This window comes from Lates calcarifer, linkage group LG21, assembly GCF_001640805.2.
Source record: "Lates calcarifer isolate ASB-BC8 linkage group LG21, TLL_Latcal_v3, whole genome shotgun sequence".
Taxonomy (NCBI): Eukaryota; Metazoa; Chordata; class Actinopteri; family Centropomidae; genus Lates; species Lates calcarifer.
Genome location: NC_066853.1, coordinates 15,901,991 through 16,121,804, shown reverse-complemented (window position 1 = coordinate 16,121,804; position 219,814 = coordinate 15,901,991). Strand labels below are relative to the sequence as shown.

General features: G+C 40.6%; 2 protein-coding genes across 2 annotated transcripts; one reads left to right on the top strand and one right to left on the bottom strand.

Annotated features, from left to right (window-relative positions):
• Positions 1–32,793: 32,793 nt before the first annotated feature.
• On the bottom strand, positions 32,794–162,533 carry rtn4rl1b (reticulon 4 receptor-like 1b). The gene is made up of 3 exons (XM_051065441.1): positions 161,542–162,533; positions 35,928–36,379; positions 32,794–35,680 (listed from the first exon to the last, which is right to left on the bottom strand). The coding sequence occupies exons 1-3, from the start codon at positions 161,552–161,554 to the stop codon at positions 34,787–34,789; spliced, it is 1,359 nt and encodes a 452-aa protein (XP_050921398.1). The 5' UTR covers positions 161,555–162,533; the 3' UTR covers positions 32,794–34,786.
• Positions 162,534–163,346: 813 nt separating this feature from the next.
• On the top strand, positions 163,347–215,455 carry dph1 (diphthamide biosynthesis 1). The gene is given in 13 exon segments (XM_018668235.2): positions 163,347–163,441; positions 165,581–165,730; positions 174,702–174,765; positions 193,412–193,533; positions 197,595–197,749; positions 199,031–199,152; positions 201,994–202,062; positions 202,775–202,931; positions 205,836–205,936; positions 211,180–211,258; positions 214,035–214,085; positions 214,087–214,170; positions 214,572–215,455. Coding segments are annotated over 13 exon segments (1,305 nt in total). The 5' UTR covers positions 163,347–163,371; the 3' UTR covers positions 214,653–215,455.
• The last annotated feature ends 4,359 nt before the right edge of the window (positions 215,456–219,814 follow it).

The following is a 219,814-nucleotide window of genomic DNA, read 5'->3' as shown; positions in this document are numbered from 1 at the left end:
CAGATTCCCCTACAAACTTGACTTTCATGTTGTATTAAAGCAGAACATCAATGAGCCTGCACCTCCCCATTTTTCTTGTGATAACATCGCGTTTCTGCTGAGCGCTGCATCTGTTGCCTGTAGTGTGCTGAGATGGATTAAACCTGTCTTTAATGGTAAGGAAAGGTAAGTTTTACTTATTTATTTTATTTTGCCAGCCATGCTTGGAGATGGTGGTTGGAGTTTGCCTGAGATTGCCCTACATCTGACTGTGCTTCCTCTAAGACTTCCTAGATGTTGTAGCACACAAATACATCTTTTATAACACCTCAAGTCGGGTACTGTGGTAGGTAGTGTCGAAGGTTGCCAGTAATACCCCCACCCGTTCCTGCCTCAAACTCCCAGTCAATCTCACAGCAACAACAGATAGGGCCTGATAGGACCTAGTGGCTCTTTAGCCATCTGAACTGAAACGATTTATTTAGTGATGCACATAGCACTGCTGAGAATAAAAGGTTTGTACTTCTGCCAGGGTAAATCTAGCAGTTTCCCCAGGGACTCGGGTCTAGCAAGTTATTTTCTGCCTTTATCTACATCTGGCATCCCATAATCTTTTATATGAAACACGAAAACTAACTGTTCAAGCCTCAGCTAAAGTAAGGTCACTTTATAATGTGATTTTCACACCTGTTTTCAAGTGTTGATTAAGCTAATTACACAGTTCTAGTAAAGAATTAGATTGTAATGCATTTATAATTGACTTAGTGTTTGTTAGAATGAGATTGGCTGACTAACTGGACTGAATTACATTTGTTACTCAGAGTACTTTGCTGTGTCTGTTTTATTAGCAGTAGATGAGCATGGCTAAATGAAACTGTCACACAACATGGTCAAAATTAAAAATGTGATTACAATTTGTGGAGATGGAGCTCTGCTGAGGTCATGGGATTGTATTTATCTCATCACCATCCTGAGTGTACCTCAAATATGAACTCAAGTTTATTAAAGGCACCTCTGAAAAATGTTTTGACCAAATCTCTGTGATTAAGGGTGGTGAGATTTGCATTTTTATTGTTTTCCTTCAGCTTTTTCTGGATGTAGTTTTATTTCGCCATCTTACACTTTTCTTGCCATCAGTACTACTGCAACAACTCACAATTTAAGGACATTGCAGTTGGCTGGGGTCGTCCACAATCTGTTAAATAACAGGGATGTTGATGATGTGCTGAGTCCTTGTAAAGCAAATTTCTGTGGGGTACACATTTTCAGTGTCATTTGCATAATTTGCAAGGTTTCTTTTTCCATGGATCCATGTTAAACACATGAATTTGAGTATAATCAAATCCTCTGCTATTACCAACTAAGACTAAGCTCCAAAAGGTCCTAGTTCAATGGGTGTGGATGGATTGTGGCTTGTATTGGGATAACTTCATGCATATTCCCAAATATAGGGGTATTCTATCAATTTACCTCAAACTATCTGACACACTGAAAACCAAGGGCCAATTAGTTTTATTCCAGCATAGGAGTAATGGCTGGTTTCTGGATCATTGTGTGTGCATGAGGAACTTAATGGAGGAGATAAGACTACACATTTAGACAGTTTCAGTGAGATACAATGTGATTCCATTGCAATTACAAATAACAGATTAGCCTAATTAGCTTTATTTATTACGCACTGCTTAGTATGTATCCAATCACACGCATTTCCTGTGCTTTTATGTTCATTTTTTTTTTTTTTTTACAATTTTTAGTAATTTATTATTATTATTTTTTTTTTAAAGGTAGTAACTATTGGCTGTTGGATTTGATGAGTGGGCTGACGCAGGTGTGTGACCGCGTCAATGAAGACGGACCGTGGGACAGGTGGAAGGGATTTTACCTTTGTGCTAGGAACTAAAATGGAGGACTGAAGCCAACTCTCCTCGTGATTTTTTTCCCCCTTTTTTTGTGAAAAATTTCAAGTTTGGTCGGTCTCATTTATGACAATGAACTGTTAAACAAGGACGCAGACCCTGACCATCCGAGGTCGTCGAAGGAACTGGACCACTCGTCAACCCAAAGGAGGCCTACCTGGAGCTACAGGTTGACGTCGAGCCGGACGCTGAGGTAAGCTCGGTTCTTTACCAGTCCCGCAGCCAACGCCAGTATTCTATGTTCATGTATGGGACTTCTTATGTGGGTTATGTGACTGTAGCTGATTGTAAAGTGTAGGTTTAGCAGCAGGTAACATGATGCTGGTGAGGTGGATTCCCCAAAGCGGAAAGCTGATAGATTGCGTGTGGATTTTAGGAAGGTCAACAATTTAACCAAAACAGATGCTTTCCATTCCCTTGCTTAGAGGATTGTATTGACCAGGTTGGCTTGACTAAGTTTGTGTCCAGGGTTGATCTGCTGAGGGGCTGCTTTCAGGTTCCATTGACCAAGCATGCAAGGGAAATATTGTCATTCATGAGTGCTATACCTTTTAGTATGAAGAATGCAGCAACTTTTCAGTGATTAATGAACATTGTCACCCTAGCTATTGCAGAATACTGCTACCTACTTTGATGATGTGGTGACCTATGTGGTGACATAGATTTGTTTGAGTGGCTGCTTGCACCTGTTCTGGTGGTCAACTTGTTTTAGTGTGAGTTTGTCAAAAGAAAGGTCACTTACGTGAGGCATCTCGTTGCTTGTGGGGATGTGCTACTGAAGACTGCGAAACCCCAGGCCATCCTTGAAGTTCCTGTTCCCCATACTTGCTTACTGCTGATGAGGATATTGGACATGTGTGGCTTATATCTTTATTTTGTACTGAACTTTGTCTCAGTTACTGTTGACTGAGGGGATGTGAAGTGGTCTTAGACACATAAACACTGAGAGTTTAGTGCAGATAATATCCATTCTGTGAACTTTAACAGGTTGAAAATAGCATATTTCTCAAAGATGCTTGATGAGAGACCGAGAGCGACGGGTTCATGTTGAGCTGGACATGGAAAAGCCTATTTGACATAACACATTTTCATATACGCGATGAAACAATTTTGACATTTGAATATTTTTCCCCAAAAAAATGTGGCAATAGAGATGAATAAATTGACCAAATTAAGACCTTTTAAAAAACACTGACTATGGTTTACAAGAGTATTTGAATTATCTCCATAATAAATGCACTACTGGCATCTGTTTGACCAGGCTGAGCTTTACTCCTGCTAAGTTATTCTGAGCACAGTACACTTGATAAATCACATGCGTTGCTGCTGTGGTATCAACAGATGCCACACTGTTGAGCCATTGACTGCTGTGTTGGTGTGCTCATCTGTTTCAGTGAGGTGTTTATGGGTTTGACATTTTCTGTCTCAACCTGGGAAAATATCATTTGTAAGCTCACATGTTTTCTTCAAAGAACGACATTGAGAGTATTCTAAATTTAATTGCCCATAAGATCAAGCACCAAAGACACATCGTAATTCTTGGTGGCTCCTGGTCCGTGACCGTGTTTGGTCAAAATGGTCTTCAGTCACACAGATACAACTCTCATTTTGATCAGCTGCTTTTCATGTTGCTGCTCTTCCTCACATTAAGACAGGTGTGTTCACTGTTAGAAAAAATGAATTTAATATTAAACTCTGAGCATAAGGTAACAACAGGTAATACATATTAGCTGTGTAAGCTGATGCTTGATAGCATAAATTGAAGGCTAATGATGTGTCACTTGAAAGACTGAATATTAAAACACATATTGTGTCTTGACACTTTGTTGTTGAGTGTTACAACTTTACTGACTTCTTGCTGTTAGTTATCTCCCATTTTTCCTAAGAAAGTGAGAGTGTGTGCGTACATGTATGTAACAGTACTTGTTTTCCTGCATTAGAAAATTCTTCTGGTGTGAATGTTTGCCTTTGTTTAAAGCACGCACCTAGTTAATTCTGGAATGAAGCAATTAATCCTGTACAAACTGAATTTCATACATCAGTGTAATGGTGTCATTACAGAAATTTAATGTGTTGTGCATTGCAGTTACCTGAATTTGGAACCAGTCTCACCATGGGGTCCAGTCAAAATAATTACCAGTGTAGTCTTAAACATAATGGAGTGCTTGGGCACTGAAAATCCATTCCGACAGCAGCATATTTTTAAACGAGCATATCTGCAAATCATTGAGTTATTGTGATCACTGACAGTCTGCAGTGCCTCAGCCATGGCCTTGCCCGATGTGCTAATTGTTTAGTTTATTGCTGGTGCTTCTCCCATGTACTTGTGGAGCATGTTGAGACTATATGCGTTGCTGAGTGGAAGAAAGCCTGCGGCCCTGACGCCATGGAGACAAATGGGCGAGGAGGAGGGTACCCCAGGGGTACTGTTGTAATGAATGGGAGTAAGCAATGTGTGTTGTGTATTTCTCAAGATTCATGGGTCTCGTTCCTTTCCTGGACCAGGGGTGTTCACTTATATGCATGAGAAGGGACAGGTGCAGAACTTTGTGTTTAGAATATGCAGCAGCCAAGTCTAGTTGAAGAACCTATTGACCAAACACTGGTCATGTGGATGCGGCATAGTATTTTTTTTTTTTTCCCTTTTCGACTGTCCTCGCCTAGAGCTGTGTTGGTGAGAGAGAGAGAGAGAGAGAGAGAGGGAGAGAAATAAGTGTGTCTGGCAGGGTCTGTGCTCTGTTTTCAAATGGGTTGTGGAAAATTGCACTGACAGTCAAAATGTCTGGCAGGTGGAAAGCTGATTGTTACAATAATTTGTTGCAATCAAATAAAGTAATAATCCATTGTTGTTTCTGAAAAGCAGCACAGATTGAATCTGTAGATACAAATGTGTCTCAGGCCCCTATCCTGTTTCCACTTGAATTGGATCTGGGTTAGATAAAGTTCTGTTTGTCTTCTCAAGCAGTAGATTATAAGGCTGTGTAGTGAGTTTGTATTGTTTTTCTCTGCTGCGCCTCCTTGTCATTGTCAGGGCTAGAAGTCCTGAAAAACACACTTTGCTTTGACTCAATTTCGCTGAACTGTTTTCAGTTCTTTGTTTTGTTTCTCCCTCACAACTATTATGCACTCGAGTAAGGATGGGTAAGAGTGTACAAAATGGACAAGGTGTAATGGTTTGATATTTTATTGCCTGATTTGACCTCTGGGTTAGAAACTGTCCCTGTTAAGTGTTATATAATAAACCAGGTGTTTTCTTTAGTTGTTGTACCCTCAACTTTTCACATGGCTTAACTGCCAAGCAGACAATATTATTTTCATTGAATCTCATTCTACTCTGTATGATAATTACTCATGTTTGTCTTTATTTATCAATTTTCTTACTGTATGAATAAGTGACAAAAAGTAAAGATATGCAGATAGAAATTCAGAGGTCAGGAGCCAGGCTGAAATCTTCACAGAATGAAAACTTCTTTGTTTTTGTTATTAGTCAAAATACAATATTTTATTTTATTACGATGACTTTGTGCTCACTAGCATCCTGGTGGAGACTGTGAATGCAACATTAGCTGGCAGCAGCTTTACAACAGAGGCTAATTTAGCCATACAAATATGAGCATGTAATTGATCATTCAAGGACCATTGTGAACGCAGCTCACAGACCATGTAGTTCTAGAGACGTAAATAGGCAATCAACAAACACAGGAGACGTGAAAGAGAACAGGGTGATCCACAGTAACCCGAAAACCACAGAAGTCTGGTGTGGAGAGTTAAATATTTACTTCTTTTACATATTATGTGCGCAATTCCCATACAACTCCATATAAGATCACATATGGCGAAAAGGAGAGTAAGCCGTTACACAAGACTGGTTAAGGATATTCTTCATTAAGATGCTCTGGATGTAGTGTAGATGACTTATTAGCATTCTGATCTGAGTTGTTATCAGTGTCACCACCACCTCCTTTGTGGGTTTATAATCTGTTGGATAACACAGAATGACAATGTTGAGATGCTGTTTAAAATGTCATGCAACAGACAACTTGAAATAATTTCTGCATATGGCATTTTGTGCTCCAAGGCACAGTACCTGTTTGAACAGGTTTGCTTGTCTCCCCAAGGTGCTGAAGACCACACAGGTGTGAGAGAAGGCAAATCACACCAACAGATGGGCAGCTAAGACGCTGCTTGTTTAAAACAAACAAAACCAAAAAAAGACCCCATAGGTCATCTGTGCAAGCAGCAAGGAGGAGGATTAGATGATAGTAGTAGATAATATAAAGAGCAATAGAGTGTGAGTTAGGAGGAGGATTTGCCAGTAAAATACAGGAATTTGATTGTCTGCTGTTGCTATGCTGCTATGGGTCAGATCCAAGGGTAGGGATGAGCTGCCTACAGCTGCCCAGGTTGGAGGACCTGATGGCCTCTTGCTGTAGGTTTTGTCTGAAATGTGACTTGTGAATGTGCCAGTGTCCTTAGGATTCTCATGTGCCTTACAGCTGTGATGAGGGAAAAACGTCTGGGTAGAAACAGAGGGGCCAGAGGAGTCTGCATGCACAAGATAAGTTCTTAGATCCCTTGCTTTGTAGTGAGAAAAAAAGCAGAAGGTCTACAGAAAGAACACCCCAATGCTTTTCAACAGTTTTCTTATTGTCTTTGATAGGAGGAGAGCAGGCAGCTGCACACATCTGTGGTTCTTTAGCTGACTATCATCTATCTTATGGACTTTCTCAAGAGCTGAATCGAGCCAGTTGGTAGATAGGCTCGCTCCTGGAACATACACAGTAGAACAGATGTCTCAAAAAGTATAAAAGCCCTTACTTTTAGGAGTGAGAGGAGGGTTTTATATAAAGGATTGTTGTTTTTTTCTTCTTTTTTGGCCTGTAGATCAAGAAATCAGTAGATTGCTTGTGTCCACCATCTATACAACAGCACTGAACACAGCTTTTATTGACATGTAAAGAATTTACATTGGCTAAAACTGTGATTAAAGACAACAGTTCTTCTCATAAAATACATTTTCAATATGACAGTAATACCCTCTATGTGCTGTATATATAGTTTCTATCAAGAACAATTTTTTGGTCATTAAATCTTTGTCAGTCTATCTGTCCTATGCTCCCTTGCTACCTAGTCTCTTCCTTGGCTGCTGATTAAAGATCCTCTGAGGAGGCTATTTGTGTTGAGTATGCTGTCCAGTCTCTTGGCATAATTACTGCATATATATTCTCTGCAAAATTAGGGGGAAAAACTCTCAAGCACATGTACTTAAAGAAGCAACCTCTCAATGTAATTCAAATACAGTTAGTTTTAGCCAAGCTGAGCCGTTTACCCAACACCTTAACCACGATTTGTGTTGCCCCCCCCAAAAAAATACATTTTTCCATATCTATCAGGAAATACATTAGTGAGAGTTTGTCCTGTAGCTGTCAGGTGTTTTTTCTTTTTTTTGTTTTTCCTGGCCAGATTCAGCACCACAGGGGTGTTTGAATGGCAGTTGGTAGAATATTTTCAGATACTCATTACATTGAAGGAGGAAAAAAAAATAAAAGGAGAAACATCAAAGGTTCAGCACGTCACTGAAATTACTATTCCTAGTATGGCTTCCAATATCAAAATAACTTTGAAGTTTCATGTTGCTCTTTTGTAAACCTCACAAAGGAACTGACACCCCATGCTTTGAGACTGGCTATTCTTCATTCTGTATGTACAGGTGCAGATGACCTTGTCTAGGTTCTCTTTAATTGGATGACCCAATGCTTTGAATAAGGGCTGCTCATCAGTGAATTCTGAGGAGCGGTATCATCTCTGAGTTCATTGAAGTGTCAAGATAACAAGTGATTAAACAGTGCAAGGAGACATGGTGTGAGACTGTCAGAACCCATCCCCATACTGAAAATATCCAATGTATGTGTCTATTCCCCTCCCCCTCCTCTGGAAATACTTCTGTCTCACTGAATGAACTGAGAGCATCATAAATAGTCATTTATTGTGATGCTGATATTGTACAGTTCAGTTCATGCGCATCATCACTCCATCCACCCTCTCTACCCAGTTCCTTTCCTCCCTCCCATCTTGTCCACTTTTACACCACTTTGCTTTGCTCTCCTTTCCAGCTTCTATACAGAGACATTTTTAATAGTCCCTGTGGTGTGGGATTTGGACAGGCGTTTTAGTTATGTAACGGGGCCCTGCTTCTGCTGCTTCTGTGCCTCTCTTTCCCTCCCTTGCTCTTTTTTCCCCCTCTCCCTCATCTTCACTTTTTCACGCACTAGGGCTTTAATTGTGTAGAAATGCTGGTGGAGTTACCTTCAGGCTTGAGTGTGTGACCTGCACTACAGTACATCTGTGTACATGTACACGTGCCTCCCGGACACCATGGCTGTAGAAAGGCAGTTCCACATTAGTCCAGACTCAGTCACTCCCATCCTCTATGCTTCTCTCTCTCTCTCTGCACACTCCACTCCGTTTCTAAATTTACAGTATTCCTCAGTGTGGAGATTCACTTTTAGGATTTCCCTTTTTTTCCTTTTACATTGTTATCCTATGTTACATCAACATCTATCCTCAGTGAGTGCCTGCACATTATCTCCTGAGTGCAGTGGGAGTCCAACAAGAACTCATGCATTCAAACATGTTTGTTTGAATTTATGCCAAGATCTTGTTGGGAAAACAAAACTTGCTTGCTCTCCTGTTTCTCCCCAGGATACAGATTATATCTCCATGTCAAGTAGGCTAGGCTGGGGGAAGAGTCACCCCTTGAGGGGAGGCCGTAGCCTCAGGACCTGCCTCAATATGTCTCAGTAGTCCAGCCCTCTTGATGCCCTGGGTGATGCACTGCAGTGACAGAGTAATTTTTTTTTTTCCCTGCAGTGGCAGCATACTCCCATTTACACACAAACCCTTTTCGAGTTGCCCTTCTACCAAAGTGAAAAGCAATTGGCTTATTTACTTACTGTCAGTGGAACCTTCTCCTGCTTCTGGAACAAGATGAAAAACAGGGAAGTCAGGGAGAGCGACTGCGCTGTCTCAGGAGCTGACAGAGTGCCTGCACAGGCAGCTTTACACACTTCCTGCTGGAGATGATATTTTGACATCTTTTTACAGACCCCTTGAAGACAAGGCTGAATCTGGAGAAACCCTTTAGTCAGTCCGTGGGTGCAACGGAAAAAGAAAACGCAAAGCTGCTGAAGAATAAAAGCTGAAGTTAAATGAAGGAAAAAAAAAGTCCTTTTGGAACTATCTTTGCTGTTTTTGTTCCAGTTCTTCAAATGCGTTGCTCCTTTCATATCATCACTGTCTCATTTAAAGTATTTCCACAAGAATATACTGTCTTGAGCTTATTACCAAGAAGACATATATGTTTGCAGTTACTGAAGTGAAACTCTGGACCACACACTCCACACCATAACAATTATTGCTCCACAGAGAGACACTTGAATGTTAGAGTGTAGTCAAACATTTATCTGAAACTGTCAGATCCTACTATCACTCAAAAAACCAGGTTGAAGAGCACAATAAAGGAACATTTCTGTGTCACACACTGTGCTGTCACCTCTTTGGTCAAAGGCTTAGTGTGTCAGTTTGACAGATCAATACTGTCTTCATACCAGCACAACAAGCACAGCCGGTGGTGGGGAAGTCTTGGCAACACCAGTTCTTTTCTTTTTCTGGATTGGGACTTCTAAATTATAGTCTCTTCTTCCTCTAACTGACTCTCGCATTATCATCCTGGGGAAAAGAAAAGATACTGTGCCACAGACACACTTACCCAGCTGTCAAGGTGTCAGCTTCTGCCCTGCCAGCTCCATGGCTTTAATTCAGCAGATGCCCTGCAGCTATCATTTCACATCATTACGTACAAGCCATTGTGCCTCATGTTTGACTAATAAAATCAACAAACTGAAAATAGGGGTAGAGGGAATAGCTGAGGGATGCTTTATGACAATCATTAATGAGGGAAAATTAAGGTAATGTGCAGCATTACTCTGAAGAGCTATAATTAAACAAGAACGTCCAATGCCAACTGTGTGTCTTCTGAGGAGCTCCAGGCGATGCATGCATGTCTGTAGTGGGAGAGATAACGCTACTGCGTGGGTGGGAATGTCTCCTCAAGCCAGTAGTAGCCTGAACTAGCACCCATTGTTTTTTGCCTAATTGAAGTCTTGATTTGGCCAAGCAGTGACCTATGTATTTCCTGGCCAGTGTTTGAAGTTTTTGTGGTGAGGTAGCTGCAGGGGGGAATTTAATGGTCTGTGTGTTTGGGCAGAATTTGGACTGTTTATCCCATCAGCAGCTGCACCACTGAACTGCACAGGAAACGGAACGAGAAGATGAGCAGGAGGAAAATATGTCACTTCTGAACCCCAGGATATGTGCTGAAAGCCTTGCGGCAGAAAGCAAGGTGGTGGGATGGTGTGGTACCAGGCCTTACATCGCAGGCTTCAAAGCCAGGTGGAGAGATGTTTGGGTCAACATCTAAATCCCTCCTTTCATGCCTGTCAGTTCTGGACTCAACAACAACCCCTTAAGACTGGGGTTTACACTGTGTGTAAAGGCACAGGGCCTGCTATTGTCCCCTGCCATGTTCTATACCCTGAGCTATCCTGATAAAGAAATAAGCCCAGGATCTGGTGTCACCAGGAGCAGTGCTTCAATCACTGGGGATTCTGTAAGATTGTTTTTTTCTGGTATGAATAAACAGTGTAGTACAAGAGTTTATGTTGGAGAGAGAAAACACAATATCTGGTAAAAATAAAAAGAAACAGGGAGGATATAATATCATTTTCAGACTGGGAGGTGATGCAGTGTTTTGTAAATAGTACACAAGTGACAATTTAGAAACTATAGCATGAAGCTGCTGGTTTAGGAATTACATTTCCACATCCTGTGTTCCCATTTCAGAAATTTCTTTAAATGGTCATCTTCAATGCTTAATTATATAGAAATAACAAGACTCTCTTGGGTGATGTAATGATCATATTTGTTTGTGTTATGGTCATTAGCTTGAATTATTTCAGCTTTGTTTCTGAGAAGAATCATGTTTTGTAGGTTAATTCTTCATGCCAGATGGCTCTAAATACCACCAATAGCTCCATCTGTAAGGTTAGTAAAAATTTAACTTCTGCAAAACTGGGAATGCCTGAAATAGCTCCATCCACTTTAACTGTATTTAACTTCATTTCCTGAGTTTCTCTTGAATTGAGTTGCCTTAAAGGTGCTCTATGTAGTTTTTTTTTTTCTCCTCCAAAGTTAACATTAATAGACTAGCAGAAACACTGGTAGTTCAACATCAAACTTCATTCCTTTATTTGTCAAGTGGTGTCTCTAGAGGTGCAAAGCAACATCAATGTTAACTCTTGCTTCTGATTCTACTTCCTTTCTTCTGCTGAAATTAGCGTGCTAACCAGCCAGCCGAACGCGGTCTCGTGACACCGTTTTGCGATAGTGACTCATGGCAGGGTCCAGTCTGCCCTCAGTCTAACATGAGAGGATGAAGTAGTGATGCCCAGAGGATGTATTCTAACCTCTTGTCTTGTAAATGCAATAATGGCTGAAGCTCTTTGTAAGTAAAGCTGTTAATGCTAACGCTGGCTATGTAGCGACAGCAAACACTTCCATATAGCACCTTTAAAGAGTAACTTCAGTTTTTGTTGACCTCCACTGGTTTAACGCCTCACCTTCTCACATTGATATACAGGTGTACTCCAGGACACCATGACATTGCTGCTGTAGGTGTGGTTACAGGTGCAACAAAGCACACTTTGTGACCAGGTGTGTGTCAGAGGTGTGAGCTTAAATAAGCTTGAAAGTTTTAACCAGAGAGGGCAGCAAAGCACTGCTTTTCAGCCAGGTGCTAAGTTCCTCATCATCAATAGTCGCCCTAACTGAAAGTGAGGGGAAAATATCTATTTCACAGTTGACACTTTGCCACGTCATAGCAGGAAAAGCACAGGTATAACTAATAACATTAATTAATAATAACTGTGCCTTATTTAGCTGTACCAGTTCCAGGGTCCTGGTATTGTACATGCTGGCTTATTGGAGCAGCTTAGTGCGACAACTAATGGAACTGAGCCATTGTTAATGTTCTTACTCACACATCTGCCTTTCTTGCTAAAAGGAGACAAAATACCTGCTGTAAAAAGGCATTTGGGATCACAGGCAGTAAACATGTCTCTTCATGAGGCATGGCATGGTTACTTTTCGTTGTGTTTTAGTCATAAAACTATTGAAATGTTTATCTGTGACAAACTAAATCATGTAATGCTAGAAAAGTCAAAAGTCTGCAGACTGACTGAGGATTGGTCAGTTACACAATGATACATAGCCACATTTGCTAACATTAGCCACCATAGACCCCTGAGTGTTTTCAACTGAGCTACAGTGGGGTGTCTTTTATAATTTATGAGTTCATCTTTTTATTTGTAAAAGGGATAGTGTTCTATTTTTTAATATTATATAGTTTTGCCTCAAGGAAAATTTAGAGATGCACAGTATACAGACTAAGTCTATTGTTTGTGTGTGCCTACAGACATTGCTGTGAATAGTTTAATAGGGACCATTTTTTTAGGGGAAAATACTTTAAATGAAAACAGTTCACAGCAAGGTCTGTAGATTAACCAGAGTACCCCAGACATTGTTTTTGGAAAAGCACAGTGTTGCTGAGTTTTTTTGAATTTCATTATCAATTTTTTGAGCTCCACAAACAGAATTTCCATTCACCTCCATTATTCAAGGGTGAGGCATGAGTCTGAGCAGCGGGTATCTTAAAACCTTGGCAAATAAAAGGAAAACTATCTGCATGGCTAGACACAACAAGGTGTAAGTGAGAAAATATGTTTTATATGTGAACTGACCCTTTAAATACCAGTTACTATATGCAGAGATGAAAAGAAAAAGCTGCAAGGAGTCTTTCAGCAATGTATTTGTTTTGTTCACCTTTTCTAGGAAATGCCAGTGAACAAAATATTAAACGCATGGTAATATAATGCAGCCCAGCACAATACAGCCACAGTGCACTCTCAACAATTACAATGGAATTGACTTAAAACCCTCCGTATGGTTTCAAAAAAGAAAATGTAAGAAGCTGTAATTGTATGACTGTGTCATGAAATGCAGCTCAATACATTGAGCTGCATTTCATGACATAAGTTTAGTTAATATACTATACTCACTATATGTAAAACTACTTTTAATATGTTCCCTACTTCCCTTTCAGTAAAAAATACCCAGAGTATGATTTGACAAATCAGTAGTTGCATCTTTCAGTGGTAAACAACTGTCACTGAAGACTTGTGAGGCTGCTGTTGCTTGTTTCAAGATAAATGGAAACCCCACATGCCATTGTGAATGTCCTTACAAATATTGACATATCTGTCAACCTGTCTAATCTTTAATGATGGCTTTCTGAGTCTATAGGGATGTTATTTCTTCACCTAAGCACATGTCAGTTTCTTTTGGAAAATACAGCTAAGGGGAGCTAGTGGAGTGTGGATTTGACAGTATTTTGTAACTAATTTTATTTGCAGGTTCAGTCAAGCACTGCTAATGACATCAATGGGCAACAAATTGTTCCAAGCATACTGATGCCTTGCATTAAATAGGTCCAATGCTTTGTCATCTCATGGGCAACTAGAATTAGTTTTGCTTGTATTGTGTGTGTGTGTGTGCATGTGTGTGTAAATGTGTATATATGTATATACTAGTGATAGACCGATATGGTTTTTTCAGGGCCGATACGATTATTAGTAGTCAAGGAGGCCGATAACCGATATTTGGAGCTGATATTCATTTGCAGTGAAATGAAAATATTGGCGTCAAAATTTTGAATAATACAAACCCCAGCACTTAACTTTGTTTAAATGCCTTTAAGCATATGTTTATTAAACAGCTTTTCAGATTTGCAACATGTTAAAGGTTTTTTTTTTTTTATCTTAGACAATAGACATCTTTGTTTTAAAATTCCAACAAAAAGTGCAGGGAGCTCTCAGGCTCAGCAGCATGTCTTATAAAGTTAAATGAAAACTTAAACAAATAAATAGCTCCCTAAAGTTTTCTACAGTAAATAAAGTTTTCCAAAATTTCAATATAACTGAAATGTTATTTTATCTTTCATTTATCTTTGTTTTAAGTTCAAACAAAAACAAAAAGTGCAGGGAGCTCCCAGGGTCAGCAGCATCTCTTATCAAGTTAACTGAAATTTTAAATAAATAAATAAATAGCTTCCTGAAGTTTTATAAAGTAAATAAAACAAAGTTAAATAAAATTTCACAGAAATGAAATCAATTAGTAGTCCCAATTGAGCAGCACCAGATTGGGGTGCAAAAAGCAGAGTTGTTCAGTGTGTGTGAGCACTGTGCATGCACAGCTTTCACTGCTGATTGGCTGTTGCCGTGGCTCTGTGTGTAACCAATCAGATGGTGCTGTGGGCAGGACAATGCTGAAGACAGCGTAGTGACTGCAGACAGAGAGGCACGGCTGCATCAGAGCCAAAATAACCACGTTTTAAATTGAACTCTTATCGGCCGTCGGATAAAAAAAACGGCCAATGCCGATATGCGTCAAAATGTCGAATATCGGCACTGATAATCGGTCCGGCTGATGATCGGTCAATCCCTAGTATATAGATATGTATACTATGTAAAAAACTTTCTTGTGAGCCAATGTGCCACAGACCACATCTGTTGCAACATTAGACCAGTTGTCAAAATTAAATGTTTACAAAGATAATATCGCAGTTATACATTTTAGTTTAGCTATATTTTGGTAAACAACATAAAGGAAGCTGTTATAGTTAAAGATGAAGAAGTGTTTGCATCCTCTCCTCCACAAAATCCACCAGAGCCTGCGTATATACCATATCTTACAAAACGAGTATTAGATTAGTTCTCTTTCTTGTAGAATCTTCATGCATATGCAGGCAAAAGCAATTATTTCTGTAAGACACTCGCAGCCTCCATTAACTCATACATCACACTGGCCAAAACCCACATTATCTGTCACTGAAATAGTGCGGTGGTAAATACGATACACAAACACCCTTCCTGCAAATATCAGAATTGTTGAATGACACAGTTGCAATTATCTTCAGCTGTTTTCCTGGCCTACCAGTCGAAGAATCATGAACAAATGAAATGAGAAGCTAAACCTCCAGCTGTAACGCTATGCTGCTCAATGAGAGTGAAAAGCAAATATATTTTGCATTTGCCATGGTAATGCGGTCGTAACACCAAATGTCAACATGTGTAGAGGTGATTAAATCATTTTAAATCACATTTTTCACTGGTTTGTGAGGAATGTTGATTTTAGAAAAGAGTATCTTGTGTGCAGTGGAGCTGTGAAGTGAGAGTTAATAAAAAGCAAACAGCATTCAAGGTGGTGCGTAATTAAAATCAGCAAGTTGTGAGGGAATTTTTCCTTGAAAGTCCGAAATGATAGCATTATTCTGACATAATTGTGTGTGTTGTGGTCGTGTGTGTGTTTGTGCACTTGTCGAGTAGATAACATCAAGCAGCAGACAACAGAACTGAGCCAGATAATGGGCAAAAGAGACTGATAGAGCAAACTGTCTGAATGACAACTCACTGAAAGTATAGTCCCTATTTTCTTCTCCTACTAGGAGTTATTGATTTAGCTTAAATTGATTATGACTTGAAATGGCTTTTCAGTGGACTATGGCCTAAGTAGAAATGGAGCGATTGGGTTAAGATGTATTATTGGTCATTAGGTTTGAATAAAGAGATGTCTTTGCCAAGACAGCAAGTAAGCAGAGGCCATTCTGACTGTCACAAACAGCTGAATGATGAAGGCAGGGCAAAACCTGAGAGATATTGCTTTATACACACACAGATCAGCACAGGTCAGCAGTGAGAGTTTTTTTTAAACACTAAATCAACACAAAAACCTTTAGAGCATTTCATCTTCCTCATAATACTGCTGCACACACACATTTGTGGATGTCTTCACACAGTCAGAGCTACTGTGATTTAACTTCACACCCTGAAAATATTCTGTAATCCTTCTGCTCCAGCAAGGTGGCTATTCTAATCTCTCCTTTCCCTGCTTTCTCTTTTTCTTACACAAAAACATTGATATAAAAGGCAACCCCTAGTTAAGATGGTGCTTATACACAGTGACCCCGATCAGCCCTACTGATCACAGGGCAACTGGGCGCCACACTGTGTTTATTGGCAGCCACTGGGTGCCTGCTTTGGGTTGGCTGCATTCTGTAAACGCTCCCTCATTAACCAAAATCATTTATGCACAGGATTAGAAAAACTCTGCCAAAGCTGCCCCTTAATTATTGCAGCCATTGATTACTTTGTGCTGTTCTTCAGTGGCTTTGGTGTTTGTGTGTGTGTGTAACTCTGTGTGTGCGCTTTTGGAAGAGGATGCAACATTACACATGTAATGTATATGTCTGTGACGTGGATTGACTGTATGTCTCTATTGAGCAACTTGATACATTAACACGTGCTACATCACCAAAACATAAGACTACTCAAACATTGCTTTAACTGTTTTTTTTTTTTTTTGGCTACTTAGGGGCTAATGCAACATTAGCATTCATTTCTGAACACCAAGGAATATAAGTCCAGATTCATTTTCCCTTTAGCTCTTTTTTGTTCTAGACAAACTCCTAAGGGAAATATCTCTTTAGCTTCTAAATGCTCAGCTACATTATGTTTACTAGCTAGCTGCTAACTTTGTCTGTTTGCTGTTAAGTGCTGGTAATGTGCAGTGGGTGTTTAGAGCTAGTTTTTTTTTCACTGAAAAGCTGTTAGCTGCATCTGGAAATGACACTAAAGACAAACCAAGACAATAAGCTGAAAGACACAAAAATGCTTTGCAGAGTTTCAATTTCAATTTCAGTTTCAATTTTATTTATATAGTGCCATATCACAACAACAGTCATCTCAAGGCACTTTTCATATAGAGTAGGTCTAGACCATACTCTTTAAAATAGGTATTTACAGAGAGTTGAAGGAAACTGCAGTGTCTGATATTTATTTGTGGGTTCATCACTCCAAAAAACTCCTGTTACATTACCCAGTCATCTGATCCATTGTTAATATAAAGATATTACATACTATAGCAGTTTTAAAAATACTAATATTGTCATGAGTTAGCCAATGCCTTGAATGAATTTCTCTCCGGAGATGTATTTCTTCTTCTTCCTCACATTGTATGTCGTTGGTCATTATGATGACAATTCTTTTCTTATTGCACATTTTGCAGTTAGTTTAAATCCTTAAAGACTTGCATATCTCCACCTTGTCAGTGTCTGTAAGTTGTAGCAAATACCAACACAGCTTTTCCCTCACATACTAATGCTGCTTCTTTTGTAAACAAACCTAAGTAACCATGTTGCGAGTATTGAAGCCAAAGTTTTGCACTGATGGAATTACACAAAGACTAAAGACCTTTGCCAGTGCACTTAAAATGTATTACAGTCACATTCACAGCACACAACTTCAAACTAAACACTCCTCAATATTAAAACATGGACAAATAAATCAGCTGAAATGGTGAGTAGTAGGCTTTAAAAAAGATCTTAACAAGCATGGAAAATATTTTGTTTACTGTCACAGGAAACTGAACAGAGAATATATTTTTGTTTATTTTTCATTTAAATTCCCCATTGCTTACATGGGTTAAAAAAAAAAAAAAGTTAATCCTTGTATTTCCGATGTCAAGAGTCCATGAAATAGGTAGAGGAGGGGTGGGCCTCTGAAGTCAGCGCAAACTGTCATCACATTGATGGTGCTTTTCTGAAAGGCCCATGAGGAGAATTAAGGACTCTCACTCATGTACAGTGGGAATACAAGAGAGCTCTTCGTTTGCTGTTTACATATTGCTGCCCTTTCTTACAGAGGAATAATAAGTAAGAAGCAACAAAAGCTATGGCTCGTGACTGGGAATATAATACAACTCTGTATTTTTTGTTCTTAGCCCTGTCTTATCATTTCAAGTGGTGAATGTCTGATTAAAATTTGCATCATGGGTTTGTGAATATTATGCCCTTGTGACCTCCATACATCTTCAAGAGGGCATATTTGGAATTATGAGTGGCAGAGAGAAAACCACTCACCTCTGGGTCGGAGGCCTCTGTCATGTTGAATGTATGTATTTGTGACACTTGCTGACAAAATGCTTAGTGTTGTGTGAAGATGCAGAAAGACGTTTGACCTGATCTCTGTCAGTATGAGCTGATTATGACTGCAAAGTAAAGTGTCTCTGCCCAGGTGTGTCATTCTGTCTTAAGCAGGAACATAAGGACTGTGGGAGATAAAGACAATGCCAAAACCCATAGCCATCTAGGTTTTTAAAGTTATGCAACTACAGGAGGCGACTGCTGTTTTGTTCATTGGTCAGTTTTGGTGAATTGTGGGAAATACCTTTCACTTTTAATCTGATCTAGAGAGAGCTTGACCATGACTAAATACACATCAGCTGATGGATTACTTCTGTAACTTGAACAAAAAGCCCAAGTCAAATTTCAGCTTCCTAAAAGGAGTATGAATTTTGCTTGGTCACTCAGGACATAGCTGTTTTTAAGCTATCTGTTGTTTCTTTGTTTACAAATTAAGTTTGCTGTGTCATTTAATTTGCTAATTTAAGAAAGCCAGGGGAAGAGACACTAGAGTGTTGCTGTCCTTGTTTGATTATAAGTCAAAGACTTTGACAGCGGATATCAAACTTTTTTTTTTTTGGCAGAAACATCTCAAGCAATCATGCTTTTATTAAACTTCTCATTGTGCACTGATCTCATCTGCCAGCCTTGTCAAGATAACCGATGAATAATTATGTGCAATCATGAAGAATTTATAAGATTTTCATTTCACCACTGTCGGTTACATTCTTCTGAGTTACAAAAATGACTCTCAGTAGATTGACCTACTGGTCCAGTATTGACATTTTTCAGATGCACTAAGCTCAGAAGAACAGGCTGATCTATGCTCTGGTAAAACTAATCATCCACACGACGTAGGGCCTCGGACACAAACAGAATCATAATGGACAACAAAGCACATCAAGTAACAACAGAGAAAACTTAAGTTATGACAGTGAAGGGATTTCATCATGTTTTTTTCACTATGGGGATTGTTTTTTTTTTGTTTTTTTTAATTTTAACACAATATTGTGTGGTGTTTTTAATCATGGCAACCTTCCTCTGACCTTTACACGGGAAGCTCCTCTGTGTCTTGTGTATACCTCTGTAAGAATTTACAAGGTCTAACAAGATTTTGAGTCAATAGATAAAAACATTTTTAATCAGTGGTTTATTCTGCATTTTTGAAAAATGCCTGAGAGGTTATTTCATATACAGCTATGCAGTCAATAATGGGAAATTCTAAAAAAATATATGCCAACAGTGTTTACTTATGTATGGAAAGGCTGTACAAAGGTTTGAATAAGTATTTAAGTAGATGTAGCTTATGTAAATCTTATGTAATGCTTGATAGGTGATGTTTAATTGTATATATATTATTACATGTGTGCTCCTGTTTGAGGCCGTAATCTATGTAGACTGCTTTGTATAAATGTATATTTAATAGTTGTTTGTATTATTCTGTGAATTTGTCCTTCAGTATTGCTCCTACTTTATTGAGGTTTAAAGTTCATTTTTGACCCTAAGAACAGCAAAACTTTGAGATACTTTGAGCAAGACTGTTAATTTTAATTCACAGACAATACTGTCCACCCCCTGTAGAATTATAATATTCAGTAAACATAGCATATAACTTAGAATTTTAAGCATGTATAAAGAGTGTCAGGGAAATTTTTGAGTAAAATTATGAATCCGAGGAAGTGCTTGGTGTGCCATGGAGACCCTGAAAGAGGACAGATTACACACATATTCATGGAACTGTAACAATGCAGCAGCAGTGGAGCAATCTTGCAATAGAGTAGATGGTATTTGACACTGAAAGCATCTGTACATTCCCACCTTTGTAGTACAGGACTGTGTGTGCCTTATGTGAGCGCTGTGTTCTCGCACTTATGGGTGTGGGTGTATGTACGTGTGTGTGTGTGTATGTTCATTTCACAATAAATGCTGCAGCAGATCAAAGGCTTTCACGGAGCATGTTGTTAATTGAGTGCAGTGGACGGTGTGCATGTGCGTCACAGCATCTCTGGGCAGAACTGACACTTGTCCACAAATGTCAGCCTTCCTCTTCTCACTAGGATTTAAAGGCATCGCCTCTCTTCCCCGTGCCCTTGTGGGGGGTGGTTGTGCGTGTGTGCGTGCTTGCGTGCATGTGTGTGTGTGTGTGTGTGTGTGTGTGTGCAAGAAAGGGAAAGACAGAGTAAGCCTGTTTGATCTGACAAGCTTGAATTTAATTGACTGTGATGGGGCTACAGAGGACATATGAGAAGAAGGACAGACAAGAAGCAGAGGTGGTTTCCATTTTTTGCTCACTTCTTTCACAGTGTTGACAGAGAGGAGTGCAAAGACTGTTGTGGCTCTTTTCACTTTGAACCACAGCAACTGTCTTTGAAAGCTTTACAGACTTAAAGTGTGTGTTACAAAAGTTTGAAATCAAGTTTATCTGAAAACCACAGAACTCCTAGATGGTCCTGAGAATATGTTGTTACCCACCAAAGACAGCTGGAGCAGTTTTCCCACCACCACCTGTATTCACAAGAATCTGTGTTGTTTTTGGTTTGGGTTTACAAATCATGGCATCACAACCATCGTGAAATATTGTGTAATCTTTGATCAGAAACCTACCGTCATGAAAAGGCCTTGAAAAGATGTATCTTCTGCACACCACCTTCCACGCTGACTGATGTGAAGCTGTACAGAGGTAATAATTTCAATGCATAACACGGCTTTTTTAGATTCTGACAGTTGTCTCCCTAGTGTCTGTGGGATAGAGAGGAGTTACACCAAAGCTGATGGCATAGATGGAATCTCTTAGAGTCTCCTTGTTGAGACGACTTAGCAAACGAGGTGATATGGGAGGCAGGTTTTTCGAAGGGTTTAACATCTTATTTTTAGCGGCGAGGAGGGAACGGCACGCTGACATGAATAGCGGTACCACTAGTCCCCTGTGACAGAGTGGCACTCACAACGCTGCCTCAACGTTTGCAGTCAGTGCTGAGGGGATGTGATGTGGGAGCTTGATGCTCTAACTCAAACCCCCCGGTGAGCTGGCAAAGGACACTGTTGGGTACATTTTTACATTTTTATAGCACGCTATTACAAAAGATGGCTGGCCATTCAGAATGAAAAAGAAAATCTGTACCATTGTTTGTTCCCTTTGTTCCCTGTTTATCCAGTCATCTATTTTCCCATTCAGCACACTTGTCACTAAGACTTCCCTCACCATTTAAATCTTTTTTTTTTTAAAACATGTTTTCCATCCAGTCAGTTAACCACCTGTCTCCAGTAACAAAGAATGAGCCACTTTTCCATATTGAGACTAATAAAAGCTTTTTTTCCCCCTGACATTCCACAAAAATCATTAGGAACTAAAACTGTGCTGTTTGAAGGTTATGCCTTAAGCTTTATTCAAATGCAAGGAATGGAGAAAACAATGCTAACACTTGATAATGAGAGGAACACCACAAACTGCGGTCTGAAAAATGACTAGTGTTTCAGAGAACATTACAAGTTGTTATGTATTTACAATGTATCTACCCAGATGAACGGATTATTGGAAGAATGAGAGGTGCATAAGTTCTATGGGATGCCAGCTGTATTAGAAACGCACAGGGCTGTTGATATTCCTCTCCTGTACTAATATCACATACTGCATTAAATAATGGACATTAGGAAGCAAAGAGAACTCCCTCGCATGTTGGCTGTGCATCTGTGCAGGCCAGCTGTGCTCTCCGAAGGCCTGGCGAAGCATGATGGGCAAGGTTGGTAAGGGCTGGACTGCGTGAGGAGAGGCTACACACCTGACTGAGGAGACTTAAAGGTGCCGGGTGGAGTTTTTAACCTTTAGTGAAGCTGCTGAGAAATGTTTTAATGAGTACCTGCACCTGCACAAGTACACGGACAAAACAAAACTGCTCTCTTCTAACGAGTTTAAAAGTACTCCACTGATCAACAGTTGTCGGCAATAATGCTCTAAGGAAAGTAGTGTGCAGGAGAAAGACGGCAAAGGGCTGCTAGCTAGCAATCATGGATGTAGGTTTTAAAACATTAGCAAATGTAGGTTTTCAAACATTAACAAAAATCAGCTTTGCAAAGGTTTTATTAGGGAAGAAATGCATTCTGTTCATTTTCTAGGGCTAGGACACAATACAGTGTGTTTTATTAAGAGTAAATTAAAAAAACTCCATAGTTGCACTCTCCTGGATTTTGCACTGGATTTTCAACTTACACTTTTTAGCATTGTTTAAAGAGTATAGTTTTTTTTTGCACTGTAGCAGCAGTTTGAAATTTTCATTTTGGATTTTATTTTAATTTTCTCAAGTTTCTCTGTTGAAGATTCACCTTTAGAAGGCTGCTCAGTCCTATGCTCAGTTCTTATAGGATAATTGACAAAGATTCAACTGTCTTATAGAGTATATACTGAATATGGGCTGTATAGGGACATTTTAGTCAAATAAAGAGAGGACTCTTCCAGTATGTCAGCTAGTGTTGCCAAGTTGTCATTTTTGCTGCTGTAGCCGCACCCAACAGAAATGTCAGAGTGTAGTGACACACCCTAGAGTACACTTCTGCACCACTGCAGCAAAGTGAGAGACAGCACATGACATCTATGTAATGTATCTTTTCTGTGTGTTTAGAGGGATGAAAACTACCTAAAGATCAATTGTCCCATATCCGTTGCCTCACTATCACCTGTAGCAGCCAACTACTTACTCTTAACAAGGATGTTTTTCTGACTTCACACGTCCGCTATTGACCAAAACACTTGCCTCCCAAGATGATATTGGTGTTACAATGTTGTCACACCAGGGACACATCAGTGATAAAACGGGGCCGGTCCTCTGCCACCGACCTAGAGTGATTATTCTGTACAGAGTATCATGCTGCTCTGGTCCCAGCAGCAAGTCTTGAGCTGCCATGGCCTCATGCAATTAGCTTGGGGGACTGCAAATGCACATATCCAATTAAAGCAAAGTCTGATTCACTTGTCACAAAATCAATGCAGATCTGTCCCCCGATGCGAGAGGCAGCCGTGCCTGAGATAGCGTGAACAAAGTGACGTCTTTCCTGCCTTTACCATCATTTTCCTTCCTTCTGCTCACTGAATGTGATATAACAGTCTCGTAGTATTGAAGTACTGTCAGGGAGCAGCAAATGAATTGTTATAGCAACTGCAGTGGATCACAGACAAGTATTTAGTTTTTCATATTTTCTTTGTTGTTTTTGTGGAGGGGTGGTGTGCATTTTGTAAAAACAAAAAATCCTTTGGATATTCTGGTCTTCATGCAGCCTGCCATCTCGCTTCCGACACAAGTCTGGCATATTTCAAGACTAATGAAGAGGAACTGACAAGGATCTCAAAGGAATATTTCTCTTTGATATAACATTTTGTTTTAAATGCATGCTTACTTAACTTTTGGCATTAGTTGCCGTGTAAGCTTATTCAGCTTATTCTGTTTTCTCAGCAAAACCCTTCATTGATAATAAACCATATACAGCTTTTTTTCCCATTTAAACATAATCATGGTGCTTCATTAAAAAAAAATTAAACTTTTTAAACATTAAAAAATCAACAAAAAGTAATACAGAAAAAAAAGTAATACTCTGTGAGACATCACTTAATAGCAACAAATATCATCCTGGTATGGAAAAAATATACTTTAAAGCAAGCCTATGTACATTCTGGATGATGAAATAACAGACTTAAAAAAAAAACAGACTCACACAGTAACATGCAACAGGACATTTTGTTGATTTTTGCTGTAGGTCTCATTTGACTCATAAATGTGAAAAATGCATTGGTTATTTTACCTCTGTATGTTTTTGTAATTATTGTATGTAGGAAAGAACTGGTGAGCATCATGTGACCTGCAAGTCCAGCTGTGGCCACTGTGGCGAAATGGACACACTGCCCAGTGCTTTTTCTGGGGCCTCTTTTGGGACCCGTTTGACTTGATGCCACTCACTTAGTTAGCCTTTTGATTGTATCATCAAAGGGTCTGACTCGGGGAAAGTCTTGAAAGTTGTGAAATGTAGGGAAACATCTGTGATAATAGTGGATGCTCTTCAAGAAAATTACAAGTTCTTCAAGGAACCTATAGGTCATTTGTCCTTACCCACTGATATGACCCATAGGAGTGTCTCCTGAAATCGTCCTTATGACGGCAGGTGACTTTGTCATCATAGTTACAATAAAAAGCATGCAGTTAAGGTTGTGGTACGGTACATGGACAAAAGAAATAATGATGACAGCATTCAGTTTCTATAACGAGTCAAACAGCGGCCATTTTGTCAGCCTGTCTGTCCTCACCACCCGGAATCTGACTGAATCCAGACAAACTATAATGAATTGGAAAATTGTGGAAGAATTGTTACAAATCCTTAAATTTAAAATAGCTGTTTTTAGTTCATGAGTCAGAGCTCAATCTCTTGGTTTGCACTTCTGGTATATTGGTATATGAAATTTTTTCCTGAACTGCAACACTTACCATACCATACAATATAGATAGCATTTATATACGCACAAGTCTGGCATTTGGCCACAGTCTCTAGTCTCTGAGTTAATCTGCTGGGTTTGTTTTCTGTAAACACAGCTGGGGTCTGGTACTTGCGTGGGTGGTACAAGCCTACTTGGAAGCCACGCAGGCACATTGATACACCCATGTATGCTGGTGTTATGTGCATATGTGTCTCACAGAGAAAAGGCAGATGAGCATCACATGTAAAAAAAATATGTGCTTTTAAGTGCGTGTTTGTGTTTCAGTATCATTGTAATGTGCAGCGCTGCGTGTCAGTGTGGGTGTGTTTATCTGAGTGATTCCTACGCCGCAGGGCAGGAGCACAGAGCGAGGGAGTGAGCCAAGCTTGAACTCAACCTCAGACGCCCCGCAGCTTTGCACTGAGTGGGAGCATGTGGATGTGAGGGGACACACTTGCGATGTCTTCTTTTGTTGGAGTGGCAAAACTTTTAGCGACAGTGTAATCTAGGAAAGGGCAGCAGAGACGCCTCTTCAGACTCAGACGTTCACTCTGACACCTCTCTCGCAGTAATATTTTTAAAATGTGGTTGATAAACAGGAGGTTTTTATCTCAGTTGCCTCTGTTAGTTTTGATGTTGTATTCTGTTAATCATTGAAACAGTGCAAATTGTGATGTTGTTTCAAAGGACAAAGATACAAGGCAATAAAACCTTCTTTGATTATTAAACTCTGTTGTACTGTTATGCATAATCAGCACACAGCTTCAAAGTATTGGCTTTGGGAATTTGGTATTGAGATATGTGCAGAATATGACATGATAATTAGACACTGCTGGCCCAGTGATCGGGCCCATCAGCTGCAACCATCACCCTTCATTGCATTTCAAACAGCACCGTGCAGCAGCACTAGGGAGTGTCCCGACTGCTCTGCGTTATTTCTCTGTATTTAAAGAAGCAGAGAGGATTAAGTGGGTTTGGGAGGGTCTGTCACTGGCTAGCCTCAAGGTGAGTGACAAAATCACTACAACATCAGCATATTTCATTCTCTTTGTACCCAGCGGTGAGAGAGCCAGAGAGCCATTTTGTCAGTAGATCAGAACAGACTTTTATTCAAATTAAAAACTCTGAGATATCTGGACATGGACTCCCAAAATGTACTGTGGCTCTAATTTTCCTTCTCTTGCTCTGTGCTCAAGGAGAGCTGCTGCATATTATTGCCCTGCAATGTCCCAGAATTCCTCAGAATGGATTTAAATAAAAAATTTAAACCAAAAAGTCAGTTTTTTATTTCTTTGTTTACTTTGATGTAAACATAGGTATAATTAAAAAAAATAAAGGTATGAATCGATCAAAATAAGAAGCAGTTGTCATGAAATTCTCCTCTATGGGTCCATAATTACAAAATAACTTTCTAGGAAATGTCATCAGGGGTCAGGACTATATTTGGAAAATGACAAAGTTCTGAGACACTTCTCTGAGTTAATTTAGTTGTGTTGAGTTTATCAGCAGTTTTTCTGGAGAGTTTTTCAAAGAACTTCTCAGTTTAAAAGAAAAGTTATGTGCAGGACTATTTCTTGGACAAGACCAGTAACTTTGTGGAGCCTCAGCTGATTTCTGGCCAACTTTTCCAAACCCAGAAACAGTCTGACGCAAATCCCCAAAAGAATTGCGATTTATCTTTTTTACTCTTTGTTAATTAGTGAGATTTAGAGGTGCTGGTAGATGGATTATATTACCTTTGAAAAGAGCCAGACTAGCTGTCCCCCCCGTTTTCCAGTCTTTGTACAAAGCTAACCGTCTTCTGGCTGTAGCTTAGTATTTAAAGTACAAACATGAGTTTGGTGCCAAACTTGTCGTCTAACTGTTGGCATGAAAACAAGTAAGTAAATATTAATTTATTATTCATTTGGTTTTATAAGCCTTTCATTTTATGTGTGTCTGTAGGCAAATTTCACATTTTTGTGTGTTCAGGCAACCTGCTGTGCACCGACTAAAAGACTGACTAGGTTATTTGAGCATTTTATTGGAGGCGTACCAACTTAATTGTGCAGTGTATTTACCAGTAGTTAGTACTAAATTGCAAGGCTCTTTTGGGTAACATTTCTCTGAATTCACAGTCATATATTAGTAATAGAATATGAAACTAGGGGAAACAGCACAACACAATATTGCCTTAACTTGTTATTAGTAAGTTTACAGTGTATTTATTCACTTACATCTTTTCTTCTTGCCTTATTTGTCCAAATTTAGATACCTAGTAAGTATTTTATTGGCACAAAATTACACTGTAATTCACATGTTGTTATTTAAAGCATTACCTCAACAAGCTGCTCCAGCTACAGTACTCTGGTGTCTAGTGTTGTTCATGGACACTGCTACTGTATGAGCAGGGGTTAGTCTCTCTAACCATTGAATTGTGATAAATGAAGGTTCATTAGTTAAATTATTCAGTGATAAAGTGTGTGTGTCTGTGAGATTACAAAGGTCATTGGATCTCTTTGAAGAGGAGTCATCTGTAAATCTTTGTTTCTGTTTTGACCTCTTGTGATCACAGGATTATCACTGGCCTGGAGCATTTTTTGAACTTAATTAAGACTGACAGATGCACACTTTGAGCTCATTAAAGGCTATGCCAGTAAGTGGTGTTTCTAGGCATTTGAATGATATACTCTAAGTGATCATTCACCATCATTGTCAAAAATGAATCTATTGTATATCAAAATATGTAGAGAAGTACATATTAAGTTATTTCCTCTTGTCCAATGGGTTGCTTTAACTAGTATAACATACTCATCATATATGTCATACGTACATGACATGTTCAAGTTCCCTATACTGTTTTAATTATGTTTATAATGTATTTACACACTGGATTCAGTCATTTTATTTGACATTTCTGTCTCTGTACTACTATTGTGACTGAATATCTGCATATACTCACTGCTGAACATCAGCAGCCCTGGAGAGGACAGAATAAAATGCTGCTTTGAAGAGGAGTTTGCCTTCTGTCAGATTAGCCAGAGAAGTGATTAATTTTGGGGTGGGGTGGGGGGAGTGCTGTGCATGTCATTAGCCTCTTGACTGGAGCGTGGACCCCTCAAGGAGTGATGGGTTCCGCGGCTGCTTCACACTCAAGGGGTGATGTCTCTGTTTCTCAGGCCTCCTCGATTGATTGTGTGTGTTAATTGGGGCATTGATCAGAACAAAAAAGAGCCTTTTTAGCAGAAAGATGTGCTAAAAGGAAAAAAAACACTTGAAGCAGAATTCAAGTTCAATACAATGTAGGTTTTCTTTTTAGACTTTTGTTCATAATTCTCATTGATAATAAAACTGTGCTTACCAAGTTACTTGCTGAGATCTGGAAATGCGGTAACATCTCAAAAAAGAAATCCGAGGGGAGAAGAATTAGACAATCAGATGATTATACAGGTTCAGGTGGAATAAAATAGCTGAATGGTAAAATGACCCCAACTGTTTACAGACCAACTTCCAGGTTCAACTTTGATGGACACTGAACTTGCCATTGTCCGTCAGTGTGCACAGGATGCGTCTGCTGGAGACAATCTGTTGCCATTCCAACCAGTGTGCTGGTGTCCACTGGATGAATCACTGGAGCGTCTCCCTTGCAGCTCATGCACAGCTCTTCTCTCTGCTTCGCTATCTTTTCGCACAGCATCTGCCAGACCAGTTTCCATCTCTGAAGCATAAAATTCACTTTTGAATATATATATATATTTATGTATGCAAATTTATTGCAAATATATTGCATTCAATGTGTAAAAAAAAGAAAACCCAATAATGTTGGCAATCAAATCTAAAACTTATGGGAACTGTGGCTGCTGTAGAGCAGGCTTCTTGGGAACGCTTGGGAACCTCTGAAAGTGGATATTTTAACTGATGGAGATGTAGTGGAGCAACTGCATTTTACCTCCCAATAAACCTGGTTTATCTGACTAAACTGTTTTACTTTTTTTACAGCCAGCCCAGTCATCTCACCAGTTGTCTCTTGCCCTGTTGCCCTTAGCAGTGTTTGTGTTTTCTCAGAGCTCAGTAATTTCTTTTGGTGAGTTCAGTGTCATCATAGCCAACAGCACTGAAAAAAGTCCCATGTTGTTGTAAATTGATTCAGCTTTATTTGAATAGTACCAAATCGCAACATATGTCATGTCAAGGCACTTTACATTGTAAGGTCGGGTCAGCTCCCACAACGAGCAATATTCTTTTAAGAAAAACCTCTTTCCAAGAGCTCAAATTTCCCTGTAAATCATGCAGCTCAAGTCATGGGCCCTACAGTATACACAATAGTCAGCATTTGCTGCTGTAAAATCAGCAACAGGAAAATGCAATTCTTGAAAAGTAACACTGCACTAACCTGCTCCTCCCTCCTCCACCTCCTGAAAAAAAAAATGATTTAACCTAGATGTATTGTCATGGAGAAACATGCCATGCTGACTTTCAGTAATTTTTCTGCATACTTCTGCATATTCCCTCTGGCTTAAGGTCAAACACGAGAGGATTTGTGAGTCTCTAATCCATGCAGGTGGTGATGTGGCCTTGGGCTGCACGAGTCCCTCTCAGTTTTAGTATGCAGGCGGGCTGGTTTGGAGAATTGGAGCACACCAGCGCTCTGGGGGAATTTTAAGCTAAATAAATAGACAAAATAAAAGAGCTGGAATAAGAAAGGGTTTTATGGAGAAAGAGGTGATATTAGCTTTGTGATTGAGTGGGGAGAGTGGGACTCAGCGTAGGAGAGGGAATGCAGAGTCGCACTAGGTGCAAGTGTTGTGGCATTTTTGCAGCTTTTCTGCTCTTAATTATCATGTCCTCCAGTGTGCCGTCTCCCTTCCCAGCTCACCCACTTTCTTCATCTCCTTTTCAATTTTCTAATTGCTTGGTTTTAATTAAAGCCACACAGCAATGACAGTGAGTCAATTAAAAGCCAAGGAATGGGCATAGATAGTCAAAGGCTGCAGTTTTTTGGGGGAGGCGGGTATTCATGTAAGAGTGTGTTGATTCCACTGTTCTGTCGCACCTTAGGATGAATCAACAAGCCGCTGCATGTCTGCATGAATAAGTGATGTGAATCTCACTTGCTGGTGCTATATGAGGAGGCCCCTCAGTGTGTTGTGGTGATGCGTAAGAAGGGCTTTTGTGTTTGTATCTACACACACGGTATATTTATAGGACAACTCCTGGGGTTTTGTGAAGTGGCACACACCTTTCATTTATTTTGCACTGTTTATGTACTTTTTTCTCAGTACTTTTTCTCTCTGTTTCATTACTGTGATATCACACTGTCTGGTTGTGCTGCCTTTGTGTGTCATTTCCTCCACCACGAATCCCAGCCAGTTCCCCTCCCTCTAACCGCTCAATTACTGATGTACTGTAGCCTCCTGCTCCTCCCCAACTCCCCCACTTCTCTCGTTTCCTTAATGATACCACATTCCATATTTTTGAACTTATTTTTCCTCATCCCATCTTTTAATTACGCAGCAGCGTTTTGGCTCCGTCTTCTAACGATCCAGTCTGCGTCCTACCTGTTTTCATGCAGAGGGTCCTCCAGCTGAACTGGGTCCTGACTGTATGCCGATCGCTCCTAGAATTCCTCTGCAGTGAGACAATTACAATTACGTCCCAGCCTTTGATGTGCTTTCCAAATAAGTGGGTCAAGTCAGATGAGAGTATCTGTGAGTCAGAGTCTAATTTACCTCCAAGTTGAGGAAAATCAAACAATTCTGTGTATAACTCTCCATTGACAAGATGAGCTGGAAATGATCGCTACGATACTTAAGTGCCCGAGTTTTGAGCTTCATTTATTTTCAGGTTTTTGTCTCCATTTACCCCAGCTTCATTAGTCCAGCAATAACTGTAACTAACTATGTTATGCTTTTCAAAATTCTCAGAAAACTTGCTGAGCTTGTCAGTGATTACCATAGTGAGGTAGACTATGTTGTAAATTGATATCACAGTAAAATACTCATTCCTCATGAGTAGAATTTGCAGAGTTAGCTTTGAATAACCAAGGTACGTATATAACTCATTTTCAAAAGGTTATATTTGCAAATGGAAAATTGTGTGTGTCAGTGTTTCAAAACAGTCAAGAAACTATCTCGTCATAAAATCCACTCATCAACTTTTTCAGACCTTCCAACCACATCTCATGATCCTCAGGAGCAAATAGACCTGACTCAGTCATTATCGTGAGACCTAGGTGTGGAACGTTGGTCACATGATAACAGGTGGTTGTGGGAGGAGATGGTGATCCCTCTCAGTCTCTGGTGGTGGATGTGAAGATTCTCTCTGATCTTTCTTTGGCTGTCCACTGTCTCTTTGTCAGCAGTTCATGCCATGACCAGTTTTGGTCTAATGTGGACAGACAGCACCCCCAAAACTCTGTAATGAACGCATTGCATCTTCTTGTTGTATTCTTTACAAAAAAGAAGAAGAACGACAAAAAAAAAACACGATTTCCAGTCTTTATGCTAAGCTAACCATATACTTGGTGTGGCTTCATATTTATCAGATAGATATGAGAGTGGTATAGATTAACTTCATTTTCAAAAAAGACTGGACAAGAGACTCGATGCTGAGTGCTATCAACACATCTCATGATCTTCATCAGTGAATGGAACTGGCTCAGATATCTTCAAGTGTCCTAAGATTAGTGGTTTTTATGGGGAGGACTGTAACCCACGATGTCTTTGAACACTTGTAAATTGACCTTGGGTTTAGATTAATTTGTCACACATTCGGATCCCAAGGTCAAAAATGAACTTCCATGTCAAAGTTGAGCAGTTTACCAGGCTGCTCAACCAATCCTGGAAGGAGTCAGTACATAATTTATTCAAGTGAATCCCTTTTGGAATATTTCAACAATTTTCAGCTTCCATATAAAGTTAAAACTTTCCCTTTATTTAACCTACAGTCAGTAAACTACGAAGTGTATGTAAAAATGTAAAATGTTCTATTCACCACTGCTGAAAGCTCTGCAACTAACTACTTTCATACTCAGATTTATAAAATTCTGTGCACATCACTTTAGTAAGTTCATGGTGATGGATGTTTATGTGCATGTGAACAAGCTTATTAGAGAATCCACACCCCATCAACCTCTGCAAATAGTTACAAATGGATGCAGGGATGCCTCATATCTTTCCTGTTGATCATTTAACATCTCATTCAGCTCATTCAAACATGAACACAGAAGATAGAAATTCACTCTTTGGACTTCATTATTATATATATATATATATATATATATATTATATATATATATTCATCATTGTGGATGAAATTGACTGAGACCAGATATCATCATCAGAACCAGAACATTGGCAAGATTTTGAATGTGGGTTTAGGCCAGTACGAGTATGCCAACTTGTTAAAAACGTGGTGTGATTAAAATTGGATGTAGCTTTCTTAATTTAATTGTTTCATTTTCAGTTTCCAGACTGTTCCAGGGCTAAAACGTTTTAACAACCAAAACGAGTGGTGTTAGTGAGTGATGTAGAGGAGAAGCAGAAAAAGCAAAAGCACAGGAGATGATGGGAGATGCAGTGTCAGAATAGTTACACCAGATGCCAGACCTGCTATCAATTTAAATATAATTACATGGGACTCTCATCCATGCATATAACCACTCTGTCTGTGCTCATTTATCATTTAACAGAATTTTGGGGGAAAAAAAAGTTAAATTGAACACTTACTGGTAGATCAATTTCTATCACAGTGAGGTATATTTAGAGAAGGGGAAATAGAATTTATGTTCTAAAGGCCCATTAATAATAATAATAGCTTGGAATATCTACACATTCCTTGTGACACTTTCATTAATATCCTTAGTGCTTTTAAATGATTTATTGAACTGCAGTATATCACACCACAGTCTACTTGTCGTTTTTGAATTTTATTTTTTTCCAGGTGGTCAGGAACTTATTTCATGTTTAACTTCTGTGTGTTGTTGATAAAATGGGCCTTTTAAAATCCTATTTGTAGCTATAATAGCACATATATTTATATTGTATACAGCACATAAATCTTAGATGTGTACAGGAAGAGTGGATCTGTTAGGAAGTGGCTACAGTTTAGCCAGCAAGGCCTGATCAGCGGAGACAGATTGCACAGCAGAGCAAAGATAGAGGAGGGAACGGGGTGGAAAAAGCTAAATTTGCTGACAGAATCAATTTCTGGTTTAAATGAATTAAAAGGAAAGAAAGGCAAGAAAAGGGGGATTGAGCATGCCTTTTACTTTCCCCAAATAAGCCTATAAAATCTTAAAAGGCAGCAATAAACAGACTCAGACTGCAACGGTAGACATAAGAAGATATAGATTTTAATATCTTTATAAACATTTTTGTACTGTTGTTCTCCGATGATAACTTACTGAACAATTGAATTATGGCAAAGTAAGAAGATGAATAGGCATACAGTAGAACAAGAAAGAGGGAAGTGAGGAATTGTGCATTAACAAATAAAAGGTTCTAAAAATATAACATGAAAAATACGTAAAATAAACAAATCACCATAAAATCAAAAATCAAAAGACCCCCCCTGAAGAGGAGGAGCAGAAAACCCTGTTATCATCATTGATGTCACTGATATTGTTTTTCTCATAGTAATACAGTAAATGATTAATATCAGCACTGCAAGAAGTCCTTTTGTCACCATTGTTACTGGTACCGTTCACATCATTGATACAAACACCATCTTATCAGTTGATTTAAGGGGGAGGCACAAAAGCTCCAGAAGTACAGCAAGATGTCCTGTAATTGTCCATCTGCCAGTCTGCATTGTGCTGCATTCCCTTGTTACTTCAGAAGCGATTGTCTTGGTCTTGGATCCCCACATCCATGAACAATCACATCAGTTTATTAAGAGGCATAATTCTCTCTGCATGATCCCTGTTTTGCCATGCTCCATTCAAAATGTTTTTTTTTTTTTTTGTGTCTTTTTTTTTTGGATCACGAGTCATTTAAGGTACACACACATTTTTTTCTCGAGTTCTTGTTCTTGTATTCCTTTGAAGTTTAAGCGATTAAGAAGAAAAATGTGTTCCTCATATTCTCATTGAGGGAAGTATGTCCTCGCTTAGGAGGATTCAGTTCAGCACAACCTCACTGGGAAACTGAGAAAGCCCCATTTGACCCTCGACCTCTAAGGCTCCTGTTGGCCCTGCAGCAGGGATCCATCTCTAGGTCCATTTTGTGTCTTAGAAAAAATCAAATGAACAACATCTGACACGAGATATAGACAGACTCTTCAATATTCACAGCTTGATCTCCCAGAGACGCACAGTTTTTCCAAGCAAATGAAAATAGCGCATGGCAGTCCTTGTCATCTCAAAACAATTAGCAGCTTATTATTCAGTTGCACAGAAGGATAGAAGTGGTATAAATGAAGATGGAAGCAGAGCTGTGTGTAGAAATGTAATTTCAATGAGGAATACCATTAAATAGGCAGGCAGGTTGGTACATTACCTGAAAAAGCCAGCAATCTGTAGAGAGTAGTTGCAATTTGTTACAGCTTCATACAGTGTATGAGCTAACTTGTTCTGTTTATGGCCTTGAAACATCTGTGGCTATAGATTTCCATTCTGTAATAAGAATGACACATTCCTATGTCTGATACTGACAGTTTATTGCCATGCTTACACTTAACCTCTTTGATTATGAGAAACGCTTGCACCTTGTTTGGATCTGTTGTGAGCAAAGGATTCAACAGAAAAAATATATTTGGCAGAAAGGATGAGCACAAGATAGGACTGACACCGGAGGCTTTACAGGGTCATCGACTTTTCATTTGTACCTTCCTGACAATTTAATTCAACCGTGAACTGAAAATTAAAGCTGGATGGAGCACTTGAAGACCTAGCTCATCTGTCTCAGAGCTAACTAGCTAACAATTTTTACCTCGCTTGCTTATCTCTTTCGCTTTTGTTCTCTTTTCACCAAATTTTGGTTATCTGAGCTCCAGTTGAGTGAAAAAAAGAAGTTTAAAAAAATATTAGATGCTGAGACATATGAAGATGAGATCATACTGGCTTAAGTGGCAGTGCAAGCTTGGTCTGTATTCAACTTCTCATTCACAGTCCCTCTAAATTTTGTGCTGCAAGTCTCTCTGTTGTAGATGTTTGATGCTTCGCTTCAGTCTGAACAGTAAAGCTCCCTACACAACATTTACACATATAATCACACTCATACACACACACATTAAAGACACACAGGCCTTGTAGTGCAGGAGCAAGAGAGGGTCTGAGGGCTGTGTTGTTTTTTTGTGATTAGCATTTGCCAAACCCTATGAAGGTCAACGGAGAATGTTGTCAATATTTATTGTTATCAAGGCCACAAGGAGGGCGTAGACATGTAGTAAGGACTGGGATAAGGTTGCCCTGTTGTTGGCCTGCTGAACCCCACTAGGGGGGCGAACAGTGGTCCGGGGAGTGCACTTGTGCTTCCTCCTTGTGACGGTGCCGTCTGGGGATGTGTGGTCATGTTTTCCCCCATCTGTGAAATCTGGGGAGGAATCCTCCTTGTCTGCCATGACCTCCTTTGAGTGGTGAACCTCATTGTCACCCTTCCCCTTGCTCACCCTGTTACGAGGCTTTGTGCAGTTCCGAGGACGGTAAGGCCTCGAGGGGTGCACTGCATGGTTCTGTCCTCCAGAGCCCACTGCTACACCGCGATTCATAGACGGATTCACCGTGCCAGATAAATTGTTAGTCTGGGCTCTAGACTCAGAGTTTGGAACAGTTGGCGAACAGTTGGGAAAGTCCTCCTTGCGCAGCTCTTTGAGATCCTTCCCAACCATATCAGCTGGAGCCTGGCAACCCACAGAAGACGTTGAACCTCGGAATCGTTTCAGCCATTCCCATAACGACAGGGCCTTGCAGTCACATGACCAGGGGTTGTCGTTGAGGCGCAGGTACTCTAGGGCGGGCAGCATGTCCAGGCACTGTCCAGACAGCTGTATCAGGGAGTTGTTGAACAGGTAGAGGGTGGTGAGACGTTTCAGGTCGTGGAAGGCCAGGCGGTCAACCCACTCGATTTGGTTTTGATGGAGAAGCAGCCGGTCCAAGGCCCGAAGGCCTCGGAAGGTGTTCTGGTTAAGGCTCCACAGACGGTTTCCATGCAGGAAAAGGTGGCTCAGGTTGTGGAGGTCCATAAATGTGTCATCCTGCAGGAACTTCAGGTGATTATCCTGAGGAGATACAGAGAGTGTACAATAACAAGATTACATGTTATGCAGTGTTTTCATTCCAGTATTATTTTACTGTATTACTGTATCTTTATGCCAAGAATACAATACGTGAATACCATACTAAAAGGAGTTCATGATTAGGCTACATGGGTTGTGTTTGAATGAATTTGAATGAATCACATATTGTTAGCCCTACTAGGGCGTTGGTGGTAAAATGAACCAAAAACAAATTGTGCAGAAAGTATACCTGCAAGTAGAGATACTGCAGATTTCTGAGGCCTTGGAAGATGTTATTAGGAAGTGAACTGAGTCCACATCGGTACAGGTGTAGCGCATTGAGCCGACTCAGCCCGTGAAAGGTGTCCTCAGCCAAGGAGCGCAGGTGGCGGTTGTCCCCCAGATCCAGCTCCTCCAGCAGCGTGAAGCCGTGGAAGGTGGAGGGCTCGATGTACGTAATGTTGTTGGAGTAGATCCAGAGAGTGACTGTGTTGGAGCTGAAGTGGCCTCGGAGTAAGCGATGGATCTTATTGTTCTGTAAAAAGATGCGCTCACTGTCAGGAGGAATGCCTTCAGGGACTGACAGGAAGTTGTGGGCTTGGCAGGAGACGGTGCTGGGTGCAGTGTAGCAGATACAGTGACGAGGGCAGGACCAGGAAAACTCGAGCCCACAGAGAACCAGCAGGAACTCAAGCCCACAGCCTGCATTGAGCACACACAAACACACACACACACATACAGGTTTAGAGACAGAAAGAGGGTTAAGAGAGAGACAGATTAGAGACATAAATCACACACACTCATACACACACACAGGCAGGAGGGAAAAGGGAAAATGAATTAAGTGCAGAGTTCACTTTTAGTGCCTTCTTGTCTGGTTCGAAACCTGAAAAAGAGAAATATATATGAATAACACTAAGAGGCTTTATCCGCACTAGCCACTCTGTGAGGCTGTATTTGGGCTAAATGCTAATGTCAGCATGCTAAGATGCTGATGTTCAGCAGGAAAAAATATACCATGTTTACCCTCTTCATAGTTTGAAGCAGTCTCAGCTTAGTTTAGTGAGTTAGCGAATAAGTTTGAGGCTGACAAGAATGTCCTTAGGTTCACAGGTGCTTGAAAAAAACAGAAATTTCAACCTGATGGTGGCACTAGAGAAACAGTCAAGGGATGACTTTAGTCACTGGAATTAATCTTCCAGGGATGCTAATATTTGTAGCAAATTTCATGGCTATCCATCTAATAGTTGTCCACAGATTTCTCCCTGAACCAGAAATCAACCTCATGATCATCAATGTCTGTTTCAAGGCAGTCCACTCAATAGTTGGCTAGCATGGCTATGAATGGACAATATAGTATGCACTTAAGTCATACAACACACTGCTTCTCATAGGTCCATTTTGTGTTTAGTTTTCACAAAGCAGATCCATTGTCCCTCTTCTCGGTTCAGCTACAGACGCTACATATTTGGACCATCACTGTCCCAATTTACAGCCCAAATCTACTGTGTGTGTTTAGGCCCACGAGGAGTCTATTGAAGAGAGCAAACAATAACACCTGCTGCAGTGAGTCACAAGATGTCTCTGAGAGGCTGATTGGATCCCCAGCGCAACACTCTCATCTGATTCGACACATATGCAGCTATTTCAGAAATGATCCTTTCCAATATTCGGCTACCTTAGGGAGACGTGCTATTAAGAGTCCAATCCCTTCCCTGAGTCCATTGGCACTACTTTGCAGTGAGCGGAGGCTGTCATCAGTCCGTTTGTGTTGTTAAATGGGGCGTGGAATGCTTATTTAAACTTGTAGTAAGCTGCTCTGAGGCGCTTTCTGATCGGTGACATGATTCCCCAGATCCTTGAGACGGGAGATGTGACTTATCCACAGTCTCATCTAAAATGAGCACAACTCACCCCCCATCATGAAAGTTCCATCTGACAACCCCTGGCTGTCTTCTGCTCAATTTATTATTCACAGCATAGCGGAGGCCTGATTCACTGCCTCTAATCGATATGCCTCTGTTGCCTTTTAACTCACCCTGTAATCCTGGGTCTTTTGTGCTGGAAATTCAGGAGCTGCAGAATTACTCCTCCACCATGAGACAGGCGTATTTATCTGAATGTATTTTCTCGCCAAACTGTGGCTAAGCTGTGACATTCAGTGTCTGACTCCACTGACCTTTAACAGTAATTCTGTGTCTGGCTCCAGAGCTGGAGCACGGAGCTGCGCGTCACCTGAACAGGAGTGTGCTTGGGCACCGATCTAATCCTATTTGTTAAGCCCTGCCACCGGGCAACAATGGAAATGTATGCATCCTCCTAAACCAGAACTGCGTCCACTAAATGAGGTGATTCTTCACGGTTGAACACTATCAAAAGGTTGAATGTGAGCGTGCGTTCACATGTGCTGGTATGCAGGTGAAATATTGTGTTTCAGACCATGACAAGCCGTTAGAGCATTAAAATAGGCCTTGGCTTTTTCATTTTAATGTCATGACCTGCATCAGGACATGGATCCTTTAGTATATTGCTGGCTATATCCAGATTTGTTACACTGTCAAGACCAAACAAGAAAGCTGTTTCATTATTTTGTCACTTTGCAGTCTTTCTCTCTATTCGCCTTTTCCATGAAGATGTATCAGGCATGGCACCTACTGACTGAGTAAATAGGTGAAAACGTTTTCTATTACTCTAGGGAAATAAAGGTTTGCTTTATTTATCAGATAAATAAGCAAGACAAGACAGTAAATTTTCCAGTTGCTCTTTGAGGAACATTTGCATTACGCAGCAGCCACAGGTACTTGAGATGCAGCTTTCTAGTCATTTAATTTGATATTGGCTCACATTTTATTAGACTGTTGACCCTCGCAGAGGACTTTTTTTTCATAGAGATTGCACAAAATAAAAGAAATTTAATCTATCTTTTGCTTTTACATTTGTTCTGAGATGAAATAATACTTGTTTCAATCACCTGCCTTAGCAGGAATTCATCCAAGAAATTCCATTATTCATAAAACTGATCTCCCTCTCACTCCAGTAATTATATTTTTCAAGGCCTTAAACTATTTCCATTAACTCTTAACTTCATGCATGTCTTCAGTAGAATTGCCAGATTTCTAACAGGAAAATGATCTGAGAAGGCAAGAGACAGACACTGATAAGTGTGATACACAGGGAATGCGACGGAATGAGAATGTAGATGCTGCCTAGATAGTGAGACAATTTGAATTAGTGATCTGCTAATCATGTTGGACATATAAGGATGCGCCTGCTCTCCTCTCACTCTCCTCAGCTTGTCGGGACAAAGTAATAGATTATTTACGCTGCTTAATCTGTGCCTCTAAAATGGCATCAAGAATAAAACACGGTAGATGCGTAGTATAATGTCTTCCTCTTTTCCTTGCCCCTAATGTGGCTTTAGGAGATGTGAACTTATGATGTGAATTCTCTTTAGATGCTGCAAGTATCATGTAAAAATGTTTTCTGCATGCAGATTGAGTGACTAGGGAGAAGCATACACCCTCTTCCTTGTGTATTTGCAACACTGAGGGCATGTGTTCTCTTTTACAGCTGGCATAACATGCACATCCACTGGAGACTTAACACCTGTCAGCTTGCTGATTCCAGCTCCCATGTGTTTACACCTCCTTAAATACAGATGTTAACGTAAATACTTACATGTAATTATACAACACAATGTCACACATACGTATGTGTGTATAAGCTCTCTATAGAAACACTAAGACGTACAGTGCATTCTCAAGCGCTAACGCATGCATCAGGTTTGGGAATGAATGGGGCAGACGATGTCAGTCTGACAAGCATAAAAGGCTGAATGATGCTTGTTTACAGAGCTTTGAATAGAAAGACTGGTTTTCAGCACTGAAGAAAAAAGAACTATTGTGTGGGAATGCTGTCCTTAAATGAAAATGTAAGAAATTAATGTGTGTCAAAGCGACATTGTACACTCACACAAAGAGCCACTCAGCTCAAATTGTATTATAAAAATAGCTTTGGACACGATGGAGCAAATATATGCCAATAGTGCCTATTGGAATTTGGCAGAATAAAAGGAGAGGCTCTGAAAGAGAGATAATGTGTTTTTGGAAAGGAAAAGGCACAGCTATTTCAGTTAGGAGTCTGGGCTGTGTATTAGCACTCTCATCACAAGTCTTTCACCTCCAAGTCTCCATGCAGCTTTCCAACCCCCCCCCCACCTTTTTTCCTGCCTACTGGTTACTGATGACAGATGCTATCGATAGCTCTTCACAGGGAGAATCACGTTTGACACCGTGACCCCGTCATCACCAAATTCCCTTTTTTTCATTGGGGGCGTCGAAAGGAAATAGATAAATAAATGAATAAAACAGAATGCCGCGGGTCCCCTGACAGACAATGAGAAGTGACTGAGTGGAATATCAATGAAACATAGTTCACACTAGATTTGCCCTCATGAATAACACATCTCTGCTAATAGGAGAGAAATGGTACGTCTGTGGAGTTGCGTGACTCTGCCCATCATTAGACTGGACAAACTCAATTTCCTGTGTCTCTCCAAAGACCCTGATAAGCACCCTGGTGTGTTAATGCCCGTTACTGGCTGGCTCTAAATAACGTCTCGACTCCACACTCAAAAGGTGTTTACAGTCATGTTCATGCACACAGTGGTTGATAATGGTAAACTAAATGAGGTTTCACTGCATGTTATACCTTAATATTCTAGTGTATATTATAAAGCAGTACCACTATCTGTATCCTATTTGTATTTGCATTCATACTATAAGTGTCTTCAGCACAGTGGCCCACGTTATCAAAAGTTACCTGATGTTTATCTGTGTTAAATTGTTTTCTACTGCCTTATATACACATTATGTGTCACACCTTAAATATGGCATTCTGTTTGCACTGGACTCTGCACTGGACTTGAAGTTTCTTCACTGTGTTTTTAATTAGCAGTGTTTTTATTACTATTCCCAATATTTATTGCATGCCTTCAACTTTTTATCTTAAGTCTGTTGATGCTGTTGGAACTGTGAATTTCCCATGCAGATTAATAGATAGTATCTATATATCTTATGTGTATAAGTTTAGCTTCCAACAAAATATATTGATATGTTAACCATGTACTTTTGTATTTGAACCACACCTCCTAAAAATAAAGAAAAAACTGAGGGTTGCAATTAACAGAGCAGGGGGTTTAAACAGCAGCCATTGGATTGGAGGTTGGGGGAGGCCAGGTTTGTCTGAAGTGGCTGTTTCTTTTCTTTATCTGTTTATATCTGAATTATATGTCAATATTCATTTACATCCCTAATATGTTGTTTTAAGATCTCTATTATAGCACATTGAAAAATGAGGCAATAATAGTAATACTGATACCTACAAAAGGAGTGACGTGTACAAGCAATAAGTTCTGCATAAAATCACTCTCTATTTATATTAGTTTATATAAGCTTGGGATTTCACTGCAATCTGAATAAAGCTCAGAACAAAACATCAGCTTCTGACATTTCCACCATGGGTCAATGATTGCATATTTGTTTTAATTAGCAAAGGTTGCAATAAAAGCACAAATGCAAATATTTAGTCTTAAAGAATAAATCAGCAAAAATAATGCTCTCACTCAAGCTGTTTCTTACCATTTTTAAAGAACGTCTCTGTTGACTTGTTAAAACCACTGATTACTTCTATTATTTTTCTTACTGAACAGCAAACTCACACATGAACAACCCTGCCAACAGCTGTGACCAGCAACACTTCTGCCTGAGAATATTTGTTTTGTTTTTTTTTATTTTCTTCTTTGCAGCCAACTGCAGAATGTAATAGATTTTGTCTCATTTGCCATTCCCCGGCACCACTGCAGGCAATATTGCCTCATAAGGTTCCTTGACTATTCTTCTAGTGAATGAAAGGAATATGGGAGAGAACAATGACAATGCTGAGATCTCTGAGAAATACAGCAGAACAGAAATATTTCAGATATATATTGCTTTTTTCTGTCATAGTCCTCTGGTTCAGATGCACCAGCAAACAGAGACATTGCTTACAAACAGACATTGCAAGTGTGTGTGTGTGTGTGTGTGTGTGTGTATTTGTGTGTTTGTTTGTATTGGAGCAGCATCGTAACTAGTCTCATCCCTTATCTCACGGTAGCACCCTACAAATAAATTAGGTCACACAGAGCTGACAGTGTGATTATTCTATACAGTGAAGTTACAAAATATCAAGAGTATCTTCCTGATGATGAGTTCAAGCCTTGTTTGTGGAAAATCCTCATTAGAGTCGCCAAAATGTTCTCTTTGTTTTCTTTTTCTCCATCTTTTGTGACTGATTTTCAAAGATCAGTCATCTTTTACCTCACTCCACCTCATCACTCTTCTTTGCAATAACTCTATTAGTTTGGGCACTCAGGATATTGTGAAAATGCTCAGAGGCCCAAATCATAGTTCAATCATAGCTCCTCAGACCAGCAAAGCTTAGGCTATTGATTTACATTTGGCTGTTCTGCTCCATGTTTGATTCCTTTGATTTGTGCCATGTGTGTCGGCACAGTGTGTGCTGTGGAACTGTAAATGGTCAACAGTCTTCAGTGTTGCCATCACTTCTCTCACACTAATTATGATTTGATTGTTCTTCCCTCGGTTTGGCCTCACTTCAAGGAGCCGTACTGCCTCATGTTTCCGATTGCATCCCTGCCGAGACAGAGGGGCGGTTAAAGTAAAGGGAGCAGGTCAGACCTGGGGCCCAGTCACATAAGCAGGTTGGCAAACAGAGTGCCAAGTTATGTCAGGGTTAAATGGACCAGTGTGTTCTCCACAGTATTGATATTTATGTCTGCTAAGTGCTATTTTACGGCTGTTTGATATTGTGAGCAGCAGTAGCAGGTCAATAAGGTGGCCCTGTCGATACATCTCTTCAGAGAAGTGAAGAAGAAGAAGACCAAAAGTTATAAAGATGGTGATAAACTGCAGATAGAGAGAGAATAATAAGTTTGTGTAGGAAACTATGACAGAGGTCTCTCTCACCTGAACAGTGCAGACACTTGCAACTGCGCAGAGTTGAGGATCTCATTGGTTATAGCGCTTGTTAATGCACAAACACATACAAAAGCAAGCAAGCAAAGCAGAGGGAAGTTAAACATGAAAAAGGCAGAGATGATGTGAGTGACAGCAGTGTTTCTCGGGTTGACGAATCACAGGGCCTAAAAATAACTCCTCCAAACAAACTACGCCATATGGAGCATGTACAGAATAGAGAGGAAGAATTGTGGAGAGTGTGCAGGTGAATAAAGCTCATTTATTTCAAAGATGGAATTTGAAGATGCTGAGAAGCCAGGTAGAGAGGCGGATAGCTGAGCTATCCACAGATGTTTAATACCTACATTTTAATTAACAGACTTAATGGATGTCTAGTAGGTGCTAATTCCACTCTCTTGCATTTGGAGACACATTTGCACCTGCTGGTCTTTTTTACCCTTCACAACATTCTGTTAAACGCTGATAGATGCCATATGGGGCACATGCAAACACGTGGATGCTAAAGCACACACACATACACACAGTACACAAACACCATCCATGCACAAATGTACACAGACAGGCTAGCCGAATCACCACTGTTGGGGGCTGCACTATCAGCCACCAACTACATTAATTCATCATGACAGCACAAAGCCAAATGATTCAAATATATTGCACTCCCTGTGGCGGTATTGCACAGCACTGGCCAAACTAAAGTAATGGTTCTGCCAAACCTATATAAATCACCCAAAGTGTATCCATATGTACTTCATATACTGTAGTTCCATTAAAGTGATGGAGAGCATTTATAATGCAATTCCCGTTGGTGGAGTGGCTAATAATTATCTTTCATAGTTGATGGGCTGCAGCTCTCTGAAGTGTTTGATATAATGTAGGACCTTTAACTCCTCAAATGTAGAGAAGTCTTTACAGCCTCTTTGACAATATACAACATGTTTCTTTGGTGTCAGCCTCATCTCATAAGCTAGTGCTACTAAAATGCATGGTAAATCTGTCTCATTATCACAACATATGACAAGTTAGATTTGTTTCTGAATGAAAGGACAACTACACATGTGTCAGATGTTTAACAGGGCATCTGTAGTTTATCTAGAATTGTCAAGAATCACATTCTTTGCCCATTTTGCCTCCAGGATAACTTAGCAACAAATCCTTCACCATAATAGAGTTGTGAATGGTTTACAGCAATTTAATGAACAGTTTTGGCTCTGCATAGGGGTAAAGGCAGTGTCTATGTTGTAATCATATAAGTTCAAATGGTCTTTGTACCACTTGTGAGTACAGGTTTAGGCCAAAAATAATGAAACGACTATAATTAAAGGAGAAAAACAAAATAATTTCAAGTTAATGTCTTTATGGATTAAAATACATTGGTGATAGTAGCATTAACTATTCCTAAAATGGCACAAAAGGTTTGAGTAGTGAAACTTCTTTTCAAAGAGTGCAGTTGTTTGTTTGAAACTTTTAGAGAAATGCAGCATGAGAGCATCACCTGGTAAACAGTGGGTTCCCCAAGCACCAGCTGCCTCTTAAATGACTGACTGGACACAAAATAATGCTTCATTAACTGTTAATTGAGTTGCCTTTTTATCTAGTGGTTGGACGGAGCCCATTTAAGACTTTAATCGTGCAAACGTACTGTGTCATGTTACACACACTTGATGTCAGAGTTCTAATTTGTCACTGAGTTTGGAACTGGGTTTATAGCTATCAGCGGCAGGCTGGACGGTTGTCAGTCTGCCTGGGTCATCCAGTTGTCGTGTCTTGTTCAATCATGCACATGTATGTCAATGACAGAGCGTGGCACAGCCAATCATTGTATGTCTCTGTCAGAGTGACAGCTGAGTTGCGGCGATGCTGTGTGACAGCGAGCAGACAGAAGGCGAGAAAAGCAGACTTCTCGTTCAAAAATGAATTTCTACTGTTGAAAACTGTTCTGACTACAGCTACATAACGCAGACAAGTAAAGAGGAAGAGACGACCGGTTTATTACACAATTATGGAAAGAGGTCTATAGAGCTGGTACTGTATTTACTCCATGAACCAGATAACCTGGTTACAAGCTTTTCTGTCAGCCAGCCTCTGCCTTATGAAGAATCTGAGCAAGGCACTGAATCATTACCAGCTCCGGGGCTGCTGCTCTTTAACTGACCCTGTGCTTTGATGTTTCTGTTGCAGGGGCCAAATAAAATAGTGAAATTTCCCCACAGAGTTAATAAATTAACACAGTGTTTAGAAAGGCAGAGCAGAATGGCCAGTTCAAGGCTGCAGCCAAAAGTAAAAAAAGATTTATTCTCATTTTGGGATTCATTCAGTGAATCAAAAATATAATAATCTATTATATATGATGTTCCAATCAGTCTGATAACATGTAGAGGTACCCTACAATTTGTCTCAGTCTGCTCTGCATTTTTTATCTCGGAATCCTTTATTTCCAGATACCTGTCAGCTCAAACACTATAATCCCCAGGAGGATGGCCTGGGCGCAGTTTACTGCATGACTTAACAATGTCCATGTGTTAACATGAATAATTTCACGTTATTTACCAGACAAATATTCAATTTGTTTTACCTCCTGAATTGTTATTCTGTTGCTGCTTGGTTATCAACAGAAAATATAGAGAGTAAATTGTGTTGCTGAGTGTTTTGTTAGCTCTGAGACGTGTTTTTCCTAATGTCAACAACTTCTGTTCCACTGTCTCCTCCTCACACTTTTTTAATATAGTACATTGCTGTGATTTGAAGTTCAAGCCATGTTTAACTACTTGAAACTGCTATTTAAAATTTCATCATGTTGACATGTGTAGATATGACATTCACTAACCTTGGAGACACACACACAACACTTTCTGATGACAGTACATGCCACTGAAAGCTTTTTTTGGGATTAATGATTTAGTACTTGCATAACTTTGGACCCATCAGGTCCGTATAGAACTATACCTGCATTGAGAGGTGGCATTTTCCACTTCACTGGTCTCCACCCCTCCTGGTACCCCTTACATGTTTCTATTTCTATTAAAACAAACTGTGAGGTGCTGCAGCAGCTGCCTCCTTGCATTCAAACCTCATGTGCCCTAGATTCAACAGATCAATTATTCATAGCAGGTGAGAGTTCGGTGCTCCATGTATGTAAAGGCGGACACACACACACACACACACACACACACACACACACACATATAGAGAATTTCAGCAGTCTCAACTAATAGCTTCAAAGAGGCAAGGAGAAATGTGAAATCAAGCAGAAAAGTGTGTGAGGGACCAGGAATGCACTGTGGCTCATTAGTTCAAGAGACAGTAGGATGACCAAGAAACTAAAAGCACTCACTTGATGGAAGAGAGAGCTGAACGACAACCTCAAGTTAAGGTAAACGATAACACGAGTGTGCGCAGAGGTTTGAATAGTATACATAGTGTGTACAGATGAATGTACATGTGCACACTTATATAACCCATGAACTAAACAAAGTTGACACAAGTATATTAGGGAATACTCTTGAAAAGGTTAGCTGAGTTTGTAGTTAGATTTACAAGAAGTTACAGTGGATTTGATTGGTGACCCAGACTCAAATATACCAAAACATTCACAGAAACGTCTCAAACAGCTCCTGCACCATAAACTTAGGTGTTGATCCATATGCTCAGTATGCTTAATATACTTAATATGCTGCAAACAAGCAATCAAATCACCAATACATTGCTGAAGAAGCTTTGGAGCTATAACAAGGCAATAACATGACATGAGAGAAGTGTATTTAGCTATGTTGTAAAGAAACTGTGAGTGATTGGAACAAAGTACTGAACATCAGTCTGTGGTTTGATTAGGCTGTAGAAATGGTTTGTGAAGTTTCTATAGGCATTTTGACATGTTTTGACATGATTTGACAGTTGTTGCTATTTGCATCCATTGTTGCTTTGAATCAGTTGATGCTTCTGTCTGCGAGGGATCAAATCTACAATTTCTTCAGGGCCACATTTCAAACATAAGCATGTGAAAAGTATCTAATATTTAAAGGAGATTTTTGGTGAGTCAGAATCTCAAATTCCTGCTAATTAAAAAACGTGCGTGGACAAAAATACATAAAGTGATGATTGACATAGGCTTCTCTTCCCCAGTCATAGGGCAACAAATGACACACAGTACTTTCATATTTCCAGACAAACTCTGCATTTAAAACAGCTAACTGGGGGAAGCCTTGTCACATTGTGAACATAATTAGACTCTGTGCATGTGTGTTTTCCTCCAAAAGGGTGGGGGTGAGGGAAGAAAACACAACAGAATACAAAAGAGCAGAAGAAAAGCAGCAGAGGGGAAGAAGAGAAGTGGAAGACCTTGATCTTAAGAGAGTAATCCCTTTTCATTAAGCATAGTTTTTCAGACCCTGAGAGCTTCACCATTGATCCTGGTGTAATGTTAATTCATTAATGTAGCCAGCCTCTACAGGGCTTATCACCTTAAAGGCCTCCAACACTCTCTCTGCCAACAAACATGCTCAGCATTTACTGTAACTTCATAGTGCGAAAGGGGTGGGTGGGTGTGAGGTTGGGGTGTTACTGTACGTTCAGTTCTCATCAAATCGAATCGAGATCTCTTTTGCTCCCAACTGGATTCCATCTCAGTCCTTCCACTTTTTTCGCCCCACTGTTCTGTCTTCATTCAGCCCGTCTTCGGTTTCATATAGTCTAGCTCCAGCTGAGGGTGATAACTTATCATCATTTCATTCGCTCAATTCTCTGCGGTGTATTAGAGTTGCCCTTGAGTCACTGTTTTGTCGCCATATAGCAAATGCACACATACCTGTGCCTGTTTATTAAGTCTACACTCATGAGAAATTTACCAGCCTTCACTGTGAAATCTTTTCAAAGCCCTAACCAGCAGCGGTTCCTGAATGTTACCTGTTCCATTTCTATAAATGGATATACTTAATGTCTCTCTCGCTCATTCAAATTGCTGTTCCTCTTTACGACCTGTCTGTGCCATTATTTACTCCTCTCCTCCCTCATGCCATGTCCCCCTTGCTGTTTAATTGATTCTGTTGTTGTTTCCCTCAAACTACAAAGCAGGAGGCTTCGCTGGATAAAACAGTCACTGTCTAGTTGTGATTAAAGAAACCCCGGTCTGGCCGTTAGAGATACTATAGCAGCTTATGGGATTTAGTGAGTCACTGAAAAAGCACAACACCAAACCAAGGATTCACTTCAAAGTGTTCCCATCACCAAAACCCTAAAAACATACAACCCCATAATGAATTTCTTACTCTTATTATACAGATGCTTGTGTTTCATCCATGAAGTGGAATGAGAATCATGGCAAATCGCTTGATCTTTTTACCAGACATGCTGGTGTTTTATCATGTTGTGAGGGCTGCTGCTTTTGCTACAGCTTTGCCATTTGAAGTTTCTATTTTGCTTTCCTCCTCTCTATTGTAAACCTGAACCCTCTGGAGGCGAACCACACAAACTACTCAACTTTGTGAGTGCTTTCCCCTCCCTCTCAGCTGCTTGTCTGCATGCAACTACCACTCACTAGTGAGTTCTCCCAATCCCCTCTCTCCTTATAAAGCTAAGTGCCTTGCTGCCGACGTTCCACAGATAAGTGGTTTATTTTTTTTGTACCCCACCCTCCCTCCCCCGCACACATTGATGGCCTGAGACTAATTTTTGTTGCATGTAATGACTTGGTCCCTTGAACCTTTTTTTTTTTTTCCCGACATATGACCAAAGAGAGAGCCTTCCACTGAATATTGCACCGAGTCATAAGCAACAATGATATTCAGACAAGCAGCTGCAAAAGAAGATGTCAGGCTCCATCTCAGTTTATATGGCTGGATGATGAAACATGATTCCCTCCAGCCACCCCCCCCCCCCCCAAAATTTCTCCTTGAAGACGGATAACGAGAAGTAAAGTCAAGGACAGGGAGAGAGAGAGAGAGAGGGAGCCAGTGGAGGGGTTTGTTTACACAAGAAATTGTGAGTGTGGTATTTCAAAGACAGAGGGAGAGGCAGAAAAATGAAGGGATTGGACAAGGAGGGAGACGGTATAGAGAGATACAAAAGGAGAGTAAAAGTGGAGGGGAGATGTAGATACATTATATATAGATTATCTTTGAGTGACAAGAAACTGAGAAAGGCAAACACTGACTGAGTGACCACAGTCTGGCCATTGAGACTGCTGGATGCAGACAGGCCCGGCATCACTGAGAAAACAGACTCAGGTCTGCCAACAGCAAGACAGAAAAAGAGCAACTCTTTCTGCTACATTGCAGTCTCTATAAAGGCATAAAAAACTAATTCTTTACCAAAACAAAATTCAGTATTCAGTACTGGGAAAAAAAAATGGCATTGCCAAAAATGCTGCAAAATATGTCAGAACATGTCACATCCTGAGGGAAAACCAGCAGAACACATGAAACTATTAATCTCTGCCTCATTTCTCTTTTTGGCATTGTTTTAATCATTACATTCATCTCATATCATATTCATACAGTACAGTATTTATTTTTTCATATACGATACAGTATATACTAAATATTTTTTGAAGCGTCTCAGAAAGCCTCAGACACACACACACACACACACACACACATGTATATATATATATATAATGACATAAATGTGAGTCATAAATGTTACATAAACTGATATTCAAGAGGAAACATCTCAAGGACAAGAAAAACATACAAAAACATGCTATGCTTTATGTCATGTAGTAATTGTGCAACAATACTGTACTTATTCACTGTATGATCATGCCAATAGAGCAAATTTATATTTGAGATGGGAAGAAAAAAAGACAAAATGAGTATGAAAGAGAAAACAAGAAAGAGTAAAGAGTAAAGTAAAGAGAGAAATTCAGAAGTGAAAAACTGAATAAGTTGAAGATTACTCTTTCAGTTTTCTGTGTGCAATGCAGGACTCCTTCACAGCAGACTGACCAAGCCTCATAAAGCACCCCTGCCTTGCATATCTCCCCATTGGGGCTATTATCTTCACACCTCTCTGCCCTCACCACCACAAACCTTACCTCCTAACCATGTCACCCTCTCTCACCCACCTATTCTGCTCAACCCTCAGGCAGCATTGTTGGGTTGGGCCGTTTCAGAGGTTAAACTGGGTCCCAGTCAACCATGGGAAGCTATAATGGCAAAAGCCCAAACTCAAACACGCCAAGTTTGCCAAAGTGATTCTTTCTGTTGAGCTCACACTGTTGACAAAATAACAAACTTGATGTGTGTACAGCACTTTTGGAGGGGATAAAATGTACTTTGCCAAGAGCAAACAACAGGCAGAATCATTAATATAAACAATTAAAATGTCTTGACATTGATCAGATGCACAGCCTCATCAGATACACAACCTGAATGCAAACAGCCATCTTTTAAATGACGTCGTCACACGTAAACAACAAAATCCATTATTTAGCCAAGTTTAGGCTATTTAAACCACTTTGTCAAAGGATAGGCTTGGCAGTATTTCATAATTTTCTAATTATCAATAAATAGAATGTAAATCAAATGCGTGTGCTCTACATTCAGTTTATCTAAAAAAAAAAAAAAAATCTTGGAAAGGACCATTTTCATTTAAAGAAACCAATGATAGAACATTCAACTACTCTATATAAAAAATGTTTTTTGCAGTGGTGTATGGTGAACAAAAAGATCAAGCAACACTGTCAGACAAAAGAGATCAGTCATTAAAACCTCTCCGTGCTGTAACATAGCATGACACAAAGTTATGTGGCAAATCAGCCAATGCTTAATGTACTTGGAACAGATTCTGCATGTTCTTCTTTCTACTTCCCTTGTGGAAATGCTCACAATTCTTTATAGAGAATTTTTCCTGAGTGGGAATAAAGTAACCTCTGGCTGCATTGAAAATGGAATGTGTGGGTGGGCTGCGTAGGCGGCTTGGGGGTAGAAAGGTGGGGGTCTGTATAATAGTTCTACTGAAAATGATGGTGGGGCTGATTAATATACATTACTATCTTATCTAGAGAAACAAAGATTAGTACAGTGTTAGAGATAACTGAAGGTAGAGGAATGTGAAAATTTCATGGTGTGATAATCTAACAGGAATATCACACATGCAAAATTCAGGCTTTATGTGGCTGGGATTCCCTCGCAATTGACAATGAAATACTTATCTGTAATAAGCTGTTTTCAAACATGCACACTACAATAGTTAAACTGCTACATCTGACATTTATAATTATAAAAAGGGAATAAAGAAACATTGAGTAAATGAGCAGTGTGTGCAAATGCTTCTCTGCTTATGGCAAAACCCTTTTTCTTTGAAAATAATGTCCACCATGACAGTGTGCAATAATCCTTACAGTTAAGATTATGATGAAATTTAATGTACGTTATATTAATGGTTTTCAGTTTCAACATTTAATACTTTATATCTACTGCATTAATTTTAATTCCCCATTACTTGAAATCTATCACACTACACTGTCATCTGGGCCATTGCAATGAATGCAATGAATCTTTCTTTCAGTCATAATATGATCTTCCTCGTCCTTTTTTCTTCTTCAGACACTCAGTTACGAGTTTATTAGACACCTCTATTCAGCACTGTCGGTGGTTGTCTGCTGCTAAGCAATCTGTGACAAATTCCAGTAAATCTGCTGCTCTGAGATGATATTGTACTGTTTGGTTATTTGTTTGTGGGGTATCAGTCATCCATGTCCACACCACAAAACTTGATCTCATCACAGCAAATCACAGTATCCACTATGCATGAAATGCTTGTAACAGTATAGTATCTTTAAGAGGAACGAATGTGCCTGCTACTGACAATTACTCCAAATGTGAAGTACCCTGAAAACTTGTTTTTCAAATCGGGTTGATTTCTCTCCCTCATTAAATATTCATTAAAAGTTTAATGCTAGAAAAATCAAATCAACTAATAAATTGAAATTGTTGAGTGTTATAAATACCTGGAACTCACCTTCAAGACCTCTGTGTGTGTATAATTCTTGACAAGCAACTTAAGGTCAAAGGTGGATTTTTGCATATGTACAAATCATGCTTTGCTTTTTCTAGTGGGACTACCATTGCACAGTCTACAATTATTATAATGATATTGTTATATATACATACCCCCTTTCCCTCAACCCCAATCCCTCCCACCACAGCATTTCATTTGATGCTTTTATAAGATTACTCAAGTATTTCTAAATCAGCTCATATTTGCTTCTCTTAACATGAAACCAATGTCTGACTTGTATGTGTGAGTTTAATCACATTTAATTGTCAGGAGTGTTGGTCGCTGAAGTAACCCAGATAGCCAAATTGCTTGTCAAGACTTTTTCACATCAATTCTGAAGCAAATTAATATTCCATAAAAACAAAGCAAGGAAACTTTCACAGCAAGTCTTTTTTTTTTTTTCTCCACATTGTTAGCGAACTGCCACTGACTGGGGCTGATTTGGCAGCCGTACAGTATATGTGCCAGACCCAACTCACAGTTGGTCATCTGGTGCCAGAACACAGCTAACACTCAGCCATGATCAGCCCAACTTGGCTGGTTACCTGGGAACACCTGAATCCCTCTATTCCTGTCTGCCTGCTTGATATAGAGACCCACAGCTGGCTGATAAATTGCAGGGAAGAAAGTGATCACTTTGAAATAAGGTAACATATCAGTTTGCAGCTTACGTTTTCTTTTCATTTTCAAGCTCCTAAGTTCAAAATTCTCACAGTATTCCTTCCAGCATCTTAAGGCATTTGTGTGCTGTTGAGGCACTGCAATAAAAACCAAGGCTGTGTGTCCTCAAGCGCGTGTGTGTCTGTTTGTTCATGTGTAAAGCTTTTTAAGATGTCTGCTTCTTAAAGGTGTTACAGTGAGCCCCTTCCTCAGGGAAATACAATGTGTAATCATAGGCCAGGCTGCATGTCAAACTAACAAGTGAAGTTTTTATAGGCAACATGGTGTCAGTCAGATCACGAATACCCTTAAGATAACTTTATGGACCATATCAGTGATTTTTTTTTTTTTTTTCCCATTTGTCCTATTAAGTGCATACTATAACTTTTTCAAACTGTGATTACTGTCGTGTTCATGTAGTTGTAACCAAGAAATGGTCTGAAAACCTCCTGTTAGTGCACTCCAGTGCCAGTAGGAAACTAAAAAATGTGAGATTCAATTTTTTTTTTTTTAATGTGAGAGACCTGAATTTAACATGATGCTTCCAGCAACATCCGTGTTCGCTCATTGTTTGTCCTCCAGGTTTGATTTTCCGAAAACATAGCTTGTGAATGTGATGCTGTTCTGCTGCAGAATCTCAAATATCAGACGCCAGAGCTTCCTCAAACACACCGACAAGTTTTCAGAGCTGTCTCTTCTTACAACTGCATTACAATGAGATGGTAATGTAGCTTTGACAGCAACAATTGTATGAGTGGTCAGAAGTAGACACAAAACATGGTTAATGGGCTAAAACATGGAAAACCACAAGAATATTTTTTTTCTCTGCCATTGCCTTCCAGTACAATGAAGACAAGTTTCTAACACTTATTTTTGTGTCTAAATAAAAAATGACATTGGGAAAATATTTTTTTACTGCTGTTGTGATGCTATGTGCCATTGTGTGATGATGAAATAATCAGAAAATGCTGTGCCAGTGTGGTATTGGACAATTTTTTGCATCACTGTGGATCAAATAAATGCATCGTGATATGAGCTTGGTATACATTTTGTGAGTGAGTGAGTGAATGAGTGAGCCAGCGATGAATGCCGCTGCTCTCATTATTATCCCCAGGCTGTTCCTCTACCAATGACAGCCTGCGTGTTTGAAAGTGTAAAATATGCGGTGAGATAATGCACTGTGCACTGTACTTGGATGGAAAGAGAAAATGAACCCTTTTTTTCCTCACCCGGAGACTAATGACACCAGGGGAGTTTGAGAAATAGTGATGGAGAAAAAAAAAAAGTGCAGCAAATGCTTCTCAGTCAAGAAGAATTATTTCCTGTTAAGTGTGGGAGATTTTTTTTGTATCCTTCCCCTTTTTCTCTCTGCCTCTCTTTTTCTGACATGTACTTTGGTACTCTGGGAATTCATTCAGTGGATTGCTCCAGTTAGAAATGACAAAACAGAAAATTGAAAGCATATTTCTCTTGCAGAAATAACTGAGCTGGAGCCATGGAATGAGAGGAATACCACTGATGTGTTGAGGGATGGAGAATGGAGCACTGTATGGCGTTTAGAGCATTTCAGATTTTTATAGTCCACCTGCCACGCAGACGTCGGCAATGATGTGCGTGAGACTGATGAAACACATTCATATTAAATGGTGTAAAATCAGCAGGACCTCCTTTCAGCTCCCTGTAGCTGGTGAAATAGAATCTGTTATGGACCATTTTGGTGATTTGGAATCACAAACTTGACGCAGAATCTGGTTTGTGTGTTTTGTGCAGCTCTCACGAACTCAGCTCCACACTGTCTGTCTGTCAGTTCAAAATCCTCCAGCACCAATGAGGCTTACGATGAACCAGTTGGTGAGCAGCATTTTTGGATGTACAGTGTAGCTCTCAATTCAAACAAATCAACATGAGATATAAAACTGAGAGGGTGTTTTGGGCCATAATAATACTTACAATTTAAGATTTATAGTATCCTGTGAAAGTTAAGTTACCTGTTTCTCACTAACTTGATTCTTATGCTACAAGAGGCAATCAACATTTTTAAGATCAAATGTGTCATGTTGTGTTAGAACGACAACAAGGTTGTGTAAAAAAGCAGAATCACAAGGTTTCAGTTAGTGTTTGCTCTTTCACATCAAACTCTAATTTTTTGCACTTGCAGTCATTCTTTGCAGAGTCCTTTCACATTTGTGTATTTTATTATCTCATCTTAAACTATAATTGGAGAGGATAAAAAGCAAGACTGGATTACCAGCCTGGCAAAGTGGAGCCAAAGACCGAGTAAAACCTCTAAAGCACAGGACTCCATTAACTCACTGTGCCTGAACCCTGAAATAGTCCAACACTCGTCTTGAATTTTTTTTTGTCATTTTTACACTTCAGTTTTGTATGGATTAAACAAACAAACATGCTAATTAGTGAGCTTTTGAGGTGGCGGAAGGTGGATTTTGTTATTGTCATAAACCGAACCAGGCTAGCTGTTTACCCCTGTTTCTAGTCTTTGTGCCAAACTAAGCTAACTGGTTGTAGCAAATGTCAAAAATGTCAAATGAATCCTCAAGTGGATTCTGTAGTGCATTATATATCTTGACTTCATGTTTTGAGGGGCCCTGTGTCAGGGATTGGATGGTGCATATTGATAAATTTGTGTTCAACCTAATTACCACAAACAGTTGATCAATAAGGGACAATCAATTTATGCCTCAGAGACCTCCTAGCATGTTAAGGCAAGCAAGCACTAGGTATAGAGGTAGTGTATTGTGTAGGACACTATGACAGTGTGTGTGTAAGAGAGCATTTTAGCACATGTAAGAGGGTATAGCAGTATGTGAGAGACTATAATAGTGCTATACAATATTATGATGCTGTTGGGAGAACAAGTAGATTTATGGCTTAAACAGTCTCTAATATCAACCTGGTCTCACTGGTCTCATGACAAATCTGACCACATATGTGTGCACTTATTGCTCTCAGTGGTCAGGTAGCATACATGGCATTTTTTCTTGGATATTTTCCTCCATACTTTAATAATTCAGCATTAACAAATAATACTGCACCAGCCTATTTTGCACCCCATCACTTTCCTCCACATAAAACATCTCACTTCCTACAGTTCTGCACATAAATGCAGTGGACATTATAATTATACAATACAATACAATACAATACAATACAATACAATACAATTCGCAGTGCTGCAGTAATTGTAGTTTGTAGTGATGTTTGTGTTGGCATGTATTTAACTGTTATGTGTTAATGCTTAATACAATCCAGAGGACCAATGCTGCAAACAGATGTAGAAAGTTTTAAAGTAAATGAAAAAGTTCACACTATGTTTTTACAATAATGAAAGTTAAAAACCCTTATTCATCCATAGAAATTGTCGATTTGTATTGCACTTGTCAAATTGAACGACAAATTTACTTTCATGTTTTCTTGTTTCATTTCTAGTCATTTATTGCATTACAGTCTAAGCTACTTTTAGCTTAAAGCTTTAGATTAAAGTTACTGTTGGAGGGAAATCTTCTTGCTGTGATTTCTGAAAAAAATGATGTAAAATGTTAGTTGTGGAGAAAAGTTTTAGCTTTTTGATTCAGGGAGACTCACACCAAAATGGGATGTTTAGCATGGATGCTTTATATAGTAGATATACATTCTGCTATCAAACTCCTGCTGTCAATAACCCACTGTATTTATGTTTATGTTTGAATCTAGGGCTAAAAAAACGCTAAAGACAAAGCATGCGATATGTCTGTGCCTTTTAGATCACATAGAAATATCTTCTTTTCTGACATGTTATGATGTGACAACACAACCTTTGTTGTCATACTTAAAATACAATTTCGTTAAGGATCAGTAATGATTGTGGTCATGCTTATACAACAACACTGGCTGGCGGTTGGAAACAGGAAACAAACGGGGGTCTCCTGTGTTGAGGTCTGATGTTTTAGCCATACAGCCCGTCTACACCAGCCTCCCTCCTGTTGCTCTGATACGACTGATGCTGTTGGTCTTGCAGATTCCATTTGCAGTGTTTTGTTCAGTGATTAAGTGTTTTGGGATTGATTTTTCCCTCAGGAGAATCTACTACCTGTTTCCTGCCTAAAAGAGGGGCAGATGAGTGAAATAACACTCCATCAATCATGCTTTGTCTTTTGCAAGAAGGTTGAATTTTTAAGAATTGACCAAGACTCCTCTCCCTTTTATGTTGTTCTGGTCCATACAACTATTGTTCCAGTCTGGAACATCTCAGGAGTCAAAAGGAACTTTGTAACAGCGTCATCAACATAAGTCACGTTCATGTAACTGCTAACCTTTGCTCAGGTAAACCCCCCCAATGGGTTAACCACTGAAACTGTGAATGCCAAGCTGGATAAATGAACTCTTTCTCATTTCCCCTGATAAATGCTTCGTTTTGCAGCTGCGCGCCGCTGTTCTGTGCTGTTGCGACTTGCTGAGGTGTCTGTTTTCTGGCCTGAGAAACCAGCCTATGACTATGTCGCCATCTGTCCCACCTCTCTGTCTTCGGTGACGGCTATTTTCTCTTCCTGGCATCACTCACGCCTTGTCAGCTGTCTGCATCGTCTCAGGCTCTCAGTCAGTCTTCTGTTTATCCACAGTATTTGTGCAGGATGGATTATTCATGTGGCTTGTAGGAGTTCAGGTTAATTTTTCCTTTTTAAATATCACACCGATGTCTGATCCAGTGCTTTTATAGTTCAATAACTCATTTGAAAAATACTTCTGTTAAACTTTCACTGATGTTTGCGTTTACATTTTAAATAGATGTAATGAAAAAATTAGACATCTATAAGGAAGTTGATTCTCATGCAAGAGTTTAAACCCTGAAAGGAGGCAATTAACTTTAATGAATGCTTGATATTGTGTTACATATTAAATGTAACACTAGGCTTTATTTGTGTTTCCCTTTCCTACTGATCTGATCTGATCTTCACAAAATTACTTCTCTAGCAACTACTACTCTACTTCTTTTGCTTTGTGGGGGAAAGTGGGGCTTTATAGCAGACTAATACACTCCACATGGTTACTAATATTTGTTACATTTTCAGAAGGGTTTCTTATGCAAGTCATCTCCATTGAGCTTTTACTGGATTGGCCTTAAACCTCTAATGCTCACAGGTGCAAACACTTACATTACCAAAGCTTACGGTTAAATTATTGTTTACTATCCACAGTAATTCATGTTCCTCCTCCTCTTCTCACATATGCCCTCATATTGCACTACTGACACAATCATTGACACAGCCAGTACAACACAAATATAACCAAAACCATGGCCTCATATTTGGACTCAAAATTTGTTGTTTGGACATCACACATAAGTCACCTCTGAGGACAGAAAGATGATCCCTCCTGTGAACTTGCAGAAAAAGCTCCAGTTGAATTAGAGAGTACCTTGATTTGCCCCGCTGCAAAAACACGGCATTACCAGGAAGTGACTTCCCTCGGAGCAGCTTCATTATGTTTTGACTGATCTGCCCTGAACCCTCTAGTAGCTCCAAACATTCTGTATCTCATATTTTTAAGCATTTATGAGCCTCCCCCTGAAGGACCTCTCCTTTTTAGTACTCATTTTATAACCACTCCACATTTTCTCTTCTCTCCCTCTGACTGTCCATTTTCATTCACTCTCATGTTGTCACTTGTTGCAGAATGTCAGCGGCGCTTTCACTGGCAAAAACTAACAAGCCAATCCCATAGAGGAGACATTGATTGATGACATTTTCACCAATTTCCCACTCACTATTCATGACAGGAAACACTCTGTCAAATGTTAGCGATACTTACTAACTCTCAGAGATTACATCTGCACACCTCTGCTGACAGATGGTTGTTTGCTCTGCTTAGTTCAAGTTTCCACTTGGTTTCTTTATGCTGTGCTTTGATCATAGGTCACAGCCACTGGTCATGTTCTTAATCTGACTGGTGGAGCATTGGAAATTGTTCCAGACCTCCCAGTGGTCAGACTGTGGTTTGTGTCTGATAAAATGCAGTGGAAGTCATAAAGCAGGTAATGCCTTTATAAGTCCTTTATTTAAAATTGACCTATGGTCATAAGCAAAATGTACTTAAAGTAACACAATGTAACTTTACTGAGTGGCCTCTGCAGCCACAAGTGGTAATTAAATTCTGTCCCTCTCACTGAACTGAGCACTGAGCCAAAGTGCTGCGACTATAACAAACATGCCAAATTCCATTTAGAATTTTTGATATTTTCAAAGTTTCCTCATCCAGTATCAGAGGTGAGCACTGGTTTTTAATGACTTCTGAGTCTTTTTAACTGATGTACGATTCTGCATTACTCTTAAACTTGCTGGACCTGATGCCGTCATTCAGTTAGCAGGCGATCGTACTCGCTCACCAAAGTTACAGTGCAAGAGCAGGTCGAGTCAGTGTATCATCAAAATGATTTTGAAGATGTTACTTTAGGTATAATATTGCTTTAAACTGTCAAAAGTAAAAAAAAAAACAAAAACAAGTAATTATTCAACAGTGGGGTAAAAAGTACAATATGTCCCACTGAAATGTACTGACGGTACCTGATTAAATGTACTAAACATTTATTGATCTGTGGTAGTCTGTGATACCTCATCAAATTTCAGTCTATAAAATATGTTCTATCTTTAATGGTAATTATGCAAAATACTATTGATACAAATACATTTGATTACCAAGTGAATGTACGTGCATTTCTTGATGTATCGATACTCAGCACATACTTTGAAAGAATTTTACAAACTTGCTACAGAAGAAGTGGGATTCCCAGAATTCAGAAAAAACAGAGTAACATTTGCACCTTTCTTTGTATGTGAATAGATAAGTGACCAAAACTAGATGACATTATATGTTTTCAGCCAACTAAACCCTTAGTGATAGCAGAACTTCAATGATTTCAGAGTTTGACAGCAGAATATTTATGTTGTTAAAGATTTCGGTGCCAGTAGAGTATAACAGCAATTATCCTTTCTTGACTCACCATTTACACTGACGTTCAATGCTCATACTGGTAGAAATATGTCATACAGGAGGCAGAGATGCCAATTTGCTCACAGTACCAACCTAAAAAGACCAAAATGCAATGCAGCCTCAAAACACGTTGCCTTCAGAGTTACAGGTATGATGCTCACTTTTCCCCTATTGGAGAAAAAATGCTATTGATGTTCCTTCACAAAACTGAGACGAATGCGTCACTGTGTCTTTCTCTGAGGGTTGTTGAAAGCCATTTTTGAAATCTGTATTGAAGCGGGAGCAGACAGGGCAGGTTGAGAGAAAGTTGATTCACAAAAAAAAAAGAAAAGTGAAATGCAACAGTTGAAGTCACTGAGCTGCACAGATTTTATTTTTTATTATTTTAGACATTATGAATATATTTGCTGTCAAAAATTCCATACATGCTGTGGATGGTGAAGGCTGAATGAGCTTAATGAGGTCAGCCAATTATGCCTAATAAACCAAGAACTTGGCTGCAATTAGAAAAGAATTGCAGCCAGAGGAGAAGTTCTCACTTTCAGGAGAGAGCACCCTGCATGACATTGAGGTAATGGACTCATAACATGCATTTAAATTTACCATCTGTTAGAATACTACGCATGATTTGGTACAGGTATTTATGACAGATTTTGACCAATTTCTCTCTATCATGCAGTGCTCCATTTTATGAGCCTGTTACATAGAGTCATTTTGTAATGCTATGCCACATTTTGTACTAACCACCAATCAGAAAGTACTGAGGGAGGGACTGTCTTGCCATGTTTGAGTGAGAATCTGTTATTGAGTGACATTCTGTGCTGGCAGCCATTTCGTAGGTTGAAAAAAAAAAAAAAAATCTGCATAATTGCTGCCCTTAAAATGTGGCAGGCTATCATTATCTCTGGACAGCAGCTCTCTTTGAGCCGGGCTCATTCTTTTTTAGAATATGATGTGGTCAGAATTGAGTGGACACAAAACCCATATTCTGTTTCAACCCTGGTGCCTCTCACAACCCCAAAACACTTAAAAGCTACATCGTTGCAGTAATTACAGTCGCATAGCTCTGATTGTTTGCCAGAAGTTGGATATTTAATCTTATCAGAGGCAATCAACATGAGGAATAGCTTCTATATGCCTGATGAAAGACTGTAAACGCAATGTCCCTTGATGTTTTTACATTTCTTATTTTGCAAACCATTATATTTGTATTTCTTTTTAATAAATTAGGCTGTCTGACCCAAAAAACGTGCCAGTGGTTCTGCCATGCTCCATTACAACTAAGCTTTCCGGGCAATGACATTTCCAGCTCATCTTCAAAATTGCTACTGTCACATAAACATGCACACCTTTTATTTCTTTTATTTATTTATTTTTGCAACAGAACAAAAAATACTAGATAGAACAAACTCAAAAGCATTTATGACATAAATAACTAAAGGAGCTCACAAGTACATTCACCTTTTTCTTAGGCACCCCTGATGTCCACAAACGTCTCACTAAAAATCTATGGACATTTTTGACAAATATGAACATACAGACATTCACCTAGAGGCCAAAATATAACCCGGATGTCATTCAAAGTATGTAACTGAAGGAGAGATAGATGAGTGTGTTAAGATTTTTAGCACCTCAGGACTTCTCTCATCTGGACTATGGAAGCTGGACAATCAAAGGTCACTGAGTGGGACAAAAATAGGATTTTGAAATGGAACATGTCTGATTCTTCTCTGTACACCTCACAAAGGTCATCAAGATCAAATGTATGAAATAGACCAGCAGTCAGCCAGATAGTGTGTGGGAGTTTTTACACTTCAAGATCATAAAGTACAGACTGTCACCAGCTGCCCTAACACTCACAGGGATTTGTGCACTTACACACTGGTATTGTAAGGTAAACGCGCTATAGATCAGCCAGGTTTTTTTGGCGAGAAAATGTCGATCTGATTTTATCTAAGAATCTCTGTTCCTTGATCTAGTGACCACTTATGACAAGGAGGACTCATGTTGAATTTCACCCAACTAACACATCACAAAAGTGACTTATGTCAAATGTAAGTGATGTCTGCCTTATCCTTTTCTGATGAGTCAAGGTAAAGGTTTGAGCTTGGCTTCCAACAGTTGAGTCAGGCATCCGGAGGATCTGATCCGACCCCACCCACCCCCACCCCTTCCCTCTCCTGCTCAGGGAGGAACATGTGAAACACGGGAGCAAGCAGCATAATCACTGCATGACATGCATCTCCACTCCCAGACATTAAGGCGGATTAGGGCCCTCCCTGCCAGTTTAATAGCATCTTCATGGGACTGAAATTTTGTGTCGTTTCACGGAATCAAAAAAGCGTTCTCTTCATGGTCTTTATGGACAGATTTGTCATCTTGCAGATGAATATTTAATAATGACCCAGGGAGTTTTAAAGGCATATACAACACTAACTTTTTTGGCATTGCTACAGTTAGAAAACCTTATTTGGTCTAAGCTCTCGCGATCTGCAGTTTCCTCTTCAGCACTGGAGGTTGATTGACTTCGCCGTGGTAGAATCCCGCTCTATAATTACCAGTAATTAGATGTTTCTCCTTCCATGCCAGTGTTTACATGTGTTGTGTTTAATTTTAGATTGCACCATTAAACGATTCCCAACTCTCACTTATTTGTGAGAGCAGTAATAATTATGGTGATTGTCAGTGCTGGGTAAAAGCAGGGAATCAGAAGAGGCTTTCAGTATTGTGCGTATGAGAAGCTGTATTTCCTGTTTATTGCTGCTGCTGATAGAAGATGAGGGGTTGGAGCCTGAATGAGGAAGCTGAATGACAGTTTCAGTCTAGGACAGTTTTGCTGGCTTGTGTGTGTGCAGATCTATCCATTTGTCTGTCTATCTGTCTATCTACCTACCTACCTATCTGTCTATCCCTGCAGTCTCCTTTGGTAGCTGGCAGGTGAAAAGCCTACAGAGAAAGGAGACTGTGTCTTTCCCAAATGTAGACAAACACCTGTCTCCCCAGCCTGAAGACTGTTGTTTTTAACAAACTCCAATTATTTTCCCTTAATGAGCTCCCGTAGTGGTAGATATGCTCCCCCATCATCATTACTGTTGGGACAGCAGTTGCAGTGCTGGGCCTGACTGGCAGCTTACACAGACCTGTTCCCCCTGACTGACTGCAGGCTGCACTCCCTGACAGCTGGAAGCCGGCCTCCTGGAGCACAGCATACTCACTCTCTCTCTCTCTCCTCTCCTCTCTCTCTCTCTCTCTCTCTCTCACACATACACACAAACACACAGAAAACCACACAAGCACAGAGATGCATGAACTTGTATGGCCACACAGACTAGATAGTGGAATTTGCTACAATATCATGATTACTTTTAATACCTACAAAATCTATATTACTACGATGCCACAACCAACTAACTTAAACTTCTTAACAAACCATTTCCTCCCTTTATTTCTCCATTAAAGTTGAAGCTCATCATAAGTGGAATATTAAAACCAAGGCTTCATGTTTTAAGCCTGCATCAGTCCATCAAATGGAAATCTTTATGGCATCGTGTGCATCAGTTTATACACATTTAAACTAATTAGGCCATAAAGTTTAAGAGCATACCGAAAGCACCATCATAAACACTGTAACTTAAATCATTTTTCTGCACCTCAGTTTGTACAAATTATAAAATAATACAAACTTAACATAAATAATGTTCCATATTTTGCTTCGGGCACCAGTTTCTTCACCAAGTTCAGTGGACTTGGACTCAGGATGGTTAAATTTTATACCAGCAACTCCCATCAGCTCTCTGTAGCTGAATATCTCCCAGTCCCTCTTCATTTTCTCATTTTACCTATTCTGATCCATGTGTATGCCACAGACATAAGCCCTCTGAAGATGATATTGACATTGTATTTGCACTCACAGAGGCTTTTGCTAGCACATTTGATGAAACTATTGAACATTTATCAAATAAAATCTCAACTTCAATCATTCAGATTCTCTCCAATTCAATCATCCAAAAAGAGAATGAGGATTGCACTCATTTGTGATTGCATTACTACACAAAGGAGTCCGGAGGTCAACAGCAATATAAAAAGCAGCAGCCATAGCAGACCCACACAAGACTGCTATTAACCTGGCATTATATTCTCGGTCTCAGTGTTTGATTTAAGCAGCTGCATAAGTACAGTGGTAAATTTTCCTCGGTCTTTTATATGACTTTCTGCGAAACTATGGTTAAAAGTCTTCAAAGTGCAATTGCTTCTTTCCATAATGTGTCATTCTGATGATTAATATAACTTGCATGGCTTCACAATAGCTTTCACATCACATTTCACAGTATTGACTCTGCCTGCCGGCGATGCACACAGAGAGGCCTGAAAGAGCCTATAAGGAGCCAGAAAGAGGAGCTGAAATAGAGAGAGCTAATAGCACTGCAGCACACTGTACCTACACCTTCACCTGGAGGATGTGAATGCAGCATGTAACAAATCTGTGAACTATTTTCTCCTTGTCAGCTACCACGATTCCTGTGCACAAATGTAGCCAAATGGGTGTGACTTGAAGTTGTTGAATGATGATGTTTCACCCAGGCAGTGTCAGAAAGCAGAGGAGAGCTGTCTGACACATTCATATCAAGGTAAACAAAGAGGTGCTTTATCTCAGTAGTCTGCAAGCACTGTTTACTTGTGTAGTTGATTAGTGCAGGGTTGATAAGAGGTACCATGTTTTGTATTTCTCCATAAGAATTGTTGGATTAAACTATCAAGGAGACCTGGGGCAAATATTTAATGCTGGGCCTCGGATGACTACAGTGGTGCAAAGTCTCAAACAAATTTGCAATTAATTCAGTGGCCAACATACACTTGGCGTGCAGTGAACCTGGAGGTATAGGTGGTCAGGAGCCGCAGGGCAACCAGTCACCTTGCCTGGGTGGTCATCCAGCTTTGATGGTATAGTATGTACTGAAGCAGAATAAGATCATCTTCTTCTAACTGATGAACACTGACGTCCTGTTTTAGCAGAATGTTGCTGTGCTTTGCATATTCTGTATACATAATGACATAACCAACCTGCTACACTTCTTATGCTAACAAAGGCTGCAAAGATACCAGCACTGGATTTTGTATATTTCATTAACTCGTCTGTCATTCCAGCTGAAGTTGTCTTAACATTTTACATTAATTTAATTGCATTTAATTTACCCACTAATCCCCAGTTTGTTTTATCTTAAGGAAAATCACTGCTTATTTACAGACTGTGGAATGTTTATTTATAGTTTGTCTCACAATAAAGGATAATAGACAGATTATGTTCTGCCTTTTCATATGTAAAATGAATTGTGGTTGCTGTGGTAACTTAACACTATGAAGAAAAATGAATTTAATTTTTCTAGTGCATCCCCAGAATGCGTAAAACCACATATGTATGACACGTTCATGTGAATTTTTTTTAATGTTACTTATAATTTTTGAATAACCTTTTATCTACAATATATGGTGAAACAAAATATTGCAAACACCTTTGAACCGTTGATGGCAGTAGCATTCAAGTCTTTTACTGCATAAATGTATATAATAATATAAAAATACTACATTACAAATTAAAAGTCCTGCATTCAAAATAAGAGTACAGATGTATCATCAGTAAAATATACTTAATGTTTAAAAGTAGAAGTACTCATTATACAGCAGAACATCCCCTGAGAGCATTTTGCTAGTAAATAAGACATTAGAGAATTATTATTATTATTGTTGATGCATAAACACATAAGAAGAATTTTTACACTTTATACACTGTCTGTACCTAACAGTGCTTCATATTTTATAAATTGATCATATGTTTTGTCTGGAAATCTGGTAATAGAGTATGAAAATAAAGTGCTCATTGTGAGTTTACGGTAACATCAAGTACAAGTACAAGTACCTCAAACTTTGAAGATAAAATAAACTACTGCCTTAAAAATGACAACAGATTAAATGATCTTTCTGAAAGAGGCTATGCATCACTTGTTGTTATATTGCATTACATTATACGGGGCTTCCTTGTCACTTAGTGTAGTTTGATTTAATAGTCATGTTTCAGAATTGGTATGCATAGCATTATCTACTGGTGTATTGAAAAGAGCTTCTGGGAAATACAGGATGCCCTGCACATCTAATGTATGAGTGGGTCAGTTACTGTATTTGTAACAAGACTATTTGCGGCGAGGGGTTTCATCATTAAGTGCCACCAGTGTCAGCCACCACAGGTCCTATTGCCGCCTTTGTCAGTCACAGGACTCCCTGCCCAGTGAATGGGCCAGCTGCGATCAGTGGTCTCATACTCTGCTGGCAACATCACACCCAGTGAGCCAAACACAGTGACCTTCATAGCCAGGCTCAGAGTGGTAAAAGAATGAAGATTGACAGAAATGTAATGAAGTGTTTGGGAATATTAAGTGCCATTCTCACTGACATTGGATTGCAGTTTAGAGGGGATATTATTCCAAAATTGCCAACTGCAACTGCGGAACGTCTATCCAGGACTCAAAGTCACCCCACGAATGACATGAAGAGAAGAAAACAAACGCTTTGAGGTTATATTGCAACCTGTGGTGAAAAGGAGCCAATTCCCCGTTTTGCTTTGGTTTAATACAATGGAGATACTGTTACTGACCATCAAAGCAGAGTTTAATTTTATAACTGGCAGAGGTGAGCTGTTTGTGTAATTGCCCAAGAGGTGAAAGACATTTGACTCTGCACATTGTATACAGGCAGACAGTGTAGTGTTTGTCTGCTTTCCCAGACAACTATTTGCCACCCACCCATTTTTCTGTGGCCAAGATCCCCACTCCATCGAACCGAGATTGCTTCTTGATAACACTGTTCTCACTCCTCAATCCCCACTACTTGTGACTGCAAACACTTTGACAAGATTCAGAAAAAGGAAAAAGAAAGAAAATAACGGCAATGTGGTGAGGTGTCTTGCACATATCTGGAGATGAAAAGTGAGATATTTTTTTTATTCACTCTCATAGTCCAGGTTTGTTGCATCCTTTCTAATAGTGATGTCGAATTTTGTGGATTTAAGGAAGATTTTCCGTCAGTATTTTGTGATATGCCACTGCCGTCAACACCGTCGAATCCAGATAAGTGTAAAGTATGGAGGATTGTATCTCAAATATTTCAAAGGTTTCCAGTATTCATATTGTTCCTGACAGCACCAGCAAATCCAATAGAGGCTCATTTATATTAACTTTTACTGAGTCTATAAATGTCACATGATGAATTTCAGATAATCTTCAAGTGCGCCATTAATCAAAACAGGCATTTTAAAGCAATGCCTGAACAGGCCTTGCAGAATTTTTGTCTATTCATCTGAAAACTTTTATCACCAATAATATAATTCTCCTAAAGACAGTCAATCAGCAATCAGCAATCAGCAGTGTTTCAGAAATACCTCTCTGAGATTAACAAAAGGGTTTAAAGAAATCCAAAAAAGGTTTGATGATTACGTCTTCATTATGCTGTATAACTCTACATCCTAAACTTTTCATTTGCCTGGTGTACCAGCTCTGTCACTCCAGTCCCACTGACATTCAGAAAACTGTGTTGATGATAAACTATTGATAGAACTATTGTGTGATGGATGATTCAGGGCTGGTGGCTGAAATATTTCTGATGCTTCTTCAGGAAATTTGCGCCATCGCAGCCACAAGCTGAAGGCACAAGAAAACTACACACTTTACATCAGTGTTTTCGAGAAGTCTACTTATTCCTTGCATTTGTTGGTACATTGCTACATGTACCACAACCAACAAGTTTAAGTTTAAGTTTACCAATTAGTATATTATACTAATGAAAAGAGGACACACATCTTAAAAACACTGCCCCCGATTTTTATTCCATGAGTATTTTTTTTGATTGTTTCATGTCTTTAATTTCTACTGTTAGTATTCCCTCTTTTCATTTTCTAATATCATTTCATTTGTTTCACCCCAGTGAAAGCAGGTATTTTGAAAATCTTCCTGGGACTGTGAAGACAGTTACTGAGATTTACACAGGAGCCACCTGTGGGTTTTTGAGCTTATTCCACTTATGCCTTGTGTTGTGTTTTCTGTCTCAAAGATTTGTGCAGCAGCTAGGTGCACTTCTCCAAATTGATTTGTCTGGATTTAAGTCAAAGATATCACTGAGCCTTTCTCTGTGTGTGGGACATGAATAACTTACAGGCTCCTCAGGAAACTGGTTGCCAACAAGCGGGGCATTTTTTTGTCCCATAATGAGCTTGTGACTGATTTAAGAAGAAGATAATTATAGATTAAACATGTAATCCTAATGCTCCAAAGGCAAAGTAAGATAGATTGCACAGATTAGTTTTTCAGCAGAATAAGGATTTGGGACTTTGCAGGTGATAATAAGGTTGTGAGACAGAGACCTGCACTGCTCTGATATGCCTTGGAGACAGGATTGGATTCAGTGGAACCCCCATGAGAGGATGTGTCCCACAGTGACACATCTTCTTAAGAGAAAATGAGTTGCATAACTTGAAGTTAAGAGTCACCTCTTTCATCCCTCTCTAACTCCGCTTCATCACAGTTACTTTCTGTGACACGGCCCACTTCAGGAGCAGCACAACACACACTTAGACATAGTTTATTTTATTCAGTCTGCATACAAGTCCATACAAGCCAGATTCCAATTTCCTAATTACTCCGCCTCATAAAAATTCTCTGTGCTCATCCTTTCCACTCAACCTGACTCACTGTAGAGATAGTTTAACTGGCAAGAGTTCAGGGAGTGAGAATAACACACACCCACCTTCATCTCCATTTATCTATTCCTAATACATTTTGCATTAATGCTAATATTTGTAAATGGCGCGCCGAAATGCAGCTCAGTGTTGTTTGCTGAAATGGCTCACTGTTTGTGGATACATGGAGCATAATACAAGGCTGAGCTAGCTTGAGGAGATAATGGGGAGGTGTGTGTGTGTGTGTGTGTGTGTGTGAGTGAGTGAGTGAGTGTGAAGAGAGTAAAACTGCAGTTAGCTGGCACCAATATAGACTGGATGGACAGGCCTGGCTGGTCCAATTATACTTGAGCTGAGGTCAGGAAGAGTGAGAGGTGGTAATGCAGCCATTCATGTCACCTTGAAAAACTAGAACAGCATGCTGACAGGATCTATTAGAGTTTCACTGTATATATGCACAGTACAAAGACCATGACCAGTAAGTCTGAAAATAGAAACAGCTCTTCGTTGCTGATGTACTTCAGTATCATTCAGTGTGAACTCAACTAAACTCAGATGTATGAAGAGTATTGCTGTGTAACATCAAATATTTTGAGTCTTAAATTTATGATTGAATAATTGAAGTTAAAGTTCCTAGAAAAACATCTTTAGTTGGTAGTAATTAAAAGTTTTGCACTCAAAACCCTAATCTGCTTCATCAGCATTGTGCAGGTGTGCAGGTTTGATCTGATTTGGTTGACAGTGGTAGCAAAATAAGCAAACAACCTCACAACAGTGATCAGATTTAGTCTCAAATGTTGTTAATTCCAAATTAGTGCCACACTGTTCAAACCAGTGAGAAAACCACCACCAAGTTAAAACAAACACAGACCGACCAAACCAAAACCTTGGCAGAAAATGTGTATGTAGTACTCCATTGTTCATTGTAAAATATGACTGAGAAAATAGGTTTTCGGAGCCTTTGTGTTTCCACTTTAAATAATCATCTGTATTGCTAAAACAAGTTAAATACACATTAACTGTATATCACATTATTGTTACCTGAGAAATCCATGTGTTTAACTCTGGTTCTGTCTGGTATCGATCGGGACAGTACAGAAAGATCAAGGCGGAAATCTTCTGCTGATCTATTTTTGTGTTTCCTCACAATATTTTTTTTTTACCTTCCCTTGCAATATCTTGCTCTGAACTAGTCACAGCCACTAGCTATTACTACAGCTCTGGCTGAGTTGGGTTCTGAAACACCACTTGTAGCTATGTGATTGTGACTGGCTGCGTACTCTTTACAGCATGCAGGATAGTAGCAAAATCTTGTAGAGCCAGACACTTTTGCCAGCATAACAATACAACAGTACTGCAGTGATTCAGGAGAAACCATGGTGGCTCCAAAGGAAAGTACAAACTAGGAATTTAAATTAGACATTTAGTGACATGGTACTATTTTCACTACTATCACTGAAATTTCTACCTGTGCTTATGATATATGAAAATCTACTTTGAGCACATTCAGGCTCCCCTGATGATGAACCAGTCACAGGGTGCAAAGAACATTGCAGCCTGAAGTCTCAACTAGTGGGACTAGAGATTTTAAATTGAACACAAGAAACAAAATCAATCTTTTAAACATCAGACACTTCGAGTTTTATTATGTTTTGATTTTCCACCGTCCGCTGTCATCACAATCGGAATCAAGATAAATCCAAGTTGATCTCAGCCTCTTTCTTTTCTGAACGAGGGAGCTACAGCATTTTTCTGGCCACTCTCCAAGCCTGCAGTGGATAAGTGTTTGATACTCCTGTTTGATGGCGCACCACTTTTGTGTATAGTTCTTGCACTTTACAGAATCACTGGACTGTATAAAATAATCCTATTGACTGCACTGATTTCTCTTTCTCTCTTCATTTTGTGAATGGCAATCACAGAGTCTCTGTGCTCACCCAGGAGCTGTAACACCCCCCCCCCCCCCTTTTTTTTAACAGTTTCAACATGCACAATTAACATGGGAACAGTGCTATTATGAAAAACATCAATTTGCTTTTCATTTGCTTTAAGTTTTATATTACAAATGGGGGTATAAGGATTATTGTCAACATCCTTGGTATTATTTTCCATAAAATTTGAACTGGGTGAGGGTAGCTGATTAGTCTGACACAAGTATTCCTCCAAGACCTCTTCTGTCTTGTGTTGTGGTTTGTTTATGTGTACGAGCAAGTGCGTGTTTGTTTGTGCGTGAGTCAAAGTCTGCTCTTGTAATCAACCTCATTTATTAGAGAGGCTGTGCAGCGCATAGGGTTTTTTGTATTACTGTGGGAGCAGGTGGTTTGTCATTTTAGCTGATCGATATTTGATCTTTTTGTTTGTTGCATGGTGGCGCAATAAAAACAGGAGGTAAAATAACAGGGTGCCCCTTTGGGGCACCAGGTAGCCACCCCAGGGCAGACAGAGAAGCCCTTTAAACTTCTCCCCAGGAGGCACAGTGACCGTGCAATTGTTGTGACAGTCACAGGAGTTGCAGAATGGAAAAGGAGAAGAGAATGAAGTAGGAAAGGAAATTACAGAGCTGGGAAGGTTTGACAGTGGGCATGCAAACTTGTTTTGTGCTGCTTTAGTCAGAAAATGTTGCTCTGTTCAGCTGTGGTGTGAAAGCCTAGCTCGTGCTGATGAATGTGCTTTTTTCAGTCTATCTTTAATGAGTATTTTTCAGATTCTTCACTGGGCCTCTCCTCTGTCTGATGCATGTGTTTGGAATTTGGCAAATCCCCATGAGAGAGAGCCCTTTAGAAAACTGACTGCAGAACTGCCCTACATCAACCATGGAGCTGCACTTATATGAGGAAATGACCACTCTTGCACTTAAAGCAAACTTGTTCATTAATTGCCAATTTTTAAATATCAGGGGCAGCTTGTCTACACAGTCTGCGAGTTCTCTCTGCTCTGGCTCTCTCAGCAGAAGTGTCAAAAAATATGCGTCACAACAACCAAAAAGATGACACTGGTGAGCATATACATAACAATTTCGCTGTCTGCAAGCTTGGAAAGGTAATTTAGGTATAAATAATGTCTGCATTCTGCTTCTAGGGCATTAAGTGGTGTTTATGCAGGGAGATTGTCGCTCAACGTAAATATTTATTTGTTCTCATGCTTCCCTTGATTGATTTTCTGGCAACTGCATTCTCTGGAAAAACAGCGGAGGGCTTGTACAGCATTGTTAAACACAGTCCCCCTGAATAGCAGCTAACTACAGCCACAATCCCATACAAATCCATGATGACACAGGAGTCTTATCTATTTAATTTTTTACATGCTGCTTCCATTGTCCTCAAAATATAGCAAACCCAGCATGAAATTGCAGATGCATTACTCTGGCTAAATTACAGCTAGCGGGCTCAACTGGCGCTTCCTAAAATAGATGAGAGACAAGGGGTCAGTTACACTTTTGTCATCCATTGATAGGAGCTGCTCATTCCAAGCCTGTTCCACCTACTTGTGTCACCAGAGACAATTCCCGCATGTGTGATGGGCACAAGAGCTGTCGCTTTGATTAATGAGACAATAACATTTACAGCCACCATCCAGTTTATTCTCCCTCAAATGTGTCCCCCTGAACTCTCGAGTTTTACCCGCAGATATTTTACTTTTATGTCTTTTATGTTGAGGGTGATATGAGAAAAACAGTGCAGAAAATTCACTTCCCAGGCTCTCCATCTCTTTCACTTACAAGAGAATTAATATGGGTCGTATGAAGGATCAGACGGCATTTTTAGGGTGTTACCAGGTAGGTAGCAAAAGTGCTCTCAATTCACAAATAAGTAAGGCAAGCACCCACAAATGTTCCTTTTACATTGTTCAGAGCAGTATTTTCATTTCTTTTTGGCAGAGCTAGATGTGTAGATTGATACCATTCTCATACTCTCATATCTGTCTTTTAAATTAAAGCCAATGGCACGTTTAGCTTAGCTTAGCATAAAGACTTGAAACAGAGGGAAAGTTCCTCTACCCTACATGACCATCACGCCTCCTGGCATATCATTGATCTCACTTTATCTGTCTCTTTCATTCCAGCCCGCGATTCTTCTCATCCCTCTATTTTAAAATCATTTACATATATTTAAACGGTGTGGTCTTCATTACTGAATCACATTACGCTCTCCTCCACTCGCTGCCTCAGAAATGTACCAGTGAGTTAAGTTAGTTCACGTGGGTCGGCGTTTTGTACTTGTGTGTGTACGTGGGATGGAGAGGGATGGCTTGTGAGCCTTGGAGCACATGTAGTTTATATGTGTGTGTTTGACTTGTGCGTTTGATGTGTGTACGTGCATATACACACTAGGCTGTCAGACTGAAAGCAGGGCAGTGACAGGTCCTGACTGTGAGATTGACAGTCCTACTGGGAGTTGGACAAGAGATGGATTTGGTTCCACTAATTGAACTGTAAGAGCACTGAAGCTTTCAAAGGAACCAGACTGAGCACTATTTTCACTTAAGATATGTTAAGGCGCCTGTTTGTGTGTGTGAGTGAATGCACGTGTGCTTGTGTGTGTGTGTGTGTGTGCTTGTGTGTGTGTGTGTGTGTGTGTGTGTTTATGCCGTATATGTGCCTTTGCACATTTGTATCTTTATTAATGACTCTGCATTCTGCCAGGGTTGATGACAAAGCAAGGATATGGTTCATGCTTGCCACAGAGAAAGAATGCCTTGATTGAGATTTTCTTTTGTTGTTGTGAATTGTTTTTGACAGACTGTGCTGAGGACCCATGCCTCACCATTGACAGCTCTAGCTTTAGTCAGTGTTATGTTACATTTGCTATTTATCAGCAGCCTCAAAAGCCGACTTTATTAGTCCTGTATGTCAATCTGAGACCTCAGTGAGGAACTTGTTTTTTTCTTTTATAGACCTAACACACTCTATCTATGCTGCAGTTTCTGTAATGTCTAACACCATAGGACACACACTGGGGGTCACTATATGAGTTTGCACATACACATATGCGCACACACACACATGCCATAGCCTTCTTCCATGACAGATTGATGAATCTTTTATATGTTTATCCATTTTAACTCCATGGCTGGTGTATTATTTAAGTGCTGGTGTGCAGCTTACATTAACCCCCTCAGACAGGGCAGAGACAGACTGGGACAGGGCAGGCTCTCTCTCCCTTGTTTCTTGCTGTCTATCATCTATCATCATCTGTTCATCTGCCTCTTTCTGTTTACTAGCCTTGTCTCTATCCATCTCCGTCCTGCCTCTCACCCCCAATGGCAGCTGCTATCTTGCTCCTTGCACCTCTGCAGTGTTCTTTTTTCAGTCACCCCCACCTTCAATCTTCAGCATGTGCATATATATATCAGAGAGTCCCTGTGCTTTCTCTCTGTCTCTCAGGAGCTATCTATCAAGAGGAACTGTCTCTGTGTGTCTGTCCATCTGTCTTTTTCTCTCTGTGTGTTTGAGCCAAGAGACCTAGTCCTCCTTGTGGACAGCCTTTAGAGTCTGACTGCACTTTGGCTATGGAGCTCTGACAGAAACTTTAGAGGGCCTGTCTGGAACAAGACAGTGAGGGGGAAACTGAGAGGGCATTGAAGAGGTTATGAATCCCTGTACCAAGTCCTCTGCTGACAGGCAGCTCATCCCTCCTGGCTTCCAGTCGGAGGCTGAGATGGATGGCGGGGGATTGTCGGAATGGACGGGTCCCAGCTGGAGAGGCGGCCATGAATGGCGACACCGGTGAAACGGCGCAGACAAGAGATTAACTGAGTGATCAAAGAGTTAGGACGGCAGTAAGAGCATGAGCGTGCATATGTTTGTTTACAGTTTGCATGCTTGTTTTTGTTTGTATCCGTACGGGTGTGGGCTAGGGGAGGAAACCAGAAAAGATGTGACTGGTGCCGAGGCAGAAAGGAGGCAGGGTAGATTATGCCCGGAAATCCCTGCATACATGTGTCAGCATTATGGGTGTGTGGTCTGTGAGAGAGAGGGAGAGAGAGAGAGTAAATGCGAGAAAGGCCATATCAGGCCATGCTGTTTCAGTAAGCTGTGACTCAGTACGGCTTCAGCTACAGTCGTGCCTCTTTCCCAACCTGCCTCTATTGTAACACACCTTGTCTGGCACCGGGGTTCTGGTTACAGCCCTGCCTGTCCCACCTGGACCTCGGGTGAAACACAGTATTCCCTCCACAGACAGGGCCTATTGATTACTGTGTCAGAGGCCATATTATACCATCTCCTCATCGGACTGGCAGAGGTTTTATTCAGTCTGTCTTGGGCTGTGTGAACCGCCAACGGATGACATTTAAACTATGGCTGGTGCACGCCTGCTGCACTGGAGCTGACAGCCTTACTAATGGCTACTTTACAGATGGCATTTCACTCTTGGCTTATTAACACTACTAAAACATAGCTTGTTCACATGAGGTGAAGGCCAGTTGCATTGTTTTGGCCAGCCACTGTGTCAAGTCAAGGGTCTAAATACTGCTCATTAGCAGAAGCTATATGTAGTCCTTTTGAAATAACAAGCAGCCTTTTCTTTACCTACTAACCTACAGGCAATGCTACACAGAAGAGAATCATTCATGGATGTATAGTGTAATTCACTTGATTTACAGTACTGGTTATACCCCTATTACAGTGAACATAAAAGGTCACACTAGTGCTCAGTAATGCATGCAGCTCCCCAGAAGACCACTGTAGCCAAAAAAGTACAGCCAGTCCCCAGACACCAGGAGCTATGGTACCTATTAGTCGCCAACCTGCTCTTCTCTCCTCAGCAGATCAGCCAAGCACACCAGCTCATTTAAATCCCATTTAGAGAGGAATCAGTCATTATTGTCATGGTATTAACCACCTTGATGCACGGCGCAGCTCGAAAGACATGTCAGAATTGGTTTAACATACATTTGGATCCAACTACATATAGCTCCTGGGGTAATTGGTTCTCTGCTCACGTCCACAGGCAGATGATATGGTTTCATGTGGAAAGAAAGGATTGCCTTTGATTATAATAGAAACCTGATTATTAAATATAAATGGGGCATAAATGACTGTGGACAAATGTGCATGGTCACAGGAAACAGCCGTTTAAATTGCTTTTATGCTGTGGTAATTCAAGTTTTTTTTTTTTTTGTGGGGGGGGGCTTGTGCCATGAAAATAAATAAATAAATAAATAAACATGGTAGCAGCATTTTATTACTGGCTGCAGTCAGGCAAGCAGATTGCAGTTATAATGACGTCCTTCAAGCAAGTCCAAATACTGATGATGATATACACAGGGTGCTACCTCTACCTTGATTTCTTAGTATTTGTCAGCTGACAACAAAATATCTCAGGTGAGGTTTATGCAATCCTAAAATGACAAATATCACTAAAAGGCAATTTGACAAATTAAAAGTATAATTGAATAAATACATAATGAGTGATTTGAATAATGCAAATGGATATTTTAAAATGAAAAGCTTTTAACCTCTCTAGTTATTTGCTTTGCCTCAAATCAATCCATAACATAAATTAATAATACAGTTACTTTACAATTTAACTTTCTTCATTTTTCTTGGCCCTGATCTGCATTTAAATCAGTTATCTATTTCCCTCATGTAACTTTTTCAGATTTCCTTTGTCTTTATGGTAATGAGAAGAGTCTGTCTAAAATACATGGGTAATATTAGCTAGGAACTGTCATTAGGGAGCTCTGCACCTCTTCTACTTTATGCAATACACAGGAGCCTCTGTGTTTTCTAAACCACTCCCCTTTACTATACTTTTTCAGGTGTAATTTTATCAGCTGCACTCGGTGGCTAAGCTCAGTAGATTCAGCTGTATCAAAGTAAAAACCCTCCAGTGGTTCATAATCAGTTGCCAAACAGCTTTTTGGTTTTTTTGCTGCTGCATCAAGCTTATTGCTAGTACTGCCCAGGCATTTTAAACACACCTTTCATGTTAGTTTTGTGGCAAGGAAAATGAAAAATGCTGCTCGGAAAAATTGTAGATACATAATGATCTAAGAAAATAGAAAAAGTGTTACTAGAGATTTTCAAAAAGTGGCTGTAAGTGAAAATTCATTTTTTATTTATTTTGTTGAGTGATTGGAAACTAAAAAGACTTTTTGCTGTTTTCTATTTACATTATTCAACTCACTATATAATTTATTTGTGAATGTCATTAAACTTTTGATTCATCAGAAAAGCCTGTTAGTTATGTTTGTCATCTTTGGGATCCCATGGAGACTCTGTGCTCATTTCACACCTTCTGTCTGTGCTAACGCCTCTTAAAAGGTGTAGTATTTTCAACAGCAACACCCATGAATAACAACCGAAGTGTGACATTTTTGTTCACTTAATTAGGATGGTATAGATGGATGCTTGGTGCTAATATGGTGATGAACAGGTATAGTCATTGTCCTGAGAGGAGAGCTGTCCGTGGGGATGTTGGGGTTGGGGTGAGAGCTGCACAAACTCACCTGCACCGCTGGTGGAAGAGAAAACACGGCGACTAACAGAGAACAGAGGTGTGTAAGATAGCAGAAGGAGACATCAAATGGGAGAGAGAGAAGTGGGATGCTGCCATTACCCCTGAGAGGACAGGTGTGGACCACGATTAAGACTGAGTTTCACTGGCAGCCATCTGGAAACAGCCCCTCGCATCACCCGCAAGGGACGGGACATTTGCAGGCATCCACAGCCGTGTGCACACGTGAGGATGCAGGTTCACCTATTCACACACACGGCAGCATCTTTATGAGTGTGCTGCTGGGGTGAAACAAACAAACTACGCAGTGATGCTGCAGTTGAATGTTGAGGCTAGAGGGACGCTTGAGATGAATTATGAATACAATAATATTTCCGTCCATTTTAGATCTTCCTGTTCCAGCTCAGCCTCAAAAACAGACACCCCTGCTATAGGTCTCAGTCAGTCTGTCCTTACTACTCTGCTGGCGCAACCCAAATCATTTCCCTTCCTTTCTGAGCTGCAGGGTAATAAGGGAACAGGAAAAGGGAGGGAGAGAAAGAGGTAGAGTCTAAATGAAAAACCAGCCTCGGTTTAACATCTTCTCTTTCTGGGGCACAGCTAAGCTTTATTGGATTTTTTTTTTTTTTTCCTCCTACTTTCGTCAAATCAGAAAGAATTTTCTCATAACCTTTGGCACATGCGCAATGTCAAATTTAATCACTTTCCTGGTCGAAATACACTGGACATGAAATTAAAATGCAAAGACATGAACAAATAATTTAGTGTCTGACAAGTATTGCATATTATCTGGTTCCACCACCCTCTTCTCCTTGTTAGAAAACGTGACACTGAAGTCTCTGCTCTGCATCTTAACACTACTTTAATCAGATGATATATGAGATTCAGGGAATCTCATGAACCCACTTAATACCCAGCCTCGTTGTTGCTACACAGTAAAATAACTGAAAGATAATCCTCATACTGCTCTTTTTGATTGGAGACAGTGCACTGGTACAGTCAATTTCAGGCAGCATACTATGAGGGTCAAGAGTCTAGATGGAGTCTAGGCCTTAAAATCTAATAGCATGACGCAGTTTGGGAGGCGAAGGGCTCTTAACAGCGTATGTCATAAAAACAATACAGCATGTTTTTGATGTGTTCTGTGAGGAAAAGGGAACACAAGGAAGGTCAGACTGAATTTTCATAGTTCCTCGACTTCACTTTACAAATGTGTAGCTGTTCCATTCACAAAACACTCACCCACCCATTTGTCCATCCATTCATCTACCCATTGATAATGCAGTAATATAATTTTCTGATGAGGAGTTGTAATACATGTTAAAGGCCTGTCATAATGGCATCTAATGGCCCGTAGATTAACACACGTTCTAAAGTGTTGCCCTCTTTATATTTTATTGCACTGTCTCATTAGTCTAGTTTTTGAGAGGACTCCATATGTGGGGGAAAGCTATGATGAGTTGGTGTTAAAATGTAAAACAATACAATCCATGCCATTTGTTCATAATTTTAGCATGATATTCAAAATTTGTTTCTCAATTTAACCTGTAATTTTTGTTAATGTAAATACATCATCATGCTGGTCTTATATTCTAGTGATTTCTAGGCAAAAAAACAAGTTGCATTAGTGGTCTTCAGTGCTAAAGTTGAAGGCAACTGGACTTCTTTTAGGTTCTTAAAGTTTTTAGAAACCTAAAGGACAGTTGAATTAGTGATTACAATATTCATCATATGGTGCATAATCTGTTCTCAATGTACAGTGTTTTGATAACAATGTTTAAACCCAAACTCTTCTTAATAAATAAATAATGGATGGTAACAATAACAGTGTCAATAGAAGACATTAAACAGTGCATTGACTAGTGCATTAACTGCAAAGCTGCATTTGAATCAGGTTTATATTAAGGCTTATTTCCTGCTCACTGACCTCCTATCAATGGATAGTTCATCATCATCAGCTCAGAATCCTTTCTGCCCGAAAAGATGCTTGTGCAACTCACTGGGATGGAAAAACAATTCATTAAAAAATAATATAGTTCATAACTGAATGGTCCGCAACCATCAAATCTGAGTATTAAACTAAGGCAAAGTGCACTATGATGCAGATCTTTGTACAATGGCTACTAAATCATGGCTGCAACAAAATAAAACTGAAAAAGTGTCATAAATATGAAACATACATATTAAACAAAGAGGTTCTTATGTACAATTAAATTATTATTGTATAAATGGCTAAAGTCCTCACCAATTTTTTCATGTTGTCAGGGAAGATAAAAATTCACATGGTGTTTTTGGATTTGCTATCTCCCAGTAATGAAAATAGAAACCACAGTAGCATCATGAAGTAAACTACTCTCAGTCATGCATATCTCAGTAGTGCAGGAGAGACAGAGCCCTGAAACCCACACTCACAAAAAGTTGCTCCCATGGAGAGACCTCATTTATATGCAGTTGATAGAATGTGATTTTTGTCTGTGCACAGTTTGTAAAGTAAGCTTTGCCCCCCTCATGATAAATATTATTCTCAGTAACTTCATAGATTTGCTTCTTTGGGTTTGCTTGCTGGTGTAACCGATATTGATTTATGAACCTGTGCTACATGACACCCGAAATATTCTTGCTACTACACTACTGCTACACATACAGCAAACAATATTGTGCTCTCAGCAATTACACACTTTTTTCACCAGAAAACACACCCAGTAATTTCAAATAAGAGGACTCATTCTGTTTCTCACTTACTACATTTTGTGTTATGTTACACACAGAGGATATCTGAGATAATCTCACCCAGTACGTCCTGAAGATCCCTGTTGTCTGAGCTGTCCATGCTGTTGAGCAAATGATTGCTGGCACCATTACTGAAAGCAATGAAGTGCTAGATAAATGTGGCCTGCACAATTATTATGCATTATTATATAATTTGAATACAGCCAAATTGCAACCTAAAATGTATATACATTTTACATGTACATGGAAAGAATTACACTATGATAATATACAGTATAAAGTAAGTTAAAATTAACCCTAATGTCCTCTTTGCAGCCCTGAGGACCCAGGCTCTCTTTAACACACACTTAACATTGTTATATCACCTTAATACTTCCATGAATTTTTACAAAAAGATTTAAAAAGATTCTCTGTTTAATATTCAATATGTAATTGTAACTTGATGTTAAACATTTTTTTTAATAAGGGAGTCAAATAAAATAAAATATAGAGCTGAAGAAAAGCTCTCTCAGATCTATCTATGTTGCATATCTTGCTACTTGAATTTTCCTAAAAGATCACGAGGTTCCATAGCATCTCTTCAGAGACCTCTGGGTGACGTCACAGACACTATATGTGCTGCATTCCCATGTTCCTCCAGTATATGAACTCAAGCCTGTATATCATCTGCCCTGCTGAAGTGACCTTGAGCAAGTCATGTAATTTCTATCAGCTGCAGAGGCACTGTACTGTTTCTAGCATTGACTGCAAGGATCAATAGTATCACAACTGCATCATAATGACAGTTATTGTGATTGACTGTCACCATCTTTTTGCCTCGCACTTTTGTGAGGCCAAATTCATTGCTCAGTTCTATATTTCTACAGCACACAGTATCATGTATAGGCCAAGAACATCTCCACCAGTGTTTGGCCTCAACCAATCAGCAGCCTGAACCAGGCGGCCAGCTAATGGGCCAGTGTGGTTCACAGCAGGGGCAGGCGTTCCTAATGACCCGTAACTGAGCAGCACTGGGCTGTACAGTAAGAGCACTCAGGAGCCTCGTGAAACCTAACCCCGATCTCATTTTGTAACAGCATGCGCTTGCTCTGTAACATGGCGTCACTGGTGGGCGTGAATAGTAGAGCAGCGAGACAGACTCCAAAGAATGCAGTCTGACAGCAGCGGCCCTCTCTCTTTCTCTTGACCCTAACAGTTTTACTACATTTGTTACAGTATCCCCTCATGTCTACTGTTGACCCACTAGCATTGTTGACCAGCTAATAAAATCTGCCTTGGCTCTGAGATTTTTCATTCTAGCCCACATTTATTCAAGTCTATTTCAACTTCTTTAAAGTCACTCCTACATGCATGCAGACAGCTGAGCTGGTCCATTGTCGGAGGCGGGAGAGCAAGGGAGAGGGACTGTGCTGATGCTTCACAGCCCCTAATCATATTGGAAGTTAGGCCTGCTGTTTCCCTGTGTTGGCCCTATCAGTCACACTAAAATGAAGCCTGAGGGAAAGTAATATGTGTAGATTGGGCCTGAGTGGCACGGGGAAGTTGCCAGGGCAGATGGGGGACTGCGGAGTAATACTGTGTGAAGTGCCACAGCCAGGGGTTCAGCTCACTGTGGATGGGTGTGTAATGGTAATGAAGAGAGATGAGATGAATCTGATACTCAGAGGAGGGAAATGTCTCTCACATACACACACACACGCACACAATACTCTCAAGAATGGCCCTATGGATTATGCGCTGAAACGCTTGCTGCCGATAAACATCATTTGGCACGGTGCTATTTCTGCAGTGTCTCCACTTTTAAATGTTTCAAGAGAGATAGAGAGAAACTTAGAAGAATAGTATTCACTGATATACTGTATGAAGGGAATGTGCTGACATAATACACTGTCAGTTCTCGAATCATGGATGCCTTGAAATAATTTCTGTGATAGGGTACACATCCACATGATCCACAGCCTGCATCGATGGGTAATGGACTTCGTCTTGTACGCACTGAATGAGGACTCTGGAAGATGTAAAGGGAGATAGGCTGGCATTTTAAAATGTCTGCACTCGATCTGGGCTCTGTCTAGCTTGGTGGGACAACAGTGTCAATGGGATGATTCAGTGTGCCTATTTTTAAGCATCCACCAGACACTTTTAATGCACGGCTAGCTCTTTTTTTTTTTTTTTTTGACAGAATGCGCTATGACTTTTTAAAATATGCAGTGATTGGATGTCACATTCAGTCAGAGAGTGCATTTCTTTCTCTTTGCAAATAAATAAAATATAGATGTGATCTATTTTTACAGCATTTTATCCTGAGTGCTTAAATATGCTGTAATAAAATCAATAAGTGGACCTCTGACAATGCTTGTTATCTTATTAAGAGGTAAGTAAATGCATCCAGCGCTTTCTCAAAACAGCTCTTCTAAAGCCCAGTGAGCTACATAATGAGAAATGAGAGAAAAATGAGAAATTATTCCGAATCTGTTTTCCTAACCTAGACTGGTAGCTAATGAGCTCTGAGTGTCTAACAATGTCTCAGAGAGAAATGAATGGGGGGGTGGGGTTGCACTTTTATTCAAATTAGGGTAAAAGCCATCAATAATACTGTTTAGTCGGTTGCAAGGTGTAGATTAGTGCTTGCACTGTGACTTCAGACCTATCCCGCCACATTACAAAACAATTCTAAAGAATCAGAAAATAGCTCCTTTCCCTTATTGTACCTACTAATGAAGATTTATGGCTGGCAGTGTCAAACCATAGATGATTTACATAACACAACGGGTAGCCTGCCACCAGTGGAAGAGAAGCGAGAGAGAGAGAGAGAGAGCAAGGGAGGAATGGCTATTAAGTGCTTTGAGGTCCTCCAGCAGACATGACGCCCCATTAATATGCACACATATGTGCCTGTGTAAAATAATTCTGGGCAGATGATCCTATCTGTCAGATTCATGGAGCACAACAACTGCAAACAGATGATATAATGGTGATTAATATAGTCACACTTGGTGCGTACAAGTAAATAAGTAAAAGTCAGATGCAGTTTAAAAATATAACAAGACAATGTGTCTCTCATTTGCATTCTTACAGCTGAACCTAACCATAACCCTTTTTTAATGGCTCAAAAAACATATTTCACATTGTTTCATAAGCTTGATGCTTATTGACTTTTCCTAATTTAATGAAAATGTATCTTAAACATGATTTTGATGTTGATGACTGTTGAAGTCTGATACAGAAAATTATGCATTTCTTCTGTATGGAGTCCGAGACGGGGAGTTAGATCTCTCTGATCCCAAATATAAGTAATGTACTTTACACATTTTTTTCTGTGAATTACTTTCCGGCAAACCAAAGAATATATATTAATACAGTACATAGCCCATAAAATATGTCCTTATTTGTAAATATTCTATATTATATATGTATTTGTGTTTTATAGTCATGTATATATTTTATCATCTTCATCAAATTTGCAGCCTCAATTTTTGTCAAAAAGGTTGGAAGAAAACATTAAAAGGAAATAAAAGGTTGAATTTGCATGTATTACTACTTTCTTTGCATTAAGTAAAAGATTAACATCTACCTACCAAGAGTTCTTTATAGCCAGACGGAAATAATGCAGAAAAAAAAAAACGATATTTAAGGAATCAGTTTTGAAGTACAGTTCCTCTGTGACTTATTATAAACATTAAAAAGGTAGTGAAAAGAACATAGCCCTCATCTTTTATATTGGTCAAGACAAGAGTGATAGTCATCAAAATCTCATTTCACTTCGCCTTTAAAGGACCCAAGAAGAAGATGGATGTTCCAAAGCCTGGAGCTTGGAAAATCAATCAGGAACGTAAGCGCAAGTTCCACACAGTTCTCTTGTATGGCTCTCTTGCTATGCCCAGGTTAGCTTTAATCATCAGTGAACCCTCACTACTATTCAGAAGCTCACAGCTCCTTCTCCTGCCCTGAAAGCCTTTGATATGGATAGGTGTGAAACTGGCTCTCATTGCTGATCCCTACCACCACTAGGCTCACCATCCCAGTAATTCAGTTTGCAGTCTCCGGTTTGTGAATTGATTACTTTGCTTTGCCTCTTTAAATTGGTGTCTGGAGAGTGGCGCTCTCTCTCTCTTTCTCTACTCAAAAAAAAAAAAAAAAAAAAGGCTCCCATCAAATCAAATGGAAATCTAATCTAGGAGGGTAATGGGAATGGATAGAGGGTGACCTATGGTTCAGAATGATGTGTGCTGGTGATGATTTGACGTCTGCAGAGATGCATCCTGCTCGTCCTCAGGTGGGCTTTTTTAAGGGTCTTAAACAACTCCACTACTCTCCAGGACCCTAGTGTGAGACAGATCCATGGACATATGTCTTACACACACATCAGAAATGTTCCTGATGGGCAAATAACAACATTACAACAAGACCTCTTCTCCTCTCCTCTCTTTTCCTCTCCTCTCCTGTCCTCTCCCTTTCACTCCCTTCTATCCAGCACATCAGACCACTCTAGAGCATTCCTTGACGCACTCTGATCGTATGTTGAGATTACATGCTTCGTGGCTCACCAGCACTTTGGCTTTTGCCAGTGCAGCAGGAGGTTGCGTGAGGAGAAAAAGGGCCACATGGTAGGAGGTGAGGAATTGAGGCGACCATAAGTAATTACATAGTCATGTGCCAGTCTGTCAGCCTGACTAAGTAACAGTACATTTTGACCATCTAGGATCGCCCCCCCTCGGCTTAAGCATCGCACTCTTGCTGTGTTGCTGTTTAGCACTTTCATTGCAACGTTCCACAAGCTTATTTTCTTATGTCTCTAATCCTGTCTGTCTCTGTATGCCTCACCACATCGCCATGTCTAGACAGTCACCACTGAGGCAGACATCGCCATATCACTGATCGATGAATCACCCAGGGTAATAAGATGCAGCACAGCCGGGCAGTGTCATGTTCCTCAGAGCCACAAATATACAAACAAGCACACATATGTGCAATGATGTTGATATTACATAGCCCCTGACTGAGTCTACATATACTGTTATAGATGAGTATCATCCCTATGGGCTTCCCTGCTCACCAATCAATGCACCACATGCAAAATATCCTGCTGCGATGTTATTATTGTGTGTGTGAAGGAATGATTTTCAAGGAAAAGGGCATGTGAAGGGCAACTTTATCCCTATAGGTTAGAACATAACCTATGAATTACTTATGTTGTTGTTGCAGCTGACATGCCTACATTCAACATTCTCACGCTTAATCCATCCTTCCCCAGTCCCAGCTGGATACTGTAAAACATCACTGACCCCAGACAGACTGCAGCCTCGCTTTCTGACCCCACAGACTGGTTAGAGTCTTTGTGGAGGGTGTGGTGACACGCAATTAAATAGGAACAGAAATGTTGTTTAAATATTTCATCACCCGAGTGAAAGAAAAAAACAGCAGGAACTAGAGGACGGTGTCAGTTTTAGCGCATGGGCACAATTTTCTGAGAGTCAAGACATGTTTTTTTGTGTGTGAAGGAGTGAGCGAATGAGGAATGTAGAAGGCAGGGAGGGGAGAGACGGATAGATGGAGAGGCAAAATGTGACAAGACAATAGAACATGGGGAAAACTGAGTGAGAGGGAAGAGAGAGTAAACAGAATGAACAAGTCAATATGTTTTTGCCTCCTGGTTCAGATAAAAAAAATGGCCTAAGGGTACGAGGATGTCTTAGCCCAGCCACACCTTGCGAAATTATTTTAAAAAAGAGGGCATGGATGGATATACTGAGCAGTGCATATACTCAGTGGACATGTGGCAACTGTAATCTTGTCTCCACTGAAAAATTTAAGAAGATTGTGAGGGTGGAGAAACTTCACTGAGGAATAGAAAATACAATCCAAGGACTTGCTCAGGGTCATTTCTTTTTTTTCTTTTTTTTTACTTCCCCTTTCTTCTCTCGTGAGAGCCTTTTCAGAGCAGAGCCACTTTGTATCATACAAAGCTGAATCATGATTATATTCCTCGCATATCTCGTATAGGTTACAGAAGCAGCAGAGTCAGCTTGATTTTAAGAGAAGCAGGTTAGATTGAAATTCAGCATCAGTTTTGTTTTGGTTTTCTAAAGATATGTTGTCCTATTTACTTTGTTATATACTATAGTCATGTAATTTGCTTTACCAGGGCTTGACTGTTATATATATACAAAAGGACAATAAAAAACTGACAAATTCAGATGAAGTTACCCACAGTCCTCTCTGCTGTCACATATGATATGAACATACTTTTCTTAATTCTTCTTCCAAGAGAAAAAAAAAACCATAATTAATAATTGCCTCAACTCTCAGCTTTGACAAACCTCTTGAGACTGGCAAGGCAACCATGGTGCAAGATGAGCCTTGCATCTCTTGTTCTGTGTGCAGCCTACATTTCCTTCTCCTGAGATTGGTGTCTCCCTGGTGACTGTCTCGTCCAATTCAACCCAGTGCTGATGGCCTGTAAAATCCCAGTTCCTGGAGCGCTCTAGCTTCTAAAACATTCATCATTCCCGCACTTCCCTCTAGGTGCAAGCTCAGCCTATATTGGAGGATTTGACAGGGGCTTTTTCTACACCCGTGCTGGAAGATTTAACAGAGTCCCCCACCACCATCACCCTTTGCTCAAAGAGCAGGGTTGGGTAATGGAGAGCTTTCACATCACATTTCTTTTCTTCTCACTGGTCAATAGGCTGCCTGGGTCAAGAGCTATGTGCTTGCTATGTTCAAAACCCAGCTTATGCTAACTCACCTGGCATGTCTCTGTGTGTACAGTAATCTGTTAGCTTTGGGCAATGCACTTGTGTTACAGCATTGGGACAAGTTATTTCTATGAGATCCTTGAACAAGCTTGAAAGATCATTACTCACAGCTAACATTGTGGAAATGTTCGAGTTTACTTTTTCTTACAGTTCATTTCAGCAGCACTTAAACTCTGCTAGCTGCATGGACAGGAGCCAGCGTTTCAGTCATGGTACTAGAATAAACATATCCCAGCCTGTTAATGTGCATGACTGGTTTCAGATGAAGTGATGGAGGGTCGTTTTCTACCTTTGATTCACCACCGTAAAAGCCAGAGCTCACACAATTATTTGTTGCCATTCAACACCAAGCCGGGTCTGCCGCTTTACCTGCACAGAATGAAATTAGTTGTTGCTTTATATCAGCCAACAGTGACGAATGGGCAGTTTTCCACAGTCCTCACCATACTTCTTTTCAGCCACAGGGGCTATTTGTTGCTAAATAAAGATCAATACCGAACAAGAGATCCATGCAGATACTAGTACTCAGGGACATTTTCTCATTGGTTCTGCACATTTGGTGTTTGAAACAGTCTTTGTACACAAGAAAAGATTCTCCTGCTGTAATCACACAGGAGACAAAGAAGGCACAGAGAGCAAAGAGGAAAAGCAAAATTACAATGAAGTTACAGGTAAACAAAGGACAAATGAAAAAAAGGACTTTAAGCAGGCAAGACATACTGCAATCTAAATAGTTTGTAACTGAATGCGAGGAGGCGAGGATTTATGAAGAAGTGGACTCTAGTAACTCTGCCTCACCAAGATACAATGCATGAAAAGGTAGATAGTAACCACTCTTTGTGCTGTTGTCTTTTATCAGAGCAAACAGAACATATGTCCTTCAGTGCTATCACTCTCTACCTGCACTGCAGTCTGCAGGCTGTTCTCATCTTGTGTGAATTCAAACAACCTTATGATTGTATTTTTTAAGCACATGTTCATCTTGTTTGATTCTATCAACAAAGCTGTGATAAAATACATAAGGACTCAGTTCAGAGGCCTGGGCTTGCATATAGTGTTTGTGTAGTCATCCAAGACTGGGTCCCTAAACAAATGTATCTCTTCCCCATTTCTGCTGACGCCATCTGTTGACACACCCATAAGTGCTCAGCTTTATCACCTCTCCTATGGGGAAGTCCAGCTAATAGCATTAATTGCATTTCACGTTCTGTTTGTATATTCAGTTGTTGCATTTGTGTTCTTACGCACTCCATTAATTCCTCCCCGTGGCTGTCTTTATCAAGGTAAATCCTAATATTTAAATGGCCTGCCTGACAATATAAAACACAGCACAACAAACTCAGTCTTTCCAGTCATCCATTCGCTCTTCGTCTCTCTGTGTGATTGTGACCTCTTCTGCAGCCATCCATGAAAATAAACATCCTACTGATAAAGGGGAATAAAACACCAAAGGCTGTTTCCATCTAAAAATCCACTGTTTTTCTTTATGTCAGCTTTACTCAGCACAGTCTGTCTGGCAGATCAGCTCCTTGGGTGGGAAGTCTGACTAGAACAGTTGCTGGTTTGTCCCTGGCACTGATAGTGCCCAACATTACCGCTGCAAGGGCACCTCAAAACCGTGTACAGTATGTGTGCTGATGTCCTCCAAGGTCTGGTAGTGGATACTGTCAGAGTAAAAATAAATTACACACACACAAACACACACACTGTCTCATAGGCAGTATAGCCACTATTTCCTCTGAATATAAAACAATTTACAGTCTTGTCCTTGGTGAAAATTCAGGGGGCTAACTCTTATCTGTTGTCTTGTGTTTTTCCATTAAAACCTACCAGTGTGACATGAAGCTGGGAGCTAAGCTACCAGCCTTCTGTGTATGCAGAAAGTGTGCGTGTATGCATGTGTGTGTGTGTGTGTGTGTGTGTGTGTGGGTGGGTGGGTGTGTGTGCACATGCATCTGTGAGATATTAGAATTAAATAGCAGCTTGGCTAATCACCCTTTATCAACTGCTCCCATCGGCTCTTTTGCAGTCCCCTTCACCGATCAGCCTGACACAGCAACTGAGATGCACTAATAACATTGCTCATCCAAACAGAATTAAACCTGAAAGGCCTCAGCTATTGGAAGGACCCCATAGGAACCGCAGCTAAAAAGCCTGGAAGCCGACATTGCACAGGGACAGTGAAAAGTGATTTAATAGATTCCTGTGGAGTACTAGCCGAGAAAGTGCACGCACAGAGATGAAGCAACACCCAGCAGTAAAAACGACTGTTTTAGAGGTTATCCGATTACGTACAGTAATAATGCAGCCATATTGGAATCTGAATCCCAAAATGTCCATAATGTCTAAGCTCTTTGGTCCTCATAGCTGCATTGTAGTGTGAACAAAATGACAGCTACATCCAGCTATTGTGCAAGTTAAAGCCTATTTGAGAGGGATAAAGGGCTTTCTTATGAAGTTCATGGGGGAGTCAAGTTCATTAGTGGTTTTGATTGAGTAGGAAGTGTGAATCAAACCTGAATCAGAGAGAGAAAGAGAGAGAGAGAGATGTTAAGAACCATTGTGGCTTTCACTTAGAGCTGATGAAACCACAAACAGGCTCCTAAGGGGCAGCTTTGGCCTCTTTGTCAATACTGGGTCCCACAGACAGATATAAGCAGTTAATGTTGCAATGTTGCATTATTCACGTAATCCACAGCAATTTTCATTTCATATCTTATTATTTATGTTATTTATATATACAGTGTATGTTATTTATAGCCGCAGTGACACTTAAGTGGGAGTTGACAGAATTGGGTCACATCAATACAACAGAAAACAGTTCCCTCTGATATCTGGACTAGATTGTTCTGATAAGGTTGTCGGGGCCTAAAAATTCAGATAGGGTAGAGTTGGTTTTTCATGTGTGATAACAACGCTCTGAACACTTTTTTTGGATTCCCAAGGGATGTGTTGACTGAGAATATGTGCCGTTGCCAACTGCAGTGAACAGGGTGCCAAAAGTTGCATCAGTTTTGGAGGTAATTTCACCATTTACTTGCAAGTTTCATCATAGGGAGGACATGATGCATTTAATTGCCACTGAAATCTACCAGGTGACACAAGTGGCTAAATGATTCTAAACTGTTTCTTAGAAAATCTGTTCAAGCTGCAAATCTAAAATGTTCAGTACTGCATGTTCGGTACAAGCCTCATGTGAGACAGATGGGAGATAATCTGCTCATTCCGCAGTGACTCACAAACAACTCACACTTAACGAAATGCTAGCATGATAGATTCGCACCTAGCAAATCAGCACATAGGAAGCTAACAGGCTAGCAGCTTTGCTAATTTCTTCTACTACATCGTTTCTCAAAGATGATAAATGAAACGGTTTTATAAAATTACTTTTCAACATGTAGGCCTCCACTCACGAGCAGTGGGAAATAGAGCTTCCAAGCAAGCCCATTAAGTCCAATAAAATAAACAAGACTGGAAGCAGCTTGATGAAACAGTGACAGTTTTATTTGCTGACAGGCCCCATAAATCAGTTAAGCGCAAAACAGAACACAAAAGGCAACTATAACAAGGAGCACAGGCAGCATGGTTTAACCTTAGAACTCAGGCATCAAACATCAAGTGACGGTGGACCTTAAAGAGAAACGATTTCATCAGGTCATCTGTCACAATGCTCAGCAAGATCACATGTGCAGTTCATTCATCAAGCAACTTTCCAGCCTCCTCTCTTTTACTTTATTCGGCATGAAGGCTGCAGTCTTGTGCGGCTCTGCTGAAGTGCTTCCTTGCCCAGTGGTGCAGAATTAGTGTGCATGACACAGGCAGGAAATTAAAAATATAAAATACTTCCAAGATATGCCGCCCTGGTAAGTCAAGTAGAACCACAGCGCCGCACGACCTCGACACTGACATTCAATCAGCACTGAGGGGGCGTCTGGGTGAGAATAAGCCGCCTGACTGACAGTGCTAAAAGGGGTCAAGAAGTCCAAGGCTATTGATCAATAAATGTGAGCAAGTATACAGGGGATACAAGCCCGACATACACATACACACAAACACACACACTGTCTCTCTTTCTCTCTCCCCACAGGAAATATACCTTCGTTTTAGACTGTTTGTCAGAAATCACTAGACCCTCCACCATCTCCCTTCCCTCCCACACTCATCCCATGAAAGTGTGCATAACAATAGTGGGAAGACACTCAGCCCTGTGAACACAATCTACACATCTCCTTATCGTGTATTTACTACATCAGACTTATGATTGGGTTTATGTTAGCCCCCTGAAGCCTCTACAAAGCGTTTAGCCATCCTCCTCTCTACATTATTAAATGTTCCTGTCATTATTTCTGATGACTTCTCTCAGGCATTCCTCTGAAAATAGAACTTCCTTGCTCAGCGGCTGCCAGGCGAGAAGAGACAGACAGAGGAGAGGGTGGTGGTGCTAGTAATGTTGGGAAAGAGATGGGTGGAAACATGTGTAGTGGAGAGAGGGGGGAATCTGATCAAATGAGCCAATCCCCATGTTTGGTGCTAATGATGAGCCTGGAGGAGAAGCCTCTATCTGCTCACCAGATGTGTGTAAGATGGTAGCTGGGGTGATAAAGAGATTAAGAGAGCACGGCCCATTATGGGTAACTGCCTCCACTAAAACTTTAAAGTGATGCACAGAGGAAGCTTTACATTACAGTGAACTATTTCCAAAGAATACCATAAGTTTCGTGACTGATTTCCTCCTTCCAGGCAGCAATTCAATGTATTTCAGAGTGCTATTAGAATCAGCTTGAACAGACTTGATATTTCAGATCCATCACATCTTCAGCTATTCGTCACAGTGTGCAACTCCACTTCTTTATTTCTTTTTCTTAAAGTTACATTTTTATAATGTGACCATGCAGTTGCGCTCAGGGACTAACTTCAACACTGCATTTAAAGAAACTTACATTGAGTTTTCTGACAAACAGAATTGATGAGGGCTGTTTCCAGCCAATCTAATCTAGAAGACAAACAGAAAGCTAACACTGACAGGATGCTGCGAATTTGTTACATTTTTTTATACCCAAGAGGAGTGCTGATGAGCAGCACACTATGAAATTTCAGATGTCGGAGAACTGAGGGTTTATGTTCTTGCATGCACCTGCAGGGACATGTGACTGTAACACTAGATACTGTCCTCCAAAGAAAAAACATAAATCATTTTGCTGAAATATCAGTTGTTTAAGCAATTGCATAAGAATATGTAGCGGTTATGACTTTGTTCTGTGAGGAGTAATGGAGGAAATAGTGTGATGTTGTTATGGAACCACAGAGTCTGCAGAGGAAGGAGGTCAGAGTAGTTGGATGGGTCAACAAAATGTCAGACTTCGACACAGGAGATTGCTGTTTGTTTCCCATGTCTAACTGACAGTAAACATTGGTTTCTGTCAACCTTACCTTACAAGAGTGGTTATATTAACAAAATCTGCAATCTTTCCCTAATGGTAACCAAAAAACTGAGATAAGCTTCTATGTGTTGTTCTGGAAAACAACATATTTTGTCAGTTAGTTTGAAGGATTTTAATTTCCATCCATTCTTTGAGGGTCACATGGGGCTGGAACCAGTCCCAGCTGACAATGGGTGAGAGATGGGGTATATCCTGGACAGGTAGCCAGTCTATCACAGAGCCTAACCTAACCTGTATGTCTTTGGACTGTGGGAGGAAACCCACTCAGGCAGGGGGAGGCCATGTAAACTCCATGCAGAGCATTCTTGTTGTTGGGCACCAGTGCTTACCACTCCACTGCCATGCCACCCATTCATTGTAATTTTCACACACAAAAAGGGATTTGTTGTTTACTGTGATGGCAGACCTAATGAGCTACATGAAGTGAGTTGCCTGGATGGTACTATAGGGAATCAATCTAAAGCACAGACTCCAGAAAATGGTGAACAGTGATGCAAAGTATGTTCAGTTTGTTTTAAATAGGCTACAATCTGTAAAACTGATATGGTCCTTAAAACGTATGATTTCACAGTTGGGGACCAAGTAGAACCTTTTTTTATAAATGTAATAAGGTCTGCCTGCAAACAACCAACTTTCTTTGGGCCCAATTACCAACTATTTATTGAACAAGGCATTCCTGATTGATGTGTGTTCACAGTGGGTGATCCATGATTCATAGCTATTCTTTTTTTAATATCATACTCCACATTTACGTAAATGAGTCATAGCTGTAATTAGGTCAATGAATAATTCATATTGTTGGTATTCAAAAATTTATGCCTGTACATGATACATGCATCAAGCACATGAGATGGAGTATGTCCTTGTGCATCATTTGCCTTACAATGGAACAATGAAAGGACGTAATGAGTCCTGATTGTCGGGGCTATAGCCTGATTTCCTTTAAAATGGGGCCAGATAGAGCTAGTTAGCGATTTCTGGTTTACTTTATAGGAGAAAATGTTATTCTTGTTGTATGTTAATAGTGATAATAACCTCTCAATGGAATATTTTAAACTAAGTCATGTGTTTTAGGTTATAAAAATGAGTTCACTTGGTCCAGCCTTAAAAAATAGAAACAACAATCCATAGCTCCAGTTGTGATATTAACTCTGGTTTCTATCTGCCTTCTTATCTTAATCATTGAGCAGCTGGTTTAACTCCACTGTTGTCATTTCATTATTGTAAGGGCATAACATTCACATGTTAGCAACACGGAAGAGTTCCCTTGAGCTGACTGTCAGGGGAGACAGAGGGCTGAATACTCCCTGATCCCAGCATCACCTCCAGCTGTTTATATTACTGATGGATATCATTCTACTTTTCACTCATTCTACTTTCCCTCTCTCACGAGAGGTGCCTGCCTGAGTGTCAATTCCTGAAAAGAACCCATGGAGTGATTCAATAGGATGGGTCCTCTCTAACAACAATCTACACACAGTCTCTTGAGTCCTGCTCATAAACAAGAATGGACACATATACATGCAGGCGCGCACCAACGAGCACGCAACCGCACACGTGCACAAAGACACTCTACCTCTACCTCATTTGAGTGTGGGGACCGGTACCATTCCTGCCTCATCTCTTCCCCCCCCACTCTGCCTTTTGCTCCTCTCATTTTCCACCTGTCTCTGATCCCCTGCCTCTTTTACAATTCAATCCAGTGCCTGTTCCTCCTCGCCCCTGACAGGGGAGTGAGTAGAGCGGGGGAGCGAGAAAGAGGGAGTTGTCCCCTTTGGGTAGCTAAGCGATTACCGTATGAAAGATCCAATCCCTTGCATCATACCTCTCACAACCTCCTCTGCTCTCACATTACTCTGTGGGAACCCATTTCTGCCTCCTCTGCACGTCTGGCGCCTCCACTTCTTTTTTCTTCATCTCTCCTTATCCGTTTATTCTTACTTCATTTATGACTCCCCTTGTTGTCCCTAATCCCACCCACAAGTAAGCCATTTAATTCATGTTTATGAGTTTCTATGTTTGTGCCGTCATTATTCCTTGTGTATCCAGGCATCCCATTTAAATATGCTGCAAAATTTAGGTGTTTAAACTTGAAAAGCGATAGGAAACAATAAGACTTACACTACTTTTTGAGAAAGAATCACCCCATAAGTATTAAAAAAATAATTTGTATTTATGTGTATCTATATGTGCATGTCTGCACTTGCATTTCCTGCCTATATGTGCATGTTTATAAGCGTATATATCCCAGTGTGTGTTAGCATATGATGTGAGCTGCTTCAGGAGCCATTTCTGCCTGCCTTATCTGGCTGAGTGGAATGTTGGCTGCTCCAGCAGCAGAGCCAGAGCCCACTGCCCACTGCTTAAATGGGAAGAGGGCTAATCCCTCTTCTCAAAGCCCACTCTAGTAAACATCACTTCTCCAAAGCCGCCCATGCACATGCCGCCTGTCCAGTCCAGCCATGGTCCCTACTTTCACTGTGTAGGTTATGTGGCGCCTGGGGTACCTTCATGATGGGGGGGGGGGATTGCAGGCGCCTGATCTCATATCAAATAATTACCAGTACCATGTTTCATTAAGAGCTGAGGGAAAAGAGCTTCTTGCACATAGCAGCACTCCACAGTTATTTGACCCTGGAATCCTTCATCAGGGCAGAGTTTGCCAGTGTGCACTTCCCTGCATCAATTTACCAATCTGCCACATTCATTACCTTCCATCTCCATGATGAAGGGAGGAGATATTGTTATGGAAAATTAAGCAACTGGAGTTAGAACGTTGGAAATTTTAATGTATGTTTTTTTTTTTTTTTTTTCTCAACTGGGAAAATTATCTTCTCCTAGCTGGGTGTCTCCAGGGTAAGATTTATTCTAATGGAAAAAGATTACATCTTGAATTACAAAGTGCTCAGCAATGACCAATACACCAGATGGGAATCAGCTCTGAGACAATCAAAAGATCCCAATTTCCTGCTGCAGCTTTTAATAACTTACTCCCAACTACTGTTTGAATGTGCATCTCATTCCAATCCCTGTGTCGCTACAGTTGTAATCACAATGGTTAATAGCTCACAGCAAGGAACATCAGTAGAACACGCCACCAAGCAAGGATGCATAATGGTTTGGCTTAGTCAACCATTTTGCTTTTAGTTTAAGGTTCTGTTTTGCTGCTTTTCTTTGAGCTTTGTTGTGCTCTGTAGGAGGAGTTTGATAAAACAGCAGTTTATAAGAGCTTTCCTGCCCTAGCAGAGCAGCTGAAGGCCATTATCTGCTTACCTTGCTGCTATGAAACAAAGTATTTAACAGGAGAAGGTCAGATGCAAAATAGAGATCTGCCATATGGTGTGACGAGTCTTTGATGAGGAAATTCATCAAAATCACTGCTGTATCTGGCAGCCTTGTGATTTTTTTTTTTCACAGTAACACTTCCTTTAACCATTTTGGGTACATTTTAAAGGTGGGTGGGTGGATAGAGGGTACGGGGTGACAGACTGAAATTCATTAAAGCAAGCTTTGCATACACATTGCGCTCTGCTCTGCATGGGTGGTTGGCTCTCTACTCAATCTAGTCAGGTAGAAAAAAAAATTGACCCACATTATCCATTCCTCTGTGAGACAGCAACATTGTAAAATACGGCTTGCTTTTTCCATTATTTCAAGGTGGTGTTGCTGCTGCTTCTTCTTCTTTTTTTTTTTTTAATGTAGAGCAATTATACTATCGTCTGAAAGGCAGGAAAATGTGCTCCTCTTTTATTCTACTGGACATCATACTGACCCATGCAAAAATATCTAAAATAGTTGTTCCAAAAGAAAAAGGAGGACAGTTGGTTCTTCTTTTTTTCAGTTGTTTCTTCCCATTCGCAAATGATGAAAAATCGCCTGCATTTGAATTCAATTACCCATTAAAATAAGAGGGACACTAAAACCCTTTCAAATATGTGTCAAATTGATTGAATGTCTTGTAAAAAGATGAACCAATATAAAGCTGTAAATAGCCTATTCAGCCTTGTTTATTCCCTGTGTCAACCATTAAGCTGAGAGTTCTCTAACAGATTTTATTAAATTAATTTATTCAAGCCGACTGACACACACTCACACAGGCTCTGCTGTGACCGTCTGTAGTTGAATTAAGGTTAATCAAAGTTCAAGTCTGTTGAAATCTCGAAAGAGGACACAGGGGAAACTGTGGATCGAAGTTGGAATAATCATTCCGAAACACATGCTGACAAGGTAGGGCATTGCATCCTGCAGCAGCTTGACTGGAGGAGGAAAAATTAAAAGACTGAATGATATTAGAGCTGTTTTTTGTTGAGTAAGGGTGTGACAGGTCCGGTCAGGATGTGTCCAGAAGTTCCATTAGCTGGTCCCCTGCACCTGCGAAACCGCCGTGTGCTCTGGGTGCTCATCAATCTTTTAGGGCTTTGCCTGTGAAGGCAAGGTAGCTCTGGAGCTGGGTCACTGCCAGATGTAGCACAGCCAGTTTCTGAGCCGGTCCAAACAAGCTGACACAAGCTGCAGCAGCCGGCTGGGCTTGGCTGGTCTGCTTTGGTCTGGTGGAAGGGCGCACCAGAGGAGCTCAGCCTGTTTGTCTGTCTGCAAAGCAACAAAACACTTCAGCTCAGCACAGTCAGGGCCAATATTCTGGCCACAGTCAATGCATGCATGTGTGTCGGACGCTTCAGTAACAACAGGGAATGTAAAGAGCTGGGAAGACTCCAGGAGCACCAAGCATGATGGGTAAAGTGCGTTTCTCTCTGCCAGTGAAACCACATAGCACTTTGATCCCTTTTTTACTCATCTAACCCAATACACACAAACACTGAGGCTATCTCAGACTGTCTGTCAACTGTCAGAGAATACACTTTGACTGAGCGCTGTCTTTTTTTCTTTCAAAGCTGGTCACCCCACAAAAGCAGTAATGTTGTTTTCTGTCAGAAATCTGTTATAGGTGTAACCCTCCAATGTTACTGTCAGGAAAAACTAATGAGCATCAATTCTCATTCATCACTTTTCACTTCACACAGACTCATACCCACACACACTTCAAATCTTTAGCTGCACCGGCCGAGGACATACTCTACTACACAGCAGGAGCAGACACTCTGTTTGCTGCTGATTCTGTTTGTTTCTCCTGTTTGATGGAGTTGAGTGTCCCTAGGGCACAGTCAGAATATTGTGGGCTGCCACAGAGCATAAACGATCAGAGACTTGCTTTTTAGGTTGTGTTCACCATCAAAAGAAGTTTGGTTCTCATAAAGAGGTAGTTTCTTTGCCTATACAAAGAAGTACAGCTCTGCTTGAATGTAGATTTTAGCAATAACAGAGCAATATTTAAATCCAAATGTTTTGTTCAGGAAACCATTATAATGCAGTGTGAATCCTGATAATGATGTTCTCCACATTAATAGGTTGATTTTTGCACAGTTAAATGGGGGATAGCATCCCACAGTGCTATTAAGCCTCTGCATTTCAGAGTGGCTTCAGTTAACCTTTTTAGTGATCGCACTAGAAGACATATTGGAATCCATTGTTAATCCAATAATTATTGTCTGGCGGATGTACTTGACTTCGCCCCGTCAGCCAGCTAATTCACTTCATGTGTTTGTTTGCCGGAGTCAATAATTCTTCTGATTAGAATTGGATTTGCAGTTTAAAAGGGGAATGCGTTCATCAGGTTGTTCTCCACACCCCAGTTAACATGCCTAAGACACAGGTCCATATCACATTTACCTGTCAGGTAGCAAAATATTGAATAATTTAATCTAAATATGTGTCAGTGTTAATCTGGGATTCTCAGTCAATCTCAATGACCTATGATAAATGCAATGCACCATGTAAAAAACATATTAATCTTCTGTTTTGGCAACTTAACCTCCTCACTCTTTCAGGTCTTACAGATCAAAATGCATCTGTCTGTGTATAATAATAATAATAACAGCCAAATCTACAGTTTCTTCTTAAAATATATCTTTTCTTCTAACCTTACAAAAACTCAATATGTAGAAAAGCACTGAAGTGGCAAACCTTGCCTTTGTCACAGCTGGGTTTGCACACTAATGAAGGAAAACACACACACACACACACACACACACACACACACACACACACACACACACACATATATATATATATATATATATATATATATATATATATATATATATATAAAATGGTTATTACACCAAACAAAGAAATATTTCATGTTTTGTGGCTTACATAGGTTATGCATGAATAAATATATATTCCTTTTCTTTGCCAGTGAGTCGCAAGAGCACTTCATTAATGCGAGGTCTAACTCCCCCCCTTCAAACTCTCTGGGGTCTAACTGAGCCCAAATTGTGCATAAATTGTTATAAACCTCTAATAACAGAAATCCAAATAGACTACCTGTAATATGGGATTTGGGCTGGTAGTAAAGTTAACATCAATCACAGAGGCAAGGCATATGAAAACCATGTTAACCATGTTTTACAGCAGAGGTTATGTGTCATTTTCTGTAGAGTATGTTCAAAATCATGTTTATATGCAAGCACCCCACAAAGAACATTAAAAATGATAAGTAAGTGTATAAAGTTTCTTTTGTCTCATAAGGCAAAGCTCTGATTGACTTAAATATGGAATGAAAAGCTCCACTGTTCTTGAATCAACTTGAAATTTCTTACTGAATTGGTCTCACAGCCAAGTGATGAGCTCCAAACTACTATCATCTGTCTGCAATGCTCAATAGCATCATAAGAGCACTTGCCATCACAAGAGCACTATTCCCCGTCAGCTGCAGTGCAGTTAGTGAGACCACAACTTGAGCTATATTGGCCATCTCAAAATCTCTTAACGACTCGGCTAAATGATGCTCCGTTGGTCTTATGGAGCTGAAGTTTTCTTTCTTATATGTATAGGGAAAACTGACATGTATTGGGGAAGGCAAATTACTCCATTCAGTACAGGAGCTCAGTGACAACAGGCAGCCACTCATCCCTGTCCTCCTCTCACCATGCTATTTCTCCTCCTCTCCAAGAGACCCATCTGTTGTTAGAAATCTATTTATTGATAACTATTTGCCTCTCCTGTTTTGCTTTTGTGCCTCAATTTGGCCCCCCCAAGCCATTCCAGCATCTCAAGTGTTTGGCTATCAATTCAAATGACCTAGTGTAAAACATGATGGTGCACCCACAGCACATCTTGGAATGTGAAAACCTGGTTAATATTCTAACCAGCAACAGCAGAGCGATATCTGAAAGCAGAGTCTTTTTTTTTAAGTGGTTCATTTAGCTTGTGTGAAGAGAGTCTGCCTGCCCACACTCTGACATAGAGAAAAGACTTACAAGGAAAATCCCAATCAGGCATTCAAAGGCTTTTGTATGGTCATTTGCTAAAAATAAATTTGTCTCTGTTCCTGCACACTTCGTCCTGCAGACAATAATAAAGAAAAATGTCTCCAGCACTGGTAGTAATTGATAGGACAAAAGGTTTCTAAATCTGAAAAGTACAGAGTCTGCCCCACCTTGTCACCAACAATGAGCCCACAATAATTTAAGTGTTTTTTTTAACATTTCAGCTCAGTTACAAGTTAATGAAAGGCTAGAGTTTAAATTTTGATCCAAAAAAAAAAAAAAAAAAAAAAAGACAAGAGAATGGAGATCATAAGATGAAACTGAAGTAGATTTTTATGGGTGACAGTAAAGGTTGTAAAACGATGAAACACAATGAGGAAATGAGTCTGAGATCTTCTACCAGTGCAAAATGGTTCTAATGAAGTGAGACAATATCAATTAATGAGAGAGGAAGAGAGGGTGGAGAAGAGCAGAGGAGAATACGTAAGGGGTGGACCCTTACGTATTCTCCTCTGCTCTTCTCCATCAGGATCAGGAGCAGGAGATAAAGAAATTATGATAGTAAAGGAGAAAGGTTTGAGTTGAGGACATAATATAGAAAGTGAGTATTTAAAAAAAAAAAAAAGATTGTTTACACTTCATTGCATGGCTAAGGAGGTCAATTTGAGCATGGCAACAAACCGCTGTGTTTAATGATTTATCTTCTTAATCTGATGCAGATCATTAGGCGGAAGAGCCCCTGTACAACCACAACAAGGCAGGCATAAAAACATCAGTAAATCTGTTTTCTCTAACAAAACAATACAACTCTCCCATCTGCAGCACTTGCTAAGTATGCTTGGCAGCCCGCTTGGATGCATATAGTCGAAGGAATGGGTCCAAGATCTATCCTCTTTTCATTGAGGACTGCCAAAACCTGACTGTACAATACTGAATATGTATAAGTCTTATTTATTTCCAGTTTCTCATCCTCTCTTTACTTCATCTCGTTTTTGCAGATAGTGGGAGGTGGGGGGGCTAAGCCATGTGTGATGGGCTGGTGATTGAATTTTCCTATTAACAGTGACTGATCAGGATGGCTATGTTGCAGCAGGCGGCAAGCTTTGAGGGAGAACCAGCCCAGCTGAGACACAGCCTCACTGCTGGGAAGTCACCAGCAGGACAGAATGCATGCTTTCCTGTGGTGTGGAATTTGTCTGTGACTGTATGTATGTGTATGTGTGTGTGGACAGTGGGGTGTGCTAACTCTGGAGCCTGCCACATAGGCTTCATCATAAATGAGCATGGCTCACTAAGGCAGCTGGACTGAGCGGGGGGGTAATTTTGGAGAGTTTGCTGGCCCAGCTGTGTTAGCTGAAGTGGTAAAAATGGGTCTGGGGTTGTATGATAGAGTGTGTGTGTCCATATATATACAGTATGTCCACTGCTCTGCATGTATGCACATGCTTCTGCAAGAATGGCAACACCAGGGGCAGCTCATCTCCAAAACCTTGATGTAGACAGCAGGAATAAACAGGCCTGGAACTGAAATGACACTTCACTGAAATATTGATCATTCTCCACAGCAGAGGGAGAATGCACAGAGTACAGACAGACACAAAGATAGATAGATGAAACAGAGTAATGCAGATATGAGGGAATAGGTTTCTCAACAAAAACTTGTGGAAGCATACAGCATTACATAAACATGCCTTCATTCCTATACTTTGAACCTTACACTGGTAATTTTCAGGGGTGTCAATAGGTGCTGCATAATTTATTCTGATTGATTCCGTGTTGACAACTCATATATGGAGGCTCTTGATATATGCTATAACTTTAAATAAATAAACAGATAGGCAAACCACAGTGCTGTAAAGGGAAATGTAGCAGCTAGTCTGGCTACTCCAAACAAATAAATTATTCAGCCTACAATCAACTCACAATCTCTGCTACCATGCACACACATGCACACACACACTGCAGGTGTAGGTAGGAACAAAGGAGGAGGAGCTGCTGCAGCATTCGCCCTCCCTGTCATTTGGAAAATAAAACTTTGGATTGTTCTGTCTTGTCGCTGCAAAACCCTTAAAATGCCATGTGAAACCAAGTGCCTTTTTAACAAATCAATTAGCACTATCTCCCTGTGATCCAGCTGACTGAGGAGTGCAAGGGAGGGGGAGAGAAAACTAGAGGCACTGGAAGGAGGGAGAGGACATGTGGAGGGAAGCAAAAAAAAAAAAGAAAAAAAAGGAGAGGCCTTTGTTTTTTTCCCCCCTTCTCTTTGCCTTACTCTAATTAGACAGGCCAGTGTGAGCAGAATCCCAATAACAGGATGCAGAGAGTAACAGATGTAGAGAGGAGGAATCAAAATCAGAGAGATGGAGGGAGGGGACGTGGTGGTGCCATGACACCAACCCTGAGCCTGCACAATGAAGGAAGGTAAATATAGTCTTGTGCTGCAAGATGCAATGATAAAAATTAGGCATGTAAAAGAGACAGATGGGGAGGTTGAGATTTGCTGGGTAGAAAGAAGAAAAATATATTTATTTATTAATTTGGGAGAGATGCTGCAGAGTGCAGCAAGCAGTGTCTCCTCATCCTGTGGAGCTATCAAAGACCTTGATACTCTTTGCTAGTTATACTCCTCTCTGAGTGACAGGCTCACTCAAAGGACCGCTGTTTCTCAGAATAACACTCATACATAACTATTTTACATGAGCTTTTGCGGAAAATGTAATGTCATCGTCGTAATGTCAAAGGCATGATTGTGGCTATGTTTAGGTGACTTTTGGTTGAGGTCAGGAAAACACGATGCTCGTGGTAACTACAACATGTACAGTTAAGGTTAGGCAACTAATCAGAGGAGAAGATCGTTGTCATGGTGAAGTGAAATGTAAAATGAAAGTGAGATAGGAGACAAACACCTGGGCCTGACTCATGCAGCTGTACAGCCACCCACTTCCTGTACCGCCGGTTTTGCTACTGAACATAATTTTCAGTCGCAAATCAGTTGCATAAGAAAGCAATGTGAGGGAGACAGGGCTGCGACAGAGGTGTCTGTTGTACAATACACACATGCATATTTTTTCTTTTAAGATCAAACTTGGCATGATCACAGATTGACTATCAGTATACTCCCTTTTGAAGCACCTCTAAAAGTCCTGTGTTTTAAAGCAGCCGGAGGGCAGGTAGACTTCCTAAGCTGGGGCAGTAATTAAACATCCCCGGATCAAATAAAGCCAATATTAAGGCAACATAAACACTGAATTATCTCATGTTTTAGCAATTATATCAACTTCTGTGCAATTCTGTTCTCTTTATTGTCAAATCAGAACAGGTATTTGTGATCTGTTAGCAGCAAAGAACATAACTGATTGAATTATTGTGGATCTCCAACTCAGATGTACTGATCAGTGCCAGAAACTCTGTCTATATACAGTACTAGTGCAACAACTATGCACGTCATATTACATCAGCCAAGAGGTGATCAAAGTTGAAGATAAGATATCTCTACTGTCATGAGAATCTTGTATATGTGACAAATAAACCTTTGAATCCTGCAACACTGTGAGCCTTTTGTAACTTTTTTAACAAGTGACAACTCTCTCTGTTCTTCAACAGCGAGCCTATAAATGTCGCTGTCAGTTGTGTCAACTTTCAGCGTAACTATGGAGTAGGTATGAAAAAGCATTTCCACAGAATATTTGGGGAACAAATGGATTATATGCCTCGAGCTCAGCCTCATCGTCATAGGCCAGATTTGTCATTCTGCAGGATTTGAAATGTCTTCCTTCGAGCTCTTAAAATGGCTTTCCTTGATTTGTGCCACTGTTTGGATCCTCAAGCCTGCCGATGAGTCAACACACGGCAAATTTTTTCAGGTGATGAGAGGAGGATTTCCAAACTGATAAATTTAAGTGAACCTGACGTCAGTTCAGCTGTATCAAAGCAATTTTCAAATCAAAGGCTCTAATACTTGAAATACACAGGAAAATGTGCATTGTCACATGGCAAATGATATAAAGTATGAAAATGGAACAGTCCAACTCTTATATTTATAATGACAGAGGAGAATCTCACACAGATTGCGCAGGCTTAATACAGTGGGTGCTTACCGAGATCTAAGGTGGCTTCATCAAATATTGAGCAGCATTTCAAACAGAACTGTCAGACTGTGATTGAGAATAGCACACTTGAAAGTGAGATAATCCATCAACACATTTGAACCTGCAAACACTGACTCACTTCAACACTTCAGCTGAAAGATGCATTATTAACAACATTTATCTTTCACTTCCTGAGCGTGTGGGTGCATGTGTCTACATCTGTGTCAGTGTTTATAACAAAGAGAGGGAACTCGTGAAAATACGAAAACTGAATGCAGTGACCTCTAACAAAGAGATAATAATGCTCTTTTTTGACATGTGTTTGTATCATACAAACACACTGATAAAAGAATTTTTCTTTTACTCTTTTAGACAGAAGTTCATGTCCAGTCAAGTGCCAACATGGCTGACATTTGATTTCCATGAATAAAACATAAGCTAACATTTGTTTAGGTGTATTCGTGGGCTTGTGTTTCAGCCCTTTTAACGTGCATACAATGCTCAGATTTTGCATAAGGTATCGCTTTGATGTGAGAGCTTGGTTGCCATGCTTACATGTGGTGCTTACATTCAGTACAATAGCTCCATGATGACTATGAAGTCCATACTCCAGCACTACGTTAAATGGACTTGTTTAATAGTGCATTTTTGTTTAACTCCTGTCTCTAAATGGAGGCAAGCAAGCCTTAACAGTGTTCTGGAAATTTCCTGGAAGCCTCCCACTCTGAAACAAAGCTTCATGGCCACTGTGGATAATCCATCTGATTCAAGTTTTTTTCAGGAACTGTAATTAAATTTCCTAACGATCGAGGCAGTATAACAGTGGGGGATTGGACACTGAGTGGCAATTGAAGTTCAGAGGAGCGAGACCTCTATAATGAAGCTTATTCATTTAAAGCATATAGCATGCCACCAAGTAGTGCTATCTCACTTTCACCATGTAGTCGCCAAATGACCTGACAAAAAAAAAAAGAAAAAAGAATGATATACTCTACTGTATGTGGCAGCAGCAATAATCCAGTTTAATATGAAACCTGGTGCAGATCGCAAGACGCAACACATGTTTTTTTAATGAAGGAGGCAATTAGGTTGTGATTCTGAGGGTCCATGTGTATGAGATTGTTAATTTCAATTACAGGATACATCAGTATCCACCTCAGGTCTCTTTTTCCTCTGTGGGGAAATCTTAGAAGCTCCGCCATAATTAGGGAGCATAACTGTGTTAAGAATAGTTTTACAAACCTGCAATCAAGATCAACAGCACACAATCATATAAATTAAAGGAAGAGAAAATAGAGAAAAAGGGCTGTGCCTTGAAGATGTGAAAACAACTTGTGCACTTGGCCTGCAGATAGAAGCCTGTAGATAGAGATGAAGGTCCCCATTTTTATATAAATGGAACCAGGGGGAGTTTAAGTATCTTTAAGTATCTTGTCTTGTTTATGTCGTAATTAAGAAATTCTGAAGAAGAGGGTGCCATATTTTGAAGAGCCTTTATTGATATAAAAGACCTGAGTTTGTCTCTGCAGACTAGAAGACTGAATACACACCAAAATATGCAAGGTTATATAGAAACAGATTTCTTACTGGTTTGTGGCAGGCTGTGGTGTTTTCCAATAATGGGGTTCATTCTCCTATTATATATACATGCATAGGTCTGTGGCCAATTATAGGGCCAATCATGACGTCATCTATCTCAATAGTTGTGCCAACTCAACTTTACCCTGCTTATCTGTGTGTGAGGCTTCTGCACCACAGGATACTTGCATAACCATTGCATTTGATATCTGCACAATAAGAGGATGAATTCATCAGTCTCATGACAACTTAATGGTTATGTTCACTTCAAGTTTTAACCCCAGGGAGTACCTGGGAGAGGTCAGCACATCATTCATAAACAGTCAGACATATAGACAGCTATGTGCTTCAAATATTACAGACAAAGAAAAAAAAAAACCCATCTAACAGCTGATCTACATACTGGTTAGTGACGAAGATAATTGATCATAGGAGAGCTGACTCAGGTAGAATGCTGCTTAGCATAAAAAACAATGAGTGTTCAGCATCTGATACAGACCTCTCAGCTGTCTCTGTTGGGCATAATTGACAAGAGACACTAAGACAGTGGACCAGCTTTCACTGTAACATTCTTTTAGATAATGGTGAAATCATGAATTTCTTCTTCACTGTGGATTTGTAAAATGCTAATTGCTTTGGAAGGTACTTTTATCATTGCAGGAAGTTGTTTGCTCCCTGTAGACTTAAGATGAGAGCTAGTTTTACTCCAGTTTACTGATACTTTTGGACAAGATCTCAAATTGCTCCCTACAGTGTGTGTCTTGTTCAGTGACATTTTGATTGAGCCAGAATGGCTGTTTGCAGATGAATGCCATCCTTCTGGCTTAAATTGATTTTGATCTTCAGTGTGATGAGTGTATGTTCAGTGTGTTAGGATGAGCATCTAAAACCTTGAGGTTTTCTGGTTTTCCACGTGAGAGGGGATAACATGTCTTCAAAGTCTTACTCATGTGTGACAGTAAGTAGGATCATAGGATTAATGGGGGGTGTCAGCTGCAGTTGTTGCAAGTGTTGTGTCGGGATAGAGTGGTGAAAAGAAGTGTGGTCCACACTCTTAATTTACTGCCATTGATCGCCATTGGTCATCTATGATATTTGGGTGGGACAAAAACAATGAGTTAGCAGTGATGAAGTTTCATTCTGCATGATAAAATGAGGGCATCAGTTAAAAAAAACATTAGGAGATATACAAGTTGTTGGAGAAAAGAACATCTGGTCTGTTCTCTACTGGCACCACAACTTTTAGAAAGATCGCTGGGTCTGGGACAGATGGATTAATGGATACAAGAATGGAAAAAGGCAAAATGAGCTACAAACATCCATACAACCACTTCCACAATTGCTACAGCAGAACTGAAAAACATCAACATGAAGGCTTTGCAATGGCAACAAATGGCTCAACTCCCTAATCTTTACTGTAATGCCATTATTATTGGTGACATAGTGTCAGCTCAAAAGCCATGATATGGTGCATCACAATGTCATTTTGTGTTCATATTTCACAATTGGATAGGGAGAGAGAGCGGCGTGCTTGAAAAAAGGAAAACAAAATTAATCTAACGAGCTTTTGCTTGTTAAGTACGTGCGCTGTCTCCAGCTGAATGACAATGACGAGGCATCCGCTTACCACGATACGCGTTCCATTGTGAATAAATGAATATGTGAGCACGCTGCAAAACAAAAGGCAAATGGAGGAATTAATTCAATGAAATGAAAAGCCTGCATTGCCAGATAAGCCATAAGGCTTCACTGCCGAGGTATGAAATATGACAATGTTTGGTGAGCCGCATGGCCACGGTGGCTGGGTCTACATGTTACAGTCTGTCCATGCAGTGTCCACTGTGGTAGGCTTGTAACTCCGGCCAGAGTTTCTTGCATCATTAATTCAGCATCTCCCTGGCGGAGTGTTTTGGCTGCTTTCTCTGCATATGGGCAAAGTAAATGCCAAGACAAACAGAGGTAAAAGATCAGCAAAAAGAAAAAAAAACTTTCACAAGAGATATACATACTTGTGACCTTGACCCAGATTAATACTTGAAAATAAGAGTTTTTGCCATTGGGATCTGTAAAGTGAATCCATGTGTATTTGATGAACACAAGCCGTGCTCTGTTTTTAAAAGTTTGGCAGAGACTAGGAGCTTAAGAATAAATATGCACTTATGTGTGTCTACTCCCATCTACAGTAGGGAAAGATCAGAGGGGGAATCCATACCAAGATCCACATTCAGCCAAACCCACAGAAGTGCATCAGAGCCAGCAGCCGTCCAGGGGGTGGGAGGCTGCACGGTCGGTTCCAGCAAGGCCACTCAGCTATCAGGACAGCTAAAACAGGCACAGTGCTTGGCACCAAGCTACAAAGAGCTCAGGCCTGCGGGGGGAGTCCTGTTTGATGGGGAGGTGATAAAGATGGTCGGTAACCCTGCCAGCTACCTCTGAGTCATAAAGCAGGGATGAGTGTTGGGGGTGGGCAAGGCTGAAAAAACTCAGTAAGAAAGAAAGAGCTGGATGGTTAGAATATAAGCTGCGTTGAGTACTGAGTACTGGGTAATTAGAATGGGAGAGCCCTTGATGAGAGCTTGCTCTCAGTGCTGTGAGGATTCTGCTCACAGCTAAGGGAGATATTTTCCACTGCCACATACTTTATTTCCTACCTTAATGACTACTGATGGAACCCATGATTTTGTCCTATAATTTTGCCCTGTGTCATAAACTGGCATTACAAAGTGCTGCTGCTGCGAGGACAGTGGGGCAACATTCAGAGGTCTGTAGTATTCTTACTCCATAGAGGCAACAGGAAAAGAGGGGATGAGAGTGTACAGCGTGTGACTTATCTACTGGACAAGTTATGGCAGCGTCCTCACAGCATGCTGTTTCACCTGAATGAGCTCATATGGTGACCAAGATGGGTAGCGTCCTTATCATTCAGCGTAAACAAAGCCAGATTGAGATGTGTGGAGGAGGAAAAGACTCAGGAACACATTATACTGATATGAGATTAACAGCATGACCTTGACATTTTTTTAACCTACACAAGCACACAGAAATGTATATGATGGAGGTAAAGAAAAATGAATGCGTCTACAGGGCATCTGCAGTGTAAATATGTCAACTAGCAGCAACTAAAGTGAAAATAGACAAAATTGATTTTTTTTTTTTTTTTTTTTGAATTACTGATATTCTTCACCTTGGACTGATGACCCAGTAATAGATTCTTTAAAAAAAGAAGGTATGGACAGGCAAGAGGCCACATTAAAATGCAGTTCAGCAAATACTCATTATTTTTACACTTGTACAGTCAAAGAGGAGGAAAAAAACTCTGCCTTATATGAGGGTAACACTTCAGATTAGTGGACTGAAAAGGAGAAAAAAAAATGAGTGAATTTGAATATATTCCATCTATGGCTCTCTGTACTTCCCTCTGAAGTGTTTCCAGAATGAAGGGAAGGTACATGGAAAAGGTATTTAAGCATGACAGTGGAGCTGGAATTAGTTAAAGCTACAAAATACTGCTGTCAGAATCCCTTCTGTTCAGTCACACAGCATAAGCCAGGCCTGCAAGTGACCTTGGATACATACATAAATGTATGAACACGTGGATATGATACAGAAATATTTACATTTAGATACACTAGTGGTCCACTCTGGCTTACTCTCATATCCCATGTCTGAAATTGACACAACTTCAACATTTCTCAGTGTTTCAGTGTGTCAACTGTGCATCGGAAACACCGTGCACAGGTATCACTTGTGATTACCTGAGCCATAAACAACAGATTTCTATTTATTTATGTATTTATTTTTTATCAAAGGTTTAAAAAAAAAAGTGTACAATGGGAGAATCAGGAAAACATGTTCAGATCTACAGTAACGTTTTGGGCACCAAAATTGGAAATTTTCAAATTCTACATATAGTGGATTTTAAGTCGAAACAATTTTACAAATATGTTTACAGGTTTGGGGGAGCACTACTGCATAAAAATTGTATAAAGCCTTTTGTGGCTCCAGGGGGAGCTACTGGTGTAATGTTTTAAGGAATGAAATGGGAACTTTTATGGTGCACTTCTTTGTATACACATATATTCACAAAGTAGAATTAAAAAATAGAATTGTGATTACTAAACTTTTTACTCGACATTCCTGACCTAACCATAGGTTGACAAAACAGATCTTAACTCTTAACTCACTCACTAGCTTTATCCAGTGTTTTCAGTCACATCTCTGTTTTCCCTTTAAAGGGGAAGATTCATCTGCTGAGGGAGACTGTAAAATATGGTCAAAAATATTATTTTGCAAAACGATGAATACAGCTGTCTTTTATGATTTAAGACATGTACAGATAAAATATTTAAAGACTGGGTCACTTTGTTGTTATATTTGGCAGACAGTAGGTATCAGCTGTGTGTCTAAGTCTAAGGTTAAATTCTCAACACCGCCTCCCTGCAAGGTGATTTAGCACATTATTTTAGAGTTGTAGGCATTTATGCGCTCCATTTCTCTGTTGCTCTCACTGTACCTCCTGCCATTTTAAACATTTATTTACCCAGAGAAAGTTGACTGAGCAAGCTTGCCCTTTCTCCACACTGCCCCGCTAAACAGTCATAGAGCTACACATATTTACACCCGGGACCTGCGCAGTACAACTACTGACCTTCGCTATTAGTCATTAAGTCACTTAGAGGCAATTGCAGGTTCACTGCTTTTCTCAAAGGATCATTAACAGTGATTGTTAAGGGCAGGGAGGAATACACTTGATACACTACATTCCCCTTTAGTGTTTTATCAGATCGTCAGGGAGCATTAACTTTCTTTTGGTGACAAGTCCAGTTCTCTAGCTGCCTGGCCACCTTAAACCTTCATCATCAAAGTTTGAGTTGACAGCATGAGAAATGATCTTGTGTATTTCACTTTTTTGCCTCCTGACCACACAATCCCTTCAATTATTCCCTCCACATCTGACTAATTTTAGTCCGCTATGGGTCACCTAAGACATCAATCAGGTTTTTGTTATCTGCTTAATGCTTCTCATTAAGACTCAACATTAACATTATCATACAGCGAAAACAATGGAAAGCATTAATGACTATAGATATGACTTATCGTTGTCTTTCCTCTGTTTCTTTGTTCTCTTTTCTCTCCCACTCGCCAGTGGCGGTGCTTCTTGTCTCGTATCTCCACTCTATAGCTACTGTACATATCATGTCACAGCATACATTCTCAGTCCACCACCCGCTACATTAACCTTTGCGCACTGCGCAAGTTAAAATCCACCATAAAAATCTCGGGGAGGTCTGAAGGGTTGAAAGGCCATTAAGCGGTTTGCAAGGGGCCCTAAACTCGCCTGCCTTGCGCCACTCTCCCATAAGTCCATTACAAAAGAAGAGCAGCATTGCACATACAACAGACTTTTTCTTCTTGGTCCCAGAGGAGAGCTTTACACTTTCAAGATCTTCACATCCCACTGACCACAGAGTCCACCAGTGTTTCTGTGAAGTCATGAAAAGACAGGATCCCCTTAAACTATTTACGGCATGTCTGCAGACCAGTGCCTTAGTAAACATTTACAGTATATGGATTGTTGGCTGCACAGTGCCTGTATCAAGCAGCTCTCTTTTGATTTGGGGATAACATCCATGGCCATTATTCCTAGTTTTATTGTTGCTCATGGAAAACTAAATTCACCTGTGTATTGTATTTTTCATGGTCAGAAGTTTCTACTTTCTCTTCAACTGCAGCCCTGCCAGTCACAGGCTTCCATTGTTGTCAAAAATTAATTAGAAACAGCTCACAGACGCACGCTGCAGCTTAGACTGATGTAACACATCATGATGAAAAGCTTGTGTACTGCAGTTCAGCTCTGGCAGAACAGAACCAGTTTCGATACAACTGCAGTGGTTTTTGAGTTATAGAGACATGCAAAGAAAAACATGCCTTGTATGTGTTTTCAGCATGACAGATTATATTAGTTCAGGCAGCAGTGTGTGCCTGTGAACTGCTTTTAATGGATTTTTGACAACAGTGGGAGTGATGCTGGGAGGTAAAGGAAAATGTAGTGAGTAGTGGCCTCTGATCGTGTCATGTGTATTGGCACAATACAATATAATTGGTATTATTATAGGTATTAATAGTGATATTAGGGAAATACATTAACGTTATCATTTAAGGACTATGTATACTATGGCACAGTACATGTCTTAAATAAGAGTATCCAACATGTGGAGCAGAGGTCAGTTTTAGTTAAAGGACTGTACCAATGTTTCCTTATAGTTTCACTTAATTACTATTAATAAAGCCTGTTATTGTTTTTTCTTTCTGTTTATGAACTGTGTACTGTTATTAATAGATAAATAGATTGTTCGAAGGGGCTTATCTTGCGAATAAATTATTTGGTCAAATGTAAAGGTTTTTTAAAGATATTTTGGTATGGATTGGTATTTGGTATTTGGCAATATTTTCCCTAAGTATACACTCTATAGTATGCTTTGAAAACATTGCTTGGCAGTAATGTAAAGCAGCCCATGGTACAGGATATAATTTAGGGATCAGATTAACATATAAAAAGATTCAACCTTCCTTTATTTTTTAAAATTTTACTCATTGATGGTTGTGCAATGTGACTCAACTGATCTACTTCATATAGAAGTGGTTGAATTTTAGAGGACTGACATGGAGGACTGAAGTGGGACATTCACTACAGAAAATATTTCAATTTGTAATGAGTTTTTTCTATATTTATGTTTTAAATTGTGTCTATATAAGAGCATGAAGCAATAATGTATAAATCCATTAAAATGAGTTGGAGATTCAGTGACATTTTAGAAGAGGAATCTAAAATTTATAAACCATGGAATCAAATGAAAGCGTGAGTAGTAGTGATTTAGGGAAGCTTGATCAGTTTTTCTTATTCAGAACCAAAAGCTGTGATTTCTTTCCAAACACCTCCACCCACACTATTGCAGCAGAAGTAACCTCTAAAGTCAGTGAAAGGGTGAATAGCCTCCAGTATGAGGAGGAAAAACCAAACTTGATCCAGCAGCCCCTGAGGCACTGGGTGTGTGTGTGTGTGTGTGTGTGTGTGTGTGTGTGTGTGTGTACGTGTACGTGTACGTACTGGCCTGCAGAGCACTGGTTCTCTCTGGATCATTCTCTCTGGGACAGCAGCTCACTGTATACTGTATTTAGTATTTAGCCAATAGTGGTGTCAAGCTACACACCTATTCCTTGTGTTGTTTTAGGGCATCAAAGGTTTGTTTGAGTTTCTATCTCAATTATTTAAGCTGGCCATGGTCAGTGGTTGGTAATTTATTCATAGCAGTGCAGCTGCATTTTCATCAGTGCAGGTTGGTGAAAATGAAGTGAGAGGGTGCTTTGTTTTATTTTATTGGTGACAATGAGAATGACAAGGAAATGCTTTGTCTCAGTCTCTCCTCCTGTCTCTTCACCCTGTCTCTCTGCCTTTCATTACCACACCATCTTACAGTACAAGGAAAAATCCATCCTCAGATGCTCTTACACTGCTACACATCATCAATTTGTGATGTTCAATTTGTGATGAAATGTGGTAATTTTCGTTCTTTTTTTCTTGTTGCTGGGGCCTACTTTGTTTCAACTTGCCTCATCAACTTCTACTTCAGTCAGTGATTTCCCAGAATGACTTTAACCAGCTGCCAGACAACAGCATCTTACAACAGAAACATCCAATAATTCCCTCCTCTCCAGGTGGGACAAGGCTCATTAACTGTAAAACTATTAGATACATGATCACAATCAGCAGTGCTAAATTTGGATTATTATAACGTCATTCAGCATCATTGTACATCAGTGAAATAAGAAAATATATTTGTGTCTGTATACTTAAATTGTTTTATTATATATCTTTTGGACAACTCTTAATATGCACATAATTTATTAGTAATTTAATACACTTTAAATATATAAACATCATACCTGAAATCATAATTTAAATTATACTGGTACCACTCTCTGTCAACGGGAAACTTTACTAATGGTTCACAAATGTTTTACTGATCATCTATCACCAACTAATAAGAATAATATTTGGGTTCTAAATGTTGACAATTCATTAATAAATATTTGGTAGGTTTCACGCCTTATAATAAGAAATCAAGTCTACAGATATACATGTTAATAAGTTGTTAATAAATGGATTTTGGTCCTGATTCTCCACAGGGTTTTCCACAAGTGCTCCATTAGAATGTCTTCCTGATGAAATGAAAAAGCTAAAAGTGTCATGTGTAAGATAAATAGCAGCCAGAGACTTTTTTTTACAGCCTGGCAACCCAAAAGTTGTTAAGAGTTATTAATGGTTTGACTGACCTATAAAACATTTGTAAATTATGCATTAAAGCCATTAATTAAGACTTACAAACTTTTATAAATGGGGACTTTGTGTGTGGCAGTCTTACATTCACGCAGTTAAAAAGACAGGGCAATTACACATTTACATCAAAGCTAGCTTTGACACTTCACAGCCACTGATATAAGTTGGATGAATGCTCTTAGATATCAAAATGAGACAATCCCGGTCAAAATCGGTTTAAATATGAGCATTAGACGATGCTTAAGTACAGAAATGTTCAAATTCTATGAATGGTTGCTTTAAAAGAGCAAGAGAAACTGAGACCTAACACATCCACCACTGGCTCGCTCTTGTTAAAAGGTGGTGGGATGATGCATTTTGGCGTTGACTTCTGGCATTTAAGGAAAGAAATACACTGATTGGCCTGATAGGTACCATAAAAGGTCAGCTTTTCACATTTTACATTTCGCAGGATGAGGCATCTTTTTAATGATTGATCCAAGGGGTAGGTGGGTGGGGGTGGGGGTGGGGCCCTGCATCCTTTCCCTGCAGTTTAGAGTCAACAATAAACCTGTCCAAGTCACTTCTCTCTCTCCGCACACCCTCTCCCACTGCTGCACTTTTCACAGCCCAGAGGACCTTACGCATCGTCAGCAGTTGCTGCACGCATACTGTCCTCATTAAACACTTTTATGATAGTGATGAAGGAAACAAAATGCCATTTAAGGAATACGTCAGGACATAAATCAAAAGAGAGCTCTCCAAAAACTATGGTGCGTTAAACAGGTGGCATGGCACCATTTATCACTCTCTAGATCCATGGCCTTCTGACGACATCGCTTTCTCTCAACGTTTCACCTCCAGCACAGTCAGTTATGTCATCTGTATCCACTTTATCTCCAGCCCTGAGCTAGCCCATCAGGACAGCATGTCACAATGCATATACAGTCTCAAAAATACCTGTATCTCCTTCAGTGAAAGAGTAAGAGTGGGGAGAAACTGGAGGAGAAGCATGTCTGTCATGTCTATATATAACTTCTAAAATTCAGCGTTAAGGCACAGATCAAAAGTGATCTCAACTGCCTTACGTTCATCTGCCCATCGATCACCGAGATGTAGACACGCCACATGATTTATATTGTCTCCACACAACACTGCTGAGACAAGTAAGACATGCCACTCTTTTTCATCCTCACTACCAGGAACCCAAATAATAAACGATGCACTTTATAAAATGCGAGCTTGAAGGCTTTGATTTTTTTTTTTATTATTATTTTTTGCATTTACATTTAGAGGGACATTTATGGTGCCTCTGTGGTTTGGATAAAATCATTCTGATGTTTGTGTAGCCTCTGCCGACAGGGGATTGCCAAAGAGCACAACTGAGAGCAATTTTACACAAAGCTGCAACGCCTGTTTTTCTCTGTCTCTCCCTCACTCTCTCTCTCTCTTTCACATACACTCACACAAAGTAGTTAACATCTGAAGATTCTTATTTAGTTTCATCAGATATTATCGCAGCAAGTTTGACAGCTGACAAAAATCCAGACTTAAGCAGAAAAGACTCTATTCAGGCCTGTCGGACAAGGCTTTTATGTGCAGCCATACAGCAAAGTTCCTGCAGTATCTGCATTCATGTGTCCTAATCAGTGAATTCAATCATCATGGAGTGGATTCGTGTTTGATGATGCTCCTGTGTGTGGGTCAGTGACAACACTTCCCCTAATACTGTGGATTAATTAAAGGCCCACACCCATCTAGCTGTGCTGTGCTTGACATTTCACAGAAGCATCACTCCAATCTTCTTCTCCGCTCTTCTCCAGAATTGCAGCTTCCTCTCTCTGTTCCCACTTCTCTTAATGCTCCTTTATGTTCATCCAAGCTTCTGTTCAGCATTACAATTGTACTGTATTTCCATGCATTGTCATATTATAATCACAAAGGTAATTACCTCATAGAGTAAACGGATGGCAGTGTCTTGGCAGGGAATCCTTTTACTTGTGCACACTTGTTCTGAGAGGGTTTTATATAGTACATTCATGAAGCTAATGGCATATTAATGGGCAGGCAATCAAAATTAGTTTGTCAATGATAATGACATTCATTTGACAAGAATGTATTTCAAAATAAAAGGCCCCTGAAAAAATAGATGTTTATTTTATTTGCCTATAATTCCAGTTCAAGCATCTTACAAAATATGGTCCTAAAGGTGTGTCTAGAATGATGCAGTGCATCTTCATTCGGCAAACAAGCAATAACTATCATTTTACTTTGAAGAATGAAGAATAATCTAACATATTCAGTGTTTATGTGCTATGAAAGCCTGGTACGAAAAAGACTTTGTTCTCATGTAGGTAGAATCACCTCTGTGTGCTCTAGAAAAAGGGCAGCCTTCTTTTGGTGATGGAGAGAGAGGCAGAGAGAGGGCCATGTCTCCATGACCCCTTCACACAACAATGCTTATTGATTGATTGCCAGTACCAGGGCTAAACCCCCTTCCAAGGACAAGTGGCTTCACACGCCCATCCAGCACATACACACACACACACACACACACACACACACACACACACACAAGTCTCCCCAGCTTTTGCTTTGAACAAGTCTCTAAAGTACACTGTGCTCGCCTTTGTGTTTGATGACAAATTCAGTACAGGAGTAGCTGCAAACCCTGAGTCTCCCTATATATTAAAAGATGGCTCAACAAAGTCAGGCCCTACCACTGCTGAAGGACACATGTCGTAATGTTTGTTTTTATGTGAACTTTAAATGCAGCAATCTGGCAGTTGAGTACATACGCTGTATAGATTCCCAGTCATACGTTTTTGTACTTCTGCTGCTTTTCATGCTTTAGGTTTTAGTTCTCTTTAAGGAAAATGCCATAGCATGCAATGATGTGTTTGACAATACCGTGGTTTCAACATTACTGTAGCAGTTTGGGGAAGGTCTTTCCTGTCTCAGCATGACAACCTGACAACATGTACAAGAGAGAGCCCTGAACCCAGCCCCATTCAGCAACTTTGGAATTAACTTAACCACTAACTGCGAACCAGGCCTTATCACCCCAGCATCAGTGGCCAACCTCACTTATGCTGTAGGCTGAATGGGAGAAAATTGCACCAGCGGGGCTCCAAAATCTTGTGAAAAGCCCTCAGGGAAGAAAAGAGGCTGTTAGAGCAGTAGATTAATGTTCATGGTTTTAAAATGAGAAGAAGAAGAAGAAGAATCACATTATTGTATGTGTGTGTGTATATATATATATATATATATATATATACACACACACACACACACACACACACACACACACACATACATATGTACAGTAGTGGCCAATATATCCAAGCAAATAACTTGCCTCGGTCCACAAATGTTCTTCTGTCATGGACGCTGATGAATGTGCCTTTCTGTTCATGAGGGACTTGACTCAGGTACATAAAAGCAGTACAAATCAATGGTTCCCAATAGTAACAATGTTGAAACTACAGTAGAATTTACTGAGACAGACTTTAAAGCTCTGCAAAAATGCTGAGCTACAACCAATAACTGACATTGTTTTTCTGACACGCAACAACACAGTACTGTACACATTACATTAATCTTTGTATCATCAAGCAGCATTTATTTGCCGCTGGAAAATACTCTGTACATATACACAATTGATATAATAACTTTAACAGCGTATCCTTGACTCCTCGACTGTGTTTGTGTAACATTACTCTCTCTTTGGATTCTCTCCATTTTTCTTCTGCATCTCTTTTGTTATCTATTGCAAATGAGAGCATTTTTGTTACTGTACCTGTGCGTCCGTGTAAACACCTACAGCAGTCTCCAACACTGTGACCAAGCCTGCACATATCATAGACCGATCCCAGATATCCCACTGTCTGCTTTACCCACATCCACTCCCATGCCCGGAGGCATGTTTGGATTGTGCATATGCAAATACACAAAAATCCCCCCGGTGCCCTATAGGGTGCATGAATATATGAGTGGTGGAAGCGATGGGTAGAGTTATAAGGTTAAGGGTGGAGGCTGCAGGGGCAGGCGGTGGCAAGGGACGAGGGATGAGAGACGAGGGAGGGGTGGTGGAGGGACAGACTGCCACCAAGCAGCTGTTAGGCTCTACTGGCCTGCCGTGTGTTATTTATTGCAGCACTGGTTAGGATCTCAGTGTGGTGTCTGCAAAGTGGGTCAGCATATTATCTACCTCCCTCCTTTACTCCCTCCCTCCTTTGCTTCCTCCCTCAGTCACTATCTTACACTCCTTATCATGCAGCCCTTTCACTAACACTGACTCTGCCTGCCTGATCTGTTAGGCTACATATCTCCCATCTTCTCTCTGTTTCTCTTTTCTCATACCTGCCCATTAAGCCTCTCTTTTGTTGTTTCCTCAAACTTGACTTGCTTTATTCGCACCAAACTAATTCCTTTTATTATCACGCTAATCCTTCTTCTCCTGGCTGTCCCCTGAACGTCGCCTCGTCATTGTTGCACCTCTGCAGTTTCCCCCCATGTAGCCTCGACGAGAAAGGGAGGGAGGGAGGGAGAGAGAGAGAGAGAGCAGGGAAAATGGGTGGAGGTAGCCAGTAAACAGCAGTAGTAGACTACTGCAGCCCAGACACCCAATGAGCTTCATTAGCAGCCCTCCACTGTGATTCAGGAATCACATTAAAAATAATAAATGCGCAGGGCTCACAGGAGAGTACACACTCGCACGCTGAAATACACACAAATACAAACAAAGTCCCATGCTCAAAGGCTTTTCAACGAACACGAGTTCATGGACTTCTCACAATTAAAACCCCCCTGCTGTGTAGGTATACACTCAAACATGCTCTGAATTCTCTCTCCTGACTTTGCAAATCCTCCTCAGAGAACATGCTCATCAGGCCACGAGGCTATAAGGATGTACCCGCTGAGTCATTAAGGTTTCTCTCAAAATCATCGTTGGGTTTGGTTTTTGGACCCTCAAGGTTTGAGAGCTGCCAGGTTCCCACAACTCAGAAGAGCTGTGCTGATAATTTGCAATCCCCTCTCTGACTGGCCCTAAAGCCTTAATCAGAATCTCAATCCCAGCAGCCCCTGGGGCATGGGCGGGGCACCAGCCTATTCCCACAGCCAGGTTGCTAGGATACAACGCTTGGATCTAATAAAAGTGAGCACCTGTGTATGACTTGCACCTGCTACTCTAAGGGAGAAATTATTAAAATCTATGCCAGCACCTTACCTCTAATCTTTCCTTCCTATTCATCCTCATTTGAAGAGAACAGGTTCAATCTTCGCAGTTATTTAAACTGTTCGGAACACAGTCAATCCTTCTTCCTTCTCCAACAACAGCAAAAATAATCCTATCAATCCCAGTGCTACTAAACAAGCTTCGTTTAAACAGTTTTTCTCAACCTTTCATGTTTCTGGACTGACTTGAAAAAAAGAGGAAAAAACATTGAATCTAGGCCATGCAAAGTCTGAATGTTTCATATTCTGCTTTTGGAAAACACACATGCACGCGCAAGTGAGGATATGATAAAGTAAATTAAGAGACTCCAGCAACTCTTGCAGCTGTTAGTTTTTCAGATCCTCCTACTTCTCCCTCTCTTCCTTTACTTTCCTACCCATGGTTCCCTTCTTCCGATCCTCCCTCCCCCTCAGAACAATACAGAACATGTGCTGGCTGGGCAGAGAGAATGGCTTTGGAAGGATTGCAACCAATTAAAGGGAGCCGTGCTATGCTTTGAAGAACTGCTGCACACAAGACAAAGCGGTATGTTTGTAATCTGGCCCAGTGTCTCCTCGCTGGCCCACACTCATCAATCCTGGCTACAGCGGGTGGCAAAGGGGCAGGGAGGAAAAGAGGCGCTGCTTTGCACCAGGGTCACTTCATCATCACCCTGCACCAACCTACCACTGCATCTCTCACCCCTATTGCCTCATCGGCACGGCACTATAAATGTCAGCAGTGCCCACCCCACACTCTACCGTCCATGCCCATATACTGAGAATCAACCCCCTGGGACTTGATACATGTCTCTGTCCTTCTCTGTCCACTCTTCTGCTACCCCGGAGAGCGTAAGGCTGCACTCTGCTGCATAATGGGCATCAGGCATGGAAGCTCACTCATTCTGCTGTGACACTGTGATTCTGTTGATGGTGACAGCCATAACAGGCGCTGGGATTCATTCACCCAATCAAAACTGTCTGTTCGGTGCAGCCCAAACATTTCAAACAATATCACACATTTTCACCAAAAACAACACTTGTGCTTTTCTCTTCACATCCTTGATAAACAACATCATTTGTTGGAATTGCTATAGCTTCAGATAAACAAAAGCTGCTGTTTGTCTTGTGGCATAAACATGTAAGATTTGCCTTGACACTGGCTAGTCCTGCTTACCCGCCCGCTGTGGAGAACAGCTATTGTAATAGTGGACCTGCAGGGCTGTGAAACAGCAAATGAAGCTCACTGCAGCAGTGATAGAAGACTGTATCCAGTAAAGACCTACCAGCCATGTGGTACACGTCCCATTGGACCGCTGCTCATCTCCTCCACTCCTCTCCTCTCTGACATTTACTTACTGCATGCCTGTGTCCCTCTCTAATATCTTTAAAAGAAATTTCTTGTCCATCTGTCATTTTTTTCATCTCTTTCATTCTCCTCAAGGGCGATGGGTATTTTTATCCTTTTGTTTCTTGCTTGTGTTTTTTTTTTTTACTCTGCTGAACACCCTGCTCCCCTACAGAAAGGAGCCCGCCGTTGTTTTTGGCCTTCACTTATTGTCCAAGTTTCGCATTCTATATCACCATTAACTTTGCATGTAGGACAGAGAACTTTGGACTGGATTTGATGTAGTTTCGGGGGTATGTCCTGAGTAGTTAGTCATTTAGTTGATAGACAGAAACTATTTTGACTATTTTGAAAGGATTAAATCCATGTAACCATATAAGTAATTAATTAAATTTTAAACATTTGCTGGTGTCAGCACTTACAAATGTGACAAAATTTGATCCCTGTTGAAGAAGGCAAGCATGTGTGTCAGTGAAATCCACTGACACACTGTACGTGATATTGGACTGTGGTACACAAATAAACTTGACTTATTCCTCCAGGTGCAGTTCCTCCCACCTGTTCTCAGGACTAGATGAATAACTAACATTGATTTCCTCTCTCATGTTCATTCATATGGATGACTGCATGTGTGTGTGAATGATCACATTTGCTTGCCTTCTTCTGTCCAAGAGACACGGCAGAATGTGTGCTTGCCTTGGCAAAAGTAACCTTGTTGGCCAATTGACTTAATGTCATGATGTTATGTGTGTTATGCAAACTCTGCTGTCAGGCTGAGACAGTCTTTTGCTAGCAGAGACAGGTACTGAGGGAGACAGAAAGAAGAATGTGAGGGATCAAGGTCCTGCCACCTCTCTTATTATCACCCCCAGTGACTGCATAAGCAGCCATCTTGGACTGGGCAGACTATGGACACATGGCATCCTGATGGTTGCATCTTTTAGAGTCACGCGGGAGCTTCATTGTCTTTGTCGGTGCCATGGACAGCTCCGTGGAGAATCTGAGGCTCCTTTCATAGTACTGAATAAGAATTGCAGTGCTTCAGTCTTTATTTCAGTGAGTCAGTGTTGAAAAAAGAAAAAAGAAAAAGCGTACGACAGAAAAATTAGTGTATGAAAGCCTAAACCAGCTGTGGCCTGAATGTGTCAGGTTCAAACGTCACTTTGTGTATTGAATGAGGAATAGAGCATAAGCAGGAAAAGCACAGAGAAGGTTTATGGGGGCGCCATCAGCCTTAATGGAGTCTGAGAAGCAGCTATGTACATCACATCTTCTTGGATTGTTCTAGCGCTTTTCTCTCCCTATCTCCCTCATTTTCTCCTCCATCCCTCAGTTGCCTAAACACACATTTCAGGGCTATTAGAAAATGTCAGCTGGAGCAAGCATACAGAACAGCGCTCCGGCACATAAATATTGACTTGACACCCATATTGCAGCACACTTTACTACTATTATACTTGCTGTCACATTTGGAGTAATTTCATTCTTGCATTCATCACAGAATCATGTTTCTTCTTTGGCGCAGATAAAGTCTCAATCCCCCCGTTTCATATCTGTTCACATCCCAGCAATTGTGAACAAATAAGACCATTTTCCAGTTTCATGCCACTGCATGTTTTCACATTATTTTTCATTGTTCAAGGCCGGTGGTGTCAGAGAAGCTGCTTGGACCATAATCCACTACTGTATATTCAGAGATGGCTCCCTCTTTTCTTTTACTTCACCCTTCCTGTGCCATTTGTGTCACTCTCTCACAGTCCATAACTTTATCTGTACCTACCTACACACACGAACATGCACATACATGCCCTTTCAGGTAACGCCTCCGGTACCACAACACACATACAAAGACGAAGACAGTTTTTCTCCTAATGATGTTAAGAAAATGCACATTTTTAATAGGCCAAACCACAGTCAGTATTCATGTATCATTTTTCTCATCTCATTAATATTCCCCTTCCACTGCCCACGTGAAAGGAAGAGAAGGGGAACACAAACTGCGTATTGTTTGGTGCCCTTGATGAGGCTTGCCGCCATAAATGAAAAATAAACAAGACTGTCTGGCTTGCTTCTGACATCACCTACAAAGCCCCATGGAAAAGGGAGAAAAAAAAGGAAAATTAGCTCCTCCTGACATGATAGTGGCAGTTGAACCAGCAGTGGATCGCTGTTTGCCTTCTGTTGCACAGAAAAGCAGGTGACCGTAGATAATGCGCGGTTTTACGAAGCTCTGTCCTGTGCACCCCAACATAGAAGGATGTATGAGGAACGCCACTGAGCTGAACACAAATACAGACGAAAGACAGGCTCCGTCTGCACACCAGGTGGAAAGCATGCAAACAGTTGGAGAACACGCCACTACTGGCTGGGAGGCAAATTATGAGTGCAAACTGTGAAATGAACAAAAGAAAATAAAAACAAATACAGAATGAGTGAAGGATTGTCTGTGTTTCCACAGTTGTCCAGTGCCAGTAAATTGGCAGTGCTGAGATCAGATGAGTCTGATTACAGTTGGTATGGTGAAACGAGTAAACTGTTAAAGGAACATAAGGACCCTAGATCAACACTAAAAAAAGAGAGAGAGAGAAAGAGAGAAAAAAAATAACATTTCTTAGTGCTCAACAAGGACATGACTGCTGCAGACAGCACTCACTTTGATGCACCCAAAGCAGACATTAATGTGAATAGCTTATTGGGCTACTGCTGAGCCATTCTTTGAAAAACATATTGGACATGCATTTAATTTAAGCTCTGAAGCTCGGCATGGCTTTCTTCCTGGAGTAGAAGTGCTGAGTTCAGAGAGGCAGGGAGATGAGTGGTTCAGTGCAGACTGGGCCACACTAAAGAGCTTCCAAACAATAATGGCTGATTGAATAATATTAAATATTATTATTTATTTATTTTTTGAGAGAGAGATTTTCAATGACCACTCAGTTACATTAATACACAAGAACACGCTATACTTTTTAGGATAGAGTTGTTTTATTTAACTTTGTGTCCTATACTCATATATTCCTTATATGTTCCTTGTGCATATGCCATGCGTGACAGAAAGTGGATATGTTCAAGCAGGGCTATGGGATCACTATTAAATGATCACAGCCTCAAATGAATTGTATAATACTACTACTATATACTACCATCATATTTACATTTTTCACTAAATTGTAATTGTGTATGATGACACTATATTAACAAAAGAGTTTGAGACTGGGTGTGATGAGGAGCTATGCACTGTTAGAGATATGAAACTGTTTATCCAGTGACTATCAGCAAGTATTACTGTGGACCATACACAATACTGTGTATCATGTAATCAGGACTCCACACATGAACAGATGCTGATGAGTAGCTGCTGCACTCTGGGTCTGATAGAGAGGATTAAAAGTGAGATATATGTGTATCTATATTCATGAATTACGGTGTGTCACCCCATGAGATGGCTGCAGAGGGAACAGTAAAGGAGGAGCCAGGGTATGGCTGGCAGATGTGCTATGCAGCAGGAACACAGGTGCAGGCCAGTATAATGAGCAAAGGGAGGCCATGTGGACTAAACTCCCTCATCTGTTGCCATCACACCTATGATGAGTCCATTTTGGGGTCAGTTACGCTTCGTTTACCCCCCTCCAGGACAAACTAGATTCCAAACCCAGCCATATGGAGTCCAAGCCAGGACAGTGGAGCCCCTTAGCTCTCATCTGTGGGAAATGGAGTACTGATAGGCAGGGCTGTGCTAACACTAACATATAATTAGGAGAGTACAAAAGAAGGTGGGGAATCTATAGCTTTCCAAGGAGCTGAGGACTGTTTGTCTTCTCAGAATAAACAGCTTTTATCATAACAGGAGGGTAAAGCACTGCACATGCAAGAACATACAGTACAGAGTGTTGAGTTTATAATGAAAGGATCTGGATGTAACAGCAGGAAAAATTGAAGGCTGCTGTCATGTAATCTTGTGAAGACAGGTCTCTGTCTTGCCCAGTTATAGTCTTTAGAAAAGCACAAGGTGGTTAAAAACAGTGGAGACATAGCAGGGCGTTTAAAGGACCAGTGTGTAGAGTTTAGGGGGACCTATTGGCAGAAGTGGAATATAAGATTCATAATTATGTTTTCATTAGTATATAATCAGCTGAAATTGTAGTGATTTTGTTAGCTTAAAATGAGTGTTTCTGTGGTTGCCCAGAACAGACAAACCAAACACTGGTTCTAGAGATTGCCTTTTACTTTTTTTTTTTTTTTTTTTTTTTTTTACATTACCTGAAGGCCACCATAGGTTCACCAGCACACCTTGGCAGTATTCAGTTTCTTGTAATCTACAACCTCACCGCTAGAGGCCACTAAATCCTATACAACAACCCTTTAAATTAAAACCCATGATGTTACACTGTAGGGAAGTTGTTTGTACTCAACCAGAGCTGCTGTTTCCTAAGGCTAACATTTCAAACTCACAGCCAGTCGAATAGCTGGCGAAGGATTACCTGAGGTCTCACTATCACATTTTGTTATGAGATTTTCTCCTGAACTCTGTGAGGTTTAAAATCCAGGGTTCTGGCAACTTGAGATTAACAATCATTCAATCAGCACCGCGATACTGTACTTGCCAAAGAGGGCAGACAAGAGTGAAAGTGCACTTGAGCATGGCTGGTATGTACACACAAATCTGTGCCAGCCTCTCAGAAGGCCCAGAAAGTAATTACAGGTTTCAAAGTGGTAATAGGAAATGTACTATATGTCACACACTCAGCCACACAGACTAAAGTTTGAAATTTGCAATCAACCTGAGTTTCCCATTAGATCCAGAGAAGGTTTTTGTTGTGCCAGTGACTGATGCAAAGCTGAAGGTGGGCACGAGAGCTGACCTGGAGCTATCATTACATCTATTACTATTCTGCTATTGTATGCTATTTGTTTTGCTCTGTTCTGATTTACTGAACAAACATATCAGCTGTAGGATACTGGTATTCCATCATTGTTCTGCTTGGGGTCACAGGGACAAATGCAGGACTAGGGGTGGGGTGGACTTCTGGAAGCGGAAAAAACTGCATTTGCGTTTCTGCCTTTTGAAGTCGGTCTTGTCTGACATGGCTAGTGCGGATGGGTTGCACAGCAAATAGACTTAGCCAGTGCAGGGCACATGTGGGAGATCACCCATGAGCATGGACAGATGAAAGGTTTTGGTACCCCAGCTTGTGACAACAGCAGTCACAGATCTCTGCTTTGATGGCGGCACCCTGTCCTCAGCACCTGCCCCATCCATGCTAACTTCCTGGATTTCCTGTAGAGGACAGAATCAAAATCTCTCTCTCTCTCTTTGCCTGAAATGTCAGCAGCAGCAGCCCTGTTATTTACCACTGCCTCAGTTAAGTATCAGATTTCTTGCACTATATACAGTGAACCTTCTGATCCCAAGCTTCACTGTTCATTACCATCAGCAATTACAGTTATCTGAGATTATTACACTGGAGTAGAGCTGGAGAAAACTAGCTCAGCATTGATTACAATGACAGTGAAATTGGAGAATTAATGGCTCTTGGTTATCACAGTCATTTATCAACATCATCATGTGTCTGAGTATGTGTCTCTGCATCAACATCACGGACTGTGGACAAAATATAGTTTGTTAGAATTTTATTAAAGTCCATTTCACATATTGTTTTTGTTATCAAATCTTCAAGCATCTGGCATCACCTAAAGGACAATACTGTAGTTTATTTTGTTTCTGGGAATGGAGGACTGGGTTACTCTGAACCTTAGGAAACCCTACCTTATTTTTCAGCGCTTCCTGGTCTAAATAAGCCGTGGGCCCTTTTATGTAAGCTGAGACTCTCTCTGAGTCCGTTTTGAAAGGTTAAATTTAGTTAGTCTCCATGGATCCAGAGATGCCGATAAGATGCAGGATCACATGGACAAATGGTCCTTCCCCCAATGGGATATGGGGAGTTATATGAGAGGATATACTGCAGGTCATTTAGGCCAAAGAAATAAAAGCAGCCCTGTGGTTTGCATCCCTCTCTGCGTTTGACCTCTGAGTGATAGCGCAGGATTTGCCGCAGATGGCCTGCATGCGCCTCTCTGCTTATTGCTCACCCAGGTACCATCGCTGTCACCTTGTTACCCCCAACTCACACACACCAGTCACACAGCCAACTGACAGGGCTACGAGCTGGCGTGTGCCCAAGAGCCCTGGGCACACCTCAGTGCAGCTGGGGAAGCGCTTACACAATTCACTTGAGAAAGCTCTCGGTCAATACGCTCACGACTGCCTCAAATGCAAATGTTAGATTTAACTGTGTGCCACAAATAATGTACACCTCTGACTCACTTTGAAGAAGTGGATTTTTATGATACAAATTATGTTTATATTTTGCTGGTCAGAGGACTGTTACACAGTGTCTGCCACTGTGATATTTAGTGCAATATTGTCAAAATCAATCATACTGATTTAGACACAGTTGGTAGTGAATGTAAACTTTGTGTACAGAAATATGCATAAAATTGGTAACACTACCTTCTCTCATTTAAGATCAGTAGTTGGTGTTGTAAAACTATACAGCAGTCATCTGCATGCAGTATAATTATCTGCTCTATCATAACTGCCAGAAAAAAACTAGGAAGCACATTGTGGTTCATACTGACAAATGCTGCGTTTGCTCTTTTTAAGATCCAAATTGTTCTGTCACCCAGTCAACTCCCCCCCACCCTCACCCCCACCCCCGCCCGTCACACCACCACTTCCTCTCTGTCTGTCAAGCGCAGTAAAACGCCCCCTCAAAAGATACATATACACAGGCAAACATATGGACGCACAAATAAATACCAACCCTGCACCCTGCAGCATTTTCATCTGCAGATCCACAGCAGTGGAGAGAACGACTGAAAGAAGGAGAGAGAGAGAGAGGGAGAGACAGAGACAAAGAAAAGGGGAAGAGAGAGAGATACATGGCTAGAAGACGTTTTGCTCACAATAACAAGCATTGTGCACTGCTAACTGCAAGGAGCCTCCAGCACAGATAAACACAAAATAAAATGCTACATACACATATGCAGCCACTGGAAGGAACAAAGGGGTCTGTGAACAGTTCCACTAGAATGTTGAGAAACCCAGTGAACTTTAACATGCACTGCACACTCATACATATGCACTATTTAATGCAGATGTAGAACAGTAATTGACTAATACATAGCAGCATAGATTAGATTTGTAATATACACAAGAAATGTATAGATTTGTAATACACATGATGATGCATTTCATTCCATGTATTGGGGTCAGCCTCTAATATTAATATATTTTTTATGCTATAATCAATGGATCAAATGACTGCGTGTAATGTGGAACATGTGGCTTGTAGGGATGACCTACATGTAATTATCACCCAGTTTTTGTTTTTTTGTTTTCAGATTTATAAAGTCTTTTAGTATCTTTCAGCTCATTGTTTTTGTTTTACAACTTTATGGTTTTGGTTCAGTCTAAACTTTCTTTCTAGCTGCAGCAGGCTGATGTAGAAGAAGTATTCGTATTTAGTATTAGTATTTGTTACATAATACATTATCAATACCACAATTACAAAATATTCCAAGTAAAAGTCCTGTTTTCAAAATGCCTCGTAATTAAAAGAACATAGGTGTTCAGAACAAAATATATCTATATAATCAAAAGTAAACTGACTCAGTATGCAGTAAGATGGCTCCAGGAGCATTTTGTTATTAAATATTATCTTACTGGATTATTATTAGTAGTGCATGAATATGTAAAGTACAATATGTCCACCATACATGTAGTGTGAGTTGAAGTAAATAAATTGTGCTTGTAAAGTACAGTGCCTGATGAAATATACCGTAATTTCCGGACTATAAGCTGCTACTTTTTTCACACGCTTTGAACCTTGCGGTTTAAACAATGATGCGGCTAATTTATAGATTTTTACAGGCTGACAAACTTCATGCTGCCAAAACATTTAGCCTCGTCACATCAGACCAATAAAATTACCGAACAGGTCACAGTGGACCAATGAAACTGTTCGAATTAGCTCAAACGCACTCACACTAAATTGTTCAGAACAGTCATTTTGCACTTAATGCACACACCCTCATCATGGAAAACACACGAAGAAACGCATATGATGCAGCTTTTAAGTTGAAGGCAATCAATCTGGCTGTCGAAAAAGGAAATAGAGCTGCTGCATGTAAACTTGGAATCAATGAATTGATGGTGAGATGTTGGAGACGGCAGCGTGAATGTGTAAATATCTCATGTTACAACATAGACACCTGCGGCTTATAGACAAGTGCGGCCTATATATGTAAATTTTTTTTTCTTTTTAAATTTAGTGGGTGCGGCTTATATTCAGGTGCTCTCAATAGTCTGGAAATTGCGGTATTTAATTGCTTTCCATCATAGGCAACAGGCTGTTTTCAGTGAGAAAGTACTTGTTTACTGTATAATGACTCCACACCACCTGCCAAGCACCAAATGGCAAACAAAATTAGCGACTAGCTGGTGAATAAAGTGAAGTATTGAGCAGCTAAGGAACCAGATATTCTTCTCAGGAGTTGGTGGTCAGACACAGAACTGCAAATAAATGCTAATGTTGTATGCTGAATATGTAATTAGGTGATTGTTGGCTAACATGTTCGCCATAACAGCTTTATAAGGTCAGTGTGGTGTTTATAGCCTGTTCTGCATCCCATCAAGTGGCTAAAGAAATCAGTTACTGCTGCTTTAAACTTGTTTTACTGTTTCCTTGTCCCCATCTCACACTTAAGCCAAAGCTCACCATGGCTGACTCTGGCAGACTAGCAGTGACTTTGTGGTGCATTGCATGAACAACAGTCTGTGTCAACACAGTCACAGTCACCTAATATGGTGTTGTTTTAGTGCAAATGAAAACAGCAATATACCACTGATAAAATTATTTTTCTGTCTGTCAGATCATCCTCAAGCGGAATTTTGTGCTACCTCCCGCCCACATCCTGTGTTTGCTTCAAACCATTTCCTCTTCTGATACACTCTCCCATCAGTAAATTCGGCAATAGAGTGTCAGAGACAGGTAGAGCATGTTTGCAATCTGGCACCTGCTCATGGCTTGTAAAAACACGCAACCAGCCATACGCTGCTTTGGTAGGAGGGAAGCAATCGTGCAAATAACCTTTTAGGTTATTAATAGTGTCCTCATTGACAGTCATCCACACAAAGGGCATGTGGTAAGGTAGCTTGCGTGTGAGAGGAGGGATACATGCGTGTCTGAACTGTGTGCGCACTTTCAGATCTTTGGCTTAGTGTGTGTGTGTGTGTGCAGTGTGTTAATACCAACAGTGCAGTGGGTGAGGCTCATTGTCTTTGAAGACGTCAGAGATGAAAGGGCTTACTCTCACTGATGCCCCCCTCTCCACCTTTCGCTCTTTCCATAATCCAATGACTTGCCTGGCTCTCTCCCCTTTTCCTCCTCTATCCACACACATTGTTGTATTGACATGCATAGGCCATACCACTCTCTTCTTTAAAGGAAAATGGATTTTGCGGAAGTGAGTCCTGAAGCACTTTTGCTATGTTGAATGTCCCACGGGGGTTTTATGAATGGATAGATCTTTCCTGAGAGCAGGTATAAAGAGAAGAAACCCCCTTTAACGCACACACACACACACACACACACACACACACACACACAGTTAATCATTTCGCCCTCCATCCAGCTCCTTACATTTACACACATCCCAGCAGCTGCTGAACACTACCTTCAAAAGAAATGTTTATTACTTCTCTTCCATACATGCAAAGGTTAGGCAGACATTTAGTGCAGTCATTTGTATTATGTGCCCATCCCTTAAAAAATCCTTGGCCTGGTGAATCTTGTTTTAGCAGAACACAGTTGTGCTTCTGTATGGGTTGAAATTATGATGCAGAGCTGAACTAGCACAGAGTGGTGCAGTGGGATAAGCAACTTCTTTGTCGGGCCAAGAGGTGATGTACACAGGTACTTTTTGGTCTCAGGTTTGTATTAAGGTGTGAATGTGCAGCAAATTTCACAGGCAGTGAAACTGCATAATAAAGTCAATGCAAAGACACAAGTGAATACATATGCAAATTCAACCTAGGAGGTTGAATTAAGGTGAAGATCCACTCGTGCAAATGGCTTATCCTGAGTCATTGTGACACCAGTGTGTACACATACAAGAGTCAAGAAGAAAAGGAGAGGGGTTCTTAAGGAAAATAACAGAAATAACTGGAGATCCCGGTAAGTTTTGAGATCAGTCGGAGGCTGAGCTGTCACTCAAACACAGCACAGGGACACCCCAGCACACAGATGGTCAGCATGTACGTTGCCAGCGAGCTGATGTCTGTACAGTCAGTGCTTTGGCTGTTTGCGGTGAATGAACACAAACAGTGTAGCAGTCAAATTTATGTGAATAACAGGAGGTAGAAATTTGCTTTGCTCTCTGTCTGAGCAAACCTTTAGACATGCACAGCTCACAGTCACTGGACTGCTTAATTTGGTGCTACCTAGCATTTAGGTCAGTGCACTGGGGTTTCCAACCCCCCCTGTACAGATGAGACAGTCTCAGCCATTCAATTACTCTGTCAGTAAAGAGGCAGTGGCACAAGGGTGAAGGAGCAAAGGGGCTGAGGATGGGCCGTCTTCTTCAATCTCTGCCTGAGTCCAAGCCGGGTGTCCTATATTCATCAGTAACAGCGTGAATGTCAGAGAGGAGAAGAGATTAGCACAGTGTCAACCCTGACGGAGGTTAATGAAGGAGCGGGCCAACCATTTGTAACCCAAAAGGAGATTAATTACTGTCAGACTGTGCATGCGTTAGCTTGAGCAGTGACTATTGCATTCACTTTGCTGGCTTTTTTTTGTTGTGTTTGTTTCATGGATTGAAAATCTAGCTTCAATGGGGATCATCTCTGTCTTCCCTCGGTGCCATTCTCACTCATTCCTTATATCAGCATCCACTGCACCATTTTTTCAGATTAGAAAGGGCAGGCTATTTTATTTTAGCATTTCATTAGTTTTTCAGATACACAGAGAAGACAGATTGGAAGCTCGAGCCAAAACACACCCACAACTACACACTCTGCATTGTAAACCCATTCTTTAATGCAGGCTCTGCCTTGCCGGGCAACATTTCCTGTCACAACCTGTTTTGCTTTTATTTTGTATTTACCCTCCCAGCAGCACAAAGTAACCATAATGTATCTAAGGTGAGGTCAAGTGATCGATTTCACTGACTTCAGGATTAATTTGCCGGGTGCAGACAGTCTGGCCTTTCAAAATTCACTTTCCAACATGTATTCTCTGTTTTTTGGAGAAGTTTATTCTCTTCCCAAACTTACTCTGCATTTTTGACTGGTGATCAGTGAAAGAAAGTACTACGACTACGCAACCAGCTATACAAAGCTAGAAGTATACAGTAATTTGCATATGGATATCTAGCATTTCTTCCATTGAAACTATCCTGTAAATAATGAGCCCATAGATCGTCTGTGCAAATAGCTTATCCTACTATTGGGCAATCTCTAGTTGGAGTGGATGGCTCAGTCAACAAAATACAGGGCTGACACAGGGGACTGCTGTTCTTTTCCCATTTGAAACCAGTAGTCATTGTTTTTTTTGTTTTGTTTTTTCCATGAGCATTCCCCAACATTACTCATTATTGTACCCACAATGTCAAAGGCCTTAAATCTAACTGAGTAGTATTGTGTGCCTAAATCCAACCAAACCAAGACTGTTCCATAAACTTAATCATGTGTATATTATTGTAACCATGATGACGGAGGTTTATATTGGCACTACCTCAGGAGCTGCTCCCAAGGGTCCTAGGGAGAAAAGACTTATATTATATTCAAGGATGGAGGACTTCGATTTTCCATTTTTTCCATTTCATCTCTCATCGAACTATCTAGCTGCCTTGTTGCTAAAGCAAAACACTGTAACTCAACAAGAATGGGGAATGAGAGTAATGAGGGAAGGGTTGAAGGTTGCACCAGAGAGTTTTGTAAGAGGAGACCCTCTACCAATCTAGCAAATTACCACTACTCTCCAATAAAGGGCACTCAAGATTTTTAATACTGCTTCAAAGCTTCAAATGTCAGAGGTTTTGAAAGCATATTGAAACTGCATTTTTACTTGAGCAAAATATGTAATGCTTTACTTTTTTATGGTTACAACAGGATTTAGAGACCATGGATGTTTGGGGGGGGGGGGGGGGGGGGGGGTTCAGGGAAAGAGCAGCATAAGGTGCAGCATAAGAAATGTGTGGGAACATTGACCCTGAGACAGTGACCTTGGATGTGTTTTTACGAAAATAGAAAATTCACTTACACTTTTGAGGTTACATTTTTCTCTTTATGTGAATACTTAAGAGAAAGGTTTATGAGTTTTTCTGGGCACATGTTAGCAGGACATCAGCAGCTTCACATAATGCTGAATTATGTGATGGGTTAAATTTGGCTTTACATACTATCTCCCCAGGTGCCTAAGTGGACTAGTCTTTGTGAGAGTACCTGCATTTCTTTTCAGTGATAAATGGTCTTAACTGTCCCTACATGCAGATTTTTTAATGTCTTGCATTGCATATGAATTAAACTCATGTATCACTGCAGAAAGGCTTCCACATGGATCCAAGAGGCCAAAGTCCTTCAAGGTCATTTAAAAGACAAGGAGGTAAAACATGACAGCAGAGGAGAGAAACACAGTGCTAGAGCAGGAATATATTATCTTTTCTGCTGCCACTATTTAAGAGTAAATAATAAATTCCAACCACCCAACATGAGCTGCAGCTATTATCAAGGGAAATCAAGTGCCGGGGTGAATTACAGCTCACAATAACCTCAAGGCGCAACGCATGTGTCTAACACTGCATCTGTAGCAGAGCAAAGATCATGGTGGCGAAGCAGTTTGTTCCTTGTCGCGTGCTGACATTATCTGTCTTGTGTTATTCAGCGCAGGTTCTCTTCATCTGATCTGACTGTGACAAAGCTGAGTCACGTCTTACTGTTGTGGAATAAAAGGAGGAAGATGGAGGAAGCTATCCATCTAAAGGTTTGCACTGGGGACAACTTGAAGAGAAAAGGCTCAGAGAGGTGCCATAAGCTGTGCACTCTCCCCGTGGTGACCCCTTGTGATGAGAACAACTACACTGCTAATTGGCCACAGATGTGCCCATACGTATGTGTTTTCTTACAGAGAACAATAACCTCTTCCACTTCCCTTTCTGTCTTGTACACCCACAGGCTCTGTCTGTGGCTCTGCAGGTTATCCTGCTATGATCCATCCTGCATTTAGCAGGTAATTGGCTAAGCTACTGCGGCGGCTAGTCTGAGCATCCTATCAGGCCCCCAATCATCACTTCAATTCACAAATCCATTGTGATTTTCTGGCGTTAACATTTCCTAGGAGTCGGCCTAAGCTGGGCTCATTTTCACAGAAAATTCTCATTTCAATTAAGTGTGTCAAAGTGGTTTAAACTAAAATCAGATAGAGCTGCGTTTGAGGGCTGCGTGTGGTTGTAATTAAGGCTCAGTGGGAGCTGTGGCCCTGGGGGAGCAAGGTCTCTAAGGTCAGACTACAATCACTGCCTTCACATGTGGCCTGCCTGGCTTCCTCTGCACCACAGAGAAATCTGAGCTTCCAGCCAGGTGACTTTATTATCAGCAGCCTAATTGGGAAAACATGCTTTTCATTGGCTGGGTAATGACTGTGAATGGTTTTATAGCTTGTCAAACAACAGGCTATTTTCAATTACCTGTAGACCCAAGTGTTCGTATGCCATGAAATTGAGCAATAGAGGAGTTTAGAAAAAAAAACAACATGGTGATGTGCTTAAATTTGTTCATTTGGAAAATGGACCTCTTGCACTGATGGTTGCATAGACACAACTGAAAATGTAGAAGCCTGACAACTCTCAGATGGACAGTAATGACAGTAACCTGGTTTTGTATGCATTTTCAAACTGAGGATAAAAAGGTGGAGTGGAGATGAAATTCACAAAAGAAATATTGCTAAACTTGTGGTGGAATAGTTCGCACACCAAAAAAGAGACAAAGCGATAAAGAAAGAAAGAAAGAAAGAAAGAAAGAAAGAAATAATTCAAATATGCCTTGATGTTTCTGCACCTGCTTTATTGTAAACAAAGCATTTATGTCATATTACCACTTATTGTTACGTGCTTCCACTCTAGTAGAAAGTCCTAAAAATAAAGAATGAACAAGAGCCCGGATGTCTGGATTAATTATGTAATCTTGTCATATCCTACTGAATACATCTGCATATGTGATAGTTAATAGGAACAAGCTGAATCACTTCTTATTGAGCATAATGCTCACCAAAACACAACTTGTCTCTCAGCTTACCTTGGTGACTACCACTGTAAATGGCACAGTGCCATAAAGACATTGCTTTATAGGGATTTAAAACATGGTGGTTATAGTTTCAGGATGACATTAGAGACTCTGGCTTGTCTGCCTTGACCTACCTGAGGTCCCAGGTGAATTCACTGTTTTTGCCTGCTTGACTCACAGCACACAAGTGAAAATGGATTTGGAGCCGAGTTCTCAAGTCCTGAGAATGTCACTGTTTAACTTCACTTTATCCGCATCTCTTTTGTGTCCTCTTTGCAACGTTGTTTTTTTTTTTCCCAGCCCCATGTCTTCTGTGCTCCTCAGCTGTTCCTCCTCATCGCTTCCTAATTCCAACTCTCTGTCCCTTTCTCTCCATCCCCACATCATTAACCCCTCCCTCATTTCTCTCTTTGCTCTGGTACCTCCATCCACGCCACTTCCACCACATAGGTTGTCACTCTTTCTATCCCCCACTCCCCCAGTTTACATCCTCTCGGGGTGTGAGTTCTCTATAAATAACATAGCAATGTAAGGAGAGAAAAGGGAGTTGGAGAAAAAAAACAGAGTGAGAGAAAAGAAGAGAAAAGCGTGCAGCACATGATTCGAGCAGACATGGCTGCCTGTTGCAGGGCAGGCAGCCACTCACAGTCTACATGCCACAGATCCCATTATTACAAAGAGCTGTGCCTCATCCCACACCTTCAACCCCTAAAGGCAGTCTGTACCATAGCACTCCTATTTTAGCAAACCTGTGTGGGTTTAACAATGTGCACAATGGGGTTTAAAATCCAGGCATTCCCTCTGGACATTCTGATTCACTGACAGCAACAGCTCGCATTTCTTTTGCTTAAAATTCAAGCTACAAGCCTAGATTTGTCTGTTTTTCAGTTATATAATACTCATAAAGAACATTAAGACAGAATAAATGTGAAGCATTCCTACATTATCGCCCTTCAAGAGGAAAACAGGCTTAATATTCTAAACTAAGAACTAATTGGCACCAACGCACACATTATTTTTTTCACACTTTTGTGCGTTTGTTTCTAGTGTGTTTACTTCATTAGGCCTTTATCTCACGAAGACAGACACAGTATTTTTATCCCTAGCTTGCGTTTGCTCACAATGGAGAAGCCATTTGGAGAGCATGGGAGTGAGTGCGGTTACGAAGGACCTGACGGGCGAGACTGTGTCTTGAGGTCAGCTCAGCTGGGGAGCAGACTCATTCAATCACTTGAGCGCAGATCAAGAACGGTGAGAACCTGTATTTCCAGCCTTGAAATTAATTGGTTTCCTTTTCCATTTCTTAAAAAAAAATGCAAATAGGTGGCTGCAGAGGAGTGTGAGTGTGAGGAGTGTGAGGGCAAAAGGTTCATTTTTCTTCCACTTAGTGTCATGAAGGACACGTGGCTGGAGGAGAACAATGATAAATCCAGCAAAAAATGATCGCAATCACAGTATTGCGGTGCTTGAGGGTTTACTGAATGCCATATCTATCATGATAAGATAGCAGGAAAATGATCCTGTAAACTGATTCAGGGTCTGTGACTGCAATACACAGTAAATTTCTGTGTGTACGCGAGCGTCTTCACTCAGATGTGTGCAGCTGGGAGTTTATATGTCTTAGCCGAACTACGGGCTACATGACTACAATTTAAAGTCCACTGTCATTAATCAGGTGGACAACTGTGTCACAAGTATTTGATAAAGTGTTATTAATGACTGCCTCGACTGCTTCAATATTTACATCCATCTGTTGCCTTTTGCTCTTTTTTTTTTTTTTGCTCCGTTTGGTTAGTTACTGTCAGATCTGTCTGTTATTGTCATAACTCTTTATTGGTGTTTTCATCCAGATCAGCAGCACTTTGACCAGATCACTACTGACAATTTTGATTTCTTAAACAGGGCTTGAAGGACAGTATGAGTGGTTTATTGAGTGTGTACCTATACTTCACATTACTGCCAAGCATATTCCATTTTTTTGACTGATTTCCTTCCTTCCCACTGGTTGGTTCCATTAGTTTCCACTGAATTGTTGTAAGTTACAAGCAGGGGCTATGATTTATATATATCAGTGTTGACTGCTAAAAAGCATTGCATTCATGAGGTATGTGGAAAAATCAAACCCACAGGGCCAAAAAGTGAGCAAGCATGGACTTTGTAAAGAGCATAATGTGAACATTCCCAGATGCAAAAAGCTTCTCTTCAGCAGAACTTGCAAGCATGTAATGATTGCACATCGTTGAATGCACCACCAAAGAAAGTCTTCAAAACAGTACAGAAGCTTCCCAGAAGGAAGGACATCTAAAAATGTAAATAATAATAATAATAATAATAATAAATAAAAAATAAGGTAATAACTAAAATTACTAAAATTCTTGAAATGAGGCCTCAAATTTGAAGCATTCATTTTGAGTACACGCTGTTGAGGGGCTATGTTCAGAAGTGCTGGCTGGTCAGCAAAGTACAGACAGTTTTTCAGGCTGTAACATTTCTAATGGGGAAAAAAAGGATATGCAAAGATGTCACGCTGGGCTCTGGGTCAAGTGGCGAAACGACAGCGAGCTTTTCTGTGTACTCCACCTCGCTGATTACCTGTGATTGCGTGGAAATTACTGTGCAAAGACCGTGCCATAACAAACCCTTTTAGCATTCTGAGCCCGTGTGTCACATCACCTGATTCTGAGATAGGCTGCGAATTATATGTTGGAATATGGAATACGTGGTTACTGAAACACTTAGAGCAGAGCGTGCGAAAAGGTCAGAAAGAGGTGAGATAAAGCAAGAGACAGGGAAAAGAGCATGCTGCATGGAATGCTTTTGGTAATGGATGCAAATTACATCCTGCTGGAGTCATTAAAATACATGAAAAGAAATTTACAAATATAAAAAGCGCTTCTGTTTGTTTAAAGTATGGGTTTTAACAGCTTTTGTCACATCTGCAAACCCACCATTTACTTTACAAGAGTCATGTGTTCACTTATTAGTTTGGTCTGACAACTATTTTTTCGTTTTTTTTTTTTTTTTCCCCTACACCTGCTGATATCATACACTTACATGGTTGCTGCAGTTCTAAGTTTATTTTGTTGTTGCTGCACTGCTGCCGTTTCTTATTAATGTCAGTCATGATTGCCTTTCTTTCCTCTCGACAATCTGTGCCCTGACATCCCACCACTCATAACAGCTCACAACCTTACCCTGTTTATACTTCAAGACCTATTAGTCAGCCCAGAGTCAAGAGAGGCCGTGCTTTTCCCCAAAGTAGACTGAATCTGCTATCACAGGTTTATTTTACTTCTGGGCAGCTATGTCCAGTCTTCTGTCTCTACAGCTCACATAGGCACATCACGTAGAGAGACACAGAGTATCACATAATCACACACACACGCACACATACAGCATGCACAAAATCCAGTAGGGGAAAGGATATGGAGCCGTAATGTATCACCCCCGCTGGCATGGTCTTTTCACACAAGCTGCTGTGGGTCTCTTATCGCCCACACTTCTTTCATGTGCAGTGGCAGTATTTCTACACTGAATGGCTTGGATGTAACTATACATCAGCAAAAACTCTGCGGTCTCTGTAGGAGTGTCCTAGAGGACAGAGAGGTAAACAGTTTCAGGGCTCGCTCTCTCTTTGTTTCTGTGCCGTCGTGTTGCGAGGGAGAGGGTGAGTCAAGATGGGGAGGAGAGGATGCGGGAAATAAAAGGGAAGGGTGAGAGGCAGTGTTTGACGTGCATTAGCACACAAGCATGCCTGATTAGACAAGAGAACAACAGCACTTCGTGGCTTTGTGTTTCAGCTCCTCCTCATTGCTTTCTCATCCAGTATCAATAACGAATTGTGCTGTCACACAGTCCGCAGTGCAGGGGTAGCAAGTAACTAATTATACATATTTATTGACTCCCAAAATAACACTACTTTTAGCAAGCATTGTGGAGTGGCTACAGATATCCTCTTATAGCACAGTTAAGGTGTGGTCAGACTTTAATTGACCCCTCATTTTATTTCAGTGTGCACAAGGGCAAGACTTACTCATGAATTGCTGACTTCAGTTCAGCTGAAAAACTGTGACTCTTGGATTGACTGACCTCAAATTAATTGTATTGTATTGATTGTACATATCTTTGTTTATATTGTATAACTTCACTGCAGCAGAGGCAGAGGGATGCTGCTTGGCTGCAGTAGGTCCAAGGACAATGATATAAGATAATGCCAATATGCAATGTCCTTGTGGAGCTAACCCACACCTTATGCAAACAAACTCTGCCCACACTCTCCCCCTGTCTTCCAGCACAGTGTACAAGTTAAGTAAGTAAAGTTGTCTTTAACTCAAATCAGTTGTAATGAATTCGGAGTGGGACAGTGGTACAGTGGTTAGCACTGTCACCTCACAGCAAGACAATTCTGAGTTTGGGCCCTGGCCCTGGCTTTTCTGTGTGGAGTTTGTATGTTTTCCCTGTGCCTGTGAGGTTCTCTATGAGTACTCCAGCTTCTTTTCACAGTCCAAAGATATGCAGTTAATTGGTGACTCTAAAATTGCCCATAGGTGTAAATGTGAGTGTGAATGGTTGTTTGTCTCTGTGTCAGACCTGTGATAGGTGATTTGTCCAGGGTTTACCCCACCTCTCTTGAATTGAATTTCATTGATATAGTGCCAAATGATCATATATACTGTATTATCTACAGATATTTTACAGAGTAAGGTCAATACCATCAAATATTTAAGAATACACTATTTACTTATGATAATGTCATTAAGTTAATGTTACTCTGAGATTTCTTCAAAAGAGCTACATACAAGAGTCATTTTCAGCACAAGTTAAGCACGTCTTTTAGATGTAAATACAGTAATTATTGTATCCAAGGGTTAAATGCATGGCGACTGGACTTGGTTGTAGATAGATGTTTCCCAAGAGACTTATTCAGTTCTGCCTGACTGGTGGGGAGACCCAGGTATTTAACCTTAAGTTATTAGTAGGAGTAAAAGTATTAGGGTGTTCAAGCACTCTTGACACTATTGAAGTGTTAACCCTACATGGTATAGCCACCTGATGGCCATTGCATCCATCTTAACTTCTCCACAGAAAAATCAATATCCATCTCCCCATAGGGTTTTCTATATTTGTCCTATACATAGCCGTGGCCTGTGTGAGTAACCTTATGTTATGTCTATCTTCTCCCCTCTTGTGAAAATGACCCTGAGATTGTAGTTGAAAGTAGAATAGTAGAACTGAAAGAGTATTGAAAAGTGGCAAAGACAAAAAGACACTTTTTGACTTGTTCTGTCTCCTCCCTGTCTGCCAGTTAACACAACTGCCATGTTTCATATCCACCTCACACCACCCTTCTCCTTGCTGGTCGTCTGGATGTGACTGAATTTGGATTTTCTCCCTCCTGATATCCTCCACACATTGCCTCCTGTGGTTTCATGGCCAGACATGGACCTGGCCACCACATATGCCATCTGGTCCCCTTACTGTCCTAGAGAGTGAATACCTGATCAGGGTCAACCAAGTAGTCAATTGGTGCCAAGCAATGTCAGCTGGCAGGAAAACATTTTTATTCTCCTGCATATTTTACATGCAGGCACAGAGGCATGTGAGCACTAGTGTGCAGTAGTACATACTTTCAAAAATATAATATTATATATATATTATATATATATTTCAATTTTTATAATCTATCATGGCTAATTTCTGAAAATATCCATGTCCATGTTCATAATTAAATTGAATCAATAAGATCATATGCTTCCTTTTTGGATGGCCAGAAAGTCTGCAGATGAGAAAGACAATGTGCTTCAGGACAAGCCATGAATTTAGAGTGGCTGTTGAAGTATTTATTAACAGACAATGTAGTTTGCTTGCACAGGCTATGACCTGATGGAATTACAAGCACTGCAACCATGTTAAGCTGTTGATCTGTGAAACTCCTCAAGGAGTTGTTTCCTTCATAACTACAGAATGAGAAGGAAGGGTTATTGACAAATATATTGCTGAACTTTGTGGATCTCCTGAAAAAATAAAATCAGGGGACACGGTCTCTTGCAGACAAGAGATTTGATATTGTTGACACACTTGGCCTTTTACAAGAGTCTCTTAAAATGCTGGCCTTCACAAGAGGGATATGTCTGCCAAAGATGTGGGGGAGAGCAAAAACCTTACAAACCTCTAAATCTTTGTAGAAAGGATGACTGGCCTTATGAGAGAAGAGTAGTAATCAGTTTTAGGCCTGCTTGGTGTTTTTTACGGTGACGGTGTTATAGAGGCAGAGTCTGATTAATCTGTGTTAAACCTAAGTATAACTTTCATGAGTACTCTGAAGAGTGCTATCAAAATTGTACTTGTGAATCATAGTCCAGTAAATCAAGGCAAAATAAAGAAATGTTTTGTTCTATCATTACAAACAACAGTAGTATCATATTAAGTAGCCTATTTAGAGAGAGCTGTATTCAATACAAACAATTATTTGTCCATTAACTTGCTTGTTAAGTTGGATATTACAGATGTTCTTCTACCTTCTATCTGCTCATGGAAAATGCATATTGGACAAAGACAAAATTAAAAGCAACTCTAATGTAAACAATAGGTCAACTTCATTATTGCACTAAACATAAAAAAGTAAAAACATTGTTCACAATCTCAACTCTACAATCTCAATTTAGATATGGCCCTAAACTCAGAACAAAAGTCAAGTTAAATATCACACCAAATGTTATCTTAAAGTAAAATGTAAAATCAGCCAAACTGTGCAGTCCACTTTACCAGAGTTTAGGACAGAGGGGATCAAAAGTAACATCTTTGGGTTGCTGCTATTGTGCCAAGACCGGAACCATCTTCCTACCAGCTCTGACAGAGCAGAAGTCTGTGAAAAATGTGATGCTCTGGCACCAACATGATCCCAAAACTCACTGTCCTAGATCCTGTCCAGCAGTGTCAAGACACTAAACTATGAAGTCACAGTGTTTCACATTGCAGACATGCAACTGACACTGCACTTGATGGTAGTCGTCATGGTAACGGGCCAGTGCCAGACCTTCTCCATTCATCAGACAGCTTCTTTTGGTTCTTGTATAGTCCTCCAGTGTGATATCTTTGGCTGTGAAGGGGCACTTGATCTCACATATCCCACAACAGAGGAAACTGACCAGTCTGTCCGGGGAGGCTGCAACATGGGACCGCTTGATATTAGTGTCTCTCACAGCATCCTGCATGGCCATCAACACTTTCTAGAAGCACACATTTTTTGCCTCCTCCATTTTGCAGCCGTATCTGGCTTTGAGATAACAGCAGGGTGATCGTGTCACAAGGTCCTTTAGCATTGCATTATGAATAGCCAGGTTAAACTCTGAATTCAGGCAAAATAAAGAGCTGTGATCAACCATTTTTGCCAAAGAATGACACAGAAAAGCTGATTCAACTTTGACCCTCAGTGAGTAGTGAAAAGAGCACAAAGTTTGCTCCCTAGCCCTGTGTTGCAGTAGAGTCCCAACTCACCTCACAGAGCCCCATGTTTTTAATATCTGAAGACACACTGAAGATGGTGGTTATGCTTGGTTTCCCTCTGGAGAAACTCTCCCCATCATCTTGTTTTGCAACACCTCTTTTTTTTTTTTTTTTATCTGTTTAGCGAAGAGAGGCACATTTTAAAAATAGAAGGTGCTGCCAGATTTAAAAACAGAGGTGTTTTTTTGCACACTGATAATGTGATGTCACTGCTCTGGAATTATTCCCAACACCTGTTAAAACTTGTGCTTAAACTGGGGAAAAGGTAGGTTACTACAGGGATCAGGCAATGTGACTAATAAGGTGTGTGTGCCTTTATTTATATGATATTGTAGGGAATCATCTCACCTGGAGGACCTGTTCACATATTGTCAACTTGTATCAATCATATCTGGAGTCTTGCCTCCCACTGTGAGAATTATGCCTAGGTTAAGGCTGCATAAAACATTGCTGGATAAAGGGATGTGCTTATAGGCTGATGCCTCCATGGCCCAGCCCCAGATAAGACCCAAAGACCCCAAAGAAAATGGATGGACGGATGGAATACTTTTAAATTATCTGATAATTGTTGCTACTTTTCAAAGACAGACAAGAGACTGACAATCTTAGAAATCCTAATACAATCCACAGGCTGTGAGGTGTGCAGAGGTGGAACAGTATGCAGGGTGCCAACTTCTCTCTTAAGCTAAGACAGTCAAGAGTGATGATCAGATGATTCGGTCAGAAAACTACGAGGTCTTGTAGAGTCCATGCCTTTGAGAGAGATTGGGGAAACAGGGGATGCACTCAGGAGGATGTGGTCAGGTCTCAGAGGGAAGCAGTGACTACGGGCTAATCACCCACACCTTCAAGTGTGACCATTGAGAATTGGTATAAAGGCTTCATTATGCTTCATTATGCCTGTTGGATGCTTGAATAGCACCTGGAACTTCCACCCCCTACAGCTTTCCAACAATTCATGATACTCTCCAAATCAGACAATTTGACACCCAGCACTTTGTCAGCTTTTTGGAAGTGAAATAGAAAGTTTTAGTATCAGTGTTGTCTGATCGGTATTGGACGACATATTGCCCTGCCTTATTTCTTCAAAGTGTACTGAGGTCTTTAGGATTAAGTATGATTTTATTACAGTTAAGGTAATGAATGTAAGTCAGTTCAACATCCTCAGACATAAGAAATGTGTATGAATGGGGTTTGGGGCAAGCTCTTCAAGGACCACCTGACTCCTGTTTCCAACAAAATTCCTAGGTACACAATCATTATGTGGTCTTGGATTAATAAACATAAAATATAACCAAATTGTGTCTGCACATTGTCAATCAAACAAAACTTGGCACTGCAATTAGTGCTGTGCTGAATGAATTTTTCCACCATCTCTGACCACCAAGATGCCATTAAGTATACATTAGGGAAGTCTTTTAAATGCCAGTTAATAGTACAGCTCTTCCCCACCTTCTCTTACATGTCCTTCAGTATGGCAAGCCTGCACATTATAGAGGTCAGGGGAAATAACCCAAGGCTCTTTTGGCTCCAAGATTCTTTCTATCATACTATATTTAGATAAATGATGAATATTGGAGTACATTAATTCAATATTTGAAAAGGCTGAGGCAATTTCCAACACACATGCCACATATCCCTCCTACAGTAGTGTCAGCAGACATGTTTCTCCACTGCTTCCTGGATACCTGATGACTGACACATCTGATGGTTGTTTATAATAACAGGAAAGACATGTTTATGTACTGGTTATCCTACACAAGTGAAATAATGTATTCTACAGTTGGCCTTTCCTATTAAACTTGTCTCTCATGAGACATCAAAGAGTGTGAATTTTAAACGGCTATTATCCTCATATTAAGCCTCGGTTTATGACACTCGCAATGGAGTACTTTGATTGTGTTATTTCATTATTTTGCAGGGAAGCTTACATTTGCATGTGAGTAAACAGTGAAAACAAGTAACGGCATAGGCTGAAGTCAAAGCGCAGAGACCTCATTTATCTTTCTCAACAAGATACCATTTGTAGTTGAGCTCCTTGTACATATAGCAACTGCAAATTCAAACACGCACATGATTGCTCATATATTCACTTTGTTAGAGAAACAGACAGAGGCAAACATTAAGGGACAAATACACATTTTGCTAGTCAACGCATCACACTGTGCAGGGCCCACCCCTAGCTGTTTCACTCACACACAAAACAAAGCAGAGGGGAGCACGAAGGAGAGAGAAAGCAAGTGCAATGAATTCCAATACAACACTACCGATCCCTTTCTTCCATATATGACATTTAGTCAGCTATCATAGCTGTCAAAACAAGTGTTTTCTCCACCCTGCAAAGCACAGTAGGTGATGGGAGACAAACAAGGAGGCAGGAAGGGAGGGGGGATAAGTGGAGAATAGGGAGCGAAAATTGGCCCAGAGTGGTGATCTATGAGATGGAGAGAATCTTGAATGATAGCCAAACAAAGAGACAAGAAAGCTCAAACAGTATTTAAATCATCTGACTGAGTAGCATAATACAGAAACTTTATAGCATTGAAAACTGAGGGTAAGCCTCTGTTTCTGCCATTTACTTTCTATTCTACACCACGCTCTTACCACACCCATCTATAATTACCTCCAGTCCAACCACCACATGATAGACTCTGTACAGTAGTCTTCTCTGAACCGAGGCTGATCACAGACTGCCTCACTGTGGACACATCCAGCCCTGGAGGCATGCCCTGGGGAGGAGAGGCCTCTGGATTTCATTGCAGAGCTCTGATTTAGCTGCTCCTCTGATGATCTAGTTCAGTATTCTCTGCTCCTGTCGGGGTGTGATTAGGTGCACGCAGACAGATTGTATTTACATTAACATGCTGTTGGCAGCCAACGAGGATAGATGCTATCTCATACAGCTTTAAAAGACTACAGTAAATGCACAGCCCGTGTCTGAGAAGCCTGTTGATTATCATTCAGGGTAGAGTGAAGCCACAGGCTATCCCCAGAGCAAGATGGAAGTGTTTAATGACAGGACACAGCTCAAAACGTTGTCCTTTATCACATCTTGTTGCCAAGCCCCTGCTCCATCATGACTAATAGTACAGGTGAATACATTTTGTCCTGCAAGGAGCCAGAGTCTTTCAGTGCTCATTCAAAAGCATTATCATTATGTTGCCAATTTCTTACTGTAGCTGCCTTAACAAACTGTTACCCTGTATTCATTTTCCAATCCTTCTCTTGGACAACCCCGTTGCTCCCTCATTACCATACATTGATCGGAATAAAGGACTCCTCTCTGAGTCGCTCTGGGTTACACAGTCCCACGACATCCACCTCCTGCCTCATTAAACTACTATTCATAATCCCTGTGGCCTTTAATGCTAAATTCATCCCAACTGTGGTTTTTTGTAAAATGCCTCCCATTACTGAACACTTGAACAAGTTAATATTTGAAGAAAATGTGATTTCCATTGCTAGCGGTGGACATATCCTGCATATATTTTATGTATATGAATGAACGATTGAAAGAAATTTTCATTACTGTGTCATTATGCAAGTATACTCCGCTCGCATGGGCTTATAAAACACCATTAATCCATATAAGCCGGATGTAGAGTGCAGCATATACATTTTAACAAAAAAGCCCAACAATAAACAAAAAATAACTCAAAGAAACAGATCCTCAGACCTTCATTGTTTACAGCAAAATATATAAATCACTGACAAAAACATTCATTATGTAGTACTGGTAAAAACTGAAGTAAAGACTAATTAAATAAACCAGCTTGCATTCTTTTCCTGGCTTTTGAGACAAAATTAAAGCCATCAAAATTAAACCTTTCCAATTTTTTGAAATCTGCATAGCAGAATATTTCAGATTTTTGATGAGGAATTTCATGGAAAATTTATATTTGTAAGCTGTTACAGTATGTACAGTACGTGAGTCTAAGAATTTAGGTTTATAAGCATATTTGTGGGGTTACTTTTTAAGCACATAGACACATAATATCTTTTTATGTACACACTGAGAGTACAGTTACACACAACCTTCAGGTCAATGTGCAAGCTGCTTTCTAACTCTAATACAGATGATCTCCTCTCTTACAGCATCTCTGTCAATGTATCCTGGTTGAGAAACAGAACCAAATAGTTAACTAAATGTCAAAACAGACCCACTTTTCTGGAACTCAAAAACTAAAAGCATTTCCCAGAAAAAGGATGTTTCACAACATTAATGGTCATACAAGCCAAAACATCTTGATCTAGTTGAGAACAATGTACTCCCCTGACAAAAGGGTACATTTACTCCCTAAGTATCTTGCTAAACAGGTGGTTAACATTCCCAAACACGAAAAGGTGTTGCACTCTACACTTAATTTGGGTACATTCGTGCTTTGTGTGCCCTGAGGAAGGAAAAAGTTCTCCAAAGCTCATTGACACAATGAAATGTATCGAAGGAATCAAGTAATCATCCTGAATTTCTGAAAAGAAATACCACATTCCAAAGGACTGAACAATGAGTCTCAGTAGAGTAGTACAACATGATCACTGTGGTGTGTTGCAGAACTTTCCATTACATTACTCATAGGAGTTATATTCTTTAGAATATTATTTTTATAAAGCAATCCATTTGTTTCTGATGGTTGTATCACAATCTGTTGCAGAGCTGTTTGAGCTCACGTGTTTCCACTTAGAAGTTCTGCCTAGATGTAAGTTATTGACCTTATTAAATGGTGAACATCCAGTTCACATCCAGTACAAATATGCTATAGGCATATAAAGAGAAAAAAATCAGTTTGGAGGCAAGATGGTCAGCCCTAAAGATTTTTGTAGACATGTATGTGCACAGGAAGTAACTTGGAAAAAGGGGACTCTAAAGTGAAGAAATGCAGCTGCAAGCACAGTGGCTCAGCTATAGCTAGGAGTCCTCTCAGCTATAGAAAGAGTGTCTTAAGCCATCCGTATCTCTCTCTCTCTCTCCTCTCCTTAACTCCATATCTTCCTCCATTGTGCTCTCAGAGGATTCTTCTCATGTTTTCTGCACTGGCCTATTAGAGTGTACATCCACCCAGTGCCACATTAAAATCCCTACAACCCAGTGCTTGTGGACTCAGATAAAGATCCCTCTTTTTTACTGAATAGTTTGATCCATCTCAGACAGCACACACACTACATTAATATTCTCCCACAGATCAGAGACAAAAGAGCACCCAGACCCATGTGCTGTACTGACTGGTGTGTCATCTGTGCATCATCCAGAAAGTGAGAAGGAAAGGGAGAGAGAGAGAAGGGGAGAGGATGAGGCGGGGACACTCAAATATATGGTAACACTGCATGAATTTTTCATCTGCCAGCAGCTGTTTTCATAACCTTTTCTCAGGGCAGCCACTGTGGTTTCTGCAATGGCAGAGAGTCATTGGCACATCAAGCTTGGCAGCCATGGGAATCTGAAGGAGCACAAAAAACAGAAGAGGTGGGGTCGTTGGCCGTGGTGGCAGGTCAGCTGCGGGGGGACGCGTGTGTCGGTCTCTTGGGTCTTTGGTTATATTTGAGAAGACAACGGGCGTGTGTGTTGCTGTGAATGGATGTCCCTGGCAGGTTTCCCTCAGAGGGAGTAAGGCAAGAGACAGGATGCTTATCCCTGGAGAAACTGCCCAACCCTCTGTGCCAATTTGGGCCCTGCTGCTGGTGCATGATGGGAAAGAAAAATATCCCTCCCTCCCTTTTTTTCTCCCTCCCCTGTGAAAAGCACCCTGACCTGAATACAGATTCAGACGAATAATACTCGCTCTGTCGACGAGGGCAGACACGACTTTTTGAGTATTCATCATCTAAAATCCCCTCCCCCCTTTGCCCCTTCAAGGTGAGATTTTGGGTGTGAGGACTGCAGCATCATGCTCTGGCTCATGAACCGAGTGGGAAAGCACAAGAAAAGACAGGGGGAAACGCTGTGAGGGAGAGAGAAAAACAAGTAAATGTGACTGCGCAGTTGAGAGCTGCAGCCCCAGATTCACAATCATACTGGGAATCACAACACTTTTTAATAATTCAGGATGAATAGAGGAGAAAAAATTCTGCAGCAAGCAAGGAAGCCAAGGAAATGACAAGGAGGAAAAGAATCCAACAACTCTCTCCACACAAAATCTCCCAGTCTGGAGACATGTCTGAATGACTGCTATAGGGTTACGCTATACATCAGCACATAGAGAATTCTTTAAGCATAGAGAATTGCTGTGCTACTTGTTATTTATGACCATGGCTCACTAACATATTCTCAGGTCTACTCTGCCATGATGTCTTCATTCCATGTACAGCTAGGCTTACAAATGAGGGAATTCTTAAATTGACTCACCGAGTTAAGGATTTACCATCAATTTCACCTTATAAACATGTAAACAAACCCACTTTGTGGGTAGTAGACTACTTGAGGGCACATTTCACATACTAAGCGGGAGTTTGTACAATTATCGTGGTTCAAGCTTTCAATTTGTCGCGGCACTTGTACGGTTTCTCCAACAATACTTTCCTTTTAGTGTAGAGTTAAATTCTAATTGAATTTTGTCTCAAATGAATCAGTTCATTTGGTTGTTCTACTTCTCCCGACCCCGGCCCAAACCACATCTCATTATGTTCCGCTATTCTTAATTTCTTACCACTGGCAACAAGGTAGTGAGCGAAAAAAACATTTGCCAATTAGTCTGAGCCCTTGTGATTTTGCCACTCTTGCTAACAATTCCAATTTACATTAATTATTCATTTTGAGGCCGCACACACAGTTGTCCCTGCCAGAAGGGCTTGAAAGAGAGGAAGTGCTGAGATCTAATCGTTTTTGTTGACGCTGTTCTGTTTCAAATACCACCACTTAGCATGTCTGTCTTCCTGTCTTTTATGTATATGCCTGATTATTTTGTGTGGATAATGCTGTATGAGCATCATAATTAAATCTATTATGTACTGGTTTGTCTGAGATGGGACCACAATATCTTCAATATGTCGAAAACTAATTATTAGATGTGTGTAGATGCCCCCTGTCTGTCTGCAGAATGTGTTTATATCTGTAGACCAGGTTCTGCTGGGGATAATATTTTTCTGTGACCTTTGTTACCTGTCTAGTCTGTCCTTATAAATCAGCATTCAAAATGAAACGGCGCCAGTCATCCGGCAGTCTCAGCAAGATGCGGCGGATCAGACAGAAAACACCTTGGCTCATTGTTCATACTTCTATCTCCTTTCAACAATTCCTTGTTTATTGTTGTGACGGGAGATAAGCTGGAGCTCTGTGAGTGTTTACAGGGTTGCAGGGGCCGGGCATGCTGAGCTGCGGGGGTCACGGGACTGGTGCTGAGAGGTCACGGCCTTTATGTTCAGACATACTCATAAGGGAAGACCACTCCCTTTGCCCTAGCATAAGTCTAAACACAAATGCCAAAACACACACACGCCCTTTCTCTTTTTAGACATGTCTTATTAATCATAAGCCAAAGACGGGGAGATGGTAATACACACAGCAGGACAGAGCTGAATGCAGGCCGAGGGAGCAGACCTGGCTATGAATCAGATCCAGACAGATGTTGCACACTTGTTGCTTCTCAAGACAGGAGACAAATTTGTGCAAATAGGGATGGAACAAGTCCTTTACTTAGTTACATCAGCAGCTGCAAACATTGTTATAATCAAAAGAAAATTCTAACATTCATTGGTGAACAAGATATTTTTCCCAGGATGTCAACTTTGAATTTATTCTGTCAATTTAAGGCTGGTTTGGTTTTATTTTGAAGTTCAATTTCTAATCAACAAGACTTGGTCTGACATATTTTTTAATCATTTGATAAACTGGCGCTGATTTAAATCAGAGGCAGATTGAAAATTGCTCTCAAAAGAAGCCAAAACAGTTTAGATTTTTTGTTTTGTTGTTTTAAATCAAACTTCCTCTTATTTTTAAATTTGACAGATGCCATTGCACCAGTCATATATTCAAGGCATTAATTCCAACTCTATATACTGTAACTTGTACTCTATGCAATCTCCACCACACAAACCTACTTTGCTAGTTTGGTTTTCAGAGCTGTCTTTTACAAAGGTCTATCTATATAATTTGACATCTGCCATGTTTCGCGTTTTTCTGCCGTGTCAGCTTCAACTTGTTTTATTTTGGCGCTGTAGTGTTTGTGAAGACAGGTTTTACCGAACTGCGCTACACATCCCAGGCTAGATCACACAATAATTGTGGATCCATTCTGACAGACATTTTCTGCAAACATGCATATTGTCCGGGGGTGACATGAACCGCAGTGACATGGCAGAACGCTGAGGGAAGCTTCCTAATACGACTCGCCATCTTACCTCAGTCAGCACATTTTCCACATAAAAGATGGCCTTTGTGTTGTAATGTCAAGATGAGGAACAAACATTACAGATCAAAACTTTGAACACGTTCATGTGCGGCCATTTGGTCTTCGACAACAGGAGAACCAACAGCACAAGCAGCAATATGAGTCATCGCATGAACAAGAACAAAGTTTCACTGAAAGTTATGTTTTCACAGATGATACTCATTATTTAACACAACAGTCTGGTGTCAGCAGAAACAAAACAGAACTTTATAGTACAAACTGTTTTATTTCTCACATACGTGATCATAATATCACAGTCTTCACAGTACTACGTGGGCCTTGACGAGTAGATGAGTAGTGTATGGAGAGAGAAAGCTGAAACATTTTAGTTCTATAGAAGTGTTTGCACCTGCTAGGTGGGAGGTAGAGTGTTGAAGAGGGCTCATACATACACGGATGTAACAACAACGGTGTGAATCTCCAACAGAGAGGGAGAGACAGAGCGTGTGTGTGTGTGTATGTGTATATGTGTGTGCGAATGTGTGTGTGTGTGTCTGTGTGTGTCCACCTGCAGTCAGATCGCCCCAGCTGCTCCCACACAGCGCCAAGAGCTATTCCGATCAGCAGGATAATAGTGCCATCATCGCATGGTTTCATAAGCCAGGGTGCTCTGTGCAGAGATGAGAAACTGACTAAATGTACGCATTCTAACAGACAGTTGCAAACCAGTATTGTGTGTGTGTGTGTGTGTGTGTGTGTGTGTCAGGGCCTGCTGTGAGGGGCCCTGAAAGATTGGGCTGTGGGCGCGTCTTCTTCTCACTGCCACATCTTGTAGCTTGTACTGCATGGAGACTCTGGGACGAGGATGATGTTTACATCATAAACAAGGTGTGAAATTTGGAAATAAACACAGCTGGCTGAAATGTTCTCCTTCTGAGGATGGGGAGGGGGCACACATGGGGTTTCTTTTAACCTCCACGTTAACTGATTATTTTAGTTTCTTGTTTTCTCCTTCCGTCTTTTTTCTCTTTCTCTTTTCTTTCTTCTGAGGAATTATTATCTTTTACCTAGAAACACATATTACTTCAGTAAACAGCACACCTTTAAAGCAGTCTTCTTGCAACACAAATGCTTGAAGCATCAAGAAATAATATGTAAATTCTAAATCTAATTATCTTTTCAGCCACTAAATAAACCCAGTAAATTGCTTGGTTTGCTTTTTTCTCAGGTGTTACATTTGTTAAGCATTTTAAGATGGTACTGTAGGCTGTGGTTGCCTGTGCAGTGCTTTTAAGGCTGACACAGTTTAGATGGAGTCTCCTGAAGTGGTTACCCCAATTATTTTACTTTAAACCAGCCAGTTCTAAGTTGGACAGTATAATGTATGATAGAGAATAAAACTATAAAAAAAAGTAAATTTAGGGTGGCACTGTGATGCAGTGGTTAGCTGTCACCTCACAGCAAGAAGGTTCCGGGTTCGAGCCCTGGTTCAAGCGCCCATCCAAAGACATGCATGTTAGGTTAACTGGTGACTCTAAATTGCCTGTAGATGTGAATGTGAATGTGAGTGTGAATGGTTGTTTGTCTAGATATATTGGCCCTGCGATTGACTGGCGATCTGTACAGGCCTCTCGCCCAATGTCAGCCGACCCTTAAAGGATAAGCGGTATAGATAACGACTGGATGAAAAGTAAATTCAAGAGACTATGTCAGCCTCAAAAGTATATCCTACAGCATGTTTTCCAGCAGTCCTCTGTCTCATGTCGCCTGGTGTCACACACGCTTAAGACTTTCATCTCAGTGTCGCACTTAAAAAGCATGTTTACATGTTTTCGTGTGTGTGAGCGTGAATGTGTGTTTATGTCCAGGTCAGCAGAGCTTGTACATGTATAGGTGCATGTTCATAATAAATGCCTGTGTATTCCTTGAAAAAGTAGAATAGTCTCATCCGCACTCGTCCATGGAAATGAACATCAGTCTTACAGGTCAATGGGCCTTTTCGTGCCAATGACACCATCTCAGGAACACATATATTCTCTCAGGCATCATTACATTCCACCTCCTTTTCCTCCTTCTTACCCTCCCTCCTCCTCTTTCTCCCTCTCTCCTTTTACCGCACTTTTGTTTGTACTTACTTTTTTTTTCATTGCTCACAATGTCATTGAATCTATTAACCTCCCTTTGACCACAGGCTCTCCCTCTGCCACACAATCTGTGAATGTGTTTAGAAAGAGATGCCATCTAATACCACTGGAATGCATGCAAACATCTAGCTTTATACCTCTTTGGCATACTTTGTGGTCTTTCAGTGAGAATGGTAAATTCCCCAGAGAGCACAAAACAAATATGTGGAAGGGATGCAAGCAGAGTAAACAATGCAGCCCGCCAAATATAGACACATAAAAGACATCAGTAGATGCTATTGGGACAACAAGGCCAGGTTTTCGTTTGATATCACAGTGGGTTGAAAGTTAAAGTTTCTGATTGGTTGACTGACTAATCAGCAAATACAGGAGGACTCTGTCCAGAAAGTGGCTCCAGAGGATGTTGTGCTACCTAACTCGCAGCGACTGTTAACCTCCCCATCCATCAGTGGGAGAGCAGCCGTGACACAAAAAACCTGCTTCTTCCATTAGAGCCCTGACAGAGCCTAATGCTTGTCCTTGTGCTCTCTCCCTCTCTCTTTGGCCCGGTATCTCTCTGTTACAATAATGAAGTCCTCCACCTCCTTCTCCTATGAAGTGAGCAACTACACAAGTCTTTAATAATACTTTTTTTGTTACCAACTCCTCAGTGCCTCTTTCTTTTCCCTTGATTCCCTCGTCTTTGAGGGATGAAGGGACTCACGTTGGCAATAGTGTGAATTAGCACACAGACACATAGGGATGAAAGACCAGCTCTTATTATGGCCTAAATGCATGAGCACACTTCTGGGAATAGAGATGTGTAAATGAGCTCCACACACCCAAGTGCTGTCTTTTCTGGGCTGTTGTTTTGCTCTTTTAAATAATTGACAAGGCTGTGCTTGTGAAGACAGGGACAAATCTGCTGAGTTAATGTCCCAGCCAGAGGAGTTTTAGCACCAAACGCTATCAATCCCCCCTACATAGAATTGTTACCGCCATGGCAGTTCATAAATCTTATGTAACCCCAGCTCAGCGATACAAGAAGTCAGTATTCTACTAGTGTGTTCTGTTTATTGTATCACTGGAGAGCTGGCAGCAGATGACATCTGCTATATTTACCCTCTAGATTATGTTCCATTTCCAAACAACACTATAACGTCAGGCAGGTCTCTGCATCGGGGCTGGGGACATATTAACGTGATTGCTGAGGGCAAACTGTATGCTGTTCCCTGCCATCTGGGAATGAGGAAACTTGTAGTTTTAGTGAGAGTTGGAGCTGTCAGGGGTGCACACATGGCTCAGACGGGGATCTTATACGGCGGTGTTGGGGCAGAGCCGTGGCAGTGTTCACTGTCAAACTGTGGCATCTCTGTGTTCTTCAGCCTCCCATGGGAATTGATTGAGGCCTTGACTGGGAGCAGCTACGAGACACAGCGTACATGGTACTGACTATCTATTAGCCTGACGTTTTTTTTTTTTTTTTTGTTGTTTTTTTTTTTCTTGCTTCTTTTCTCTTTCTTTGACTGCAGGCGAGGCAGGATGCAGCTTTCTCTTCAAGGTCCCTTGCCAACCACAACAGATGGGTGGAAACCTCTCTTCGGAATAAAAACAGCTCTGAGCTTTCCCCTTTTGCTCACCATTAAAATCAAGACAAAAAAAACACTCCTGCAATGCCAAGGGAAGAAAATCCATATTTGATGGTGTTCTCATACAAACGCCCTTACTCCGCCTTTAGACCTCACTGCTGTGACATCTGTCCCTTTGTTGTTCCAAAATGACAGCCAAGAACAAGATGACAAAATGTTCTGAGAGTAGTTTGCTTTCCAAGCAGTTTCATCTTAAACAGAGAGGCACCTGAATTTTAACCTGAGCAACGTGCAAAGGAAAACTCTTCATTAGGATGCACAACTGAAACCCTTGCAGGATCAAGGTGATCGGAATGTAAAACAACCAGCTACCGGTTTCACTACTCTTCACCACTGTCTCTATTCCATCCTAAAGCAAGGTCTCCCCAGCTACACCTCTTGCCCCCCCCAAAAAAATAAAAATAAAAAGGCACCGCAACATCAGTTAAGGTGGCCAGGGATGTGGTGCAGCACAATACCAACTTTCTTTGAACACTCTTCCTGCCTGCACCATGTGTCACAATCCACCACAGTGTGTCATTTGAGTCAAGCCAGAGCTCTGTACTCTTTACCAAGTACTGGAATAATTAACCTGCTTATCTCTGGCACACAAAACAACACCTTGCACCTCTATTGTGAGTTTGATGCCCAGTGTTTATGATGCAAGGTCTTAATGGCTCGAATAATTTCTATGAGTGAGGGCCAATGCTGAAGAGCAATGCTTGTTAGAGAAGGAAAACAGACAAATGTCAAGGACTTCGCTCTCATTCAGAGCTACTGAAATACAGAAGGAGCGAGTGTGAGAGAGGTCCTCTCTGCACCAGAAATAGATCTCAATTCGATGAAGGTAGGCTGTGAACATGCCAGGACGTTTTTGACTCAGATTTAGGCAGATGAGTGGGAAAAAAAATCGAGGGTAAATTGAAACTGGTAATTCCAGTCCATTCTTATCCCCATTGTACCATCCTTAATAAGGTCAAAACATGGTTCTGCTGCTGTAAATGATTGAATTTAAGACCATTCTAAGACAATTGTGAGGGATTTGCATATAAAAAGATGTGTGATTGTGAAAAAGACCTTGGCCTATATTCTGTAATTACTACAACTCCATCTGTCTCTCAGTCCTGCCTTTTAAATAATACTCATCCATTCCTTTCTTCAAATATCTTTTGGATTCTATAGTGAATCCCGCTGTCGTCCTCGAGCCATTATACGAGACAACATCTGGCACCAGTATCTCATCGATTCACTCATGAAATACGTAATACAATGAAATCATGCTGCTTTCAAGGATTAGTTTATCAAAAATCAAAGCCAACTTTGTCACAGTGGAGGTTTTTCCCTATGTGCACCCAAAGCCTAACAAGATTGCAGTGGCACCCCACAATTAGCCTAATCATCCTACAGTTAGTTAGAGTGGTTCGGCAGTTTGCAAAATCACAGGCCACAGCATGCATTAACATTGCAGGGCAGAATTAATCCTAACAGGTTGCAGCAATTACCTGAGCCCTGACTGTTCCTGAAAGTCAGTCCCAGCCGTGACAGACGTGTGAGCACAGATAACATTTGCCAGAACACAGCCATGGCAGATATTACAAGCACTAAGCTCAGATGTGACTGTGACAGTCGCCTGTCTCATTAAAGCCAGGGACGAGGAGGCCGGCTCTAGTGGAGCTGTGGAGCAGGAGGTGAGTGGAGTGACAGTGAGCCAAAGACAGGAGCCCGGGAAAAATTGAAAGATGATTGTTGTTCCTTTTTCTCATCACATTCCCCCACTGAGTGTTTTAATTTCACCCAGCAGCCAGAGCAGAAATTTTCATTTGGACACATCTTTAAACCTGCACACTGCGGAGACTGAGTTAGCCATTGTTTTCACGTCAAACATCTTGAAATAAATGAGTTCTGACTGTGACATGGATGGAGTGTGAGATTAATTGGAGACATAATAAATAAGATGAATCAATGCCAGGAGTCAGATCAGTTCAGACTTTGTGTTGCACAGGAGAGTATGCATGCCAGCGTGTACATACTCAGTACATGCCTATGTTGATGAGCTTACATGTAAACCCAATTACAGATCTGTCTCTTCCTTTATCTGATAATAAGTACACCAAATATTTGTGACAGACTGCTCTCCATTCTCCTTTTCTTAACCTCTGCTTTATCTTGTGATGATATGCCACTCCATCTTGAGGACTTGCTACCTCTCAATGCCAAAAGGGCAGATGCCCAGGTGCTGGTATAGCTGAATTGCTGTCCTCAGCACACAAAGGCAATGTCGCCTGGGGAGGATGGGCTCAGGAAGCGGGGGAGAACTGTCAGAGTAACAGGAGAGCACCTGGGATTACTGTCAACAGTCTCCTGGACTGTCTCCCTCTGCCTCTCCCCCACCTCCCTCCTGTCTCCTAAGATCCATGGCATTCTCATTGACATTGACCTTTAAACTCCAATTAGCCACTTAATCAGAAATTAATTATTAATATTAGAAAAACCAACAGGGCTTAGGTTGTTTGTCTCTTTCACCTCATTATCATCCACTAATGACCATCCTTGCATCTCATTTCCACAGCAAAGGCAGAGGAGAGGCGTTTGCACGAGAATCAGGTAATTTTTTTTTAAAGGGCAAACACGAGATGGACAGATTTTTCCATGCATGTTCTGTAATTTTCACCCCTGACTCCTCTTCCAAGTTGGAACGTCCTGTGGATTTAATCATTCAGATGTCTCTTCAGACTGCATTAATAAGTGAGTCCTCAGCTGCATAAGAGCACCGCATCCACTTCTGAACTCGGAGCCCTCATGCCCTAATTCAGTGTGAAATGGTTGACAGGGAAGTGTGAAAATGGCTCCGGGAGAAAAACAACAGTTCATGGCAACCAAAAAAAAAAAGGGGACATGCACACTAGTCGGTACTGTCTTCTCCATACACACACATACACACACACTTGTTAATTATTTGTCATCTTCACTTAGGCATCATGTGGTGAAACAATGCCAGAGGCTTCCATGGAAACACTCCTGAGTATTGGCCACTAAATAAATGGCTTTTTGGATTTCAACAATCTCCTTGGACTAAATAAAAAAAAAATGGAATGCACTGACAGAGCCAGAGGTGCATCGTGTGGCAGCATAATAAATGTGACTCAGCTATCCAATAATTGGTAATGTTCCTCTGTCAATTATCCTTGACGCTGTGTTTTAGGGCTAAATCTAGAGACTACCAATGGGTCAGTTTGTTCAAGTATTCGCTTGCCTTATCCTATTAAACCTATTAAAGGTTTCAAGCACATAAAAAACACAATTAAACATTTGCTTATATGACAAATTTTGGTGCATCTTGATGTTCTGATCAGCCAGTCCCACTGTTTTAAACGAAGAAGTGTAGAAGGTCTTAAAATTTACATTCTTAAACAAGTGTCAGACAGGAGTAGAAATGTTGTCCTCCTCTCAGATTTTCTTTCTATTTTTCGGGCAGCTTATAAAGATTTAGGGGATCAGTTTGAGGTTTATATTTTTGCTCCTCTCTACATTATCCTCTTCACTTCTCCTCAAACCTCCTCTCCTCCAAACCCTCAGTCATCAGTCCGCGCTGCCTCTCACCCGCGTGGAAACACAAACCAGGCTGAAAAGTACAACAATGCAGAGTTGACAAGGAGTGATAGCAGAAGGCTGACACAGTGAGAGGATTAGGAAGATGATAATATGAGCAGGGAATCTATTCTCTTTAAATAGAACTCTCTGCGGGCCTCAACGATGGCTGGAAGTTTGCTGCACATTACAGTGGCAGATGGGCATTTATTGCTCTTGTGCAAATTCATGTCGTCATATCAAATCACTTGCATGGGGTTCTCTTCAGGGTGCTGCCTGTCTCTCTTCTGTTTGTCGTTTGGTAACGAAGACAGATCTTTTGTTTTTATAACTTCAGTATTTTTTGATCATCTGCATGGCACAACATTTCTATGAATCATTTCTCATCCTTTGGTTTAAAACATCTCCCTGACAGAGGAGAGGGGCCTCTTGACATCTGTGTGTCATTTGATATTGTGGAGAGCAGAATCGGAGCTGTGTTGGCTGAAGAGTCACTCTGACACCCCCAGTATAGGTTCGCGAGATACGGCCCGCACAAGTGAGCCCAGCTGGAGAGCTGAAGAGCAGAGGCCACAGGTGTTTCCCTTGTACTGCATTCATCGTGCTGAGCTCATTAATGGCAAATCCTTCAGCCCTGTCTGCTTGTACTGAAAACAGCATGAGCAATGCGCTACTTTAAAGTCAATACTCGTAAGTGCGGTTGATTTAGGAAATATGATTACTAAATGCTACAGCATTTCATAATGGCTACAGCTAATTATCTTTGCATATTGTCAATCAGTGGAGATGGAAGATAAAGGAACAGACTGGGGTTTTTTTTTTTTTGTTTGAGATGGCATATTTATGACACAATTTTCATAGTTTGAATTGATTAGCACTTATACAATTGCTGATGTGTATGCCAGTGTGCACAAACACAAAGCTTGCGTGATCTGTGCTGTTGTTACAACCCCCCTTTGTTCTCTCAGAGCTAAATTCCATTTAAAGAATGCTCATCACATTAAATGAAGTCAGTGCAAATGCATTTCCAAATTAGTCTTATCTTGCAAGTCTGACACTTACAAAAAGCAAACCTTTCCATATTTGTGCATCCATGTGTGTGTGTGTGTGTGTGTGTGTGTGAGCATGCATGTGTGCGCACACCTCTCTGCTTTTGTGAGCCCTTCAGAGGTACTATTTTAGGTTAAGAAGGTGGATTTATGGTTGATGATGGATTAGCTTAAAGTTCAGGTATAAGGGTTGAGGTAAGGCATGTAGCGCTGATGCTTAAAGCTGCTTATCAGTGGTTTTGCATGTTTTAGCCTGTTAAGTACAAATTATGTATGTGTTCCATTACAGCCAAAACAGACCAGTTTTCCAGAGCATGACTTAGGTTGTGAGTGATTTCCTGTAGCTCCCAGGCAGCCATCAGTTTCAGTTCATGCCAGTGCAGTAAGAAGATCTGCTTGTAGAGACTAAACACACTTGAGCTGACACACCTGGAGCATCACACTGTACATTCAGTTGCCTCCATTTTTTTGTTACAGGTTAGATTGTCACTGTGTGGTCAACAGAGACGCAGTAAGGGGCAGTTCTGTTTTGCATTTAAAAGCTTTGAAATCTTAAATGTCATGTGCGCTCTGACGTACTTATAAGCACCAATAAAAAGGACTTTAAAAATACTTTCTGCCTGCCATAGCTTCACCACAGAACAGTGACGCAAGTTACTGAAAATAAAGCAGAATTCACATTGTGATACTCTCAAGCATGTTTCAAGTCTTTGCAAATTGATTTTCATGCTGTTCTGAAATGAATAGAAACCAGTGGCTGTCCATGGGAGTGGGAAAATCTATGACACCCAGGTCAGCAATACATTTGTAATAAATGGGCTAAAACATGCAAAACCATTAACGCATGATGGAATAAATGTAATCAGCAGAGCATCCCCATAATGATAGAAGTGCAAGGATGTGTATGTACGTTTATGTTTCTGTTTGGGGAGAAGGAGGGTACACACTGACAAGTGTTTCTTTTCCAACAAGTATGTGAGTAAGAGGTGGCATAAAGCCCTAGCTGAGCTTCTTCCAGTAATCCTGAATAACATGTAATGGCAATTACAGCACGTCACAGTATGGTATATTCAGTGGATATCTCATCCTTTCCATCTCAGACCTGTTCTGACAGATCATCCCTTGTGCCCACTCTATGGCTGACTGGTTTTGAGAAAAAGAGAGATCGTAAAAGCGAGACAGAGAGATAGACAGGAAAGCCAAGACAAAGATGGAGTGATATGTGTGCTTGCATGGCTACATAGATGTACACATGTACCCAGACACGAAACTCATCCCCACATGTACTTGTAAAAGCCATAGAGAAGACATACACACACAGGCAGAATCACAAACACCATTCAGACTGTTCAAACAATGATATGAGGACTATGTTGTCTCACCTGCAGTTGAATACACACCACAGCAAACGTTGTACATGTCTAGACATATTTGTGGATTGCATCGACATGATCCACAACCTGCACAGACCTGCACAGACCCATGGCCCACAGATGAAGTGATCAGCAGACTGTCAGACAAAGTGTGAACCAAAAGGCCATCATAAAATCTGCGTGTCCACTCCATTAACATGGTAATTAGGCACAGCTAGCCACAATGTGAAGTCAACCTAAGAGCTGCTGCCAACGGGTGTCAGCTAAGACACTCTCCCTCTCTCTCCACACTCGTGAATGGTCATGGTAAATGCTGTGCCTGATGCATCAGCCAGGCTCCCCCGAATGTGTTATTTTAGGTGCAAAATAATTCAAATTCACCAGAGAACTTCTGCACCGTTCCTGCCAACGCTGACGCATCACTGCCTCACTATTGTAGACTCAGACATGCTGGCATGCCGAGCACTTTTGGCAGACTGGTGAAATCTGTACTTTGAAGTCGTTTGTCTTGAATTAAGTGATTTTCTGTCCGGCACCATGCAGTGGTAAGACAGCTGATTCACATACAAAAGCCTTGGACGGAGCAGGGATAGAGCATGTTTGGAGAACAAAGTCAGCAGACGCCAATCATTGTGGTTTCAGCTCTTCATTTAACCCCGTGCGTAAATGGGAAATGAATGTGTGGTGTGGAAAGTCATCTCCTTGAGGATCTGTTGATGATGATACATCATCAATTGTAATAGCAGTTACCAGCATTTCCATTAGTTTGACACAGAACAGATATGCACATATGAGATACATTAAAATCTAAAATGCCTCTCTGCACATCGTGACTCATGCCAACCACCCCCCCCCCCAAAAAAAAAAAAAAAAAAAAAATCCAAACGTAACACTCTGACAACAATGAGCTGTTCATTTCTTTTCGAGCCTCATCACTTATGAGAAGCTGTCAGGATGCAGGTTTAGACGATAGGCCTTCCCTCAGAGCTGTTATAGCTATAAACACTCATCACTATGGTGTGTTTCATCTCGACTGTTGGAACAGCAATAATCGATCTGATGGCAGCAAGAAAAACATGTTGTTATTCTCTGCCCCTGAGGCACACAGCAGAAACACACACACACTCAAAGCAGATGGTTTTTCACAAGACGCACTACATAAATACAACAATAACACAGACTGTGAATGTTGTATGGTGACCCCCTCACCAAGCAGTGTTCTTCTCTCTCTCTCTCTCTCTCTCTCTCTCTCTCTCTCTTACACACTCTGTGTGTGTTTTGTGTATGTATGTGAGTGTGTGGCTTTTTAAAGTTTGACTACCTCATATTACTTTCACCTGATATAAATGATATAAAATAACAAAAGCACAGGCTAGCTCAAACTCATGACCAAGCCTAATGCAGTGCTTTCTAAACTGGGGTCTAGGGACCTCCAGGGGGTCCCTGAGGTGGCCCAACGGGCCCCAGCTAAATGTGAGACAGTTTAATTTCACTTTTATTTCACTCCCTAGATGATAGCACAATGGGATCGTGTATTACTGTAATCTGTTCTCACTAGAGGTTTTACTCTCCCTACATGCAGAGCACAGTTAGACAGCTGTATGGCTGTAAGAGCCTAGAAAGAGAGACATTGTTCCCAGGGACCAAAGATGAAGTAAAAGAATAGTCTATGGTCTGATGTGTCATTTGGGGTTGGTGGGGGTGGGGTGTCCAGATATTAAAAGTTTGAGGAGCTCTTCCCTTTTATATGAGGCGCTAAAGGTCTCGAGCGTTTATTGTGTTGCCAGCGGAGAATAACCTTGTGAACCGCGGTTTGATCCATCACATCTAGATGTACTGACACGCAGCAAATAATAACGCTTTCAGCAGGGGTGCAACGCTCGGAGAGATAGCCTTGTGACCCGGGTACAACTCATAAACTGCAGTGCGGCATCAGCTGTATTAATATCACATAGTCGTCGTCCCCATGTTTCCTTTACACAGATGAATATTTAATTCCCAGAAACCTTCGGTGCGTGTTGTGCAAATTAAAGATGCGCTTCAAATGGCGCATCGTCTGTGGCTAATAACATCTGCGGGGCAACGTGGTGCATTATGAATAGGTTACATTTAAACATCTGTTTTATAAAGGTAGAAAGGACCAGCGCTGAATTCATGGAGGCTGCGCTATGAGAGCGCAGATTGCACCTCAGGCTGCGTAAAACGCACAAAATAAGCGAAAATAGCAAAATGGTGAAACAAATTTGGAGGATAAAGTTGAGATTTACTCACCCCTTTTGAACATTTTGTAGGCCTAGGTGTGTTTCGTCTTCTGTCCTATGAGAATCATCTATTCCTATATTCCAGACTTAAAACTTGTGCGCTTTAGTTTTGAAGTTGATCCGGAGCTTTCGCGGCTCGATCGCGTGAATGTCAGTTGTCACTCCTCGGGATTCTCTTTTCTTTGCGATCCACTGTATTGAGTTGCACTGCAGGCTGCCGCGGATTTGATGAACACTGACAACAAACAATAATCTCCTTTCCCACAAAGTCTGGCGGACCTCGGTCGGACCTGGGAAATTAGGCGGCAATCGCTGCGAATCAGACGCGCTAAAATCATCCCCCTCTGTCCGAAATAATGATAACTCCAGTGCGTGTGATGAGCGCAAACAGTAGTCCGATACAACCTCTTGATAGCAGCCAACTCCTTCTTCTTCTTCTTTATTATTTAAAGATGCAAATGACCGTACAGGCTGCAAATCAGTTCTGGGGGCAAGTCGACGGTGAACACAGGCAGTCTCCAAAAAAACCCACAGATATTTAAATCCAAGTGGCCAATCTCAAATTCTCCTCTCGGTGCTTCAGAGCCGTTCAAATCGCATCATATTCGTTAAAATCTCTAATTAACATAAGATATTTGGATTCACATTCCGCCTCTGATGTCGGATTATAAACGCAGACTCCTCAAATCCTCCTTAATAATGTAGACTTTGATGCTTTCGGTTTCCTTAAAAACTCCCCCCCCCCTTTTTTTTTTCAGTTCTCCTCACCACTCGCAGTTGTTACATTTCTGTGATCTTGTCTGTGTGGATCTCTCTGCTTCTCCACCTATATGGATCAGAGCTCGCTGATGCGCTCAAGGAGGGGAGAAAGTATGTTGTACTGCCTCAGCCCCTCCACCGGGCAGCATCCTGCTCCATCCCTCTCACTGCCTCTGCCCCCGTCTGCGCCAGCCTGAGACACACTGCTCCCTGACACCAGAGGTCTTCATAATAAATATGATAAATATGATATGACACAAGTGGACTCAACTTGCATATAACAACAAGATATTCAATATATTAACCAGCAGACAGAGCATCAAGGGATAGTTGTGATGCTCCTCATAAAAGAGACTGATTTGATCAGTAGCCTGCACCCAAATAAGTATCAGTAGCCTTATGGATAATAAGCCCCCCCCCCCCCACACACACACACACTCACACACACAAAATTACGTATTATTAGACTTCGTTTAAAGAATATAATTCAATTTAACAGGATGTTATTCATTTCCATTCCTTTATTCCTTTCATGCCTTTATATTTTATATACAAAAAAGTGAACGTAAAGCTTGGATCAGTCATGCAATGTACATTCCCTCGTCCTTTCCTTGTTCTATCTTACTTTCATTTAATTTATTTTAGTGTTTTTTTTTTTTTAACATTCTTACTTTACATAAAATGTATGTTAATGTATGCTAAGCACACAGGAACTGTCGCCTGTGTATATGTTAGGCTGCAAAATATTTAATAAAATTATTTTTTGCTTGAATTATGTTTTGTTTTACTCTTTTTTTAAAAAACTTATTTTATTTTTGTTTTATGTTTTATCTTTTGTTTTATTTAGAAATTGGGCTACGCCTATATGTTTTACCTTTTATTTTATTTTCTATATTATCACTGCAGACTGGAGGACGTTGCACTTAAACTCACAGACATATAGTATACCACAAATGAACCCTTGTGGTCTGCAGGTATGGTCTCCTGTCCCATTCAGTGACATCGGTTACATCGGTGTTCGACTGGTCTCCACTGTCCTCTTCACTCGATTGGTTTCCCCTTTTAGCTCCTCACATGTTTCATGCTTGGGAGAAAAAACATGGCAGCGCCTTCGAGTGAAGTCCAGATTGTTCCTGCCAAAAAGCCCACAGGTAAATACTAACGTGGAATATAAAATGTTTAATACAAGAGGCAGTGAAATATATCATATCTGTGACCACTTTACATTCTTACTCGGCTTCCAGGACGTTAAAGCGGAGCTACACCGACACTATTATGTTCTGCACAGCAGTTTGGTAATGATGCAAACAAGCAAATGAGTAACGGCGTCTAGTATGAATGGTCTTTACTGACTGTCCAGCAGTCTTCATTAGCATCAGCTTAGATGACAAAACACGTAGCCTCATAATTAGCCTTCACCAGACTTCATGAGATCGATGTGGAGTGTCTGAGGAACAGGCAGACAGATATGGTTTGAGGGTTTGTTACACATGGTAACTTTCATTGTCACCACTGCGACGCTGTCCTGGTCAATGTTAATTTTGATTTAGTGCAACAGAAGCTCAGTTTCTGTCTTACTAAATGAATAGAAGTCACATATTACCGCCTGAAAACTTGACATTTTCTCTAATTACATGGTTGGAGAAATATAATTTACCGCTGAGCATAGCGTCTTAGATAACGTAATGATATTCTATTAAACTTAATTGCATTGGTTGCTTTTCCTATATTGGATTTTTATTGCACTAATGTTTTTACAGTTCACAGCTGGGTCTGATGTACTTACCGTCAATGCTAATGGTGTTTATTTAGAAAAGGCATAAGTTACATTATTTGTCTTGGCAGCCATGCAGTGTTTCCCCACAGAATGACACTGCATACACAAGCTAACTTTGATCTAAGAGAGGTATTTTTCCTACATGATTTAACACAATCACACCATGCATTCTAATCTTCCACTGGTAGACGTTTGAACTGGAGACAAACACAGAAATTGTTTTGGGTGAGGCCATATCTCTACATTCTGGATATGGGGAAGCGCTAATTGCACTACTATAACGTTAGCTCTTTGCAGTCTCTACAGCTCTAAGTTAAGTCCTGTTTTCACAAAGCAATTAAGATAGACTCATGGGGGGGTCAGAATGGTTTTGACCTGCCAAAAAGTCTTAATCACTGCAAGACATCTCTATATTGAGTGAGGTGGTGCAGGGCTATTGACAGAGAGCTGAAAGGTGATGATCCTTGTGGCCCACGTGTAGGAAGGGCCTGCAAAAACATTCAGTAGGAAAGGACCAGAATGGTTGTTTTTGTAAGCAGTTAGACACTAGTGAGTTTGCTTAGTCATTTGTAGATATTAAGTGAGCAGAGCAGCAGTTTTAGTGATTTTATACAGATATGTAATTTACTGTGCGTGTCAGTAATCAGAACTTGAGCTTTTCTTGATTACACATCTGTCAGAGAAATAACAAATATCACTGTCTGGTGCAAGATTATATAGAAGTAGTTCAAGTGGTTACATTAATTATGACAACTGCAGTCTCTCTTTTGTAAAAACAAAACAAAACAAAACAAAACAAAAAAACCCCCACTAATTTCAATAAAATGGTGGGAAATAAACTAGTGCATAGCCCTGCTGTCAGCAGTGGACCTGCAGCACTGTCAAACAGCCGAGAGCCGACAGAATGTTGTCCCCAAAGTACAAATTATGGCTGGTTTCAGAAGGCAGCAGAACAAAGGGCAATAAATTATAAATTGCTGGTGCAGTCCCAGTATTAGAGTATACATTGTTCTTGTTTCTGAAATCCTTCCTGTACCTGAGAACAAGTGGGGCTATGCTGAACTCAAACTCTGCCAGTAAAATGAGAGCAAAACCTCCCCTAGTGTTTCTCCCATTTCAGCTGACATTTCAAGCTACCCAGCAGCTTGTAGAAAATTATTTTGAGAAGATGCTACAAGGACAAATTTGTCTAATTCCCCACCTCTCCTAACTCATTACGAGTGGCCTATCACTGCAGAGGTATGAGGGGTGCATTTGCAAAGTTAGAATGAGAGAGAACAACTTTCCAGAACTGTATAACCCCCTCTCCACACCCCTAGAGCATGCAAACTGCAGAGCATGTCGGAAGCTTGTTTTTAAAGAAGTGATCCGCGCAGGCGGCTCCCAATGAATAACTTCACAGATGACTCATACATTTGTCTGTAGAATGTAAGTAGAGTTAGGTCTGTTAGATATGGCTTCAATCTGTGTTCACCGCATGGCTAACAGCTCAATCATTTAACTCTCTTTTCAGTCCGAGGACCACGGCGGGTAGCCAATCAAATTCCTGATGAAATCCTGCAAGACTCCGAGTTACAGGAGGCGATCAAAGCCCTGCCTGCAAATTACAACTTTGAGATCCACAAGACAGTTTGGCGAGTGAGACAAGCCAATGCTAAAAGAGGTGAGTTCTGTTCTTTCTCGATATACTGTACACACCTGATTCAGTTTTCATTAGGAATCTACATTGACAAAGACAGTCACTGTAGTTGCTGCAAGGGGAAAAAAATTTTGATTTCAAATGATAGAAGAGCAGTAGTAGAGTTAACCTCTACTGGAAAGGTAAAATAGGGTCTGGCTGCGCCTCACTTAAGTATATTGTGCTCACAAGTACAGTCTAAGTACGGCTAAGTGCACACACAGATGCACAGAAAACTAAAGTGCTTGTGCTAGAGGCTTTTAAAATGCACAACTGACCTCTGAATTAAGTTACATTAGCCGGACTGGAGCAGAGGCTAAGTTGAAGTTACTTTGAAGTAAAGGATCTGTAATATATACAGTCTCTTACACAGCCTATATTTACATTAGAGGAATAGTTGCTGTTTGTTGCCATATTTGTTTAGTTTTGTTTTGTCCTCTATAATGTTGTTCTGTCTTATTATGGGCTCATTAGTCGACTGTGAAGCACTTTGAACTGCACTAACCTGTATGAAAGGTGCTATACAAATAAAGTTTGCTTGATTGATTCATTTGATGTGAACTGACGGGGATGGTGCAGACATTACAGTTTTCTGTTAGAAGTGAAAAAAATGAAAGCCACTTATCACCAACCATCATTACTTTGATTAGCTGAAGTCTTATGGAACAGTTCAGCATTGCAGTACTTTCTTTTGTATTGTTCCTCAGACCTCATTAAGAATTACTTTTCAAGTTTATGGAGCATTAGCATTACACAGTGAATGTCTGAACACACGGGATATAGAGCATTAAGAATCCTTCACTTAAAGAAAGCAGTTGCATTAATACAAAATGCCGTCCCTGAGTGCATCTGTGCTTTGACCTACTTTGATGACTATTGTACACTCTGTAACCTGCAAGGTTCACACAGATTTATCCTGTGTGTTGTGACAAATCAGCAACAGACCTAGTTTTCAAAAGGCCATGTAGGTCATACCATAATGACATCACCGAACACATTTAACAATACATCAAAAACTGAATAAAAAAACACTGGTACATCCAAGATGTGATGTACTTGCACCCCTGTCTAGATGTTATTCAGTAAAAGCCTTTTTCTTGTGGTGTGTTCACTCTTTCTGTTCAGCATAGACTCCAAAGTGAAGCTGGCTGCTTTTTACAAGCACTCCATGTCCAGTGTATTTTGCAGTCAGTTAACAATGAATATATGAGGGGGATCTGTGAGCCCTCTTTGATGATCTTTTGGGGGGGACTAAAAACAAATACAGGAATACGCGAAATAAGATTTTTTCTTTTCTTTTTCCTTTTTTTTTTTTTTACCCGTATTGAAAGCAGAATTTAGCCTCATGAACAACAAACATTACAAATCCCAGTCTCAAAGCAAAAGGAGAACAAATATTGTTATCTGTCAGCTGCAAAATTGGGAAACAATCTCTGTTGCCTCTTTTACAAAATATCCAGACATCATATCTTTTGTTGTGACATCCTTTGTTTATTGGTGTTATTTCAGGATGGAGGTCATACAGGATATACTAGGTCACTTAAAAAGATAGTGTGGTCAAACAACATAATCAGATCTGAGCAAAAAATGCTGAGTTGAGTAGCAAGGTCTGCAGTGGGATTGTAGCCTCAGGACTAACAGAGTGTGGACACAGTGGGAGCCTTCACTGACATTGATGCTGTGGTGTATGGCAACAAGCCAATCATTTTTGTTGCTTTAGAGCAAGTTTAGTAACATTTGATGGTAATATTGCATTGTTACTGCAGGGTGATAATAAAATGATATGAGGAGCACCCTATTAGTTAACATTCAGACCTGAATCTATACTCTTGTGTCTTTTGTCTTTTCAGTCAGTTGTCAGTATAAAGCTGACAAAGAAAACATTTAGAGATTTCTAAGAGAGTTAAATATTTTAGGTTTTTTTTTTTTTCATTTAAATGACAGGTTCACACTGGGTGTGTGAGTACAGGTTTAGACCTCAAAAAATGTGAACTTTAACGCCATATCTACTTCAGTATCTGCCCTCATTTGTTGTTAATGTATCTTTTGACTTTTCCTCATGTTTTGGCATCCCCTGTGAAGAAGGTCATGGGGTAGCGTTACAATGGTGGCCCCCAGCAGAAGAAAAAAATAGTCCTTCACTAATATAAATGTCAAAATGTGTAGTCTTCCACTCATTCCTGCCTCGGGTGGAAATATGCAGATGGCATGCCAAGAGGATTGAATCATGTTTTTAGATGTCCCTGTGGGGAGTGTGTGGTTTACCACAGCCTGCTGGCTTTGCTTTTTTGTTGTGTGACTTTTTTTTTTATTTGTTTTTTTTTTATCAGAGCTCATCCACTCTCTCTGTACTCTGAGAGCATAAAACATCTTATCACCCCTGTCTCTCTCTGTTCCTCTTTGTGTCCATCTGTTTTCTTTGTCATCCTTTGAACCTCTGTTGGGTCTCATAGACGGTGCGTTTGAAATCGAGGACTTAGGAACATACTGTAGAATTGTATTTTATCCTCTTTGCTGAGTTTATAAATAGTCAAAAGCTGTGTGATGTTTTGCCTGATTTTCCCATTTTAATCTAATTGTGTTGTTTTGATACTATCTGCTGTGCATCTCTTTACAAGAGCAGCTCAGTTCTTCAGACTCTCTAACTGCTATTGGCAGTCAGCTGTCTTGATTACTGTTGCACATTCAGTTAAGATAAAGACAAGTGAACAAAAATTTAATTAGGTGATAATAAGTGGCTGACTTGAGTCTAGTGTTGTGTTCATAGAGGAGCAGTAGCAATAAGTGACATGCCCTGGACAGGAACTAAGACCTATGAAATGGCCAGATGGAGGTTCCTAAGGCTAGACTTTCACAAAAAAGATGGAAGCAACATCCATCTATCCATTATCTACACTGCTTCTCTTTTGAGGGTCACACGGGGGCTGGAGCCAGTCTGTGCTGACAATGGGCTAGAGGCAGGGTACACCCTGGACAGGTCGCCAGTCTTGACAGCAATATACAGTACTGTGCAGATGTTTTTACTCTTATCCTTCATCAATACCATCAGAAGGTGTCTGATCAGTCCCAGATTAATTCTGCAGCCGAACAATGAGTCCAATCACACAGTCAGCATCATAAAGAACTGTCCTCAGAGACAAGAAGAACAAGAAGTACTGCAACAGATGGTCTGACCCCCCACAGAGTCCTGATCTCAACATCATGAAGTCAGTCTGGTCATAAGAAATATATAATATATATGTGTTTCCAGATAATGACACCTGCTCTTGCTGTTTAGTTTAACTAATATACCCATACATTTAAGAGGATAAATGTAGACTTTTCTTCTTTTAGCTTTGGTGAAATAAGCATCATCTGAAACTATTGCCAGACCAATCCTGTATAATATTAACAGAAGTATAGAGCCTAAAATAGAGTAATAAAAATCAGATAGTGACATACTGGCTGATTTCAGTTTACATTCAATTCGTAGCATTTTATTATAGCCTATAGTATGTTAAGCAACAGTTTTTCAGCCTCAAAACTACTGAATCACACATGGAAAAAGAGAAGAATTAGGCACAGAGATAAAGCCAAAGAAACAAAAAAGCAGTACGGCCTTGAGTGTCTTGGGGGACCTTGAATCCATGAAGCTGTTTCCCTTGGGGGATTGTGAAATGCCCGCGGAGTTGTTCTGCTTCCCAAGGTCTTCTCACAACTACACTAGAGACAATCAAAAGCTTAGTACAGTTGACAGCTGCCTTGTAGATGTTTCCTTGAAATTCAAGACAATAAGCAACACATGGAGCATTTAATTCCTCCTTTAAGTTTTTTTCATTTTTCCCATGGTACAGCCACTTTTATGAGAGCACAGGGTGTGGGAAAATAAGAAAAGCTGTAATGAGAGAAATCTTTGAAAATGAATTTAGAGTTGTTCAGTGCCGGTGATAGCTACACACCCAACTCAGCCACAGATGGCCCACCACACTAAACAGAAGTGCTTAACAAGTCCAGAATGACAAAACATTGATGGCTGGGGACTTGTTTTTGTTCTCCAATTAATTAATGGTCCTTTTCTAAATAGTCTTTTTGTGCCACCCCCAATAACAGAACTACTGTTTTCTTTCATCTCCAAATACAAAATGACTCCCCAGTAAGCAGTCCAAGATGGCCTTTTCTCCGCTGTCTGAACAACGTGTTCCTTTTGTAGAAAACATGACAGTAGTGAGAGTGCTGGCTGCCAGTGTAAAGTTCAAGCAGATCAGAGTCAGTGCTATCTACAGACCGGACACACTCACGTGGATGTACACCAATCAGCCACAACATTAAAACCACCTGCCTAACATTGTGTAAAAGACCTACTGCAGCCAAAACAGCTCTGACCCCTCAGGGCATGGACATGGGACCTCTGAGGTGTCCTGTGGTGGCTGGCTCTGTAGATCTCACATACATAACAAGATAATCAATGTTAATCACTTGTTAGTGGTTATGTTGTGGCTGATTGGTGTATGCCAATGTTGAATCAGCACCTGTCAGTTTAAGTGTCATAGAAGTAGGATTTATTGCAGGACTGTTGTATTAGACTGGTGTACCTAATAAAATTGCAAGTAGGTGTAGGTGTTTATTCATTCAATTAATGCATTTTGTCCCCTTTGTCTAATATTGGCCATTTAGGACAGACATGTGTTATCAACCTGTATACTACTTCTGCTTTAGTTGTTCCTATTGTGGTTGAGTGACACAATGCATCACATCACATCCTAAATGTTACTGTATACATTCACACACCCAAATTTTAATCTACTACAGGACAATCCCTATCTGCAGCTGTATTCTCGTCTTCCTAGCCCTTACCCCCTTTTGAAAATTCGGAGCAATCCCTTGGCTTTGTCCGGTCAGTCGGCCGTTGACTGATAAATTGGTCTTCCCAGCAGTTTCTTAGTTTACCTTCTGTGTTGTTTGAGTGTTAACATAATCCTATGTGTAGTGCCCTTGTTACCTGTACTGCTATTAGTGTTACAACAATAGGTATGTCATAGGACAGTGTCATTAGTTGATTGGTGATTTACACTTCAGGTAGAAGCCAGAAGTGAATTTGTTGTCACTGCAGATTGAGAGCTGCATGTATTCAACAGCAGTCCACATGAAGTGACATGTCTCCAGGAATGAGAAACAACCAGAGATTTTAAATTAACTTCTCTTGTCTCTTGTCTGCATGATTTAGGTGCCCCATTTTTTTTTTTTTTTTTTTTTTTTTTTTTGGTGCAGTTCTACACTTCCAAAGTTAGAAGCAGCTTATCATGCTTGTGTGCAAACTCAAACATGCAATCAAACAGCCAGTTCTACTTCCAGCATCTGACTCACCTTTTCGCTGGGGGCAGCAGATGAAGAAAGCTCTTTGCTTCTGTCAGCTGCAGCAGAGGTGTGCTCTGAAACCTTTCTCTGTTAATAAACTTGCCCTTTTCGAGGTAATGACCTGTCTCTCACTGTCTGCATGAGCGCTTGGTGATCCCTTAACCTTTCATCAGAAAGAAGTGCACTTGCTCCTCCTCCTCACACTGCTCCATCTATCACTCCATCTCGTGGCCATCCTTCCTCAACCTTCTTGGCCTTTTGTCTGTCCCAGCTTTTATTGTTTAATGCCGTCTGGCACTGCAGTCTTGAAATTGTTTCAGGCCTACTCATGTGAAAACGTTCATGTACATTGAATTGAGTGTCTTCGAATCATCAAATGTCCACTGAGATGTTGATGGATTTATTGAAGTAAGGTGTGACAGAGTTTGACTGGGGGAAAATGTCATGGTTGATTGAAACAAAGCTTTTGTCTCCAGGTGCTAGCTCCATGTGTCTGACTTGGTGGCAAAGACTACACGCTGAAATGGTCAACACCTTGTGAATACACGTTTTTGATCATTTTAAATTTAAAAGAAACATAAATAAATTACTTCACTAAGGGTAGTAAATGGGAATAAAAGACCTGCTGACAGGAGGCTCACAAGCAACCATTTCACACAGTTTCAACAAGACAAAAACACACTTACACTTAATTGAAAATCGTAAAAATCTATTCTGATTTATTAAATAAATCTAATAATCCTACAAGCTATCAGTCTATCATAATTTTGAATGTAGAATTTAAAACATTAGCTACTAGTTCTCAGCTAATTTGATCAAACATTAATGTTTCAGTCTCCTGCTTTAAAAATCTATTTATTCTTAGAAAAACATGTGTTCATTGATATCTTTGTTGATTTGTAGTTGGGATGTATCAGAAGTATTTTGCCTATTGTCATTTACTAAGCAAACCGCCAAACATTTTCTTGTTCCATCTTCTCAAATGTGAGGATTTCCTACTTTTCAGTTTTATATCACTTAAAATGGACTCCTCTCTTGGCGGTTTTGGACTGTTGGTCATATGAAACCAAAAATTTGAATATGTCTCTGGGCTCTGGGAAATTGTAATAAACCATTTTCACCATTTTCATTTCTGACATTTTATAAACCGTATGTGTAATCAGTTGATTGGAAAGTGATTTCTTAATAATGAAATAATCATTAGCCTCATTGTAGCCAGCATTGGTATAAAAATTCATTTATACTGTATTTTTAAGAATACAAAACAAAATGAGGATAATGTGACCTAGTGAAAATATTACTATTATTAAGCATGTGTGCTGTCTCTCAGCACCATGTTAGCTTTCCTCACTCATCTCTTCTCTGTCACTCTTGTCTTTTCCTTCTCAACCACTTCATGCTCTGATTCCTGCTCTGTTACTCCTCATGGGGTTATACTTGACATCATCAATGTCTGAGTAGTCTCTCTGATACCAAGATGTCATCATGTTTATTTGATGACAAGATGGCAGGATTAATGTATATGACATCATGGATTTATGATCTACCAAATAATATAAGATCCTTAATGCAAAAACCCCAAGACTCATCACGTAAGAAATCCCCAAAGGACATTAGGATTTTCATCTACTTTGAATCCTAAGGAAGCATGATAATATTATCTTTAAAGGAGAGCTTAAAAGTTGCATTTGTCTGAAAAAAAAATTTAGCTATGCATGCTGCAATGCGACGCTCATTAGTGTAATAGCATTTTATGTATTCATATTATTTGAACATATATATAATATATATATATACATTAATAATATATAATATATATAAATTAGTTGGGTATATATATATTATAAGTCATCAGTATGTCTTTATTTATAGGAATGTTGAAAAATTAAAGCACTGTAAGTCTTTAAATCTTCTAATCCACTTAATTAATGAAATGCAGCAAAAAGACAACAAACATAAAGATTGTTTAGCAAGAAATACAAGACATTACAAAGAGTAACACACTATGCAGGAGAGGTAGCTGATCCAGAAGAAGCAACTGGTCCCGCAGACACAATGAGGTTGTAGATGGTATTGATAGGACACATGTCGCCATAGACCCAAAGCTAACATTGGCATCATGAGTATTTGTAAATGGATCAGACAGCAATATACTGTTTCATAATAATGTTTTGTATTATATAGCACCTTTCGATACAGTTGAGAGTGCTTTACAAAACATAATAGAACAAGGGGTGAAAATGGGTTAAAAAACAATTTGAATTAGGGCTTACTCAAATATTCAAAGCGTCAAAGCTTTACCCATTGTCAAGGTAATCGACGTCTAGATCAGTATTTAAATGCTTGGATGAATGCTTGAAGCTTCAAATATTTGCAGGCCGTTCTCACTGAAGCTTCAAAGCCCAAAAAATAGCATTCGGGACCACCCTAGTTATATAAAATTCAGAAATTATAACAGTGATGTATATTTATAATTAAGTAACCCTATAGGAGAAGCCCTTGCATAATAATGAGTTTTCAGGAAGAACTCCAAGGAAACGTTGTCTTACACCAGTTAGGGTTCAAACTTAAAGACTGATTCCTTTTCTTTCTCAGAGGCTCATATTTTTTCAATGGAGCTAATTTATTTCAGATCCCCTGCACACGTATTTGTGGTGAGCTCACACTTTCCTTATTATTGAGGGTTCCACCGAGAACATGTTATTTAAATTTCCTTTTCCCATTACAACCTCCCTTTTAATATACCTGCGCCTGCTTTTCAGAGGTGGAGAATCTCTCATGCAGTGCTGATCCCTGCATTTATATTAGCAGCAAATCCAGCAGAACGTGCAACCTCTCCAGGATATCGCCAGTCATTATTTGCGTGATTTTTCTTTAAATGAATATGCACAAAGGACAGAGCCATACTTCACTGATTGCAGGCAGGGTGCAGCTGAGATGACAGGCAAAACTGTGCTTCTGGGCCCTTCTGCCTGTTTGATAAAAAAAACATGCTCGTCTCTTGATGCAGAGCGAGTCTGAAATGAGGCGCAAACCACTTAGCAAATCCTGCCCTAATCGAGGCTCTTTTTCCATCGGCTCATCTCAGTTGGTGTCACACACCAGTAGATCAGCAGGTCTTCCGTTGTCAACACGCAACACCATCAGCAGGACCAATGTTTGTTAATTGGTTGCTTGATTTCAGTTTTATAGCAGCTACATCAGTTTGTCCGTAACTTGTATAAAGCTTGGGGAAGATGGTGTTTTCACGTGTTTCAGTTGCAGAGCGAGTCAAAGTGTGACTCTCAGAGCCAGTGGCAGGCTTAGAGAGAGACAGGGAAAAGAGGTTGTTTTTTTTAAGAGAGAATGTAATGGCTCTGTACAAGCCATGAGCTGTAGAGATAGACCTGTGGTGATTGGTTTGGACTAGATTTCCAACAGCCCGTCACCCAGTAAAATAAACCAACAGTACGACCGTGGCAGAGGGGAAATTGGCCTGAAACATCACTATTTGCTGTCAGTGGAGCACTCTGAACCAGCGGCAGCAGCTATGTGTAGTTGTCACTGTTCAAGATTTATTAAATAACACTTTGCTGTCACTCTAATGCAAGCATGTAACTTTTTTGTTTGCTTCCCTCACCAGTGGCTTTGCAGCTTCCAGAGGGCCTGCAGATGTTTGCCTGTGTCATCGCCGACATCATTGAGAGGTAAGGTGTCCACCTTATTTGATGTCTTAAATAAGGTTCACAGGACAATCAGAGCCCGTGAGCGAGCCGCAGGTGTATAAGACAAGCCAGCAGCGTAGAGAACTTCAACCGCAGCAGCCACTTAATACTCATTAGGAAAGCGAGAGCTTTATCGTAAATTCTCGCCTTCTACTCAATCACGGATTCAGCAGGAAATGAGACAATTACGCCCTTTTTGTTTCTTTTTTTTATGACAGAGCAGATAACACAGCTTCCCTTGGCCACAGTTGGAGAAGGGAAGCGATATTATTCATGTTAATTACATCTCGTCTCAGTCTGCATATGCCCTGTAATAAACCAGTATTCCATCACACAGACACCACAGATTTTTTTCTTTCCAACCTACAGTGAGAAGTGCCTCAGCATTTAAGTGCTCGAGACCTAATAGTTTGTCTTTTATACTTCATTTTTTGCTTACACTGTGCTAAATAAAATATGTACGTGCTGTCTTTGTAAATAGAAACGCACACTCTGAAATACACTTGCGAGAGGGCCACTGTGAAGCACGAGAAAAAGCTGCATTGTTTTTCCATTTTTCCCCCTGGTTGTTGTCTCTGTGGTCTCACTTCACCTTAAGTTGACCTTTGTTTCTCAGGAGCACTTTCTGCTAAGTGTTTTCTCAAAGAAAATGGCTGCTATCATTAAACGCCCAGAGTGGATTTCTTTCATCTAGGTGTTTAGTCAATACTAACCTGATTATAAGATGGACATGATGAGGAATAGAGTGGTGGGAGCTGCCATAAACTTTTCAGGCACGCTGGATATTTGATTTCACGCAGGAAACTCAGATCACATCAGTTAACTGTATCATTGTGCTCGTCATGCTTACATGCGCTTTATGTCACTATGCCAAAATATATTTGCCATGTAAATGATAAAACTTTGGCCTTACCCACAGAAGTGTTTGGCAGGTGGTTGTCTTTCTCCTTTGCTTCAACTCTTTTATCTGTCTTCTCTTTTTACACCACCATTTTGTTCATCCTTACCTCAGCTGTACCAGACTTCTATCGCTTTATCTTTCTATCACTCTCTTTACAGTCATTTCTACTTTTTTTTTTTATCACAGGAAAGATGATAGAGTGAAGTTTTGATGATAGGGTCTGGTCTTATCACTCATGCTGCTATCAGGCTGAGAGCTACCAGTGTGCTGCATGGCTTTTAAATCACACACCCATGCAGTCCACATTTATACATCTGAATAGTCACTGTCCATCATAAAGTCTGCTAAATCAGCCCCATCTCTTCTAATGAGAGCAATTAGCAAACGCTAATTGCTTTTCTCCCTGTCTTCATACGGCGTCCTCTATCGCTCGTCTGTCTGTGTATTTCACCCTCTCTTCGCCGTCCACACTGCAGCAGAGAAGACGGTTCTCAAGGTTTCCTTTCATTAGGTTCTGCTATATAGTTTCCCCTTAAGACATTTCACTTCTGTCTGTGCTCTCTTTCCATGTAAGAATTTTCTTAGCAATTTTACAGTCTTTTTTTTTTCAGTCTTTTGCAGTTTTGGTTATGATAGCATTTTACTCACCAGAGTAATAGCTGAGATCTGGGATGTCAATAAGGATACAGTAAAGTCAGACAAAGACAGAAGTGATCAGGCAAGGAGACAGAATACAAACAAGATGAGAGTTCAGACAGATTATCTAAACCTCTTAACTGGAGGATGAACCAAAAGGGAGCCCACCTGAAAAATGTTGGCACTAATCCCTTAATGCAAAGGAAAAAACTCTGCACATATCCACAGAAAGTGCTGTACGTCAAAATTGATCGTCAAACTCGTTAAACTGTAAACCCTGATGTGTTGATGAAATTGCAACATTTGTAAAGAAGGACCAAAGTACTCAAGGTCTTGGTCCATGTCTGTTTCCACTTCATACTGTAAAGATAGATGGTGCCCTGGAAGTTAGAATGGTCTTGATAACAATCACAATGCCAGTGCTCAGACTATGGTTGATCCCTTTAAAGGCTTAACCCGCAGGTGAAAGCTGTCTGTTTCTGGATGGATCTGACCCTCCACCTCCAAACTGCTTGTTTGGGAGAAACTGAGATGTTCCACTGTGAAGCCCCCCCCCCCCCCAAAAAAAACACCTAGAATTTCAGAGCACTTTATTGTAGCAGCAACCAAGCCAGCTGCTGCATCATTGAAAATCTAGCAAATACCCATCCTAATGTCGATCTGGCGTAGGATTGGAGGACGGCGTTTGGATCGAGTGAATGACAGTAACCTTTGCATGTTAGCGCTGCAGGCAGCTGACCTAGCTTATGTCGAGGGTTACCAGAGGTCGTGGGAGTTGGGCCGCTCTGCCATCACCATCACTACCACGGCCCCTCATTCCCCGGAGACAGGGCTGAGGTCCATATCAAAATGGGGATGAAAGGGCTAAGCTGCCCTCAGAGTAAGGAGCTTCAGCGGGATGGACTGCTAAGTCTTAATGAGGACAAGCTGCTCTGAATTATGGCCATACTGCAGCTAATACACTTAGGTCAAAACACAAACCCTTTATATATGCACACTTTACAGTCAAAGTCTACTATGCTTGATGTGATAGGCACCACATTTCTGTTTGCTCTCTCTCACTCTCACTCACCCACACACACCACACACACACACACACTCACTCACTCACTCACTCACTCACTCACTCACTCATTATATATGTCCATCTATTTTTGTATTTTTCTGTCTGGTCCTCCCTCTTCCTCGTCTTTCTATTTCAGTCACATTAAACAACCATGGGAATACACTTGAGCTTGCACTCATATTCCCATATTTACAATGAAACAGCACTACAAACTAGGCCCCCCAAAAGGACCTTAATGAAGAATCAACACATTTCTGACGTCAAAGTGAAGTGCTTAAAAAAAGATTTGGTACAGTTTCAGTTTGGTTCAGTTATTAAAATCTTACAGTGGCCTCTTACTACCCAGCTCTCAAAATCCAGATGAGAGACGCTCTGAGTGCTTAATATTGCTTATCTAAGTTGCCTTCAGTATTACCATGCACTCATTGCAATTAAGCTTTGCCAGAAGTAGCAAGTGATTTGCAGACTTTCTCTGCCCTGGGCTTCACCTCTCAGGCAACATTCAGAGTGTCCTGTTAACTTTGGTAGAGGTTTTTGTGGGCATAACCAACCTGAGAGTAATCCTGCAGATAGTACTCAGGGTTGAATAAAGTCATTACGACACATATGAAATTATAGACGATTATAAGGTTAAAGCATTAATGATTCAGCAATTGCAGGTGCATTTTTCTCATGGAAAACATGATTCGTTATGTGCAAGATGATGTAAATAAAATGTATATAAATACAAGAAATAGCATTGTGCTCTACTTTTGAAACCAAATCTGTGCCCTCTGTCTCAAGGGTAATCATTAAAAGCTACTCAGTGTAGAGTTGGTAAAACGTGGCGTAAGATGATATGTGTCATAAAGGTAGGGCTTAGTCCAGGGCTGTCTTACTGAATTGCATCATACAGTTTGTATGTACATCTATCTTATAGGCTGGCAAATCAGTATAAGTGTAACATTTCTAACCCACAGATTTTTTCACCCACAATAATCCACATCACATATTGGTTATCAATTCTTGCAAAGCAGTATACAGAAACCTGGGCACTTCCAGGTGGGAGTGCACTTGATGCTTTAAGGTAGATATATAGGATCTGTAGAAAGAACTCATCCAGTGCCTTAAGTCTAAATAATCATGTAAGCATGTGTAAAGCAGAAGCCCATATATTACAGTACCATCCTCCTCTACTCGATTATCTCTGTGCCATTTAATCTCATTCTTCACCGTCCCAGTGTTGACTTTGTCATAGGATTTCAAAGACTTATGAACTCTGTTTTCACAAGTAAACAAAAGAGAAAACGCTTTCAGAATAAAAGAAAGAGTTGGTAACTCATGCAGGCAGGCAATGATGCATGTGCTGTCACTGTACCATATGTTTTATTGCCTTTGATGGTATGCCAGCTGTCTCATTCTAGCTTTGAAAGATACTTTTATGAACTTACTTACAATATTTACTGCTGTTGCTTTAGTGACAGCGGAGGAATATGAAGAGAGTAGCAGAACACAGGCAGTGCTGGGCTGTTGCCACGTCCTAATCCTGAGGAAAGCAGTAGCATTTAATGTTAATCACTGTTCTCCTGGCATAAAAACCCCAGGCCTCTACATGGAGATGTTGGCCTGTAACCTAATCCGAGGTCTTTTTCTCCGATGTTTGGTGGTTAAACGACAAATTTGCTGGGCGCACAAGGCCAGAGGGCTTCTGTTATTGAAGAAAAAACAATAGTGAAAAATGAAACATTGTTTTCCCAGACTGAACAGGAGTCATCAGGCTATATTTGCCATAGATCGTAAGAGACAATGTACACGTTTAACTTGTGCTGTTTTTTCAGATGTGTAACCAGGACTCTCTGTAAAGCAGTGTTGATACTGAGTGGATTGCACTGAAATAATTTAACTGAAATGGTATTTTATTATGACACAAAACTTCACTGCACACAGACAAACTTTATATAACTGATTACATCAACTAACACCTTTAGAAATAAGGTCAATGGTAGTTTAAGTGTGTAGTTTAGTGTGATGAATTGTCTTTTTATCCAGAGATACATAATATATATGGCAACACCTCAAAAAAGCCAGAGGTACAGTACAATGAACATAAAGTAAAATGCAATTTGAAAAATGTGAACAGAAAAGAGAAAGGAGGTTAGCAGGACAGAGAGAAGAAGAGACTGGTAAATTAAAATGTATGAGTAATATCTTACTGAAGCCTCGACAGTCACCAAAATATTCATTTTCCCTAGATCTGGCACTTGCTCTAAATCCATTCACAAGTCACCATTTCCTTTACTTTCACATTTTTCTGCAGAATAACAGTCAGCAAAAATATCCTGGGTCTTCAGACTACAGTATAATGAGGCCCACATTTGTGATTAATATAGAAACAAGAGTAGGAAGGAAGCTTTCCCAAAAATGGCCTTATAAATAAAGATAGACCAGTGACTAAGCCTGCGCATTGACAGAGATGGCCAGCCCCGGCAGTGAGTACATAGTGATGAGTCAGAGATTTGCAATTTGTAAGGATCACAAAGCAGCATATTAAATGGTGTCTAACATTCAAAGTCACTGAGCGGATGGTGTCACAACAAATCAACATAACAATAGTAAAATGTGGCAAAAAAAATAGAAAGCTTTGTGTGTGAAACATGATGGTAAAAAGGAACCAGGCAAAACAACCAACTTAGGGAATTAGAGATGATTTTCCTTGATATGAAAACATACATGTAATTTGAATCCCAATGCAGATATTAAATGGATTCATAAAACAGTGTCCATGAGCTGAATAACCAATTAAGGAAACCAATATCACCAGTCAAACAACAATAAATTAATCAGTAAATCCAATCAATTAAGTCAAAATTAATTAATCAGACACAATATAAGCAAGCCATTGTCAGAAATCAGTCAGCGAAATCGATAACGAGCAGGCTCAATATGTGACAACATTTGATTATGAGAAGAGTAAAACACCAAAGCAATCAATTGTGAGCCACTAAGAATTTCAAAGTCAAAATCAACTGCAAAAATGTTAAAAGTTGAACAAAGAATAGAATTGAAAATGAAATCACTCAATGCTTTCACCCCAATTTTGAATGAAATCTCAGATCAATCAGAATGTATAAAGAAAAGAGAAAATATCTCATTAAATGTGTGATGATAATTAATCTAAGCAGGAAATTAGCAAAGCTTTCAGACTAGCTTTCAGACTTAAAGTCAAGCAAAGAGAAAAGTAAGTAAGTTTCCCCCCAGCAATTGCCAAGAACTTCTTGCAGTTAATCGGGACTGGCAGACTTTTGTGATGCAGGTGTATAAACACTCTATGGGACTCTGTAAAGAAGTGTAAAGTCAAACGTCTTAAAAATGTGTGACCAGCAGTAACATGACTGTCAGACCAAGAGCGGGATTCAGTCGGGTCTGATAAGTCAGGCGAGCTGGTGTGGAGGCAGTTGGTTCTGAGATGCTCATTGTTGAGCCCTCTGGAGGAGTTGTGTGCTCGTATGTATGATTCAACAAAGCATGTGATGGAAGACGCATGCTTGGTGATCCCACTGACATACTGTACCTGTTTTCTGCCTCTCCCCATCACAGAGCTATCCTCAGTAATTGTCAATGTAGGTTTCAGATGGCTCAAGTAACAGTCATGTCAGATGCAGTGTGTTGGTAAATTAAGGTTCAATATGCACATGCAGGCCCCAGGACATCTTTAGGTCCTTCACCGTAGCCGTCTCCATCCGTCAGAATAGATTCTTCTGTATTCTGTGCGGCAGGTTGAATCATTTATGTGGGAGCTGCAGCCACAGCCCACAGCCTCCCGGGGTAAATGTCAACACTACCATTAAGAAGGAGCCTGGTAGGAGCCTCGAACGCCTTCTTGTCCTCACACTGTCACAGTCGTCACAGCGCCCACAGCACAGCTGAGCTGTAGCAACAGATATGGGCGTAAGTGAGTGAGCAAATGTGTCTGTGTGCTATGTATGTTTATGTGCATATGTGCACCATAGTTGCGTGTCTGTGTCAATCCTAACTTTGGTCTGCTCTTCAGCTGTATGAGAACTTTCATATGCATATGCAAGATTCATATATGAGCTTCCAGCTCACCCATAGAGCAATGTGCTATCTAATTAGCCCTCCTGCCAGGCACACCCTTACTGCCCAACCAAAGCTTATGCTGAGCTCCAACAATATGTCATCATCAGTGGCCATGTGCAAACCCTATAGAAACCTGTCAGTGTCAGCCAGGTTTTTCTGTTCCTCTCTTTCCTCTCCTACACATGGACACATGGAGACCTAGACTTGAAGACAAAATGAGAGAGGAGAAAGATTAAACCTCCTACCCAGGGCTACTTGCCAAATTTGTATTTGGAGGGGAGCATTTTGTCTGTATATTTACTTTTATATCGAAAAAGATTCATAGCTGTTAAATTTGCTAATAGGGAAGCAAACAAGTTACATACTCAATCACCTTCTCCTTATTATCCTTAATATTTTCAAAATGGTTCATACAACAGAGTTGAGAGCAAGACAAGAGACGGCAAGACTGTGATTACAACTAAACCAGGTAGTTTTGTCACCTCTGACACTGATGCCTTTACAGGTGAATTTGTATGAAAGAGTGTAAAGTGAATCAGCCACACCTATGTCCCTGTGCAAAATACATGCTGTTTCTGGCTTTGCTTATCTTAATCACATCTCATCTAGGGGGACATCATGTCCAGGTAGACTGGAAATCCTGATAGGTGCTGATGCGCTGTAATATGATATCTTGGCAGATAGCACCTCTGAAATTGCCTGAGCTGTCGTGAAAATACCATTGATTCCCTCTAGAGATACAGAAAAAAAAAGTTCACTTTGGCTGTAGCTTGGACATGACTGGGCACGCCAGATTTTAGGTTGTGATTGAAGGTCTAAGATTTTGGACCTGATTTGAAACAGCACAGGGAAAACCTACCTGAATCCATTATGCATAAGTTGGCTTTCAAAAAAGAGACCCATCCCGAAGAGACCTGCAGATGATTTGACCTGATCGAAAATGAGGACAACTCGAACAGACCCAGAAAGAAAAGACAGCAGCAGTTTGATGGCCTATCAATTAATTCAATCAATTAGGAATCAGCTGAGGTGAAAAGAGCTGCATAATAATAATAATAATAATAATGATACGATATGATCACATAAACTAAAATAATTTGTTAATATGTTTCAAAGCCACATTTGTATAAATACTGTGAAGTCCTATATCCACCTCCTGCACCAACAATAAAACATTCTGTTGTTGGGTGAAATATTCAGTAATATTCTGACCTCTTTAATATATGTGATTCAACCACCAGTTTCCTTATCAGAGCAAAGTTTCTGTGAGCTGTGACCATCACAGTTCTCAGTCTCCCTCTTTCCTCGGGACACACCTGATAAGATGTACACTTGGGTATTAGACACTATTGACAAACAGCCCCTAAACTGCCAGCAGTAAAACAAGCAGAGAAGAATTTGGATTTGGTGCAATCCCAGTCCCGGGTCAGATATTCAGTTCCTTAGAACTGAGAGGACCTGTGAGTTTTGATTCTTAATGTGTGCCCTCTGACTTCTAAATGAAATGTGAAGACAGTAATGAGCGCTTGGGTGAGGGCAGTAGTTGCTCATTCCACTGGAGATGAGACCACTGGTGTTGTTATCTTCCTATTTATGAGGTAATGATATAAACACATTTCCCTCTTCTCAGCAGTGTGTAGAAGAGATAAGCAATGCTTAGTGCTGAAGGTTACAGTCCCTCTTTTCCCCTCTGTTCTCTCTCCAACACAACCACTCAGACTGGTCATAATCGCTCTCATTTTGGATAGCACAGTGCACAGCACACGTCCATGTAATTGCACTCACAGAGAGCCGTGTAATATTATGCACAGCCTGGAAAGAATGTATTGGGAGAATATTACATATGCTTTTAAAATGTCCTTTCCTAGTAATTCCACTGGCACTGTTATGGCAGTTGAAGGACACAAATTGGGGTCGCATAGCCTGCACAATGGAAAGAATAAAACAACAGAAAAACATAGGGACATTGAGAACTGAAATTTAGTCTCTTGTGAAACATCAAGTGTTGTGAACCCAGCCCAGCAGATGGGTAGACAAATACAGACATGTTCTGATCAGATAGCAGCTACTATTAGAATGTCCTTTTTCGCTAGAGGATAAATGAAGGACAGCTCAATCACCAGGACCCACCTAGATTCATCAAGCCATGAGAGATACCCTAATGCTTGGGCGTTCCCAAAAAATTAAGTAATGACAGACAGCAGCTCAGAGAAATCGTGACAAGGAGCATAAGAGGGGAAAGGAAAGGAGTCAAAAAGTTTGAGAAAATGAAGACAGAGGAGAGAGACTGTGAAATAACTTGAGGGAGCAGAGTGACAGATGATGGAGGGAAGCCTTAGGGGTGAGTGAAAGAGTGATTTGGTGGATGTGGCCTCATCAATCGCAACAAGAAAAGGTTTTTATAATTGTTATTTTTCAGAGTTGACTTTTATGTCATGAGGATTGAGGCAATGTAGTGCTGTGTTTGATAAACAGAGTTGTTGTCCAAACCTGGAATGTGCAGATGCAGCATGTTAGTTATGTCCTTTGGGCCTTAGATACTTATGGATCATTTGTGAACTGTAGCTGATCAGTTTTAAGAACCCATTTTCTCAGTCAGTTTCTTAAAATATGCAAGCGCAACACATGATATTCTGCAAACGTTTGTACATTTTTGAATTTTTTTTCCCAGCTGTGTCAGATTTTTTGGCCATATAGGGACATTGGAAACAAACTGTACGAGACGCTGACATTATTATCTATCACCTATTAGCTTGCTATGGTGAGCTTGTTAGCAGACAGTTGCCATCCAGCAGATATTGAGCAACATTAGTATTCGTTTGCAGTTGTGTTTCTGGCCACATGACTATAAGTCTAACATTCACACTCGTTATCTCTTTACTCAAGGGAAATATCTGTCTCTACAGTCGCTAAATGCTCCACTATATTCACCAGCTAGTCACTAACATTTCTGTCTGCTTTTTTGTTTCCAGGCTGGTTAATTTGCAGTGGTTTTTTTAATAACTTTATAGTTTATAACAAATTTAACAGTTGCAAAATGTGTATGAAAACATTGCAATGAGAGAAAACCAGAACACTGAGCTGGAAGATGCTGAAGAGTTCAGAGCTGACAGGAACTGTAGAGTCAGTTCAAAAATAATTTGTGATTTGTCACTAAGATTGACCCCAATGCACAGCATAGTAATATTGTCCATTTTTGTCATAAAATATTGATTATAACCACTTTGATAAATAATAACTACAGTTTTTTTTATTGAACTTTCTTCTTGCTTATCTAGTAATGAATATTTAATGTTGTTTAGAAATAGTTAATACTTGAAACCAAGTTTTTAGGAGCTTCATAGTAGTCCCTAAAAACAGCATTCACATGCTGGCTTTCCATGACCGTGTTTGGTATGATTAATTACATAAGGCTAAGCAAGAAGTGAATAACTAGTTTAAGCCAGCAACAGCAGCTTCAAACAAGCTTTACTGTTCTGTTCTTGTAGCTGCACAGCAGCACTTAATACCCCCATTATCTGTCCTTTTTGGTCTCTTATCCTGATTCCTGTCTTTATACCCTCACAGATCTGATAACCACTGTGTCAAACTAGATTTAGTTTTCTGTATTATTTTTTTTTTTTGAGAGATCCTTGGAGATTAGATCTGTTCCTGGTTGTAGGCCTAGCCCAGAGTTTTCACCACCTAGAGCAATATCAGCACAACAGCAGTCACTTGTAATAACTGCCATATCACCATTTTGTTTTGTTAAGTAAATTGGATTGCAGCTCTTTTAAGCGTACTCAGCTATGCTGCAGTTTGGGGTTCTATCTTGATAAAGCTGTAGGCTTTTCCATAATGACCCCATGGCTCAGGCTTTTGAATAAATGCCATGACAAATAGATGAGATACACTCACAGAAATAGCAGTAATGATCTTGTTTTTCAGGGAGTTAAAGGATTATCTAATGGTATTACTGAAAACATCTGTCTAAGCGTCATCCCGTACTCGCTGCCTCACGTCTCTCTGTTTACTCATTCCTGGCAGATGTTCAGTGACTGTCATATTTTACTGGGGGGGTGTCTCCAAATTTTCTCTGTAGAAGACAGGCAGCCTAGGATTCCTGTGTCAGTATGACAATGAAATGAAGTGAAATAGGAGGGAGTGACATTGAGTGGAAGATATATAACAAGAGAAGGAGTGGAGATCATTTAATCCTCCTGCCCAATGCCCCATGCCAAGTTTATTTTTGGAGGGGAGTACTTTGTCAGGATAATTTCTATGTTATATATGCAAAAAGCAGATTATAGATATCAGATTTGCTAATATTACAAACCCAGCAGCAGACAGCTCATCTGTCTTACATATTCTGTCCTCTCTTCATCGTCATCCTCATTTTCTCCTTCTCTCTCTCTCTTTGCCCCTATCACTCTTGGTTTTATGTAGATATCACTCCTGTCCCGTTTTTCAACTCAGATTTTCTCAATTACTTTGTGTCATCTCCCACTTAACATTAGCTCTTCAATTGGACTTAAATTTAGCTCCTTTCTTTATGATTTTATCATTTTTCCCCTCCACATTTACCCATAGTGGACCCAAGAGGGAATAATGATGATTCATCCCCACTGAGGTACCTTGGTACCTTTGGGAGAAACCTCTTTTCCTTGACCAGTTCCCTCTGTCCCGTGCCAAAGCCCACTCATAGACACACAATAGGCTGATGTCTGAAATATAATGGAATAAAAGATGAATCTTCCCCAGACGTAGGGAATAATTTACACATTTATTTTGTTTATAGAGGAAGGAGAGCTGTGTATATGAATGTGTGCGGTCACGCTTTGACTTGGTATGCCAACGCACTACATATGCTCATTCGAGCTGTCTGCCCACAGTGTATCAGTGGCAACTGTGCAAGAGCAGTGCTGCTGCACCTGTACCCACCTCGCTGACCTGCTTGTCACTTCATTCCCTGTGAGACCATTCAGCTACCTCTGCTATTATTAGACTTCAGATGTGAAAAAAATCTCACTGGTAGCACAGTCATATGGACAGACAAGCTACTGTGGGGTTTACTGCAGCCTCCCTGTTAGACTGCCAGGAGAGACAGTAGCAATACAGACTGCCCTTTTTGGAATAAGAACAGTGCCTCTCGTCTAGTCTAGTCCTTCTCTCTATATATTTATCAGGGTCAGTCAAGGGACATCAGACTAGACCATATTCATTTCAGACATTGATGTTGAATGTTGAAGTAATCATGAAATCCAACAGAAAGAACAGGAACAAAAAGCTACTTTCTCCTTATTAGTCCCTCAACTTTTTTATTTTCCTCTTGTTGTACAATGATTCAAACATGTGTATAAAAACACCCACAAGCATAGTATAAGTAACTCAAGTCGTGCCTGTGTGTTAAGGCTGTACTACTGCTGATACTACTGTTTATTTTTTTTCCCCTACATAAATCAATATGATATTTTAAAATATGTTAAAACTCCTGTTAAGTCTGTGGGTTTAATTCTGCCGTTCATCTCACACCTTGAATATTTACAATACCATAATAAAAGGCCATGTGTAATCAAGTCAAAACACAGCATCAGATACCCTTTGAGGAAAGCAAAACCATTTATTTGATTTGTTCTTACCATTAACCATTTTTAGGGTTTTGAATGTTAGATTTGAAGTCTTGGAAGGACCTTGCTAATTGAATTAAACCATTATGCTCAAGGCCCACAGGAAGTACAGTTAGACCTTGAATCAGTGAAGAGGGATTCAGGAAATATCTTCATATTCACAAAGTTCTCATAAAAACTTTAATCTACACACTATGTACCAATAACATCGTTAAAAGACATTTTATTGAGACATCTGTTTTATTATGAGCTTCGAGCAATGGCAGAAAAGATAGAAATTCTTTGAAGAAGAGCCAACTGGATCAGAGTAGCTCTGTACATCTTCTGGAAATTTCTGACACTCCTCATTATATCATAAATAAGCGCAGAAGCAGCTAAAGGAATAATCCTAGCTGTGCCCACACAAGTTTGGCACATCAAATTCTCTTCATTTGGGGAGGTCATGTCTTCACACCATGCTGTGGCAAAGAGGGGAAGAAAAAGTGAGCTGAAATTCTCAGTGAGGTCCCGCTGTGTATAAACAGCATGAAAAAAACTGGCTTAATATAGTGGGAAAAGAAGAGAACATTATGACAGCACTAAGAATCAAAAATGAAAAGAAAAAGTAAGTCTTTTAGTAAGTTGTGCACGCACCACTCATAAGGAAATGCAACAGAGAGAGGAAGCGATAATTCTAAAGGTGCTTTGATCAATTAGGCACTCATCTGTGTTGGCTGATTATTGATTACAAAGACCTTTTTGGGGACTGTGCATTTCTGTATAAATACAAAGGAGTACCTGCAATGTTAAATTGTTGCCTAGCAACAGCTACTGTAATTTTAAAACAGATGAATGCCGGAAGATGTTGGAGGTAATATTAAATAATAATTTTACCATTGTTCAACAAAAACTGAGACATTATATATATATTGCTGTATATACACCTGGTTTTAGACAGTTATCTAACATATACTTATTAGCTTCCTGTATCAGCACATGCTGTAGTGTAATAATTTTCACTGACAGTTCATTATTACTTTGCTGAACCATAAATACTAACATGTGCATGTGAAACTAAACTGTTGCCTATTAACAGCTGCCATTGAGTTTTGAGAAGAATATAGAGCACTCTGACTGCAGGATATTCTCCCATAGTTACTTGTTGAATTGGATTCTATACGAAGTGTAATTTATTGTGTATTAATACATCTTAGTGTAGATATCACGGAACTCAAATAACATAATAGGTTGGCCTGACAAGAAACACATGGTAACAGTGTATGCTGTAAAAATACAATACCAGAGGCTGCTGAGAACGTGCAATGCAGTGAATAGATTTCCAAATCAACAAGGTCAACATATTCACAATCCTGCTTGGCAATTTAGAGTCACAAATCCATTTACATGTGTTTGTATGAATATGAGAGAAAACTCGGAGTCCCTTAAGGAAGCCCACACACCGCCAAGAGAACATGCAAACTTAATATAGAAAGAGCTTTGGCTGAAGATTAAAACCAGAGCTCTTTTGTGAGAGGACAGTGCTAACTATCAAGCTATTAAGCTGCCAGAGTAACATGTGGTAGGTTGCTGGTATCCTCTGTCATAGCTTCACATCATTTTAATGACTTAATTAGATGGCAGATGCGTGGTACGTACCATGGAAATCACCATTAGATACCGTAAAAGCATGATGTTGACTGGTGACCCCAAAGACTGCAAAACTTTAAAACACAGAGAGTTTAGAAAAGCTCTAATTATTTTCACACCCATTTTGCACTTGACTAGCAAAGTTACTGCTGAACAAATTAAATCACATCAGCGGGGAAATAAGGGAGCATGCAAATTTGCAAATTGGATTAGCCCACCTGATGATGGCATGTGACTGTGAAAAGTTCAGCTGTTGCCAGTTTTTTTGGTTGTCTTTATTTTTTATTTATTTATTTTTCGACAGGCTTGTTGACCATCTCCACACTCTTGCCAAGCAAATACATAAATAAATGACAAGCAGCACTAATTTAAATGGGCTTGATTGCATTCTACACATCAGTATAGTGATGCATCTTAAGAGCCATAAGAATCTGTTTGTTTCTTTTTTTTTTTTTTCTTAACCACTGCTTCCTTTACATTAGCAGACCAATGAGAGCTGGGGAAGTCAAGCAGTAACATTTCCCTTTATTCTCTATTCTGCCTTGGCCCCGAGCAAGGCACTTAACCCCCTCTCTGGTACAGACATGAAAATATAGGCACTTGAGAAATTAAGGCTAAACAAAACGCTTATTGTAGTGCTTTTTAATACTGACAATATCTAGTCACTATCTCTCTCTCTCTCTCTCGCTCTCTCTCTCTCTCTCTCTCGCTCGCTCTCTCTCTCTCTCTCTCTCTCTCTCTCTATATATATATATATATATATATATATATATGACTGATGTGTTGTTGTATTTTAAATATGACTGTTTTACCACAGTATTTAATCTAAATTGGGGTGAAGTTTAAGAAAACAAATCAGCATTGACTGAAATGAGTATTTAGAAAAGAGTTCAGACAGAGACAGTTTGCCGTCAGCCAGTTAAATTTTGAGAATAGTTATTTGTATGGTGGTTTTGATTAATTGTTTGCAGTAGTTTCATTTGGAGATGATTTTTAAGATCTATTTTATCAGCACATGGCTGCTTAGCTGACAATTCATAAAATAATACAATTAGTTATCTATACAGCTAAGGTTGATGGCTTAGAATGAAATAAATCATGACTAACAATAATACAGAGTCTGTACTTTAAACACATACACACGTACAAAAATCTGACACATGCAATGTACTGCTTAACTCAAATATAGCACTTTTGACACAAACATCCATTTCATTACTACTTTTAACGTGTCTGGCTCATGAATATGAACGGCATAATTGATTTGTGTACGTTCTTGGTTGCCCTGCATCAGAGTAAAGCTTCAAACTTTGACAGCGCTGTCTGCATTGAAGTTGAGGACTGATACTGTATTTGACACCTCCAGGTATGAATTTTTGAGATGTATGAATGTGAAGCACTGTTGCTTGAAATCTGAGTTCACTTTGTTCACACTGAAAAAATTAGGTCCCCAAAACATCTGCTGTTAGCAGAAATGCTCACTCCTTCTCTTTCAAACACACGACGGGAAATTTCCATGGAGTGGCAGAAAAAAAACAAACAATATAAATACAGTAAAATGCATCATTCAGCCTTATTGCGTAGTCAGTCCAAAAATAATTTAGTAATGAATATTGCAGCATACTGTAATCTTTCATGCAGTTTTTGATTAAAATTCAAGATCATGAAATGTTAATGTTGTAATGTTTTCTCAAGCTGATGGGCCCAAGAGAAAAGCTGAATGTCAGAGTGAAAATTACCTGCAGCTCCTCACATCTCAAAACTCTGCAGACCTTAAATCAGCAGTTGGTGGGAGCCTGTTAGTTAAATTCACTCTAGTAATTTTCGTCAACAGATAAGTGTCATCTGTGACAGAAGGGCTTTGTGTGCGCTAATGGGATGGTTCGGAGACAGAAGTTTCTCCTCTTTCTTTGTCTGCTGCAACATCTCATCTCAGAGCTGTAAGACACTGGTGCCAACAAGTCCCTCTTTTATGGCAGCATCAGAGGAAATTCCTGTCAAAATCAGAACAGGATATCATCTCCAGAGGACCGGAGCAGAAAGATTAATCTGCTTTCATGCCTACTCTGCCACACTAGGACAATAACAGAGCTGAGTGAGATGCTATTTATATACAACATATCAGCTAGTTAACCTGTTGATAAACAGCGATACAATCAGCACACACTAAATCACGTGTGTGTGTGTGTGTGTGCGTGTGTGTTTTCATGCTCATGTTGGTGTGTGTGCATATGTATATTGCAGTTATATTTGCAGCATACACAAGCGCAGTGGTTTTTATAACAAAGATTGAAATCAGTTGGCAATTTCTCACACATATGGTGCTGTATGCTAAAGACCTAATTAACAAGGGCTGTTATAGAGTTCACAAGCTTCTCTGACATCTTAATTAGATCTTAATGACATTTCAGTTGCAATGGCTGAACTGAGAATCCTGAGATGAGGCAAAATCAGTGCTGATGTACGGGGCAGAAAGCAACAGACACTGGAGTGCAGGCAGGAATGGAGGAGAAGGAGAGATAGTTGAGTAGATGAAGAGAGGAATAAATGGAAATTAGGCGGGATTGAGGACATTTGCACTTAATGTGTAGCCAGCAGTCATATAGTATGCCCTGTGTGAGATAGTGTGTGTTAGAAAAATGATTTGATTTAACACGATACACTTTTCATTCTGTCGTTCTCTCTCTAACGTTCTTTCATTCTATCATCCTCCTTCCCTCTTTTCCTCTCTCCCAGTGGGATATAGGACTATACTGTACGTTGCCTAGTAATTACTCATACCCATGTCCCAGTAGCATCACACGTCTCATATGCACCTCTTAATCGGATTCTTAGCATTTATTACCATGAAATTTCACTGTACTCACTCTGGAAATAACGAGGTACGCCTTGCCCTGCCAGTGGAGATAGCGTGATAATGGTATTTCTGGCAGATAGATGGCTGATTAGATACAATAATCTTCTGTAGTGTTGTGTTTTGCATTGTAGATGGTTCTGCGTGGTCTGCAGTGGATTGCAGGGAATAGCCTCTCTCTTTTTTCTTTCTTTTTTTTCTGGTGGGTTTGCTGTGTATTTTTAGCTGAGAGGTTGATGCACGTTTATGCAACTCCAAACAAAGTCAGCGGACTGCGATGAAAGAACAATGGGCTGCAGTAAAACTAGTGCACAAGTCCACAGTCCTCAGACTATCCGTGTGATTAAATCATTTTTAGTAACCCCGTGATTACCGTGCTGCTGTCGGCTGCACGTGCACCTGTCCACAGCGCAAACAGACACACACACACACAGGCAAAATCAAAACCTTGACAAGAGAGAGGGTAATTGATTCAAATCTTCTAAGGCAAATATTTATTTATCAAATGAGTTGGTCTGTCTGTGTTTTCCTGGGCTCAGCTGGCCTGCGCTGCCCTTCACTTGAGAGCAGCCATTAGAGGGGAAAGGACAGGGAAATAGGGACAGAAAGAGAGAGAGAGAGAGAGAGACAACATAGAAAACTAGGGGATGATGACGAGGAGCCCAGAGAGGGCACAAGACAGAGATTACATCAGAGAAAATGAGAGAGGAAAGGCTAAATAGAAACTTTGTCAGACAAAAAGAGGAATAAACAGAGAATGTGGATGTGGGTTGAAAGATTGGGCAGCAGGAGACACATTACTAAGAGCCTGTTGGTTGCTACAGATGCTGTTCTGTGTGCAGCCATGTCTGTTTATCACTTCCCTCTTCTCTCCCCAAGCCCTCTCTTCTCATCTCTATTCTGCCCCTTCTGCCTAGCCTACATCTGTCAGGACACAGCCACAAATACCTGGCAGCTTCCACTATTTACAACCACTCCCTCATCTACCCATCTTTCTTCGCCCACAATACCTCAAGCTTCTGTTCATTTGCACTCTCTCCCTGTTACTCTCAGCCTCTATTCATTTTATTTAGCCTTTATGGGTTTACTTAGCATTTTATTTGCCCATAAAGGGTGATAAAAGAAAGAGCTTGTTTTTCTGTTGTGCGATCAGCAATTCATTCTAACAGATCTGAGCCCACAGATGCCTGTGTAATTTGGTAGTTTTCCTCTCAAGAAGGCCATGAATTTTTTTTTTCTATTACAGCCACAAAGTGGAACATTAGGCCCACATGGTCTGTGCTATGCTCTCACAACCTACTTGTGTACTTGTGGCATAAAGCATCTAGTCTGAATAGTTTATTCTCATGCTGCAAATACAAACTGTTGCTTTGGCTGTTTCTGCTGTTTCCAGGCAGATACACTGTAAATCCAGGCCGGAGGTAGACTCGCCAAGGTGCCTTCAAACTCTAATCTGTTTATGTGTACCAGTCCGAGCCCTCCTCTCTTACTTCTCCTTCCCCTTGTGTAGCCTCCTTTCTGTGGTCAGGCTGACTGGTGACCTATTAACCCTCATCTGGCAAGGGTTTATCTACTAGGCACCTTTTGCTGCGCTAGGGCCATTGGCTGCAGATCATGAAGAGCAAAAGAATAGCAGTGTGTCACCCAGATATGATGTGAGTCGATCACTGACTGGCAACATTGTCAGATGCTATATAGTGTACTGTATCTGTAGCAAATGGATAGGAATTGATCCTAGTCAGCTCTCATAATCACACCGCGCCTAGCATGCTATGTGTATCGATCGCTATGGTAACGAACAACAGGAGCTGCATATGGTCTGTGACTGCACTGATTAGTGTCTCTGTGTGCATACCTCCCAGGTTCACAGAAGCAGATACCATTGTGATGGGGGACGTGACATACGGGGCCTGCTGTGTGGACGACTTCACTGCCCGAGCCCTGGGTGCTGATTTCATGGTGCACTATGGACACAGCTGTCTCAGTGAGTCCCTTTACCTGTCTCTCCCTCTAGCTGTTTGTCTGTCTCTCTTTCAGTCTGCATCCATATTGCAACACACAGAGGAACATAAAGTGAGCCAGCATCGATGACTCCCACCTACTCAAGAGTGGGCTGCATGAAAAAGAAGACCATAGACAGACAGATAGACAGAGCTATTGATCAACGGAAAACATAACTAGTTAGTGCAGCCTGCCCAGCCTTAGTATGGAAGGCATATCAGACCTTTGGAGCCTGGACATCACATTTACCCAACAGATCAATGGCGAACATGCATTAGTGCAGTCCTTTGAAAACCTCAAGTAGTTCTTGAGGACCTTCACCCTCGCCCCCGCTGTCTATCTCTTGCAGAACATGGGAGGAAATGCTAAATCAATAGTTTTGATATAGCCCTGCCAGAACAACCTCTTCTCTCCCAAATACCAGGAATGAACAGCAGAATTTTAATACACTGAAAAGCTCTGTCTGTGTTTTTTTTTTTTGTGTGTGTGTTTGTGTGTGGTGTGTGTGCACATTCATTATTTGATATCCATGGAGAAATTATGTGAGTGCACGCATGTATGTTTGCAAAAGAGATAAGATGTGTGCACATTCCCATTTAAGCTCAGAGTACGGGCACCAAAGATCAGTTTTTTGCTGGATGTGAAGTAAGATCAGATATTAATTGATGGAACAATTTTCAAAGAAATGTGATGAACACGACCGATTCCCAAAGAATCTGTTGTGTGTTAAAGTGCTAGTGTGTGTGTGTGTGTGTGTGTGTGTGTGTGTGTGTGTGTGTTCCTGAACTCAATCATCTGCACTGTTTCCCAAGATGGCAGACACCTGTGGGAGATTAAAGACACTGTGTTCTGACTGACTCATAGAGAAACAGTCTCTCCTGTGTTCCTTTATTTCCCTTTCATTTCCTCTGCGGTATCTCCTTTTGAATATCGGTGTCGTCTCGTCTTTTGTCATCATAAACCACCTCCATCTAGCGCAGGACAATGCAGGCAACATCATAAAACCATGTTTTTGTGTGTTTTAAAGTTATAACAGCATTTGCAGATATGAGGGATGGGAATTTATTTAATCATATTGACATTTAAACAACATTTTTGTAACCAAATATCTGACTAGTCTGAACAAAAAAAAGACTAAAAGAAAAATGAAAAAGAGTGTGTGAGTGGGCAAGAGAGAGAGGAAGCAAAATACACTAAAATAAAACTTATTTTTACTTGCCTTTTTTTTTTCATTGTGGTTATTTACCAAGGCAGAAAAAGCACAGAGGGGAAAAAACAAACAAGACAAGAAAAAAAAAAAAAAAAAAACTGGCAAGACATAGCAGCCCTGCTCAGATAATGCCAGGCCAGCTGCCGTAGATTTAAGTATTACTGGACCTTTTTCCACATCACAAGCAGATCTTTCCTATTTTGGTGGCATGACTCATTTTAGAAGAGCTTTATGAAGAAAAACTTACCCAAGACACAACTTTAGCTTTACCAAGTGTTATTGACATGGACCAGCTTGACACATGGGCAAGCTACCAGTTTGATTTAGTACTTCTGTTATTCAGACTCACAAGACTTACATACTGCAAGTCACTTAATTTCTAATTTACTTCTTATTCATCATTATAATTATTTTTTGAAGACAGATTACACTCTGTTTTCAGTGGCTCTGCTCTGAATTGATGGACATGTTTAAAAGAGCAGTTACAAAGAAAAAAGCTCTGTTATTATTAAAGGCAAAGACACTGACAAGGTTAAAGAAGTAATTAGAAGCAAAATAACAGTCTGCTTACTGTGGTGTCTCTACAAGGTTCTAAAAACCATGTATCTGATCATTTATTTCATTTCAAATAATAGGAAAGTATAATAAACAGGAAAGATACCACTGGTGAGACCAAGGACTTCTTAACTTTCACATAACTTTTGTAAATAGGACCTAATAAACCATTAACATCTGTCAGCATGACATTATTCTCTGTTGTCTTTTATGACCCTGTTGCTCATTTGTCATGTACACAACATCTGGAAGGCCCATGCAGAAATATTTAACTAAAGCGGAGGTCCTTGTTGACATCATGTATGGTGTCATCAATGCAGCTTCTGTGGATTTATCACATAAAACAAGCTGTGGGACTACAGCTGCGCGATTTCAACATGTCAGCTGATTTTGACCATAAACCGGCGCAGTGTATTATTGTCAGTATCTGACTAAAGAAGTTTAATCCTGATAAAATCTGATAAAAAGATTTCAATATTTGAAGATGCTCAGAAATTTATTGTTCAGACAGCAGACAAAACAAGTAATTATGGTAAGTCTAGTTTTCATCTGCAGGACACCTCCTTTACCACTGTCCTCTCTTTTTTTCCAAGCACCAGATCAGACTTGCAACAAAAGTTTTGTCAGAGTGACGCAAAAGTTGAATTCTGGTACAGCTAAGGTCTTACTGCCACATGTAAGTTATAGATTAGTTCAGGAATGCATTTTAAAGGTGCCAAAAGATTGCTGTATTATTCATGGAATTGTCCACAGGCTCAACATTGAATGGAACCTGTTTGTATATATTGATCTCTAAACAAGCCATTTGTAAACAAGCTAGTATGCTATTACGTCCAACCTTGCCTGCCTATTTGTTTACATTGGCGCTAATAAGCAGCTGTGCTGAGTGACCTTATTGCTATAACACACAGATGAATAAAACCACTGATGGTGCAAGCGAGTCCTGTCCATCTCATTGACTGTCTCTAATTGCAGCATTTAAGTGCTCTCAGGCTACCATGCTAATGTGAACACAGATCGATGTCACTTTTCTTTGCCCTTTAGGTTTGGGAGTGCCTACAACCAAGCAACAGACAGCTGTTAGTCTCTGTTAGTCTGGATTTTTGCTCGACCCCTTTTTTAGCCTTATGATATATTAAACACTGTGGTTTGTAACTCAGCATGTGGCTCGCAGCGAAGCCCACCTTTTAAAATCCCTATCCATCCCCATCCCTCCCCTATCTGCTCAGATGTGAGCCCATTCATCACTTCTGTTGCCAGTTAATTGACAACCCACCCCCAACCCTCAAACGCACATCCACACACACACACACACACACACCACACACACACACCACACACACACACACACACACACACACACACAGAGTATCCTATTACTTTTTCCACTCCTCTCTTCCATGCCTTATCTTTTGGAATTTAAAAGTACATTATTAAATTGCCTACCCCCACCCCCAAATTGATTTTCAGTGTTTTCCAGCCTACTTTCAGAGGAATTTCTTCTTCACATTTCTCACTCTTGTTTCCATCTCATCTGCCATCCGTCTTTTGTGAAGATATGTATCCCATAGCTCTTCGGTTTCTCCTAGTCCAGCCTTCTCTACCCCCCCCCCACCGCCCCGTATTCTTTGTCATGCTTTGCTCCCCAATCTATCTAGCTATCTCTCTCTCGCTTTCTTTCTCCGTGTTGCTTTAATCTAGGCCATCAAGTGAGGTGCACTTGCTCATAAAACATTTGCACCATAATGGGCGATTTGCTTAATCATAACAAAAAAGTCCCTTTGCCCCTGATCTGCAAATTAAATGTAACACTAGAGGAAGAATAATTACAATGATCAGCGCAAACGATAATTCTTCTTTCTTATCCGCGCCCTTTCCCCCCTCTTTTCTTGGACTCTCGCCTACTTTTTCAGCATCTTTCTCAGCACGTCTCTAGCTACCTCTCCTAGGCCCGGGTGCGTAGTAAATGGCCTGTGAAATTAATGGCATTAATAGTAATCGCATGTGTCCCTCTCCTTCCCTAAATAATTGAGGTCTTTGCATCAGTTCCTGCTTGTGCTGGAAGCTCACGCTGAATGAGTTTCAGTCTTTATCACACGGGCGCCCACCTTGAGCCATATGCAGTTACATATGTACTGTGTTCCCATATAGATGTATCACTGAACACGCGCTACACATTAATGTTTGAGCCACTATCAATAGTGTATACACTGCAGGCTCACCTGACATAACAGAGTGAATTATTCACCTGTCTTTCCTTTGTCTTTGTCTCTCTGCAGTCCCCATAGACTCCACGGCAGGTATTAAGATGCTGTATGTGTTTGTGGATATCCAGATGGACAATGCACACTTCCTGGACACGGTCAAGTTCAACTTCCCCCCTGGACAATCTCTGGCACTCGTCAGCACTATTCAGTTTGTGGCAGCACTGCAGGTGATTAAGCATTGGGTCTGTCTGATTTTGTGTGTATGTGGGTGAGTCCATGTTTGTGCAGAGCGAGCTGAGGTAGAGTGATTCTGTATCTTTACCTGAATAATTATTGACACTTGTGTGTATTTTTGTATGTACAGTATAGGAACACACACACGCACATTCTTCTGTGTATTTGTACAGTATACTTTTTCTGCTTCCTGGCTTTTATGAACAAGCTCACACTCCACACTTAAGCTCAGTTCAAGAGTGGGTTTTAGAAATCCGGCAGCAGTTATTTTCGATATGAAAGGTGGAATGAACTCGGAAGGCCCGGTTCAGCGTCGTGTTCAGCTCTGCTCTTTACATAAGCAGTGGCAGCAGCTATAGTATTAAACTTGCACACCATTTTTTTCCCTTGCCTGTGTTCTATAATGCGTTCTACTGCTTCCATTTGCTGTGTTGAACCAACACCACTCTGGGCCGTCGCTAATGTAACCGCCGTTATTTTTAAACCATGCTCTGCCCATGCGGGTTATATTTCATGTTGGGGTGTTTGAGTGCATTCACGTGTACATACGTCTCTGTTTGCAGTTGTGTATTGTATGCATGTGTGCCTCCATCTCACTTATGTCTTATGGTGTGTAGGCTTGTTGAGGTCACACAGTATGGGCGGGAGAAGCTGGGAGTTCATCCGTTTTCCCTGTGGACTGCCTTAAATTAGCCTTAAATCGTTCAATTTATCCTTCCACCTCCAAGTGCATCAACTTTTTTTTTTCTTTTTGCTGTAATTGTTTGGTCTCTCATCTTCTCACTTTGCTTAAATGAATGTGGGTGTTTGGAAGAGGTGAATTTATTTATTAGAGCTCACTTGTCAGAAAATATTTATTCCCCTTGTTAATGTTGTGGTGATAGATATTCTTCCTGTTTACATGTTTTCATTTTTTATTTTTAGTCTGATATTCAGGTGGCTGCATTGGGAATTAGGTTTCTGGTAGAATTAATGGCATGCATGACCCCTTCAGGATCACTTCTCTCTTGATCCTTTATCTTGTGAATGCAACACCCTCTTTTGACCTTCTGCATACATATTCTATATCTTCTGTCTCAATTGCATCCATTTTCTGTGTTCTCTTTTTTTGTTGTTATCTACTGTTTATTCTAAAGACAAAAGGGGGGAAGCTATTTAATGCAGAAAAGGGAGAAAATGACCAAAATATGTGCACAAATACAGGCGCTCAGTGTTATGAAGAACACAAAAAAAGTCTCTAATTATCTTTCTTTCTCCCTGCCTCTATGCTGCAGGCTGTGAGTGCAGCCCTCAAGCCAGAGTATGACGTGCTGGTCCCACAGTGCCGACCTCTGTCACCAGGGGAAATTTTGGGCTGCACCTCCCCTCGCTTGGACCGCCATGTCAATGCCATAATGTAAGAAATCTCCCTCCTCCTGTCTTCTACCTCACAGTTTCAGCCTGGGCCCTGTCCCTTCTTTCTGTTAGTTAGGCAGAGATATCCAGATAACCAAAGACATCCAGCCTTGACTCATCCAGTCACTGCCCCCCCCACACCTACAGTAATTACCCCTGTCATTGCCATGCCCATCCACGTGATATGGAGAATAAGCAGTGTGACATCACACCAGTCACACCAGACATAGCTAGCTACGACAGCTACTCATGTATGTGTGCTTCCGATCAGGCTCCTGTATATATCCAGCAAGAAACAGCCAGATGCTGATCCAGAATGGCGAGGCTAAAAATACCTTCACACTGTGGAAGGCATTGAATTGTGTAAAACCAGACAGGCACGGCCACTTTTGGCTGCTTCAAACCAACCACAACACATCCACGTGCTCACCAATTTTCCATGTGTTAAAGAAACGTTTTCACCAAGTATTACATCTACTGTGGCACGTACATGGTGAGAATTGATAAACTGTGCAACGTGTCTGCATTCGTTCCAGCTTATGTGATTGTCAGTTTTAAATTCTTGTTTTCCCCTTCTCTTCTTCTAAATGGAAAAGATCTTTAAACTAGTAGGAAGCTGCATGTGTCCTAAAAGACTAGTTCTTAAGTGTTTTCACATCATCATAAACGCTGTGAATGTGAGACTTGTCAGGATGATGCTTATTCCACTGTGCTGCAGGAAGGAGAGTGCTCTGGCAAGGTAACAGGTCCAGGCAACAAACAACACCTCCGCAGCCACTTTGTCTCTATACATCTAACGCAGCTCTACAGCAGAGAGAATCCTGTGCTTTACAGTGCACAGCGAGTTAAAGTAATTCCCCAGCTATAATTATGTCTAGGTGCTTCAACCCGGTACGTCTCATCCACACACATCTAGTGTTAGCCCATGTGATTAAAACCCCCCAGTGCATGACATTAAAATGGCTACACAAGGACAAGCTTTGCTATATGCATAAGCCAGGCCCTATGGGAGACAAAAGTGGTGCTGCGTGTGTCTTTGTACATGTGAAGGAAGTGGAAGGGTTAGGGTACGCTTCACCTACTAATCCAATGTGCGTCGTCTTTGATGTCTGAGTTGTGGTGTGTAGGGGTGTGATGGGAGAGAAAATTGATTAGCCTGCCTGAGAGTTGGTATGCTTCTCTCTCTATCCCCTCCTCCCTCTCTCTCTCTCTCTCTCTCTCTCACTCGGTGTCCTCACACACACACATTCAATACACTTGCACTTGTGCACGTTACCTTAATGAATTACTATGAAGATATTGACACAATTGAGTATCCTCTATCTATAACAAAAGAGGCACAGAACAAGCTCTTTTTGCCAGTGTCGGATTTTGTACAGTAAATTTGTATTTAACACTGGGTTATCTTACATTAATTAGGAATTAGTCTTTCCTTAAAAAATGTTATATGCACAGGTTATAATTGCATTTTACCTAGGCTTTGAACTGCTTGAGCATTATGGAGCGTGAGCAGTGGTCCGTTAGTCTTTGAGTCCCATCTTAAAGCTTTAGAAAGGGCCTGGTCTGTCTCATTTTTATGATTAAAAGTATTTCTAAAAGCTGAAAAGTGCATTGAAAAGAACTATAAGAAATGATCAAACGACCATTTCTATCTGCTGCCTCTGCTCTATCTCACCCTCATAATAGAAGAATATGAAGATGTAAATGTGAAGATAAGGCATTGCACAATGTAAAGATAAATAGTATATACCATAAAAGCGATAGCACTTTTATAAAGAACAATAGAATGTGGATGGAAGGACTGTGATCATAGAGCAAGCTAGAGTCGAGCACATCAGCCTCTTAAAGCTGCAGAGAGCTGAGGACAACTGTGGCTGATGTGCAGCAGGCGTATTGTTGAGGACATAATTATAGGAGGACCTTGGATGTTGCTAAGCAAAGAGAAGCAATGCGACAGAGGCCGTGCACAAGTTCATTTTGTGCTGCTCAGTGTTATTTGTGATATACACAAGTAGAGTGAGACATACAAATATTTTGCACACTAGTTGCTGGGTACAGTGATATTATTTACATAAAGTATGAAGCAAATCCAAAATGGTGAGATGGGAAGATTTTCTAAAGTCTGTTGATTTGACATGGAATTTCCCAAGTGTGCTTTCACACAAACACATACACACATTTAAAAATAAAGTCTTGGCTAGACATGTCTCCAGGTAGCTGATATGGCATACCACCCACAGCCAGTTCGAAGCTGCTCTAAACTCTGACCAATTAGTGGGTTTAATTGCATGTCCTGTCTCAGTAGGCCTACTGAGACTTCACTGTAATGAGTAGGGGTACTGAGCCCCCTCACACTAACAGCAGGATTCTTCTCAGCCTGACCCTGAGAGAGGGGGGTTTATGTAAGAGTCTTCTGCCTGAGCTTGTGTTCTCAGGTACCTACATGCCTCTGTGTACTGACGGTTTATGAACTCAGCCTCTGTTCGGGCTCTGGTGATTCCCCAGCACCAGACCCTGGGTTAATTGGAAGGGCTTACATCCTCTGTAAACAGCATGCTCCAATCGCTGGGGTCATGTTCCTGGACAGCAGAGATGGGCAGACCCTCTACCCCAGCTTCAGGCCTTCTGCCTGGTAACACCTTGGTCTTTTGTTAAAAGGCAGCTGAGAGGAATATATATATTTTTTAAAGAGAGCTAGTGGATAGAATAGGAGAATAATAGACTTGTATTTATTATGATTGTGCAGTGAACTTTGACTGTCTAGAGGGGTTTCCTTGGCAGAAAATATTTTTCATTTCTTTTCTTTACGTCTAACATTGAATTGATTGGTGTTTTTCTCTAGTTATCTGGGAGATGGAAGATTTCATCTGGAGTCAATCATGATCGCCAACCCAGATATCCCTGCCTACAGGTATTGTGAAACAAAGCGTTACCATTTGTCTTAAAATATTTTCATTTCTCTGTGTTTTCTATGCTGACAGCATCAACAAAGTGTAAGCATTACAGGTCTAATTTTATCCACAGTCTCTGGGCAACTGAAACACATTAATGGAATAAAGTAGTCTGATTGCAAAAGTTAAATAAAGGAGAAAATAAACAATTTTGCATTTGACAACATATGTGAATGCCTGTTAAGATACTCACAAGAATGTTTTATATGTAGAGAAGTTTTTTATATACTATTCAAATGCTTAAAATCCCTTGCGGTCATGATCACTCACCTTGTTACCGTGTCGTGATAACATTTTGTGAGGATGAAGTTCTGTTTTGATGAGGTCTTGTTTGTATGCAAAATGAAATTGTGTTGTTATAGACATATGCACTGTCGCACAGATCACAGGTCTCTCTCATAAACAAGATTCTAATCTCAAGTGAACTCCTTGTACCGGAGAAAAGGAGATTAGATGCTCAGAAATACCTCCATTTTCCCAAAGATACACTGACTCCTGTCATACTTGATGGCTTTTCATGATTTGATTTGTTCTTGCATTCCTGTCCTTAAGATAGATACCTAGACAATAGGTGGTAATGTGTATAATAAGGTTTGTCTGTTTATGTCTATGCGTGCATTCCATTCACATCTGCCTTTTTCTTTGCCTTTTTCTGTCTGTGTTTGTTTGCAGATATGACCCCTACAGTAAGGTTTTCTCCAGAGAGTACTATGACCACGAGGCCATGCGCTCTTTAAGGCTTCAGGCTATTGACAAGGCTCGTTCAGCCCAGAGATGGGGCCTGATCTTGGGCACGCTGGGCCGGCAGGGCAGCCCCAAAGTCCTGGAGGTAAGAGTCTGCACCCTCCTTTCAACATGTTTACATGTCCTAAGGCCACTTATGCAATGGCTTGTAATATTTTCAGTGTGAGTTTCTCTGACAAGTGATGTGGTGACATGAAGTACTAATAGGACAAGCAGTCTTCACACTGGGAGCTTGTTATTTCACATTTAGGATGATGCAGCCAAACAGCCACAGAAAGTTCTATCCTTGATCCCACTGTTGGCCTCAAGGTCGGCTAGATTGGAGTGTTACTGCAAGGGATATAAACTTTAAGCAATTCCTTGTATCAATTTGGCAACATACATGAGAAATAATCAACCATCAGTAAATATTTTAAGGCTTAATAAATACTGTATAAATATCCATGCTTTTCTTCAATGAAAGCTTTTCACAGCACAGTTCCAGCAAATCGAGAATTTGAATCATGAATCAAATTAATCTGAACAATTCCATCACTCAAAATTGTTGCTCATGTCGGCATTCAGTAAATTGCCAAGAAAAATTCAGAAGGTTAACAGTGATAATCCTGTGAAATTTGCACCTTTCTAAAATGTATACGATTTTGAATTAGCTAACTCTAACCAAGGCTCTGATCAAATTTGGTCTTTGTTATACATCACACCTTCACCAACTGTATCAACATTTAGCACAACTTCAGCATCAGATCAGATAGAATTGATGGCTTAGAAATTCATAAATACTATATATGTGCACACACTCAGATGTTGGTCCATTAGGTGCAGACTCATAAGTGAGAAACTCAAAAGTCTTTGCAAGTATGAGCTATTATGCGTTAGCATGCACACAAGTCTGTCTGAGGCTACCAATCGATTGACCACGAAGCCTTCTCTGGTCACTCCTAACCCACAGCTGCTCCTCCTGCTGCTTGCTCTCATGATCCTTTCTTCTTTGTCTTATAGGCCCACACTTTGTTTTTCTGTAATGTTGTATTTTTGGCATTGTTTCTTAGGTTTGCCTTCTTCACATCGGCATGTCCTGAATTACTATACATTGCAGCAGAATCCATTTTAACACAAGATGTAGAAGCTATATATCCATACTACACCTAGGTTTCATCAGTCAGTATTCATTCTGAGGATTATACTGGCACACTTTTCCTGTTTGTAAATATCCAGACTTAAAAGATGTTAGCATTGGTGTAAAGTAGTCAACCAGAAAGCAAAACGTTTCATTTTAGGGTGGTAGAGGGGATGGATTAGAAAATATTTAGAAGGTATTTGAATAAAAGACCCAACTCCCATAGTGATCTGTCGACCCACCAACTCCCCCATAGTGATCTGTCGAGATTCAGAAGTGTAATGTCAGATAACCTCTCAAGTAAGGGGATAGTACTATTTATGATAAGAGTGCAGTCATAGAAATGTCTCATGACACTCCCAAGGACAGTAGATATCAGCAAACACTCATACCTTTATCTCACCAAGGGCACATTTATGAGATTTCTTCACTTGGTTTGGCTGCTTTCTGCATCTCTGAATAACACCACACCAAAACTTAAAAAGCACAGACAGCAGAGGCGCAGAAGTCCTTGAACTGGCTAAATTGTTTCATTTATTGATAAAATATGCAAGGTCTGGTGTCTGGGCTTGTACCCAAGAGACATGATCCAGCCTAGTCTGATGAGGTAAAGTAGGAGCAGGTCAATTTGGGCGTACTACCTTCTAGAGTGGTGAAGCAAAGCTGAGGGCTAAATCCTGGCTATGAAAACTGGCTCTTGGGATGTACTGTCTTGCCTCTTTGATATATATCTGACTTTTGCTCAGTTTTGCTCAGCCAGCTGTTGAATCTCAGAAGGATCAAAGTGTATTCCTTCCTGTTTGTTGAACAATGGACCATTCCTTTCACTTGCCAGGAAGTGTGATGGAGTCCAACTCTGTGGAGGTTGAAGGTTTGTGATTGTACTCCTCATGATGTTGTGTGAGATACTTAAAGAATAGAGTGAGAGCTGTGTCTATATTATCAGCAACAATCGTAGTGCGTTCTCAGTGGGAGTTTCAATCAATCAGCTCCGTGATCTTTATGAACAGTATCTCCTAGCACATCCAAGGAGTAGAGAGACACCAGTTTGGTGACCTCAGGATTGAATCTTTGCTGATGATGTAGTTCTGTTGGCTTCATCACCTCCAGCACTCATTGTAGCTTTTTACTGCTGAGTCAACACTTCCAAGTCTGAGGGTATTTTAGTCTTCAGGAAAAATCTTGATTCCCCCTTTTGAATTAGGAATGAATTGTATTAGTGAGTGCACTATGAAATTGACAAGTGGATTGGTTCAGTGTCAGCAACAATGTGGGGACTGTGCAGAGGTAGTCTGAAATAAAAGTGCTTGATCTGAGTTCCTATCCTCTCTAACAGTTTTCAGTGGGTAAAGACTGAAAGAATGGGATTGTGGCTGTGAGCATCCAAACTGAGTCCGGCCACATAGTGACACAACATGACTCAACATCCATAAGGAGGTTGGAGTAGAACCGCTGCTGTTTTGGGGATCTAATCCAGATGCTTTCCTGTGGAGTCATTTGGACAGAGCCAACTGGATGGAGACACAGAGGAAGCCCCAGAATATGCTGGAGGGATTACATATCCCACCTTGGCCTGAGAATGCCAGAAGGAGCTGGAGGACATGGCTGAGGAGAAGGATTTGTCTGCTACCTTCCTTAACTCAGGCCTCAGAAACAGAGCAGAATAAAATAGTCTTTCTGCTAAGATGGACTCTAGAGCAAAAACTTTGGGATAACCGTAGTTTAGAATGCTTAAATAATTGTGTATGTGGGTGGAAGTCATGGGCATCACTTGCCACAGTGGAGTTTTACAACACTAGAGATAATTGTGTTTGATATTTGGATTGCAGACTTTTCCACTGGTCCCTTCACTTTACCTCTTTCTCTTCCTAGCACCTGGAGTCAAGACTCCAGTCACTGGGCAAGGACTTCACTCGGGTGCTCCTGTCTGAGATTTTCCCCAGCAAGCTGGATCTTATGTCCGATATAGATGCGTGAGTATTAAGAAACACACATATAGACTTATGTACATCCAAATTAGGGCATGTGCTATTCATTGTATAAGACCTGCTTGGCCATGGTAGATGAAGTAAAAATGATGGCCCAAATACTCATAGCTTTTGTAAACTCCAGTCACTTGCAAAGACATTTTGCTCTGGTCATCATGACGATACCCCTCAGTGCTTTTATGCCATAACACAATGCATGAGGCATTGCCGGACAAAGCTAAGATTTTACCATTTTATTTTTTGTTACTATAAAGACTTGAAGACTTGATTTGTACAGGGCAGGATTTCCATGTCCACATGCAATGGCTTCCTGCAATGTAAAAGTTGAGATTACTTTCATCACCTTCCACATATCACTAAAACATGTTTGGTACATTGTTTGCTTCATTTCCAAATTCGTAATTACCAGTGTCTCTTTGCAATAAAGGCAGGTAAGTTATCTTTCACATTGTGAACTCCAGAAGAGCTATTGTGATCAACAGCACAACCCGAAGTAGGCACCTAAAAGTTACAATCACCTAAAAGTTGCAATCAACAACAGTTGAAATGTATTCTGTAAGCATCATCGCACACATAATTGGGGAGTCAGCATAATTTGCGTTTTCACACTATAACAAGGAGCTGGCAAACAGTAGTCTAGAGCTTACAGCTTCATAAACAAAATTGGCATTCACGCCATGGTCAAATTCCATAGTTTTGCCTTCGTAGCAAAAACAAATAGTCCAGAGTAATGAACTTGCATGCTTGATACTGTTTCCTCATCTTTGACACACAGGGCATAGAGAGAGGAATTTTAAACATGAATAATCTTTTAAAGTGCTTACTTTTCACTCTTTACTTTCACAATAAGGTCAGAGTATAATAAAAACTTTAAAAAAAAATTAGCTTCTGCCTTGCTCAAGATGGCTTATTATTTATTTATTTCACCTTTGGGCTCCAAGTTCTGTTTAATCACCTTGCCATGAGTTTAAAAACACATTTCCTTACCAGAAACCAAGGAAACAGTGAACCCATCACACATAGTAAACACTTAATCATTCTCTCACATGCCATGAAATAGCTGACATGTGATTGTCATGTTCCACAGTGCCAGGTGCTGAAATAGGCTCTGCCAGTTAACACTGTTTTCCAGCCCAGGAACACCCATTACTGTATTCAAGTTTCTTCAATGAAATATCATGTACTCAGGCCTCAAGGTGCATTCCCTCTTCCAACCAGAAGAACAGAGGTGAAAATGAACAAGGGGTTAGTGAGACACTGATGTGCAATAGTTCCCATCACACTCACGCGGGCACAGGCGCTCACACAGTCAAACACACACACACACGCTCCTCACACTCCCTCAGATTGGCCTCTCACTGTGGAGTAATGAGAGGTGTGATGTGTGAGGGAGGAGTGGGTGAGAGAGGGACAGAAGGTCTGAGAGAGACTGAGAGTGAGTTGAAGAGAGAGAGAGAGATGCAGAGGTAGTTGAGGGGGTTGTGTTTGGAAAGCAGGCGATCGTGGTAAAAGCAATTTTTTTCCTTTCTTTTTGGCTCTCCTCTTCAGACCTGACGTGAGTGCAACTCCAAAATTATGTAAGTCAGGCACGATTCACCCAACCAAAACAAACCCTCATCACTGACAAAAAGCTTTTCAACAAGTTCTGTTTCAGTAGCACTTATGGTATTGATGTCAAGAAAACCAAAGTATTTGAATACAAAGACCCAATGTGTACATGCACACCATAACTAACTGCACTATTATAAATCATATGTAGAGAGAAATTTTTCTGATATTTAATCTCCCCTCATTTATACAAATTGGCAAAATATTAGAAACACCTTTAATAACACAACATACAGCATCCAAAATGACCATAAAGTTGAACACCTTTATAAAACACAGTCAGAAACAAAAACTGAACATTATAACCATCATGAAGGTACAATCTATTATAGGACTGTTGTATTAGACTAAATTAGTTTTAGCTAGGTGTAGCTAATAACCTGGCAACTATACATCAATACATACAATACATCAAAATGCATTGGAACAATAATTTTGTCTTATTACTGTTGAAGATTAAGAACTTGAACAAGCAAGTGAGGCACCATTTAGTGGATCTCTTATGCTAATATTTTGTATTTATCAACCATTTTATTTTTTCTCTTTTTGTTTCCCCCTACACTGCTCATAACACTTTGTAAGAACACAGGCACCCTACGTGAGACTACAACAGACATTACAAACCACCAGGTGGTTGAAGCTGTGTTGAAGGAGGAATAAAAGGAAAGAGAGAGGGGGGAGATTGAGCAATAGACGGTGGGGTGGTAAAGGACGCATTAGTGCTCAGCACAAGCGGACACAGTACGCTGTACAGAACCCACCCCCAGGCTTTCTCTGTCATTAGACACACACATACTCTCTCATATAAAGAGAGAGGGAGGCACCATTAGCATATGCTCTTAAGTGTGTAATTAGGCTGTCCCCAAGCAGGTTTTAAACTATTGTACAGATATCTGCACACCACACACACTTATCTCAACTAGACCGCAAATGCCACCCAGTGCAAAGCAGCCTTTTATCTTTCTGTTTGAATTTCAATTTTTTACTCCATTGAAATGAAATTGTTTGTTTTAATTCAATTAAATTTGCCATTAAAGGTGAACAGTTTTCCATTTTCCTGCAGTGCTGAAAGGTTAATTGTTCTTGCTTTCGGCGGTTCAAGACTATGAGTGTAATTGAAGCAACGCCATGCAGGTGGTGGACCTCTTAACAGTGTCAGGGTGTAATGGGCCACAGCAGCTAATGCAGCGAAGCCTGGGCTGGAGCTCACATTGCATAGTAGCACCAAATGTCATGCAGTCTTACCTTTGTTTATCACAGCATAAACATCACCAGTCCTGCATCCTGCTCCTCCAATCTTTGTCTCTCTTTCTTTTATTCTTGATTTCAGCTAATCTTTGTCTGGAAATGTTGTGAAGTTGTGAAACGAGGCTCAACCACCAGAGACAAAACCTTATCTTTTATCCTCCGCCTTGACTTCTCTCCCCTTCCTGTTTCCTCCAGCTCTCTCTTTGTTTCACTGCACCCCATGATGTGGGTTCTCTCCTGTGCTGGCTAGATTGACGGCCAGATAAGGGCTGGAAATACAATTTGGGCAGCATTCTAGGGGCAATACCTGGCATGGCACCATGTATTTTACTGAACTGCACTATTCAGTCAACGTCTGTGCTAATATTAGAAAAGACCCTTCTGGCTTTACGTGCCAGTCAGCTATCTGCTCCTCGGGAGGGATCCTCTTTGCCTTCCCTTTCATGCTTTCTGTCTTACTTTCCTCTCAGACCCTCCTCTCAGTGCCAGCCCCTAGGATTTCGTAGAAAGAGTCTTGGCGTCCTTATTAATCACCCTCCCTCTTTTAACCACTCTCAGCTTTCTTTTCACTTCATACTGCCATTAGTTTTGTGGGTAATCATAAAGCCAAGTGTTATTATTAACCAAAATGAAAATGACCTGATGATGGTGCTAGATGAAAAGTTAGAGGGTTACCAATACATGTTTACCCACATACATGTACACATAGACGTGCAAACTGCAGAGACCTTCCTCCTGTAGTTCCTTCTTCCTGCGTGTACAGGCTAAGGCAGTTTGGATACACATGCAGTGTTTGACTACATAATTAGCTCCGGTGTAAAGGTCATATTTCAGATTCCATTTCTCCATCTAAACTCTGCAAACTTAGGTCTGAGGAGATTGGCGCTTGGTGCAAATATCTCTGACTCAGCTGGCTTTCAAATTAGTAGAATGAACAAAAAATCACTCTTTGGGTGTGGGGTTGGGTGTGGGGAAGGAGACATTAAAAAAAAAAAAGTGTTATTTGAAAATGAGAAAATGCCATGCGTTTGCCCAGAGGGGGTGGAATATTTCTGTGACAGAAAGCAGTGTGGAGCGAGAGTCAACGGTGCAATCAATTCTGCAGTTGAGAAACTGTGTGAAAGTTGGAAAATGAAGAAAAGACAGATGGGGAATTTGACGCAGTAGAGTCAACATGAAAGTATTCAAGCGATTACAGCATACGTTTTTTTTTTTTCTTTCATGTGTTTTCCATCTATGCCTATGTACCCGCCCATACTCCTTTGCTTAAATCTCAAAGAGGCATACTCCTTATTGACATTTACCTACGTCTGGCTTTATCTCCAGGGCTTTTATATGCACTGCAGCTCAATTCATATTTGTCAATATTTCTGATGAAGCTCCATCATTAGGATTAGGGACAAGGGAGGGTCTGCTCTGTCAGTGGAGATGGAGCTGAGGATAGCATTGATCTGTGAAAGCTAACCCCCCCGTAGCCCCGGCCGCCTCTCTCCGTCTCCACATTCCCATTGTTCATTTTTCCCTCCAGCTGTTTACATCCACGCCCTCCTCATCCCTCTCTCATGCATTTTCCAGAGTAAACACTTTTCTCCCTGCCAATCTTCCTCCTCTCCTCTGCCTCTGTTGTCTCTTCTCTTATTTCTTGTGCCTCTTTACCACCACCCCACCACCACCTCCCTCCCTCTGTTTTCATCTTCATTGCTCTTTCTCCCTATCGCTGTATATCTGTGTCCTCCTCTCTATTTTTTTTTCCCTCACCTCCTCCTCTTCTCTTTCATACACCCCCCCGCCCCCCCCAACTCACCCCTCCACCCGCACCCACCACCACCCCCACTCCTTCCAACCACCCTGTCTGCCAGCTATGTAGGCTACCTCCGTGGAGACCGGGCTGGCTTTTTTATTCACACTCACCTCTCCTCTCTCCCTCTTTTCTTTCACTGCATTTCTTCTCTTTTCACCTCAGTTCACTTTTTTCTGTTTATGCCTCCTGCAACCAAGTCTGCTCACCTCCCTCCAATCTCCCCCAACCCTCCCACCGCTGCCGCCAGAAAACCCTTCCTCCCTCTCTTTTCAGACTCCCTCTTTCACCGGCCAGGCTATGCATTCAGACAGTGTAGCATGGCTGTCTTTAGAGCTGTTGCAAATCAGGACAGATCTCTCCAACAGATGCTGGAGATCAGGTGGAGGGAGGCTCCCCGCACAACCCATTGCATCACGTATCCACATGCAGCATGGAGTCGCAGATGTGCCCTGCCTGTCTAATAGGATCTCTGTCTCTCGCCCCCTCTGACTGCTTCTGTTTTTATGCACACATTTGTACTTAGTTACGGATGTACATTTGAGCGCAAATTTGTATCTTGTCTTTCCCACAGGTGGGTGCAGATTGCTTGTCCACGCCTTTCTATCGATTGGGGCACAGCCTTCTCCAAACCCCTGCTGTCTCCGTATGAGGTAAACATGCACCTTATAGTCTCTCAGCAAGATCACAGCTGTTGTTCGCTTATCAGAGGAGCCTCATGCATTGCACACAAACACACACACACACACACACACATACACACATAAACACATACACACAAACCTTTCTACTTGTACACAGACCCCTTGACAGATGTCCTGCTGAAGCCTTCATCAAAGTACCAAAGATAGGAGAACCACTACAATGTTAAAGTATGGAAAAGTCTTTGAAAGGGTGCTGAATTTGTATAGAAGTCATCAAGGCCTGCTTGTGCTGGGGATGGAGAAGCACACCTCCTCCTCCTCTCTCCTCTCTCCTTCTTTCTCTCCCTCCTTCTGTCTCTTCCTCCATCCCTGCCATGAAGCACACCAGCACACATGCACACACACACACACACACACACACACACCAAAAACAGCATCAGCAGAAGACTAGCACCCCCTGCTGGCTACGGGAACACACAGACCCTCCCCTCGTGCAGCTGTCTTGTTTTTCTAAAGGGAGAGAGATAGATCGGACGGCAACCCATAAAGATCCATTTCAAAGCAAGTGTTTGTTTGTGTGCCGCTGCAGCTGGTGTAGCGAGCCTGCAAAAAAAAAGAAAGGGAAAAAAAAAAACAAACAACAGACTTGCCTTGTGATGGTTTTGGCAGTTATGTGCTATTAGGTAACTTGGCTGTTTAGTATTTGATGTCAGCTATTAATTCATTCAATGATTTTCCTCAAAGATATGCTAGTGATTTGAATCCTTGTGAAATGGCTGCGAGGGGAATTGCTGTCTTGAATATTGGATTCTGATTTGAAATGGTTGCTGTTTTTCTCTAACTACACATCTTTGTGCACTGCTTGTGTTGCGCATATATTTCAGAATGAGGCCATTAAGAATAATGATAGCATTCACCTTCGAAGAGGAAGTGATGAATATTTTGTATTGTTTTTGTCTGACGTCTGTAATAGTGCATTTGAAGTCTGAAATTCCTGCTGTAATGAGGAAAGCAGCAATCTGTTTTCTTAAGCCCTTTGTGTTACAGCTCACTTTGCTCTCCCCGCCAGCTATTTGGGAACAACGTCTGTGCATTTAAATAATTTGCAGCTGCACTTGTGTCTATATGTGTACTTATGTGCCGCTGTGATAAGTCTTAATTCCCCCTCCACCACCACCCCCGTCTCATACCTATGAGTAGTATACATCTCAGTGCACCGTGCTTTTCGCCGTGGCATTTAGAATGAAGATGAAGAGGAGCGCGATGGGAGGGTGGAGTGAGCAAGGAGAAGGGTGGTGGTGGATGGTGGTGGTGGCGGCAGCAGCATTTATTTTCAGTGCGTCTCATGTTATATTTATAGTCAATAAGACACACTTGGCTCTCCTGTCAGAGCAGGGATTAGCAAGAGAAGCTAGCTTCCACAGAGAGAGGCAGTTGGTGTGAGAGGGGAGAGGAGGAGAGCAGCGGGTAAAAGCTGGAGGAATAAGGGCAGAGGAGAGGAGAAAGTGGAGAAGTGTAGGGAAAGGAAAGGCAAAAAAAAAATAAGACAATGAAAGATTTATCCCAGTGTAGAGTTTGTTTGTTTAAGAGGAAATACTAAGGGATTTAGTTGACCTATATATTGTATTTTTAATATGTGGATATGAAGGAGGAAAGTTGTGTTATTATTTTGTTTTACCTGACAACACATACACAGAAATCAGATATCTGACATTTTACCTTTTGTTTAAACATTTATTCATAATGTGTAGCACAGAACCCATATTTCACTTGGAAAAAAATGAGAAGAAATAAACTCTTAGCTTAATTTTCAGTTCTTGTTTGGAGCAAGAAAATTCATATCTCTATTTCTACTGCTGTTTCTTTTGTCCTTTTTTTGCTTGTTCAGATGAAATCATAAAAACATGTTTAAGGGAAGTGTTGTATTCCTGTTTCTATTTAAAGATTCAGCCAGTATGTAAGAGAACACTACCTTGTCAGTGCTGGCACACACCATACTAACAAAATAAACTACAGTACTGTGCACACAGTGTAACAGTGATGAATTATGCCCCACTAGGAGAGAGATTTCATCATTTTAAAACTGCATTTTTTTTTAATGTTTCCCTTGAACTAAATTCTCTAATGGGTCAAATGACTTGTTTTCTCATCTATACATTTTCTCAATACATGATCTAAATTATCCCAAACTGTAGGAAGCCAAAGGAAGGTCTTGGCATCTAAGCAGTTTGAAAGAGACATGAGAACTCAGATGAATTAATAAATGAACAATCACATCATTTGTTCTTTCATTTAGCACGCTTGTTTATTCATCTGTTCAGTCATTCAGCTGCTCTTTCTTTCATTCACAATCAGTATTCAAAGGCACTTCTCTTCCATATGGAGCAGTGTGCACTTATGTCACAGCACTGTCATGCCAGTACTGTTGCTCTCCTTTAGCAGCTGTTGTGTCATGCAGTGCAGCTGCATGGGGATAACATGACAACTCTGCCTGTTATCCAAGTTTAATATTATGACACCTGTCTTGTCTGTGTAGTCAGTCTGTTGTGTCTTCTCATCACTCTGCGGTTTCCAGGAGCTGGTTTTCTTCAAAACTTGCAAATCTAGAACTGGATAACAGGGGGATAACAGGGGATAAAACAGCAGAATTGTGCAGCAAAGCATCTCATAGGGTGCTGTTTTTGCATTTTTCCAGCTTGTCAAGTTTCTTTTCTTTCTCTTTTTTTGTTTTGTTTTTACACGATTTGTCATTATCTGTCTATCTTTCTCACTGTCTGTCTCTCAGGCAGCCGTGGCATTACAGGAAGTAGGCTGGAAGGAAGTTTACCCCATGGACTTTCTACTCCAATCAGAGCCTGGGGCCGTGGGCGCCGAACCACCCTGACAACCAACCTGTGCGGCCCACTCGCCGACAAGCCCAGGTGAGCAGGGGCGGGAGATAAAAGAATAAATGACAGAGGGGGTGAACGAGAGGGGAGGGGGCAGAAAAGCTGTTAAGGAGTGAAACCACACCGTGTTGAGCATGTGTTCAGTGGCTTTTATCAGTGTATCACCACACTGACACCCAGTGGCATAATGACAGCAGGACATGCATCTGGACATCTCTCTTAAAGGCGTGGTTATGACCTTGACCTTGATGTGCATCATAAATTTTCTCATTTATTCAAAAAAAAAATAAAAAAGACAAGTTAGATGTTCAGTTAATTGCTGCAATGTGAATACACCCTTCAGTAGCCATATTGCTCCATATTACCACTAATCTGTCTGAGGTAGGTATTGTCACTATTCCAAGTGTTAATGCTATCCCACTGCCTGCCTGCAGAAGCCAGGCTCAGTGCCAGCTCTTCCTACCAAGCAGTGTGGGCAGACCCAGTGCGCCCCCTGTGGCTGTCAAGGGGAATGACACATCATGACCAGCATTGCCTTCCACTCGTCTGGTGCCTGCAAATGCCTGCCCCCCTCTGTTTACGGCCGGATGGAGGTCAGACCAGAGGAGGAGAGCGGCAGGTATTTGTCCAGACAGTCTATCAGCGAGCAGGGCTAAAGCCAGAGGAGCCCTCAGCCCCTCCTCAAATGGATTACCAGCCATACATAATCCCTCATCTTACAATACAGGAAATCAAACCAAATTCATCGCTCTTATTCACATATTCTGTTATGTGGTCTGAGCTCAAATACATGCGACAGAGAGAATAGCTTTTTGTGTTTGAGCTCACACATGTTTCATGTGAGTCAGGTTTCTGCATGAAAGCGCCACTCTCTGCCACGCTAAGAAAGGAATTCTTCCCGCACGTGGGGGGGTTGGCGGGTGGGAGGGTGGGGGTGTGGGCCCTTCTGTAATTCAAACACGGCTTTTGTGATTGTGAGAGAGACAGAGCGCGCAAGATGACCTTGAACACGTTGGAATTGAAGTGTCTGTTAATGTGGGTGGCTTCAGTCAAACGCAGCCCACTCGTCCTTGGATACAGCACTGTATGTCGCCGGACACTTCAAATAAGTTTCCCCTCATGGTACATTTCAAAGACAGTCACCGACATATTGTATGAAGCACTTTCTTTGATGTACCGCATGTGACTTTTCACAAGAGCACTCTACTGAAATGTAGATAGTAAAAGTGTAATACATTACGACACGACCTTGTTTCCTTTTCTTGCTTTTGTAGTAGAATTCTGAAACAATAAATCAGGAATGGTGGTGGTGATGGAATCTTGCTTCTTGTGTGTGTTTTTGATAAACGCAGTGCCATACTGAAGCGATGAGCCTGTTTTTATGGCTGAGGAGTACGAGTTCCTAGATGCGTGCAGTGCTAGTCACGACTGCTCTCCATCCTCATTATTTATTGATGGAGGAGTCTGTCAATAAATAAATAAATAAATAAACACACTATTGCTGTTTGGCAATCACAGAAGAAAACTGATTGACAGTGGCATGCCATGGCCTCAGCGAGAACTTGTGAACCTTCCCCAGGTTGCAGTACATCGTCTCAGGTGGGTATGATGTTGTGCTGAGTTTTGTTTTTGCCTACAACTACCAGGCTTCTCCAGTCAGATCCTCTCTCTACCTCCCCACCGTCGTATCTCCTTGGCAACAGAGGCCAGTGCAATGCAGCCCGTCCCGCCAGATGTCCGCCTCATGATGTTTCTCACGTGTCCCACTAGTGGCTGTTATTTTGATGTGCTCAGTACAGTGTGTGATGCCCAGCACGGAATACATTATTGGGCGTCACAGCTGTCTCTTTCTCTCTCTTTCTCTCTCTCTCTCTCAGCTGATGTTTGATTCATTTCTTGGCACACTGTATCAAGAGAAAGAGGGGACAAGTTTAATAAATGTTTTTTTTCTCTTCATCTAGATTGTGCAGTTTTTTTAATCCCACAGCCTAAAGATTTAGTTTTGCTTTAAAAATTAATTTCTGGTTTGAACATCAGTAAAAGAGGATGTTTTTCAAAAGGTGTCCTCGCCAACAAGACATACCTTTTGTGTAAGAATTTAAACCATTTTGCACACAACACTTGGAACTAATGGGTATTTAAATATCCTTATTAAAGTCAAAAAGCGCCCTTATTACATTACCATGTGAGGTCTGGATGCTTTGATGTATACCATAGTAAGATGTTTTCATAATCAGACCTAATAATGCATTCTTGTCAGGTTGTCTGGTGTGTGTGAAATTGAATTCCAATCGCTAACGTAGATGTTTGAATATATTCTGTTTTTGTAAGTATGTATTATCTGAACAATATGTTATATTCTCTTTCTGTCTCCTATGCTCATTGCTCATTGTTTATTTGTTAATCATTACCGTGGCAACAATTACTCTTCTATGGATCCATAAAATACATTATACAGTTAATGCAAATATCTTCCAGCCATTTATTATGCCTGCAGTAGAATTATACAAGAAACAAGCATGACATATAAAACATTACACAAATGACTGACCAGTTGCTTCTTTAAACACGTTTTGCTAAATAGTTGCAGCATAAATATTCCAGTGACCCTTATAACTTGTTTTTCACTGCATAGGTCTTTGGTGAAGGTATTGTATTGTGCCCCAATCCACATGTGTCTTATTGTAATGATGAACAATGAGACAATCCCCCTTGTAGAGCACAAAGTAGAACAACTCTTTAGAGTGTAAAAGAAAAACCATTAAGCTAACTCTGCCTGTGCAAAATATAGAGACAAAATGGTGGAGTTGTACCAAATCCTCCATAAAAGTGAATTTCTGAGTAGCTGGATGGAACTGTTTCTAAGCATATTGTGGTTACTTGATTTGGCTCATGGAAGCAAACTAATAGGGGAGTTAGACCTGAAACTTAATAAGGCTCTGATCCACAGATCTGTTTTAACTCTGCCAGTTGAAGACAGACGGCTGTGTGAGTCATATAAACCCCAGCCAGTCTGGCCTGTTCTCTCAGATTCATTACCAGTCATGTCAGCAGTTGAGTTACCACTTGGTGGCGCTGTTTGCATAGCTTATTTGCATCCTGTGAAGCATTCAAGTCACACGCTGTTCACTGTGGAAAGGCATTGTTGGGCATGGCAGTGTGTGAGTGAGTGAGTGAGTGTACTTGGCAGAGTGCAAGTACCCAGTGTACTTTTGTAACTTGTGTGTGCAATTGTTTCCAGATGTGGTAGGAATGTGAATTTTATCCTCCTTGGCACCCCGTCTCTTCCCTTTCTCCCCCACACCCTTGCTGCTCTGAATATGCTTGCCATAACACTTCCCCTGCCATCAGCACCCACTTTCGTGTCCCGAGGGCGCAGCTCGCCACAGAGAACTTGTGACATGTTTATCGTAGGGCGTTATCGCTCTGCAGAGGCCACAGGTTTGTGCCTGCGCTCGGCACAACAGGTACTCGGGTCACGTACTGCTCACGGTGATATGGATAAACCCTGACTGCGTGGTCAGGTGGTTGCCATTGGTGCCCAGCCCTTGTTTGCGTAGCCTACAGCAGTAAGCTGCAATATGACTCAAGAGGCCGTCATCTAATGCACCTTCAAAAATCACACATCATCAAAAATCCAGAGTAGTTTATTGAAATAACACATTTTTAGCAAATGCAAACTGTTTGCCTGAGTTAATGTTTTTCTGTGGTTTTGTCTGCTACCTGTGAGCAGGAAAAACATGTCAGCACCCGTGATGTATTTAGTTGTTTATTTCTCTGACCAGGGAAAGGCTGAGTCACAGCAGTATCTCGCCGTCCCCTCCTCTCTTTCATTGTCACTGCCCCGGTCTGTTCAACACCTTCCTGCATGTCAGCCATGTTTACATTTGCCCTCACACTTAGTAAACACATTACTCCATGCTTTTACCATAGTCTAGCATTAATTTGCTTCTCATGTGGTTCTTCTTCTTATTATTGGGCTTTTCTGTCCAAAAGGGAAATCAAGCATGGGCAGAAAAGACACAGAGGTTTTTGAAATATCTTTTATGACTCATGGCACTATAATAAAAATAAACAGAAGAGGAGGAGATTTGTTTGGCAAGTTTGATTTGCCTTCCTTTTTTTTCCATCAGTGTAGCTTTGAGGCAGATTGTGACTTCAGACAGCTGCATGTGACTGGGGCTGAGCTGGGGAAGGAGTGGCAGTAGAGGACATATATATAAGATCCAAACTGGGTGAATAGAAGTCTGTATTTCAGTATCTGCTCCTGTGTCTGTGTATTTCTCTTTCTATTCCTTCTGCCATTCAACCTGGATTACATTAGAGCTGAACAGACTTAACTGATTTGGTTTAACATGCCAGTATTTACATCTGTCAAGACACTCTGTAGGTGGGTGAGAAACTGTTTATAGAAAAATATAGATGGAGAAAAAAAAGACAACGCTTGGCTGCAGAGGAATGTGTGAGAGATTTCTTTGAGCGTGCTATGGTGATGATAATGGATGTCTGATGTGACAGTGCATGTGCAGTTTCAATTTCAGACGAATGGCCAGCGACAAAGGGCTGCATGTTGTTAGTTGTAAAAACCATTTCTGCATGATTTAGACATTTCACTGAAGTTTTACTGAGGAGGTATGATCCATGTGGGTTTACAGAAAAGGCAAGTTTGACAAGCCTTTGCATCCCTGATACATAGTATCATGTCCTGCTGCCACATCTGGCTAGACAGAAGACAAAGAGAAGTCTGAGTGCTACCTAGTACATTAAAAATAAAAAAGACAGGGACACTCTTAAAGACTGAAGAGGGACCAGCTAACTTTGACATTGAGTGTTATTTAATTCCAACTGTTTCTTTGATTGTGGTTTGATTAAGTAAAATGCTAACAATGGTGGAAATTAGAAGCTATGTATTTAACAACCCCTTAATCTGGATCCCTGTGGAAATTTGAACAATAAATGATTATGTCTAGAGGCTGCTGACTCTGTGTGTGTGTGTGTGGGAGAGAAGAAGCCTGGGCGGCCAAACAGCAATGTGAAGGAAGGTTGCTAGAAGGTTGAATAAGAGTCTTTAGTGGAAGAAAAAAAATAAGTGGTGTAAAGAGATGACTAATTCTGCGTGGGAGGTCAGCCTGTCCCTGATCATCCGGCCAAGAGCCACCCCAGCACAGGGCTGTCACAAAGTCACCTTCCTCCTCAACCCACTCTGTCCTGCTGCGGATTGACAGTGCTTTCCTCTCATTCTGTGGATCTGTCTTTTCTTGTTAATTAATTTGGATCTTTCTCGCTCAGTCTAGTGGGATGTGGCTTCGTGGAAAATGTGAACTCAAAGGGTTACCGAGTTTCATTTGTTGTTTTACTTGAAGGCTTTTGTGTCTTTTAATAGTAGCATGATTCATGCTGTGAGGGCCGTTGAAATCCATTAAAAACTTGAGAGAAGTTTTCAAATGAGCAGATTTTGTAGTCTGAGAATATAGATCTCACAGTACATAATGGTTTTTTTTTTTTTTTTTTTTTTTTCAAATTTCTTGAAATTCTTATTTTGGTTAACACTTAACTAAACCATAAATGTTTATATGCCACACTCCACAATTTAGGCAGTTCAGGCCACTGTCAAATACCCACTGAATAATCCTTTGTGCCTTGTTCCCTTTATTTTATTCAAAATTAAAACCAAATT

What these genes read in the sequence shown, in the direction of transcription:
- rtn4rl1b (XM_051065441.1), bottom strand. An exon ending in TGCAGTATCTCTACTTGCAG is followed by an intron (nt 35,681 to 35,927) that starts GTATACTTTCTG and finishes GTATCTCCTCAG; the next exon opens with GATAATCACCTGAAGTTCCT.